Raw genomic sequence first — 244,665 nt, forward strand, 5'->3', positions numbered from 1 at the left:
AATATTCCTTAACAATAAACCATAGGCAATCTGTTCAACATGCAAACATTTAACTCAGGGCTGAGGTATTTACTCTGAGGGCTGGAGAATACATGTTTTAGTGACTAATCTGAATCTTTGTCTTATTATTTGATCATCATCATAGCATCACCATTGTCACCATCACCACAATCATCATCACTACTATCATCATCACCATCATCACTTCTACCATCATTATCAACATCACCACCATCATAACTACTATCATAACCACCAGCATCATCATTACCACCAGCACCACCATCATCGTCATCATCACCATGACTACCATCATTATCATTATCACATCATCATCATCACTACCATCATTATCATCACAACCACTATCAGCATCACCATCGTCATAACCATTATCATCATCGCTACTATCATTATTACCATCATCATCATCACCACTATCATCATCACTACTATCAAAATCACCATCATAACTACCAACATTATTAACATCAACACTATAACCATAATCATTATTCTCACAACCACTATCATCACTACCACCATCATTAATATCACCACCATCATAACTACTATCATCACCACCACCACCATTACCACCACCACCACCATCATCACTACCATCATCATCAGAACCATCATTACAACCACTATCAGCATCACAATCATCATAACCAGTATCATCATCTCTACCATAATTATTACCATCTCCACCACCACTAACATAATCATCATCATCACCACTATCGTCATCACTACTATCAAAACTAGTGATTGACCGATATGGGTTTTTTAACGGCTGATGCCGATGCCAATTTCCAGAGAGCAGGGTGGCCGATAGGCCGATACAATGCCGATATATCACACAATTTAATATAGTAAATAACATAAACATAAAATTGCTAAATAATGAATAAACTCTTATTTAGCACTATATTTACTCAATTTCACACTAAACTTTAACTTATAATAATAATATAAAATATAAAATACAATTTTATTTTTAATGGTAGAAAGCAGTTTCTTCTAATTTCTGTTTAGTCATCAAATTTTTGTAATGTATTTGCACATTAAGAAATTGTTAATATATTAAGAAGAAGGAAATAACAGCACACACAGTTGTCCAGCACCCATGGATGGCATGTGCGCATTAATGATCGCATTTTCTAAAAAAATACAGAATCAAACCAATTGCACATACAGTGCACAGTGAATAAGACATTTACTCATAACTCATGTGAAGTGCTTTTACTTTGAAGTTGCTCTCACGCGCTCGTGCGGATCCAGCACGAGCAGCAATCTCCTGAAAGTTTAAATGGCCTGGATCACCTGTTTGGATTGTCATGGAGTGACCATCATGATTTGTGAATCAGAGGAACTTTTGATATTGATCCTGAAGTTTTTGATTCTGGCTGATGGAATACACGCTTCAGAGGAAGATATTAGATGAGCGCTCGATGGGAAGAAAACATTGTTTTTTCGTGACGTTTGTGAATTACATCAGTTTTCGAGATATCTTTCTATTTTCAAAAGGTATATAATAGAAGTTTTATTTATATTTGCCTTTTATCATTAGAAAAGCATGTTAAAGGTGACAAGGAACTGAGGAGAGACTGTTAGATTACGTGCTTCAGAGGAAGATATATGAGTGCTCCACAGGATGCTGGATCTGCTCAAGTTATATGATGCTGGTTTATTACATCTGTTTAAATGAGATATGCACATATTTGCAGATGGTATATGATATTAGTTTTACTGATATTTGCCTTTTTATCATTAGACAAGACAGTTAAAAGTTACAGGGAACTGTTGAGGAGAGAAAGGGAGAATGAAACCGGCGAGCACTTTAACATTATGAGCTCAAACGCATCTGCCGTGGCTCTGTTATGCAGACCGTTTAAATGACACTGTGTTGCACACCGGTCTATTATTGTAGTAACACGATGGCATGTAACAACAAAACAAACTGATTGGTCGTTTACATGTCTCAGTTGCTTCACGTGCAAGCAGGCGATTCTCAGCGCACTCAAGAAACAAATCAGCCAAAGGGGAAGATGTATCGGCCGATGCCTATTATTAAAAAAATCTAAATATCGTCTGATTTATCGGCCTCTGCGATATTTCGGTCGACCACTAATCAAAACCACCATCATAACTACCATCATCTTTACCGTCATCATCATCATTATCATCACAACCACTTTCAACATCGCCTTTATCATAACCATTTTCATCATTGCTTCCATCATTATTATCATCATCACCACCACCATTACCAACGCTACAGCTCCTACCATCATCGTCACCACCATCATTATCACTTCCATCATTATCATCACAACCACTGTCAGCATCACCTTCATCATAAATCATAATGAACACCATCATTATCATCATCATCACTAATTATTATTATCTCCACAACCATTACCATCATTGCAACCCCTACCATCATCATCACCTTTACCAATATCATCATCATAATCATCATCACCACCATAATCATCATCACCATGATAACCTTCATCATCATCATAACTGCTATTATCTTCACCACCTTCATCATCACTATCATCATTATCATCAAAACCACTATCAGCATCACCATTATCATCATCGCTAACATCGTCATCATCATTATCACCACCAACACTACAATCAGCATCACCATTATCATCATTACTATCAAAACCACCATCATAACTACCAGCATCTTCACCACCACAATAATCAACACAACCACTACCATCATCATCAACTTCATTATAACCATTTTCATCATTGCTACCATCATCATGAATTTACCATCACCATCACTACCACTATCATCACTACTATTATCATGATGACTACCATCATTATTACCATCATCATAACCACCTTCACCAATATCATCATCATCACCACTTGAATCATTGTCATCATCAAAATCATCTGCTGTGCTGAATGATTAAAGACAAATTAGTTACACCTCTGCTACCATGCGTATATTTAGAATGTCAGTAAACATTCTGAATGCCCATTGCCTCCTGCTCAGTGTGTGAATGCGGTTTCTGGATGTAACTTAAAACAGTTATGTTGCAGTATGTGAGTCACAGCATGCTTTAGTAACGAGCGCAGGAGTCTTTGGATCTATTCGGAATTTAAAGCCAGATTTGTGTCCTCAGGATCAAAGCTTACACTGAGCCTGCGGTCTCAGACAGAGAGAAAGAGCGGGAGACAGCTAATAATATTTTTGCTCTAGGAGCTTCTTGTCCTCCAAACAGAGCTCTTGTAGTGTGGCGTTATAAGGAGCTAAATACTGGAAATTATGTATTGCTTTTTTATGAATTAAAATTGAAATAAACAATGTTTGTTGTTTGTTTGAGTTGATGAAAAAAAAAACATGCCATTTTACAAAACATGCTCTCGCTGCAGTCAGAATAATCTCCAAACTTTTAGTGATGCTCGATATATACATTATGAACAAAACCATACAGTAAAATAATCGTGGTACTAATGTGATGCACTTCAGTCATGCGCCGCATGGGGGCGACCTCCCGCAGTGAAGAGTTCAGCTTCAGTCCTGAGTTTTCAGCCACTCGTACATTGTTGCTCGCAGTATTGAAAGGACACGGAAACTGCATTTTGGGGGCAATGCTCAAACCACACTGAAGCGGAATATGACCTCATCGAGTCTTTCCTACTTTAAATCTTACTTTTCTCCAGCAGTGGCATTATAGTGCTTCTTTCAGAGCACGGCAGCACCGGAGCGCGTACACTTTGAGAGATGCTTTATCACGCGCTTTTCCTCCTTTGAACGCTAATGACTGCATCATCAGAGCTCGAGTTTTGCTTCATTAAGGATTCTGAGATTAAAAATTCTCTATTCTGCTTCGTAACATATTAACTTTAGTTTAGGTTTAACCCACAACCCTTAATTAATTAACTGAATTAACAGAAAGTGATTAGCATGTGAAGTCGCGTGCTGTTTGCCAGTTCTTAAACTTTGCGTCATTGTTCTTTGGAGCGATATTTCGTTCCTGACGCATACAGACTCTTTTATAGACTCCTCCTCGTTGGGTTTAGACCTGTCAGCGCTCAGTGTCTCGCATTGCTCTGGGTAAACCGGGACTACGGCGCAACATGTATCCAGCGCAGCGCGGGCGAACGCCTGCTGTGGGCGCAGAGACGCGTCGGAGCATCATGTCTAGGCGTGCGTTGTCTCTGAAGTGGGGTGCCGTTTGGATTCTGCTGTTTTCTTTCATCAATAACACTTGGGCGCAAGGTAAGCGTCTCGCATCTTATACTGGCTCCATAGAGAGACCAGGCATTAATGTGTGGGATTTATGAAGTGCCTTGTCAATAAGGAATGCCAATGGAATTTCAGTCATGATTTGGAACCAGTCTTAACGTGATGAACCCCCAAGAATCTTATTAGAATCAAATAGGAATTTAATATTTTCAGTCTGCAATTTATTCAGTAGGATCTTATTTGATTCTTCTTTGAGCCCTTTAGGACTGTTTACAAAGTATGACAAAAATTCCATTTGCAAATGCAATAGCATCCATTCAGGAGTTTTTTTTATTTGTATTTTTTTAACTGAAGTTTGGAGTATATCATATTTGCTTCTGTGATATATGAATCTGTAGGTGACAACCCGACAGATGTGGTTGAAGTAATACCCTGTGGTCAACATGCCCCATCACTTGTAGACCAATCCCATGGGATGTAAATATCACAGGAGCACAACATCAATGCACTCTGTGTTCATTTCTAGTACTTACAACAGCACACCTACACAGTGGGTAATGTTTGAAAAGAGGGGTCTGTTCGGATTTTTATTGCAAAATTTATTGCAACTAATTTGTAATATAATTGTGTAATATCCGGTCACAAAGAAAAGCATCAATGCCATAATCCCTTAGCTATGCCATGTGTCTAGCTGCTGTGGTATACATTATAATATCAGAACATATCAGAAATGAGTGGTCTCGTTTAAATTTCATCATGCCATGTTTGGGTATTTGGTGTATTGAAGACATGGTAAAGAACAGTTATATTAACGTTCAATATTGTGTTAATGAATGCTGCTCTGTGGTCAGGTTTGAAATGATGAAGCAATGTAGACTTGAGCTTCATTTAATGATAACAGATGTCATTCAAAATCAAAGCTGTAACTAGATAATCAGTAGTGAAAATGCAAAAGTTTAAACACTGTGATTGAAAAACCCATATTGATCGTCCACTCTTTTGAATATTTAAGGGGGATGTGGGTGTGTGTGTGGGTCTGCTGTCCCCTGTCCCCTTAAGTGTCTATGCTGGCTACAGTTATTTCTGCCTGATCTCACAGTGAAATGGGAAACACTAGGTTGACTTTTCATTAGCTAAAATCGGTCTGTGCTTACTGAAATCCGAAACACTGCCCTCAGTGGCCAAAGCGGTAAGTATTATTGGGCGCATTGGCACCAGGGTTTCCGTTAGCCGGTAAATAACGGTTTTTGACCATTCAAACGTCCCATAATGTCTGGTGAAAATATTAACACAAAGCATACATATGTTAGATAGAGTACGTTCAAATGATGCAAATGCACTCTGGCTGCACAAATTCCAGCACCAAAGAATAACAGCAGAATGCTTCTGGGCCATGAAAAATCTGAGAAAATAGTAGCTAATTCAAAGACTGCTGTTTTTTTTTATTTTGAATAGTGTGGAAAAGCAACTAGGCATATAATAAATAAATGTTTATCTTTCATTTGACTTAGTTGTGTTGTTATTATTATGCATAGTCCATCACATTACAACAAAAAATTAACACCGAAATGAGATGACCGGATTTGTTCCAATATGTCCAGCAAACACATTGACTGATGATACATTTTCTTAGCAAAAAATTTGATGGGCATGTGTTAGCTCCATTTTCTGGCTAAAATGTCCACTGAGGGGTGTCAAAAGTGAGTTATGAAGCTAGTTGTTTTCAGCTGTACAGGATGTAATAGAGTGAAGAGGAATGCATATTTTATAAACTCTAACCCCCAACTCAAACCCCAAACCTAAACCTAACCATCAGTGGAGTAAAAATGTAATGTTAGAGGGGAAAATGGAACCTCCGAATGATGCTTGTCACTGATTATGTGAATGTTATTACTTCCTGGTTTCAATGCGGGATCCAGATCCAGGGCTACCAGGCTGGTGATGCAGTGCACGTCTGGTTGTGCCACAATGGAACATGAACATACCGGAGCCGATGCAAAAAGGTCTGATGGGAGATGGCGATTGTCAGTGAGTCAGCATAACGTGGCCGATCTTAGGGTACCTTTTAGCAAGGTGTTCTGCTCTGTCCACAGGTCACATTTCTCATCTATTAGCTGCTGTAAAAATGGCCTCGCCATCCGCAGGCAGATGGCTGATATACAGCCCAGCGATCCATCCTGTTTGACAGATCTTAAAGTACTGGCACTGGTGATTCATTCACTGTGAAGAGGCTTGGATAGGCTGAGGTTCATCTGATAATTACAATGCCCTAAGCATTGGTGTGCTAAAAGCAGTACAATCCTTGAGCATGTCTTCATTTGAACATGCCACATAGGGATATAAAGGGCCCCCTGTCTTATGTTAGATGTATTCAAGCATCCCCTATTATGCATGGCACAGTGTCACTGACACTTATTAGTATCCTGCCATGGAGTGTATGCTTACACTAGCACGCTATAGACCTCATCTGTCAGGTGTTTGCTCTGAGCTGCTCAAGGCTTTATTGATCCGATCCTTGTTTTCATCCTTAAGTGTACTTTCAATGCCCTTGGATAGCTTTAAGGGAGCTTAGTGGTGACTGAAAGGAAACCCAGCACTTTGGTCAATGGGTAGAAAATGCTTGCTGAACATTTCTCAACTCCAGTATTTCTCTGGTGATCAATTGCTTGGCTCCACTTGAGACTGCCAGACTTTGTAGTCTTGAACGCCAAATGGGAACCTGTCACAAAAGGTGGCATGAAGAAGAGGCAGGATCCAAGAGCTTTCCTTCACGGAGGGTGGCATTAAACGCCACAGGGGAGCAGCAAGCCTCTGAAGCCCAACGTTCCCCCACGGGGCAGCTGTATTTGTTCTGAAGCTGCCTACTAATGAGTGTCAGTGCGACTGGTGCACAATGCGTGGCAGAATGGTTCAGTCATCCTCACGGAGCTTGGGGAACACAGAGTATTCCATAAATTAGGAGAGCGCAGAAGCCGAAAAGGTCCCTGGTGATGCACAGGTGTCATGTGCTTGTTTTTTTCCCACATCAAAAGGCTGAATATGTTTCTCGTGCTGTGCTTAATAGCGAACCGGGCTCTAATTCCACAGGGATACTTGATGGAGTCCGCACAAGAGACAACTCCAACAGTGTGACACTGAGACAGCTCATTGAAAATCAGGGACCCCCTACCCAAGGTTGGTCCCCTTTAGAGAGTGCTACAAATAACACACTGCATGAATGTTTCTCACACTCTCGGAAAAATTTGGATCCTCCAACGATGATATGCCTAAGGTACCTGTGAACATTGGTGTGTTTGTTTCTGTGGATTTTGACCTAATCCTGCTTGCTATATTGAAATTTCGCCTGCTCTAGGCCTGTCTCGGTGGCACTTGGTTGCATCATTTGACAGCTGTCAGCCATCTTTAAATCTTCTGATTATATTTGATAATCCTCCATGCTTACAAAAATGAATTTTGTTGAAATCCACATATTTATGTGATTAAAACGGCCTGCTCGGTTGTTTAAGCAGGATATTATGTGTAGACACAAACACACATATGCACATACTCACATGCTTATGTCAAGACATCACCATATATTCATTCATACACATGTGGGCGCAGTACTATCATGCAACTGTATAAGGAGGGTCTGACCCATTTGCCTTTAAAGCTTTCGATAATCAAAGGCACAATCTCAGTTTAGATTTGTCACTGCACGAATGTTCGCCTCCTTTCAGAGCACCAATAAAAAGCATATGAACACATGGGAGTCAAGCTCTCTTTTTTTGATGTCCCAGATGGGCCATAAAAGCATGGAAGACCGCAGCTCTCTAGATGCCCCATAATTATGTGGCCGAACACCAGTTGCGGCATATTTATCTCTGTGCTGTGTAGTGGAAAGGTCTCGACATGAGAGCAGATGTCTCGTGAATTTTTGACAAAATGTTTGCCTTTTTTTTTGCGAGCCCTATCAAGACAGCCCCAGCACAGTGCCAAAGGTGAAACAGAGTGACAGCACAGTTCCTGTTATCCCATGCAGCACAGTTCCTTTCTGTGCTGTAGCTTGGGCACCTCGCTTTCTACTGCTGCAGTCTCCTGATGTTTATTCATACAGTTGGTAGACTGAGGAATGAATAAATCACACAAAATGAGGCTTGGCTAGATTATTGGATGTCAAACTTTTCCTCTTATCAGAGTAGTGGCTTACAATAATCGCCCTGAAAAGGACATATGATTGTAGTGGAAGTTGCGCTACAAATAATCATTATCAGTCACTTTTGGTCCTTTGATGGACTGGGTTGTAATTTCCATATTACTCTATTTTAATCCGTTGTTGTCTTTATTTATTTATTTTTGACTGACAAGTGTGAGTTGGCGAAACTGATAAGTTCTGTTTATTAAAGTGCAAGCAAGTAATATTTAAATGTTTCACTGGCTGATATGACAGTCGTCTTGGACTTACACTGACACCTACATTAGTAGCTTGGATGCAGCATTGTGCAAAAGCAATAGCATTCAGTTAATTAATTATCACACATTTGCACGTATACATTGAAATTATTTTTTCCCACATATCCCAGCTAAGCTGGGGTCAGAGCACAGGGTCAGCCATGATACGGTGCCCCTGGAGCAGAGAGGGTCAAGGGCATTGCTCAAGGGCCCAACAGTGGCATCTTGGCAGTGCTGGGGCTTGAACCCCCAACCTTCTGATTAGTAACCCAGAGCCTTAACCGCTGAGCTGATTGTTTTTTATAGGGTTCATTTTATTACCACAAAAATAAATTTCGACTTGTCCTTCCTTTTCTTTAAAAAAGCAAAAATCTGGGTTAAAGGAATATTTCGGGTTCAATACAAGTTAAGCTCAGTCTACAGGATTTGTGGCATAATGTTGATTATCACAAAAAATAATTTTGAGTCCCTCCTTTTCTTTAAAAAAGTGAAAATGGAGGTTACATTGAGGCACTTACAATGGAAGTGAATGGGGCCAATTCTTGGAGGGATTAAAGGCAGAAATGTGAAGCTTATAATTTTATAAAGCACTTACATTAATTATTCTGTTAAAACTCTGTATTATTTTAGCTGTAAAGTTGTTTAAATCGTGATTTTTGTAATTTATTATCCCCTTTTCTCCCCAATTTGGAATGCCCAATTCCCACTACTTAGTAGGTCCTCATGGTGGTGCGGTTACTCACCTCAATCCGGGTGGCGGAGGACAAGTCCCAGTTGCCTTCGCTTCTGAGAGAGTAAATCCGTGCATCTTATCACGTTGCTTGTTGTGCATGACACCGCGGAGTCTCCAAGGATGTGGAGGCTCATGCTACTCTCCGTGATCCACGCACAACTTACCAAGCGCCCCATTGAGAGCAAGAACCACTAATTGCGACCACGAGGAGGTTACCCCTATGTGACTCTACCCTTCCTAGCAACCGGGCCAATTTGGTTGCTTAGGAGACAAGGCTGGAGTCACTCAGACCATTTGAACTCGCGATTCCAGGGGTGATAGTCAGTGTCAATACTCGCTGAGCTACCCAGGTCCCCCTAAATCGTAATTTTTAAAGTCATTTTAGGGTTTTAGAGTTTGTTGACATTACATTGTCGTGGCAACAAAGTTGTAAAATTGGCTATAACTTTACACAGAAAAGGTTAGTAAGTGATTTTATCACACTAAAATCATGTTAACATGCATATTGTTTATGTCTTGTTGCTATACTTAAAAACAGTGAGTATTTTAATGTTTATGGATTGGCCTCTTTCACTTCCATTGTAAGTGCCTCACTGGAACCCAGATTTTTTAAAGAAAAGGAGGGGCAAGTGAAAATAATTTTTGTGGTAGTCAACATTTTACCATAAAGTCTATCGATTGAGCTTAACTTGTATTGAACCTGGAATATTCCTTTAAAAAATATTATACCGGTTGTTATTTTTTTATGTGACGTGTTTATCAGAATGTCTGTGGAAGGTCGTTTAGTCTTGCTGTGTTGTGGGTTCTGGGCTTTTTCTTTTGATTCTACTCTTGCAAATGGTTTCCTCTGGTTTGAAGCCTAATATTAGAGAACCTGTAGACAGACTGTATGCTAAGTCTGTTTCTCACTTCCGTAGGCTTTTAAACGGATTCATTCAAGCGGCAAAACTGTTTGGATTGTGCAGAATGGAAATATAATCAGATAAGTTTAGACTTAGGGCCCCTGCCTTGTAATTGCCGAGAGCCTGAGGGGGTATGACTGTCTGTGTTTGTGTGTGGGCAAAGTGAGTCAGATCTAACATTGCATCCATGTATCGCTACCTTCTAATGCAGTCCCTTAAGACATCTGACAGTTTGCCAGAATTGTAGTCGAGACCAGCTCATCCGAGTCCAAGTCCAGTCCAAGACCAGAGTAGGTCGAGTTCGAGTCAAGACTGAGACCGGTGAGGGCAAAGTCCTAGTCGAGACTGAGACCAGTAAAGTCTAAATCTAAGACAAGAGTTTTTTTTAATCAATTTATTAAATTAATCACTTAAAGGACTATTGACTCTAGGTGCATATCTCAAATAAACCTCATTTTTTATTTTCTTAAGCTTATGTCGGTTAAACTATATTACCAGTTGAGAATAAAAATTAAATAAATGACACAAATTGGTATTACAATTACGACATGTCATTGTTAACAAAATCTCAGTGAAAAACTCAAATTAAAGGTTCAAAGTGCCTGTGTGACTTAGCATGGCACTACATAACTACCAGCTTCTGTATACTATTATATTCCATTCAAGTCAAGTAAACATTAGCTGTACAATAAATAAAATGGGTCTAAAAACCAAACAATAATGTTTTAAATATGACAATGTATATGCAGAAAGTGAATATAAACATATACATTCAATTGGTTAACAATTTCCTCATTTGCACTGCTATATTTCATTCATTGAAAGTCAAGTAAGCATTTCTGCTTACTTTTCCCTTCAAGATTTCATCTCGGGGTACGCACAGAAAGGTATTTGTTTTTTTTTTTTTTTTTTTTTTTTAGAAAACATTCGGTTCTGATGAGATTGAGAAAAGTATTTTTACATTTTCTTCAGTATGTGTAGCATTCATGTAACTAATGGCTAAAGCATTTCTAAAAGACTAGAGGCTGTTCAGACCAACGCAGTGCAAATGAGTATAACATAGGTATCTCCAGACATGTTTTTAACAGCTGATGTTCTTTTTAACTTGACAAAAGAACTGTAAAACAAATTGTGGCACTCCTGCACAAGACGCTAAAAACACAGCAATACTTAATGCAACGGTCAAAGACATCCATTTAGCATGTTTACATAGACAAATCAACTGAAAAACAGCATGGATGGATGCAACAACATTATAAACAAGACATATCACCAATGGAAGTGTAGAGCCGAGGAGGGCGGGGCCGGGCTGGAATGAGACACACCCGGTCCCCAATCAGCCTGTTGGGGCGCCGAGGGATGAAGGCGGCCGGGGACGACAGTTCGAGAGAGAGAGAATTGCAGGCAGCTGTACTGTGTTTTTGGTTGTGTGTTTTGTTTAAATTGTTTATTAAATTATTATTTATATTATTAAGCCGGTTCTCGCCTCCTCCTTTCCACTGAACCCCCTTACACTGGTGCCGAAACCCGGGAAGGAGGAGGGATTCCCGTCGCAGGGTCCTCGACACTGCCGTCCACCCAGGGGAGCGCCGCTGCCGTCCGACGGGGGACGGAGTAGCCCGACCACCCGGATGCAGGGAACGGCCGCCGTCCGCGAGGCGAGTGGGGATGGGACTCCCCGACCGCCTGGAGCGAGGGAGCCGCTGCCGGGGGTGGAGGAGTGCCCTGCCGTCCCCCGGGAACGCGGAGGGGTCGAGAGAAGACCGCCGTCCGCGGGGGGAGGAGGGAAGCGACTCCCCGACCGCCTGGAGTGGTAGGGCTGCTGCCAGGGGCGGAGGAAAGTCCCCACGGGACGCCGGGAACGTGGAGGGGTGTTCTGTCCGCTGGGGGTCGGAGGTCTGACTCTGGTCCGCCCGGGGAGGAGCGGCTACAGTCCGCCTGAGAGGGTGGAGTAGTGATCGGGGACCATGCAACGGCGCATCAGAGAACCGGTGAGTTTCTTTTTTTTCTCTCTCTCCTCTCTCTCTCTCTGTCGCTCCATGTTGGCCTTTCCCTTGCCATTTTGTGTTGTTTTGCCCTCCTGTCTCCTCCCAGGTCGAGGCAGGCGGGGAGGACCCGCCGGCAGTCGGGGCATAAGGCATGCCCCGGAGAGGAAGGGTGGGGGGGGGGATGTACGTCATGCCGGGGGCTCCCCGGCCTGAGGCAACGCCGGGAGGCGTGTAGAGCCGAGGAGGGCGGGGCCGGGCTGGAATGAGACACACCCGGTCCCCAATCAGCCTGTTGGGGCGCCGAGGTATAAAGGCGGCCGGGGACGACAGTTCGAGAGAGAGAGAATTGCAGGCAGCTGTACTGTGTTTTTGGTTGTGTGTTTTGTTTAAGTTGTTTATTAAATTATTATTTATATTATTAAGCCGGTTCTCGCCTCCTCCTTTCCACTTACTTTCCCTTACAGGAAGTTTCTCCAAGTTACCTCTCAAAATCTCTCAGTCTTTTGTTGACTGTAGGTAAATATCCACTTTATCCAATGATTGATTTGTTTTCCATTTTCTAATATATCCCAATACTGTTTTAATGAGTGAAGCTGCTGCAAATTATTGAGTGCAGTGCTTCCTTTGAATATTTTTCAGCAGCGGTGCTGTTGTGCACACATCCGAGAGCCTGCAACACCGGACCCGTATTTATGTACGTCGGTGAAGGAATGGTTTAAAACGACCTTAGAATTGTTTAGATGGGTTATTCATGTTCGTCTTGTCATGTGTGTGTTTATTTACTGGGAGCTTTTGACACTTGAAGGTCTCTGGTAGCTCAGACAGCTGTAGTAATTATGAGATGCCTCAATGCAGAAAAATACTATTTTTATTAAACATAGTGTAAATACAAATAGATAATATAAACCTATTTAACAGAACATACACATATAACAACGATCAACACTACTGAATCACTACACTGTATGACTGACTCCCATCTCATACAGTAACTGCCAAGCATTTATACATTAACACCCAAAAGACACATCCCCTCATTAACTTAAAAGGTGACTAGTTTGCATCCCTAAAGTACTTTGCTTTATTGACCTCAGCTCCTCCATGGTCACTATAATTCTTTTTTTACTGAGCTAAAATTTATAATATTATTTGACTAACAACAAGAAAAAAGTGCACTGGACACAATTGCACCATTTTAGTCTGTGTTTGTTCCACAGTGAGTTTGGCACCCCATGTCACACACACACACACACACACACACACACACACACAAAACATGTTAACTGAAATTAAACATTGAGCAAGCATGCAAAACGATGTTGAAACTGATCAAATCAATTGCACCCCTACAAACATGTACCATGGCAACCGTAGTTCTGCAAAAAATACCACATTGACTACAATTATTGTTAATAAAGTGAAAATACAGTATGTGTAAACCAATAAAATAATTAAAATGGGTGGCAACTTATTAGTCAGGAAAAGATCGAAAGATTCTGAAATGTTTTCACACAGGTGATATCATTTCAAGTTTTATAATAGGCCTAGTAACAATAATCGCAGTAACTATGATATTCTGGCAGAAACTATGGTTTCCATGGTAAAAGTACATTAGTGAGTAATAGTTTTAACAGAACAGATACAATCAAGCTGTGTCAAGCTGACCATTTTTTCATGCTGATGTCTTTCTATTTGTTTAGGATTGAACTATGAAAAATTAACTTAATGACACACAACAATACAAAGTGTTTGTTTGTAAGCAACTTGTTATCCCACTTTGATAGTCAGTATACTAGTGTATTTTTGCTTATCTTTACCATTTCATAAATTCCTAACTATTTTCCTGGCTTACTTGATGAACTGCTTTTCGACTTGTTCTGAATTTTTGCTGCTTTTTCGCGAGCTGCGTGTGCTGCTGCGTGAGGAGACATTGTCTTATATGTTTGTTATTAAAAGAGAATTACTTTGAACTTGCCCACATAAAACATTGTGGGCACTCCTCACTCTTTCTGATACATACGAAAATGGTCTATACAAAACCGACACAAAAATTATTTCTGATTGGAGAGACACGGCAACCGTGGTATCGTGAGGTTGAGTGACAGCCCTTCTGTCTTGCTTGATCTCACGGAGAGAGCGCGTGCTTAACATGGCTTGGCGGCCATGACGTGGGATTCTGGCTCGGCGGCCATGTCGTGGAATTCTGGCTCGGGCGGCCATGTCGTGGAACTCTGGCTCGGCATCCGCCTCCCCCACAGTGAACGTAGAACCAATAATCTGTAGGGCAAGGTCAATATACTGAGCCAGGCTGTGGGTACTCTGACCGCCTGGCAGCAGTAAAAAGATAGACTCAGTTAATCCAAAATGGTAAATGTCTTTGAGGGCAACCTCATTAAAGTCCACCTGGCATGCCAGAGTGCAAAAGTCCTCCATGTAATCCTCCAGGGGACGATTCCCCTGACGTAGGCATAGGAGTTGGATTGCTGGGTTCATATTTGTCGGTCAGGTATTCTGTAACGTTCTGTAACGTCTGTAACGATGTTGTTGGTACTGGCAATGACAAAGACGATGACGATGGAGTGAAGAACCCAAGTGCAAATTTATTCCAACGTGTAATCCAAAAACCCTAACTACAAACATGAATGACACATTAACATGAACTTGACTTGACATAAACTAGACTTGACATGAACTTGAACTCACAACCAAAGTTACATCAACAAACAATACCTGACCATGGTCCATGGAAAACATGAGGGTTTAATACATGACATGGGAGAACACATGACAAGGATAACCAATAAACACTAAGAACTCTAAACAAGATAACAAGACAATAAACCAATGAAAACAAGACACATGAACATGGAGGGAAACATGAAATCACATGACAAGGGAACCACACGACATGAAACAGGAACTAGATTTTCAAAATAAAAGACATGAAAAACATGAACCAACAAAATACACATGACAATGTCTTTTAGTATTACAGCACTGGAATAACATTGTTATAAAGCTTTGATTCTTTTTTTAATGATGGTCAGCCTGGGGGACCAGCTAGACTGGCTGAAGACCAGCTTGGTTAATGTAGGAGACCAGTTTAACCTCGTACAACCCTGCATACACATGCGTGGACGTTGTATTTTGGCTTCGCTATACGTGACGCATAATTTTATTTTATTTAAACCATCTGATCTCAGTTCAGGAGACTCTTTGCTGTCAGTAAAGGGTTAAACTTTCAAAATATGGAGTCATGTGCCAATCTCATCAGAGTTCATCTTTGGGAGAAACGCCAACAAAACTACATCTTGTGAGAAACCCAATTAAGTTTTTACATTGAAACCTGTTTGAGTTAAAAGATTAAGTCTCTAGTTTCATTCACTATTCCATTTTTTAAATTTGAGCAATTTATCACCAAACGCCACGCTGCTAAACACTATGTACATTAATGTGAACAAAAGCACAAGGTTTTCATTAGAAATCCTATATTTACTGTGAATTTTCACATTGAGAATTTCTTTTCTTTTTTTGCATTCAGAGGCTTTATATGGAGTTAGGATGAAAATATGGTGCTTTTCGAACTGTTCTGAGACCAGTGCAGATAGACAGCACACTGGAGGTGAAGTCATTCACTAAATAGGGAGCAAGGGAGCATACTATAGCTTTCCTATAAAGGTAGCCATGTGCACTCAAATGAAAATTCCTATCAAATGTTCAGTTTCAGGCTGAAGAGGATGGCAGACAAGGGACAATGGTAAGCAGCACATAGATTCAGAATTTATAATGTATAATTTTATTTTAACATGGTGGGCAGTGATTTGATGACGCTGGTCATCACTTTGAATCAGAAAAATTGTGCTAATTTCTGATTGGTAAAATGCTTCAGCACTGGGTGTCACTTATATGTTTGACAGTGCAAAGACAGAACATTGAGATTTTGTTGCCAAAGTAGAAAAAACTTTGTAACATACAGTAAAAGTCAAATAATTTCTACTGTATTTGTATAGTTTTTTATTTGTGCTTTTCCCAATTCACATTGTTCAAAATCAGCTTTACAGAAAATCAGCTGTAATGCCTGTAACATGAATAATCAACGCTCCTAGAAACATATACAATTTGATAAAAAAAAATAAAAAAAATCTGACTTTCTATAGCTTGGTATTATTTAAAATTTCACAACTTAGTCCTGCTGTCAATTTTTAGGAAAACTATTTGCTTTTTGCATGTTTATTAGGTGCTGCTAGTTACAAATCAAAAAGGGAAATGGAAAATGCACACAGCATTCACATGCAGGTCTCAGGAGGTTAAACCAGCTAAAACCAGCAAAGCTTCTTAGACCAGTTTACTCTCTAAAATTAAGAAAGCACCATAAAGTATTGTCAAAGTAGACAAATGCATCTCTCTGCAACACTTCCCTACATTAATTTATAGTCTTTGAAGTCCAAACAGATGCAGGCGTGAAGCGTTCCTCACTGTTTGGCTTGGTATAGGTTGTCTTTGGCAGCAACACAGATGAATTATTTGTAAAATCCTTATCAGCACCAAATTGAATCCTGTGTATTTCCACTAGCACCATTTGGCTCAGGAATCTCAGGCTGGCTCCAATCAGTAAGCAAGCAGTTGCTGTCAAAGACCAGCTGCTGGAGGCTGATCACTTGATGACAATAATGAGAATCCTTCAGTTTTATAATCTGCTACTCTCTTAATATTGCAACAACTTTCAGTTGAGAAGAAACATCAACACGGCAGCCACAATCTTATTAATTTCTATTTATTATTTAAGCAGAGGACGTATTAATGTTCATTCACAAACATTACAACACAGTACTTCAGTATGTATTGCATTCAATCAGTTCATCCAAACCGAAAACCCAAAACTATGTCTCACATATGGCTTTCTTTCTTCCATGGAACACAAATGGAATGAATCTCACGAACTGACCCAACTGGTCTCAGTCACCATTCACTTTCATTGTATGGAAAAAGGCACAATGGAAGTGAATGGTGTGGCTGGCAGTCCCTAAAATTCTGTCTAACATACATTTGTGTTCCATGGAAGAAAGAAAGTAATTGAATGATGACAGAATTGTCATTTCTGGGTGAACTAATGGCACTTGAAGGTTTATGTTAATCTGTTTATTTTTGTGCAGTCTCTATAAAATACTACAATAAATGAGAACTGATCTTAAGGTTGCTCTAGGAAATGACATTTTGTTTTGTTCTGTTTTTCTTGGGATGTCTCTGTAATTGTGAGTGTCTTGCAAATGACCAATTTAATGTGTTAATAGATTAGTGACATTTAATTTGGACTGTTGTTATTGCAACGAGGTAGAAGGCACAAGAACAGTCAATTCCGGCACAGCCTGCACTTCATATTGGTACAACTTATAGATGCTATAGAACAAACACCAACATGTTAGCCACAATCTCATTAATTTCTATGTATTATTTAAAGACTCTGGTTCCTTGCTTAATAAATGTCCCTGTTCTTATCGTGCATTCATCAGTGCATATTATTCTAAAGAAAAAGAACGTTTGTTTGCATAATCTTTCATCAAAATGTAATAACTTTTTTCACCTCTGAAATTACTGTTCTTTCCTGCTGATGTAACCAAAGCCGCTTGAGTTGGGGGGGGGGGAATTTAACCAGTAATCCAATCAGCTTCTGATGGATAAGGCTTCACACAATACCTGAGCTCAAAACAATTCAACTAACCAATGTAATTCTGTAATAGAATCTTTTAAACTTGATTTTGTGGGTAGATAATTTAATATTTAAGGTGTGTGGAAAGACTGCAGTGTTATAGAGGGAATATGCTATAAGACTGAATGCTCGATGAGGGGATTGTCAATAATGAAATTCTTGCCTTTGGAGAAAATTCATTATTTCAGGGCTTGTTTAAATAAAAGAGCATCAGCTTGAGTGAATTTTGTTTTCATTTTCTGGTTGTTTACTGTGACGTAGAGGGTAAAATGCCTGTGGTATTATAGGCTTAATAAATGTTCTACATGTGCACTTGCTTTCAGGAAATTTGCTAATAATCTCAAGGCAATTGTTGTATTTTTAAGATAAAATGGATATGGCTGGCTGGTGTGTGTGTGGGCGGGTTTGGGTGGTTTATGAGGAAATTATTTTAGGTTACAAACTGGTAATTAAAAGGGTTTGACGCTATAAATGTGGTTTATGAGGACATTTCTAGTGTCCCCATAACTCAAATCGCTTAAAAAAACATACTAAACTATGTTTTTTGAAAATGTAAAAATGCAGAAAGTTTTTTGTGAGGGTTAGGTTTAGGGGTAGGGTTAGGGGATAGAATATATAGTTTGTACAGTATAAAAATCATTATGTCTATAGAGAGTCCTCATAATGATAGCTGCACCAATGTGTGTGTGTGTGTGTGTGTGTGTGTGTGCTCTTATGAAGTGTTTCTACAGTGAAGGTTCTTTCTGTTGAAAAACATCAAGTGTCTTTTGAAGAGACCTTGGCCACTGACTTTCTTTGCATCGAAAATGAAATTAGCAAATCTTTCAAAGCAATCTTGTCATGACAGAATGACTCTGGAAGTGGGACCAATCTGATGAAATTCTGACAGAACGTCACTTTCCTGCTGCATACAAGCTTGTTTTAAGCCCCTGGACTGTTCTGTGTAAACATTTACACAATGGAAAGCTTGACTGAAGGGAAACAGCAGCAAGAAACAAAGCCCTCAACAGCTCTTCTCCTATTCAGCGTCATCCTCCTGGGAAACTGAGAGTGCATTCTTGTGTTGTGAATAAAATAAAGTGAATAAAGTGGCAACACAACCGAATGATAGAGACATTGATAGAAAGATTGAAATGGGAAGGGGGGAGAGAAACAGAAAAAGAGACGGAAGCCTTGTTTTTCTTTCTTTTTTTGTAAAAAGCTCTAGCGCTACCCATTTATGTGTAAAACGATTGCGCTTGGTTGTTCTGGCCCTACATGCTCAACAAACAAAAAAAAAGGTGCTCATTCCAAACTCGGCCAATCAGAATGTATATAATTTTACCCACAGAACCTTTTAAAAGATCTTCTCCTCTTTGTTTATCAGACCATTTTTCTCCCAGGAATAAATATACCTCTCTACATCTACACAGAGCAGTGCTGCAAACCATTTTGAGCAAGTTTTTTTTCTTCAAGATTTCAGGTTTTCCCTTTAAAGGTCCAGTGAAAAAAATTGGGGTTTTGATGATTTTAGTCCATGTCTGTCAGTTTTGAAGCCATCTATATGCTAGTGTACTCCTAAAAGTTGACAAAATTAACATTTAGCAGATATAAATGGAGTAGTGGTGACGTAGTGGGCTAAAGCACAGGACTGGTAAGCAGAAGGTTGCCAGTTCGAGCCCAACAGCCACCACCATTGTGTCCTTGAGCAAAGCACTTAACTCCAGGTTGCTCCGGGGGGACTGTCCCTGGATTGTGCACTGTTATTCGCTTTGGATAAAAGCTTCTCATAAATGTAAATGTACAGTTTTTATCTGACGGAAAAATGCACCAAAAATATGATGACTCATCTCACACTTAGGGGCATATCCAAATTATTGCCCAATCAAATGCTCTTTAAAATGAAAATGGCTCCTCCCCCTAATACCGCATGCCTCTGACTAGCTAATAGCAAATAATGGGTAACACCTGTGACAGCTAATGGCTTTTTCAAAGAAAAGGACAAGCCTATCGATGTGCCCTACCACAAATTACTGTTTCAAAAGGAAATACGTCAAACCAGCAGGGGCGGTACTACTATGCAATCTTTATGGTGGGGTCTCTTTATCGAGGGTGGGGGGATGTCCCCCTCGATCATTTCGCCATTGGTCCAGGATGGTTGTTATATTTCATGTTTCAAAATTGTTTTTCGGCATTGTTCCAGGGGTGATCAGAAGCACTAGAAGGGAAATATAGTGCGTCAGGATCCACATCTCCTTATTTCCTCCCTTGAACTTCTAATGAGTGCTTAGCAGAAGTTACTGTTGAAGATTGAGTCTGTAAGAGACAGGAAGGCATTTCAGAAACCGCAGAATGGCCATTGTGTCAGTGGATGGAAATGTCTTAGATTGTGAAGTTGTCTCCTGTCTCGTCAACCCCCTCCTCCCTATCAACACTCCCCTCCATCCTTTGGCAGTGAGCCTGGACATTTGGCTGGCTGGGTGCCCCTGGCTGCATCTGAGTGCCTTGTGCTGGGTATTGATTAGGACAAACGTTGAGCTCTCGCTACCATCCCTGGCTCAGCTCGTGCGAAATGTGTGCCTGTTTGATGTCACTTGTGTTCTTCTTTTCCTGTCTTGCATCTCATCTGCGTTTCTTCAAATGCTAGGAACGTAGGATGCCTCCTGCAACCTTGCTTGATGTTTCTTTACATCACACCTCCCTTGGAAAACCAATTGACTGGTGCTTTGAGGTGGAAACTCATGGCCCCCTGTGTGTTTCTGAAACTTGTACATGTGTGTTTACACATATATGTGTATACAAGACATGCACAGAATATATAAATATTGATTCACTGTCACTACAACACAGTCCTTCCACTTAGAGCTTCAGTATTTTTCATATATAGTCAGTTGTAGCTTTAAAGAAAATTCCGTCATTATTTACTTTATTCCAAACCTGTATAATGTTAGTTTTTTTTACATTGGAACACAAAAGGAGAAGTTTTGTAGAATTTTAATGCAGCTCATTTTCATACAACATCAGTTTGTAGTGACCATACCTGTGAAGATCCAATAAGGACAAAAAACACATAAAATCTTCCACTCTGTCCATGTTCTGAAATCTCTTTTGTGAGGTGCCTTTATCTCACCAAAGAAACAAAGGTAATTCTGCTAGGTATTTCCACAATTCTGATTTTATTTCTTATAATTGCACGTATATGTTTCGCAATTGCAATTTAATATCTTGCGGTTTCCAGTTTATATCGCGCAATTCTTTTTTATATAAATTGTGAGTTTATATCTCACAATTTCAAGTTTAAATCTTACAATTAATATTTTATTTCTATATACTCTACTTTTTTTATACTCCTAATCCCTGGCGGGATCTGTCTACCAAACTTCTGTGATTGTGTCCAGATTAAAAAATGGCTTGATGCATCTGTATTGACGACAGAATATCATTGGTTCTTACACGTGTTGTAACCAAATGCAATGCGCAAGTTTGATAATGTGGGATGGAGAATGAGGTTTGAAAGCTGAAGCGTAGGGGAATATTTTTCCTGAATAGTTACTTACAGTTCAGTCTATTATGTGGACTACCTTTATGCTTCTTTTATGATGTTTTTTGGTACTTTTTGGAGCTTGACAGCCATGGTCACTATGAACTGTTGTATGGAAAAGAGCTGTGAGAGGATTCTTCATAAAACTTTGAAAAAAATAACTTAATGCACATTTTTTTGTGCCAATTTTATGAAATAGTCCATTTATTTGTTATAAACGCTGGCTGATCTTCTCAAGCTAACGAGTTGCTCTGGGAAATGGCATTTTGTTTTGTTCTGCTTTTCTCTGTAAGGCTCATTAATTGTGAATGTCTTTCAAACTGACCAATTTAATGTGTTAATAGATAAGCAACATTTAATTTGGACTGCTGTTATTACAATGAGGACAAGGCCCAAGAAAAGTTAGTTCCACCACAGCATCTGCCCTGACTGATTTAGCGAGGGTTAGCGGAGCTAGTGAGGTTAAATGGGAAAACTGTGGTGCATTGCTATTTGCTCCTCTCAGAGTAATGATTACTGACAGGGATAAAAGAGATCCAGCGCATATATATATTTCGCTGTTCATTTTCATTTTCAAAGGGGGCATGGAAGCAGACCAATTAAAGTCTTTATTGGTGTGATACATATACAGCAATGCAAAAACATGTGTGCCAAATTCTTGACTGACACAAATAATCTTGTGTGGCCACACACCGATGCTAAATTACCCCCTAGATTTCAGAATAAAAGCATTGCATTTGAGTTCGGATTTGAAATGCATCCAGAAGCATCAGTGTTTCCTGTATTGAGCGGACCAAATTCACCATGTCTGCCATTATAATTAATTATGGTCAATGCAGAAACATGTTTGAAAGAGGGAGATGCTCTTTGTAAAATAAACCCCTGTCATGTCTGTTTCTGTTTATTAGTGAGACCATACAAAGGAAAAGAGAGCAAGAGATGAAAAAGGGGAATGAAAGAGAGTGCACTGGAGAACAGATATTGAGTATTGATACAGTATAGAGTAGTGCACATCCCAAATAGCTAAGAAAGCTACAAGTAACATGTATATTTGTGTCTGTATACGTTTTGCTCTGGTAGAATATACTTTCTGAAGACTTTTGAGACCCCAGTTTTGCTTGAGTGTGATCCCATAGAACATTGGTTCTAGTTTTTTGGTTCTAGTGGTAGTGTTTCTCTATCTGTGTGAAGGCAATACTTGTATGACCTAGGGGTGGGGGAAAAAATCATTTCCGCAATGCATCGCAATTCATACTCAAACGATTCTGAATCGATTCTCAAAAGAATCAGAATCGATTCTGAGTTCAGTTTAAATCACGGCAGAGCAGTGGCGCACGCCAAAGACAGATGTAGAGACAAATATGCGATTTAAGTGCATACACTGAAGTCAAGTGCACAGACACGACTGTTTGCAGACCAGCTTTATCAAACACATGACCATTTGTGCCCGAATAAAGCTACAATCCCGAAATTCTTTCGCAAACCCACGTACATAGCATTCGTGATAACAAGCCAATAAACAACATGAAAGACGAGCTCGCACCCATTATTGTACTGATTTGCACACAACGGGGGAAAACATAGAAGAAAATATTGACGAGGTAGTGGTTCAGGAGATGTTGGTGATGTTTTTATTTAATTCTTTTTTATTTTTTTCGATGCCTTTCTCTACTCTTGCGTGCTCTCCATTTAATTGGCTTTTGCTTTATTGCCGGTCACTCGCTTGTCAGGACGGTGCGCACACCTGATGATAAAGGTTTGAAATCCATCGTAGCTTTTGCGACAGGGTCGTGCGATCTTCTACTCGCAGAGCAAACAGATGGAACAGTGCATACGAGATGCTTGATAAACTTCTGAAGCAACAACTATGCTATTTAAACCGCTTTACTATCACCTGTGTAGGTGAGGAGAGGAGAAGCTAACAGCTGCACTCTCATAGAAGCAGATATATCTCTCATCCTGGACCAGCAACTTCCAGTTGTGGTTAAAAATTAAAATGAATAGCATGGCATAGATTAATTTTAAATAATAGTTAAATACTATTAAATGATTTACGATGCTTAAAAAAAAAAAATATATATATATATATATATATATATATATATATATATATATATATATATATATATATATATATATATATATATATATATATATATATATATATATATATATATATAATCAGTTTAAGTAATAGTATTCAGTGTGTTTTGATGGAGAACCAATATTTTTTTTTTCTTGTGCTTTTAAGAGATTTTTTTATAAGGTTCTAAAGAAAGAAACTGAAAAACTGAGATACTCTTTTAAACTATAGAACCATTTATTTAATCTTTTGGATATTCCATGTTTTGTTCACAGCTCATACTGAATGTAAAAGGCCAATTTATGTAATGTGACTCATTCTGATTTTTTAAAACACCTGTTAAATAAAAAGCTGAAAGGGAAAAAATAGAGTAAAAAATAAATTTTGAAGAAACTGAAAAAAGAAAGAAATTGAAGGGCAAGATGCATCGTGATGCTTCGAGAATCGTTTTATAGTCGAATTGTTACCCTTTGAATCGTAATCTAATCGAATCACGAGGCCAGTGAAGATTCACACCTCTAGTATGACCCCAGTTTTTTGTTTATGGGCGATACAGTAGAACAGTGTTTCTCAAACTTTATGTTCAGCGTGAGCAACTCGAGTTCAAATTCACAGTTTTTGAAGGCACATGGGGTGACGGCTTTCTTGAGGGGCTCAGCACCTCAGAAGTCAGCAGAGAGCGAAGGTCATGGCGTCCCTGCATCATGTAATTAATTCCACTGAAAATTTTTAATAATGTGTATGTTTGGAAACAGTCATCATTTTTGCAATTCGGTTTGGTGCCATTATGAGCTTGAAATCTCTTGTTTTGTTCTTGGATTATTAATAAGTTTTGCAAATATCCATGCAAGATTTCTCACAGCTTCATTTCCATATACTGAAAATGAATGTGGATGTACTTTTGTTGAAATGCTGCTTATTCATTTAGCTCTGATTCAAGAAATATCTAGCTTTTTTCCTATACATTTAGACCCCATCGTCTGCACAAATGTTTTGATCTGCGCATAAGTGTGCAGACATTGCTCTCGACTATCTGTGGCGTTGTCCTTACCCTGTGCTTAGGTAAGGTCTATTCTTTATAGTTTGGTTGTTTTTTGTGAATGATCCTGTAGGACTATCCCTTGCTCTGATGCGCTTTGACAAAGACAGCGGGGGCACATGAAAGGTCAGTGATATGGAGCAAGGGAAGAAACCAAAGCATGTTCTCTAGACATAACAAAGACTTTCTAGCTGAGGGGAGAGGCTCCTCGCGTCACCCTGAATCAGTGCAGGACCAGTGATCTGGGTGAAAGTCTCTGTCATCAGGTCTCAGTGCTGGTCTATGGGGGCTCCGGAAACAACCACACCAGAAGGAGTCATGTCTAAGGACCGTCCTCTTGTCTCTTCGGGCACTTAGGAACAGGCTTGGTGAAGACCTATGGTATACACACAGAATCACTTTCACATTTTACAAAGGCTGCATCCTGCTTTGCCTTTGTTGACAAGATGGGCTGCTCAAACAAACAGGGCAATTTTTGAATGCGCTACAGTGTTTACACTCTTCGAGAAGTCAACATAAAAATGGCTTCCTTATAGAAGTCGACAAATATTAGATTTGGACGATATTGATAACTAAGGTCTTGAAAGAAAGCAGATAACCAATTAATAAGCTGGTAGTTAAAAAAAAATCTATATATTGAATATCTTACAATTTTTTGTTGGTCTATACAATGGCCTACATCAGGGGTGCTTATTACGTCAATCGCAAGACAGGTCAAAAGGGAAAGGGAGTAGAAAGAGAAACTACACAAGTAACGAAAATCTTAAAGATTACTTTTTATTTCCTTATTTTGGCTCCCCTGCACACGGATGTCCGAAACGTAGGATGGCATTAATGGCACTACCTGATTGGTTAGCATTAGGTTTATGGATGGGGTCAGGGTTGGGTTATAGTTTCTCCAACCAATCAGGCATCGCTTTATTTGATTGCAGAAGCTGCGGTTGTACTCTGGAACCCTCCAGTGCTGTGATAAACTATCATTGTTGATTTCCAAAAGCAACTATCGGCACCAGTTACTTAATTGGCAAAAACAATAAATTGGTCAAGCTCTACTTAGGCTACTTATGGTTGTCTCTGCGGAAGTTCCTAAATCAATATTAGTTTGGAAGAATTTGTGGTTAAGTACTGTTTTATGCCATCAAACTTCAGTTTCTGTTTATGGTGCAGCTGTCCTCCAGAAAACCCCAAAACAGAAGCCCACCATGCATGTGACCAAGATCATTCGTAAAAACATGAAAGCTATGAATTAATACTCCACCTAATGAACACTGTTTTTAATGTTTGCATGTCATTAGCCAAAGAGGGGCTATCAGCATCCAGCCAGACAAGACGGTGATCTGACAGTTCCCTCTAACGTGTCTATTGATCCTACAGCCTCATTAAACCTCTTATCCAGTGGCTTTTACACACCCGAGCCTGTCATCGCTTTCAAAGCTGTCAGAGCCCGAGCAACAGTCAGAACACACGCACACACACGCGTGCTGCCAGTCTCTGCAAGGAAACATTCAAGGCGGTGATTTTTCTAAAAGCTTTAATCATGGCGGTACAACGAGCGAAGCATGTCAGCGTGCCCTCCCTCCTTGGAAAGCGTGTTTTATTAAAGAAGTCCTAAGCGGGCAGCCCGTGGAGAATGGCATGTAGGGCTTGAACAATAGACAGGAATAAAGTCTGGAGAGTGCATCGTAAAACACTTCATTAAAACTGTTCTCTGTTAATGGAGGAGATGGGACCTAGTTTAACTCACGGCTGGAGCTTTTTATTCGTGGCTCATGCAACATATTTAATTGTATATGAGAATTATACATTTAGAAGGTGACCTGAGGCATTTGCCATGCAATAATTGTTAACGCTGATGAATCAAAGCAATTGTGATTACAGTGGTCCGTTTCAGTTTGAGGAGTAACTTTGTGAATAGCCTGAATTGCCTTCTTTTGATGAATGGTGGGATGCAATGATCAAAAAGCCTTTGGCTGACTTTGTATAATGAAAACATCATGAGATGAAATCTGAGGATAAATTCCAATTAACATACTATCCATACCAAATACAGAGCTGGATAATTGTCCCACAAGGCACCTGGGTGTAAGTCTTTGGAGAAGCAATTCTATAATGTGGTTGTATGGTTTCAATTTTCATTTTAGAGGTGGTAGAATACTAAGATCTAGTGGTATTATTCACTGTTAATTGTAAGGGAAAGTTGTATGGACTACAGAAATGTTGCATTAATGTCACTTAATTTACATATACACCCATAAGGTGATTACTATGAAAATCAGCTTATTAAAAAAAAAAACCGAACAAATAAACATCGGCTTTATCTGCATTCTTACTGGTTTATCCAATGTGCACATGCCTGTTGACGTTACGTTTTTTACGCTGTGATTTTCCAGCCCAATTTGATCCCGTTTTGATCCCGTACTTGTGTATTGGCTCATCAAATACTTGAAAGTACCTATTTTACCACTGCCAAATACTGATGGGTGCTTTCGAAACACTGCTTCATGAAGCTACTAAACCTTTACAAACCATTTGTTTAGAACCAGTACTACAGAGCGCATATCAAACTGGCCAAGTTACGTGATTTCAGCAAATGGGCTTCGCTACATCATACTGTTTCAAAACGTTTCGAAATGCTTCACAATTGAATGCTGGGGGTTTTGATCCCACAGTGAAAACCTGAATCAGTGTTGAATGTTGGCCGTAACTGATCTCGAGTCAGTTTAGCCATAACTTTAGTCTATTAAATCAGACTGATTCAAACAAAAAGTATTCTTAAAGAGTGAATCTGAAATTTGAACTATCGTACATGCTAATGACTACACACTCTTTATTCTAGATGTAAACCCAATTTCGTGCTGTTTAATATGCTGCATAGTCTAGTGAAAACAGTAATCATAAAAAGGTCAAGTTAAATATGAAGTTCTGCCTACCATTTACATGCCTATGACCTGCAGATGACCTCATAAAGTGTTTCGAGCACTTCGATTTTGTGAAGCAATTGATTCAATTGATTTGAAGTTTCGGAAAGCTTCGTTTCTCCCATCACTACCACCCGCACAATACATATTTTTCATGCTCAGCAGAATTATGGGCATTGGGATGTAGCCTACTCACAATTGGTTGCAATTGTTTTCTTCTACCCATGTGATACACCATCACCAATCATTGTTTGTCACCGGCTTTCTCACAATGCTAATTGCTGTCAAAAGCAGCTTAACACTCTCACCCTGTGCCATTTCCTGCAATTAAGACTTTGCTGTAGAGATGTTATGAGGTAGAATAATGTGGTGGGTCGAGGAGATAAAGGGGCAGCTAATTAATTCTTACTTAAATTTACGATATCTCATTTCAAAGGCTGTAAAATGGCTTTTGCACTGTAGATTTACACTTGGTGTGTTTTTGACCTCATTTGAGAAGTCAAAACATGTGACAGGACTGGAAATTAAAGGCTTTTTTAATGATTTCGTGAGTTATGCATTTGTGAGATGAACTCTGCATTGTCTACTATCTGACGGTGAGGATGCATTAAAGATTTGCAGTTATGAAGTGACACTCAAGTCTAATGAATATGAAAACATTTATAAAAATAGACGTTGAGCTCCTTGGAGCAAGAGATTTGAAGTGATGGCCACAATGGCTGAGCTTAACTGACGAGAGCTTCAGGGATCACACAGGCACACGTACAGCCGCACACACACACACACACACATACACACACACACACACAAACACAATACACATTATCACAAAGAGAGAGAGATTGAAGATTGAAGGTAGCACAAAGTATGAAAAAGTATGTGTATGTTATAAACCGTGTACACTTATCTTTCTTTAACAGTGAAGGACAGAGAGTTTTGTGTATTTTTTTTCCCCAGTAGCCAATCAGTTGTCATTAAACTTCTAATCTCACAATAATCTGAGTCAAAATCAGGTGGGATATATAAACAGATAAAGAGTGGCAGCGGTGTTACACTGTATTCTGCTATACAAGTTCAGGGGAAACTTTCATTGGTGGAAAACCAGACTTCTAAATATTACATTTTATAAATGCAACGACTGGAATTGTTCGGTTGAAGGGGGTACCAAACTGTGAATCCTGAATAAAACAGTTTGGGGAATACACGTTTACTCATTAGCTTCCATTCATCTGACAACAATGAAAGTAGCTATGTGATTAGCTAGTTAGCTATAAGCTCGTTGTCACGGAGATTAAAAGACAGACGTTGTATATTTTACTTTCCAGCATTGTGTCTCACCAAATAGGTAACAACATCGCATGAAATCAACACTCATCAGACACAATCCACCACCGCACCGTTGTCTGCTGAGCTGCAAAAAGATGCTCTGATGTTTACCTTTCAATCTGCTACATTACTGACTGCACTGGCAAACTATAGCTGGCTAACAGCAAACATACATGAGTGACATGGTTGTGAGGGACAGGGTTAACATTATATTAGTAATATTGAAAAGGGAAAATGATGGGGTCATTTTTAATTAACTTTCCAGTATGTAATTCACAAACTAGTTAACTTACCGAGAAGAGACCGCTTAACTCCGCTCTGTCTGCAGAACCACCGTCAGCACAGAGTCAGCTCTGTAAACAATGGAGTCACAGCGTGCTCAGCTGGACAAACTACGCTATGACACCAATTCTAAAGCATTGTTTTCTGCATTATATGTTCTGAAAAAAAGTTTTCATATCGGTGCATATCAGTAAAATATACGCCAATACCGATATATCAGTCGGGTACTAGTCTGTTTCTTGTCTTGCACGTCTAATAAAGTAAATATTGATATTGTCTTTAGACATTAATTTACAAGTAATGAGCTATGTTATTACTGTTCATACAAAGCAATTAGTAGAGTAATCCCATGACAATCTAGAAAAAATAATTAGTTATCAGTAGTCATTAAAGGAAGGTTCCAGGTTCAATACAAGTTAAGCTCATTTGAAAGCATTTGTGGCATAATGTTGAAATAATTTAGACTAATTTCTTATAAAAAAAAGCAAAAATCACGGTAAGTGAGGCACTTACAATGGAAGTGAATGGGGTTTCAAAAGTATAGCCACAAAATGTTAACATTATACCATATGTTAGGGCTGGGCGATAAAACGATCTCGATATTTATCGCAATAAAAAATCCACAAATTTCGATGATAAGCTTTTGAGTAATTTTCAGTATTTAGTCTGTTTAACATTTAGACGATCAGGTGCGTGTCGCTAAAAATGCAAGCAGTTTGGCTTTCTCAGACTGTATGATGTTGCTAACGTTAGCTGCCTTGCTAACGATTAGGCTACGTGACTGCCGCAAGACATCATGACGACGGTTGCGCCCTCTCATCATCTCTAGTGAATAGCACGACAAAACAACAGTTCTGTGTACACCGGATGTGATCTTTCTGCACTATATTCTTGAATATTTTTCTTTAGCACCGAACACAGTTCATTTATGCCCTGTCCCGCTCTGAACGCGATGCCTCTTTTCCCCCCGCATGTGAGTAGACATGAGGTGCCGCTTAAGTTAATGTGGTTCCAGAGCTAAGACCATAACGCTTTTTCCTTCTAAATTTAGCTTTATAAATCAGCATGTTATGAGCCTTTAATAATAAACAAATAGATTTCTGTTCTAATTTTGTGAAATTAATCAGATGTCATCATCTCTGACATGGACGACAAGGAAAGACATTCAAATTACTAGTTTGTAGCCTAGTCTTTCTCACTTTAATGAAAATATAAAAATGGTCCATTTAGACTTTTACATTTTCTAAATTTTACCTCAGGGGATACCTCTGAACCCCCATACAGTATCATTCCTCAGTCTTAAGGGCTTCTATACCCCCATACTTCATATGTAACAAAATATAAAAATAATTTGAATGTAAAAGTTAAATGCTTCAAAATGAACAGATGATCTTTTAGCATTCATATCCAACTGCAATCGATTGATGAGCATATAAAATATTTTAATCTTTTGGTAGAAGATCCCTCAGACACCACTGCTTTGGCTGTCTCTGGGCCCCTAATGCAGCTTTGTATAGACAATTATGACTGTTTAGGATTTTTTTTTTTTTTTTTTTCTGCCAACTTGGAAATAAAAATTTTTGTTTGCAAATATGAATGTATATCGTGATAAACATCGTTATTGAATGATATGAAAAAGAACATTGTGATAATATTTGTCATGTGTATTTTGTTGGTTCATGTTTTTCATGTGTTTTATTTTGAAATTCTAGTTCCTGTTTCATGTCATGTGGTTCCCTTGTCACATTTCATGTTTCCCTCCATGTTCACATGTCTTGTTTTCATTGGTTGATTGTCTTGTTATCTTGTTTAGAGTTCTTAGTGTTTATTGGTTATCCTTGTCATGTGTTCTCCAATGTCATGTATTTAACCCTCATGTTGTCCATGGTACATTGTGAGGTATTTATTGTTTGTATGTAACTTTGTTGGAGAGCCAAGTCTATGCCAAGCCAAGGCTATGCCAAGCCAAGGCTATGCCAAGCCAAGTCTATGCCAAGCCAAGTCTATGCCATGCCAGTCTATGCCAAGCCAAGTTATGCCAAGCCAGTCTATGCCAAGCCAAGTCTATGCCAAGCCAGTCTATGCAAAGCCAAGTTTATGTTATGTCAAGTTCATGTTTATGTTTCATTCATGTTTGTAGTTAGGGTTTATGGAATACACGTTGGAATAAATTTGCACTTGGGTTCTTCATCGTCTTTGTCATTGCCAGCACCAGCAACATCGTTACAGACGTTACAGTATTTTTGGTCATATCATGTTAACATGATTTTAGTGTGATAAAAATGGTTTACCGGCATTACAACGTCATGACAACAAAGTTGTAAAATTGGATACAATTAAATTAACACAGATGAGGTTAGTAAGCGATTTGATCACTCTAAAATCCTGTTAACATGTATAATGCTTATGTCTTGTGGCTATACTTTGAAAAAGTGTGTATTTTCATGTTTATGGACTGGCTACATTCACACTTCCATTGTAAAATGCTTTTAAGTAACCCCTATTTTTTTATTTATTTATTTATTTTTTTTGTTACTTTATTTGCCACGAATGCTGTCGATTGAGCTTCATTTATATTACCCTGGAATGTTCCTTTAACTTTTGAGTAACTTCTCCAAAACTGGTAAAATGAAACTGCAGGAGATGACTTGTGCCTCCCTGAAGCACATGTGTATCAGTTAGCCCACTTCAAATATTTGTAGCATCTTTTTGCTGCATGCTAAGAAATGCAATACATCATCTGTTTTCCATGGAGTGTGACATTTATGCTCATAACCATTATCTCATACAGAATAGCTCTCCGTATGACAGTTTATTCATTCATATGCTTTTGAGATGACAGGGCATTCATTGATATATTTAGCAAAGGAGAGCGAGTGGCTGTAGCTCCGAGACAGAAGCCATAACATGGCTCTAATGAATCAAATCAAATTTTTTTTCTCCCGGCATCCTCGCTCTTCCTTTAAGAAGACTTGTCATAAATGTTATCCTGCAAGTCGCAGTTAGTCCAAGTCTGGTTTTGTAACTATATTGCAAGCATTATTAAAACAAAAGGCATAGTTCATTCAAAATGGAAAATTCTGTCATCTTTTACTCACCCTCATGTCATTCCAAACCTGTATGACTTTCTCTCTTAAGCACAGGAGATTTTAGGCAGAATGTAAGCGTCAGTCATCTTTTACTCTCATTGCATCTTTTTTCCGTTCAGTGAAAGTGAATGGTGCCTACCATCTCCTTTTGTCATCCACAGAAGAAAGAAGATCAGGTTTGGAACAACATAAGGGTGACTAAATGATGACTGAATTTTCATTTTAAATGAATTACTTCAACTTTTAAGGGTTAATTTACTCTCCCTTAAATGTAATGCATAGAACCATTGTTTGCTTGTTGACACGTACATTTACTCAGGCACACATAGTTAGTCCTCACCTATAGCAATTTTAAAGGCCCCTGGTGATCAACATTGTGATTGTTTTTAAGGAAGATTAAGTAGGACTGTACGACATTGTTGGAACAGAAAAGAGAGATCACAATATATGAAAATGCAAAAGAGCTCATCTGGCAGTCTCAGTAGGCAGCAGTTTTAACTGATTAATTGTAGATGTTTATTCGATCGGCTACAGCTTAGTAAACCATGATGTTATTTGTCAAGCTATTCCGCATGGGAGCTCGCTTCTTTTTTGTGTCAGAAATATTTTTTTTCCCTTCTGCTTTGCTAGCTTATTTAAATTTTCAATACAACATCAGCTCTCCATAACCTTATCAAACCTGATTGTAAATATTAAAGCGAACATATCCTGGAAAACATGATTTTCCTTGCTCGATTGAAATAAACTTGTTTGATGTACTATGCAGACGTACTCTATGAATGCAAAGCTCCTTTCCCAGGCTACCCTGTTTCCATTTATGGAAACTAAACAGCAAAAACTGGTTATTCCAAAAATCATCACGGTATTGACGTCACAAACATGAGCTTATTAATAAATGACTGCCTACATGTACTGTACATATCAACACCAATATTCAGTAAGGTTGTCAAATAATTCGAATATTCATTGAATTTAAAATAAAATGCATATTCGAATGTAAAAACTGTGTATTCTTATTTTAGATTTACATTTAGTTAGCAGGCGCTTTTATCCAAAGCAATTTACAAAATGAGAAACATAAGCAATTTGTCATACAAAAGCCAACACTATCCGCAGTATTGCACTGCCAAGTTCTAATTGTAGCTGGAGTAGTACAGAAGATAGAGCAGAAAAAAAGACAGAAGAAAGAAATTGATTTTGTTTTTTTTTAATAAGATGTGTGCCAAGCACTGATAATGATTTTGGTGAAGTTAAATTTCGAAAAGTGCTTCTCGAGATTCACGCCTTCTGTTCCATTTTGTTGCGCTCTGTCTAGCATCCTGTTTTGAACAGTTTGAATTTTTTTTGGGATGTCCCGATACCGATACTGCTGTCGGAATCGTGTCCAATACTGCGCTCGTGTTTATGTATAGTGCTTTTAAAAATGCTTCAATATCAAAAACCAATACATTTAGCACACAAATTACAATCACATTATGTCCTAGGGTGATTGTTAAACCGCAAAGGCTGCGATTTAATGAGATAAATATATATGTAGTTTGCGTGCTGCACGCTTCAAATGTAAACGCTTTTGAATGTGTGGAGCCAGTGTTGTGTCAACGCCAGCTGCTCATACCTTTTAGAGCTCCTTGTCTTCTACATTAAAATGTAACTAATTTTATATAATATATATATATATATATATATATATATATATATATATATATATATATATATATATATATATATATATATATAAATCTTGTCTGTCTCTTTCTTCTGTGCTAGCTTATATACTACTCTAGCCACTCTGAGAACCTGGCAGTGCAATTCTGTTGATATTGTTGACTCTTGTATGACAAATAGCTTGCTATGTTCCTCATTTGGAAGTCGCTTTGGATAAAAGTAATACACGGAAAACACCATGATGAGCATTGCTGGCCGTTTGTTGCAGATGACAGCGAGTGTGCAGAGCATGTTTTCACTTTGTAGTGCAAGGTACATACAGACTACATATTTATTTAATTAAATAGCAGCCTTTTGCGGTTTAATAATCACATTGGGTCACGTAGTGACCTACTTCTCCCAGAGGTGAGAAGCTACTGTCAAAAACACACAGAAACGGAAAGGGCTTCACTCCAGAAAAAATGCTTCCACCAAAATAAAAGCTCAGTTTAAATGGAAAAAGCATGACAGAAATGTATCCCTACTGTTTAGTTATGTAATATTAACTGTAATGATACTACTAATACTCATCATTGTATTATATTCAAGCAGTGTCTCACATCTGTCATGCTCTTATGCAGCACTTTATTTGACAAACATAACTCCAGTGTTGTATTTCGGATTGTGCTGGTGTAAAAGCTTCTGTTTATAAGTTCTGTATAAAAAGCATTTTCATTGGATAAAAATAATACAATATTATGGTGAAAATTAATTGTTCTATTTTCATTTGATTAAAGCTTTATCAAAATGATTTATTTAGACACCATTTTAATGATAAAATTGAAATAAACTGTAATTCTGAGTAAACTTCCCATCGCCTTTGAAGGAATGCAATGTGAAAGTTGTATAAAGCAAAATTTATCTTTAACAACACTATCAAAGTGGATAGACAGCACAACAACGGCACTACAACATGAACTGCCATCTTGACTATTTTGGGTTACATGGGTCACATTACTGCATCACATGACAACCAATACATCATCATTTTTTGAATATCTCCATTTTCCCTGTCCACACTACAACACAAAGATGGCTTTTACAAATGTATTCACTTGGGAGAGCGTTTTCGAAAAGCTCCCTTTTTCACTGGACAAAAATGCCATCTCAGTGTGGACGGAAGGCCGAACTGTAGCGAAGTTAAAAATAATTTTATGCTCTTTAGTTTAAATGGAATGTACTTTTGTTAACAGCCAGAAATGTTTTTTTAAATACACAATATAACACTGCAGTGTTTGGTTTATATTTATTCGTTGCGCCCTCTTGTCGACTTAAAAATCTGTGTCAGAGGGTGAGGGGAGACAAAGGGTCCCAGACGCAGAGGGAAACAGTTCAATGAGTTTATTAACAACAATCTTGTAAATGAGGACAGGCGCACCCGGCACTGGACGCAGTGAGTAGAGTCAAAAGCAATAGCCGCTCAGCGGGCTAAGGAATGAGTGTGTTAGTATGATGAGTGTGTGCGGTGTGGAAGTCAGGAGCAATCCAAAGAGAGTCCGTTGAAGCTGGTGTGGTGCGAAGCAAAGCCCAGGCGAGATTCTACCCCGACACACGGGCAGAGACCGAGGAATTCTCCTCCAAGGGAACTGGGCAACTATACAGGCGAAAGTGAAGGCGACGGTGAACAGTAAGGTAACCACACCTCTAGAGACAGGCAACTAACAGACACACGAGCAATCTCCAACTAGACAAGAGAGCGCGATTAACACTTGACAGCAAACAATAAACTGGCAAAGAAAGATGGAAAACACAAGGAATAAGTAGGGAGTGTAATCAGTGAGAAGCAGGTGGAACGTGTGAGTAAATCATTGCCATGATCAGCGCCTCCCTGGGAACGCATGCCGGCTCCACCTATGAGACACGAGGGAGAGAGAAAAACAAACAACAGTATGAGCCGGCACAAATGCCAGAAACGAGACAATCTGTTGAACCCTAATGCCATGTCGCTTTTTCCCCCTAACTGAAATTCTGTTTTTAAAATAATAATAATAAAATAATTAAAAGAATTACATTTGAATGTTGGTCATATTTGACTGAGAAATTCAAATTTAGTTTTTCTTTCAGCCCTAGTATTTAATGTCTCAACATTTATGATGGCTTCCCTTTCAAAAATCGAGTTTTCATGGCAAATTTGCTTCAAACATGCGGCAAATTCACCACAAATAATTTTTACATGTAAATGAGCTTTGCTGTAAACTTGTCCATTGTTGCCAAAGGTTTGCTACAGGTTCACCACTGAAGAACTGCAAACTTCTGGCAAACATTTGCTGTGAAAAATGAGCTCATTGGTATGTGAAAATAATGATTGGCAAGTTTGCGGCTAGTTTGCAAGAACTCTAGATATTTTGTAAGGGTTATTTTTCTAACCATATAGAACACAGCATTTTATTTAATGTACATACATTATGTCAGGGACTTTAGTTAAATCAAATAGTTGAAAGAAATTCTCAGTCTGAACAATTACATTATTTCTGTGACCTTTATATACAAAAGTAGCTGTAAAAAATGAACAAAACCACAACACAATATATGCCCCACTAGAATCTTAATAATTGTCAATTTGTAAGATTACACAGCTCTCTACTGTCTACCATTCACACTAGAGTTGCTGTTTTGGAGTTGTTGTGAGTGTCCTTCACATTCAGTGTTTTCAATGCTGACCTTAGTTGTTTTTAATTTGCCACACATTCAGCAAAACTTGCCTCTGAGACAGCAGAACTAATCCAATAGCTACAGGTTACTACAGTGTCTGCAGACAGAGGTATGACAACAAGATTGGTCTAGAATATTATATTAAGAAACCACTGGCATAGCCACAGGTGGGCCGGGGCCACCCATTTAGAATTCAGGCCCACCCAATCATTGTCTTATGCCCCTGTTCCACCAACAGCCAAAAACGTACTGGCCTCGAACCACGAACCACTAATGTCAGAGAATGTCAGGTGGGATAATGTCAGCAACAAATCTTTCAAAACAACAGCAGCTAAAGGAGGAAAGAAAGTCGTATAGACAACATGTGAGGAAATTATGACAGAATTTTCCTTTTTAGGTGAACTATCCCTTTAATTCTAAGGATCAGAGAGAAGGTGTTAAATAGTCATGTAAAACTAGATTACGATTGTTTTTGGTGCAAGAACCCATTATAAGCAGACCTCAGGAATGAAATGCAACAAAAGTACGATATATGTACAATATAGCCCCTTTAAAGCTCAAGTAAAGCATTAGCATTGAGAACTGAAAACCGCTAATCATGATCTGCTTTAACACTAGATTGTTGTGTGGAATCACAGTTTACTGTGGGAGGAAGAATAAGAGAACTGCAGTGTGAACTGCCGTCAACGGACACATCTGTCAATAGCCACAGCTTCTATGTTTAAGTCACTCTGGGTGTTTTCTTCCCCCTGTACCCGACTACAATTTAATGAGGCAGTATTTCAATGCTTTTAATACATCCAGTGTGGAAATAACAGGCTCAGAGCAACACACTGCATATAAAACTGTAATACAGTGCACTGTAAGATTTAAAAGCTTTTGAATGAAACTGCTGTAAAAGTTCCTGCAACCTAAGAGACGAAAGCGGCCGGAATTTTCACTGCAGAGATGTTTTGTTCTCTGGGTCTGGTGTTAACACATCTTACCAGGACTGATCCAAAAATGTGTATGTTAGTAATATTATTTAGACAACAATAACAAGAAAATGAGAAATGCCCTCGCTGCTATTGGCTGGATAACTTTAGAAGCTTTAAAAAGTATTGTTGTAAGTAAAGTATCATTGAATGTGCATATGTAAGCAAAATGGACATTATAACTGAAATATAATGGAATCGAAATCGAAATAGAATCGTGAGCTTGTGAATCTGAATCGGGAAATCCAACCTTGTCCATAGAATGAATGTTACTATAACAAACTTTTGCAAATGGACTTTTACTTGCAGAATTCTACTTTTTGCTGCCGTTTCCTGGTGAAATTAACACTAGCGGCTCTACAACAACTGTGTGTTTTATGTACTTTCACTCAAATCACGACTACAACTGCTGATTATGACTTTATAAACTCTTATTTCACACATTGCTATGTTATGAAATCAAAACACTTTAACTATAACATATTATTTGAAAAACGACACATTTTAACACTTGTATAACAGACACACCTACATTTAGACAGTTATTCCAATTTGATTAGCAACTGCGATAGCTCACCTGATAGAGCTTTGGACTTGGAACACCGCGGAGGTTTGTGAGACGAAAGTATCATAGAAGCGACACAAGATAACGTGGTTGCTTCAGAAATGTGCTTTTCATGTTGTGTTTAATTTTTCCAGCACTATTGGTTAGGTTTTGGTTCAAGCTTTAGGTTAGGGAGGTACTTTTTACTCATTAAAACCACCGACTAATATCAACCTGAATAACCTCATCTGATTACAACACCATTTCACTCACTTTTGGTGCCCCCTGCTGGACATTTCACTAGGAAACTGCAGCTAAACGTGTATTGAAGCACGTAATTTCGTTTGCAAAAATGTTGTCACAGTCCAGTAATGTTAATGAGACCAGGCTGGGGAAAACAGTATCGATACCCAGCCCTAGTGGTCAATACTTAATTTATACAAAATACTGATTTACAAAAAAAAAAAAAATGATTTAAAACAAAACAGATGCATGCTTGGAGGGACAGTTCACTCTCTTTCAAACATTGCACTCTCCTAATCTATGCCTATGAAGAAAACAATGACTTAAAAAAAAAAAAAAAAAGAAAAATCCTGCTCATTACTTCCGTCTATTTTTTTATGTGCGAGTGTATGCATAATATATTCCTTTTTGAAGTGCTTGAGTATGCGCGCAATGGCGCAAACATGAACAACTGCAGTATGTGATTGAACAAGTCCACCGAAATGTCAAGAGTCATCAAGCTCCCTTCAATCACAATCAAGCCTAATTCTGCCTGTAGTGTATTCTATAAAGCTATGTGACATACTCTCTGCATTTCTGAATTTAGCCCTCCTTGACTTTGCCACAAGGATTCAGGAAACGGGACGGTGCCCTGGAGATGGGCCGATTCATGCTCCTGTTCAGTGTCAAGGGTCAATTAAAGCTTATTGAATAATAAATGGAAAGAAATAACAAGCAGCTGGGAGTGAGCAATGTCTTGGCCTCTATCTTTTCCCTCTCTCTCCCTCTTTCTCTCATTGGTGGTCAGCCCTGTATGAGCCTGTAATGTCCTGTATATATGCAGGGATTCATATTGCTGTCAAAGCCACGCTGGCTGAAATTGGTGGTTGAAGATGAAGTTGAAATTGGAAAGTGGTTATCATGTCTGCATGAGGAAACACATTTGAGTCAGTGGCAGAGAGGTGGGGGAGGAGAAATCAGGCCTGGCTGTATTATTGTGGAGACTGGTTTTAGTGTGATTGTAGCCCAAGGTGAAACCAGACCAATCTGAAGTCAGGCGCTCGAAGCAGCCACAGGTGACGACCTGCCTAATGATGCATACCTAATGCGCCTTAACTTTATGACATTGTACAATCACCGCCACCTCGCTGAATATCATTGTATCTGCTGAAATTTTATTTAACACCTCCGTTATTAACATAAAGTCAACATGAGTGGCTGTACACATCCCATTTTACTTCTGTAGTGCATTTGCAAGTGAAACAGGATATACAACAGAAACAAAAAGAAAAAGAATTTAGTACAAAAAAATCTAATATGAGTCAAGAAAGAGGGGAACCAGGTTTTGTACTTGCCAAAATTCCAACTACTGCCCCCGGTGGCTGAGTTTGAATGTAGACGCACGCATGAGCTCCAGTTTCCCAAGTAGGTATAGCTGCAAACCGGAGATCTACAAATGAGGGCGGACCCTCCAAAAGAGGGTGGGGTTAATCCAAAAGAGGGTTGCGGCAACTCCAAAAGGGGGCGTCACTTCCATTCATGGTTAGGGAAAGGTTAAGGGGCTCTTTATATCTTTAATTGCGGTTTGGAGCTCCCACTCCTTTTTGGAGCACTGCCTGCAGCTATTTCCTTCTCAATTTCTGGGTGAAATGTCCACAGAGTGGCACCAAAAGCAAGCTGTATTTTTAGTTGTAAATTATGTAATGCAGTCAACCTGAATGCATATGTTATTAACCCTACTCTCTAACCCTAAACCTAACCATCAGTGGAGTAAAGATGTATTTTTTGAGGGAAATTGCAACCTCTGAGTCGTGCACATCATTGATTACATGAACATGATTACCCCTTGTTTACAGAACCTGGCTCTGAGACTGCTAATGCAAGATGCTATCAGTAGCACCACAGGAAAAGGTAAAAACATTTGGATTGATGTGAAGATGTGTAATGCGAGATGGCGCTTGTCAGTAACTCGGCAGAATGGCGTTGATGGCAGTACACTTGAGCATTTGGTAGCAACATGTCGAATTCCCATGTGTTTACTGATCACTGTTGCTTTACTTTCTTTTTAAAAAATGCAAAAAGGCCAATTATAAAATTAAAAACAGTCAATGGAGTCAGTTTTAATTTCAAGGTGTCTTTAAACACATTTTTAAAGTAATATGCCATTTGAGAACTCTAGATAGAACTCAGTAAATCTACTGTAACAACTGAATAGGCACACAAAAGAAATTTAAAATGCATCATGGCATTTAGGCATTTTATTCATCCTCTTTACTCACAAGTATTGGCCCACAGAGTTTCTTTTCCACAGCATATATTGGAAATTGGAAAGTTAAAATCTCCTGCAGTTCGATCTTGTCTTTTGAAAAGAGGGAGAGCTGCAGTTCTGTGATCACAAGAATCTCACTTTGGGCATGGTTGCTTGAGTCATCTCTTTAAGTATAACACTGTGACACACTTGAATTTTACTCTCTTAACCAGTATGTTTATGAATATTTGAAATTTCACTTAAAAACCTTCTTTGAAAACTGTCAAACTCAAACAGGAAATCAGTAATTCCTCTTACATCTAAACTTAATATACGTGGCTTCGTTTTATATTTGTTTTGCATGTTATTATTTTAATGCATGCTGCAGTATCAACAGAGATCTGCTAATGCTGAATTACATTCAACTCAAAAAGTCAGAATATCATACTTTAGTACAATAGACTGTGAGGAGGATGAGGGCGGGGCCGGGTCGTGACTATGCACGCCCGGCCCCCAATTGGGCTAATCATCAGAGGAGAGGGATATGTGCAGCAGAACATGGCAGTTCGGGAGAGAGAGAGCCACATGCAGCTGCCATGTGTGTTTGTGTGTCTATTTGTTTAAATTAAATATTATTTTGACAGTTCAGCCAGTTCCCGCCTCCTCCTTTCCCATCCTTAACCTTGTTACATTGGTGCCGAAGCCCGGGAGGGAGGAGGGATGCGCTGTCATGTCCTTGCCACTGCCATCCACCCAAAGGAGCAGCTACGGCCATCTGCCGGTGGACAGAGGAGTTGCTGCCGGCCGCCTGCATGCGGAAGAACTGCCGCCATCCGCGAGGGGTGGAGAGGCTCGCTGCCGGCCGCCTGGAGCGGTGGAGCCACTGCCAGGGGCGGAGGAGTTCCCTACCAGCCGCCAAAACGTGGAGGGGCGTTCCATTCACCAAGGGTCGGAGGACTGGCTCCGGTCCGCCCGGGGAGGAGCGGCTGTCGTCCGCCAGAGGGTGGAGTGATCTAGGACCGGGTGACGGCGTGTCTGGGAAACCAGCGAGCAAGTTTTTTCTTTCTCCCTCTCTCTCTCTCTCTTTCTCTCTCTCTCACTGTCGCTCCACCTTGCCCTTTCCCTCTCCTCTTTTTTGTTTACCTCCCCTCATCCCCCTCCCCAGCCCTAGAGAGGCGGGGAAAAGCCTGCCGGCAGGCGGGGCCAGACAGTTCCCCGGCCTGAGGCAAAGGAGGGAGGAGTGTGACGAGGAGGAGGGCGGGGCCAACCGTGACTACGCACGCCCGGCCCCCAATTGGGCTAATCAGCCGAGGAGAGGGATAAGTGCAGCGGAACGCAGCAGTTCGGGAGAGAGAGAGCCACATGCAGCTGCCATGTGTGTGTTTGTGCTGTGTGTCTTTTTGTTTAAATTAAATATTTTGACTGTTCAGCCGGTTCCCGCCTCCTCCTTTCCCATCCTTAACCTTGTTACATAGACCTTGAAGTTGGATTTCTAATTTGGAAAGACTTTGCCGATGTGGGCGTGTGACATCATGCAAACATGGCAGGACTGACAGTTATTGCGAAAACATTCACTTGTAAGCAAATAAAATGCATCAATAAGTCAAAGTTCCTACATTAAACCTGTTTAGCAAATGTTTGCAGAGCGACAGGTGTGTAAAACATCTCAGTTGATAATTGTACACCTGCAGAATTAATGCTAGCATTGCATAGCATTTTTAACCTCAACAATTAGGTTGCTAGGAGACCACTTCGCTGACAGCAACTGCAAAGCTAACAATAACATGCCATTTTGTTTCTTTATATGTCACCTTTATACATATTTGTTTCTTTATTGTACGAGTATAAGGCAATGTAACATTGGAATACCCTTCATTTGAGTTGCGGTGGAACACAGCGGAATACCAACCCTTATGAAAGAAAAAAACAGCGTAGACCAGCCTAAGATGGTTTGCTGGTCTGTTTGCTGGTTTTGATGAGTTTCTGGCACTTGTCAGCTGATCAGGCTGGGTGAGCAGCTGGCTGACCATCTAGCTTGGAGCTTCATCTAGATGAGCTTAAACTAGTTAAAATGGGGTCATTTTCAGCAAGGAATTCCTGCTTGTTTTAAGGAGCAAGATGGGGAGGTGATACATTTATTTTTTTTTAATTTTCTAAATTTTCACAGAGAGATAGAAGATATGATGCCTGCCAGTCCTGCTTTAATTAGGTAGATCTTAAAGAAAAAGCCTGACATGATAGTATACCCATGTAGAAGAAGTGCTATCTCACGGCTGTTGGTTTTTGGCATTTCACTAACTTTGGGAGAGCGTGTGAAGTTGAAATCAGCTTGAGCTTATGCTGCCGTAGACCCTTCTTTCCATAAACACCTCATTATAGCCTCAGCCTAGAAAATGGCTGTTGTAACAAAAAGGAACTCACCCACTGTTACTATAGTCTACATCTCATTCATCTGCCCTCATTTGAACCTTTTATTGAGGCCTGTTCAAAAGGTGAGAAGAATAGGTATGAATCAGTAAGTAATTTTTCTCTGCTGAAAAGCCAGCTTAAACCAAGGCTGATTAGGCTGGTCTGTTTTAATGGTTTCAGAGAAGTTTTGGGTTGTTACTGGGAGACCAGGAAAAACATCCTTAAAACAAGATACATTTTATTGAGAAGCAAAGTTGTGTAAGATGAGACTTGTTTTCAGAGAATATATCTTGAATGAAGTTTATTTTCCTTACCCCCATTGGCTGTTTTAAGTGAAAAGTTCACTAGATTTAGTTATTTTTATGCATTAAAAAAAAAAAAAAAGACAATGCGGTAAGAACCCCCCCACCCAAAAAAAACAGAATTAAAGATATATTCTCTGAAAACAAGTCTTAAAAGGATAGTTCACTCAAAATGAAAATTCTCTAATCATTTACGCACCCTCATGCCACCCCAGATGTGTATGACAAAAAGATGTTTCGAAAAATATCTCAACTCTGTAGGTCCATTCAATGCAAGTGAAGCACCAAAAATCACATTAAGGCAGCATAAAAGTAATCCATGTGACTCTAGTGGTTTAATATACTGAATGTCTTCAGAAGCGATATGATAGCTGTGGGTGAGAAAACAATATATGTAATTTTTTACTATAAAATCTCCACTTTAACATACTGAAAGTGAAAGTGGAGATTTATTGTAAAAAAGGATTGAAATTTTGATGTTTCTCTCCCAAAGGGATTGCATCACATCAGAAGACATACAGTATATTAAACCACTGGAGTCACATGGATTACTTTTATGCTGCCTTAATGTGATTTTTGGTGCTTGAAAGGTCTGGTCACCATTCACTTCCATTGTATGGACCTACAGAGTTGAGATATTCTTCTAAAAATCTTTGTGTTCTGCAGAATAAAGAAAGTCATACACATCTGGGAAGGCATGAGCGTGAGTAAATGATGAGTGAATTTTTGTTTTTGGGTGAACTATCTCTTTAATATCCTAAGCATTTTGCTTTCCATGTACTTTTTTATAGGATATTTAGATATTTTTATTTGAAAATAAGGCAAAAATTATAACAAAAATAATACTTTGCAGTCTAAACAAGTTAAATACCAGCTTAGCCAGGCTGAGTGACCAGCTAGACCATATTAAACCAGCAAACCACATCAGACTGGTTTAAGACAGGGTCAACAGCTTCTTCCAGTAAGACATGCCTGAAGCTTTGTCCGGCTCAACGTTCAGCACAGTAAGGGATGAAGTTAGATTTGCTTTTGTGGGTTAGGATTTTTATATTTTCTCTTTATGTGCTGACATGACGGCACCCGGGCTTGGTGTGCAACCTCTCGCTGTAGGCGGGTGTGGCGTCCTCCCCACCGTCAGTGCTGGCTCACTGAGTCTATTCAGGCCCATGGGCACTGGGAGCAGCCCGCAGATCCATGTTTTTGTGTGGCCTGAAAGGAACGGCTGCAGCCTTTTAGGCCTTAATGACAGGGTTTTTCATGGGGGTTTTAGAATATGCCAGGTCAGGAGAAACATAGCCATTGTGGTTTGTTTAAGATGGCATCTTGCCAGCCACCTAATGGCACATGTATTGAGTGGACTCCACTGTCTGCAGATTTCTCTTGAACATTTATTGCAAGGTATATAAGGGTGTTTAAGCTATTGGCACTTTTACGTTCAGGGGTTGATTTTTGTTAAAGAAATAACAGGTTTCAGTGACTTTGAAACATTTTACTAGGCCTTCATCATAAATATTTCCTACATTTTAAGTACCATGTATAGATTTTTTTGTGTTACTTTTGTCTAATACCCTGTTTTCAGTCTTAAAATATGAAAATGCATCATAAAATATTAATTATTACATTTTTAAAATGATGAAAATCAAAAAGAGTGAAATAAATATTTCTGCTTGAAAATGATTTCTACCAATTTTTAAAAAATTACAACTGTCCCACAATTGAGTCGTGACATAATTTTCACCATACCAAACAATTTTGGACCTAATACTTTTTCTTTCTTTCAGAAGTTAGTGTATGGGTGCAGAGCCAACAAAAGTGCCTCTGGTAAGAAACCTCTTTAAGTTTTTTCATTGAACCCTGTTTGGGTGTAAAGAGTAGCGTCTCTAGTTTCGTTAGATATGCCGCTTTAAAAAATCATTCATGTTTTATGCGTCAACGCGCTGATTAAAGTAATGTCCACATACGTGGACATTGGGACAGTATTCCCTCAAAAGTTGAAAAAACATGTTAGTACATCTGTGGATTATTTCGCTTCATTTTAATATCAATTTTGTAATACTTTGTTTTGTTATCACTGTACAATATGTTTCTATTTATTAACATTATTAAATGCAATCCAATATATTTACTGTGCATTTTCACAATGAGAATCAATGGGTTCATCCAAAAGCTGAAACATGTTGCTTTCAGAGGCTTTATATTGAGTTAGAATGAAAATAAGGTGCATTTCGAACTGCTCTGAGACCAGTGCAGTCAGACAGCACACTGGAGGTTAAGTCATGCACTAAATAGGGAGCAAGGGAGCATTTAATCCAAACGTCCTATCAAAAGTTCAGTTTCACGCTGCAGATGATGTTTGGACCACTCAAAATTTTTGGCAGACATGGGACAATGGTAATCCATATATAGATTCAGAATATATAATGTATCATTTTATTTTAATATGGTTGGCAGTGATTGGATGATACTGGCAATTACTTTTAATCAGAATTAATTATGCTAATTTCTGATGTAATATCTGTAACATCTCAAAAACAAGAATAACCAACAATTCTGGAAACATAATAAACAATTTGATGAAAAAAATATCTGACTTTCTATAGCTTGGTATTATTTAAAATTTCACAACTTAGTCCCGCTGTTCACATATGTGGACATCACTTTTTAGGAAAACTATATGCACTAGAAAAAAAAGAAAAAAAGAAAAAAAATTATATATATGGTTTTTTTTTTGGGCTTGTTTATTAGGTGCTACTAGTTACAAATCAGAAAGGGACGTGGAAAATGCACACAGCAGTCATGCTCGGGTCTCAGGAGGTTAAACACAAAATTTGGGATGTGATGGAAATGACATTTGTGGGTTCAGAAAATCGGAAATACCAAAGAAATTACAATGACAGAATTCTCCTGTGATGCATGTGCATACATTGTTGGACATTGTTAGTAGACAAATTACTGTAAATAATCTAGTGAGAATGTGAAAGTGTGTTCTTAGAGAGTTGTTTTCTTGAAGTCCACAGGGCTAAAAGCGTCCATATTTGAAGAAGCATCTGTGCGTGGATGAGTGCATGCCACAAGAAGTGAAAAATACGTAATAAGTTCTTACTGTAAAAAGAGGCTCTTTTGGTTCTTGGTCATGGTGACTGAATACACAGAAGTTGTCAAATGAGAACGTTGCCATGGTTTCCAGGGGACATGCAGCACCTCTGCCTTGTGTGCTGTTACCCTCCTGTGATAATAACAAGGACTGTGACATTTCTGATTTTGATTTGGTCAATTTTGGGGTTAGTTTGTCCCACCAGGAGGCTCCTGTAGGCCTTTACATATGTCCTCTGCCATTAAGGGTTACGGCAGAGCATTGCCAGGTGGTCCTTCGGACGGGCTGTCACATTCTGATGGGTGGGCATGGTGCCAGAGTAAGGCCAGAAACATGTAAATATGCAAATGCAGATGCAAATGCAAATGCTTGGCCAACTTGCATTGCATTATGAATTGCACTCTGACATGTGTCAGAACACAACAGCTAGCTAGAAGTAGAGTGTGTTTCAAGCCTAACTCCAGTCCACATGAAACATGAGCAAATATTTCTGTTGCAGCTGTAAATCTGTGTCACTCAATCATCTGGTACACATTTAAGACAACCATTTCCGCCACATGTTGCAGTTCCACTGAGTCTCATGTGATCAGTGTTAAGGGCAAAATGGGCAAATAGATAGACCTTTTTTCCAGGCTTCAGACTTCCAGACCAGAAGACAAAAGATTGCGCAGCAGTCACCTCTGTCAGTCATAGGTATATTGGAGTTCACTCAGAGTCTATAACATCTCGATTTAATGACAGGTTGCAGGGCAACTATGGAGGCACAAATCCAAACTCTAAACTGCACTGAGTTTCCAAACACAACGTTTTATTTGGTGTGGTCTCATTAGACCCTCCATCACATCTTTTAGCAATGTGTGCAAGAGTTTGCCGTTTTTAATTGGGTTATCATTTCCTGTAATTTCGCTAAATAAAGTTTGATGGCGAACATTAACCTTAGCAACTAATGCTCTCATTACCCTTCAGATTTACTCATACACACACACAGTCGTTCTCATGCTGTTACAGCCACTGACTTTACTTTTTTACGATTTTGTTCTTGTATGGCTGAAACACATTGTACAAATATGGCTTGGTGGAGCTGTGAGTGTGTGTGTGTGTGTGTGTGTCAGGTTTTACTGTCCCCACAAGGAAAACAGCTTGATTAAATGCACTAAATGTCTTATTACGCATGTAAAATTATATAGTCTACATAGCAATTATAATTCGATTAATTTAAGACCAATAGTTTTGGAAGTCTTCACCATGATTAAAAACAAAAACTTGTGGGTGGGTGGGTCAGGTTTTGCTATCTTTGCTATATTTGGTCCCCTTTGATGTCTATTAGATTAAAGGGATACTTCACCCAAAAATGAAAATTCTCTCATCATTTACTCACCCTCATACCATCACAGATGTGTATGACATTCTTTCTTCTGCAGAACAAGAATATCTCAACTCTGTAGGTCCATATGAATGGCAAGTGAATGGTGACCAGAACTTTGAAGGTCCAAAGATCACATAAAGGCAGCATAAAATTAATCCATAAAATGTCTTCAGAAGCGATATGATAGGTGTGGGTGTCCATTTAAGTCGATTTTTAACTGTAAATCTCCGCTTTTACTTTCAAATTCTTACACATTTTGAAGTGAAGTGAAAGTGGATATTTATGGTAAAAAATATTGATATGTTTCTCACCCACACCTATCACATCACTTCTGAAGACATGGATTAAACCACTGGAGTCTCATGGGTTACTTTTATGTGGCCTTTATGTGTTTTTTGGAGCTTCAAAGTTCTATTCATCATTCACTTGCATTGTATGGACCTACAGAGTTGAGATATTCTTCTAAAAATCTTAATTTGTGTTCAGCAGAAGAAAGATGGTCATAAATATCTGATTTCATGAGAGTGAGTAAATGATGAGAGAATTAAAATTTTTGTGTGAACTATCCCTTTAAATTATGCCTTTTAATTGAAATCTAAAAATACCAAGAAAAATAAATTCTTAAAAGAATGTTCCCAGTTTAATACAAATTAAGCTCTATCAACAGCATTTATAGCATAATGTTGATTATCACAAAAAATATTTTTGACTCGTCCGTCTTTTATATATATATATAAAAAAAGAAGTCTACAGTGGGCACTTACAATAGAAGTAAATGGGGCCAGTCCATAAACATTAAAATACACACTTTCAAAAGTATAGCTGCATGTAGACATAAACATTATACATGATTTTATCATGAGAAAACTGCTTACTAATTATATCTGTGTAAAGTTATATCCAATATTACAATTTTGTTGTTATGACAGCGTAATGCCGGCCAACCCTGTAATCTGGCAAATGCTGTAGTGCCAGTAAATCCCTGATTTTATCATACCAAAATCATGTTAACAAATATAATGTTTACATCTTGCAGCAATACTCTTGAAACAGTGTGTATTTTAATGTTTAAGGACTGGTCCCATTCACTTCCATTGTAAGCGCACTAATGTAACCGCAATGTTTGCTTTTTTTAAATAAATGAGGGATGAGTCAAAATAATTTTTTGCCAATGAACCTTGTGCTACAAATGCTGTCGACTGAGCTTAATTTGAATTTAATCTGGGACATTCCTTTAATCATTATTTTTTTCTTATTTTCAGTACAAATCTAAACAAGAGACATTTACTTGATAAGCAATACGGTGTATATACTGTAAGTCTTGTTTACAAAGAACATTTAATTAAGTTAATTTGTCTTACCTCATTGGTAATTGTTTTTTCTTGTTTTAAGCATAAGACTGACAGTAAGACTCTTAAACAAGAAAACCTAAACAATATGCAATTGAGTAAGAAACAAACTTTATTCAAGACATATTCTCTGAAAACAAGACTTAATTTCTTATTATTGCTTTAAGTAAATTTATCTTGTAAGGATGTTTATATATTTTTTTACCCTTGAAAACAAGACAATACTGATTAAGAATTGTTTATTTAATTATTAATTTTTGTAGTATAGTTTATAGAATTACCTAAATATAAAAACAACACAAGCCAATGTTAAGTCAACTCAAGTATGTGTTTACAGTATGTACTGGCACAGAGACCAGTGCTTGTATCCTTTCAGCATACAGTAGAAGCCAAAGTCCAGAGGTGGGTATAGTAGCCAAAAACTGTACTCAAGTAAAAGTACAATTAGTTTAAAAAAAAATAAGAGTAGTAAGAGTAAGAAAGTATCCAAATAAAAGAGTACTCAAGTAGTGAGTAACTCATTACTTTCACAAATTACATAATGGATGTTAAATCCCCTATATTCCATTACATAATACACATTTAAAATGTATTACAGAATTATTATTATTATTAATGGAAATTCTGTCATTATTCGCCATCATGTTGTTCCAAACCCGTATGACTTTCTTTCTTCCATGCAACACAATAAGGAAATATTAGACAGAATGTTTGCCTGAGTCACTATTTACTTTCAGTGAATGTGTTGTTTTTTTTTCTTTATATTTTGAAAGTGAATGGTGACTAAGACTGTCTCTAACATTCTGTCTAACATCTTTTGTGTTCCACAGAATACAGAAGGTTACATGGGTTTGGAACAACATGAGGGTTGTGAAATGAGTCAGAATATTAAATTATGGCTGAGCTATCACTTTAAAGGGATAGTTCACCCAAAAATAAAAATTCTATCATCATTTACTCACCCTCATGCCATCCCGGATGTGTATGACTTCCTTTCTTCTGCAGAACACAAATTAAGATTTTTAGAAGAATATTTAAGCTCTGTAGGTCAGTACAATGCAAGTGAATGGGTGCCAAAATTTTGATGCTCTAAAAAGCACAAAGGCAGCATAAAAGTAATCCATAAGACTCCAGTAGTTAAATCCATAACTTCAGAAGTGATATGATAGCTGTGGGCGAGAAACAAATCAATATTTGTCATTTTTTGCTAGACATTCTTCCTGCCAAGCAGGGGGCGATATGCAGAGAAGAATGTAAATCACGAATCTAAAAATCAGATTTTAATCTTGAAATACCAGCTTGTCTTGGTGTTAAATGAAGGCATTGTATGACGAAACTATTATTTTTTCATTGTGCGGTGTGAAGAACGTGTTTCACTTTGAAGAGCTTGATGCTGCAGCAGTGATGGACTCGGCTTGAGTGACAGTCTGTGACACCGCGTGCAGCTGTGTGAACTTCCGCTGTCGTAAAAGTCCCATTCAATAATCTCTCGATAAATTACTCATTAATTAAAATTAAGCCCAGTAATGTAACGACAGGAATGCCGCCCATTGTAAAGAAGTAAAAGTAAATTTTTTTCATTAGAAATTTACTTGAGTAAGAGTAAAAAGTACCCACTTTTAAACCTACTCTAAAAGTAATTTTTCCTCCCAAAAGTTACTCAAGTAAATGTAACGGAGTAAATCTCAATGCCAAAGTCCCTGGGGAAGTGTCACTATGAGAGATTGTCTGAGGAAATGTCACTATGAGAGATAATAACAAGAGTGCCACAGACTGCTAGGCAGTCTATTCACTCTCAGCCCTACAGGAGGAGAAAAGCTTTGACATACTGTTTCTTTATTAGTATGACACATAGCCAACACTGAATTCCTCATCCCGGCTGCTGATAAAGCGAAACGCGGCAGGCTCACCATGCATGAAACGCACCTGCTAACTATGGCAGTGAATTGTTATAGGGCCACAATGAGTTTATTGGGGCTTAGCAGATGTGCCCATATCCAATTCAACTTACCATTCAGCCACAAGTAGAGCACAGCTACATCATATCGGCCATCAATACAATGCTACTGTCTGGTCTAATCGTAGGAGCACTTCTTGGAAACTATTTAGGTTAAGTGACTTGCTTTGGGCATTATATATATATATATAACATAGCTCCTTATGTTCACTCATGCTCTGTAAGTTTTCCAAACAGGCCGGGGAAACATAAAAACAGTGTAGGGAACATGTTTGCATGAGTAGTAAACATGTAAGCCATCTGGGCATGTTGTTTTTTGTGCCAGTTTGGAATAAGATAATACAAACAATAGTATTAATGGTAGGTGAGAGGATAATACCATGGTGCTGTCACTGATACCCGGAGGAGTAAACAGAGGTGAGAAGCAATCAGATAAATTAGAATGCCGTCCAGATGTGGTAAAAGGTGGCGTGACGTTGTGATGGATCTATGCCATGGATCTCTGGTCATCTGTTCATCGCCTTACGCCACATTAATGTTATCCACTGAGATAATCCTAATCCCTCGGTTTTAGCCACCTAACGCATATGACAACAACAGTAAGGGGAGCACTGTCAGTTAGATTGTGGCCAATGTTTGGCTAGACGGTCCAGTTAGCCCATGCTGGTAGATGCCGTAGCTACATAATTATGGGCAAAAAGCATCTTTCTCTGTTGATCAATTTGATATCATATGTATCGTACGATACATAAATAAATACACAAGTGTGAAAAAAAAACAAACAGGCAATGCAACATTGAAAGCTGTGAAACAGATCCTTCCCAGAGAGGCGGCGCTGAGCGCTCATTGGAAATCAGTGCAGCTAGTCTACATAGGCGAGTTGAACTTGAAGACCTGTGGCAAACGGCAAGTGGATTGTAGAGTTACAGCTTGTCGAATTTGCCAAACACCGGTGTCATGTCCTGGTGCTACAGTACATCAACATGTTGTTTTATTTACACCGACATCACCATGCAGATCTGTGGATTTGCGAGGCAGAAACAGAAACAGCAATTTGCAATTAGCAGCCAGCCTCTCCCAGCCGACATTGAGCATGAATACAAACACAGCAAGATGCTCATAACTATCAAAAACCAGCTTATATATATATATATATATATATATATATATATATAAAACATGAATTTAAGAAACCCACAATTAAATGAGACTTAATATTCTCTGCTTTTGACGTTGAAATGTAAACGGCAATGTGCACAACACTTGCGTGCACTGGATAAGCCAGTAAGTCTGTTAAAGTTTACATGCAAAGTAAAACCGGGGAAAGAGAGCAAAAAAAATGACATGTGCCAATCGTTTTTTTGCTCAAACCTCTAAATAATATTGTATTATGTACATATAACTTAAAGCCAGAGGTCAGGTTCCTCTCAAGGTTTTTTTTTTTTCTCCACTAACTATTGAAAGGAGTTTTTTTTTTCTTTGCCACAGTCACCTTTAGCTTGCTCACTGGGGGCTTTAATACTTTAAGGCATGATTTTCTACAAAGCTGCTTTGAAACGAGGTGTGTTGTGAAAAGTGCTATTGAAGTTAAAGTGACACGAATGTAGACAAACTATTTTTTCTCAAGAAAAAAAGGAAAATTGTGAGATTTTCTCATAATAATCTGCTGATAAATGCAGTGCTTTTATTTAAGTTGCTTTATTATAGAGCTTTATGTTACCAATGTCAGTTGTGTCACTTAAGATCTAAAATGCATTAATAGTGGAAAACACATTAAAGTGGAAAAATTTTGTTTCATATCGTATTGTTAGGCTACTGCATCGTGTCGTATCGTGAAATTGGTGTATTGTTACATGCCTAATTGACAGCCATTCAAAAGTAGCCAGAAGCAGGATATAAATCATCATATTTCATTTTTATACTAGTTTTTTTTTAATTTTTTTTATCTTATTTGTGCTTCCTTTGCTGGCAATATGATATTAAAGGGTAGTTCACCAAAAAATTAAAATTCTCTCATCATTTACTCACCCTCATGCCATCCCAGATGTGTATGACTTTCTTTCTTCTGCAGAAAACAGGTCCATACAATGCAAGTGAATGGTGACCAGACCTTTCAAGTTCCAATAATCAAATTAAGGCAACATTAAAAGTAATCTATAAGACTCCATTGGTTAAATCCATACATTCAGAATATGAGACGTGTGGGTGAGAGACAGATCTTTATTTAAGTCCTTTTTTACCATAAATCTCCACTTTAACTTTCACAATCTGAAAGTGAAAGTAGAGATTTACAGTAAAAAAAGGATTGAAAATATTGATCTGTTTCTCATATGTTGCTTCAGAAGATACGGATTTAACCACTGGAGTCACATGGATTACTTTTATGCTGCCTTTATTTGCTTTTTGGACCTTCAAAGTTCTGGCCACCATTCACTTGCATTTTATTGACCTTCAAAGCTGAAATATTCTTCTAAAAATCTAATAAAGAAAGTTATACACATCTGGGATGGCATGAAAGTGAGTAAATATTTTTACATTTTTGTGTGAACTATCCCTTTAAGCAACATTGAATATTGTGATGATTTTAATGCAGGTTTTATTTGGCCGTTCATTTTCCTGAAGAGCATTGAGAGAAAAGTGTTTTAATAGTATCTTTGCTTGAAACTTAAGCAGCTAAAACAATGTTGGAATTGGTAAGTTCAATATATTTTCATGAATCAGGACAATTCAACCTTCATGTTTTGCATTCCACACAGTCAGCAGGGGGCAGTTACAGCAACTCTAGCTTTCCAGGCAATGGGCAGCTCTACAGGCAACAAACCATCATTTAAATTCCCACCCCTCTCCTTTCCCAGCTCACTGTTTCCCTGTCATGCAGTTTTCACCAGTTCCCCACATCACTAAACCGCCAGAGGTGATCCTCCAAGCTCCCTCCTTTTTGTATTCAAAACTCTCAGCACTCCTGTACCTTTCCCCATCACTCCATTCTTAGTGTTTTATTTTTACCATCCTGTCACTGTGAATCCAACTGCAGGGCTGCGGAAAGAAGCCAGATCATCTAGTCCAGCAGCTAAATATCATCAAAATGATTTGCACAGTGCTCTCAAACATGCAGCTGAAAACCATTTAAAAGGCATTCCTCCTTCCAGACTCCAGAAGTGTTTTTAAATCAAAGTAATTTGTAATATTTTTCAAACAGGAGATGAGGTCTCCCCACCCGGAACCAAGCGCACACAGGCAGGGGATAGAGAGGAGCAAATAAGTCCCTCATGTGGAAAGGCTGCAATTAACTGGGGATGTCTGCCTTTGTAAAATGTAATTGAGTTCAGGGAAAAATGAATGTCTCTAATCCCAACGACAGAGCACTGTCAGTCAGAGTTCTCGGATTCCCAAACCCCAAACGTCATGCTTGTTTATGCATTTCTGTCTGATATCAGGACCATATTTCATTCGTGACAGACTCATTCTGCCATATGGATGCAGCTTTGTGTGCGATCGGGGTCTATTTGCACTAATAGCACACTCTCAAACTGTAATTTGTACCCTCTTTACAATAGTAGCAGAGTTTACATTACTTGAATTAAAAGCTACTTACAGTAATCACATAAAACGTCCCGCCTTCATGGATAATTAGCTCAACCACATTTTAATATGCACATTTTAATATACAGCGAAGATGCTCTTATAGCCTTGCACCTCACCTCAATTCCAAGGGTCAGCTGCAATCATACTTTTCCCCTGACCATCCAATCGATCGCCTCCTATTCTTATGTAAGAGGGGTGAATGATTCTTTAAGCATCGGGCTTTTCACTGTAGCATCTCAAAAGACTCTCCTTTGGAAATGTCAGCAGCTAAAGGCACTCAAATATCATCTGTCAACAGATCGAGAAAGAGTGGTCTACTTAAACGAGTCCACTTGGACACAACTGTTTTTGTCCTCTAATTTCTCTCCACCTCTTCTCTGTGGGTGCTTGATTGTAACCCTCTTACTGGAAGGTGAGGGGCAAGCAATCGGGTTAGCGGGCCTTTGCCCCGAGTGTTCAGACAGCTAGTCTTGAGCTCTCTCCAGGGGTCTTCACTGACCTTAAAGGACACAAGACCTGACATATAGCGACACAGAGGACTCACTTCACAACAGATTAAAGTCCTGCTGCCTAGTTGCCTTTGTTGTTTTATTCTCAATACTTAGTGTTAATCAGGCAATGTGATCATGATGTGGACAGTATGGTGGAGCAGGTTGGTACGTTAGCCGGAGATTAATTGCACTGGTGTGAGCCCATTATTGACTCCTGTGTGACAAAGTCATTGCCACGGCAACCCTCACCGATGTATGCGCTTGCCTATAGTGTCCATGGTAATGGATTGAACGGTCTGTCTTTGCTGAAATTCGTCATTGGGTCAATAGAGAGGCTTGCGGTAATTATGTTTATGTGCACAATGGTTGGCATTCTGCAGATGTCACATTGATTTTATGGGTCGACTCTTGCATTGCCAGACAACATCAATGTGTTTCAACACGTATGGCTGAGTAGATACCCAGTGACAAGTTAGCTTTTGTCTACCATCCTTTCTTACCTGTTGAAAAGACCATGCCGTTGAAATGTAATCGAAGCACGAACGCAACATGTCAGATAGAATTATCAGTTATTTTAGTGGATTATCTGTATTAAAGGAGCTTCAGGTGTTCGTGCTTGTCATCTGTGTTGAAATCAGACACACCCAAGAAGATCCGTGAAGCTCTCATGACTGTGTATGTATCCACTTTTTTTAATTTTCCAATCGTACAGTTATTTTCTTTTAAAGCCGCTCGCACCGGCAAAGTTTAAACTCTTGTTTTAGCGCAGCGGTTGATTGACAGGTGAGGGGTGGCGCTTCACTGCTGCCGGGACGCATACAGGATGGACTATCATTTACACCTCAAATGTGATCTGGTCACATGCGTTTTTGACTACATTCATATATGGTTTTTGTGATCAGATCACAAAACGGTTTAGACCCTATTTAGACCTGTATTTCGGGCTGACCACATGTGATCGTTGAATGTAATATTTGTTTTCCTGTCAAAATGCATTTATTCCCTTCTTAGCAAAGAAAACGAAACAATATGTAACAATAATGTTTTATTAACATTTTTCAAACAAAGCCTTATACAATATAAAGATTCAAGTAACATTATACTTCACTAAGTATAAGTGGGAGATTGACTAATTAAAAGAACTAGTCCCCAATTTGGTTGCATATCCATTGCAGTGGGCATTAAATCTTCTGAACTCTCATCCTACACAATGTTAATCATCCAGCACTGTAGCTGTCTGTGTCTATCTGCTTTGCTGCAGCAAATGTGAGCCACGTTCATGATTCACATCAGGGTGTCAATGGCAGCATCGAGCGCCGCTTTGAACTCCACATGAAAAGCGCTTGCAGACAGAAACGTCTCGTTCTGCATTTCCGTGATAGTTAAGACTTGACATGCTTCTGTGGTAATTCAGTTGTGCCTTACAGAGGCTGCAAAGTACTTGATTTATCCCATTGGGCTTGTTTTGTACAAATAGTGTTAATCCCTTCCCCATACAGCGATTTTTGATCACTGACACGGCTGTTGTGTGTTTATGGTGTGTACTTCAGTGTAATGACTCCGGGCGGACACATTGCAAGGGTTGCGCCCTGCTCTGACCAGTGTTTACACTAGTTTATGCTTTATTAATGGTAAATGTGTTAATCGCGATTAAGAAAAATGTACGCGTTAAACTTTTCAAATTAATCACGAGTTAACGCGTTTAATTTGACGGGTTTTTTTTTTTTTTTTACGTATTGCATTTTAGCTTGTTGCTTTGTGAAACATAAACAGAATATGGAAAATGGGGTATAATTTCTTACAGCAGATGATACAGATTAAAATGAGCCCCAAAACAACATATAGCTTCAGAAGACTTGGAATAAAGATCACAAGTTGGTTTGACTACTTTTACTATGGGGTTATGGTGTTTTTTTATTTATTATTTTGGTCTTTTTTGGGTCTTTGGCAGCCTGGAGTCACTATTCACTTTCATTATAAGGCAAAAAGCTGTGTGAAGAAAATTCTCCTTTTGCCTTTCACGGAAGAAAGTCATACGAGTCATACAACATCAGGCTAAGTGATAAGCTAGATAAGAAGCCTGGTAGGAACAGTATCCAAAAACACAATATGCACAAAGTTGGTGACCAGCTAAGTTGGTTTTTCAGCAAGGTCTTTTCATAAAGATGGTGAGAAATGCTAATTGTCCCTTCACATTTCTTGGGATCATTCATGCTCTCCATATACCACACATTTATAGCCAGGTGGAACAGTGTGTGCTTTTTAGCCTTTCGTAAAAATGTAAAAGGTTCGGTATGGAGGTCCATGATCAGACAACAATTCTGAAATGCTCTGTGTGGGGTGCAGATCGGTCAGGTTGAGGTCATCAGACATACCAGGTGCTTGGTGCAACAACCAAGAGATTTGCAGAAAGATTAAAACAATTCATGGGTTAGCTTTCCTACCTCCACATTCATCTGTTTGCTTCCTGTTTGTTTTAGTTCCCCAGAAACGTATACTTGTGGTTTTTTCACACAATTTACGAGGTCAATGTTATTATTGACCTCAGAGCCTGCCTCAGCTGCAATAAAATCATGACCCACATGACCTGAAAATTGACTCCCAGCTGCCACCGCCATGGCCAGGCACTACCTTATCTTAATGAAAACAGTGGTCTGATGCAGTCAAGCATGTAAGCAATTTCTGCAAACCACAAAAACGCTTGTTGTGCCATGTCAAAGAACTATTAGCCATTGTTTCTTGTGGTTTTGGAATTACTTTCACCCACTAAGTTTAGAGGTGGGCTAGTGGCTATAAGGAGACTTATGTACCTCCATGGGAGAGCAAGAACCAGTAAAACAGTGTGATTCATAAACTGCTGAGGCTCTGTCACTTAAAGCTTGCCCACTGGTCTCTAATTGTTTCTTAAGAGTCTTGGTGAGTCATGGACCCAGCATCTTGTCTTCTCCTATTGTCTTGGTGGCCTTGCACTTGCTGTCCTTTGTGTCTGCAGGCATCGCTGCAGCAATTATGGATGTGTGCCATACTCTCCTTATGACTTGATCCATCAGGATGTGCTATTTAAGATGCTAATAATATTTCAAGGCTACCAGTTGTGTGTTTATGCACACACACCCATGCAAATGTTGTGTGTGCATTTGAGAATTTCGTCTTGTGAGTGTTTGCATGTGATGGAGCTCTCCTGCAAGGAGTTGAGAGCAACCTTCCAAGATCAAAAGAGAAATGATACACGACAGCAATCACTTTATATTCGCCCAGCAGGCCAGCTGGAGCGTGCTGTGCTGGTGATGGAGAACTACAGAAAGCGATCTAAATCCGACTAACTGCACAGATGAGTTGCTAGGCCATGCATTATCAGTGCTGTAAGCGATTTCACAGTTTTGCTAACATCCGCCAGACTCATCCCACATCCGAAAACGCATACTTCTCTACTAGATAGTATGCCAAAAGCAGTATGTAAATAGGGTAGAATGTCCGAATCCTCAGTAATCATGAAAAAGTAGGTTAAAAAATACCCAGATGACCTACTACTCCTGGCGAGATTCTAAAGTGCGCATCCACTGGACACTTTGCTATCCAATAATGCCGTGGGAATTGAGAAGACATCATATTCAAAATGTTGGTCCCTCTTTTCAACTGTATCAGTATCACAACAATAACAGTTTAAAATTTGTATACTCAGTGAAAACATGCTGATCGAGCGTGATTATCCGATGCATACAGCCAAGTCTGTTTACATTAGCGCTTGTCACACACACACATTGGTGTGGCTATCCTTATGAGGACTCTCCATAGACATAATGATTTTTATATTGTACGAACTATAGATTCTGTCCCCTAACCCTAAACCTAACCTTCACAAAAAAACGTTCTGCATTTTCAAAAAAACAATGTTTAGTATGTTTAAGCGATTTGAATTATGAACATAATTATGAAAATATGATTATTATAAACCACATTTATAGCATAATACCCTTGTAATTACCAGTTTGTAACCTAAAAAAAAAGTCCTCGTAAACCACCCAAACTCGCCCACACACACACACACACACACACACACACACACACACACAATGTCTGAGATGTCAAAGTGCATAGGCAAACCGGACTGCTGATATTATTTGTTATTTTTTTTCTTTTTTTTCTTTTTTTTTTTACAGCTATAAAAACAAAAATAAAACAAAAACAGTACAGCAGACATAACCCATTTTTTCATGCTTACTATATTATATACAGTATTTTTTTATGACAAGAAATCAAAAATTTTAATAATATATATATATACAGGTGCTGGTCATATAATTAGAATATCATCAACAAGTTGATTTATTTCACTAATTCCATTCAAAAAATGAAACTTGTATATTATATTCATTCATTACACATAGACTGATATATTTCAAATGTTTATTTCTTTTAATTTTGATGATTATAACTGACAACTAAGGAAAATCCCAAATTCAGTATCTCAGAAAATTAGAATATTACTTAAGACCAATACAAAGAAAGGATTTTTAGAAATCTTGGCCAACTGAAAAGTATGAACATGAAAAGTATGAGCATGTACAGCACTCAATACTTAGTTGGGGCTCCTTTTGCCTGAATTACTGCAGCAATGCGGCGTGGCATGGAGTCGATCAGTCTGTGGCACTGCTCAGGTGTTATGAGAGCCCAGGTTGCTCTGATAGTGGCCTTCAGCTCTTCTGCATTGTTGGGTCTGGCATATCGCATCTTCCTCTTCACAATACCCCATAGATTTTCTATGGGGTGAAGGTCAGGCGAGTTTGCTGGCCAATTAAGAACAGGGATACCATGGTCCTTAAACCAGATACTGGTTGCTTTGGCACTGTGTGCAGGTGACAAGTCCTGTTGGAAAATGAAATCTGCATCTCCATAAAGTTGGTCAGCAGCAGGAAGCATGAAGTGCTCTAAAACTTCCTGGTATATGACTGCGTTGACCTTGGACCTCAGAAAACACAGTGGACCAACACCAGCAGATGACATGGCACCCCAAACCATCACTGACTGTGGAAACTTTACACTGGACCTCAAGCAACGTGGATTGTGTGCCTCTCCTCTCTTCCTCCAGACTCTGGGACCCTGATTTCCAAAGGAAATGCAAAATTTACTTTCATCAGAGAACATAACTTTGGACCACTCAGCAGCAGTCCAGTCCTTTTTGTCTTTAGCCCAGGCGAGACGCTTCAGACGCTGTCTGTTGTTCAAGAGTGGCTTGACACAAGGAATGCGACAGCTGAAACCCGTGTCTTGCATACGTCTGTGCGTAGTGGTTCTCCCCCACATTTTTGAATGGGTTTTGTTTCACAATCCCCTCCAGGGTGCGGTTATCCCTATTGCTTGTACACTTTTTTCTACCACATCTTTTCCTTCCCTTCGCCTCTCTATTAATGTGCTTGGACACAGAGCTCTGTGAACAGCCAGCCTCTTTTGCAATGACCTTTTGTGTCTTGCCCTCCTTGTGCAACGTGTCAATGGTCGTCTTTTGGACAACTGTCAAGTCAGCAGTCTTCCCCATGATTGTGTAACGTACAGAACTAGACTGAGAGACCATTTAAAGGCCTTTGCAGGTGTTTTGAGTTAATTAGCTGATTAGAGTGTGGCACCAGGTGTCTTCAATATTGAAACTTTTCACAATATTCTAATTTTCTGAGATACTGAATTTGGGATTTTCCTTAGTTGTCAGTTATAATCATCAAAATAAACATTTGAAATATATCAGTCTGTGTGTAATGAATGAATATAATATACAAGTTTCACTTTTTGAATGGAATTAGTGAAATAAATCAACTTTTTGATGATATTCTAATTATATGACCAGCACCTGTATATATATAAAAAAAAAAAAAGAACATCGTCTAAACTCTGGCCCCCTCTACCGGCTGTGCAGTGTCATGTGCAAAAATAACTCACTCCAGGGGGCACTGCAGAGGAATTTAGACCCTACTCATGAAAAGTTTAACTATTCAAGTTTAGGTAACTAGATGCAAGTAGACTTAACTCAGATTTGCTATTTAAATATTGTTGTTTCTACTGTTGTTCATAATTTTAATTGAATTGATTCAATTTTAGATCAAACAATAGCACAGTTCAAATAAATATAATAACTGATTCTAAGTCAATCATTAAATAAACTAAATTTTCCAAAGAAATGCATATACACCTGCACTTTAACTGCACATGCACAAAGGGAATTAAGCCACTTTTCCACCATTGGGCTGAACAGTTCTGAGCACGGTACGGAACAGTTACAGTAGCATTTTCACTTGAGCATTGTTCGGCAGGGCACAATTATAAACTGTTCTCAGCCTGGAATTCACGGCACAGTTAGCTAACCGTACTCAACCATTCTCAACTGTGCTAGTGGAATGGCTTTAGTACATGGTAACTCACAACTGTCAATTTGCCTACACCAAGGTAACTTATTAGTGCTTATAGTTGTTTCTAGCTTGCCAAGTTGGCTAATATTTGGCTGACGTTAATAAAAGTTAATAAAAATTGTGTATTTTTTAGATTTTATGATGATGGTTTAACTATTGTAGCACATCTTTTTTATCAGGGAAACAGATTACAAGCTCATTAAAACTCAAAATATATACTCTCATATACTATTTTCATATACTGTAATACTTATAAAATATTTTGTCAATAAATATCCTTTTTAGCTAGTCAGGGAACTTTTACTTTCTGCATGCTTGTGTCCGGTGGCATACATGAGCCCTCATGATGATAAACTTCTAACCTTTTTCTCTTTGCTTTCCTTTTTGCGACATGGTCCGTGTGTTTTTTTTGTGTATTAAAACTAAAGGAAAAATGCAGTCCTAAAAGCTGGAACATGCGATCATCCTCTATAGCGCACTAGCTCCAATGATTATTGTTACTGTTACAGTTCAAGGTCGGGCAAGGAGGCAGGAACCGGCTGAACAGTAAACAAAATTTTAATGTCAAACTTAACCCACTGGTGTCCGAGGGTGTTTTGGGCCCTGGAGAAGTTTTGACATGCCTTGACATTTGTGCTTTTTTCAGTTGCTTAAAAACATATTAATGGCTAAAGTCTGATAACACTGTATTCAGCACAAACTGGGCTAAAATAATATGTGAACAACATGTATGTACGTTTGTATTTTTGAGAAAATAACGTTTATGCATGGTTTTTGAAAAAAAAAAATAATAATTGAAATAAGGCTATATAACACATACTAAACATTTGTTCACAAGACTTTTGAGAACTGGATCTTGCAGCTTAGAGTTTTTGCTACAAAAATGATGTGAAAACCATCCTGATCACTCATTCATAAAAAACAATATAGTCATTTAACTTTTGTAAGACACTTTTAGTGTTAGAAAGGCCATATGCGAGGAGGCGTGGATGATCATGAATATTGGTGTGATTCACACCTGAGGAGACAAAGACCCCTCCCCTGAGAGAGAATGAATGTGAGGAGACTTAATGATTGTATGTATTGTTTGTAGCTTATTCACAAAATCAAGTTTAAGTTTAAAGACTTAACTTAAAAACTTTAGACCTACACTTCCATTTAAAAGTTTTAGATTTGTAAGATTTTTTTAATGTTTTTAATATTAATATTTTTACAATTTAAAATAACTTTTGCAAACATTCATTGGAGTCCCGCTCTTCTTCTGAGGAAAATGTGAACTCTTCCTCACTATCCAGGACCATCTGTAGAGCTTCCTCACCTGTGTAACGTGCCGTCTTTCAAACATGCAGGAAAGTGAATGAATCGGATGATGAACTTGATGTTTTTTAAGGCATTGTCGGGGCCGTTTACCATTTGCATTGATCGCCTCAGCACATTACCGTATGAATAGCGCGCTCTGCTGGTGGGTGGGATCACATTAGCGATAATTAGCTGAGCCAGGAGAAACTGTACATCGCTTAGTTTAAAAAAGATTACATTGCAGGAGAATATTTGTTTTAAATTTGAATTGTTTTATTTAAAAGTAGACATTTTAAGCTTTCTTTAGACATATGTTTCATGTTTATGTGATAAGAATTTGCAGAGTTTCAGTTCATTTTTGTGACGTGTTTTAGAAAGATGCTCGCAGAGACAGCTGAAAGCGCACCCTGTTTATTTTCTTTATTTTACAAAAACACAATGTTTTGTTGTTATTGTGAATGTACACAAATAAAACTAGACCCTTTATAGTCTCTAATGATGTCTTACACTTACCATATCTGTGTGTTTCCGCTGTTATGAGGAAAAAATCCAGCAGGACACACCGGCGCGTCCGTCAACCCCAGAGGGTTCAAACAAAAACAGACACACATGCAATGCGGCAGCGTGCGTCTCTCGCTCTCTCTCTCTCTCTCTCTCTCTCTCTCTGTAACTGCCATCTCCGGCTCCCCTTTTTCTCGCTCTCCCACTGATCAGCTGATACAGTGCCTGTCGTGCACCATCACGGCCCGGCCACGCCTTCCTCCTCGTCACACTTACCTTTCACACCATCACCACAGACGGATCTGTTACGTACATTCTTCTGATTTTACCGCACCACAGTGGGAACAGAAGCTGTAACTGCACCAACTTTGCAATGAGAACTGTTCGGCCCGATGGTGGAAAAGTGGTTTTAGAGTCAACAGGGTCAAACTTGCGGGTCTTTCTTTGTAGTTTTTATCATCCTGCCATGATTTCTCTTACAAGTTATTCATTGGGATTCACCAATCTTTTCGTACAGAATTCTTAATGAGGATCAAAGGAAAGACTAAGTATTATAAAAATCTGTATTCCAAGAGGCTTAAATGGGAAGTGGCACCATAACAATGTGGGAATTACAACCAGGATTTGTGTGAGAGACTCTAGATATGAAGGGGACAAAACCTAGAGAAAAATTTAAGCAACGGCTTGTTTTTGAAAGGTTAGATCTGGATATCACTTCAAAGGAAGAGTGAGAAAGAAAATTACCCCCAATTACCATTGTTTTAAGTCAAAATGGATTTAAGAAATATTCTGTTAGAAGAAAGCCAAACGCGGCGAGAATTTTAAGCAGTGTTACTTAAATTTTATGCGGCTAACAAATTATCAGCCAGTTGCCTTCAAATGAAGCCAAAAAATTGAGAGTCATAAGAAAATGGTGTTCTCTGTCCTTGTCAGAGCCGAGAGTCCTCAGGGAGAGCCCACTCGATGTGGTTTTGGTCTCTTCGGTCTCTTTTGTGAGTCAGTATGTTCTTGAAGCTGGAGGATATAAAAGACTATTAAGTAAGTCTGACTTAGGTCAAAGACAAAAGGCTCTTTCCTCCATAACATTGGAGAAAAATCTCTTCGGTGAAAAGATGGGAAAAAAAAATGCAAACTTGATTGTTACCTTTGGAAGGATTTTCGATAGCGAGGGTGTGAGAGAAAGCAAAAGAAACACTGTCCAGTGAAATTAGGTTTGGAAACTGAGCCCTCCCTCTACTTGGCCACCTCCTTCACCCTCCACAACGATGACAGTAAACACCCATTCTGTGCGAGGAGACTTTATCCTGACCAGAGATAGCACAATTGAGACCCTGATGAGGAGCACATGCAATTACTCTCTCTTAATAAAATCTCATAGTTCCAATTATACCCCTGCACAATGGCCACCACGCTTGGCTGCTAATTGAGTTCAGACCGCGTGGGACTCAGAATAGTGCACATCCCGCTCCCTCCCTTGCTGCAAAACCACCACTGCTGGCTCCATTCACGGCATGAGTCTCTTTACCTTCCACTCTGTCCTGGCTTCATTAGCTCTTCACAAATCCCAGGCAGTCCATCCAATTGATTCAGACCAATTTAAGCATGCTGCTCTAGCACTTTGATTAAGTATCTCCACCACTAGTCTATCCATTGACCACCCACAATCTGTTAACTGACTGTCTGATACATATTGTACACAAAACTGGCAAGCAATCTGAGTGGCTGTTCAGTTTCTGGCAGGCAGGATGCACTTGGATAAATGGAAATGAAGTTGTGTTTCAAGGTTGATACAGTGAGCACATTTGAGGAGGAACAAATCACTGGATTTGCCAAAGTTTGTCAGATTAGTGGCATCAAATCTTTGAAAGGTATTGCAAGTTTTGTTTGAAGCACTTCACAAGTGCAAGTAAACATGAAAAGTATTTATATATTTTAGAACTATGCATTTCAAAATGTGGCAAGTTGTCAAACAAAAACGCTGCCTCAAATTTGATATCTGGCTATGATCATCATAGTAGAAAATGTAAAATAAAATGCCTGAATATTTATATGTTCTAAGTCACACATATATTTGTAAGGATTTACCTTTGTATATTCAGAATTTATATATATATATATATATTCAGGATTTATAACTATATATTTACATTTAAAACTATATAATCAGATTTAAAATTATATATTTGGATTTACAACTAAATATTTAGATTTTTTGATAGATATCTGTATATTTGGCTTTTCAATTATATATTAAATGTATAATATATATATATATATATATATATATATATATATTGCAGCACCTGTTTGTATTAACAGCTATACATTCAGATTTACAATGATACATTGAGAATTTACAATTATATATTCAGATTTATAAATGTTCTGTATATTCAGAATTTATATAATTATAGAATTATTTCTTGTTTGGCTCTCCATAATAGGATATATATATATATATATATATCTCTCTCTTCTACCAAAATATTTTAATATTTTGGTAGAAGATCCCTCAGACCACCACTGCTTTGGCTGTCTCTGAGCCCCCAGTGCAGTTTTATATAGACTATTTTAACCGTTTTTGATTTTTTTTCCTCTTTTATTCTACCAATTTGGAAATTAAAAAAAAACGTGCAATGTGCAAATGTGAATGTATATCGTGATAAAAATCGATATCAAACGATATGAAAAAGAATATCGTGATAATATTTTTGACCATATCGCCCAGTCCTAACTGAGACCAACATGTTTATATTGGTTTATGCTAGTTTGGTGCTAGGCTAGGTTTTCAGCAGCAAAACCTAGTCAACCAGCACATACAGGTGCATCTCAATAAATTAGAATGTCGTGGAAAAGTTCATTTATTTCAGTAATTCAACTCAAATTGTGAAACTCGTATATTAAATAAATTCAATGCACACAGACTGAAGTAGTTTAAGTCTTTGGTTCTTTTAATTGTGATGATTTTGGATCACATTTAACAAAAACCCACCAATTCACTATCTCAAAAAATTAGAATATGATGACATGCCAATCAGCTAATCAACTCAAAACAACTGCAAAGGTTTCCTGAGCCTTCAAAATGGTCTCTCAGTTTGGTTCACTAGGCTACACAATCATGGGGAAGACTGCTGATCTGACAGTTGTCCAGAAGACAATCATTGACACCCTTCACAAGGAGGGTAAGCCACAAACATTCATTGCCAAAGAAGCTGGCTGTTCACAGAGTGCTGTATCCAAGCATGTCAACAGAAAGTTGAGTGGAAGGAAAAAGTGTGGAAGAAAAAGATGCACAACCAACCGAGAGAACCGCAGCCTTATGATTGTCAAGCAAAATCGATTCAAGAATTTGGGTGAACTTCACAAGGAATGGACTGAGGCTGGGGTCAAGGCATCAAGACACAGACATGTCAAGGAATTTGGCTACAGTTGTCGTATTCCTCTTGTTAAACCACTCCTGAACCACAGACAACGTCAGAGGCGTCTTACCTGGGCTAAGGAGAAGAAGAACTGGACTGTTGCCCAGTGGTCCAAAGTCCTCTTTTCAGATGAGAGCAAGTTTTGTATTTCATTTGGAAACCAAGGTCCTAGAGTCTGGAGGAAGGGTGGAGAAGCTCATAGCCCAAGTTGCTTGAAGTCCAGTGTTAAGTTTCCACAGTCTGTGATGATTTGGGGTGCAATGTCATCTGCTGGTGTTGGTTTTTTTGAAAACCAAAGTCACTGCACCCGTTTACCAAGAAATTTTGGAGCACTTCATGCTTCCTTCTGCTGACCAGCTTTTTAAAGATGCTGATTTCATTTTCCAGCAGGATTTGGCACCTGCCCACACTGCCAAAAGCACCAAAAGTTGGTTAAATGACCATGGTGTTGGTGTGCTTGACTGGCCAGTAAACTCACCAGACCTGAACCCCATAGAGAATCTATGGGGTATTGTCAAGAGGAAAATGAGAAACAAGAGACCAAAAAATGCAGATGAGCTGAAGGCCACTGTCAAAGAAACCTGGGCTTCCATACCACCTCAGCAGTGCCACAAACTGATCACCTCCATGACACGCCGAATTGAGGCAATAATTAAAGCAAAAGGAGCCCCTACCAAGTATTGAGTACATATACAGTAAATGAACATACTTTCCAGAAGGCTAACAATTCACTAAAAATGTTTTTTTTTATTGGTCTTATGATGTATTCTAATTTTTTGAGATAGTGAATTGGTGGGTTTTTGTTAAATGTGAGCCATAATCATCACAATTAAAAGAACCAGAGACTTAAACTACTTCAGTCTGTGTGCACTGAATTTATTTAATACACGAGTTTCACAATTTGAGTTGAATTACTGAAATAAATGAACTTTTCCACGACATTCTAATTTATTGAGATGCACCTGTACTTTTTGGTAAAGCTGGTAAAGTAAGGATGCCTTGCTAGTTAAGATGGTGTAATTCCTGTACTCGTGTCACCACACAGAATCGCAAAAATAATGACTGTATTCTGCCAGTGTTCAACCAAACAAATAATCCCGCCCCAAACTCATGCCAGTGGTTGAACCAATGTTACTGTGTTGGACTGGTTGGGATGCTTGAAACCACAGAATAATCTTTTTATAGAACCATAGAGGAACAGGCTACTGTCCAAAACCAAAAAAAAAAAAAAAAAAGTACTACTAAGATGTCCTCTGATGGAGTGCTTGAAAGGAGTAAATTAATTAATAAATGTTCTTTTTTTAAACTAAGAAAAAAGTCATAGTCATTGAATATTCATTTGGTTATCTCCAAAGCTCATTTGAATTTGTTTTTGATCATGTTTGGAGAACAGTTAACTTAAAATGGGCCTTCATACAAAATGCCGCCAGTTGAAAGTATAGTTGACCCAAAAACAAAAATTCTGTCATTGTTTACTAACCCTCATGTCGTTTCAAGCCCATATCACTTTCTTCCTTCCACTGAATACAAAAGGAGATGTTAGGCAGTGTGTAAGTCTCAGTCACTGTTCAATTTCAATGAATTTTTTTCCTCCATACAATGAAACTAAATGGTGACTGAGCCTATCACTGAACACTTGATGTTCCCTCTAAGATGCACGAGTGTGGTGGCCACGCTCTTCTCATGTTGAGAGATAGGAGAAAAACCCACACAGGCAGAATCAGTGTGTCGGGTGTGAGTTAGGGATGTGCACGGTTACTGTTTTTAACATTCCGTTAACCGCGAGGTTTCACTAAAGGTTCATCGGTTTTTCAACGAGAGTTGGGGCTCGGGAATAAAGAATGTTTTTTTGTAATGGAATTTCCTTGGAACAATACTCAAAATAGCAGCAAATAAAGTGCACAGTAAGCTATGAGCCTCAATACATAGATCTTCAAATGATAAAATCTCACATTAAATTAAAACAAAAACAATCAAACTGTCATATATGTGCTTGGCCCAGGCAGGTTCACATTTCAGTGAACTGTTTGTTCTTGTTGACTTTATCATTGGCCCTCCGATATAGGTCAGAGGCACTATGCTCAGGCACTTACTCCCCGAGCGTGCTGTCATTTGATTATGTCAGATTAATTTCATATGGACTTTTGAATGGGCTATCCTTTGATGTGCTTTGATTTACTGCGATTTATTTATTTGACTCAGTGCGCTCGTCTCGCATGGACTGCGATAGCATGATGATAAAGGCCAAGAATTAGATCTGTCGGGTGCCACACTGTATTTCCCCTTGACAAATCTGCTGAAGTTTGTGCCACTCAGTCCTCGGCTTGGCTGACAGCCTGAGCTCTTAGACGTAAGGAATGGTAAGAAAGAAGGACAGGGAGAGAGACAGAGGGTCTGTTCCAAAATCTAGTGAGCTAACTCGTCACCTACTGCTGTCATTTCCTGCTGAAAAGACCAGCTAAGACTACCATGAATTTCCATGCTGGTCCAAGCTGATTTATGTGGGTTTGGTGCTTGTCTGGTAGACTAGCATTGTCATATTGTTTACCAGCTTTTCAAATGTGAAAGTGAAACTAAACAGGCACCACATGTGGCTTTCAGATGTAAAAGTGAAAGTGGAGATTTAGAGTAAAAAAAGGACTTAAATATTGATCTGTTTCTCACCCACACCTATCATATTGCTTCTGAAGAAATGGATTTAATCACTGGAGACACATAGATTACTTTTATGTTTCCTTTATGTGATTTTTGTGGAGCTACAAAAGGTCTGATCACCATTCACTTGCATTGTAAGGACCTACATAGCAGAGATATTCTTCTAAAAATCTACATTTGTGTTCTGCTGAAGACAAAGTCATACACATCTTGGATGGCATGAGGGTGAGTAAATGATGAGCTTATCCCTTTAAGCTACTGTAGTTAAAAAGACTGATAGGGACATCAGCATCCAAAACACAACATATGCTGGTCTTTTCAGTAGGGTAGTTGCCTCCTAATGGATTGAAATCTCATAAGTGACCAATTTGAAATGCTCTGTACTCCCTTATGAAAATCAAGAGTTCATGGCAAATTTGCCGCAAACTCGCCACTGGTAATTTTCACATGCAAATGAGCTTTGTGGCAAACTTGCAGCAAATTGTCCATTGTTGGTTCACCACTACCAGCGAAGAGCTGCACACTTCTGGCAAACATTTGCGGTGAATCAAAAGTTAATTTGCATGTGAAAATAACATGCGGCAAATTTGCTGCAAGTTTGCGGCTAGTTTAGATTTTTTGTAAGGGCAGGTAGTACCTTCTTGTGCCACAAAAACAGCACTCTGCATAGAAGAATTGACTCACAGTTGATTCCAAAAGAGTTTGATGTTAGCATGTTGCTAAGCTAACAATTAGCATGTCAGGCACAAAAGCTTGATACTCTCATAAGCATAAAACACAAAGCACTCACAAATATTATGTAAAATATAAAAATCGTATTAGACTGAACTTTTTTAATTAATAGTTTTTAGTCTGGAATGAGTTTTATTTATAAACAATATTTATCTCTCTTTGTCCGCCTTCTTTGATTTATTATTTTACAGACCTTTGTCACAGTGCAATGCTGCCTTAGAATTTGGCCAAAACGAGGTATTTTAGGAGGCAGCATAATTAAGTTGCCTACTTTTTGTTGGAAGCACACTTATGATGCCTTAAAAGGGACAGTTCACACCAAAATGAAAATTTCGTTCTCATTTCACACTCATCTCAAAAAGTATGAGTGAATGGTCAAGCATCTCCTTTTGAGTTCCATGGAAGCAAGAATGACTTACAGGTTTGGATCAACATGAGGGTGAGTAAAGGATGACACAATTTTCATTTTGGGTGAACTATCCCTTTAAAATGCTGCCACTGTAGGCAGCTCAGTAGGTTTTGGAAGAGAAATGGAAAGAGAGAGGGAAAAATAGACTGTAGGTACTATGAGAGTAAAGGGCAGAAGAAGATACAGACAGTGAGAGAATGAAATAAGGGATAGGGACAGACAGAGAGAGAGAGAGATTGATTACTTTTGGGCTTGACACAAGCTGGCATCCATCAGTAATCCTTCAGTGACACCCTTCCACTACCATGAGCTCAAAGCCTGGTGCACCCTTTAAATCCTACACATACACTTTAACACTCTTAGGAATGGCTGTCTTTATGTGTTCTCTTGGGCTTCCCGTGACTGACAAGTGGAAGAGAAGTGACTTTGAGGAGTTTAAGCTAAATATGATGAGCTTTTCAGCAGGATGCTCAGACGCTGTCACAGATGAGCAAATTAGTAAATTTCCATGCATCTGTTGCTGTGTCGGGAGAAACTCTAGCTCTTAGCGGTTATCAGCTCTTGGAGGTATTCTGTCTGTCTGATCCTCTCAACCCCTATCCCAAAGTCCCCGTGTCCTTCTGTGTTGGGGAAGCAACTTTGAAACTGTAGTTTGCCAAGCTACAAGCTGCTCATAATTAAAAGTATTTCAACTATACAGTCAAGCTACTCATGTTAAAAAGTCAACCTGAATGGTCTCGTAAAAAGTTACTATACCTAAATTTTTGCAAAATAATTTTTGCGTGGGTCGTTGTACGTGTCGCAGCATTTTCATGCTGAAATGAACAACAATGCGAAACAACAAGCAGTGATTGAATGACTCGGTACTAAATGTCTTCTTAACTACTACACAACTCAACTGGTGAGTGAAATCTGAACATTTGCTAGCCTATGGCTAATAATAATCATAGAGGGCTGCTTTTAGCACCACACAGTGGACATTTACTTCAGACCTGTTGTGATACGTGTAACGAACTATGTAATATAGTTTTGTGAAAATGTTGCCACTGTCACATAATTTTTATAAGATCAGACTGGATAAAGTAATTGGTTACACTACGAGCTACTTACAAAAAGTTACTGCCCAGAGGAATATTTTATTCCTCAGAGTTCACTCTTTCATAGCTCTGGAGACTTAATGGAATTCTCAAGTATGTTTCTTTTGTGTAACATCTTTGTCTCAGATGTTTCTCCTAAAATTGCTAAGGAGAAATAAATCTCATTCAGCATGACAGCATTTAAATATTTTGTAGTTGGGGGACTTTATTAATTCCAGTCATTTGAATCTTTTGATTTAGTCCACCTAAAAAAATTTTTTTGCTTAGCAATTTACACTAAATACAACTAACTTTTTGAAGCTGCAGACACCAATCTGGATGAGCTCGATACTGTAACACCACATATCAGTTTCTGTGAGGATGTGCATTCCTACTAGGACATATTTAACATTCAACAATGACAAACCATGGTTTACAGCAAAACTCAGGCAGCTTCCTCAGGCCAAAGAGGATGCTTACAGAAGTGGGGATAAAATCTTGTACTATGAGGCCAAAAACACACTGACAAAAGTGATTAGAGTGGCTAAGAGAAGCTACTCTGAGAAGCTGAAAAACAAGTTTTCAGCTAACGACCCTGCATCAGTGTGGAGAGGACTGGAAGTCATTACGAACTACAAGACACCACCCCCAAACTCTGTAGGGAATTAACAACTGGCTGATGACCTGAATTTTTTTACTTTAGATTTGAAAAGCCCAGTCTCACACCCACACCCAATCTGACCTTCTCTTCACACAAACACCAACACCTCCTGCAACCCCACCCCCCCCCCAACTCAACCTGCACTTAGGATCTGTGAAGAGGATGTGTGCCGGGTCTTCCGGAAAAAGAATACAAAGAATGCATCAGGCCCCGGCTGCATTTCACCCATCTGTTTAAAAGTCTTTGCTGACCAGCTGGCCCCCTGCTGATTCAAATGCTTCACCATCATCCCCATCCCAAAGAAACCCAAGATCAAAAGACTTAATGACTACAGATCCGTCGCTCTGACGTCTGTGGTCATGAAGTCATTTGAGAGACTGGTGTTGGCCCACCTGAAGGACATCAGTAGCCACTTTTTCACTATTGGGCCAGTGTGAGCCAGGGCTATCAACTGGCCACCCGGGACCAATAGTCTTGGACCTGGATCCACAAGACCAAAATCGATCTGTGTTCCCACCATCGGGCCAATAACTCCGCAGTGTTGCCCAAAAACCTGGCCTTAATACGCCACTGCGGTGCCAACGTCCCACACCCCGCACATTTCACAAGCAAGCGGGAAGCTCAAGCTGAGGTATCATGTTATCTAGCTATCTAGAATATCGAGTTTAAATCGAATGTAAACAGCAAGATAAGTTAGCGTTGACAACTCACCGACTGTAACTGCCATGTTGTCCCGAGTGGTCTCTCCATGCGGGACGATGTCTCACCACACCATCTATTAAAGTTCACAGAACCATGGATAGTAATTTCTTTGAGGGCCACTTTGTCCATTGGGCAATTTAACGGATTTGTACTGTCCTTTGCCTTTGGCATTTAACCCGCCTCAATGCCTGGTTGGCCTTGTTTGGCCCAAGGGTAATCGGTGGGGCAGAGGCCATTGGCCGCTAGCCCAGAGAAAGCCCCGAGGAGGCACGACGATGCCCCGAAGTGACAGTGGGAACGTAACTGGTCCTGGCATGCACTAGCATGCCCTCATTTGGCCCAATAGTGGAAACACGGCTACTGGACCCTTTCTGGATCCCCTTCAATTTGCTTATCGAGAAAACAGGTCTGTGGATGATGCAGTCAACATGGGATTGCATCATAACCTGCAACATCTGGACAGACCAGGGACATTGTTGTGGACTTCAGTTCAGCTTTCAACACCATTATCCCAGCTATTCTCAGGACTAAATTAAACCAACTCTTTGTTCTCAGCTCTACCTGCCAGTGGATCACCAGCTTTCTGATGTACAGGCAGCAGCTAGTCACTTCCAGCACCTGTACAATCAGCACCGGTTCCCCCCAGGGATGTGTACTCTCCCCACTACTCTTCTCCCTACACACAAATGACTGCACCACCAAGGACCCCTCTGTTAATCTCCTGAAGTTTGCAGATGATACTACAGTCATCGGCCTCATCCAAGATGCGGTGAGTCTGCATACCGAAGGGAGGTTGAACAGCTGGCTGTCTGGTGCAGCCAAAACAACCTGGAGCTGAACATTCTCAAGACAGTGGAGATGCATTAACCCCCCCACCACCATTCTGAACAGCACTGTTTCAGAAGTGGAGTCATTCAGGTTCCTGGGCACTACCATCTCACAGGACCTGAAGGAAGAGACCCACATTAGCCTAGTTTCCATCCACTTTTTGCGCTATTTTGTTATCGAACAAATTTCATCAAAGTGAAAATGCGTAAAAGAAATTTTGCGAAATTTGCCGTCTTCTGCCTGTTTCCATTCAAATGACCTTTTATCGATAAAAATGGTGTGCGATGACGACGTCATGCTTAAAAAAAACACTGTCATCGTATACATTTTGGTTTATCGCAAAAGAAATCTGCCATTAAGCCATTTCCATACAGAAATTTTTGTATATTCGCCTCCCAGATGTCCCTAATTTTTGAAAATGGGGGGAGTATTGAGACAATTCATTGAAATTAGCCAGCTTACTGTCATTTTAATTTCACAAATAAATGCAATCAGAAGACTAGGAACTGCAATAAAAAGGGAACAGTTGCCCTTCTGATAGGACCGTAAAATTGGTCCTGATGTTGCGCCCATCGCAGATTGCCACTGATTCCAACCCAAAAGCGAATCGTCATGGCCCACTTCAAGCTGGAAACCTAGTAGTGGGGAAAACTTTCAGTCTTAGTATAAGGACCATCCATCGATGTGTATGTGCTGTGTGCACAGCTATTAAAGAAAAATGTATCAGGGTTTACATATGATACATTCCTGATTCCTGAAGAAGCTCAGCAAATGCGATCCGAGATAAAGTTAGATTAGGTTCATTTAAAATATTTAAAAGTTTTAAAATGTTCAAAAGCTAGTTTTCTGAAATTGAACTCAGCATTGGACAAATACTTCTGATAGTTAATAGTCTTGAAAAAAGTGTAGATCATTCTGAGAATGTCATTCAGCCGACTTTTTTAATCTACAGAACAGGGTAAGGCTAATTTAAGTTTGTGTAAAGAAAAGGCATATATAGGTCTAAAAATATAATTTTTTTCATTTGGTAATTATTTTATTAAATGCTTTATTCATTTGGTAATTTATATAGCATAATTTAATACAGGGAATTTTGCTTGCATTTTTTCAAAAGTATAAACAATAATTTTATAGAATTGGGCTATATGTTAGTGTTCCAAAAAAGCGCACTAATGCCTTTCTCATTGTATTGTGTATTTATTTTTAATTTAAAACATCTTTGTGCATAGAAATTATATGTTTTTTTGTGTTATGGGCTAATTCCATGACTGTCGTCTATTATTTTAAATGATGTGGAAAAACAGCTTTAATAAATAAACGGTTGGATTAAATTAATCACAAACAGTGGCCATTCATCTGTTCTCCGTGCACTTGTCGATGTGCATGATATGAGATATTTGTGTTGGCACTCCTGGAAGTGTCATGTTTGCAGCATCGGATCTATATGCCATTAAGATCAATCCATAATCACGTACAATAAATTGGCTTTCAGTTATGTATTTCTTGTCTTCATGATTAACACAGGCTAACGATTGGGGTAAATTCTGTCATGTAAATGGTCTGCACTTATATAGCACCTTTTTTAACCTTAGCAGTTCCAAAGCGCTTTACACTGTGACTCATTCACATGTGACACTATTTTTGCATTAATGGCAATTTTCTCGACAAACATTTTTTCCAAACCAGTTTTTCACGACATTTGAAGTATTGACATAGAGTTTATGCGCTAGAGTTAAACGGAAAAATATAATGTTGACACTTGTGAAATTTTAGCATATAATTTGCGTTTCCATCAGTTTTATTTTGATGTGCTAAAACTTTTTCCGCCAAAAATCCTTGGATGGAAACGTAGTTAATGACTCCATTGTGAGAAAGGCCCAGCAGAGGTTGCACTTCCTTCACCAGTTGAGGAAGTTCAACCTGCCACAGGCGCTGCTGATACATTATTGGTTCTCCCCTTCCCACCCTCCAAGAACTGCACACATCAAGAGTGAGGAAAAGGGCTGGAAAAATCACTCTGGACCCCACTCACCCAGTCCATTACCTCTTTGAACATTTGCCTTCTGGCCGGCTCTACAGAGCACTGAGCACCAGAACAGCCAGGCACAGGAACAGCTTTTTCCCTCAGGCCATCTATCTCATGAACAGTTAAAACTGCCCTACTGAGCAATAATTATGTGCAATTACAAGCTTAGTCAGTTATATTTATTTAACATATCCTTCTGCACATTACATTCCCTTGCACTATCTGTATATAACAGATTATATTTGTATATATGTATATTTTTGTGTCTTATTCTGTATTTTTATATCAACTTTATATTCTATTCACATATTCTTATTCTTTATTCTATTTTTAATTATTTCTGTCTTGTTGTTGTATTGTTTGTGCACTGGAAGCGTCTGTCACCAAGTCAAATTCCTTGTATGTGCAAGCATAATTGACAATAAAGGTCATTCTGTTTCTGATTCTAATAACACTAGAAACACCCTCATTTCTAGTCAAAAACAAGGAAAAGCTAAATATTTCTCTACAAAATGCTGCACAGGCACTTCTGAACAAGGACTAAGGTCACATCCAGACTATTAAGTTTTCGTTTGAAAACAATTTTCTGTACATTTTGCCCTTCCATCTACACTGAGATGCCGTTTTTGACAGGGAAAACAGATTTTTTCGAAAAAGCTCTCTCAAGTGTATACATTTGAAAACATCATATTTGCATTGTGGTGTGGACAGGGAAAATGGAAACGATGACGTATGTGTTGTCATATGACGCAGTCATGTGATCCATTCAACCCAAAACAATCAAGATGACGGCCCATGTTGTAGCGGGGTTGTTGTGCCCGCTATCCACTTGATAGCCCCTTACAAAAAATCGAGAGATTTTCTGCAAACTTGCCGTAAATTGTCCATTGTTGCCAAAGGTTTGCCAGAGGTTCACCACTACTGGGTAGGGTTGCACCAGCTGTGCGCAAGTTTTCACGTAAGTTAGGACGTATAGTTCACACTAAGGGCTTAGTAACTACTAGTTAGTTTGTAACTAAGTCAGTGCTTAATTTGGTTGCACCACCTGTTCTTAAGGCAAGACTTAACTAGTAGGTTGTAAGCTCTCCGTAAAGTAATGCGTAGTCACATAATATGACGTTTACCTTAATTGATCCAATAAGCAGCCTTCAAATTTGACCAGAAGTGTTAAAAAGCTGTGCATTTCAGTTTTATCTGGTTACGGATGACGTTCAAACCTTGTTTGCTCATGTAACTGTCAGATGTAATAAATTATATCCCCATTAAAATATGAGACGTAATAAAAGTAGCTACATTTGATAAATAGTATATTTGCCCTATGTAAATAACAATAAATAGGAACTGTATCTAAAATAAATAAGGGGTGATAAATAAATACTAATACAACAGGCTGGAAAAATAGATATTTATTAATTTTAATATCTTATATATTTCGTATATGTTGAAACTTGACACCGAGCGACGCACCCTGAAAACTGCACCATTTGAACGGTTTCATGCTGAAGAGACACTTAAAAGTTTTATTCTCTCTCGTAAATGTAAACGAGTGTAAATGCCAACATCATCATGTATGATGTATGTCGAAAGGACTGAAGCCTATCACGCAAAACATGAGCTCGTTGATGTCTTTAAATGAGTCTGCTTTTTTATTCCATCAGTTACTCCTGGTCGGAGGCTTCCATAAAATATTTAGTTTATGCGTAGGGTTACATCCTACCTAAGTTTAATGGTGCAACGCTCAAATATTTAGTAGTGCTTAAATTGTGACTTAGTGCCCATTTACGCCACAACTAGGCTAAGTTGTAATGTACATATAGCTGGTGCAACCGGCCCCAGGTGAATAGCTGCAAACTTCTGGCAAACATTTGCAGCAAATCACAAGCTCTTTTGCATGTGAAAATAACGAGCAGCAAATCTGCGGCAAGTTTGCGGCTTGTTTAGATTTTTTTTTGTAAGGGGGGGGGGGGTGTTGTTAAAGATAAATGTTACTTTGTACAACCTTGACATTGCATTCCTTCAAAGGTGATGGGAAGTTTACTCTTGAGCTGTCCAGCAATGGAACACGGGAACATTTGCATACCGTACATGGAACGGCGATTTTTTTTGCATGTGCCGTAAAGGGATTTAAGAGTTTTCATACATTTCAGTGTGGACAAGCAAATTTTGGAAAACATTTGAAAACGCCAGTGTGGACAGAGAGCATTTCGAAAATGGCGTTTTCAACTGTATCTGTATTAATGTGGATGTAGCCGGTGAATAGTTTATTTGAACTTAAACACTGAACGGAACTTCCCAATGCTAGGCCTAATTGAGAGAAAAGACCGTTTAGGAAAACGTGTTTGATAATATCCTCAGTTTGTTTACGTACACAATATAATGTCATAAAAAACAGTGATGTAGCATTTTGTCATGCTACATCGCTACTTATTGGAAAAAGTAGCTTGTTAACCCTTACAAAAAAACTAAACTAGCCGCAAACTTGCCGCAAATTTGCAGCAGATTTGCTGCTCGTTATTTTCACATGCAAATGAGCTTTTGATTCACCGCAAATGTTTGCCAGAAGTTTGCATCTCTTTGCCAGTAGTGGTGAACCTCTGGCAAACCTTTGGCATTAATGGGCAATTTGCTGCAAGATTGCAGCAAAGCTCATTTGCATGTGAAATTGATCAGTGGCAAATATGCAGCAAGTTGGCAGAAAATTTGCCCTGAACTCTCGATTTTCGTAAGGGAAAAGCTACATTATTTTGACTAACTGTTAGTTAGCTACTCCCCAACACTGCAGTCCTCACACATCAACAGACTCTGAAACTTTTGTGTTTGGTGCAGTGTGTCTAGATGCAGTATTTCCTGTTAGCATCCCAACTTAGCATCTACATTCAATAACCCATATGACAACACATACCCACTAGGCCTAGAAGAATTGGAGAGCCATTTCTGCACTGTCCTCTCCTCCTGGGCAGGTCCGGACGGAGGATTAGTTCAGATTGATTAGGTGGGTATTGATCACAACATGTGCTGGGGCTTAGAGCTCGAGGGATACTTCTGTGCACCCCTCAGCTTAATGGAGAGGAGCCCAGTCTAGCCTAGCTCTTTTGATCCACAGAGGATTAGAGGAGATTGCTGTGTACGAGGGGAAGGAGATCCTGGACCATCAGACGGCTTGTCCAGCAGACGTGAGCAGAATGCTAGAGTCAGGGTGTGCCCATCACTGCCTCAATACAGTCAGTGCTTCTTTTATGTGTTTGTAAATGTGTATGAAGTAGGGATGGGTCATGATGGTTGACTAGTCGACTAGTCCTCCAACAACCAATGAGTTTAGTGAGTTTTATCTTCTAGTTTATTTTTTTGACTAGTGTATGCATTTTCTTATATTTTGTTTTGATATTTTAGCCGCATTGCTTTAATTAGCATGCTAACAGCATGCTTTAGTTGCTAGACAGTTCTTGGAGAAGTTACGTCTTTAAATTCATCCCTTTTAAAGCACAGCAGCTACAGCCATACACATTCAGACAGATGTTTTTTGGCTGCTGCACCATGTCTCGCACTGTTTTTTTGAGTGTTTCGCCACAAGTGTTGTGCTTTCAAAATGGTGTGTCAAGTAAAAAATAGTCCAACTTTTAAAATTGAGTCATAACACCCTGCATTGTTTAATTTTTATAAATTGTTTTCCAGTAAATATATTCTTAAAACAAGGTACATTTACTAAGCAACACTATATAAGATATTATATTGTAAATTTTTTTTTTTTTCTCCCCATTTTCTCCCCAATTTGGAACGCCCAATTGCCAATGCGCTCTAAATCCTCGTGGTGGCGTAGTAACTCGCCTCAGTCTGGGTGGCAGAGGACGAATCTCTGTTGCCTCTGCATCTGAGACGTCAATCCGCACATTTTATCACATGGCTTGTTGAGCGCGTTACTGCGGAGACACGGCACGTGTGGAGGCTTCACGCTATTCTCCGCGGCATCCACGCACAACTCACCCACGCGCCCCACCGAGAGCGAGAACCACATTATAGCGACCATGAGGAGGTTACCCCATTTGACTCTACCCTCCCTAGCAACCAGGCCAATTTGGTTGCTTAGAAGACCACTCAGGAGTCACTCAGCATGCCCTGGATTCGAACTTGCGACTCCAGGGGTGGTAAAAATTACTTAATGATTATTTTTGTCGTGTTTCCCAGTAAAAATCTCTAATATTCTTAATACAAGATAATTTTACTTGAAGTACAATTATATTTTGTCTTAATTTCAGAGTAATTTAAAAACAATTAGTAACATTTATGATTATGGAAATACATTTAACTATTTGCCAGTGGGTTTGTTTTCAAAGGGAAAACAAGTTTATTTTTCTTACCCCATTGGCAAATAGTTTGTTTTAAACATAAACAGCACTACATTTTGTAAGATTTCTCTGAAAACAAGACTTAATAGCTTCTAATATCCTTCAAGTAAATGTTTCTTAAAGCTGCTTTTTATCAGAAAATAAGACACAAATACTCAATACTAGAATATCATTTTCTGCAGTTTAATTATATGATAAAGTAATTCAGGCACTCAAGCGACTAGTCGATTTAGAAAAATTGTTTGCACATCTGTAGTATGAAGAGGCTTCAGTCCATCATACAGATGCAGATAAGAGGCTTTTCATGTGGTAGGAACAGGCAGCTGTGTAACTTCCTCTACCTCATTTCAGGATTAATTACCCATCTGAGCAGACAGCCAGTGGATCTGACCCATGTGCTATGTAAACACTTCTAGATTGTTCGGTATTCCGAGCATGGACATCCACTGAAGAGCATCAGCAACACTGATGAGAGCTCGCTCCTCCGCTCGCTGGTGGAATCAGTCTGTTTCAACATGACTGATTAGTATCCTGCTGCAGTGTGCAGGACAATATCTTGTCTTCACATATTTGTTTGTGATCCACTGATGGAGACTCTCAAACAGTACTGTTATTGCCAGATCGATGTTACACAAAGTAGTCATATCAAGGCCCAGACGGAATCTGCAGACCTTTTTTGTATTTGTTGCGCAAATCTGCGGAATAGAATTAAATATGGTCAATTGTGTTAAACGGAACTGAGAGCACTATACAATTATGAAAAAATCATAATTATTGATTATTTGATTTGATATTGTGATCAGAATTATTAAATGACTAGAATTTGCATAAAAAATACTTTTGTGCATGGCAACTGCATGCCATAGGATTATTCCATGACAAATCAAGAAAATATCAAACTTCCCCAGTTAATAGAATTTTCTGAAGATAGATAATCATAAATGACGATGAAAGCCAAAATATTAAATCCCTTGGATCAATATTTAAGAGTTATCCATTATTGTGTAGACGGGGTCAAAAATTACAATTTTGCCTATGATTTTGTTGTAAAAAAATGTTTTATTATTTTATTTTTACACAGAGATAGGTGGGTCTATTTCTAAAATCAATTGACTATTGGGGATTTCTATACTGGGGCTATAAATCCAGAAGTATTAAAGATACTTTAATATCCATTTAGATTCTTGTTCAGAACAAACGTTTCCTTTATCTTAATTTTTAAGGCCCCATATGGTTAAATCCCAGAGATATGACTTTCAATGGGGCTCTATCTGAAAATTTTTAAATGTTATACATTTCCAATGGTTGAAAACCAAATGTGGGTCACATGGTATGAAGCTAGTTTTTCTTGTTAAACAAAACAAAGGTCTTAAGTACAAATAATTTTGAAACTAGAAATGTACCTTTGATTTTTGAAAGAATAAAAATACACTCTTGCAAAGAAAACGTGACATGTGGCTCTTCAATTAGTGCGAAAAACTTTTACATTTATGCATTTGGCAGATGCTTTTATCCAAAGCGACTTACAGTCTACTTATTACAGGGACAGTACCCCCAGAGCAACCTAGAGTTAAGTGCCTTGCTCAAGGACTTAACTCCAGGTGGTTGCTGTGGGGATTGAACCAGCAACCTTCTGATTACCATTTGTGTGCTTTAGCCCACTACGTCACCACCACTAACAATAAGCATTTAAATTCTGTGATCACTGATTTCTTGTGGGCTCACAGAATATGAGTTGTGTAATTTTTGCGCCACTAGTGGCACCAAACGGAATTGTGTTTGACAGACCTTAGAACATTGGCTCAACCTTGTCTGAAAGTCATTCATTTTGCAATTAGGTTTGGTGCCACTAGTGCCGCAGAAATTTCACCCTGCACATGTAAATATGTGCATCATGTTTATGACAGCTATCTCTCTTATTTCAAGAAGGCAAGAGGGTCATTCCATGTCAACCCAACCAGAAGTCCCCAGCTAAAGATTTAGTTCCCTATCTGTCACTCACTCGACGTTGTGTCGATGTAGTGACACTAGGGGTCATTCTTGGGAGCCCGAGACACCTCTGGTCTTTGATAAAAGGCCAATGAAAATTGGCGAGTGGTATTTGCATGCCACTCCCCCGGACATATGGGTATAAAATGAGCTGGTATGCAACCACTCATTCAGATTTTCTCTTCGGAGCCGAACGGTCACGCTCACCGAGCTGAATTCCCACGACTGTTCATTCACCTCTGCTGGATCTGACGGCGCACTTCAGCGGCTTCTCCCCCCTCTGCACTGGTGCACTGCAGAGAATGCCCCTGGGCGCTTCGGCAGAAATAAGAGTATATTTCTCTAAAAGAGCGGCACACACGGAACGTCTTTTTAAAGACGCGTCTTTCTAAAGATGCTTTTCCGATTGTGTGTTATTGCTGGTTGCGCTCATTATCTCTTGCCTTCTGACGGTCACGATCACTGTCTTTTGTGTCTGGGCACTGCTTATGTGGAGACAGCGTTCGTGGATGGTCATGTTCTCATTGCGAGGATATGTCCATAGCAACGTTGCGGTCGCGGCTCGCCTTCATAAGAAAGCAAGCCACCCCAGAGGGTCCCCGCCTCGGTCCTTTTACACACGGGTATGAGGCCAGCACTGGGGGTGATTTGGGGACCCCAATGGGGCCGCCTCCACCAGGTATCCCCCCACGGACCTCCCATTCCCCAGCATGCTCGTCTGCCCCGATCGGGCTTCCGGATGAGTCCACCGGCTCGTCTCACGGAGAGTTCGACCTCTTATTCAGAGCCCGCGAAAGTGATGAGCTCTCGAGCGCAGCATTGGAGAGTGGGCTCGTCCAGTCGGAAGCCTCAGCTGGGCTCCTCCCTTCAGGGATGATTGCCCAGTCACAGGCTGACGCGGAGATGACGACATGCTTTCCCGGGCAGCCGCGAGCGTCGGCTAGAGTGGAACCCTCTGCTCTCCCTGAACCCTCGCTGCTCGGTGATTGGTTCCTGGGTTCGCGGCGCCGCTCAAAGCCACGCCCCACCCCCGTTCCTTTCTTCCCGGAAGTGCATGAAGAGCTGACAAGGTCGCGGGAGGCACTTTTTACTGCCCGGTCCCGATCTTTTCAGCTTCCCCGCCCTCACTACCCTCGATGGTGGGGCGGCCAAGGGCTATTCGGCAATCCCCCGGTGGATAAAGGTGCTCACGGTGCACCTATGCCTGCAGAGCACTGCCACCTGGTGCGGGTGCCCAAAGCCCCCGTCCAAGGCCTGTAGGTTTACGTCGTGTCTGACGGCCAAGGCCTACGGTGCCACTGGACAAGCCGCCTCCGCCCTGCACGCCATGGCTCTCCTGCAAGTCCGCCAAGGCGCTAAAGGAACTGCACGAGGGTAGATCCGCCCTGGGATTGATGCAGGAACTGCGCTCGGTGACCGACCTCGCTCTGAGCGACGGAGGTCACGGCGTGGTCTCTCGGGCAGACGATGGCACACTAGTGGTCCAGGAGCACCACCTTTGTCTCAACCTGGTCGAGATGGGCAAGGCCGACAAGACATGGTTCCTTGCTGCCCCCATTTCCCAGGCGGGCCTATTCGGCGACACCGTCGAGGACTTTGCCCAGCAGTTCTCGATGGTGGAGCAGTAGACAGATGCTAGCTGGCATATCCTGCCCTGGCGCGGCTCAAGATCCTGCACCCCGTCTACTCATCGCCAAGGGCGTCCCCCTGTGGTGACTGCACCGGCTTCACCACAGCCCGCCCCTTTGGCCTGGCCCCGGCGTGGAGCCCACCTCAGGAAGCAGACGCCACCCGTCTCGCGGCCGCCCAGAACCCGTGAAAGGCTTCAAAGCACCCTTGAGACAGGCGATCCAGGGACAACGAAACCCGCTGCTCTGGAGCTGGTAAGCAGATCTCTCCATCTTTTTGTTACCTTTTGCATTTAATTGCGCTGCATGCCCAAGTGGCTGCAGTACTCAAGAGTTCAGCAAGAGCGGTTTCCTTGTCCCTGGGTCACGTATTCCGGTGTGCATGGCCGTCATCACGACCACCGTCCACCACTCTATTTAGCAGGTTTGGCACTCCAGCGGTGGTCTCCCACCCCTGAGCACCCAGCTGTGGCACAAATCCTCCACCGATGTGACAGTCTCCACGGGTCACGAGGACAGGCCTCTTCCTCCCCCGTCCCAGGCTGTTCCGGGGTGATCACAAGGAGCCAGGTAAGTGCTTCGATGTCCTTAGACTCAGCACGGCCACGACATGGTGTGGTACCTTGAGCTCCGCCCCGCCGCGAGGCCCCACCTGCCGGTACGTCCGATGATGTTGTCCCTTTGGTCCCCCTTGCGCGGAACTTGGACGCATGGCTTGCGCTTTCCAATCCATCGCGAGGGCTGGTCCGGACCGTCCGACTCGGCTACGTGATTCACTTCGCCGGGTGTCCGCCCAGGTGCAGCGGTGTCCACTTCACCTTGGTGAAGGCGAAAATGCTGCTACCTTGTGTGGAGATCGCTACCCTCCTACAGAAGGGCGCAATAGAACCTGTTCCTCCAGCCGAGATGAAGGGGTTTTTCTCATCGTACCGAAAAAAGGTGGTGGGTTGTGGCCAATCTTGGACCTGTGAGTACTGAACTAGGCTTTACACAGACTCCCGTTCAAGATGCTCATGCAAAAACGCATTCTGGCGAGCGTCCGGCATCAAGATTGGTTCGCTGCTGTAGACCCAAAGGATGCGTACTTCCACGTCTCGATCCTTCCTCGACATAGACCCTTCCTGCGGTTCGCGTTCAAGTGTCAGGCGTATCAGTACAAAGTCCTCCCTTTCGGCCTGTCCCTGTCTCCTCGTGTCTTTACGAAGATCGCAGGTGTTCAAACAGAGAACAGCGGTTCCACTGAAACTTTTTCAGAGGTTCCTGGGGCATATGGCATCCTCGGCGGTGGCCACCCCGCTCGGGTTGATGCATATAGGCCACTCAGCACTGGCTCCACACTCGAGTCCTGAGATGGGCATGTCGCCACGGGACACATCGCGTGGCCATCACGCCGGTCTGTCACAGTCTTTTCAGCCCTTGGACCAACCTCTCGTTTCTACGAGCAGGTGTTCCTTTAGAACTTGTCTCCAGGCACGTCATGGTCACGAGAGACGCCTCCAAAACGGGCTGGGGCACTGTTTGCAATGGGCACGCAGCCGCCGGCCTCTGGACGGGTCCGCGACTGCATTGGCACAGCAACTGCCTCGGCACAGCAACTGCCTCGAGTTATTGGCAATTCTGCTCGCCCTGCAGAGGTTTCGGCCTGGTTGACTTCCTACGAGCCCTGTGGCAGTCGAGTTTTCGGAGAGACTCGCTGCCGGCCCAGTACACGTACAAACTAAGAGTCAATAAACGGAGTGACTATATAGAAACAAACTGAAGACAAACTGTGTCCCCAAGTGTCGCTGCAGTGGCGTGGGGTGTAAAAATGGTGTAGATGTGCTTTTTTTCCATGCGGATGATCCAGGTTCAAATCCCCCTTTTGTCCCACTTTTTCCCATCCTGTTTCGTGTCTCCACTATTAATATTTCCTTTAATCCTACTTATTACAATAATTTAAAAATAAAAACCTTTATATAAAGGTTGATTGCCTCGCATTGATTTGGTCATGGTGATGGTCGGGGAGCTGATAGAAAAGGTTTGATCGGAGTAAAATTTGTTTTACTATAGTAATATTGTAGTAAACATGTTTTTTGGCAGAAGACAGTTTTGTTGCAATTATCCATGGTGTTCCCACTATAATATGGTGTTAATATAGTAACCAGGTTTGATTTTAGTCATAATAAATTTACTACAAAATACCATCGTGATACTATGGTTACTATAATTATAATTTCATTATAAGTTACTACAGTAAAAACATGGTTAATTTTTGTAAGGTAAGGTTAGGGTTAGGTTTAGAGGTAGGGATTGGTGTAGGGTGTCTCTGGGACTCTAAATAAACAAACATATTGCAGTGATACTGTATGTTAGTATTTAATTAGGACTGCAAATAGTATCAGCCACTATTTGCACCAGGTTATGAATAGCATCTGTAGCATCTGCTATTTGCATTATTTGCAGTGCAAATAGCCTCTGCCATAAAGAAACTCAATCAATAAGCTCAGCTTGATATTCACACTAGTGTCTGAGTCAGAAAGAAGTTGGTGCAAAACAGTGTAAAGAAAAAAAATGTGAGGTTAGCTTTAAATAATTAAGACAGATTTGGGGAAGAAAACATCTTGGAAAGAATGTGTAAGAGCGAGGCCTTTGATAATATCCTGCTGATTCATAAAACATTCATACACTGTTCATTCTCAAACTTGTCAGTCAGATCTCAGCAAGTCTGTGCTCTTCTTTTGATATGCAGGTCTGAGTCTGTGTGGGCCCCTACAAGATCTATCACCACAGCTCTAAACCCTTTTATAACTCTTTTGATGAAAAAACAAACAAAATCAATTTAGAAAATAAGGGATCAAACGTTCATTATTCAGAATAATGTGGTCACGTTTAAAGCATCTGCAAAAGGTTATCCCTGCCCTCTGACTGAGAATATCCCATGGCATATTATTTTATGAAGTGCACAGATCCCTGGGCAGATAAGCTGGCTTTGTCGGGGTATATAGGGAGAGAAAGCGCGGATTTAGACGCAATCTGATTTACTTTCAGCTTGACACACACTGTGAGATAGGCACTTAAAGTGATGAAGCAGAGCGTCAGGTTTATGTTCCTCACGGCGCTCGCACAAATGACTCGTGGCGTGTGATGTACGCCGCAACAGCCTTTAAGGGGGTATAGGAGCGTCCGATATTCTCTCAGGCCTGATTAAGCAGCCATACGACACATTTGAACATTGTATTGAAGAAATACAAACACCTTTTGTGGAGTTGTAGTGTAAAATAGGAACCATGAGAGATGGGTGGGAGGGGTTGCTAAAGGCAGATCTGTTCACAAAGCTTCTTGAGCTTCAGGCTAAAACAACTTCTTAACAGAAGTGCCAAACATACAATACACAAAGTCTCTAAAGTCTGTTAGCTTTGCAAAATCAGACTTCTCTATTGGCTCCGTAAGATAAAGCTTAGTGTTGGCACTCTTTTCTCTCCTTTAGTATTATCTAGGTTTCATCAACTCTTTCATTCAGTGAGAGGTCCCAAAGAAGAGCTGTCACCTTTCAGTTGACAAGTCATACTCTAATGAGCCCACTCTGTCTCAGTGAAGAGGATTCTTCCTGTTCTGTGTCCTCTTCCTTTGCCTTGTCAAAGTGTGAATGAAAAAGTGGTGGGGAAAGGGCAAGAATCTCTCCTACGTGGATACAATAGAAACCAGTGTTGTAGTCAAGACCACCTAAACAGAGACCAAGTCAAGACCAAGACCAGACCAGTGCGAGTTCCACACTGCATGACACACTTACGATAAAATGTGGAACATGCAAACCATAGGCACTCCTCAAGTTGATCTGAAAGATCCACATTCCCATAAAAACACCCACAGAAAACAAATGAAGATTCCTCTTCATTCACCTCTTTTGTTGCTATATATATATGTGTGTGTGTGTGTGGGTGTGTGTGTGTGTGTCAGTGTACCATGAGAAATGTCTTGATAAAATAATCAAAAGGCATTGCAGAGGTGAATTAAATGTGTGTGAATTTTCCTTTGTTTTCTATGAGGAAACAAATACAAACACTAAAGAGGAGCAATCAACTTAACCATCTTTATTCAACACTCCTTTTCCAAGTTTTACCATGCACCTAAAACAAAAATTGTGCAAGTATGACATCTGGTTTTCTAGATGACTCTTCCCCTAGAAACCATCATTAAGTACAGAATATATCAAACAATTATTCAATACTTAATTCTTCACTTTTCTCTGTTTTTCTTAAACAATATAGTAAGTTTTTTGTTGTTTTTGAACCAATAACAAGCCTTGTATAAATGTGTGCAATTTGCTAACCACATAGCTAAATCTAGAAAACAGAACAAAGATTGCCGAACATAAGCAATGCAGCCTATTTAAAATGTAAATTGTTCATATAAGTGGAGGCGCATTACTCGGTCTCTACTCTCTGCGGTCACATCTCTAGCTCTCTCACCCAAGTGAGGGAGCATTACCGCGGCGTGTAGCGTTTATGTCAGAGCTGATATTAGCTAACATTGATGTGACGTAACTTTATATACATTAGCTACATAGCTTTGTGGCCTTTGTGGTTTCGTCATTGTTTATCACAAGCAAAAATGTAACTTGGGAGCAACAATGTCACTACGTGCCCCGTCCTTTCAATCTCTCACAAAGTTAACACTGCAGCTACATCCCTGAATATATGTTAACTAAAATAGGTAGCCTGCACACCTAGCTAGGTGGCAAATAGCTGGCAAACAACTGAAACTAGCGCCCTAAAAACAGTAAATACATAGGTAGCTAATATGTATAGCTAATACTTGCTAAATCTCTTTGGGTGAGGGGTGAACATGAGTTTAGGTACAGATGCTATGTTCCATTCAAATCGGATGTGGGATATTCCACTTGATATCTCCGATCTCCAACTAAAGGCATTCCATTGCCAGATGCTCGGAAGATGACGTTAAAAGAAATAAAACTGCAACGCTCCCGTTAGCTTAGCAGGAGTTTGACTGACCAGAGATGTCTCCTAGCAACCCAATTCATAAACAATGCTGCAGTACTAGCATTTGTGCTACAGGTGTACGATTATCAAAAGAGAGTGCAATTTGCTATGTTTTGAACACCTGCTACTCTGCTAATGTTTGTTAAACAAGCTTTAATATCATGTAATGTAGGAACTTTGACTAATTTATTGATATTATTTAATAAAAGTGAATGTTTATCACTTATTTTGTACATCTTCCTGGGTGTCGACATGAATCGGTGCCGGCGTTTAATTTCCGCACGACTTTCCAAGTTGTAATTATGACTTCAAGTGGCGATCTATTGCACTTTTCCCAGTAGGAAGTTGGAAAATTCAACTTTGAGTTGAATGGAATGCAGCAAGAGGCAGATTGCTAACATTAGCTAGCAAACTTTGCTAGCATCACATACATTTAGCTTACCTTTCTTTATGCTTCCTTTCTAATTGCCGATAAAAGTTTGACGTGGTCCCAGCCATCTCGGTAACATTGCATTGCAGAATTTACATACTGCTGTGTGTTTTCTTTTGGACGCTTTTTTGCAGATGAACTCTTTGTGGTTTTGGTCAGTGTTTCCCAACCTTTTTCCTGCCAAGGCACACTTTTTATGATTAAAAAATCCCATGGCACACCACTATCCCACATAATAACCATCATCGATATATTTCCTTGTCTGTCTTAGTAGCATGAACTCGTAATGTTTGAAATCTGGCTATGCAAAAAACGCAAGTAACATAGGTATGCTGTATAATGAGGTCACAGATGCCAAGAACACTAATTGGATAATGAAAAAACAGTTTTGCAGTTGTTTCCTTTAACGTAAAATTTGTGTCTTTTCTAATTTGTAGATTTGTTCTTACAAATTAATTCTTGCAATGGCACAGCAAATATATTTTTTATTTTTTATTTATTTACTGTATTTTCCAGAAATAAAGTGCACCTGACTATAAGTCGCACTGGGTCGCGTTGTTGATAGAGAACAAAAACGCACTGTTACTATAAGTCACACTGATAGAGGTTTGATCCGGCAGGCACTAGGACCCGAGAGCAGCCGCCCGGCCTCCATTAACTGGTTCAGATGTCAAACGTGCTTCGTGAAGATTACAGAGAATCTACACATCGCATCATGGTGTTTATTGACTTGTTTAAAACAGGAGAATTTGCTTTTAGTAAATGATGTAACAGTTTCTCATATTCTTTTTATGTTTCATGAGAGAAATGCGACAAGTAAGCCACATCTGTTTATAACATCTGTAAATCTATGCTGTGCACAAATAAACAGTTTTTAGTCTTTGAGTAAAACAATACACCTGTTGTATTCTATTCATTCATTCGGTTCACTGACTGAATGTTTTTACTACAAGTGTGATGAAGCATCATTTTGTGGGCATGTGAGGAGTTGCGTTTGACAGCAGACTAGAATTTGTTAGAACAATAATGTTATGATGGACAATATTTAAACTGGTTGCATAAATAATGGAAAATATACTGAACTGGCAACTTTAAAACTCTTCTACCATCTCCATCCCTTCATTAAAATACTAGGGGGAAAACGGTATTTGAGGAATTTGATCATTTTCTATGGCACACCTGACAATCTTTCCCGGCACACTAGTGGGCACAGTGGTTGGGAAACACTGGTTTAGGTAGCCAAATTGTATTACAGAAGATTTGTCTGACAACTCTCAGACAGCCACAGTTTCTTCTCCTGTCTCCCGCATTCACTTTCTTGGAGTGCGTGTGAAGGGGGATGGGGAGGGGTGGCAGCCATTAACAGTAACAAAAATTTGAAATTAGAAATGGGTCAAGTTATTGCTTGTATTTGAAGCAGGAAGTTTTACATCCAATCACAGTCATGATATTAACAAATAAATTAGACAATGAACAGGCAATTTAGTGATATCCCCGCAGTTGTGGTCTTGACCGGTCTTGAAATAAAATCCAGAGTCCTCTTTGTCTGAGACAGAGACAAGTCCCAGTAAAAATGTGGTCTATTCCGAGACCTTCAGAAAGACCGATCTCGAGTACTACAACGCTGGTAGAAACATTTTCTTTTTGTTTATGGTATGAGGAACATTACAGTGGTCAGCTTTCCCTGCTGGAGAGGCCAGCATAGTTGGTCACCAGCTCCAATAGTTCACTAAAAAATGAAAATTGTGTAATTTACTCATTACTAATTTACCTTGTGTCATTCCAAACTGTATGTGAAGCACAAAAGATTTCTTCATGAAAATTGCAGTCCATCTTTTTAATATAGCCAACATATTGAGCGTTGTGATTTCTCACACTTAATTTTCTATGAGTGGCCCTTCTCCACCTCCCTATACTGTCTTGGGTTTTTTGCAACATAAGTACAGTGGCTCATGGTATATCTCTATGCTCAACACATGGATTTTGAGTGCCCAAAAATATGATAACTTAAGAACCCTCTGTTTATATAGATCAGAATTGACTTGACTAATCAGTTTTAAGGAAACCTTAATAATAACAACAACAACAACAACAGGCTTGTTTCAGGATAACCTAACTCCAGTCGGATGTTTTTTTTCTTTTCGGGAGGTGCTAATACAAGACAAGTTATTGTGGTCAGCTAGACAGAGCGCAATGGATTGAAATAGGGGTTGCGCGACAACTGATTTTAATAGTCGACTAGTCGAACACTTCAGTTGAGTCAAATTCGACTGGTTGCGGCTTGAGGTAGACGATATATTGGTTTTACCGATTTAATCGGTGCCGATAGTTGGTTTTTTTAAACTATCAGCAAAAAAAAAATCGATGCAGAGTGTTTTTATTTTTTATTCTTCTGTGTTCCTTTGTAGTCGAAGCTGGAGTATTTTGCAACTGGAATATTTTGGTAGAATGGATTATAAATCCGATGTTATAATCTTCATGTTTTCTGGTTATTATTGGGATTTTGGTTGAAAACGTACTAATTTTGAATTCTTGTAGCCTCTATGTCTTTACCCGTCATAGTAAGAAAAGACAAAAAAAAAAAAACATTTAACTATCAGCCGAATAATCTGTTTATTGGCCTTTTCCACCACCTTGGTTATCGGTATCTGCAAAATCCACAACCGGTCAACCTCTAGTTGTGACATCATTCCACCCACCTTTTTAAATGATTTTCCATAGCACTAGTATTTCTGTAGTATTTGAAGGCCAATTTGCATATATTGTAGTTTACTGTCCCATTTGTGTCATCTTTATTAAATGTACATTTCAGCCACTTCCCTTTTTGAGTGCAGAGCTATTGGGCTCCATACCCACTGTATTTTCTACAGACGCCATTTTCTAAATCACGTGGTATGCAACTAGTATAACGACTTCACGCTGACAGTGACGACAACATTAGTTGTAGACGACCAGTCAACTAGTCTGTGCAACCCCTAGATTGAAACAATGCAAGGGTCTCAAGACGTGTTTTCAAAAGTTAAATGTTTTTAAAAGTAAAAATACAATGCTTGGCACAAGAAAAAAAAAAAAAAATGAAGTGTGATGCAATGAGCCAAAGACATCTGTCTGGATGTTTTGTGACCTTAGCATGGGATGAATTTAAATACACAACTTACAGACACAACCATGCAAACTGTCAACAGCAATCTGTCAAACTGTCACAGTAAACAGCTAAAGTGCAGCATGATAAGTATAGCACTGTTTATATCAACCTGGTCTCATAGAATCACGTTTGGATACCTACTTTTTACCTAAATGTTTTGATGTCGTAATACAATGATATCTTATGACATCAAGACAATTTTACTATAGTGCATGACTTGTAAGGTGATACATTTTAACTACAACTACATTTACAAACTTGTTCGTTCACAATGAAATTGTGCGTTAGTTGACTTGAGTGTTGGACTCCAAAACGAAGCACGCGAGTTGACACGTGCTCAGAGTGTAGAAGCAACACAAAATGACGTAGTTACTTTAGCAATTGCATTTTTTTTTATCCCATATTTGATTTTTCTGAGACTATCGGCAAGGGATGCATTAATGCACGGGCTGAAGCCCAGAGGCCCCCCAACTTCCAGAAGGCCCCTTTCGCAGCGTCCGCCACCCTATTTTCCACGTTCGTGGGAGGAGCGCATATAAACGCATTCAGCGGAAACACTGATAATCACATGGAGATGGTGCACAACAGTGAAAGCCATTTATGTAGCTCATGTTAGTAGAATGACAACATGCTACATGACTATCAGTTTGGTTTAGGTTTAAGGTTGCGAGGTAGGTTTTGTTCATATAAAACTCAACTGAGCATTAACCATAAAAACCTCATCTGTTTGGTAGAGCATTTAACTTGCTAACATTTTACCTCTGCCTCAGTCATGTAATTTTTATGAGATCTGGCTGGTATATACATAAAATCCAAATAAATCAACTAGTTTTCGGATGACTAGTTGACCATCATGACCCATCCCTATTGCATTCATGACCTGTTTCCCTTGTAATTACAATGTGCCATGCATGCAACAGTGTTTCCACACTAATTAGCCTCAGGTGCATGGACTCCTGGTCTATTCACATTCATATCTTGTAGCACTCACGTGGAGAGAAGTTTCTGGATCACCCCAGAGTTGTCTAATTGCGAGGAGGGTTGGGTTCACGTCTGGCGCCCTGGTGGCGTCAATGTGTCAGGGTCGGGACCTCACCAACTCAGTGGGCAACTGGTGTGTGGGCGTGCGTAGGAGAAGAGTGGTGCTGAATCATTAAAGAGCGCGGCGCCAGCCTCTCGTGTTCAGCACATTGCTCATGAGCCATTCAGTAATGGTGGATATTTCAATTAAAAGCCGAGCTGAGAACTGTGGTTAAAAGCTGGAAGGGAATCTATGCACCACTGCACAGCCCGTTCCCTCCTCCTTTCTCCGACTCTTGTCGCAGAAACACAAAGGCTATTTTCGGACAGCCAATCCACAGTGGGGCAAGCAGGCAGGCCGAGCAGCTTGCCTAAAAGCACTCATGACTTTTTAATCTGTGGCTAAGGGGCTGTCGTCCGGCAGTCATGGAGTGGACCCAAGCATTGTGCAAAATAGAGGGATCCAATCCTCACCTGTTTTGTCGGTCTGTCAGGGTACAGAGAGAGAGAGAGGGTTTGGATAGGTGAGGAAAAGAGAAGACAGGGAGACAGGGAAATTAGTGGAAGTGTCATGCCTATTCTGAGCCAAGTGGATTTTAAATGTGTATATTTTAAAATTAAAAAGGATAGTTCAACCAAAAATAGAATTGAACTAATTCTCATGGTTTTCCAAAGCTGTTTGACTTTATTTCTCTGTGAAACACAAAAGGAGATGTAAGGCAGATTGACAGCCGCAGTCACCATTCATTTGATTGGAAAACATTTAATCAATGTGCTTTGTGACTGAGGCCAACAGTATTCTTCCTAGCATCTCTTTTTGTGTCCTTTAGAAGTCATACGAGTTTGAAACAAAATGAGGGAAAGTAAATGGCAGAATTTCCATTTTTGGGTCCAACTATAAGTTGCACAATCATTTTTATTTTTATTTTGATTTTATTTTTTTTTCTAAACGCCTTGGCAGAATTTATCCATTAACATATCTAAATCATTTACTTTAATCTACCTACCTTCATGTTGCTCCAACTTTGTACGGCTTTTTTTTTTTTTTTTTATCCATGGAACAAAATGTCAAAGCTGCTCTTTTTTCCATACGACAAAAATACATGATCACTGGGTCTCAAGTCTAGTTTAAGTTTTTCTTGGTTTATTTAAAAAAAGAAAACATCTTGGTTACTGTTGTAACCTCTGTTCCCTGATGGAGGGAACGAGACGTTGTGTCGATGTAGTGACACTAGGGGTCGCACTTGGGAGCCCCAAACACCTCTGATAATTGAGAAAAGGCCAGTGAAGATTGGCAAGTGAAATTTGCATGCCACTCCCCGGACATACGGGTATAAAAGGAGCCGGCATGCAACCACTCATTCAGGTTTGTGCTGAGGAGCCGAGAGAGAGTCTTGGCCATTTCAGCGGGTAGTTCAGTGTTGTGGCAGGAGGGACAAAACGTCTCGTTCCCTCCATCAGGGAACAGAGGTTACAACAGTAAACAAGACGTTCCCTATCTGTCACTCACTTGGCGTTGTGTCGATGTAGTGACACTGGGGTCCCTATACAAAATGCCACAACCAGCTGAACTGTGTTATGTGGACTGGCGGTGCAGGTGCAGGCAGGCCACTGCGTGCCTAGTAACAAGTGTACTCAGCCCCCACATAACATTCCCAATGCCCACGAACGTCGCAAGGTTCCTCGTACCCAGAAAAGGGAGGGGACAGGACATACTTACAGTGGGAACAGGCCACACCAGTAGCTTTGGCCTTTTCTATTTCTCCCACTTTTTTTTTTTTTTTTTCAAATGAAAAATCATTCAGCTGGGGCCAGATGTATTCGTGTCAGGGAAGGTGTTCTTTTTTTCCCCTAAGAGGGGAAGACACCGGAGACCACATCCTGCCCGAAGGGGAGGTTAACATGTGGAGAATGTGTCACATGGACTTACCAACTGTTAGTACACATGTGGAAAGAATCCCCCACGGTAGGTCCTACCCGGAGGTGAGGAGCTATACAAACAAGGCGGCTGTGGGCAGAGGAGGCTCTGCCTGAGGGAAGACATGGGTTTGCCATCAGGGAAACCGTACCATGGAAAATACATCACATGGGGTTACGACATGTGGAGCACCTACCGCAGTACAGGGCATACCAGCGCAAGTATTGGGCCCAGCATAGAATTTCTCCACCGAACTCGCCTGCCGCAGGGCTGAGGAGGAAAGAGATCCAAGGTTCACCGATCTTGGGAACTCACATGGGGGAAAAGCACATGGCTTCCCCTTGGGGAGGGGAAAGACTGTGTGCAAGCGATACACCCGGCCAGCTGCCCGCCACTTACCTGTTCATACCTGCCAACACACGGGACAAAACTGGCTCAACCCGGAGATAAAACCTCGCAAAGGTATTGGGTGTCACCCAGCCTGCTGCTCTACAGATGTCTGCTAGGGGTGCCGTTCGCCAAGGCCCAGGAGGATGCTACACTCCTAGTGGAGTGTGCTTGTACTCCCAGGGGGGACGGCACACCCTGGGCCTGATATGCCAAGGCGATGGCATCCACAATCCAGTGGGCCATCCTCTGTTTGGAGACAGCCTTTCCCTTCTGCTGACCCCCAAAACAGACAAAGAGCTGCTCGGAGCATCTAAAGCTCTCCGTGTGGTCCAAGTAGATACGCAAAATGCGTACTGGACACAGCAACGACAAGGCTGGGTCTGCCTCCTCCCGGGGCAGTGCTTGCAGGCTCACCACCTGGTCCCTAAAGGGAGTAGTGGGAACCTTGGGCAGATAGCCTGGTTGGGGTCTCAAGACCACGTGAGAGTATACCGGACCGATCTCCAGGCACGTATCACCGACAGAGAACACCTGCAGGTCCCCAACCCTCTTGACGGAAGTGAGCGCAGTCAGGAAGGCTGTCTTTAGGGAGAGGGCCTTTAGTTCAGCTGACTTCAAGGGCTCAAACGGGGCTCTCCGTAGGCCCAGCAGGACTACGGAGAGATCCCACGAGGCGCGGTCTAGGAGGATTCAACCTTCTAGCACCTCTAAGGAACCTGATGATCAGGTCGTGTTTCCCTAAGGACTTACTGTACACCGCGTCGTGGTGTGCCGCTATAGCGGCCATGTACACCTTCAAGGTGAAGGGGGGCAGCTGCCCCTCCAACCTCTCCTGCAGGAAGGAAAGCACCGACCTGACTGCGCATCTCTGGGGGTTTTCACCTCGGGAAGAACACCAATTGGTGAACAGACGCCACTTCAAGGCATAAAGCTTCCTCGTAGAGGGAGCCCTAGCCTGAGTGACGGTGTCTACCACCACCGGTGTTAGTCCACTTAAGTCTTCTGCATCCTGTCCAGGGGCCAGACATGGAGATTCCAGAGGTCTGGGCGCGGATGCCAGATGGTGCCCCGTCCCTGAGAAAGGAGGTCCTTCCTCAGAGGAACTCTCTCCCAGGCTGGCCTGTTTGGTTGGGGACATCAAGGAAATGAACCTTGTCGGTGTCCTTCATCTCGACCAGGTTAAGCCACAGATGGCGCTCCTGGACCACCATGGTGGACATCGCCTACCCGAGAGCTTGCGCCGTGACCTTCGCTGCCCGAGGGTAGCTAGACGACTACCCTCGTCTAGCTCTCTCAATGCCTTGACCTGGTGGACTTGCAGAGGGCCATGGCATGCAGGGCGGAGGCGGCCTGTCCAGCAACACTGTAAGCCTTAGCCCCCCAGCACTAACCGACTGCAACATTGCCATGGTCATGTTCTCGCAGTGAGAACATGAACCATCCACGAACGCTGTCTCCGCGTGGCTACAGCCCATACACGAGGCAGCGAGCGTGGCCATCAGAAGCGGAGAGATATCGACTGCATCCAGGAACAACGCCCAGATTTACATTTACATTTTTGCATTTGGCAGACGCTTTTATCCAAAGCGACTTACTGTGTACTTATTACAGGGACAATACCCCCGGAGCAACCTGGAGTTAAGTGCCTTGCTCAAGGACACAATGGTGGTGGCTGTGGGGATCAAACCAGCAACCTTCCGATTACCAGTTATGTACTTTAGCCCACTATGCCACCACCACTCACAGATGGAAAGGCATCTTTAAAAAGACGCTTTCCATCAGTGCTCACTCTTTTAGAGGAATATTTCTCTTTTAGATGTACTGTCGTGGCTGTCAAAATGCCCAGGGATGTTCTCTGCACTTATCCGTGCGAGACGGGGAGAACCTGCTACAATGTGCCATAACCAACAGCTTAAAATGCTCATTTGAGATGAATGGAAACGCAGTGGAGTACATAGACATCGCTCACCCAAGCACCCCCCTAGATCCAGCCCTGATGTGATGTTTAGCATATTAAATTAGTAAAAATTGGTAAAAAAACAAACGAGTCTCCATAGTGCCGATACTTTACAATGTTGCGATGACCGTCTTTTGACAGTGCTTCAAAGTTTAAAGAGTGGGTGGATTACATGATGCGATGGCCTTAGGTTAGTTACGTTGATATAATGAACTACTTTGTGTTGTAATGACAGCCAACAACTGCACAAGTTGAGCCTGAACTCAATTTACTCCCACTAACACTTAAAATGGTTGTTGTTCTCCTCCTAGATCGCTCTTTTTACATTGCTTTTTATGGAGACTGGAACTAGTAAACAGTCCAGCGTCAGTTAGAATCATCATGGCGGCACCCTGTGGTTGTTCAGGAACACTGTGTAAAGGCATTTTATGACTTTGATCACAACTCATCCAATCTGAATTTAGTTTTTGTGTCTTGTGTCTTATCTCGCCTAAGGCACCAAGTGACCCAGGACTACAACTAGTGTCCCCTTAAAAAAATAAAAAATTAGGTAGATGATGACTCTGGTGGTTAGAGTTGCGAGAATAAGAGTAAAAGCGTTAGATTAGTACAATTCAGGAGTGAAGTAACCTGAAATGTTGGCTGAAGAGAACAAGGCTGTTCTGAGAAACAGCACAAAAAGAACAAGGACAGGAAACTGACCGACAGAGAGATGTTTTACATTGTCTGAGTGGTGAAAATAGCAAGAGAGAGAGAGACAGAGGACAAGATGATGAGGAGGTCTCCTGAGAAAATGAAATAATATCTCCCCCCCAAAAAGGAGCGAGGATGATGACAGTCTCATGGGCGTCATTCAGTATTAACCCATCTCTGTCCGATTCATCTCTTGCACCTGTTCCTAAATTACTATCCGCAGCAATAATACAAAACAAATATGTTCATGATGTTTTCGGCCCTGTCTGCCTCATTTATTGCATTTCAATTCCAAAAAGATTTATTGAGTTGGAAAACCTGCATTCAAAAGTGGTAGTCTGGAGGGGACCTAATGAATTATGGATGGCGAACGTTGAACTCGACCTATGAAAAGTGCAAAATGGTGTTAGTATTCAAAGTACTGTGCATACAATGGCAGGGGTGAAGATGTAAAAGGCCATTGATTTTCAGAGCTTATGTACAGCAATTTGAAAAATTTATTTCTATGGGCTCCGTTTTATAGAATTGCTTACAAAATGGTGCTGGTTTTCTTGAGTCATTTACAGTGGAGTCCAAAAGTTTGAGATCTTATTGAAAAACTGGGATTCAGAATTGAATATAAACCTGGAATATTGTAGGATTTTGAAAAATTTCAAAAAAGGAATGTTACAATGTGAACTATTTATGACTCTGCACTATTTCTAGGTCACTTGTTAAATAAGCAAATTTGTGACATTGAGCATGTTAACTCCTTTGTATAGAAGGTCAGGTTTCCTTGCATTCATTTAAGCACACAAAAAACATTCTCCAAATCATACTATAACATGCAGAGTAAAAAGTGGTAACCTACAATTGTTACCTTAAGGATCTATTTCAACCTGATCTAACACCTGATTGTTGGTGTTACCTATTGTACTGAGATTGATTCAGTGCTAAATAATATTTCTGAGTTGAACAAAACCAGTTTTAGATGTTAACCACTGAATTATTATTTGTATTTTTTTACTTAATTCAATTGTGGACATCGTTTCCACACAATGAAAATGACTTTCTTTGATATTAAGTTAAAATGTAGGCTCCACTAAATACTTTGTGTAACAAAAACCTAATTGAATTGAGTAAACATTGAATACAAAGTAAAATTTTATCTGTTCGAATAACTCTTGAATCTTTCAGTAGCTAGCAACAGACACATTAGCATATTATATATACACCATCTATATCTATCTATCTATATATATGCACACACACACACACACACACAATATATAATTTTGTACTTTGTAACAAGTATGGTGCTGCTGAGTGTTTGCAGATCCCCAATCAGTCATTATACAGATGATTCCTCAAGTATTTGCTTCATGTGAAAAGCAATACTCACTGATTTTTCAGTACACTGAAAAAACAAAACAAGCTATAGAATTTCAGAAATGCGCTTTTCTACTAACCTGCTACAGTAAGAAGCATCTCGTCTGTCAATATTTCTGACCTTGCTCGATTGGAATTCCAAAAAGGCAGCAAAACCTATAGTGTCAGAAATACTCTGATTCAAAATGTGCACCGCAAGATAACGTAAAGCTTGGACACACTTGAATTACAAAACAACAAATTGAATGTTACTTTATCACATTATCTTAACCCATGATAAAGGATTTCATTCAATCCTTCGTAAAATGTTCCTGAGCTGGCAGCTGGATCTTATACACACATGTAAAGCCTTGCCACTCGGATAAAACTGATATAAAACTTGCATAAAATGCCAATTTTCTTTCAATTTGCTGAGTATAATATCAAAAACACAAACAACAAAAAACCCAAATATATCTTACCTTAAATTCTTTGCCCGAATAACAATTCTGTCGATCCTGCTGGATGTCTGTTATATCTGTCACCGTGTCTCTCATCGTGGATAGCACATGTGTGCATGATGGTTGATGCATTAAACTTATTTTAATGGAATATATAAGGTTTTTCGACGTGGTAGTTTTTAATTTAATTGTAAGAGGACATGTTCTGTGTAACGTTCTCTAATTGTGGTGGAAAGGAGGAAGCGGGAGTCGGCGTCACAGTCCACTCAAGCGTTCTCTTTATTCTCAAGATTTCACTCACGCTATGTCTTTTCAGTAGGAACTTTAGATCACACACATCAGCTTCAGGGGTAAGAGTCAACATAAACCCATCAGAAACAATGAAATAAACTAAATTTCAGCATTCAGCACCAGACAAGTTGTGGGTGTGTGACCCAGACACTCTCTCTCGGTCTGGCATTCCGCTGACCTTTTAAAGTCTGTCTCCGCCATCACTGAAATGAGACACAGGTGTTTAGAGTTAGTAATCACCAGGTGATGGCCCTTACCGCTTCCTGTCTCCCCACTGACAGACACACGACCACGATCCCATCTCCACATTCTGTAATTATATCAAAGGAAATTTACTGCTTCTAATTAAATAAATATTTAACTGTTAATTATTTAGTAAATCTACCTAAAATTACTAGGTAAACTGAAGATCTTATTTCCTTGGGTATATTTTAACCAATGTGTATGAATAGTAAATAACACTCCCCAAAATAATTTTTTCAGTGTAATAATTTTCTCAACCTCGACTTAACCATTAGCTAAATCCCAACATAACAGTACATAAAACACTAACAAGTCTGATTGTTTCATTTGGTGTAGAAATACATTAAAACAACACTTAATTATCAAAACGTACACTCCCAATCCTGTACCATGCAAAGCATGCTGGGAACTGGAAATCCCCTGCCTGTTTTCAGCAATACATTGATGCAACAGATATATTCATATAGTCCCAACACAATTGGATCAAGTGAACATACACTCACTGAGCACTTTATTAGACTACACTACGGTTCTATTAAAGTGCCCGACGTGGTCTTCTGCTGTTGTAGCCCATCCGCCTCAAGGTTCGACATGTTGTGCATTCTGAGATGCTATTCTGCTCACTACAATTGTACAGAGTGTTTATCCGAGTTACCGTAGACTTTCTGTCAGCTCCAACCAGTCTGGCCATTCTCTGTTGACCTCTCTCATCAACAAGACATTTCTGTCCACAGATCTGATGCTCACTGGATTTTTTGTTTTTGTTTTTGGCACCATTCTGAGTAAATTCTAGAGACTGTTGTGCGTGAAAATCGCATGAGATCAGCAGTTACAGACATACTCAAACCAGCCAGTCTGGCACTGACAATTATGCCATGGTCGAAATCACTGAGATCACATTTTTTTTCCCCATTCTGATGGTTGATGTGAACATTAACTGAAACTCCTGACTCGTATCTGCTTGATTTTATGCATTGCACTGCTGCCACACGATTGGCTGATTAGATAATCGTATGAATAAGTATTGTACAGGTGTTCCTAATAAAGTGCTCAGTGAGTGTAAATTCACTTATAAACAATGAAATTGAGTTGCGACCAAGCGCTAAAGATTTGTGTTGCATTAGCTAATTTTAAATAAGTAAACTGAGCAAAGAGTAAAAATCATGTTGAGTGAATACCATCCGTTGGAAGTCTGATCCCATTTAAACATTTCTTAGTGATCAAATCACATTTTAATGACTGTGTTGAAAATCACTTTGACTTTACACAATATTATTATGTTCTCATCTCAAACATAAATGTATTAAGTTGATTTTAAGTGTACTGGTTTAGTATTTTCAATACAGCTGCATTCCATTTTTTCAGTGCACATAAAGCACATTTTTAGGTAAACATTTTTTCAATGTGGATCACTTTTGCATAAACTTTTGTTCTTGCCAGCTCAATTGCGTGCTTTCATTAAAGCAAAAGGGGGACATCCATACTATAAAATTCTGAAATTCATGTTTCAATTTACTCAAATTGTTATGCTGATAATAAAATTTGCAATGGATATATACACATATATATATATATATATATAATTAGAAAAAAGGCAAAATAGGAGTACTTGTGGACACCACTGTATTTCTATGGGCTCTGTTTAACAGGTTTGCACACAAAATGGTAGCGGGTTTTGAGCCCTATATGCATAGACTGCCTTAGTGATAATCATTTTAATTTTGATTGAGCTGTGATGAAAGTAAAGCTTTAGATTTGGACTCAATAAAGCATGCTTGCTCTGATAGAGGCAGCTCTTATCTAAAATCAAAATGTAATTTACTCTCTCTGAGCAAATGCGCATAAATAAATCTAAATGTATTAATATAATCCAGTGCATCATCAGTGCATAAAGTATGCATGACTGTGTTTAAGTGATTCTAATAAAATTCTCAAGCGCTTAACGCCAGTTTAAAATACCAATGCGCTGCTCACCACTGTGACGCCTATGTTCCCTAATGGGGTTTCATTTAAATATGTTCATTTGCGATTTTCCCCACCGATTCATCTCTATCTCTGATATTGTAGACTGAGATTATCCCTGGGATTACAATGTGGGGGGGGGGGGGGGGTGTTATAAAAAAAACATTGATGTTTATTTACACACAGCTTAGTGATGTGCATGTTTTAAAAAAATGGGTCTCGTATATGCAAAATAAAACCATAACAATATCAACCCAGCATCCCTCATCTGGCTTCCTGTCAGTTTATCCTTTGCTGAAATTCATTTACAAAAGTGGAGAGCTAACAGACATTTACGATGCAAATCGCAGGCCATAACTCTTGTCAGTGTGGCAAGCAGCATTAATCCGCCAAATCACTAGCCTGGTTGGTGCCAAGAGCATTAGAGCCATCAGCTACTCTGATGGTGAGACTCCATGGCATTGTGTGATTATAGCCCGTGTCACTGCATTACATGGCATTACACCATTATAACAAAAATCATAACACTGTGTAAAAAAATTTTCCTGGGTAGTAAGTGTTATTTCCTAATTGCTTATGCCTCAGAAGTATAGAAAATGGCTATTATTCCCCACAAACTTTGCTTTTGTGACCAGGACAGTGATATTTTGAAATGTTTCTATTTCCAATGAGAAAACGGGTGGATTTGCGTCTTTTCGTTCACATAAAGTCAGAAAAAACAACATATGAATCCAAATTAACATGTATTTATACTAAAGTAATATTCAAAGCCGTGCTACTCCATAATGGTAACAAGTACCCGTCTCTTCCCCTGGCTCACTCGGTGCACCTCAAAGAGGATTACAACAGCATCAAGACCACGCTGGATGCCTTGAAGTATGATGAGTATGGCTGGAAAGTCATAGGAGACTTCAAAATGGTGGCATTCCTGATGGGTCTGCAAGGCGGTTTTACCAAGTTTCCCTGCTATCTTTGCCTTTGGGACAACAGGGACACAAAGGCACACTACCACAGGCGGGACTGGCCACAGTTCTCTGTGGGGAGGTACAACGTCAAGTGGGAGCCACTGGTGGACCCCCGGAAGGTGCTGATGCCACCACTGCACATCAAATTGGGCCTTATGAAACAATTTGTCAGAGCTCTAGATAAGAAGTTGTCAGCCTTCAAGTACCTTCAAGACTTCTTCCCTAAGATGTCTGAGGTCAAAGCCAGTGTCTTCGTCGGACCACAGATAAAGAAGGATTGTGGATTCATATGTTGTTTTTTTCTGACTTTATGTGAACGAAAAGACACAAATTCGCCCGTTTTCTCAATGGAAATAGGTAAATTTCAAAATATCACTGTCCTTGTCACAAAAGCAAAGTTTGTGGGGAATAATAGCCATTTTCTATACTTTTGAGGCATAAGCAATTAGGAAATAACACTTGCTACCCAGGAACAAAAATTGTGTTACATAGTTGATATTGTTATCATGATTATTTATTTCGGTTAATATAATTTACATTAAAGGAATAGTTCACCCAAAAAATTAAATACTGGTATTATTTACTCACCTTTATGTTATTCCAAACCCATACGCTGTTATTTTATCTGTAAAAAAGCATATCTTCACATATAGCTCTTTCCATACAATGACAGTTCATAGTGATCACGACTGTCAAGCTCCATACAGGTCAAATCAATTTAAATAGACAGTCTTCTCCTCTGCTGAAGCATTTGTGTTTAGATTTATAAATTGTTCTCACGTAATGGTTTTCACGAATCACTTAATGTGATTCACCATTTTGATTATCAATAAATAACGATAATTTAGATATACACTCACAGAGCACTTTATTAGGAACACCTGTACAACTACTTATTCATGCGATTATCTAATCAGCCAATCGTGTGGCAGCAGTGCAGTGCATAAAATCATGCAGATACGGGTCAGGAGCTTCAGTTAATCTTCACATCAACCATCAAAATGGGGGGAAAAAATCTCAGTGATTTCGACTGTGGCATGATTGTTGGTGGCAGACAGGCTGGTTTGAGTATTTCTGTAACTGCTGAACTCCTGGGATTTTCACACACAACAGTTGCTTGAGTTTACTCAGAATGGTGCCAACAACAAAACAAAAAAAAACATCCAGTGAGCAGCAGTTCTGCAGACAGAAATGCCTTGTTGATGAAAGAGGTCAATGGATAATGGCCAGACTGGTTCGAGCTGATAGAAAGGCTACAGTATCTCAGAAAACCACTCTGTACAACTGTAGTGAGCAGAATAGCATCTGAAAATGCACAACACGTCGAACCTTGAAGCGGATGGGCTAAACAGCAGAAGACCACATCGGGCACTTTATTAGGACCATAGTGTTCCTAATAAAGTGGCTCATAACAAGGAAAGGGAATGGATGGGAATAGACCTCATCGTAATATTGTAATCGACACTTTTCACAAGAAGTTAGTGACTCCAGCCTTAAATCGTAATTTTGTTTATTTATTTGATTAATTGTGAGATTACTGTTGCTTTGTAAAAGCTAACAGGTGAGAGGTTTTGAAAATAGATATTTTTTTAACACAACCTTTAAGTATCCCCACAAGAGTGTTTAACTCATGCAGTGAATGGTGGAAAAGAAAGAATGAAACAGTTGTATTTTTACTCCTATTTTATTATTTCCGTCCCTGAGGGATAAACCTGATATTATGTGAAAACTAAAATTGCTGTTTCTATCATTCTTCTCTCTCACTCACTATTAATCTCTCTTATGCTCCCTCACTCTCTCTTTCTCTTTCTTTTTCTACCTTTCTCTCTGTATTTTAAGAGCTCCTGAATATTAATAAGTGCATGTCAAAAATAGAGCTAACCTTGATTTTACTTTCAGATCTCCAAACCTGCACTGAACCTCTCACGCTGCAGTTTCCAATACTCTTGAATATAAATTGGATTTGTTAGTAGGAGGTTGCCGGTGTGACATCTGGGTGGGGTGGAAAGTTATTTACCCCACTACAGCAAGGTTTTTGATTCTCACCTTTGCTGCAGGAAGAAAGAGAGTCGTTTCACCAAAGCGGTGTTTAAACATCAATACCAGTGTTTTAGAGTTTAGTCTGACAGAAAGTCAGACAGATATTTCAACTGTTGCCCATCAGAACAGTTGTGTGCTTTTCACCTCAAGCAGAGGTTTTGTGATGGGCATCTGCAAAACTCTGCAGAAAGCTCTGCGGATTTTATGCAGAAATAGAGTGGCCCGTAATTCCCTAAGCTCTTCATATTTTCCGTCCCTTGTATGTTTGTTTATTTATTTTAGCTAATTTAATTATGCTTTAAAGGATGTCAGATGCCGCATAATGATCCTTTTGTGTTCCACGGAAAAAATAGCAGCATACAGGTTTAGAACGACATTAGGGTGAGTAAATAACGACCTGTATTACTTTCTTCTTCAACAGAAAAGGTGCATTTTTAAAATGTCTTCACAGAGTTTTTGCTTTAATAACAGTGAATCGGTCAAGCTCGGAAAATGACAAAAATACATAAATAAATAACACCATATGTCCAGAGTTGAAGTAGAAGTGTCTGCTAAGTGACTAAATTAAAATGAATCGATATGACTCATGCACTTTATTCCAAATGATCTGTTGCCATACGATCACTTTGTGCAATGAGCAGAAGTCCTTATTCACTCTCAAATCACATAAAATCAAATTATTTCAGTAATAAAGTGCTAAAATCAAATATGATGGCAATGAGGTTCTCATTGTGTCTTGTGAATAAACTTTCAATATGATGACATGATGTGTTTCGTCACAAGTTATGATGAAATCCAATAAGGATTGAGGTTAGTAACATAACTGCCATATTTGATTTTAGCCTTTTATTACATATGACACACTTCATCAAAATGAGATGTAAGTCATCATGGGTTATTTTTGGAAAAACTTGAAATTTGGGTTTTAAATTGTTTTCTGATAAACCAAAGTTTCAGCTTTCAAATTATGTCAATACTATCATAAAATTCAAACTTTTTTTGTTTTTAAATGCGGTGTGTCGAATTGCTTCACCTGCTGTCAATTTGAATGGAGTGCTCTATGTAGCTTCTCTCCTCCGATCAGCCCTCCTCCCTTACCTCAGGAAAGTTATCCAATGTTATCCATAGTTAGTTTTGTTGTTGTACTTGTTGTTGTCCTTTTTAAGCTTGGCAGACTAGAGTTACTAATCACTGTCATTATGGCAAATAAACGCTGTGAAGACTTCAGAATTTCCCTTTTTTTCACAGAAGAAGGGCTACCATTGTGAGTGTAGCACTTTAATTTCCATTTAATACACACCTTGGAGTATTTCAGTCCATTTCAAAGAATTCCACAGATTTTGCCACAGTATCATTCAGCATATCAATGTGCAGAAAAAGCCAACAGACTCCATCTGGCCCTGGTGATGGGGCTATTGACTTGCAGGAATTAATTTGCCAGTAGGTTGCTGGTTGATTAGAAAAACTTTGTGGGTATTTTTGTTCTTTGTTAACTTCTATGGCATGGATGTGGCATACATTAGTTTTTGATATCTGAAACTCATGAAGTGCAGCATCTGTAAACAAATGATTCGGCCTTAGGCATGCAGACATCAAAAATACTAACTCATTCATATAAATCTATTATTATCCAGTAGAATATTTTATTGCTTGGATGTTGCTCTTTCTAAACTCTGGAGACTTAACAAGTTCTATGTTTTATTTTAACCCTTATATTGTGTTCTGGTCAAAACTGACCTATTATTTTTTATTTTATTTTTTCTAAAAAAATTTGTACTATTTCTGTCATGGCTCCGGCGTTTGCTATTTCATTCTGTTGTTTGTTTTTCTCTCTCCTCGTGTGCCACAGGTGGAGTCGGTGAGCATACTCTGCGTTTCCATGGGAACGCTGATCGCTCCCGGGGAGAATCTGATTACGGTAATGGTTTTCTCACATGCTCCACCTGTCGTCCTCTTCTTGCTCTCCCTATTTTATCCCTTGTGTTTTCCTGGTACGTTTGGTGGTTTGTTGTTTGCTGTACCACTCACGTTTGTCTCTTGTCTAGTGTGGAGTTGGTTACGCAGTTCTCGAGGTGGTGTTTATCCCACAGATCGCCATTGCCCTGTTGGTTGCTCTCGAGGAGGATTCCTCGAATGATCTGCCCGCGTGTCGGGGAACTTGTGTGCCTGGGCGTTGCTTCGCATCACACCAACCTGCTGCGGATCTATCTAGAATTCCACAACACAACACGAACTGACGAACACACTTTCCTCGCCCTCTCTGGCTTCATTATTTGAGCTTGACCGAGCTGGTGCTGGAGCACTTTTTCTGTTCGATTAATAAAGGACTTTAACATTTATTTACTCTGCTCTTGGGTCTTTTGTCCCCGTGCACCTGACAATTTCATCCAGTTGGAATCAAATTCCATGACTTGTTCACACAGGGCATCTATTTTGTGTGTGTTGAGCACCTTTTTGTGCATCGTCTTTCCATGTACAGTATTTGAGGAATATTTTGAGATCTACTTATCATATACTTATTCAGTTTGGGCTCGTTTGAATCAGGATCGTCTGCTGTATGTTACGTTATGTCATTGTCTATGTATGTTTCAGGAAGTAATAAGGAAAAATGTGACTGAAAAACACTGTAAGACTGAAAAAAATTTTAAGTGTCCCCACTAGCCTAAGCTCAGTTCAATGAATCCTTTTATCAATATATATTTTCTTAAATATGTAAAAAAAAAAAAAGAAGTATAAAAACCTGTCATAGTTACTAAAAAGAATGTATTCACAAGTCATTTTCATTGAGCCAACATAATTTTATTGAATTAGGTCAAATTAATGTACTATAGAAATTTTAACTCCACTTTATTAGGTTTGTCAAACTAATTAATTTTCTTATTTTGAAAATTCCCAATCCCAATCGTGCCCATCCTCAGTGACCACCCATCACAGCATCCTCTTCAACATCTGGTTGAATCGCTCTACCAGGCTATCCATCTGAGGACGGTAGACTGAGGTGCGTAGGTGGATGACGCAGCAGCTTACAGAGATCCGCCATTAACTGGGAAACAAAGGGGGTGCCTTGGTCAGTCAAGATCTCCTTCGTGATTCCTACACAGCAAAAGGAACAGCTCCTTCGCGATGTTCTTGGACGTGGCTTTTCTCAAAGGGATGGCTTCAGGACCTGGTGGCATAGTCCAGTATGACTAGAATGTATTCATGACCCCGGGCGGACTTAGGGAGCGGTCCCACTAGGTCCATGCTCAAAGGGCACATCAATTATTGGCAACGGAATGAGTGGGCTAGGTGGCAGTCACTGAGGGGCAACCCTCTGACAGACTTCACACCATTGACAGAACCACTTCACCTCGCTTTTTAGCCCCGGCCAGTGGAACCTGTCACGGATTTGTTGGGCGGTATTTTGGGGTCCCAGGTGTCCGGCCATAGGATGTGAGTGTGCCAGGATCAAGATGGTTTCTGTTTTGTTCCGGGGCACCACCAGCAGTCGCTTTTGTTCTCCACGCCTTTCCGCCACACAATATAGAAGCCCATTCTCAATAATGAAGTGAGGAGAAGGGTGAGGAGCAGGTTGCCGGGGGACTCCTTCAATCACTCGGACTTGGTTCCTGCAATGCTTTAGCCTTTCATCCTCTCTTTGTTCCCGACCAAAGGAACCTCCTGCCAAAACCTGTTGGAACAGGTCAAAGATGTTAGTGGAATTTTCCAATTCATCTTCTCTCTCAGATTTCATATCCAGCAATGCAGGTAGGGGGTTAGGCTGGGGTCTCAACCATCCGATCCTGCACTTGGTTATGGGGGCAGAACCAAGTAGATGCTCTAAGCCCGGCCCATCTCGTCCCAGGAGCAGTGGTATGGGTAACTCTTTCAGTACACCCATGTCGAGATGCCAGCTGCTGGGTTTGGCGGCTACCATAACGGAGGCTGAGGGGACATACTGGGTATCCCCGTGGACACACGTCACTGGGATGAGAGCCTTATCAGAGGTTTTTGCCCAGAGGACTCCAGGCTGGGCCAAAGTGACAGCACTGCCAATGTCCAGGAGGGCTTGAACACGCCTGCTGTCGATTCATACCTCCCGGTATGTTCCTTGGGGTTCCACGGAGCGGTGGAGGATGCAGCCCACAAACCAAGCACAGTCTTCCAGGGGGTTTGGGTCCGTCGGGATCGGTCCATCCTTCAAACCCCCTCCCGCAACTGGTGTCTCCTTTCGTAGGGTGCCCTCTGGCGCTCGCCTCTCTGGCCAACCCCTCTGGGGAAACTCTGCCGCTCTCTCTCCACCGTCCCAGGTGATCGCTGCCTCCGCCAGCTGTACTGCCTCGACCAACTCAGCCATCATGACGGGGCTTTCATTCCCACTTTTATCCACAGTGACTCATTCAGCCAATTTCTCTGCACTGGGTTTCTTACTGAGCAGCCACAGGTGAACCAGGCAGGTGAGTTGGGAGGCCTGACCGGAAGTTGGGGATCATACATCCACTCGAAAATATTTGTGTGGCACATACCGGAGACAAACCAACTGTAATCGCTGGCAGTTTCAGCCGGAAGGGAGTAGTACATCTGCTGCGCCTCCCCCGTAAGGAAGTGTGTGAGCACGGTAGACCACCCCCTCCTCGGCCAGCCCTCCCTGGTGGCCATGACTTCAAAGGTGTGGAGATATGCCTCAACATCATCCCGCTCAGAGTGCTTAGTCAGTACCTGGTGGGCTGTATGTCTTACTTCTGTTATTTGCATGTGCCCCTCTGCCTCCACCCGCAGACGCACAATCTCCTGTTCTGTCCAGGCCAGCCCCGTAGCCAGTTGTTCTGAGATCTGTTGCTGGCGGAGTGAAACTTCAGCGAGACGGTGTATAAGATCTTCCATGCTTCCATGTTGCTGAGAGAGAGAGAGCGTATTCTGTGGATACACAAAGTGACAGAGGGTAAGGTTTTTTGTTTTTGTTTTTTGCCTGTCCTCTGTAACTCAAGCCAGCATTCTCCACCACTGTGGCGGGTTGTGAATGAGGCACAGACAAGCAGGGGTATTTATTACACACAGAGGGGTATTTATTACACACAGTGATAGTGGTTTAGAGTTTTGGTGCAGGGTGAATAGTGAGGCGAAGGCAACACACAGTGTTCTTCGGGCTTCCCATGCTCCAAGTGCCTGTGTTTCTGAAGTGGTCCTTGTGGGTGAAGGTACGTGCGATGCGGGGCTCAAGCAGTGCGGCTTCCCTCGTAAGGTTTAGTCCATTTCCGAAAGATGTAGACAGAGAGAGAGACATTAGCATGTGGCTTCTCATTGTGACTACCCGGGTGTGTGTTTGGTGTTGGCTTATGTAGTGCTTCCTTGATTGGAGTCAGCTGGTTCCAATCGGTACAGGTGAAGCGCTTCCAGGTGCGTGTCATTATCGTTGCCATGGGACACTGTTCTGGCATGGACAGCTCTCCACAATTACTAAATTGTGAAAAATCTTACAAGCAGAAGATTTGAGCAAAAGCCTCTACTTGTTCTCAATTTAATCCCATTGCTGTATAGGAGAAACAGGTTGATATTAAAGAGTTCATCACCCCATATTCCCCTTGGCCGAACCCTAAACTTTGTTGTTGAAATCCACCCCTGTGACCAGAGTGCATGAATTAAAACAGCATTAGTCTGCAGTTCTTACAGCAAAGTGCTGATCCAAAGTGGCCTTCTCTGTGGTTCTTGCCCTCTCCCATGTTTGTAAAACCAGATGCTTATTTAGTCTATTTTTAAAGGTGTGGTCAGTCTTGCTCAAACTTTAGAATTCCAGGAAGTTTATCTGTACGGGTGCCATGTTAACCACACTGCACATTGTAGATTCCAGCTGCGGCTGCTTTTGCTGACTACAGAGGTTAATTGCACCCGCCCTCACATGGCAAGACCATCACCAGCCACTATTGTGTCCTGGCAAACACAATAATTAGTGTTTTGAAAAGAACTCCTCTCTCCTTTTGTTTCCGAGCAGTGGCTCTCAGCTACTGACACACAGTATCAGGGTAATTGAGAAAAGATATGAGATTCAGCGAGGAGACATGTAAGACGTGTGAGAACAATGTCATTAGCATAATATCTGAGCATTCGAATCAGTATCTGTAGTTGGCTCAAGCGTTCTGCGTGTTCTGCATGCGCATCTGCTGAAATAGAGTTCCCATGGTCTTGGAAAACCTGGAAATGCCAGGTAATTTAAATTTTTATTTTCCAGGCCTGGAAAAGTAATCGAAATGAATAAAATCGTAAAAAGTCATGATTTGTTTTATAAAGAATATATACTATTCTAGTCAAGCTCTGCTCTAATTCATCAGAAGGATATAGAGTAAGCCATATCCATAGAGAAGAAAAATAACATATGAGGTCTCATTATAATTTCATTTGTTTCTTCTACACTGTTAAAAGTGGTAACTTGGAATTGTAACCTTAAGGATATATTTCTGCTTGATATAACATTAAAACAATTAGTTTTGTTGGTGTAACCTAATGTATTCAAATTGATTCAGACATGTCAAATAATATTTTTGATAATAAAATCAAACCAGTTCATTTAGATGTTACCACATTTTTTAGGTTGACAGTTTTTTATTGTATGTGATCAAACTGAGAGCGGGTCCAAGGTTAAGTTTACACTTAAAACATTAAAGTCTCCATATACATAAATCAGGCATATGAGGTATCATTTGCAAGCTTAGAATCTAAACTTTTCAGAGGTAACTTTTGCATTTATGTTACTTAAAATAATAAAATAAGGCCTCTAAACATTCTTGTTGAAAATTAGTGCCCCCCAGAGATAATGGGGTAGAAATATTTATATAAAAATAAAAGTCCTTCACATAGCATATAAATGGACAAGTATATCAAATGAAAGCTCAGGAATATATATCAGGAATTTGAATGTAGACTTAAATACAATGTTGTTGCCCTAATACCACAGTTTGAAAGATTTTCAAAAGAATCACAAACCGATTTCAAATATGATTTCTGTCATCAAAGACAAATGTCTCTTTTATGCTCAATAACTGCTGTTGTAATCCCTAACTAGCTAAATACTTTATATCTGCTTTTACCTTAGGGAGATTTAAAAAAATTACCCATTGTTTACTTGTCTGTGAGCTTGCTTGGCTGAATAATCCAATATCTTAGAAGTCCAGAAAAAATATGCCTTCCAGAAGAAAAAGCATGCAAAACAAATCATCAAATCAACTGTTTTATATTATCGCAAAGGGGAGGATCTTAGCTTTCTAATGACAGCTTGATTGAGCTTCTAGTCCACTCAGAGGCTGAGATATTTGATGAAACAACAAGGGTGGTGCTTGAACTGAAAATTAGACTGAATGTCTATGGACGAGCACATCTGTGAGGGCTAAAATGTGTTAGAGAGCCACCTACCTTTCAAACCTGCATATTGTGATAGAATGTGATAGAGAAAAAAATATTTTTTCTAGTGCTTTCTGCCACCTTGTGGAATAAAATGAGACTCTTCAAAGTGAGGTTGAGAGAACAGAACCAGAATTACATTTTTACAAAAGTTAGAAAAAAATTTTTTTTAAAACAAAATAATGTATGTTTATCAAGATTATAAACTTATTATTTATGAATAATTGGATTTTGTTTTTATTTTATTTTTATTTGGGCGGTTCTCTGAAACATTTGACACATTTTTTGTAATTTGTCCAAAGTATGTGTGAATGGTGAGCTTTTAAATTTGAGTTTTAAAAATTGCGGGCAGCTGCCCAAAAATACACCAGTGTTTAAGGAGCTAAGTCGCTTTGTTGCCAGATCTTTCTCTTGAGAAAAAGCCATATGTAAAATCGGTCTGAATTTAAATTATTTTTAAAAATCCTTATCCAGTAATCACAAACGACTGGAAAGGTCATGGAAATTCATTGTGCAAAAAGTGTGGGAACTCTGTGAATGCTTCTAATGGAGCCAGTCACTGCAGTCTAAACACTGTTTCAGGGTTCCGGCTGGAACACAAACTCTCCAAATGACACATTGCTCTGGGGGTCATGGGTCAGTGATGAGGTGTTTAGGGACGTGGAGTGGTTACTCTCAGTGGATGGGGACTGCAGTTATGGAAGTGGGGTTATGGAAGTCACAGTGGAGGTGTAATTACACCATCTCTGTGAACACCAACAGCCCTATTAAGAAGAATGATAGGGGAAAATGGTGGCCAAAAGGTCTGTAGAAAGAGTGTGTGTGTGTGTACCGTTACACATTGTAGTGCCATTACACACTGTAAGACCACAGAAATATATATATATATATATATATATATATATATATATATATATATATATATATATATATATATATATAGACCAGAAGTATACCTTGTATTTACCTGGAATTTTGCGTAAATTGATCATAAAATTTGATCAGATCTTCAACTAAGTTACAAAAATCAACAAACACAGTCTGTTAAAACAAATAAAACATATATCTCCATGTCTTTATTGAACGTACATTTTCAGTGTGGGCATGTTGCAGGCCACAAAATAAAGGCTGATGGGCCGGATGTGGCCTTTGGTGGCACCTGTTGTGTACCTTGACTGCACACTGTCAGCTGTCACAAAAACAACATGCGATGGGAAAATGGTATTTACTTCTCTGTTTTGTAACTGTTCTTAGACATAAAAGCAATATTTTGGTCATCCAGTTTCACTTTTGTATGTTTTTATACTTCTGTTGCTACTGTAGCTTCAAGTCTCAACATTTCCTTATTTTGTCTGCAAGGAAATGTCACTTTCATTCTTTCTTTGCAAAACTCCAGTGGAAAAACCTGTTGACAACTCCAGCATTGCTAGTCAGCAGTATATGTTGTGTATTGGATGCTGGTCTCTAGTATGGGAAGCTGGTGTTCCGGTGTCCTCACCAGACTTCTTAACTAGCTTGACCAGCTGGCTGACTTCCTTGGTCAACCAGCCTTACCAAATAGCCCATGCTGGTTGACCTGTATCTTTGCTGATGAACAGCATGCACTGCAAAGTTTTAATCAAAAAGTTTTTTTAAACAAATTTTTCAGTAAAAATATCTTAGAATCCTTAAACAAGATATATTTACTTGAATACTAAGATACTCAGACTTGCTTTCAGAGAATGTATCTTGAATATAAGTGTATTTTGTACTGTGGGACTGGCAGATTTGTTTTACTTGTTTTAAGTACAAACAAGTCAAAAACAAGTGAAAAAAATCTGATGTATATTCTCGGAAAATAAGTCTAAATATCTCATGCATTTTAAAATATATTGTCTAAAGGATGTTTAAGTATTTTTACTGAAAAACAAGACAAAATAAGAATATGATGTTTTGCTGTGTGGCTAAGCTGGTCCACCATCTAGCTCAGCACGAACCAACATAAACCAGCTTGGACCAACATGCAACTTCAGCAATGCTTATCTTAGTTGTTCTTTTCTGCAGGGAAGTACCACCTTTGTATGGATTCCAACCTCAACATTTTCTTCTTCCATCATCTGATAGGATGCATTCTTTCTTTGATGGAAAACCAATAATTCAGGTGCATCTCAAAATGGTCGTTCCTCAGTTTCAAGTCAGTTTGACATAAAATATGGCTGATGTACCCTTGACAGAGCAGAGCTACATCCTTTGCTGTCCCCCCACCCATCTGAAAAGCATGTGACTGATGTGCCTAATGCGAGCCGTGTTTTTGACCCTCATAACAGATAAATAAACCAGTGTCCAAGCCGAGCCCTCTCTGCTTTGGCACGCGGGCTGCTCTAAATGTAATGAAGGTGGATGGTAATTCTTCTCTCTGTCAAAGCCATGCAGACATTAGCATTTACATCCAGCCCTGCCAGTCACTCACTCACCTCACGGCGCTCTCGCCAGTACACGCACTGCAATAAGAATCACAATCAGCGGCCTTTCCATACACATATATTACAATGCCAGCCTCCAGAAACAATGCAGAGCTCCTGACTATTAACAAGTGCTCTATCTCGCCAATACAGGGGTTTCAGGTGTAAGGGAGGGGTTGGAATAAAGCGTGAGGAATCCGATAGCTTATTCTGTGCTGTTGGAGTGTCAGTATCTCTAAGGCCCAGGGAAATGACTGCTCGAACAGATGGGGTCCACACTGTCCTTTCCATTTGAAATTACTACCTTGGATGCCATTTAGTCGTGAGAAATGCTATATGTAATATCCTGTAGGCGAGCCTAAAAGGGCATATCTGGCCATAATTAAACTGCATATTTGTCATTTCTGCATTTGTTTGTTTATTGACTCATTCTTTTGCAAGCCTGGCATTAAGAGAGTGGGGTTGGACAGTACCATGTCACCCGTCCAGGTGCTCGAACATAATGGAGCCAGTGAAATAATAATGTGTGGATGGAATGCTTTCCCACCACCCCATCAACTAATTAGGATATAATTATCTAGGCAAGTGTAAACAATCACAGCAGATGGCAGAATGTGCAGAATTAACTCCAATGACCCGGGGCTCAGTGGAATTCTCATTTCGATGCCTTTATTTGTTATTTTCCTCCATTCTTTTTGCCCTACTTTCTAAATACAGTTCATAGCTGCCCCGCTAGAGTGTTTTACTCCCTCGAATCCTTGGCTCTTTCTTCTTCCCACTATGTTGCAGGGAATGTATGCACATTTGGAATTTCTTTAGCTCACCTGATGCCATTTATCTTTTCGCTAAGATCAAGTGAATTCGAAGCCCTCGCTCTTGTTTTCTGGTTTTGTTTTCCACCGACTTACATTAAATTAGACTGGAAGACGAGTTCTAAGATGCACTTTTGTGAGGAGCGGCACATAATTACAGCACACAACCCATTAAAACTCTCTCTCTTTGACTTCAAAACTCTACCCGTCTCACAAGTTGGGTCCATCAAAAGTAACTTACTTCACAGGAGTCCACTGGATGGAGAGAGTAACGTGGAGTCGGGGCATCTGATTGCGATTCTCAGAGGCACTGGGAGAAGGGTGAATAATAGATGTGGATGAAGTATGAGGGCACACGGCATCTCGTTAATTGATGCTTGGCATGCACTGTTGCTTTCCCGTGTTTTGCCAAGCATTCTGGTGCCTAATTAATCTCCAGGACATCAGAAACATGTCCCAGGGCACATGCATCCCCTGGTGTTGAGTTAGAAAGATACTGAAAACCAGAGAAGAAAGTGAGATGAAACAGGGGGAGGGAGAGTGGTGGGAGCCAAGCAGAGGTAAGTAGAGAAAGAAAGAAAGAAAGAAAGAAAGAAAGAAAGAAAGAGAAGTCCGAGAGGAAGATGCGTGAAGACAGCGAGAGACAATATGCACAAAGCCAGAGACTGTGACAAAGTGAAGGAGAAAGATGATGTGACAAAAGATAAGAAAATAGATAGGTGTTGAAAGAAAGAGGGGGAGGGAGAAAGCAACGCGAGTGCCGGCATTGTGTCGATGCCATCTTCAGGAGGCTGTGTTTGGGTAATTCTATCTGCCGACCACTGACTGCCCCCCATTCTGTCTTCACTCCTAATTAAATCTCTATTTGATAGCTCAATGCCACCTCTAATTGTGTTCGAGTTACGTCACTGGCTGCCCGCAGCCTCTTGGATCAAAATCGCAATGCTGTGCTACATTACACCTCAATTAATCGCATCAATTACACATCCATTAACCTGCGGCAACCTACTCATACTGCAGTCATAGACAGATGTGCCGAGAAAACCTGAGGAGCTAATGTAATTCAGAGCTATGAGTGACTGCAAATTACCCCACCGACTGAATTGCAACACAATTCAAACAAAGTAATTCTGAGTTTCTTTATTATTCTATGCCTCATTCAACAGACCTGTGGTGCTGTAGAAAGAAAAACAAAAACAACAATAAAATAAAAGCTTTTTGTGTCCTTTTTGGCGCTAGCACAATCTGGCTAGCATTACCTAAACAAAAGAACCACTGAAGCTTCTGATGAGCCCATCCTCACAAATGTGATTTGCCATAAATACATTTTGAAAGAACAGCATCCATTTCCCCAGCACATTAAGTGCATATACGCAGTAACATGTTGACTGGAACACTGAATACAATGGCTCAAGATAGCATTGCGGCCACACTGCTGTTGCATCTGTGTTTGTCTTAATGCGGTGGCGTGCTTGTTTGGCCTGGAGGGTAATGGGGCTCTTCACCTTGCTGCCGGGGTGGAGGGCACTTTGCACGCTTTGAGAGTTGAAGTGTAAATCGGCAGGGTGCCGGTTGTCACAGTGACAGAGTGACAGATCAGGCTGACCTTCAGCATGGACCAGGAGTGCAAGCGGGATTGTTCCTGTGCCAGCCTTGTGCACTCTCCTGGAAAAGTAGACAGGCAGAAACACTTACACACATGCATGGGCTTGTCCAAACTTGCTCGAGGGCTAGCAGCACTGCCACCACTCCACCTCAGGGCAGTATTGCAAGTGCAACAATAGCTTCTCTCTTTTTGGCTGGAAAAAACAGAAGTAACCATTGCCCCAATGTTCTGTACTGATATGAGAAAGGGTATCTTTTAAAAACACACTTTCATTGTTGGAGCCGTAGCCTTGTGGCGACCCGACTTTGAGTCTCGGTGTCATGAAGAGTTGAGTCCCCCTCTGAAATCCTGACCACCTTGGGAAGTCGTTTGTAATGTCTGAGCAGAAATTTCTGTTACTAATTCATGTTGCAGCTGATCACGTAAATAGACCCTTAAAAACATAGAGAGTTCATTGCAAACTTGCCGCAAACTCACCACTGATCATATTCACATGCAAATGTGCTTTGTGGCAAACTTGCGGCAAATTGTCCATTGTTGCCAAAGGTTTGCTTCAGGTTTACCACTTCCAGTGAAGAGCTGAAACTTCTGGCAAACATTTGCAACGAATCACAAGCTCATTTGCATGTGAAAATAGTGAGTAGCAAATCTGCTGCAAATTGTGTAAAGTTTGCAGCTAGTTTGCGAGAACTCAATTTTTTGTAAGGGGAGTATTACCATAATCATTTACTATATACTGTAGCATTAAATGCATGTTTTGATATAATTTTGTGAAGTACTTGTGCTAAATATGTTAGCTTAGTAGGATACTTGAACCGTAGTGAACGAATTACAGGATATTAGCATAGCAGGCTAATCGGTTAGCATGCTAACTGGATACACAAAAGCTGCATTCCAAATTGCATACTTCTGCGTTATTCTACACAATTTTGCAATGTAATTAATGTGTTCACACTGTTTTGCAATGAAAAATACTACAAGTAACTGGATGATGTACTTCAACTGAAAAGTGGAGTGTGGAATGTGAACACTTCATGCACTGAATGGTTGCGACTTGCCTGATGTAGTGGAAGAGGCAGGTTTAACTGGCTGCGATGCTGGCCTGACAAAACAATAGAAATTAAAGGTGAATGTGGCAACTAGAGAAAATTCTGTGAAGAGAGCACCTTGCAAATGTGAGCTGAAAGCGTGTGAGTATGTATGTTATTTGAGATACAAGTGTTGAAATGAGGTTGGCTGACTCACAAAAGCTAGCAGCAGCACATCACATACGTTTGAAACATCAAATGTATAGCTTCTGTGTAGTAGACATTATGTTCTATTCAAGCCGATACTACACTTTGAAAATTCATACACTAGTGCAAAGTGTATAGTGCGTCATTTGAGACACAGCTAAAGAGAATAGTATATTTTGGGTTCAAGGTCCTTTGCCGATCCTGTTCCCCTTCTTCCAACCTGTCGTTTCCTGACTCCCTTTACATTTTCATATAGAAAAAAGAAATGTCATATATATAACTTAAATGCACACACCTTTAGGAGCCAGAGGTTGCCTAGGCCTTGTGTCCACTTGTCTAAGCCTCTGTGATGAGAGTAGAAGGACTGGCTAGCTTGCTCATTCACAGGTGCCAGAGGATTAAGGGTTAGGGGACATGTCCTAACTGTGTTGGAATAAGGGGAGGAAAGGCAGAACAAGTGTTCAGTCCGCGCCCCAAGAGTATGACTGTATGCAGTGAAAGCTCAGATGGGCTTGCTTTACGGATCCTGTCTGGTGCCTGTGGCCTTTGTCTCAAAGCTATTGAAATTCTGTGTGTGCTGCAGTAGCAGCAGCCTGAGTGGAAGGTTGCCACGCGAGGTTGGCTGTCAGGTTCAAGAAAGTGCTTCTTTTTGTTTTTAAAACAGCCAGTGGTGGCAAGAAAGATGAGGGAATTGTGAAGAGATAGTCCCAGCCAAACCAAGCATAAAGTGAAAACTAAATGCCCCCTGACTCCAGCCAGCTCAGCTTGTCTGCTGCAGGGCTCCTCCACTGCAGAGGAACCTCCCCTAGGTTCTCCATCTGGACAAGCATTCAGTGCCACCCAACACCCACACACACCAACAATATGTAGAAAGAACCTCAACACAGCACACTTCACTCCAGTGTTGTGCACCATTCAGAATTGAATTGAGAATACCAATTCGATTTTAGTTCAGTTTCTGAATTTGAAGTCAGGTAGCAAACCGGAGGTAGAATTGTAATTCGAATTTGAATTTAAGGAAATAGAGTTAAAATTAGTGTTGTCAAACGATACATTTTTTTTATCATGCCGATTAATAGAATTACACATCAATTAATCGCATACATCATTATTTGTTGAGAAAGGCCCCCAAATAAAGATAATACATATAAATAATGCATATTTCATAATAATTCAAATATTTATAAATATAATATATAGGGCCTATAATAAATATATATTACGGATTGAAATTCCGTTTAAAATAAATTGCATTATTTTGGCAGATGAATAAAGCATTGATTAGACAATACAAAAAGTGGCTTAAGAACTCAATATAGTGTTTGTTTTAGTCTCATATCATTGAACAAGCCTACTGTTGACAGCAATCTGTTTGTCAGTGTGTCCAGTTCTCACAGTACGCGTTCCCTCTGCGCTAATTTTAATTGTCGCCCTATGTACATGCGCATGCCTCAGACAGACGTGTTTGGAGCATCTCACTGGTTTTCAGCATCATAAACGTGGCATTTTTAGGATGCTTTGTCAAGTTAAAAGTAGTGTAAACTTTGAAAATCACATCTCAAGATTCCTGTATTCTGTTGTGTTATGCCCACTGGTTGTGCTTCCTCAGTGAGCTTCTCATTCTGTGGCTGCGCTGTGTGTGAGATTTGTTGAGGTGCGCTGCCACCTATTGACGCGGCTCATAAAAACAGATGTACTTCAAGCTTGAAAAAGTCTGTGATTTTGCTCGCCTATACAACCATCTCATGTACGAAATGAACATTGGGAGATCTCTCCACCCACTTGTGGCTCGTATGGTAGGAAAATCCTTAATTTTATTACGGAATTTACATATGCGTCAGGGGGCTTGATTAATTGTGTTCATTTTTTTTTTTACGTATTATTTTTTTATATAATTAATCAGACTAAATCAGAATAAGATTATACATCATGATGGCGCCGCGGATGGCCGCCTCGGTGTGGAGCGCTCCTATTGTTTTGTTGTTTTTGTTTGTTTGTCCTGTGTTTAGTAATCTTTTTCCAGTCAGTTTTACCAGAGACGAACTGCTTAATATTCGACAGCTTATACCAGACAGTCTTTTCCCGGTTTTTGAATATTGAGACATTTTGCTAGACATTTAATGTTGGAGGCATGGCTTTGTTGTTCAGGAGACGCAGGTGAGGAAGACGAGCCAGTGCTCTGGTCAAACCATGTCGGCGGGGCTTTCGAACAACGCTGCCGAGTATTCATCTTGCGAATCTCCGCTCTCTTCCTAACAAAACGGACGAACTACATCTCCTCACCCGCACAAACAAGGACTTTTCAACCTCTGCTGCCTTGTGCTTCACAGAAACCTGGCTGAGAGAAGCCATTCCAGACAGCGCATTACATCTGCCGGGCTTCCAGCTGTTCAGAGCGGATCGCATCGTGGAGCTAACGGGGGAAACGAGAGGCGGTGGAACATGCTTTTACATCAATGAAAGTTGGTGTACAGATGTAACAACATTAAAGAGGATGTGCTGTCCTAATTTGGAAGCGCTCTTTATTAACTGTAAGCCTTTCTACTCGCTGCGGTATTTTCCTCGTTTATTCTGGTGAGTGTGTATATCGCGCCAAACGTGTGTTTGAATGCGGCACTGCAACAGTTGGCTGATCAAATCACAGACACGGAACAACAATACCCAGACTCAGTTATTATTATTCTTGGGGATTTTAACAAAGCAAATCTCACATGTGAACTGCCCAAATACAAACAGCACATTACATGCCCCACCAGAGACAGGAACATACTGGATCATTGCTACAAAACAATAAAGGATGCATATCACTCTGTCCCTAGAGCAGCTTTCGGACTCTCCGATCACTGTCTGTTTCATCTTCTTCCAACCTACAGGCAGAAATTAAAATCAACCAAGCCAGTAGTAAGGACTGTAAAGAGATGGACCAATGAAGCAGAGCAGGAACTACAAGCCTGCTTCGATTGCATGGATTGGAGTGTTTTTGAGGCTGCAGCCACAGACCTGGACGGACTCACAGATACTGTTACATCATATATCAGTTTCTGTGAGGATATGTGCATTCCTACTAGGACTTATTTAAAGTTCAACAACAACAAACCGTGGTTTACAGCAGAGCTTAGGCAGCTTCGTCAGGCCAAAGAGGATGCTTACAGAGGTGGGGATAAAGTCTTGTACAATCAGGCCAGGAACACACTGAACAAGGAAATCAGAGTGGCTAAAAGAAGATACTCTGAGAAGCAAGTTTTCAGCTAACGACCCTGCATCAGTGTGGAGTGGCATGAAACAACTCACAAATTACAGGACTCCTACCCCCAACCCTGTGGTGGACCAACAACTGGCTGACGACCTGAATGTGTTCTACTGCAGATTTGAAAGGCCCAATCTCACACCCCACACCCACTCTGACCTTCACTTCACACAAACACCAACACCTCCTGCAACCCCCCTCCTCCCCCCTCCTGCTACTCAACCTGCACTTAAGATCTGTGAAGATGATGTGAGCCGCGTCTTTCGGAAACAAAAGACGAGGAAAGCTTCAGGCCCAGATGGCATCTCACCAGCGTGTCTTTGATCCTGTGCTAACCAGCTGGCCCCCATCTTCACACAGATCTTCAATAGATCACTGGAGCAATGTGAAGTCCAATGCTGCTTCAAACGCTCAATCATTATTCCTGTCCCAAAGAAACCAAAATTCACAGGACTTAATGACTACAGACCTGTCGCCCTGACATCTGTGGTCATGAAATCATTTGAGAGACTGGTGTTGGCCCACCTGAAGAACATCACTGGACCCTTTCTAGATCCCCTTCAATTTGCTTATCGAGCAAACAGGTCTGTGGATGATGCAGTCAACATGGGATTGCATCATATCCTGCAACATCTGGACAGACCAGGAACAAATGCAAGGATCCTTTTTGTGGACTTCAGTTCAGCTTTCAACACCATCATCCCAGCTATACTCCAGAATAAATTACACCAACTCTCTGTTCCCATGTCTATCTGTCAGTGGATTACCAGCTTTCTGACGGACAGGCAGCAGCTTGTGAGACAGGGGAAACTCACTTCCAGCACCTGTACAATCAGCACTGGTGCCCCCCCCAGGGATGTGTGCTCTCCCCACTACTCTTCTCCCTCTACACCAATGACTGCATTGCCAAGGACCCCTCTGTCAAGCTCCTGAAGTTTGCAGATGACACCACTGTCATCAGCCTCATCCAAGATGACGATGAGTCTGCATACAGAAGGGAGGTTGAACAGCTGGCTATCTGGTGCAGTCAAAACAACCTTGAGCTGAACACGCTCAAAACGGTGGAGATGATTGTGGACTTTAGGAGGAACACCCCAACACTGACCCCCCTCACCATTCTAAACAGCACTGTGGCAGCAGTGGAGTCATTCGGGTTCCTGGGCACTACCATCTCACAGGACCTGAAGTGGGAGACCCACATTGATTGTGAAAAAGGCCCAGCAGAGATTGTTGAGGAAGTTCAACCTGCCACAGGTGCTGCTGATACAGTTCAACTCAGTGGTCATTGAGTTTGTCCTCTGCACTTCAATAACTGTTTGGTTTGGTTCAGCTACGAAATCAGACATCAGAAGACTACAAAGGACAATTCGGACTGCTGAGAGTATTATTGGTTGCCCCCTGCCCCCCTTCAAGAACTATACACTTCCAGAGTGAGGAAAAAGGCTGGAAAAAACACTCTGGACCCCACTCACCCTGCCCACTACCTTTTTGAACTGTTGCCTTCTGGCCGACGATTCAGAGGTCTGAGCACCAGAACCGTCAGGCACAGGAACAGTTTTTTCCCTCAGGCTATCCATCTCATGAACATTTAAATTGCCCCATTGAGCAATAACTATGTGCAATACACAGTTTAGTCTTTTTTTATATTTATCCAACACATCCAACCTCTTCTGCCATTTCATTCCTCTGGAAAAAAAACAAAAAACAAAAAAAAACATTTGCACTGTACATAACATATTTGTATTTGCACTGTACATAACAGATTTGTATTAGATTGCACTACATATGTGTATGTGTGTATGTATGTATGTATGTATGTATGTATGTGTGTGTCTGTGTGTGTATGTATGTATGTGTATAACTATTTTTTTATTATTATCTATGTCTTGCTGCTGTTTTTGTATTGTTTTTGTATTGCTGTACACTGGAAGCTCCTGTCACCAAGTCAAATTCCTCGTATGTGTAAGCATACTTGGCAATAAAGCTGATTCTGATTCTAAATAAACACGTTGATTCGACAGCCCCAAAACTGAATGAAATTCAGAGTAACTCACATACCTTTGCAATTCTGCCTTCACTTGCTACAAGTTTCCAATTTGGAAGTTGCACATGAACACCCTCTTCACCTTAATTAAAATTGGGAGACTCAGAGATAATTTCCATGTTTTTGAGGAGACGTAATCTTTCGACATGTCGGAGGAGAGTACGGTTTCTGTAGTGAATGAAAGGTTTTATTCATTTTTCCAAATGTAGCTACCTTGTTATCACTTGCCGTTTCGGTCATATACTGCACATTTACGTATATCATGTACATTTTTACACAAATAAAATGGCATGTACTGGACCAAATTTCCATTATTGTCAGCAAGCTTACATTATGTTGTCAAAATAAGAGTTCCCCAAGAAATATGCAAGAATAAATGTGGCATCCTCCATGTTTCCTATTTTTCTGGCACTTGAATGTGACATACTCGTAATTACGACTAAGAAGTGGGATGTAGGATAATTCCGATAGCATGTGAAGGCAGCATAAGTTTATTTTAGTTTAAAATACATTTCATTTTCAATATAACATGTAACATTTCATCATACATAACATATGGGTTTTTTCTATAAACATTAGTTGATATTTATAACATGTGAGAAATAACAAATGTTTGCAATGCCAAAAACGTTTTATTTATTTATCTTATTTTTTATTTTTTATTTTTTTTTTCACATTTCTTTTGATTTTATAGAAAAAAAAATTCTACCTATAATTGAATAAACAGACATAATTTGTGAAAATGTATTATGTAATTATAATTTTTGGTCAAAACACTTGTGATCAAACATTATTTAATTTGTCATTGAAATTCCACTTGTGTGACAGTGTTACATTTTTAAAAATTGCAATTCAGTTAATTCAGCTTCTTATCATTCCGATTAAAATTCCAATTTAATTTCCTACATGGCATGGTACATTTAATTCAAACTCATGAATTAAAAGGGGGACAGTTGTGAAATTCTGAATTTTGCCGAACCTTGCCTGACTCACCAGGTGTAGGCTGCCATGCCTCATGTCTCCTGACGTCCCCCATGAAGATCAACACAAAAAGCCCTTTTCCTTTGGGTTGATATTTTTCTCTCTCTTACACTTCCAAACCACGGGGATTCTGATGAGATATGGCACCTGCGCTATGGCTCATTAAGGCTGAGTTTAGCATCATCTTAACCTGAGGTTTCTTGCACTCTGTGGGTATGCTCTCCTGCGCACCTTGCCCGCCCACTCAAAGCGGGAGTTTAGCGAGTAAGAAACAGATCTGCTTAACCCTGCTTGAGCCCCAGCAGATCAAAGCCTGGCACTCAGACACTGAAGGGGCCACAGACACCGACTGACAATCTCATTACAATGTGGAGATCGCTCTCAGCACCAAGAAGCTTCCTGTGCGAGGACAATGTAAGACCTCCGCAAACTAGTCCCTGCTCTGCCTCCATTTCATGCTAACATAACCTTTCGTCTGACATAATAGAAACCCATTAGTGAGATTTCCACAAAGTCAGCCAGAAAGCCCCATTCATTGTTTTGTAAATAAAGCAATACAGCTGATTCTACCATGTAGAGGTCTCTCAGAGCACAGAAGTTAAAGGTTTAGATAAGCAACATAACTTTCAAAGGGAGTTTAAGATCTGACTTAAGAGCAGTTCTGCCTCAACCAGAGCAAAAAAACATTGCTCAGAGGTTTCACCTTCAGAGCTCAGGACACATAATGAAGTTCAAGTATCAACTTGATAATTGATGAGAAATGTTTAGGTTTATATTGAAATCTCTGACTTTTGCAGACTTTGGTTATCTTGACTAATCTGAGCACAGTTTTTACTGAGATCTCTTCTGAAACTCTAGAGAAGATACATGTGAGAAGATCTCAGAAGCAGACTTATGAACACTGAAGCCAAAGTCTCCATTTGCTATCCATTTAAAGGAAATTTCAGGGTTCAATACAAGTTAAGCTCAAAATCGACAGCATTTGTGTCAAAATGTTGATTACAACAAAAACTAATTTTGACTTGATCCTCCTTTTCATCAAAATAGAAGAAGCAAATATCGAGTTTAAAGGCAGAAATGTGAAACATATAATTTTATAAAAGCACTTACATTAATTCTTCTGTTAAAACTTGTGTATTATTTGAGCTGTAAAGTTGTTTAAATTGTCATTTTTACGGTCATTTAAATGTTTTAGGGTTTATGGCATTACATCGTCATGGCAATTAAGTTTAAAATTGGAATATAACTTTACACAGAAAAGGTTAGTAAGTGATTTTATCACACTAAAATCATGTTTATACACATATTGTTTACATCTTGTGGCTATACTTTTAAAACTGAGTATTTTAATGTATATGGATTCACTTCCATTGTAAGTACCTCACTGTAACTGTATTTTTTTTTAAAGAAAAGGAGGGATGAGTCTAAAAATGTTTTTGTGGTAATCAACATTATGCCACAAATGCTGTCGACTGAGCTCAACTTGTATTGAACCTGGAATATTCCTTTAATCTCATTGCTGTATAGGAGAAAGAACTGAGAGCTCAAAGAGAGATTTTTCTTTTTAATCAAGACGAGACATTATAAGATGGAGCAAACAATCGTAAAGCCAAGCCACACACACACTTTAGCACAGATATGCACAACCTTCCATCATGTCGTCGTGGGGGGGAATGTTGCTTTCAACCAATCGATGTGGAGCCTGATTTGGCACCTGAGGTCTCTAATGGTTGTATGTTTATTATGTGGCATTGCTAAGTGGATGTGCCCCTCCGCTGGCTGTGCTGAATGGCAGTGCATTTACTGCAGGATAAAATGACTGCTGTGATACTGCTGGTGAGCGTGCTGCACTCAGTGTTTGGGGGGTGGCGAGGAGTGGGGGGTTAGGAAGACTGGCTCACATGGGGATTGCTTTCAAGAGCCTGTGTTATTCAGTGGCAGTGATTTGGAGGGTTGTACCAGGCTTGATTAGTCTAATAATAATAGTCCAACTCCAGTAGATGACTACAATTACCCATTCTTGATGCATAAGTTTGTGCGGGAGTGTGAATGATCGTTTTAATGTGTACTTGTTTGTATGTTATGCATGAGAGGATAAGTTTATGTGTCCCTTGTATTTGTGTATATTTTTTGCTTGTGTCGAACTGCAATGTCAACTTTTAATAGCCTTCTTCAGTGGTTCTCAACTGTTTTGTCCTCTAGACCCAGATTGGACCTAGATTTAAGAGGCGACCCAAAACAGTATTAAAAATGGTTTATCATAAAAAATTAAACAATGAAATGCAGTAATGTTACCATGAACTGCATAGGCCAAAAAACATGCACATTTTCATTGCAGTTAGGGCTGTCACGATTATGAAATTTGGCTGACAATTAATTATCAAACAAATAATTGCGATTATGATGATCAATTGTCTGTTTTAGGGCTTTCACGATTAATTTCTTAAGGTGCATGTGTGCTTTGTATACCTTAAGATGTCATTTTTACATATTTAACTTCAAATATATAAATCAAATAATAAAATAGGGATACTGTATATGATTTCATTTTAAGGCCTTAAAAACTTGAAAGACATGCAAAATAATATTTTAAATATCAAAATATTACTAAATACTAAAATATGTCATAATATATATATATATATATATATATATATATATATATATATATATATATATATACACTGGCAGCCAAAAGTTGTACAGATTTTGCTGTTTCGGAAGGAAGTTGGTACTTTTATTTACCAAAGTGGCATTCAGCTGATCACAAAGTATAGTCAGGACATTACTGATGTAAAAAACAGCACCATCACTATTTGAAAAAGTCATTTTTGATCAAATCTAGACAGGCCCCATTTCCAGCAGCCATCACTCCAACACCTTATCCTTGAGTAATCATTCTAAACTGCTAATTTGGTACTAGAAAATCACTTGCCATTACATCAAACACAGCTGAAAGCTATCTGGTTCATTAAATGAAGCTTAACATTGTCTTTGTGTTTGTTTTTGAGTTGCCACAGTATGCAATAGACAGGGTTGGGGAGTAATGAAATACATGTAACGGGATTACGTATTTAAAATACAAAATATTAGTAACTGTATTCCACTACAGTTTCAATTTAAATCATTGGTATTTAGAATACAGTTACATTCAAAAAGTATTTTGATTACTGAAGAGATTACTTTGCATTTTATTGTCATTTGTTTCATTTAATATTTAGTCCTTTCAGATGGAAAACATTTATACATATAAATGATGTGATCCAAAGTGCATTTGAACAGCGGTGAAACACTTTCTTATGATGTTACATTCATACGAGCAGAAAGAGAAGTAAGTTTGAAGTAAGTTTGGAGCAGAAGAAATAGAAATAAACCTTGTGTAAATTGTCAGCTTTACGCTAAGCTAAAATGCTATTTCTAGCCATTTTACATGCACATGTTATCAGGCACGATCAGATTTTTTTTATCAAGAAAATTCACTTAGATCATAATTTCTTTTTTCTAGTAAGACCTTTGATATTAGTGTGAAAATCTTATTCTTGATGATAATTTTTGTATTGTTTTCCTGTAAAAATATCAATAAATCCTTAAAACAAGATCAATTTGTTTTAGAAACAACACTGCATAAGATATTTAGGTTTTTCAGAGAATGTATTTTTAACATGTGTATTTTGTCTTACTGCACTGGCAGAGTTTTTATAGTCAAAACAAGTGAAAAAAATCTACCAGTGCTGAAGAAGTAATCCAAAGTATTTAGAATACGTTACTGATCTTGATGCTCAACTCTTTGAAGTAGTTTAAGAAGTTGTGAAAATTTGTAATAGTATACATTGTGAATGCCACTTTGGTGAATAAAAGTACCAATTTCTTTCCATAAGAGCAAAATCTGTACATTATTCCAAACATTTGGCCACCAGTGTATGTACTGTATATATATATATATATATATATATATATATATATATATATATATATATATTATTGTTATTAAAAAATAATATACTTTTTTATTATTATATTGTATTCATATTATAATATATAATATTATATTAAGCAATGGTCAAATATTTCTGTCCTAATTTCTTCACTTTCACACATCATTTTAATGCTCTTTGATTAAACCCACGAGCCCTTATTTCTCTTGAAGCAAAACCTTTGATGTTTCATTTCATCATTTTATCACAGAAATAGAGTAAGCATTCGTTTCCTCCTCTGTGTCATTAACACTGTGTATGAACCCGCTTTGACCAGGAACATTTGCCATTACACAATCGTTAAATTATAGTGAAACCGGAGCGCTTTGCGTTCACTATTAAAGTTTATCTTTGTTCATTTATATTTTCGCTTGAGTTTGGCACGAACCTCAGCTGATGATGCACGCATCAGAGGGCTTGAGAAGCGCTTCACGAGCTCTTCCAGACAGGACCTGCTCTATTTGACATCCGCGGTCCGGCTCAGTGATGCTTGGAGTTTAACTGAATGATACACAAACGTGCCGTTCATGGAATTAATATATTTGCTTAAAATTTCCTTGATTGTGCGATTAAAATGTGATTGGAATTTAAAGTGCACAATAATCGTGGTTATCTGAAATAACCACGGTTAGATCAAATAACCACAGTCAGATGATTATTAATAATCGCGACAGGCCTAATTGCAATGTACAAAAAATAAAAAATAAATAGTTGATTGTTGAATGTTTGAACATTGTTAATGTTTCTGAAATAAATGCATTGTTTTCATTTGAGTTTCATTTTAATTTTGTTCAAAATTGGTGAATAGAACTGAATCATGAGCTGAGTGAATCATTGCACCCCTAACAATTATTAACATGACACTGGTGGAATAGAACAATTGACAATTTTAGGTTTCTAAAAGTCTCTTGAATTTCAATGGTATCATCACTCAGAGAGCAATATTTCCTGGCGCAAAACATTTATCCTTGTTGCGGGTGAACCCATATGAAATGTCCAGACTGGTTTCATTATGTGATTGTGGCAACATTTTTGCAAAACTAAATTACGTGCCTTATTACAGGTTTGGCTGCAGATTCCCAGTGAAATGCCCAGCGGGGGCGCCAAAAGCAAGTGAAATTGTATTGTAATCAGACGAGGTTTTTAAGGTGAATATTAGATATAGGTTTTAATGAGTAAAACGTACCTCCCTTACCTAAAACTTTAACATTAACCCAACCATTAGTGATCTAAAATAAAATGAGAGGTAGACAAAAACAGACATCCTTACACTAAACCAACACCTAAACCTAACCGATAGTGTCCAAAAACAAAATGAGAAATGAAAAGCACGTTTTCTGAAGCAACTATGTCATATTTTGTCACTTCTATGACACTGACGCTCTCACCTCACGTCAGTTTGCATGTTTGACTTGTCTCAAACCATGGTTTTCCGGGTCCAAAGTCCAATGCTTTATCAGGTGAGCTACAGCGGAAGCAAATCACATTGGATTAAGTGTGAAAATGTAATAAAATCTTTCAAATGTATCGTTTTTTTTAAATGATGCAAGTAAAACTTCGATATCAGACAGTGAGTAATAGTGCTAAAAATAAGTGTTTATTAAGTCATAAACAGCCATGAAAGTCCTGCCTTACAGTCAAAAGAGCCAATCATCTTTTTGATAGAGACATCACCTGTCAGTTTACATCAAGAAGGTGCATGTGTATTAGCTAAACCAGCCTGAAAAAAAAATTTGTTTTAGAGTTATCTGAGCTGAAGAAGCACAATTTTGGTACGGTTCCTGTCAGCTTTTTATTTCTGATTTAAATATGTTATTTTATCATAATCTTGACCAGCTGTCCAAGTTGACAGGAGCTATAATCCCGAAGGTGTTGCAAACATGGCTGCCAAGTGACCTGACTTGCCTTAAAGGCACTTTGCTTCTACCAAGTGACAGAGGAATTTGCGCTAACAATATCGCAGAGTTTGACTGGACTCACAGCCTTTGACATCAACAACAAAAGACATGGGAAGCCTTTTCTCTTCCCTTTATAAGTCGGGGAGTCTATTTAAAAGTCGATTTATATAGCTATCCCAACTATGCTTGGTTATATTGTTAGTTGCATGTCATTATTTGCATTTAGCACTGTTTTTGCCTGTCCGTGGCCCTATTAGAACAGACCAACTTGTTGAAAGCCACTGGTTTATGTCACTCAATATGGGTTCAGTGGCACCCCCTAGTGGAGAGACCCCATTATATGCCTCACAGTGCACCTCCTAGGCCAGAAAAATCAGTGCAATATTTAACTCAAGGGGCAACATCTACCAACAACCCTGCAACAGGGCTCCAGGGCTCACTGCCTTATTGCCTCAGTTAATACAAACTTTAATTAGTCTTTCACAAACACAGTGACAATTGTCTATGTCACCTACAGAGAATCAGTAAGCATGATCGATATACATCACATCATCTTCTCCTTGTGAGGAAAATGAAAGCACTTTGTCTGCTGGCTGAAGGCACCCACATGCAGGGCTTTGTGTTTGTCTGAGAGTCTGTATAATCTAGCTGTTTTAGAAAGAACTGAGGATGAATGGATTCCTCAGCACACTATGGCTCATTCTGTCAGGTTTGCTGAGGAATCGTCTGCATCTTCAAAACCTTCCCTCACTCACCCCGTCAGACACTTGAACGTCTATCATAACTTCAGACGCTTCCTGTTTCAACTCCATACCTTCTCAAGATCACAACAGAGAACAACAACAAAGAAACAAAATCGTTTCTCAGATTTTATGTTATATTTTAAGAGGCCAAATTCGATTTGTCACATTGTGTTCAGCTCTTCTGCCTTATTGACTCCTTCTTTGTCTCTGTCTCGCTCAATCTCTCAGTACGATTTATAAAATAAGACATGATTTTGGATAAAAGTCCTTTGTAGTGAAAGAACATTCCAATGAAGCAATCAAAGCTGGACTGAGACATGGCTTGGCAAGTAGTGCGTGTGTTCTGACACATTGTGTGGTGGCACTTTTTTGTTGTTTCCTGTTGTCCTCCTTACCGTACGTTTCCACTGGCGCGTTGTGAGCAAAAGTGAGCAAGCGTTTTCAGTGCATTCCTATGGAGGCCAAGCGCCACGCTTGCGAGGTGGATTGTGGGATTAGCAGCAGCGCAGAGCAAGCTGTTCCCTAGTGTTGTGAGCGGCAATAAGCGGATTTCTACACAATCAACCTAAATGGGTCCAAAGTAAACAAGTCAGCCACTCGGACATCACCACTTATAGCCATGTCCGAATCTAAATGAGCTTGCAATAAACTTAAAAGACAAAATTATATGTGAGTGAGTCATTTAAGTGAACACTTAGTGAGGTTGATTAAATTAAAAGTTCATCTCTGTGCTGCAACCTTCATTAAACTTGTTGTGTTTTTCAAGGGTTTGATGACTGATTGTCTGAAAAGAATCTCATTGTTATTAATAATAATAGCTCAGCAACAGCATGTATAAACACAAACGATACATGACATTTGCTGTTATTGTATTTTTATTGTTGTTATTTCAAATGCAAGAGGGTCAGTGATGTGATGCTCATTTTTGAAGTGATTCATAAACATATTAAAAAGGCAATTCACACAAAACAATTAATTGAATACATGTCTACTGTGATGAACATGTTTTCAATTCAAAGTCATTTTGATATTTTTTATGTGACAAAGTCAAAAGTGGATTAAGCCTTTAGGCTCTGAAAGTGTTTTAAATATTTCCTGTTTCAGTGGCAAACCCAAATTTAAAGGCTTATAACAAAAAACAAGGAGGGTCAAGTGTTTGGTATCATTGTAAAGAAAACTTTTCAAACTTTTGAATGATTTAGTTTATGATAAATTTTGTGACTCTTAGCCTATGAAACTGCTGAAAAAATCACAACAAAAGTGAGCCAAAAATGTACTTTTTATCTTATTTTTCTGATATCACATTATATATCACTTTGTATAAATACGGTGACTCCGAAAACTGCTTTTGTTTTGTTCCCAATCATGTCAACTGTAACTGTAAACTTATAATTGTACATAAGAACTAATTACACATGCAAACACAACACTGACTAAATGTATGCACAGCATGCAGACATGATTTTAGAAATTAGATTTCACAGAATGTGTTTCATTCTGTGCCATTTGAGTCATCATTGAGTCTGTGTCATGTTCTTGGTGCCATCTCTTGTTGGCCATAGTAACAGTCACTAATCACATGTCTTTCTGCCCAAATATGGATGATTTTTGCACTGATCTGAACTCAATTAAACATCCAACTGGTTTAGCATTCCATGAGGCTACATAATTGCCAATGACGGCATCTGATCCAGGAAAGCTAACATGTTTTTGGCCAGATTGCGAGATGCCATATTGTGCACATTGTGCTTCGTGTCAATTATCAAATGACTTATGATCTGATTACCTTGTGTGTGGGCTCATTAGAAAGATAATTGCCTCCTCTAATTAATGGTATGTGATATTTATGTTCTGTTTATTTTTCGTGAAGTTATAAGCAATTAAGCAACACCTGTTCACATGAAACATGGATGTCAAAGACATATAATTACAGTAGCTATTATTCACTATATTTTTTTAAAACAATAAAACAAATCTGCTAGTTGTATTCCACTCTTTGAGGGCTTTCCAACAACATATGACACATGGCTATTTAATGAGATTGATGTTTTTACCGATTACATTAATATGTACAGTGCAAAATTATTCATAAATGATCAAAATGGAACACTTCTGATTTGTCTGCAAATTTCAAAGCACTTGTTCAGTTTTTATCATAATTTGGCCTGCATTCATTGTAAAGTACAGCTTTTGAGCTTTAAAACGATATCTATTTTATGTTGGTCAAGACTGTAGTTACTAATATTTTGTACGATTTTTTCCCCCCCATGGGTCCATGTGAGCTTAAAGGGTCTGGAGAAAAAAAAAAAAAAACAGTCTCTTTTAAAGCTGATGGCATAAGTATTAGTTTGGAATAATCTTTTTTTATTATTTTTTTATTTATGTATTTTTTAATAAGCAGTTAGTTTTTTTTATTTTTATTATATATTTTAAAATTATTAAAAGGCACATTTTGTTCAGGAAATCATCAGATCATCAGATCAGTCATCAAGAATCTTGATATTTGTTACTTAAAATTTCATGATATTTGTAAAAGATTTCTCATTTATACCAGAAAATGTTTTTGATAATTTCTCATTTTATAGTCCCAGTTGTATGGTAAATGATGTTCCATACTGTATGTTTCTAACCTAGATACTGTTTAAACATCAAATGGATTTTGAATGTTCATTTACATTTTTGAAAAAATATAAAACAAATTCTAAATCTAACCCTTAATCTGACTGGTTGACAATGATGTTGTTCCAGGACTAACAAGGATGTTGGTCAAGGAACATGTCCTACTTGGGTGAACCACACTGAGCCTCTTTCTTTTTCTCTCTCTCCACCCCTTTTCCAGATGACGTTCCACCTTACTTCAAGATGGAGCCGGTGGCAACCCAAGTCCACCTGGAAGGGAATCGGTTGGTTCTCACCTGTATGGCTGAGGGCAGTTGGCCCCTGGAGTTCAAATGGCTTTACAATGGTACCGAGCTGACGCGTTTCTCCCTGGAGTACAGGTGGGAGCAGGGTTATTATTATAGTTATGTATTTTTAACTCTTAATTTAGTATAGCTGTCATTAGTTTTCACTGTTAGTTTTACTTTTTTACTTTTAGTTTTAGAAGTTAATGCGTTTCGTAACTGATATAATTTTAATATGTTAACAGCGTTATATTTCTCATTGCTACCTAGTGTTATTGCTATCTAGCGGCATTTTCATGTAAAATGAATGTGATTTTTTAAAGGTTTCAAATTTGAGAACATACTGGATATGAAAAACTACATTTTTATGAATTATTGCTAAATGTTTATTTTTATTAGTTGTGGAGTCATAAAAATTTATGTTATTTTAGTTTCAGTTTTTACGTTAATTGTTTTATTTTTCTCAGTTCGTGAAAATCCAGTTTTTTTTAACAACAGTAACACTTGTTCGGAGTTCCCATTTTCTCATTAGACAGCTTAATCACCATCACAAATACAACTTTAACCACAATTTTTTAACAAATGTATCATTTTCTGGTATTTATTTAAGTGATGTCTCATTTCTTTTTAGTGAGTCAGGGGTATTAGAGGACTGTTATCCTCTTGAGATGTGTCACATCATTCCCTGTGCAGCCATGAAATCACACTCATTGCCTCTCAGCTCACATTAAATGAGCATGAGATGTATTTTATGAACAATCGCCTTCCATCCATGTTTTGTATTCTACATAAATGTTGTATCCCTAGTGAGGCGAGTGCAGAATTATCCATCAAGAAAGAGCAGGTAGCTTGTGAATTATTTCCAATAGCTGCAAGAGCTATGTAATATTTATATTTGAAAAGGCAAAGTGATTTTTTTTCTCTTAGCTCATGGTGAGGTGGGTGGGCTGTACTTTTTGCCTTCACTCTGTGTAGCTGCTGACCACAGGACTGCAGATGGAGTCTTTCATAACTGCATTTGCATTTAAAGGCATTCTAATAGCTTTAAAAACCTGAAAAAGACTAACCTACCCGCAGTGCTCACCACAGTTGTGCACCATTCAAAACTGGATTTAGATTGCTTTTAAAATTGCCTTATTTTTAAAAATAAATTTATTTTTCAGTATTAATTACCTATAAACATGTTTTCATATTCACAAAATGTGAGATATATTTATTTAATTATATTTAATAAATAAACATTAATTTTATGGACCACTATGAAAGAATATAAAATTTTAATGTCAATATGTATTTTTAAAGTTATCCGAAAACAACGTGATGGATATGGCAACGCGCAGTGTACAGAGAACAAACCACACTTACCGACAGCAGACAACACAAGATGAGAACACATTCTTGCATTCAAACACAGCTTGATGGAGTGCAAATCCGAACACAGGGATCTCAAGACGTGTTTTTCTAAGTTTCAAACTTCGTTTAACTTGACACAGCGAACTAAAAATGGTACGTCTATGATGCAACGCAACCGAGATGCTCCAAAAGTGTCCATCTGATGCAGGTGTACATTGACGTGTCCTTAAACAAGCCCTTATAATAAATCTCTTATAATAAAACTGTTGACAAATTCAATTGCAAAATGGATTGCTGTGAACTGTAGGCCAATAATTGGCTTATGTTCAATAATATGAAAATAAACAGTATATTGCATTCTAAATCCACTTTTTGGATGTCTTTTTAATGCTTTACTTCTGTGACAAAATAATGTAATGCATTTTAATTATCTGTATTATTATTTTTTATAATATACAGTATATATTTTATTTATATATTTTTTATATAACTATTAATAATTATTTAATTATTATATATTAAATTATTGTTATTTTAGGGGCTTTCTCAGCAAATATTAATGGTATGTATGCGATAATTGCGATTAATTAGATTAATTAATCGACATACCATGCAATTAATTTGATTAAAATATATTTTATTAAATATATTAAATATATTAAAGTATATTCTACATATCAGGAAATAATTAGTCAAATTTGTTGAAATAATTCTGTTTTGTTGCATAACTTTTGTGTTCATTGAGTCAGTAAATTTCTCTTCCTGTCATTTCAGTTCAAATTCCAGTAGAGCACAACAGTGCCCACTAATTTTTAAGCCGCCTTGGTTCCGGAAGTATTTTTTCTATTATTTGTTTTCTATAGGGATTTCCTAAAATTCTTTGTAAAGAGTTTTAAGCCATTAACCAAACCAGCCGAGATATATCCAGCTGTAGCCTTTCAGCACCAGCAGTTTCAGGGCAGAAGCTCCAGGGCAGCAGTCTGTAGCTATGACATGCTATTTTCATGTTAGAATGTTATTCACTTGCAATATAAAACATATTTTACTAAGATAGTGTGTGCTTTGTTTATCATCAGCCCTTTTTTTATATCTAGCAACTTGATTATTATTTAAGTGCTTTATCCACCTCATTTTAATCTTGAAGCAGTCTCTGGGCAGGTTGAAGTTGAACCCAGGTCGAACCCAGGTTGAACCCAGCAAAGCCAAAACGTAATGTCCACACATGTGGACGTGGGTCTCAGGAGGTTAAATAGCAGGCTAAACGAGTAAATCTGTGTATTAGTGAAACACTGTGGTATGAAAACAGATTGGTACTTACAAACAGCTTGAAATTAGCATAAATTCATGGAGAACTATTTTAATATGTACAGTATCCTTGATCTGAGCAAAATCGTGTGCATTGCTGTGACTTGGGTAATTAATTGTTGTTCTGAATCATTATTTCTAGGAAATTTTAAAAGGAAGAAATACACAGAATTTAATTTGTAAACTTGTTACAGATTTACTGGCAAACATCTGTACTAAAACCTTCAACAATCCGAACGGTAAACACGATTTCCCTGGGGAATGTTCGACTCATTAAAGCATGACAACAAACATAAGCATACACAACATTAATAGAAAACATATCCAAGCAGTTAGCTAGTAAACAACTTCACCAAAGAAACAGATAACTTCTGCCACAAAAACATCCATCCTTAAATGCTCTTGGTCGGAAACTTACTCCAGTGATGTAATATTTCAGCTCCGCCTGTAACGAACAATAGTGAGACAAACAGACCCAAGAGCAGAGGAACAGTTCAAATGATTTATTAACAATAATAATGAGCAGTCACTGGGTTGAGGAATGTAGAAAATCCCGACACCGGTTGCAGCAGCAGGAAGCGATCTCCAATGTTGTGCACGTCGTAGTTGCGCAAGGGGCAATCCATGAAAAGTGTGTTCATAGGATGAGTGTATGCATTGTGGAAGTCAGGAACAGATACATAGAATCTTACGTTGAAGCTAGTGAGGTGCAGAACAACGTCCAGCAGAGATGAGTGAACTTAACTCCCGACACACGGGCAGAGACGAGGTATCCTCCGTGAAAGACCAACTAACACACAGCAATACTGGAAGGCAACCACACACCCGACACGCGGGCAACCAACAGATACACGAGACTAGGCAGAGAAAGTGAAGTTAGTTCTCAACATCAAACAACAATCTAGCAAAACACTGAGAACACAACGGGCTAAAGAATGGAGTGAATTAGGGGAGAACAGGTGTTGCTAAGTAACGGATTCTACAGTGTGAAACATACTGCATGAGCAGTGTAGCCTGATTCCCAAACAAATGACTCTTGTGAGTCATTTTTTTTTTTAATCTACAGCATGAAACATACTGCGCGAGCAGTGTAGACTGATTTCCAAAGAATGGAGTGAATTAGGGGAGAACAGGTGTTGCTCGGCATACTAATCAATGGTATGAGCAGCATTCCCTCGGGAACAATCAGTGTTCCCATGGATACATGCCGGCCGTGCCTGCGAGACATGAGGGAGAGAAAATGACAAAATATACAAAACAAACCGACAAACTCAGCGGAGCCGTGACACTGCATTGACTTCTGCCCAGAGGCTACCAGTGCTGGGAAGTAACGGATTACATGTAATCTGGATTATGTAGTAAAATTACAAAAATCAAGTACTTGTAATTGGATTAAATTAAATGTTAAAATACTAATAATCAGACTACAGTTACTTTTTATAGATTACATGATTACATATTGTGGTGATGTGGGCATGGCTGAGCAACATCTGTGGAGAGCGAGGCTGGGAGAGGAAGAGTGGTAAGGATTGACACCTGTGGGAAATCACCTGTAACAGCTGTTTTGTGTTGCAGTGATAGCTGGAGGGGTTTAAAAGGGCAGTCCAAACCGCCGGAGTGGGGAGAGAGATGCATGCAGCTGAGTTCTTGTGTGTGCATGCATTTATTAAGCTGAAAAGCAAACTTGTTTATGTTACACTGAAAAGTGTGTGAAAACAAAGACTTGTGTTGAATATTTACCTGGCCCTCACTTCCTCCTTGAAAAGAAAGTCAGAGACCTTGTCACACATATAAACAAGGCAACGGTAGTAAATTGTTAATAATTTGTAGATAATTTTCATATCAATATCATCATATTCATACCAGGAAGCACAATATTCTCACATTCTCTCACATGTGCTCCTTTTAGGTTTCAGCATTAAGATATGCACCTCAGCTTTGGAATAGTTGATGGACTATCAGTAAGCAGTAAGGGTTTTTAGATGAAAGCTTTGACCTAGGCAATGTTGTTGCTGTTGATTTTATGGTCATTCATTTTTGTTAATTTTATGATTGTTTTATGTTGATTTTATGGTCATTAATGTTCGTAATGCTGCTATTGTTTTATGCACTTAAAATGAACTTGATGTCTCAGTGTTCCCCATCTGTCACTCACTCGACGTTGTGTCGATGTAGTGACGCTATGGGTCACTCTTGGGAGCCCGAGACACCTCTGGTCTTTGATAAAAGGCCAATGAAAATTGATGAGTGGTATTTGCATGCCACTCCCCTGGACATACGGGTATAAAAGGAGCTGGTATGCAACCACTCATTCAGATTTTCTCTTCGGAGCCGAACGGTTATGCTCACTGAGCTGAATACTACTGTTCATTCACCTCTGCTGGATCTGACGGCGCATTTCAGTGGCTTCTCCCCCCTCTGCACTGGTGCACTGCAGAGAATGCTCCTGGGTGCTTCGGCAGAAATATAAGAGTATATTTCTCTAAAAGAGCGGCACACACGGAACGTCTTTTTAAAGACGCTTCTTTCTAAAGATGCTTTTCCAATTGTGTGTTATTCCTTGTTGCGCTCGTTATCTCTCGCCTTCTGACGGTCACGATCACTGTCTTTCGTGTCTGGGTACTGCTCACGCGGAGACAGCGTTCGTGGATGGTCATGTTCTCATTGCGGGGATATGTCCATGGCAACGTTGCGGTCGCGGCTCGCCTTCATAATAAAGCAAGCCACCCCAGAGGCTCCCCGCCTCGGTCCTTTTACCCACGGGTATGAGGCCAGCGTGGCTAGCACTGGGGCTGATTTGGGGATCCCAATGGGACCGCCTCCGTCGGGTATCCCCCCGCGGACCTCCCATTCCCCAACATGCTCGTCTGCCCCGATCGGGCTTCTGGATGAGTCCGCCGGCTCGTCCTCTTATTCGGAGCCCGCGAAAGTGATGAGCTCTCGAGCGCAGCATCGGAGAGCGGGCTCGTCCAGTCAGAAGCCTTGCCCAGTCACAGGCTGACGTGGAGATGACGACATGCTTTCCCGGGCAGCCGTGAGCGTCGGCTAGAGGGGAACCCTCTGCTCTTCCCTGAACCCTCGCGGCTCGGTGATTGGTTCCTGGGCTCGCGGCGCCGCTCAAAGCCACGCCCCGCCCCCATTCCTTTCTTCCCGTAAGTGCATGAATAGCTGACAAGGTCGCGGGAGGCACTTTTTACTGCCCGGTCCCGATCTTTTCAGCTTCCCCGCCCTCACTACCCTCAATGGTGGGGCGGCCAAGGGCTATTCGGCAATCCCCCAGTGGATAAAGGTGCTCGCGGTGCACCTATGCCCGCAGAGCGCCGCCACCTGGTGTGGGTGCCCAAAGCCCCCGTCCAAGACCTGTAGGTTTACGTCGTCTCTGACGGCCAAGGCCTACGGTGCCGCTGGACAAGCCACCTCCGCCCTGCACGCCATGGCTCTCCTACAAGTTCGCCAAGGCGCTAAAGGAACTGCACGAGGGTAGTTCTGCCCCTGGATTGATGCAGGAACTGCGCTCGGTGACCGACCTCGCTCTCTGAGCGACGGAGGTCACGGCGCGGTCTCTCGGGTGGACGATGGCCACACTAGTGTTCCAGGAGCGCCACCTTTGGCTCAACCTGATCGAGATGGGCGAGGCCGACAAGACACGATTCTTTGCTGACCCCATTTCCCAGGCGGGCCTGTTCGGCGACACCGTCGAGGACTTTGCCCAGCAGTTTTCGGTGGTGGAGCAGTAGACGGATGCTAGCCGGCATATCCTGCCCCGGCACGGCTCAAGATCCCGCACCCCGTCTACTCATCGCCAAGGGCGTCCCCCTGCGGTGACTGCACCGGCTCCTCCACAGCCCAACTCTTTGGCCCAGCCCCGGCGTGGAGCCCACCGCAGGAAGCAGATGCCACCTGTCTCGCGGCCGCCCAGAACCCATGAAAGGCTTCAAAGCGCCCTTGAGACGGGCGACCCAGGGACAACGAAACCCGCTGCTCTGGAGCTGGTAAGCAGATCTCTCCATCTTTTTGTTACCTTTTGCATTTAATTGCGCTGCATGCCCAAGTGGCTGCAGTACTCAAGAGCTCAGCAAGAGCGGTTTCCTTGTTCCCTGGTCACGTATCCGGTGTGCACGGCTGTCATCACGACCACCGTCCACCACTCTATTTAGCAGGTTTGGCGCTCCAGCGGTGGTCTCCCACCCCTGAGCACCCAGCTGTGGCACAAATCCTCCACCGATGTGACAGTCTCCACGGGTCATGAGGACAGGCCTCTTCCTCCCCCGTCCCAGGCTGTTCTGGGGGTGGTCACAAGGAGCCAGGTAAATGCTTCGATGTCCTTAGACTCAGCACGGCCACGACGTGGTGTGGCACCTCGAGCTCCGCCCCGCCGTGAGGCCCCACCTGCCGGTATGTCCGATGACGTTGTCCCTTTGGTCCCCCTTGCGTGGAACTTGGACACATGGCTTGAGCTTTCCAATCCGTCACGAGGGCTGGTCCGGACCGTCTGACTCGACTACGCGATTCACTTCGCCGGGCGTCCGCCCAGGTTCAGCGGTGTCCACTTCAACTTGGTGAAGGACGAAAACGCTGCTACCTTGCGCGGAGATCGCTACCCTCCTACGGAAGGACGCGATAGAACCTGTCCCTCCAGTCGAGATGAAGAAGGGGTTTTTCAGCCCCTCTTTAAAGTGATTGTATCGCTTCACAAAGTTTGAAAAGTGTGTGTATTTCTGCGTGTGTTTGTTTTTTTCTTTTTTGGTTTTCATTTTTTTTTTATCTAGATCTTGTTGTTAATGCAAGTGCTAATTTCTTCATAAGAAAAAAATATTAAAAAGTTGAAGGTTAAACTTAAATTTTCAATTTCAAGTAATCGATTACTCATTTTTGTATGTGTAAGAGTACTCGACTACAAAATTACCCTAAATGCCCATTACTTATCAAAACGTTAAAAACTTTGATTTTAAGCAAAAATGTATTTGGATATTGGACAAAGGTACAAGTACTTAACATCTTTAATGAGGAAATGAACTACAATCCCATGAAGCAGAGCGGATGATCATGAAGCAGTGCAGATGAAAAATATAAAACTAATGATTTAAGTAGAGAGTGTAAGGAGACTGACCTGACTGCGTCATTTGAAGTTTGTCGTGAGACTAGGTGGTCGTTGAAGAGCTACTTTGGTGTGGTTTCTTGGCAGCCAATCTCTGATTGGTGGATCATTTCTCTTTTGGATCATGGGTAGTGTAGATCTTCACCAGAAACTGCATTATTAAACACAGTTTTTAAAAAATGAAGTTGAAATAATTTAGACTGATAGCTTTAACAGAAGTATATACCGTCGATTAACAACCTCAGAGCTTGTGGTAGGTCTGTCTTTAAATGTTTAGAAGTCATTGTTAAAAATCAATTCACCAGTGGACAAAATAAATGGGATTTTTGACTACCAGAACCAGACTGTTGCATATTCAGCATATGCAGCTGTGGGGTGTGGCCAATTCAATTTAAATTTCAACTCATAAATTGAAAGGGAGCCAGTTCTTCAAACAGAATGTTGCTTAACCCTGCAAGAAACCTCTTAAGAAAACCCTTATAACCGTACACTTACCATTTTTAAAAAGGGTCTTCTTAACTTAGGGGGTTTCTTGCAACTGGGCCCTGGTGCTTACTCAATGTAAGGGTCAAGTTAGACATATTCTGGTCTCTTGTTCACTATGGCTTTTTTGCCTGTCACTCAAGAGAACAACAACAGTCCACAGAGCATTTCCAAAAGATCCCTAGTGACTAAAACTTCCCAGCAGTCTCCTGCCTCTCAGACACTGAATTGTGTAGCTGTGTGTGTGTCTATGTGTTTTCTTTTGCTTGTGAGTGGGGACCAGCACACTTCTTTGTTTCATCACATCCTCTTATCAAAGAAAAAGCCTGAATCCACTTCAGCAGGTCATACAAACCTGTAACTGGTAATGTATGCAACGAAGGAGCCGGCAGTGTAAATATGAGGCATTTTTGACTAGTTGAGTTAAAAGCGCCACTGCCTACATGCTCTGCTCTTTATTTATCACTCCATTTAACTAATAGGTCTTGCCACTGGGCTCGCGACTGAAGCAGTGTGCGTAGGCGTATGAAAACACGCTTGCATACCTTTTATGATGGCCAGTCCCGGTTGATATGTTTTATTTCAAAATAATACGTCGCCACGATCACAGGCTTTCACAGAGACCTTCACATGCACATACACAATGCATATCCAGGGGCCAGATCATGCCCCCGTGAGGCCACTGGGCAGGGTCATCATCAGTGGGGTACAACTGGGAACATTGTCACAGGCCCGGTGGCGAGGGGTGTCCACTAAGGTCTTCTTGGGTCAGGGGTATAGGGGACCTGTGAATTTTAGCGTCCATCCTTCCCCTTGGAACACATATTTGGAGTACCCCTAACACTGCCACGACTCCAACTGGCAGACCACTTATCCTACTTTCAGCGAAAAGAGCGATCTGGCAAAAAAACATACGTTATGATACGCATTATGTAATGACGTTAGACGACTAAAAATAATACCTTAAGCATTCAGATGTAAGGATTTTTGGTTATATTTAGAAAATTCAAGTAGTATTTGAATAATAACAGTTTGACCTCCCAGCCTTACTTGGGTTGAGGAACCAAGAACTGCTTCTTATTCAGAACATATTCCATTTAAAAAAAATACTGGAACCAAAGTATTTTTATAACTTTCAGTTCTGTCAACGGTTCTCAAAGGTGCATTCTTCTGCCAATGACTCAAAATAAGATTTTTGCTGCTTGTTCAATTTACTTAATTAAAATGAACTAATGCAACATGATTCTAGATCATTTAGTCACAACTTGATTTCACTGCGTTCTATCTATTTAAATTTGTCAAATGAAACTTTACTTAATTTATTTGAGTTGGTACTACATGAATTCTTTTTGTGGTGTTAATGTAGCATTGATGAAACTTGGCAGGGGATTTCCATTTCCCTGCAAAACATACAGCATGAGAAGTGTAGCCTGATTCCCAAACAAATGACTCTTATGCATCGTTTTTTTAGCTACAGCATGAAACATACTGCGTGAGCAGTGTAGCCTGATTCCCAAACAAATGACTCTTGTGAGTCGTTTTTTTTTTTTAATCTACAGCATGAAACATACTGCGCGAGCAGTGTAGACTGATTCCCAAACGAATGACTCTTATGAGTAGCTTTTTTAATCTACAGCATGAAACATACTGCGCAAGCAGTGCAGCTTGATTCCCAAACAAATGACTCTTGTGAGTCTTTTTTTATCTACAGCATGAAACGTACTGCACGAGCCGTGTAATCTGATTCCCAAACAAATGACTCTTATGAGTCTTTTTTTTTATCTACAGCGTGAAACATACTGCGCGAGCAGTGTAGCCTGATTCCGCAATATATGACTCTTGTGAGTAGGTTCTTTTGAACCTACAGTGCAAAACATACACTGCTTCCTCCCGAACAAATGACTCTCATCAGCCGATTCTCTTTAGTAATAAAACAATTACTGAACCGCAAGTCATTCATTTTGTCATGTCCGTCTCAAAATGATCCAAGAATTGTTACTGTGTTATGTATTCTTAAAGCTCGTGAAAATTAAATCAGAGTAATTACTGGATGATTGTTGAAATGAAAATGTGTAGTCAAAGATACACATTATGAGTTCTGTTGTAAGTAGAGTTATTTTATAAAAATCAATGAATGAATAAAATATCTTAATTAAAAATAATTTGCAAGAATCTAGTCTGTTAAAATATAGGTAGGGTAATAACAATAAGAATGTGCACTTCTAAAATACTAAAAGTATCATTTATGGAACTGTAAAGGAACTGGTATCGTTAAATTCCTTATGAATCCCAGTCCTACTTTGCCACGTGGGGGTCTAGTGGTCTGCACTCTATGTGCTGTGCACCCCTGGTGTTTAAGCTTCCTCAGGCAGTCTCTGGCCTGAGGCTTTGGAGGGCCCTGGTAACCAATCTGAGGCCCTGGAGCACCATCCCTATCAATATCCCCATACATACTGTAGGTATGTGTTCTCTCTCTCCATACATATTTTGTGTTCTCTCTCTTTCACTATTATTACTGTCATCTACCTTGTTTTGTTGACATCACAAGATCACGTCTGCCTGAGGAACCCTATATATTGTTGATGAATGTTCGTACCTCAACAGGTTAGCCATGGACTCTGAGCTGGCTGAGTGTTGTGGCCCGATCTGCACTCAAGCAGAAGCTAGCACTGTATGATTAATTATAGACCAGTGATAAATAGCTTTTTGGAATGAAAAGCCATTTGTTTTAATCTGTGCTATGGGCTACAGTCGCTGTAAGCTCTTGCACTGTGAAAACGACAAGTAGGAAAAATGGGGGATGTTTGATGGCACTACGATTTTCTTTCACCAGGTACGTAATTCCATCGCTGGACCGGTCCCACGCGGGCTTCTACAGATGCATCGTCAGGAACCGGGTTGGAGCTCTTATGCAGAGGAGTACACAAGTCCAGGTTGCCTGTAAGTGTCATACCGCATCCAGCATCATTTTGGTTTATTTAGTACAGACAAATTAACATACAGAAAAATGTATGCTGGAAACATAACATAGCATTGCACCTAGTTAGGACACCGTGTTAGTTAAAAAGCTACCAAGAAAGTAATGAGTATGGAGCATTGTGCTTTCTGCCAGATGAGTCACACTGTCCGTGCTCTTGTTTTGTCTTCTCACTTTCTTTCTCTTATGTTTTGGCCTCTCATTCTCAGACATGGAAGGCTTTGTGGAGGCTGAACGGTCTCAGGTGGTGTCCCAAGGGGAGGCGGCGTTAATCTTCCCCCCACAAATCCACAGCTTCCCCCGGCCCGGTATCACATGGTTCAGAGACGGACGCAAGATTCCCCCCAGCAGCCGCATGTAATCTTTGCTTCATGTGTGGAGAAATAATTCACTCAAAAAATTAAAATAATGTATTATTTACTCAACCTCATGTCATTCTAAATCTGTACAATGTTATTTTTCAATGTTAAAGAAAGAAAGCTCCCCAAAACACCATAAAAGTAGCCCATATGACTCATGCACTATATTCCAAGTCTCCTCAAGCCATACGATAAATTTGAGTGAGGAACAGAACAAAATGTAAGTCTTTATTCACTGGTTATCTTCCCCTCTGCAAAAGTTCAGAAATTTTGTTCCTCACATAAAGCTATCATTTGCATTCAGAAGACTTGAAATACAGTGCAGAAGTCATATGGACACTTTTTTATTGATTATATTCGGTCACTATGAACTGTCATTGTATGGAAAATAGCTGCGAGAAGAATCTTCAAATTTTTTATAAAAAAAAAAAAAAAAAAAAAAACTGCTTACAGTTGGAACGACCCGTATTTTTAGGTGAACTATTCCTTTAATGACTCCCCTTTTAACAGTAGGGCCATTATACCTTGCAGAAAGAGTCTACAGTGATGTTGTATTATTACTCTAGAAGTTCCTGCCAGACCTGAGTGAATGTAGGCTCTCGGAAGCACTCCAGGAGAATGGAAAACAGTGACTCTCATTGATAAAGTCAGTTACAATAAGAACCCCTGTTGACTTTAGACTAAATGTTATTGGAAGCCAGAGAGGAAGCCGGCAACATGGGAGCCAATTAGACAAAGTGGAAAAAAGGCCTGTATTGATGACCTTGGATGATTGGCAGACTTTACGCCTGAGTGCACACTACATTGGTGCGTGTAGGTTTTGGTAATCACCTGAGATCAATTTACCTCTTCCACCAGCAGGAGGGTTCACAAAAACAGCCAGCGTGTGTGATGATCTATAATTCATGCTGATCGTCCGGCATGTGACAGCTGATTTGTTTTGGGGGGGGGGGGGTGTAGTATAAGAACGGTGCAGAGAGAAAACGGAGCGGGAACGAAGTTGCATGATTTTTCCTTTGCTTGTAATGTCTGTGTTCTGTCTCTCTCCAAGATTGCTCACAATTCATAGAATTCACAATGTGTTATACTAGGTTCAAGTCTACTTTTCTGGCAGGCTTTATTGTTATTCTTAATAAACAGTACAAAAATGGAAACAAAATATATAATACAGTCAAAATCCACAAGTAAAACTAAATTATGACCAATGCCAGTTTGCTTCCGCCATGATTCTTTAACTCTTCTACCGTCTTCGTTAAAGGCCGACACTCTTAGCATTCCCGGTCAAATTTGACCGGATACAGTAATACATTTTATTTTTTATTTTTTATTTTTTTAATGAAATGTACAACCCCAATTCCGAAAAAGTTTGGACAGTATGAAAAATGCTAATAAAAACAAAAGGTAGTGATTTGTAAATTATGTGCACCCTTTGCTATATTGAAAGCACTACAACTACACATTATATGATGTTTTACCTTGTGAATTTCATTTAATTTAAAAAACAAATTTTTTTTTTTTTTGAAAATGTACAGTAATTTCAAATCAGATGATTGCAACACACTCCAAAAAAGTTGGGACAGTCGAGTGTTTACCACTGTGAAACATCACCATTTCTTCTAATAACACTTATTAAGTATTTAGGCACTGAAGACACAAGTTTGTTAAGTTTAGAAAGTGGAATTTTCCCCCATTCATCCATTATGCAGGTCTTCAGCTGTACAATTGTACGGGGTCTTCGTTGCCGTATTGTGAGTTTCATAATCCACCACACATTCTCAATTGGAGGTGGTCAGGACTGCAGGCAGGCCAATCTAGCACCTGCACTCTCTGCTTATTCGGCCAGTATGTTGTTTGAAGTTGTCCTGCTGAAAATGCCAGGACATACCTGGAAAAGACGGTGCTGGATGGCAGTATATGCTGCTCCAAAATTTTTACATATCTGTCTGCATTAATGATGCCCTCACACATGTGCGAGTTACCCATGCCATGGGCACTGACACACCCCTGGCCCATACAGACACTGGTTTGTGGACCTGACACTAATAACAGCTTGGATGGTCCTTTTCCTCTTTGGCCCAGATAACACGACGGCTGTGTTTTTCAAAAACTATTTGAAATGTGGACTCATCGGACCAAAAAACACGGTTCCACTGTTCTACTTTCCATCTAAGATGAGACCGAGCCGAGATAAGTCAGCAGAGCTTCTGGACAGTGTTGATGTATGGCTTCTGCTTTGCATAGTAAAGTCTTTACTTGCATCTGTGTATGCAGCGGCGAATGGTGTTGACTAACAAAGGTTTATTAAAGTTATCCCAAGCCCATGTTCATTATAACCATTACAGATGAATGACTTTTTTTAAGACAGTGATGTCTGAGGGATCAGAGATCACGCGCATTTAGAAGTGGTTTTCGTCTTGCCCTTTACGCACCGAAATTTGACCAGATTCCTTGAATCTTTTAACTAAATTGTGCACTGCAGAGGGTGAAATGCCCAAAATCCTTCCCATTTGTCTTTGGGGAACATTGTTCTCAAAATGCTGGATTATCTGCTGAAGCATCTGTTGGCAAATTATCAAGTCTCGAATGACCCTTGCTCTTGAAGGATTAGGCTGTTTGTATACTTTGACACGATTGCCTCACCTGTTTAACATCTGTTTCACATCGCCTTGTTATTTCAACTCGTCAAATTGTTATTAGTCTTAAATTGCCCCTGTCTCAACTTTTTTGGAGTGTGTTGCAATCATCTGATTTGAAATTACTGTACATTTTCAAACAACAATGAAATTCACAAGGAAAAACGTCATATAATGTGTAGTTGTAGTGTAGCATTTTTCATACTGTCCCAACTTTTTGAGAACTGGGGTTGTAATAAAACTAATTTCACTAAAATAATGACACTAAACTTATGTATTAATTTTGGAATTGTATGGTATTTAGTCCTAATTTAACTCTAATGACTAAATTACACCATTTATTTTCATATAAAATAAACAACATTTTTATTACTTTCATTTAATTAAACACATACACTTCATTTAACTGAAGAAAAAAAAAAAATTTCAAAATGTGTCATCTACTGGAAAAAAAAACACTTACATGAAATGACAATTATAACCAGTAGAAGGCTGCAGCGATCCACACATGCTGCCTGGTCACAGTAGACCAATGTTGTAACAAAGTTAATTTCTAGGTATTAAGTTCTAGATATCACAGACTATTATTTGTTCAAGTTTAGCATTTTTGTATGTTTGCAGTCAAACTTGACCATGGTGTTACAAATAGAAAACATGCCTAGTGTAGAAAAAGTAATCAATCCTTATACCATTTAGATGAAGGAAACCATTTGTATTACAAAAGCAAAAGTCAAATTGGTAAAAAAAAATGACCAAACACTAATGTAAGGAACACTATTTCATCATTGTGCACCTGTAATAATGTTAACATGTATTACTTTACATTACATTTTGTTTTCATAATAGATTACAGTTTTTCTGGATTGCTAAAACACTAAACCCTATTCTCTGAACCAAATGCTCAGTGGCCTAAACCCATTTGTCGAATCAGTCACTCTTTTTATCAAAACTCTAAACACATTCTCACTCACTAAAACACATTTCGCATTATGATGCACTTGTGTTGCAAAACGGTAAACATGGGCAGCAAAACACAACTACAACACAGTTGTCATTGTTTACACACAGCAACTCAAAATTGTTCACACTTGTTTCTAATGATGTGAAAATGTGACGCCAATGCAGAATGAATCTCTCATTGACTTTGATTTTGTGGTTGCACAACATTTTTGTGTGAGTATACTGTAATGTGTTTTGCATTTAGAGTTTTCTTTATTCTTTGGGCTTTTGCAGTTGGACTACTTTATTTTTACAGTCTGCAAGTGCTGAATATACAGATATTTAATACTGTCTTACTTGCAGTAATTACAGTTAACAATATATTCACTGTACTAGTATAAGTTGTGATTACTATACTTTTTTTGACAGTAATTTCAAAATGTGCTTACTATTTACAATAAATATTTTTATTGTCAAGAATCAGGGGTTTTGTGAATGTAGTTTGAAGATTTGGTTTTGTGTTTAAAGTTGTGAGAAAATGGGTGACGTTTTCAAGAAATGTGTTTTAGTAATTTAGAAAAACTGTACATGTTTTGTCTGGATGGTGTGGCTTCCGCACCTAAGTTCTGTATGTATGTGTGTGTTAGTATTATACTTAAGTATAATTTTTTGGGATTTGTACTTTGCTCAAGTGCAATTTAAATGGAATACTTGTACTTTAATTACATTTCTCAAAAAAATAAAAATAAAAAAATTAATAAATAGTACTTATTACTCCTTACAATTTTAATTAATCTTAAAAAGATAATTTTCTTTCGTCTTACTGGACTTAAGCCGTCTTTTCACTGCTTCCAAAAACGACAGATGACAGACCAGAGGTCAGTCATTTCAAATGAAGTGTCGCACGGCGGCTCTCCAGAGGCGGAATTTTGGATCTGATTTGAGCTTCGGATACGTTGAAAATTTTCTGCGACTAGACCGTATGTGACCACCCGAATGAATGTGACGTATTCATTCAAAACTCTTGAGCACGAAGTGAGAAATACCTAAACTTTATTCTATGCCTGCTACTTCTACAGATTGGACAGTTCTGAAGTCAAAAATGATCATTCACGTTGCAAATATATATATATATATATAATATATATATATGTATATATATATATAAACAAAAGGCTTTTGTAATTAAATGTATGTCATTTACTTCTACACTTGCCTTCACATTTAAATCATATCTATGAATTTTCTTCTCCCTATATGCTGATTGTTATTATTGTTGTTGTTTGGCAACTATTAATTATAATAATGTCTATAAAACCAGCAATGATAATGACAATAATGAATAAAATAATAAATAATGGAATCTGAGTAAATATTAATTTTATCTGCTAAACAGCAAAGTTTGGTAGCAAACCTCAGAAAACAATTCACAAAATCGAAAACATTACTAACTTTCTTCAAAGCTTATTTTGATTTTTTTTTTTTATCTTTCTCTATGTTTCAAGGGGTTGGGTGCTCTGACATAGCAATTTGTGCGTGCCTTCTTCAATGCAATGAATATTGTGTGGCATTGTGTTTTCGCAAAAAATAAAATTATGTGGTTCACTACACATCTCAGGGCAGTTCCGAAGGGAAATGTCCACAATGTGCCGCTAAAAGCAAGTGAAATGTTCTCCCGAAGAGATGAGGTTTTTAAGATTAATGTTCTATCGAGATTTAAATCAACAAAACCTACCTCCCTTCCCTAAACCTTAAACCTAAACTAAACCTGTAGTGTCATAAAAAGCAAATGTGACATGAAAAAACACAACGTCTGAAGCAACCACATCATTTTGTGGGGCTTCTATTTCACTTTCGGCTCACGTGTCAACTCGTGTGTAAACAAGCTTGTAAATGTAGTTGCTTATGTAATGCAAACGTTAAAATGAGTCATGCGCTATAGTAAAAGCGTTTATATGTCATAAGAGATTATATTATTTTTTTAGCGTCTCTAGTGTCCATTCTACAAGGTAATTTCCATGTTACAGTTGAAGTCAGAAGTTTACATACACCTTAGCCAAATACATTTAAAGTTTTTCACAATTCCTGACATTTAATCGTAGAAAGCATTCCCTGTCTTCGATCAGTTAGGATCACTATATTATTTTAAGAATGTGAAATGTCAGAATAATAGTAGAGAGAATTATTTATTTCAACTTTTATTTCTTTCATCACATTCCCAGTGGGTCAGAAGTTTACATACACTTTGTTAGTATTTAGTAGCATTGCCTTTAAATTGTTTAACTTGTGTCAAATGTTTGGGTTGCCTTCAACAAGCTTCTCACAATAAGTTGCTGGAATTTTGGCCCATTCCTCCAAACAGAACTGGTGTAACTGAGTCAGGTTTGTAGGCCTCCTTGCTCGCACACACTTTTTCAGTTCTGCCCACAAATTTTCGGCTTTGTGATGGTCACTCCAATACCTTGACTTTTGTTGTCCTTAAGCCATTTTGGAGGTATGCTTGGGGTCATTGTCCATTTGGAAGACCCATTTGTGACCGAGCTTTAACTTCCTGGCTAATGTCTTGAGATGTTGCGTCAATATATCCACATTATTTTCCTTCCTCATGATGCCATCTATTTTGTGAAGTGCACCAGTCCCTCCTGAAGCAAAGCACCCCCACAACATGATGCTGGCACCCCCATGCTTCACGGATGGGATGGTGTTCTTCAGCTTGCAAGCCTCACCCTTTTTCCTCCAAACATAATGATGGTCATTATGGCCAAACAGTTCAATTTTTGTTTCATCAGACCAGAGGACATTTCTCCAAAAAGTAAGATCTTTGTCCCCATGTGCACTTGCAAACTGTAGTCTGGCTTTTTTATGGAGATTTTGGAGCAGTGGCTTTTTCCTTGCTGTGCAGCCTTTCAGGTAATATTGATATAGGACTCGTTTTACTGTGGATATAGATACTTGTCTACCTGTTTCCTCCAGCATCTTCACAAGGTCCATTGCTGTTGTTCTGGGATTGATTTGCACTTTTCGCACCAAAATATGTTAATCTCTAGGAGACAGAATGCGTGTCCTTCCTGAGTGGTATGATGGCTGCGTGGTCCCATGGTGTATATACTTGCGCACTATTGTTTGTACAGATGAACATGGTACCTTCAGGCATTTGGAAATTGCTCCCAAGGATGAACCAGACTTGTGGAGGTCCATTTTCTTTTTTTTTTTTTTTCTGAGGTCTTGGCTGATTTCTTTTGATTTTCCCATGATGTCAAGCAAAGATGCACTGAGTTTGAAGGTAGGCCTTAAAATACATCCACAGGTACACCTCCTATCAGAAGCTAATTGGCTTATTGTCTAAAGGCTTGACATAATTTTATGGAATTTTTCAAGCTGCTTAACGGCACAGTTAACTTAGTGTATGTAAACTTCTGACCCACTGGAATTGTGATATAGTCAATTAAAAGTGAAACAATCTGTCTGTAAACTATTGTTGGAAAAATTACTTGTGTCATGCACAAAGTCCTAAACGACTTGCCAAAACTATAGTTTGCTAATATGAAATCTGTGGCATGGTTAAAAAATGAGTTTTAATGACTTCAACCTAAGTGTATGTAAACATCTGACTTAAACTGTATGTACAACAGGCCACATAAAATCATTTTGCAAAAATGTAGTTATTGTAACATGATTCTTTGACTGGGTTGCAAATGCCACTGGGGGAGAAATATGATAGTCGTCAGAGACAGTAAAAAGGTGACTTAACAAACCAATCGAATTTAGCAACATCCTCACTCACACAGTCTCCTCTCTTGATTTCATTCTAGCTAGGAAAATAGTTACTTTTTTAATACTTAAGTACATTTTAATGTGAATGCTTTTTTGCTTTCACTCAAGTATGTTTTTGGCTAGAAACTTGGACTTTTAATTGAGTAAAATTCTCAGTATCTTGTGCCAAAACATTAAAAAAACTATCAAAAAAGAACTTTAGAGTGGAGCGGTAATACGCAAATTTATGGAGCAGAACCCAGAGCGGGGTTTTTCACACCTGTAAGCAGAAAGCGATGCGAGGAATGAGAAATGGAAAACCTGAAATGGACTTTGAGCGGAGTGCTTACAAAAGGCTTTGAGCAGGGAGGGGAAACTGCTGTCGCACCACTCCACTTACATACTCTGAAACTGACTGGAGAACATTCAGACATTGTTTTTCAGTTAAAGTAAGGCAGGGGTTATATAAACATCTGAGATTCCAGCGGTGCTTCTCAGTCCTCAATTCTCTCTCTCTCTCTCTCTCTCTCTCTCTCTCTCTCTCTCTCTCTGTCTTTCTCTTACTCTCTGTGTCTCTTGGGCTGCAGTAATGGTCATGTATGACATTGAGAGGGCCTGACAGCATATGATTTGTTTGCCGCTTGTTTGTTGCTCCTTTACTGCATTGATATTCCGCGGCGCGTTTGGTTTGGACTTGGTGAGAGCCTTAACTCTAATTGTGCTGGAGTCGGTTTAATCTGGGCTGATCAGGCCTGTGCTGACAGATACACAGGCTGTAATCTCGCTGCACTCCAAGTGTCAACTCTCATTTAACCACACACTCACACATGGCTTGCATTTCAGCACCAGCAATCTTAAATCACTTATCCTCTCGAGCCCTCAATGCAAATAACATTACCATCCCAGACTATTGGATGTGCAGTTTTCCTCGGTGCTTTGGTGTGTTTGAGTTCTTTGCTGACATGTTTACCAGTCGCTTTTTTTTTTTTTCCCTAGTTGTTTAAATTGTGTTCTCTCTCTAATTTCTCAGAGCCCTCACTCTGGACAACACTCTGGTTATTCTCTCCGCCGTGGCCCCCGATGCGGGCCGTTACTATGCCCAGGCCGTCAATGACAAGAACGGAGAGAACAAGACCAGCCAGCCTGTCATCCTCAATGTAGAAAGTGAGTTCTGAATAAAACATTTTAACTACTGTTTACTGTGGTCTTTAGACATTATTGGACATTTTTTGCCACTTTTATTAATATGAATGGTGGAGAAACGACAGAAAACAATGGGTAGAAGAGGCGGGAACAGGACTCTATTCTGCATCACCCAGATAAGCACCACTGCTCAATGTATCTGAGCATTTGCATTAACTGCTAGGCCGTGGCTCCTAGAGGTTATAATTTTGTGCCCGTATAAGACTGTGTATTTTTCATCTTTCATGAGGAAATGAACTACAATCCCATTGTGAAGCATTACGAATGACATAATTGATTTTAAAACAATGGAGGAATATAGGATCCTTTCCCTTCAAAATCAGGGGTGGTGTAGTTCTTCACCAGGAATTCCACTTTTAAATGCAATTATTATTTTTTTAATTAAGTTGAAATAAATTCATGAAATGACTGATGGCTTCAACAGGAGCATATACCATCAATTAACAACCTTGGAGCTCATGGTGTGTCTGTCTTTAAAGGTTTATAAGTTCAATTCCCCTATGGCCACCCTGCCATATCGATTGGCCACTAATCTGTAGCCACACTGTCCAACAGATAAAATGACCTCTACTAAAATAAACATCTCCATCACCCCCTAGTGGTTGTCCATGTTACTTATTATACTGCACAGACTGGGGCAGACCTAAGTTTTTCAAGAATCAATCAATATTCAACTCACTGTGCAGTGGACTGTGAGTATGTGGCGAGGCTTTGAGGAGCTTTGTATGATAGTGCTGGTCCTACAGTGCCACAATGACAGGGTGAATAATTACCCTCAAAAAAACAGCCCCTGACTTTAATAGACCCCACAAAAACAGATATATGAAAAAGAGAGAGAACATAAAGACCCCACTGTAACTCTTATCCAGGGGTCCATGTAGAGAAAGAGAAGCAAATAAAGGTGGAATCAGATCAGGATGGAGGGAAAGAGAGATCACTGATTGAGGGTAGAGAATTAATGGGCAGCAAAAGGTTTCCAGGAGCCAGCAAATGATTGTTTGGCATTTAATCATGTCGGTGGTGTCTCTCAGTCAGGCCTTATTCTGCAGCGCAGCACATTAGTGGAGGTATTACAGTGCACTTACAGCAGAAGAGGCTGCAGACAATTACATATATAATACAAAGCACGTAATGGTGAGGGCTGTCTGAAGGAGTAGAACAAGTGTGCTAGACATACAGTAAAGAATAGTTCTATGTCTGCTTTCTTTCTTTCTTTTTGTTCTTTCTTACTTTCTTTTTGGTCTTTCTTTCTCCTTTCTTCCAGCCCTTCTTCCAGCCCTTCCTTCCTTCCTTCCGACCTTCCTTCCTTTTTCCTTTCCTGTCTTCCTTCTTTCTTTTTTCTTTCTTGCCTTCCTTCCTTTTCTCTTTCATTCCTTCCTTCCTTCCATTTCTGTCTTCCTTACTTCATTCCGTTCCTGTCTTCCTTTCTTCTTTCTTTGCTGTTTTTCAGGCTTCCTTCCATTCCTGTTTCCTACCTTCCTTCTTTCCTGTCTTCCAGCCTTCTTTTCATCCTTCCTTCATTCCTTCCTTTCTTCCTTTCTTCTTTCCTTCCATGTCTTCCTTCCCTGTCTTCCTACCTTCCTTCCTTTTGTCTATTCTGTCTAACAGCCTTCCTTCCTCCTTCCTTTTCTTCCTTTTTTCTTTCTTCCTTCCTTCCTTTTTCACTTTTTTCTTACCTGCCTTCCTTCCTTTACTGTCTTTCTACCTTCCTAACTTTCTCCCTTCTTTATTTTCTTCCTTACTTTCCTGTCTTCCAGCCTTCCTTCCTTCCTTCATTCCCTCTTTCTTTCCTGACTTCCAGTCTTGCTTCTTTTTTCTTCCCTTCCTCCCTTCTCTCTTTTCCACTTTCTTTCCTTCCTTCCCTTCCTTCCCTCATCCTTCCTTTCTTCCTTTTCTTCCTTCTTTTTTCTTTCTTTCTTCCTTCCTGTATTCTTTCTTTCTTTTCTTCTTCCTTCCTTTTTCCTTCCTTACTTTCCTGTCTTCCAGCCTTCCTTCCTTCATTCTTTCTTTCCTGTCTTCCAGTCTTTCTTCTTTTTTCATCCCTTCCTCCCTTCTATCTTTTTTCCTTCTTTCTTTTCCTGTCTTCCTACCTTCCTTCTTTTTTCCTGTCTTTCAGCCTTCCTTACTTTCCAGTTTTCCTTCCTTACTTCCTGTTTTCCAGCCTTCCATACTTTCTGTTTTCCAGCCTTCCATACTTTCTGTTTTCCTTCCTTGAGGAAAAAATACAGGCCCACTGATAGCACCTTTAGTGTTGTATATGTGCCTACACAGAAAGTATTCACCAGCTTGCATAATGTTCTAATTTTTTCTTTCTTTCTTTCTTTCTTTCTTTCTTTCTTTCTCCTTCCTTCTTTTCAACTTTTCCTTTTTTTTCTTTACTTTTTCTTCTTCTCAGTGGAAAATTGTATTGCTCAATTGATTAATGGAGTCCTCACTTATTGTTCATTGGAGTATACATTTTGCCTCAGATGTTTCTCTTTAGCAGAAATAAAATAGACATAAATGAGACAATAGTTGATTTACAGTAAGAGTATAGAGCTAAAAAATGAATACAGATTTCCTAGCTCACAAAATACAGCTGTTTATCCATGATGTTAATTTGTAGACAAACTTGTAAAGCTAATTCACCATGAGATTCCTTGAGAATTTCCTATAAGTTTTTTCAGTTTATTAGTTAAATAAAGCCTGTGGTAAACGTTACATGAAGATACATGGATGTTTTGTTTTACAACATAAGTTATACACAGTTATACCTCAAACGGAATTTTAAAGCCAGCATTGAAAAATGTATGTTACTATTAAGGTGCTAAATATAAGCATTTCAGTGTACGTCCCTGACAAAACAGAAAACCATTGTAGTCCTTATGTAGCAACATGTTAGCAACATACTTAAAATAAAAATTAAAAAACAGCAGCTTCAAAATTAATGTTTGGAGTATTACTGTGTATAATTTAATGTATCTTTAAGTAGTGTTTACTACAGCCTTTATTTTACTCACCAATTCAAAACTGCCATTAAAAAAACCTATAGGAAAATATATTTTTCTTTGCCCGTTGGCAAATAGTTTTTTCTTGTTTTAAGTTTTCTTGTTTTGCTTCTCAAGTAAATATATCTTCTTCTTTTTTTGCAGTTGTTTTAAGGATGTTTAGATATTTTTACTTTTATCTCTAATGAAACTCTAGTAGAGTGAGATTACTGTGAGATTACTGGGATCTTTTTATCTGGAGAAAAATCTGAGAAGTAGGAGACTAGAGCAAAAGTCTCCATTTGCTCTCCATTAATCTCATTGCTGTCTATGAAAGGTATTGGGATATTAAATATATCTAATTTGTGATTTGTCTTTCCTATGGGTGTCTGTTTCTCTTTAGATGTTGGTGGTCCAGCAGACCCCATTGCTCCCGCTATTATTATCCCACCGAGGAATACCAGTGTGATGGTGGGCACGTTTGAGGTCACACTGGAGTGTGTGGCCAATGCAAGGTGTGTGTTTGTCTGTGTGTATGTAAGCACTCAAAATTACCTCTATCAAACTATTAAAACTCAATTCTGTTTATTTGTTTCCTTCAGGACACTGCTATCTCTCATTCCCTGCATGTGTTTATCTGCATTTATCTCCCTCTTCCTCCAGGCCTCTCATTAAACTCAGCATTACATGGTGGAAAAATGGAGCGCCCGTTAACCGAGGCCTCAGGGACTTCGGCCGCCGTCTGACTATCAGTGGTCCATTGGTCAGTGATAGCGGTTACTATGAATGTGAAGCCTCCCTCCGGAGCAGCAGTGCCCCCTCTGTCAGAGCTGGAGCATATCTGCACGTGCTGGGTAATCTTATATTCCTGCAAAATAAAGAATATGCTCTACTGCGCCAAGCATGCCTCTTTTCAAATCCAGAAACAAAAACATATTCCTAATAGTATCTTTGTCTTGTTTTCCAGTAAAAATATAATATTTAGAACTGTCCCAGACAGCCATGATTAATTTATTCTGTGATTAAAAGTGTCTGATAATAGGGGTGTTACCAAGTTAACACCAGTAGTAATTTGAATGGTCATGTGATCTTAACATGGCTGCCCCTTTGAGACAGCCAAGATCCATGTAAAATACAACCACTTTGACTGGAGTGATTTAAAAATATATGATGTTTAAGATATTTTTAAAAGTACTATATTTCTGTAGAGGTAAACGTTTTTTTACGAAGAATAAATACAGGCCTACTAATAGCCCACTGATTTTTTTTCTTTCATTTATGAACCTTCATTTCACCAGAACGAAGGTGTCCTTATAAAATATTCACTTCAGAGAGTCAATACTCTGTACATAATTGTTTTGCAGCAATTGCAGACTTGACAATTTGCAAATTCAAATTATGGCATTTTTGCCCATTTTTCAATGCAAATATGCTTCAACTTTACTAAATTAGAATGCAATTTTCAGGGCGTAAGAAGATTTTCAATTGGATTTACAGGAAGCCTGGGCTCTGACTGGGCCATTCTGGAATATTAATCTTCTTTCTACAAGACAGTCGTTCGTTGCTGCTATATTGGGTCATTGTTGTCCTGCTAGAAAATGAGTCTTTGAACTAAATCTACAGTAGATATCTGGCTGTCTAAAACAGGCTATGTTTAGGATTTGCCCTGTATTTGGGTAGATCCATGTTGCCCATGATGCCAACAGTCTTTCCAGCTTCTCCTACTGAAAAGAAACTCAAGAATATAATGATTATTATGTGTGATGGTAGGGATGGTATTACCTGGGTGTTGAGCTCTATTTGGTTTGCGCCAAACTCAGTGATTTGCCTTCAGGCCTCAAAGAGCTCAGGTTTAGACTCATCAGACCACAAGATGTTCCTCAGAATTGTTTCAGGTTTTATCACATGGCTTTTAGCAAACTCTGGGTGTATCTTAACATTGGCTTTCCTCAGAAATGGTTTCCTTCCAGCCATTCTTCCAGAGGCGAGTCTGTGAAACGCAGAAGAGCTTGTTGATGTCTGAACAGCTCTGCAGCACAGTAATGCAGCTGGACTTTTTTGATTACTTCTCTGACAGTTACTCCGTTTGTTAGGACAGCTTGATCTTAGTACTGTCTGGATTGTTCCATGCTTATTCCATTTTTTTTATATATGATAGATGGCACAGTGTTCCAAGGAAGATTCTAATTTAACCAGTCTTTTTATAAACTCGTCCAGGTGCTTTCCACCTAATAACTTGCTCCTTGGTCTTCATGACAGCAGGATTGATCTGATCTAATATTTTATTTGTGGGAGACTTCAGAAAGTCAGTGCTATTTATTATACAGTCAAACAACCAGAGACCATTTAGCAGAGACGGGCCTCTTCTATTAAAATGAACGGGAGAAATTGGAATGGCCAATGGTCAGTGGATGTAGAAAGGAAGTCCCTCCGTACAGGTAAAAGAGCCAATCACCTTTTAGATACAGACATCACCTGTCAATCAGCTTGAGAACGTGCATGCGCATTAGCTATACAAGCCAGGAAATTACGTTTTTTAGCATAATCTGAGGTAAAGAAGCACAATTTATGATACCAGTGTTGTCAGATTTTATTGCTGATTTGAAATATGTTCTTTGATTGCAATCATGATCAACCATTTTTGTGATTTCAGTCTTTCCCCATTCAAGTAGACAGGAGCTGCACTGATAAGCAACCACCTAGAAACCAGCCAGAACACCCTAGAAACCATCTAGCAATTAAAATAAGTTTTCAAACTTAAACAGATTAGTGTGGATGTGGCCCAAGTTACAGTATCTTAGCAATTCTGTTTGGTCCTGCTAGTGGTGTACAAATTACACACCGCATCTTAAATATTCTATTCACATTTCATTTCATTTTAGTGTTTTAGAGAATTATTCAATAGCCTTGTTAAAAAAATTACATGCTTTAATGACTTTGCACCAGTAAGTAATAATTGATGAAGCAGATAAATGCTTTCTGGAGGACCTGTATTGTACATTTCACACACATAACTGTTCTGGGTTTAGAAGTACTCTCATGACTGACTCCACTGAACTCCACTCTGTGCAGAACATCCACAGTTTGTGAAGGAGCCCGACAGACACATTACTGCTGAGATGGAGAAGGTGGTAGACATCCCATGCCAAGCACGTGGTGAGTTTGTGTGACCACACAGTGTGTGTGTGTGTGTGTGTGTGTGTGTGAGAGAGTGTGTGTTAGATAACACTCCTCCTCCTCCTGTCCCCCTGCAGGTGTTCCTCAGCCTGATATAGTGTGGTATAAGGATGCAGTTCACATAAGCCCTGTGAAGACACCTCGTTACCGAGTCCTAGTGGGCGGCAGCCTGCAGATAAATGGACTTCTCCCGGACGACACCGGAATGTTCCAATGTTTCGCTCGCAACTTAGCGGGAGAGATCCAGACAAACACGTACCTTGCTGTGACCAGTACGTCAAGCCACCATCTGGGCCTGTCAATAACTCTGTCTTTATTTATTCCCATGCTACCCTCTATTCATCTCCCTTTTATCTCCTGTCAGATAATAATTTTATAAACGTGTGACATATCAGCAGCTTTCTTTAAGAGAGACAGAGCGAAAGATTAAAAAGAGAGATTATTAAAAGTTTAAGAGTGAGTGATTGAAAGAATAATACAATTTTTTCAGCATTGAACAGGTCTTTTAACTGTCCACCATTTATATAATCTATTTTTTTTAGTAGCCATAACAGACATCTTAACAAAAGACATCTTTGATGATTTGGTTGAGTTAAGGTGAAATGGTTCTTCTGTGCTGTTTCTGATTGCGCATGTGTGTGTGTGTGTGTGTGTGTATGTGTGCGCACACACATGTACTTAGCTACAGCTATAGGACAATATGATCTATGGTTAAGGTTCAGTCACAATAGACACAACTGAACATGGTAAATTACGTTTGCAGAACTCTGACCTGCAAATACAAAGACTACATTTTTTAAAGCTGCATGTTTTATTGGTGCAGGAAAGTGGAGTAGATGGAATATTTTAAGATTTTGAATATAATATTAATTGTTATTTATGATGCATTATTTGTTTAAAAAGGAAGCCACACTTAAAGTGTGACATCATTTTCTTCATTTCAGGGTCCAAAGTAATTTTGCAAGCTTAAAGTCTAGTGTGATGATTGCGACTTCTATAGTCTGTAGAAGGGGTACTGAGTTACAGTACACTTTACAGTAAACTTTACAGGACATTTGGGAATGCCTTAAAATGGATAAAACAATTATATATATATATATATATATATATATATATATATATATATATATATATATATATATATATATATAATTTTGAATATATTTAAAAAATATATATATTCAGATAATTCAAATACATTACATTTATTGTGGCAGACGAGCAAAGCATTGATTAAACAATACAAAGAGTAAATATATATATATATATATATATATATATATATATATCAACTAATATGCATATTTTTTTGCGAGTCACAGTCAGCAGGGTGCAGTCTGCCCATCTCCAGCCGAATAGGCAAAAAACACACTTACAGAGAGTAGTGGTGCCAATTTTGATTTATCCCAGTGACTCTTTTTGAATCCATTCACCAAAAACATTTGCTCAGATTTGTTCATTGCTTTGTTCATTGACTATTTCTGCAAATTACACTATTGCGCCAGTAGATGCCGACAAATAATCGTCTTTTCCGTTTTGAACGAGTCATTGCATTGAACCAAATCATCGAACGATACAAATGTAATTATCCTTTACTGAAATATACGTGTCTACAATTCTACTAAGAAACTTTAGCAGATTGTTTAAGCATTTCTCCACAAATGACAACAAAGCATATCTATTATATTGTGAAATGCTGAGCATGACTTTTATCAAGCTATACAAAAAATACAACAATGCTAGCCTAAAAATAATTATCATTGTAATGTGTCATTGTAATGTGTGGTCATCAGTCACTTTTATTCATAATTAATCCGGACCCTTTTCTTGTTTAATGAGATTGCCAAACTGAACGAACGACTTGCCTCCTCCTCTCGTTCAGCCAGTCAGCAGATGATCCTCGCTCACGAATGAGATGATTCATTCATTCATTTTGTCCACAAACTAGTGTATTAGTACATTTAGTTTGTTCACAATCGAGATGTCTTGTTTCATTCAGACTCAAATGACCAAATGATTCAATGAAGGGGTGTATCCGTTCAGTTGGTCAAACCAATGATATGCTCCTTTGCAGCCAGTCAAATAATCAGTCTTTTGAGGCTGGAAAAAGCAACGTAATATGGAATTTGCACATCTACAAATGTACAAAGACACTTAATAATAGTTTAACCTCCATATCCATTTTTGCCACAAATTACAAGAAAACAGGTTTTGGGGCCTGGGTAGCTCAGCGAGTAAAGACGCTGACTACCACCCCTAGGGTCGTGAGTTTGAATCCAGGGTGTGCTGAGTGACTCTAGCCAGGTCTCCTAAGCAACCAAATTGGCCCAGTTGCTAGGGAGGGTAGAGTTACATAGGGTAACATCCTCATGGTTGCTATAATGTGGTTCTCACTCTCGGTGGGGTGCGTGGTGAGTTGTGCGTGGATGCCGCGGAGAATAGCATGAAGCCTCCACACACGCAATGTCTCCGTCGTAATGCGCTCAACAAGCCACGTGATTAGATGTGTGGACTGACAGTCTCAGATGCGGAGGCAACTGAGGTTCGTCCTCCGCCACCCGGATTGAGGTGAGTCACTACGCCACCACGAGGACTTAGAGCGCATTGTGAATTGGGTGTTCCAAATTGGGGAGAAAAAATAAAAAATAAATAAAAAGCAGATCTTATTTTTTAAATATTTTATCAAATGCTAGGCTTGACTTTTACCAAGACGTAGAAGAAGTTTGAGAAAAGCCTGAATATCTTACACTGTGCACCAAACAACACATTTCCATTTGTAATTCATGTAATTTTAACTGAATGGACTTCAGTCATTTTTACATATTCATCGCATGCTGAACTGAGCAAATGACTTGCTTCCTCTTGTTCAGTCAGTCAGCAGATCCTCGTTTATTAATGAGATGACTGATTCATTCATTTTGTTCGTGAACGAGTTTACCAGTAGATTCAGTTCTTTCAGTCTCAAATGGCTGACTGGTTCAGTGAAGGGCACGTCCATTCAGTGTGTCAAACCAATGATATGCTCTTTCACATCCTGCACTGGAATGCTATTGGCTTACACTATAGTCAGTCTTTACAGGCAAGAAAAGCCACCAAAGGCTTCAAATTAGAGCTCATTGGCTTCGAAAGGGAGATACTTTAGTGAACGAGCAATATGAGTCAGTGTATGGAAGTGAACAAGAATGATTCATTCACTTAACTGATTCCTTCATGAACAAAACATCACTAACAGAGAGCAGGAGCACAAAATGAGCCATTGTACAGCAGGAGGTGTTCTTTCATTCAAACACAGCTGGATGGAACAGCTGGATGGATTGAGACACATTTTTTCAAAGTTTCAAACTGTTTAACTTGACACAACGTCTTAAAAATGTAGCGTTTATGGTGCGAGACACTGAAAATCTTGTCCATATGTGCATAGGCCTGTCTGACCACCCTCCCTCTCTTCCGCAGGTATCGCCCCAAACATCACAGCCGGCCCATCTGACAGCGCTGTGATTGATGGCATGTCCATCCTTTTACATTGTGAGACCTCCGGGGCCCCGCGCCCTGCAATCACATGGCAGAAAGGTCAGTCTAAAATCAGTCATCTCTGAAGCGAAAGATATTTATCAAAGTGTCTCATGGACTTACAAACATTAAAGTAACTATGGAAGCTTAGGGATGCTGGGAAAATCACCAGTCTTCTGATGAGCAGGGGGGTCATCGTGTCTATTTGATCTTCATTTTCATTTTTCTCTCCCTCCCTTGTGTTTTGTCTCTTGCCATCTCTCCATCTTTCTCCAGCTGAGCGGGTTCTGGCCAGCGGCTCTGTGCAGTTGCCGCGTTTCACATTGCTGGAGTCGGGTAGTCTTCTGATCAGCCCTTCTCACCTGTCTGACGCTGGATCATACACCTGCATGGCAAGCAACTCCCGTGGGATCGACGAGGCGTCGGCTGATCTGGTGGTGTGGGGTAAGTGCATGGCTAGTCTTGTGTAACTAGACTTTTTGGCCACCCGCTTAGACAGGAAGAGGCCATCTGATCGACATTTAAAGTGACCGACCACAGTTTGATTTCTGTGTGACATTTACACCATGTCCTAACTAGTGGCAGTGTGACACGTTTTAAGGCACAGCCACAATTTTCCAGGCACAAACAAGCAATTTGTTTGTTCAAACTGAACGCAAAATTGCCTTATGATGAGAAACAATCACCGCCAATCAGGAGCAGAGTTGGGTGTAATCTTATTATAAAGTACTTAGTTACTGTAATCAAATTACTTTTTTAGTGCAAAAAGTAGTGTAATGCAATACATTTGAAATTATTGTAATCAGATTACAGTTAATGACTTTAAAGTACATTACTTGGGTTACACATATTTCTATAATAATATTATGTAGAATTTATGTTTGCATTTAAAACTATGTTCTGTGGTTCTTTGTTCTATTAAATGGGTCATAAAATGCTATTTTTTTATAGTTTTATTATCTTCCCTGATGTCCACTGATAATGTTAGTAATATATGATCATTTTCCACCCTGTTTTTGGCCCTCTATCTGAAAGGCTCGGTTTTGGCCTATATAAATGCCCTATGTAAACGGCCACTGTTTTGATTGGCTAAGATCATACAGCCCCTCGAACACAGCCATTTTTGAAACTCAGTCGGAAGAGAATGAACCAGCTCAACAACATTATAGAAATGAATGTCAGGGCTTACACATAACAACATATTGCATCTGAATGTATTAAACTGTTTATCTCAAGCACAACTGTTTTTTTTCTCCCCTTTTCTCCCCAATTTGGAATGCCCAATTCCCAATATGCTCTAAGTCCTCGTGGTAGCGTAGTGTCTCGCCTCAATCCGGGTGGCGGAGGACGAATTAGTTGCCTCCGCGTCTGAGACCGTCAATCCGCGCATCTTATCATGTGGCTTGTTGAGCACGTTATCGTGGAGACGTAGCGCGTGTGGAGGCCCACGCTATTCTCCGCGGCATCCATGCACAACTCACGACACACCCCACCGAGAGTGAGAACCACACATTATAGCGACCACGAGGAGGTTACTCCATGTGACTCTATGCCCTGGATTCGAACTCACGACTCCAGTCATGACATATGAAATATTCATGAATTAAACTGTTTAAACTGTTTTTACAATCACGTCCAAGTGTTACAAGTGTAACTGCCCCATCCTTCAATAAAAGTTCCTTGGCAAAGTTTGAATCATATTGGTATGAGCTGAACATACAATACTCTGAAGACACTTCCACATCCAGTTTCCAGTATCATTCCATCATGTATTCATACACCAACAACTAAAAATAGTGCAGGTGGGCGAAAGAATTCGTCCATGACGCATTTTTGCTCAGCTGAATGACAGAGAGCTTCTCCTCTTCAGAGATGTAACTTGACACTGCATCTTTTAAAAGTGGCCCGAGATATATATATCAAGCAGTCAAAGACATCTGTCTGTGTATATTTAAGTAGAAAAACATTTTAATCCAGACAGGCACATTAAGGTGTCCTGTGTAAGTCCATTTAGGATGAATCTCCCATTACAGGCCCCATCTCTCTCCTCTTCAACTGTGTGACTGACTGAGAACCAGTGGACGGGGCCAAGGGTGCAATGACGGAAAAATAGGCGTTGCATATGCAGATGTATTTAGTCCTTGTGACATCACAAGTTCCATGAATTCCAAACTAGCCGTTTTTGCTGCTTGGTTTAAATAAATGCCCTTTTTCTATTAAAGAGGAAGTTTTCAGTTCTGAAACTTACAGTATTTTTTTTATAGTACAATGATCTCTTATCTTGGGCAGTGGTAGCTCAGCAGTTAAGGCTCTGGGTTACTGATCAGAAGGTCAGGGGTTCAAGCCCCAGCACTGCCAAGATGCCACTGTTGGGCCCTTGAGCAAGGCCCTTGACCCTATCTGCTCCAGGGGTGCTGTATCATGGCTGACCCTGCACTCTGACACCAGCTTAGCTGGGATATGTGAAAAAAAAAAAGAATTTCACTGTATATGTGCAAATGCATAATGTGTGATAAATAAAGAAAATTATAATTATATATGTTAAAAGATCAAGGAAAATTTGATTCCTCATATCATGACCCTTTTAAAGCTATGTATGTCTGTTTGTAAAGTAATTAGTAATGTGATTACTTTTTTCAATTATGTAATCAGTAAAGCCAGTAACTGGATTACAATTTTAGAGACGTAAGTTGTAATTTGTAGTGTATTACATTTTTGAGTAGGGTTGCAGAAAATGGAGGAAAAATGCGATATGCAATACGATATTCCTATGATGTCATCGGAGTGTGCGGAACATCAGAACCCTGACCGTCTAAACATACTGAAGTTTATTGAAATAAAAAGGACCATGATTCCCAGATATTACAAACATAGTTGTCTTTTGTTCCAAATTGAATATACACTGCGTACAAAATGTAGAGTTTTTAACATTAGCTATGTAGCAGATATTAAAATTCAACTTCAATTATTATTATTAAGGGCCAAGCACCGAAGGTGCTATGGCACATATTGTATCCGTTAGTATTATTATTATTATTATTCTGGCTGGGAGTCAATGGCAGCCCTATGAAGCACCACCACCATGTCAAAAATGCACTTTTCTTTAGTGCATATCTTGTGAACCATTTGTCCTAGAAATACAATTATTTTTGCATCTGATTACACTCCTCCTCAATTCCAGTGAACCCATTTCAGCCACCATTTTGAATTCTGTTGTTTATAATTTTTTTGCTACTCTTCCTTGACATTTCGTCTGATTTGCCCAAACAATGGCTCAAAATAATCTCCAGACCACACCACACAGATTGAATAATACAGAATTTTGATTTTCAGATGATTCCAAAGGACCCCTTAAATTAAATCTTCGCCTATTACAGTGGCCGCCATCTTGGATTATGTCATTTGTTGTTTTTTCACTTCTGCTCCTTCTAACTTTTCCTGATTTGCACACAAAATGGCTCAAAATAATTTTCAGACCGAGTCGCACAGAATGAATAATACAGAATTTTTATATTTGACTTTGTTGAAAAGTTATGCAAACACAGTTATTGAGGTGGCTGTGAAAAAGGATTTGAGGCTGTATCTCAGCAACGCTGTGTCCTATCGAAACGAAACTTGAGGACTTGAGGTATGAGGACCATGGTCTGAGGGCACATGCAGAGTTTCGCAACAGCACTACCTATGAGTCTAGAATTGTGAAAAATAGCTTTTTTTGCCCGTAATTTTTAACCGCATGTCCTAAAATAGGGTTGGTGTCTATGGATTCCTTAGGTCATGCAGATTTCAACGATACCAGTTTTTCCCATATCGGCCATACTGCCTCTCAACCATGTTGACTTTTATTAAAAAATTATATATCTTTTAAATACATTGTCAGATTTCAAATAAAATTGGTATGCATCATGGACGTCATGTCCTGATGATACTTGAACAGTTTGGAGACTGCGCCACCTATAGCTCAAAAGATAACCCACACTGACTCTAACCTCATGAAGTCTCTTTGCCAATTAATGGGCATGTCAACTGAATGGCTCAGTGTGTTAAAGCGCTGATTTATAGTTCAAAAAGTCATGGGTTTAATCCCCAGGATTTTATGAGTTAGAGTTTATGTTATATTGTACTGGATTTTAGCAAAAAATGCCAAATCAAATCAATTGTACATACAGTGCATAGTGAATAAGACATTTACTTATTGCACATGCGAAACGCTTTTACTTTGGGCTGCATTCGAAAACGTAAGCAGCTGACTTGCTACCTTGCTGCCTAATCAGTTAATGGCTTAACTGACAGCTGTTTTGAATGAATGGAACTCTTAAGGAAACTGGTCTCCGAACAGTTTGAAAAGCAACTTATTTTCATCCTACATCCGTATACAGCCTCCGAAGGCAGCATTTACCTGGATTCGGATGCAGCCTTGAAGTTGCACTCATATGCTCGTGTGGATCCAGCATGAGCCTAAATCTCTTGACAGTTTAAATGGCCTGGATTGCCTGCTTGGAGTAACATGGAGTGACCGTCATGATTTGTGAATCAGAGGAACTTTTGATCCTGATCCTGAAGTTTTGATTCTGGCTGATAGATTATGCACTTCAGAGGAAGATATTAGATGAGAGCTCGACAGGAAGAAAATGCTGGTTTTTTGTGAGGTTTGTGAATTATATCTGTTAAAATGAGATATCTACATATTTGCAAATGGTAAATAACAGAAGTTTTATTGATATTTGCCTGTTATCATTAGAAAAGAAAGTTAAAGGTGACAGGGAACTGTTCTGAGTTAGAATACCTGCTTTAGGGGTAAATAAATGAGTGCTCCACAGGATGCTGGATCTGCTGAAGTTGTGCAAGTTTGGGTTATTACATCTATTTAAACGAGATATGCACATATTTGCAGAGGGTATATGATATTAGTTTATTGATATTTGCCTTTTTATCATTAGACAAGACAGATAAAAGTTACAGGGAACTGTTGAGGATAGAGAGGGATAATGAAACAGGCGAGCACTTTAACATTATGAGCTCAATCGCGTCTGCCATGGCTCTGATATGATATGCTGTGTTGCACACAGTCTATTATTGTAGTAACATGATGGCACGTAACAAGAAAATGAACCATGTCTCAGTCCCTTCACATGCAAGCAGGTGATTCTCGGTGCCCTCAAGAAACAAATCGGCCAAACGGGAAGATTTATTGGCCTCTGCGATATATCGGTCGACCACTTGTCCTATCTAAACAAAACTTGGTATGCTTCATCCGCACCATTATCTGAGGGCACAAAAGATGTGTGAAAAAAATTATTTTTGTCTGTAACTTTTGAACCGTATGTCCTAAAATCTTGGGGTTTATGTCTGTGGATTCTGTGGATCATGATGATTTCAACAATACCAACTTTCACCATGTTAACTATATAGTCTCTCCGCCATATTGAATTTTATAAAATAGTGATATATCTTTTAAATAGATTGTCGGATTTCAAAAAAATTGGTATGCATCATCGACATCATGCCCTGATGATACTTAAGCAGTTTCGAGACAGCGCCACCTATAGTTCAAAAGATAACCCACACTTATGTGCAGACTCTAACCTCAGGAAGTCTCTTTGCCACCCAGTGGCATGACAGCTGAGCACACTGAGTGGCTCAGTGCATTATAGCACTGGTTTATAGTTTTAAGGGTCCTGTGTTTGAATCCCACTTAGACCTGTGTTAGAGTCAATGTTATATTGGAGGTCTTTGTATTTGTTTACTCAATAGTTGCAGGCCTTATCACAGATCGTCTTCTTGTTCTTCTTTGTCTTAGTGTTGTTCTTCTAATATATAAGGGAGTGATATCTTTTGAAAGTATTGAGAAGTTTGGAGACAGCATCAGATGTAGTTCAAAAGAACATAGTCTGTTTAACATGGTTATCATGCTACATGCTATGATAGCTTAGCATGATAATCTGTTAGCATGCTAACTGTTGGGTTTTCTGTCTTATCTATTTGATCACAATGCTATCTGTAGGGCAACATTAGCTTAGCATGCTAATCGGTAGGGTTGGGAACCGTATTTTAAAATAACGGAATCGTATGATCTTTGTGACTTTCGGTTCCGTTAACGGTTCTCCAGTGTGCAATTTTCTACCGATGTGGCTGGAACACCGTCCACAAATACTCTGACAGTGCTTCCAGCAGCGCATCTCTGCAGCAGCGCTGCCCTCTACTGACTCTACTACAGCGTAAAAACACACAGTTCTATCAGTGTATTTAATTCCCAATTGAACAAGTCTCGAGCAAGCTCTTTTTACAGCGCGAAACATATGTGCTTCCGGTACAGTTTGATTCCTGAGGTAATTATTCAAAGGAGCCGGTTCTTTTGAATCAACAACGCAAAACATATGGAACTTCCGGTATAGTCCGATTCCAAAAGAACCATTCTAATGAGCCTTTTTTTTTATTCTACAGTGCGAAACATACAGCGCTTCCAGTATACAAATAATCTCATACTGATGAGCAAGTTATGAATGTCCAACTCGAAACTAAATAAGAACTGTTGAAGTCTCACAAGCCTGAAGTACAACATTAGGCTATAAAACATAGTCTAAACTGTCTCTGGAACTGTTACTGTTTACTTAATGATGACCTATATCTCTGTTAAATCAAGCAGTGCAGTTACTGACTGGTTGTTCATATGACAATGTATAATTAAAGATACACAAGTTTTGTTGTAATAAATGGAATTTTATAAAATAATAAATTAATTAATGAAATATGCCATCACATTTCGTGTTGGTTTAGATTTCTTTATTTAAAATAGAGTAAGGATCTATTATTGGATTGTATTTATGTCTCAAAAAGTCTGCAAACACACCTTTTACAAGAACTGTATTAAATTTATTTCTGATTTGTTATATCTGCTCTGTACTAATCTCAAATGACCTCATTATTTGGGAACAGACATCAGAGGGTAGTAAATGCAATAAGAATTCTTTCTAAATAATTCTTTTAAAAAAAGTACTAAAATAATTACTGGAATTGTTATTGGAACTGATAAGGAACAGGAATCATTAAGAGGAATTGGAACCGGAATCATAAAATTCCTTGTGGTTTCCAACCCTACTAATCAGTTAGCATGCTAATCAGTTATCATGCTAATCAGTTAGCATGTTAGCCAATGCATTTGTAAGGCTATTTGATTACAATGCTATCTGTAGACAACATCAGCTTTGCATGCTAATCAGCTTGCATGCTAATCAGTTAGCATTCTATCCAGTGCATTTGTTAGGCTATTTAATCACAATGCTATCTATAGGCAACATTAGCTTAGCATGCTAATCAGCTAGCATGCTAATCAGTTAACATTTTCCATATCAGCCATATAGTCTCTCTGCAATATTGAAATTTATTAAAAAAAAAAAAAAAGTGATAAATCTTTAAAAAAATTGGTATGCATCATTGACATCATGTCCTGTGGATAACTGAGAAGTTTGGAGACAGTGTCACCAATAGTTCAAAAGATAACCTAAACTTGTGTGACTCTAACCTCAGGAAGTCTCTTTGTTAACTGAGTGGTTCAGTGTGTTAAAGTGTTGGTTTATAGTTCCAAGGGTCCTGGGTTCAAATCCCACTTGGACCAGTGTTAGAGTTGATGTTCTTGTGGTCTTTGTATTGTGCTTATTGAATAGTTGCAGAGCTTATCACAGATCATTTCTTCTTGCAGGCGTACTTTTTGTTCTTCATCGTCTTATCATTGTTCTTCCGATATATATATTGAAGTGATATGTCTTTTGAAAAGATTGTTGGATTTCAAAGAAAATTGGTATGCATCATCGAAATCATGTCCTGATGATACCTGAACAGTTTGGAGACAGCGCCAGCTATAGTTCAAAAGATAACCTACACTTGTGTGCTGACTCTAACCTCAGGAAGTCTCTTTGCCACTCAGTGGGCTTGTCAACTGAGTGGCTCAGATTGGTAACATATTAGTTAATAGTTTTAAGGGTTGTGGGTTTGATTCCCACTTGGACCAGTGGTAGAGTTGGTATTATATTGTACTGGAGGTCTTTGTGTTGTGCTTACTGAACAGTTGCTGGGCTTTTCACCAATACAATTTTTATTTTGATCTTTGATGAAAAGTCACATGAGCATGACATATATAATGGTGAATACTGTACTTGTCTGTAAAAAAACGTATTTGCTTAGTTTGTTCCTTTTGGTGGCTGTTAGCTCAAAAGCTGAGTGGAGCAGTGGTTAGAGCCATTAAATGTAAAACAGGAAGAGCTTGGTTTGATCCTGTCCTGAGGCAAGATGGTGTGTGTGCATTGTATGTATTCAGGGTGTTCTTTGTGTTGTGCAGTGATTTCCATATTTGTGCTTTGCCCTTTAGTTGCTGCTTGCAGTATTTTATTTTTTATTTTTGTAAAAAGCATAAAATAAAAAGTTAATTTCACCATATAGGGGATATACTAAAATAATCTGTGTTGTAAAATATTAAATTGTATTTTTACACTGTAATTCATGTTCGTATTAATTTAAAAATAGGTTAATTTAATTTGGGACTTTTATTTAGAAAAATTTTGTCCTGAAGCACTTGCCGTTGTCTCATCTCATTATTATCTACACACACTGCAGAGTGAAAGCACAGGACAGTGCTCTAGGTTACAGCTATATATGCACAAATTGTAACACTCCATCATTTGAGTCAGTGTTTTTTTTGGAGAAACACAATTTTAGTCTCAGCTTTCAAATGATGTCAGTTTATCTCGAAATTCAAATAATAAATGTTGTAGTCATGCTCTTTTATGGTGCACGTGACGGTAGTTGGCCATTCAAACAGCGCAGACCTCTGACATGAATTGACATCTGAGGTTATGTTGAAAGAGTACAGGACAACTTACTGAAATGTGTCTCCTCTCATGATATCGCCCAGTCTGTTAATGCTGAAATGACAATGGAGAAAATGAATAGGGAATATCTAGATCCCCGGAGCAGCACTCACGGCATCAGCGTCTATGTACACTGAATGTACATGCACCAAGTGACAATCGAGCACCCACTCTATTCTCTGCTATCTGCGTCGCCTTGAACGTTATTGTATTAATTGCATTTCATGATATGTACATTTGCGATATTTTGATACATTAGATATATTGCGCAGCCCTATTTTTGAGTAACTTACCCAACACTGATCACAAGATATTTGATGTTTAATGTACAGGTATGTATAGAGGGATTTTGGACCCATGAGATTTCAGAGTGGGTGGGGCTACTCAGTACAGATGCCCTAACCCTGCCCTGACCCTTATCCTGTCAGGAACAACCTAATGCACCTGTCTCCCATCACAACATTTTTCCTGATCGTGTTGCACGATTCATAATGAAAGCCTGTTTTCATTTACCCGTCTCTAGATTGTTCACTCACATCTGCCTGTTTTGAGCGGATAATATGATGTTAAGCATATTAAATTGCCAAAAAAACAAACAAACATTTGGCTCCATAGTGCCAATACTTTGCGGAGTTGCGTTGACCGCCTGTTGACAGTGCCTCACCCAAATGGGTCGATGACATGAAGCTTGATATCATTAACTCCTTTAAGTTGTTATGACAGGCAACAACTGCACAAGCTGAGCCTGAACTCATTTTTACCCAATTACACTTAAAATTGTTGTTGTTCCCCATCTGGATCACTAGTTTAGTGAAGTAGAAAACAGTCCAGTGGCAATCACAATCATCATGGCAGCACACATTGGTTTTCTCTGAGAAACCAAGCAATCCAGCTGGTTCGGACAAAAACTCAGATTTACATGGAAGAGATGGCTTTTTTTAAATTGCGGCTTTTATCAAATATACAGTTCGAGGATATCCTGCTTACTTGCTACAAACAAAACTCTGAATATCTTTCAGAGGTTTAATGCTGCAAACGTTGGCAACTTTTTCTCAGAAGCTTCCTCCCTGGAAGCTTTATCAGTCCCAACAGACTGATAAAACCTGTGCACATTGACTGCCAGAAAATGCATAAAGCCAGCCAATCGGATTAGAGCTTGCGATTTGGGAAAAGCTCTGTAATGTTTGTTTGCATTATGCATGGGACAGACTGTGAACAGTCTGTGTACTTGTTGTCTGAGGCTAAAATTGTCTGAAAGCAACTTTTGTGGAGAAAAAATCAATAACAATCGATTACAGTACTATACTGATTTGTCTGTGTCCAGCTCGAACTCGAATCACTAATCCACCTCATGACCAGAGTGTGATCAAAGGCACCAAAGCAGCCATGACCTGTGGTGTGACCCATGACCCTAGTGTTACAGTCAGGTAAGACTTCTGCCCTCCTCTCCATGTCTACATGTCTACTGTTTTTCCGGACCCCTTTTTTGTTATCATGAACGCCTGGGCACGAGATATGTTAAATGAAATCATGTAGTGAGAAAAAACACTGTCGCTCCGACTTTAAAAAACTGTCTCCACCACTTTTTAAAACAAAGTGACGTCCATGTCTCCGTCTTTTTATTTTCCTATCGCTCCCTGCCTGGTCTCACTCTCTTTCTTTGATCAACACTAGCTCATTTCCTCACTTCCTGCCCTGTGTGTTTATTACATTTAGTCTCATAAGACTTGATTTAACTGTCACCTGCAGTGTTGCTGTTATTCATTTGTTCAGGGAAAACAGATGAATATGTAAACAGAGCAATAACTTAGATGGAGACTTTAATTAAACACAAGACAGACAAGATTAAATAGGGAAACGATGTTGCTGCAATTAAGAAGTGTGGGTATGTATGTGAATGTGCATACGTGTTTATTGGCCAACTGCTATTGTGTATCCGTGTGTGTGTCTATTAATTAAGTAAATAGCTTTACCATGTATTGTTGCTATTAACCCTTCGTGAGCAAGAATAAGTAAATAGACCTTTGTTGTTTGCAGGCACGTCTGGGACAAAGGAGGATCGGTTATTGACGTAAAGTCAAGTCCCCGTTTGCGTCTAGACTCCAACGGTACACTGCATATCTCCCAGACCTGGTCGGGTGACATAGGGACCTACACCTGTAAGGTCACATCTGTGGGGGGCAATGATTCACGCAGTGCTCATCTGAGAGTCAGGTATGTGACAAACATACTGTTTTCCAAGCCAATTAGCCTCTCTCTGTGTCCATGGCCTAATATATTTACATTCTCTACTCACTGACCACTGCCTGCATAATCTTGGTGTTAGGATGGACTCCGCAGAGAATAAATTGCTATGAACAGCAATCTAATCGAACAGAGAGTAACACATCATTGATCACTGCTAGCATCACTTCACTCTCAAAACGGAGTACATAGACAAAAATTACTGCCAACTTAAGTCATTGCCAGCCTAACAGCGGTGCTTCTGCACGTACTTGCACCCCCGCAGTCGATTCGGGATGGACTTCAAATACACTCAATCGTTAATCTTAAAGTTCAGTTAATATCCTTTTGTTTTAAACATTGCATACCAAAAAACCGACTCAGTTTACTCAATATATACTTGTATTACAACATGATTTTCCGTAAAGCTGTTCTGAAACTATGTGTATTGTGAAAAGTGCTATACTTGACATTCTGTGTTGTTTTTCACTGGACATCATTTTGGATTATTTGAATAATAAACACAAACATTGACTTCCCTTCCTTTCTCTCTTTTTATCAATGTTTCATTCTTTCAAGTACATCAGTTTGGTTTGCTTTATCACCTGGCAAACAACTGTACAAATTGTTTGCAACTTGGCTGCATACAAAATAGCACAAAAATAACCAATATACTGTAAAGTACAATAACAAGAAATTTGAACAAATATACAGTTTTAAAATATAAACATTGTAAGCAATATTGTTATAAATAAATTTAATTAAAAAGTGTAAATTACAGTTTTTGCAAGGCAGCACTGTATTGTTATTCCTATTGATATTCCTTTGATCTAAATCCCTAATCCTAAATATTAAACCACCCAATCTGCTTGTGTTTCCATCTGGAAATGCAAATCTAATTGTTATTTTATCTGTTTAATCTCTCTCTTTCTCTTTCTGTAGGCAGTTGCCTCATGCTCCAGAGAACCTCATTGCCACCCTCAGCAGCTCTGAGAGAAGAACTATCAACCTGACCTGGGCTCAGGCCTTCGACGGGAACAGCCCACTCATACGTTATATCCTGGAGGTGTCCGAGAACAGTGAGTATGCTGACCTGTTGTAGTTTATGTCATTTATTGTATTTGACATTAGTTGTTGTATTTTACATCAAGCATTACAACACTGGTTGTATTTTATTTCACTCTTTGTAATTTATGTCCTTGTATTTTACGTCAATTATTATATTACATAAGTTGTTGTATTTTACATCACTACTTCTATTTTACATCACTTATTTGTATTTTGCGTCACTCGTGTTTTACTTGACTCGTATTTTACGTTATTTGTTGTATTTTACGTCATTTGTTGTATTTTACTTCTATCATTTCATTTGACATCACTTGAGTTTTACATCACTCCTTGTATTTTACATCACTCCTTGTATTTTACTTCATTTGTTGTATTTTACGTCACTCCTTGTATTTTACATCACTCATTGTATTTTACTTTATTTGTTGTATTTTACTTTATTTGTTGTATTTTACGTCACTTCTTGTATTTTACGTCACTCCTTGTATTTTACTTTATTTGTTGTATTTTACTTCATTTGTTGTATTTTACATCACTTCTTGTATTTTACTTCATTTGTTGTATTTTACGTCACTCCTTGTATTTTACTTTATTTGTTGTATTTTACTTTATTTGTTGTATTTTACGTCACTTCTTGTATTTTATGTCACTCCTTGTATTTTACTTCATTTGTTGTATTTTACATCACTTCTTGTATTTTACATCACTCCTTGTATTTTACTTCATTTGTTGTATTTTACGTCACTCCTTGTATTTTACTTTATTTGTTGTATTTTACATCACTCCTTGTAAAAAATTTACTTTATTTGTTGTATTGTTGTATTTTACTTTATTTGTTGTATTTTACTTTATTTGTTGTATTTTACGTCACTCCTTGTATTTTACTTTATTTGTTGTATTTTACATCATTCCTTGTATTTTACTTTATTTGTTGTATTTTACATCACTTCTTGTATTTTACATCACTCCTTGTATTTTACTTCATTTGTTGTATTTTACGTCACTCCTTGTATTTTACTTCATTTGTTGTATTTTACGTCACTCCTTGTATTTTACATCACTCATTGTATTTTACTTTATTTGTTGTATTTTACTTTATTTGTTGTATTTTACGTCACTTCTTGTATTTTACGTCACTCCTTGTATTTTACTTTATTTGTTGTATTTTACTTCATTTGTTGTATTTTACATCACTTCTTGTATTTTACTTCATTTGTTGTATTTTACGTCACTCCTTGTATTTTACTTTATTTGTTGTATTTTACTTTATTTGTTGTATTTTACGTCACTTCTTGTATTTTATGTCACTCCTTGTATTTTACTTCATTTGTTGTATTTTACATCACTTCTTGTATTTTACATCACTCCTTGTATTTTACTTCATTTGTTGTATTTTACGTCACTCCTTGTATTTTACTTTATTTGTTGTATTTTACATCACTCCTTGTAAAAAATTTACTTTATTTGTTGTATTGTTGTATTTTACTTTATTTGTTGTATTTTACTTTATTTGTTGTATTTTACGTCACTCCTTGTATTTTACTTTATTTGTTGTATTTTACATCATTCCTTGTATTTTACTTTATTTGTTGTATTTTACATCACTTCTTGTATTTTACATCACTCCTTGTATTTTACTTCATTTGTTGTATTTTACGTCACTCCTTGTATTTTACTTCATTTGTTGTATTTTACGTCACTCCTTGTATTTTACATCACTCATTGTATTTTACTTTATTTGTTGTATTTTACTTTATTTGTTGTATTTTACGTCACTTCTTGTATTTTACGTCACTCCTTGTATTTTACTTTATTTGTTGTATTTTACTTCATTTGTTGTATTTTACATCACTTCTTGTATTTTACTTCATTTGTTGTATTTTACGTCACTCCTTGTATTTTACTTTATTTGTTGTATTTTACTTTATTTGTTGTATTTTACGTCACTTCTTGTATTTTATGTCACTCCTTGTATTTTACTTCATTTGTTGTATTTTACATCACTTCTTGTATTTTACTTCATTTGTTGTATTTTACGTCACTCCTTGTATTTTACTTTATTTGTTGTATTTTACGTCACTTCTTGTATTTTATGTCACTCCTTGTATTTTACTTCATTTGTTGTATTTTACATAATTCCTTGTATTTTGCTTTATTTGTTGTATTTTACGTCACTCCTTGTATTTTACTTTACTTGTTGTATTTTACGTCACTTCTTGTATTTTACGTCACTCCTTGTATTTTACTTTACTTGTTGTATTTTACGTCACTTCTTGTATTTTACGTCACTTCTTGTATTTTACGTCACTCCTTGTATTTTACTTTATTTGTTGTATTTTACGTCACTTCTTGTATTTTACGTCACTCCTTGTATTTTACTTTATTTGTTGTATTTTACGTCACTTCTTGTATTTTACGTCACTCCTTGTATTTTACTTTATTTGTTGTATTTTACGTCACTTCTTGTTTTTTACGTCACTCCTTGTATTTTACTTTATTTGTTGTATTTTACGTCACTCCTTGTATTTTACTTCATTTGTTGTATTTTACATCACTTCTTGTATTTTACATCACTCCTTGTATTTTACTTCATTTGTTGTATTTTACGTCACTCCTTGTATTTTACTTCATTTGTTGTATTTTACATCACTTCTTGTATTTACATCACTCCTTGTATTTTACTTCATTTGTTGTATTTTACGTCACTCCTTGTATTTTACTTCATTTGTTGTATTTTACATCACTCCTTGTAAAAAATTTACTTTATTTGTTGTATTGTTGTATTTTACTTTATTTGTTGTATTTTACGTCACTTCTTGTATTTTACGTCACTCCTTGTATTTTACTTTATTTGTTGTATTTTACATCATTCCTTGTATTTTACTTTATTTGTTGTATTTTACATCACTTCTTGTATTTTACATCACTCCTTGTATTTTACTTCATTTGTTGTATTTTACGTCACTCCTTGTATTTTACTTCATTTGTTGTATTTTACATCACTCCTTGTAAAAAATTTATTTGTTGTATTGTTGTATTTTACTTTATTTGTTGTATTTTACGTCACTTCTTGTATTTTACGTCACTCCTTGTATTTTACTTTATTTGTTGTATTTTACATCATTCCTTGTATTTTACTTTATTTGTTGTATTTTACATCACTTCTTGTATTTTACGTCACTCCTTGTATTTTACGTCACTCCTTGTATTTTACTTCATTTGTTGTATTTTACATCACTCCTTGTATTTTACTTTATTTGTTGTATTTTATGTCACTTCTTGTATTTTATGTCACTTCTTGTATTTTACATCACTCCTTGTATTTTACTTTATTTGTTGTGTATTTTACCGCACTCGTATTTTACAACATTTGTTGTATTTTACATCACTCATTTTTCATCAGTCCTCGTATTTTACTTCACTCATATTTTACGTCATTACTTGTATTTTACTTAATTTGTTATGTATTTATGTCTCTCGTATTTTACGTCACTCCTTGTATTTTACAACATTTGTTGTAATTTACATCACTCATATTTTCATCAGTCCTTGTATTTTGCTTCACTCATATTTTACGTCACTCCTTTATTTAACGTCTTTGTTGTATTTTACTTCACTCCTTGTATTTTATGTCATTTGTCATATTTTACGTCACTACTTGTATTTTACTTTATTTGTTGTGTATTTTACAGCACTCGTATTACGTCAATATGTCAATCGCATTTTACAACATTTGTTGTATTTTACATTACTCGTTTTTCATCAGTCCTTGTATTTTATGTCATTTGTCCTATTTTACATCACTCATATTTTATGGCACTCGTATTTTACTTAATTTGTTGTGTATTTTATGGCACTCATATTTTACGGCACTACTTGTATTTTACTTAATTTGTTGTATTTCACGTCTTTGTTGTATTTTGCATCACTCCTTGTATTTTACATAATTTGTCCTATTTTACATCACTCATATTTTACATGACTCCATGTATTTTACTTTACTCATATTTTACATCATTACTTGTATTTTACTTTATTTGTTGTGTATTTTACGGCACTTGTATTTTATGTCAATCGTATTTTACAACATTTGTTGTATTTTACATCACTCGTTTTTCATCAGTTCTTGTATTTTACATCACTTGTATTTTACGGCACTCGTATTTTACAGCACTACTTGTATTTTACATCACTCCTTTTAGTTTATGTCACTGGTATTTTACATCACTCCTTGTATTTTACGTAATTTGTCGTATTTTACATCACTCATATTTTACGGCACTCGTGTTTTACTTAATTTGTTGTGTATTTTATGGCACTCATATTTTACGTCACTCCTTGTATTTTACACCATTTGTTGAATTTTACATCACTCATATTTTGTCACTCCTTGTATTTTACTTCACTCGTATTTTACGTCACTACTTGTATTTTACTTAATTTGTTGTATTTTACATCATTCCTTGTATTTTATGTCTTTGTTGTATTTTACGTCACTCGTATTTTACTTCATTACTTGTCTTGTACTTAATTTGTTGTATTTTACGTCATTCCTTGTATTTTACATCTATGTTGTATTTTACATCACTCCTTGTATTTTACTTCACTCGTATTTTACTTAGCTACTTATATTTTACTTAATTTGTTGTATTTTACGTCACTCCTTGTATTTCACTTCTTTGTTGTATTTTACGTCAGTCATATTAGACGTCACCCCTTGTATTTTACTTCATTTGTCGTATTTTACATTACTCGTATTTAACATGACTCCTTGTATTTTACTTTACTCATATTTTACGTCACTACTTGTATTTTACTTAATTTGTTGTATTTCACGTCTTTGTTGTATTTTACATAATTTGTCCTATTTTACATCACTCGTATTTTACGTGACTCGTATTTTACTTTACTCATATTTTACATCACTACTTGTATTTTACTTAATTTGTTGTATTTCACGTCTTTGTTGTATTTTACATCACTCCTTGTATTTTACATAATTTGTCCTATTTTACATCACTCGTATTTTACTTCACTTGTATATTACTTGTATTTTACAGCACTACTTGTATTTTACGTCATTCGTATTTTACATCACTACTTGCATTTTACTTAATTTGTTGTATTTTATGTCACTCCTTGTATTTCACATCTTTGTTGTATTTTATGTCACTCGTATCTTACGTCACTCCTTGAATTTTGTCATTTTTTGTATATAACATCACTCATATTTTACGTGGCTCCTTGTATTTTATGTAATTTGTCCTATTTTCATCATTCGTGTTTTATGTCACTACTTATATTTGACATTTTTGTTATATTTTACATCACTAATGTTTTGTAACTTCTTGCATTTTACATCATTTGTTATATTTTACATCACTTGTATTTACGTCACTCGTATTTTATGTCACTACTTGTATTTTATGTCATTTGTTGTATCTTATGTCACTTGTGTTTTACATCATTTGCTGTATTTTACGTTACTTGTGTTTCAATTCACTCATTGTATATTTTGTCCCCTCGTTGTATTTCATGTCACTCTTTGTATTTTTTGTATTTTGTATTTCTTGTCATATGTTTTCTGTTGTGGAACCCCCCTCACTGTCTCTATGTGTGACAGACGCCCCATGGATTGTGCTCCTGGCCAACATCGATCCAGAAGCCGCCAGCGTGATCGTTGGGGGTCTGATCCCAGCACGCTCTTACCAGTTCCGTCTATGTGCCGTCAATGACGTGGGGAAGGGCCAGTTTAGCAGGGAGACCACACGGTGAGTGAGTGAGTCAGAAAGTGAGAAACCTTGTGTCACATTTTCTATTATCACAGTCTGGTTCTCTTTAAGCCTGAAGCTGTTTTCAAAACGCTCTGTTGCTCAAGGGCCTGAACACATTCCTGGAAGAAGTTCAGAATGAAATACCGGCTTACTACTTACTGAATACTGTACTGTACTGTATACTGCCTACTATTTTTTTTAATTAGTAAGTGAAACAGGCATTATTCCACGAAAAAGAGTATTATGCTAGATTTTGGTCGCTTGACTTCACTGTTTGTCACTTGCATGATTAATTTAGTGAGTGGCTTCCAGTTATCATCAGAGATATAGTATACTGTATAAAAATGGATATAAAGTCAACAGTGAAGGCCTAGGGACTATGTGCGTACTTGTGGTGTCATAAGCCAATCAGCATTGTCTTGACATCCATTTCCTGCGGCTCCAGAGTGATTAGTCACATGGCATTTACTGCTCAGGTGATTGGCTCAAAAACTTCTGTGGTTCCTATGGCAGATTCCAAATCGCATACTTCGGATGGGTTTTGTGCCAGCCGAGCAACTGCCAATGAGATTAATGGGAATGCTAACGATAGTTTTTTCCAGGTCTTATAGACCTTTTTGGTGCAGACATGTTTGTGAGAATCGCACTTAAGCACAGAAGATTGCCCACAAAGGCCCAGCAAAAGTGTGAAGACTTTCGTATTGCGAACCCGCAGTCCTCATGAGGAGTGAGCCAGTGCATTATTCGGCTGATTCTCTGCTTGCAGCCTGCAGTGCTGTAGAGAAATGGAACAGAGGTTTTAGCAGCTTTTGTAAGACTGCTCCCCACTCTGTCTACTACAGCATTACAAAGAGCGGCAAGTGACTTATGTCTTCAAACGTGCTCTGATCCCATGGGAACGCCTCTGTCGTCTGAGACACAAGCACACATGAAAGATACTGTCTCAAAGATTTCCCAAAAACTGAGAAAATGCCAAACAACATTTCTGCATGAATATGATGTATTTGCGCATTCATTTTCATAATCTCCTTGTGTCTAAGGGATCCCGCGATAAGGAAAGCAGCCGTTCACAGATATTTGATCCTCATAATCTGATTGAACAGTTAGATTTATGCTAGAGTTTCTTCGGATCAGCCGGAGAGTGTAGTAAGTATGCAGCGATACAGCGGGAGGGAAACTGATTGAAAATGGAAAAGTCAAGCTCAAATCAATGTTTGAGGATGAGATCTGAAAGCGTGAGGGAAGTAAACATTCTCTGCCAGCCTGCAACATCCCGCATATGCACAGCTGTGGCAAATCAATAATCAGCCACCCAGGATACCAAAGTCCTATTTAGACTTAAAAGAAACAGACTGAGGAAATATAAAAATATATATAATTTTTTTTTAAATTGTGCTGCTGATGCAATGCCCCGTCTAAAGCTAAAATACCTGAGGGCAAAAATGTCAAATTTTAAGGAAAATCAACTTAATTTAAGATTAATTTCTTATGCAAAGTAAATGTACCTGTTTTAAGAATATTGTTTCTGGAACACAAGACGGACTCCTAATTTAGCATGTCCATTAGCTCATATGAAAATCCCAATCCGTCCATTCCCACAGTCTCTGAGCACAAGCTAATACCAAATATTGTCTCTCAACTAACAACTTCCACTTAGTTTTGCAACTTAAATACGCACAGATCAGAAGACATTCTCTCTTAGTTCTTTCAGACAGGGGGACCTGGAGAGGGGGGTAGTGGGGGTTGACGATCCACGGCTCTTTATTTGATCCTAAAACACTGCGCTTTATCTCAGCCACAGAACTGCAGTTCTCACACAGGAGATATCAAGATGTGAACTCAAATAGATTAAGGATTCTGGATCTTTTTTTACTCTGTGGCATTAGCCAATTTTTGCCGTGGCGTCTTTGATCATCTCCACGCTGAGACAGAGCACGTATCTCGAGGGCCAGTGTTCAGCTTCCGAATAAGACTGAGAATCAGGGTTGTAATCGTTATTCACTTCCAACTCATGCATTACAACGACACGTATGCATACAGACGTCCGTAATATTAATCTTCCAGTTATTAGGGCATTCAATATTTACAGTTAAAGAGAAATGTGATTTTTGCCTTTTTATGCCACACATACTCTCACTGAGCACATTATTAGGAACACTACAGTTCTATTAAAGTGCCTGACATGGTCTTGACAGGGCTGCTGTTGTAGCCCATCCGCCTCAAGGTTCGACGTGCATTCTGAGATGCTATTCCGCTCAATACAATTGCACAGAGTGGTTATCTGAGTTACCATAGACTTTCTGTCAGCTTGAACCAGTCTGGCCATTCTCCTATGACCTCTCTCATCAACAAGGCATTTCCGTCCGCAGAACTGCCGCTCACTGGATGTTTTTTGTTTTTGGCACCATTCTAGGAAAATTACAAGAGATCAGCAGTTACAGAAATACTCAAACCAACAATTATGCCATGGTCGAAATCACTGAGATCACATTTTTTTCTCCATTCTGATGATTGATGTGAACATTAACTGAAGCTCCTGACCCATATCTGAATGATTTTATGCACTGCACTGCTGCCACACGATTGGCTGATTAGATAATCGCATTAATAAGTAGGTGTACAGGTGTTCCTAATAAAGTGCTCAGTGAGTGTATTATTGCCTAATCAAATGCTCTCTAGAATGAGAATGTTCCTTTCCAAATTTCAGCGGTGACTGACTAGCAAATAGCAAATCATGATTCATAACTGTAATGTAACTAATGCTTATTGGCTATTTATTTCTTTTTTTAAAAGGGGCCAGCCCTTCAGTATGTCCCAAAAAAATTTTACTTTCCAAACAGTTTCATTGGGTCTTCAATCTCATTTACTCTCTCTCCCCATTCTCCCTTTTTTAGAGTATCATTACCCGAAGAGCCTCCCAGCGCCCCTCCTCAGACAGTAATAGCCAGTGGACGAACCAACCAGTCCATCATGATCCAATGGCAGCCGCCCCCCGAGAGCCACCAAAATGGGCCCCTTCAAGGCTACATCATCAGGTGAGAGAACCCTGGGACTCTTTAGTCTACACAATCCAACTGCTCTCAGCAGAAATTAATGTTCTAGAGAAGACCCTTATGTCCCACTGGAACCCATAGTGTTCTCTCAGCAAGCATTTGGACTTAATTCCTCTCAAAAGTTATGCTGCACATGCTTTTAACCATCTCTCATATTTTTCACCTACAATGCTGCCCAGGTATTGTCTGTCTGGATTACCGGTGGACTGTCAGATAAAGAATATCACCAATCCGGACCAAACAAATCTTCTGCTGGAGGACCTCATCATTTGGACCAACTACGAGATCGAGGTGGCCGCTTACAATGGAGCAGGCCAGGGCGTCTTTAGCCCAAAAGTCACAGAATGGACCCTGCAGGGTGGTAAGGACCATGAGAGTATTTAAAATCAATACAGTTGTGTGACTGTACCAAGTTGTATTGCATTATTGTTTCTCCTACAGATACGATATTAAGTCTTGTTTTCAGAAAAATGTAACAGAATTTTGTGAGGTTTATGCTTAAAAAAAAATAAAAAATGAAATAAATAAATAAATTATATAATATATAAATTTTTTTTTTTTTTTTTTTTTTTTTATTGTTTTTTTTTTTTTTTTGGCCAAAAGTTTTTACACACTGTTGGCATACAAGTTTTTCTTGTTTTAAAGCATGAATACCACTAAACATTTATTATACTTCTTTGAAAAAAAATCTTAATATCTTCTATCATTTTGCTTCTCATGTAAATTTATCTTGTTTTAGGGATGCTTAGAAATGAAAATTATTTTTGCTGTATATTCACACTATTTTATGATTTCCATGTTGGAAAGACCAGCACACTTCATCAAATCCTATTCTTTTAAGAGGTCATGTCATGAGGAATAAAATTTTCCTTGATATTTTGACAGAAGACCTTGTTTTACTATAAAAACATACTCAAAACTTCCTCTCCTGGCTGAAAAGAGTATTTATTGTTTCCAAACTGCAAAAACGACTCGTTTTGAAATTGACCCCATAGTGACGTAGGAAAGGGGTGTTCATTTGAATAACCCCGCCTCCACAACATGCATGATCGTTGCGGTGAACTGATAGACAGGGCGACTGAGGTACTCAAACACTGAAAGCAGTACTATTGTTACTGTAGTTTGCTTTTAACCTACGAAAAGTTGAAGATGTCGAGTAAGGTCACCAGATGTTGTTGTGTTATTGAAAAACTGCATAGCCTTCTGAAGGATCCGAACATTAGGAAAGAGTGGCTTAAATTTATTTAAACAAAATTCTTATATTTAAACAAATTTAATACTACTTTTTAATCTGTCTGTGTTTGTTTGATATGTAAGAAATTGTATAGTCAGCCATTTTTGTCGCAAAATAAACCATGGTCAGGACTCCAACGCAGAGTGGATTGTGCTTATTACACGGCTACTTACCAAAGAAAAACATGATTGCTCACAAAATGTGAGATTAAATTATTTTATTATGTACGAAGAATGCGCTGCACTGATTGCAACGAAAGACAATTGTGCAGTGTACCCTAGTAAGGTTGCTATCTGTCTCAACTGTCTCGTATAAGCCAGGACGTCCTGTATTTTGGCCAAAATGAATGCACTGGGATTTGGGACGCCATTGTCAGGTATATAAGCTGCGAAACAGATCCCTTCCCCTGGTCGATCGGCGAAATGATTGAGGGGTTGGGGGTGGGGGGAGGCTGCAACTCCCCACTCTGCAAATGTCCCATAATTATCTTTACACTGGATGCATATTGAAGCGGCCACCCAACCAAGGCGAACACCTTGGCCAACAGTCCCTTATAAAGCCCAAAGTATACTTTTTGTCATAAACGCTTAGCGTCTGCTTACAGTCAAATGCTCATCGTTTCAAAGTATACTTCATTTGACTGTGCACGCATTCACAGGCTGTTGGCGTATGCGCACTACGACTGCTATAAGATACTGGACTATTTCACCATATCTTGTATGCCTTATAATATAAGTATTTGGGAGCAACATTGTGACTACTTTGTTCACTTTTCGATTGTTATTTCAGTTGAACAACTGTAGTAGTTTGATTGTGTGCTTCATATAAAATGGGACATTAAGCTGTTATTGATTTCCTGGACTGAGTGCTTTCAGGGGATTTTGTAAATTAATTGCACATTTTCATTCTTTCATTCTTGGAAAAAACAGTTCCACAAGTGTTGGCAGGGGGTGTTTGGTCTGCAAAGACATTAGTCGATTATAACACAGTGGGCGTGTATCAGTGTTGCAGATTTTCATGGTCTTGGTCTTGTCATGGACTCTTGAGCAATTTGACTCGGTCTTGACTCATACTCGAGCAAGTGTGGACTCGGACTTAACCCTGAGTCCAGTCGAGTTTCTTTTAAAAAAAATTATACAGTGAAAAGCTTCGAAAATTTGACAAACATTTTTGACTGACAGTATCAGAGATCTTGATGTTTGTCCTGCATTTCAGGCTGCAGCGTTGAATCGGAACTAGTGATGCCCGATTCACCAATAAATCATTCTGTTGAGTCGGTTCTTTTCAGCAAATTGGCCAAACAGGTTAGCAAAAAGGTCTAAATCGATTGGTTATTCAGTCCGATTAGTTCGGACTGCTATCTCACTCAATAATTTGAAGCAGCTTCACTCATTAAAATAGCATCGGGATATTTTAGAAAACGGAAAATAAACTAATCATTGGATAAAGTGGATATTTACCTACAGTCAACAAAAGACAGAGATTTTGAGAGGTAACTTTGAGAAACTTCCATTGGTGCTGTGTCTTGTTAATAAGGGGCTGTTCACACCAAATGCGTTATTGCGTCCACCCATGCTGTTTTTCTATGTCTTTGACCGTTGCATTACGTATTGCTGTGTTTTTGGCATCTCGAGCACCCCAAAGTTCTTTTTGTCAAGTTAAAAAGAACATTAACTGTTAAAAACGTGTCTCGAGACACCTGTGTTATACTCCTTTCCCTGATAGCACACGTACAACACTCAGATGCCTATTTGATGTGTGCGTTTACAGCTGGAAGATGTCTATTTTATGTTATTTGCTCTTCTGCAATACGTCTGTAAGACGCATGTCAGTAAGTATGTCTCGGATGTCAATAAGACATTTCACAAATGTCATTGAAATGTTTATGATTTAGAATGATTGGAAATCTGATCTTTTTAAGATGTTTAGTAGATGTTTGGTGCTTTCCAGATAAAAAGATCTAAAACAGACATCTCGAAGACATATGTGTGCTATCTGGGTCCGTTGCACTGCGTTGGTCTGAACGGTCTTTTAGAAATGCTTTAGCCATTAGTTACATGAATGCTACACATACTGAAGAAAATGTAAAAATACTTTTCTCAATCTCATCAGAACCGAATGGTTTCTGAAAAAAAAAAAAAAAACCTTTCTGTGCGTACCCCGAGATGAAATCTTGAAGGGAAAAGTAAGCAGAAATGCTTACTTGACTTTCAATGAATGAAATATAGCAGTGCAAATGAGGAAATTGTTAACAAATTGAATGTATATGTTTATATTCACTTTCTGCATATACATTGTCATATTTAAAACATTATTGTTTGGTTTTTAGGCCCATTTTATTTATTGTACAGTTAATGTTTACTTGACTTGAATGGAATATAATAGTATACAGAAGCTGGTAGTTATGTAGTGCCATGCTAAGTCACACAGGCAATTTGAACCTTTAATTTGAGTTTTTCACTGAGATTTTGTTAACACTGACATGTCGTAATTGTAATACCAATTTGTGTCATTTGTTAAATTTGTATTCTCAACTGGTAATATTGTTTAACCAATATAAGCTTAAGAAAATAATAAATGAGGTTTATTTGAGATATGCACCTAGAGTCAATAGTCCTTTAAGTGATTAATTTAATAAATTGATAAAAAAAAACATTTGTCTTAGATTTAGTCTTTACTGGTCTTGGTCTTGACTCGGACTCGTCCCTCTTCTGGTCTCGGACTGTACTTGGACTCGGATGAGCTGGTCTCGACTACAACTATGGCGTGTATGTTGAAGTCTTAAAGGGGTAGTACACAGAAAGCGAGCATTTCAGTCAGAGAGCCAGAGCGGGATGGAAAAGGGTCAAAAACATTGTACAATAACCTTTACTAACATTATAAGTGAATCTCAAGGAAAATAATAAAGTAAAAAATCAGAATGCATGACATGACCCTTTAAAGAGTATTTTTGTCTGGTTTTCCTGTAAAAGTATGTAAAAATCAGAATGATTTTCAAAAATCAAAATGTTAAGTAACACTCCACTGTGTAAGATATTAAGTCTTATTTTCAATATTAGTATATAAAACAAGTGGGAAAACTCTGCCAGTGCATTAAGATAAAATGTGCTTATTTTAAAGATAGATTCACTGAAGTCTAAATGTCTTATGCAGTGTCGCTTCTGATCTTGATCTTAGGATTTTTAGATATTTGTACTCAAAAACACGTTAAAAAAAAACTCATTTTTGCAGTCCATTCATTGCTGGTCACCAGCATGTGTTGTGTTGTGTTGGTAACATAAGGTTATTTACATGTTTACATTAGTTAATGCATTAGGTACCATGAACTAACAATGAACTATATATTCTTACTGCATTTATTCATCTTGGTTAATGTTAATTTGTTAAAATATGCAACTTTTAATTTAAAAATGTATTAGCATATGTTAAAATTAACATTAACCAAGATTAATAAGGGCTGAAAATTATTGTTCATTATTCATTTATGTTAAAGTACTTAACTAATGTTAACAATTTACAACCTTGTGTTTTGGATGCTGGTTCCCATTATAAGCTCCTGGTGTGCTGGTGTCCCCAACAGGCTTCTTAATTAGCTAAACCAGCAACCAGAATCGAGCTGGTGGAACAGATAATCTACAATCTAGCACCAACCAGCCTTGACTAGCATGAAAATAAATGCTAGTCTGAACTGGTCTTTCTACTAGTGTCTTCAATGTTTTCTTTTTCAATCTCTCTATCTGCTTTTTGATTTCCCTCGCCATCTCACTCTCTGTTCAAATCTCCTTTTCAAGTGCCCACAGTCCCACCAGGGAACGTTCAAGCAGAGGCTGTCAACTCCACCACAGTCCGTTTTACATGGAGTGCCCCAAGTCCTCAATTCATCAATGGCATCAACCAGGGATACAAGGTGAATGTCCATCCACTGCCCTCTAGTGGTTAAGCACAGGACTGCAATGCTACTTGTGTAGAAACTGTTTCATTACTTACAATATATGTCACGCTGAGACAGCAGCAGGTCTTACATTGGCTTGTGCTAAGCGGTATTGGTCATACCTGTCCAATTTTTTACTCTATTTTCTAACTCATCTACTTTTTCTAGCTGTTGGCATGGGAACCAGGCCACGAGGAAGATGTTACCTTGGTTACGGTGAGACCCAATTTTCAAGACAGCGTTCATGTAGGTTACATCAGCGGACTGAAGAAGTTCACAGTGTACTTCACCTGCGTGCTGTGCTTCACCACGCCGGGAGATGGCCCTCGCAGTGCTCCACAGCGCATACGCACACATGAAGACAGTGAGTGTCCTTTTTTTTATGAACTATGTGCATCTTTACCCATGATTTGTTCTGTTCAGGCCTGCAGGTTTCTTTTTTAAAGACCCAGTGAAATCAGTATGGTAGTTTTGTGGCTTTTCAGCCATGTCTGTTAGATTTAACTAGTAGCAAATTGTGGTTCATGGCTGTGGCATTAGCCTACTATTAAAAAAGGGATGGGCCCTTTGAAATGTCTCATTTAAACTCTCTGTTTCAATAGGAAATACATCAACACAGGAATGCATTTTATGGGTCAAAGACTCTGGTTTGATGTGAATGTGAGTGTCTTGTGTTCTCAGCCCCAGGACCTGTCGGCCATCTGAGCTTCACAGAAATTCTGGATACATCTCTCAAAGTTAGCTGGAAAGACCCACCTGAAAAGAATGGCATACTTACAGGTATCTGTTCTCCCCCCGTCGCAATCCTGTCTGATCTTCTGAAGTGACTTTATGCTCAACCACCTCCTGTCTTGTGCCTGCAGGGTATCGCATTTCCTGGGAGGAATTCAACAGAACGAACACGCGGGTCACACACTACCTGCCAAACATGACGCAGGAATACCGTGTCACGGGTCTGACCGCCCTTACCACATACACCATTCAGGTGGCCGGTATGACCTCTAAAGGTCAAGGGCAGCTGTCGTCCTCCACAATTTCCTCCGGTGTGCCACCAGGTTAGTTTAGTTTGTCAGTTTCTACTGCTTTGTGATTAAGTACCCGGGGGGAGGGGGGTACTTATAGGGATAGTTCACCCAAAAATGTCATCATTCACCCACAACATTTTTTAAACCCACATGACTGAAATTACTTTCTTTCTTTGATGGTAAGCAAAAGGAGATGTTAGGCAGTATGTTCTTCTCAGTCACCATTCACTTTTTATTCTGTCTTTTTTTCCATACAATGAAAGTGAATGGTGTCTGGGGCAACATATTCTTTTGTGTTCCACGGAGCAAAGAAAGTCATATGAGTTTAGGAAAAACATTAAAGTGATTAAATTATTTTTATTTATTTATTTAGTGAACTCTGAAAATCTCTTTAGGTAGGTTCCAGCAGGTACTTAGAATTATTTAAGTTTTGCTTTGTTAAATCTTTAGCCTCATGATTTTTTTAATTCCTTTAAAAAAAAAAAATCTCATAACAGAATATATGGTGACTTGGTGAGTCTTTTTTTCCACATTATTATTTTTTTATGTGTAAAAGTGACTTTAAATATATTTCAGTCATGTAAACTCTCGAAAGATTTAGTATGTTAATGTGGGTATGACATTTTGATAGGATATTGGACTTGGCATACTAGATCTGCTATGCTGCTGCTGCAGAACAAGTACGGAGACTTGCTACTGCTAGAACATACACAGACCTACTGAGTTAGCATTTGGACATCCTGCTGCTGCTGCACAATTAGCACTCTGCTGCACAAATAGACATACATACAGTCCTCCAACAAATTAAGGAAGCTGCACAAATGTATAACACAAAAACGGGAAACACAGCCCCCCAACCAAGCAGATCTATCGCCAAGACTTGTGTACTGTTGCTGCTCTGAAGAGCTATGTGCACCAATTGTGTGCTAGCTTGGTGCGCCTTGGCCACTGGCCGAATGGCGTAACACTAATGAACTAAATTTATATGTTTGGCTAGGCCTGCTTTACCGAAAGTCTTAAATGCCTAGTGACCTGAGTCATAATGTGTACCTGAACCTGGAAAGCCCAGAGCTTATATAACAAGTGACTTAGTATTGCTATGTGTGGATTTATTTAAACTAATGACCTAAGAGAGCCATGTGTGCCAGGCCAGATTTGGCTAAGGCTAACCTTGTTTAAGATGCGCTTCTATGTGTCATGGCCAAAAGCAGACCTTACCACGCAAGCTGATAGAAGAAAAAGCCCCAACAACCACCTGAGAATTTTAGAGAAAAACTCTCACAGGATGCTGCAGTGAAACCGGCTTATCTGCAAAACTGAGCTTTCTATCGTAAATATATATTTTCTCTAGTTGTGCTCAGCTCTAATATATTTTATCATTAATCATTAAATTTGTTATTTTTATGAGTGCAGTCTCTATAAAATTATTATTAATAATCCTTATCCAGTAATCACAAACGAAATTCATTGGTCAAAAAGAAATGATATCCAGTACAATATGAGTCAGAAGAAACATATTTTTTATTAAGTGTCATACATAAGGCAAAAAAACTTGGGAAGTACTGTAGCTCACCTGGTAGAGAATGTTGCTTACCTCGCAATGCCATGGGTTTTATTCTCAGAGATCACACATACTGATAAAATGCACTCATTGAATGGATTGTAAATTGCTTTGGATAAACGTGTCTGTCGAATAAATACATGTACTGTAAATGTAAGATGATCTGAAGAGACTACTGTGCTGTATGTACCTCTGAATGTTAACTTTCTACAGTGTGGCCTTATTAACCTTGCTCTTGATATCACAGCTAATGAAGGCACACTCAATACGGTGTGTTTGTGCATTAAAATTCATAATCTCCAGCCATCCCTTATACACAAGCAGAGACTAAACGCTCTGAAAAGATACTTTGATGTTGTCCTCTGTAGGTGCTGATAATGAAGGATCCATATGCTGGATGTATCGCACGGTTTTTTTTTTGTTCCCCATGATGCTAATTTGCGGGTTTCTGCTTGTGCATGCAAAAACTGATGGCAGACAGGAATGTGTCTCATGCAAAAAAGGACAATATGCGCCTCCCTTTGATTCTGAAAAAAATAAAAATAATAATAATAATCTTAAAGAATTTCCCTTAATCTGTATTTTTGTCTTGTTTTCCAGTAAAATTTCGAAACATCCTTAAAACAAGATTTATTTAAGAAGCTAAATTTTATAAGATTAAGATTTGTTTTTAGAGAGTATATCTTGAATTAAGTATATTTTTCTTACCCCATTAGCAAAGTGTTTTGTCTTAAGTATAAATCTAACTAGGGAGTTTAAAAGTTTAGTGAGGGTTTAAAGGGTATGCGTAAAAAAAAACAATTTGCCAATAGTAAATCTTTTTTTAAAGGAATGTTCCCGGTACAAAGCTCAATCGACAGCATTTGTGACATGATGTTGATCACCACAAAAAATATTTCAATTTGTCTAAGAGCAAAAGAAAAAGAGCAAAAATCACGGTAAGGTGCTTACAAAAGAAGTGAATGGAGCCAGTTGATTAACACTTTTTCAAAAGTATAGCCACAAGACATTAACATTATACATGTTAACATGATTTTAGTGTGATAAAATCAGAGATTTACCGGCGTGTAGCAGATTACAGGGTTTTACCGGCATTGTAAAATTAGATATAACTTTACACAAAAATGATTAGTAAGCAATTTTATAACACTAAAATAATGTTAACATTTATAATGTTGACATCTTGTGGCCATACTCATGAAACAGTGTGTATTTTAATGTATTCTGTATATGGATTGGCCCCATTCACTTCAATTGTAAGTACCTTCAGGATAAGTAAAAGATGTTTATATATTTTTACTGGAAAACAAGGCAAAAATATTGATTAAAAACCATTTTCTACAGCAGGAAATCAATTCAGTGGGTTATATTGTTAGTTAATGTGATTAATATTGTTCCAATACCTTTACTTTCCTGCTGGACCATTTCTACAATTCATTCTTGCACTTTGTCATCTCTCCCATTCCCACAGAGATGCCTGGACCTCCCACCAACATCGCCATCTCCAACATCAGCCCACGCTCTGTCACCCTGCAGTTCAAACCGGGCTATGATGGCAAAACATCCATCTCACGCTGGCTGGTAGAGGCTCAGGTAGTGCAGAAATGATATGCTGAGTATTTGGCTCAAGGAATGACCTCAAGTGTCTGTTTTTATTATGCATCATTGATCTATCATCTTTCTCGCTCATTCAGATCGGTGTTATTGGAGAAAATGAGGAGTGGGTCATGGTCCATCAGTTGGCCAATGAGCCTGATGCACGATCCCTTGAAGTCCAGGGCCTGAACCCCTACACATATTACAGGTCTTTACGCTGAGCATGTTCATTTCTCAGATTGTGTGATAGACAGTCTTTTTAGGCTGTGTCATAACATTGCATTTGATTTCAGGTTCCGAATGAGGCAGTTGAATATAGTGGGCACAAGCCCACCCAGCCAGCCATCCAGGAAGATCCAGACCCTACAGGCCCCTCCTGATATCGCTCCAGCAAACATCACTCTCCGCACAGCCAGTGAGACCAGCCTGTGGCTCCGATGGGTGGTAAGTACCATATGTGTCATTGAATTTGGTTGAGAGACTCAAGAGACTGAAAAAAAATATTTTAATATTTTAATAAGTAAATATAGCAGAAAAGATTAAGTACTTTTTACATTGAATAAGTTAAAGCGTAAACTTTAAAATATTTAGTAATTTCTACATTTGTACTCAATTTAAACGTGTGCAAAATTAATGCTCTAGCTTATAAGTATATATTATTTAGGATTGTTTATTTTTACAATGGGTCACTTGCAGCAATTCTAAAGCAGAAAACCTTGTCATATTTATTCACTAATTTGAGTAAATTTCACAGGTGAAATTTGTACAAGTACATTTTACTTTTCAAAGCTAGTGTTCCCAGCCTGCAAACAGGTTTGAATAATTAATGAGCTTGCATGGTTTCACTGTTTTCCAGTTTATTGATACAGTTTATTTGGTTGATTTTGTTGTTAAGTTTGGTTTCTTCTTGTTTTGTGAAGTCTGAAGTCCAGTTTCTTTTCAAAATTGCCCATTCATGATACAAAAAAAATATCTGTTGATTGTTACCGTCATCATGTTTTGATCTGTAAGCGTATCCCTACATCGTATTTCTATTGCCAGTAATGCAAGTTAGACTACATAGCATGCATTAAACTTTCCTGTGGAAAGTGTTCGTATGTGATTTGGTACACGATTAAACGCGTTTATAAGGAAAGTTAAAAAATCTTAAATGTTCAAATAAAATATTAAATGAATTTTACTTTATGTTTACTTTAGTACCATGTACATAAAAGTTACTGTATTAACTGAAATGTACTCACTTTAATCAGAATGATGTCATGAAGTTAAGTCGATTTTACTTCATTTTAAAGCATTACGATTTACTTTGAGAAATACAAATGAAGGTTATCTTACTAGAATTGTTTTTTCTTTTTCTGTGCAGTACATTTACATGCTTATTATTGTTGGTGGAACTGATTGTGTAAGTCAAGAGGCATGGGACAAAAAAGACTACAAAATTGAAGAAATAAAAGTTTTTATATCAGGGAATCATTTTTGATTAATTTGTTAAACATGTCCAAAGCTATCTTTACTTTATGAAGCAACCGACTGCTTCTTTCATTTTCTCACAAAATGTGTGCTTCCTTGCTATCTTTCAATGTGTACATGAATGTGAACAGTAATGCCAAATATTTATTATTAATATTAACTGTAACACTTTTAAAAAGGTTCTGTTTGTTAACATGAGTTAATGCATTAGGTCTCATCAACTAACAATGAACAATATTTTTAAGTAAGGGGTAATGTACAGTCAACCGGTTGTTATCACATAATAAACCCCAACAGGGTGATCAGGGCTTGTATCACCCTGAAGGGGTTTATTTTGCAATGAAAACCAGCTGACGGTACATTATCCTGCTTATTACATGGCTACTAACCAAATAACTAAATACATGGACATAAAATATTGATTTACGTTGAAATTGTGTAATTATGTGAGAAGAAAAAAATCACTGAACAGCTGAAATCAAGCTCCAGTTTGCGTCTGAGTTTTCTTTTGGTATTTATTTTGCGAAAATGGCCATCTGACTCCTCATTATTCAGCCTATTACAAGACTACTTGCCAAATAAACAAATAAATGGACATGAAACATTGATTTGAGTTGAAAATATTTTATAAACCTTACTTGAAAGATTGCAAGGTGATCAAAGAAGCAGGAGAGATGGCTCGTAAGGACCCGGATATGCGGTCTGATACATGGAGCTGCGGTTGTTACTGAGCAATAACAGACTGCTAGATGGTGCCATTGACCAATCAGAATCAAGTATTCCAGGCTGCCGTGTAATAAGTAAGGGATAATGTACAGTCAGCCAGTTGTTATTGCACAATAAACTCTAACAGGGAGCCACCCGACGCATAGCGGATAACACCGTCTGACTGTACATCACAATTTTTACATGGCTACTAACCAAATCAATAAATACATGGACATAAAATATTTATTTGCATTGAAATTATGGAATTTGAGAAGAAAGAAATCGCTGAACAGCTGAAATCAAACTTCAGTGTGCGTTGGAGTTCTGTTGGTGGTTTCTTTTTGTGAAAATGACCATCTGGCTCCTCATTATTCAGCCTATTACAAGACTACTTTCCAAACAAAACTAAACAAAAAAAATGGGCATAAAACATTGTTTTGCATTGAAATTGTGTAATTATGTGAGAAGAAATAAATTGCTGAACAGCTGAAATCAATTTCCGGTTTGCGTTGGAGTTCAATTGGTGGTTATTTTGTTATTAATGAACATCTAACTGTCCACTGTGCATCTTATTACAAGACATCTTTGCCAAATAAATAAATAAATGCACATGAAACATTGATTTGAGTTGAAATTATTTTATTAGCTTACTTGTAGAGATCGTAGAGAACTACGCAAAGCAGGTGAGACAGCTCGCAGACCCCGAATGAGCGGTCTGATACGTGGAGCTGCGGTTGTTACAGAGCAATTACAGACTGCTAGATGGCGCCATTGACCAATCAGAATCGAGTATTCCAGGCCGCCGTGTAATAACTAATGTTAACAAATACAACCTTATTGTAAAGTGTTTCCAAATGAACAAATTTAGCATTCCCTTTCATGAATAAATGAATTGAGAATACAGGATGGTTTAAAAAATAAATTTTTTAAATACATCTATTGAATTGTAATATTTTGCATATTTCACATGTATTAAATGGAGTAGCCATTTAGTTTTTCTGGTGTTCCTAGCTATTAATAGGACCTATTTAAAATTATAGAAATTATCAAAAATATACAATTGCTTAAAATTATAAAAATAAATAAATAAATAATAAATAAATACAACTCTTTCAGAGTCTGTGTGACATTGTAAATATTCTTATACTGTAAGATTTAAAATCTAAGTGGAAATGTGTTTATGTTCTAGCCGCTACCAGAGTGGGAATACAATGGCAATCCAGAGCTGGTGGGCTACAGGGTGCAACACTCTCGACTGGGCTCAAAGAGTGGTGTACTGTCCCACATCATTCCTGATAGGCTGGAGAGAGAGTTCACCATTGAGGACCTGGAAGAATGGACGGAGTATGAGGTCAAAGTGCAGGCTTTCAATGGCATTGGACCCGGACCATGGAGCCAACCAGTTCATGGGAGAACCAGAGAGTCACGTGAGAAGCACTATAAAAATTAATATAATATTAATATTGATAAATAGAATAAAATAAAACAAATATAATTTATATAAATTAATACAATTAATAACTTCATATACACTGATGAGCCAAAACATTATGACCACTCACAGGTTAAGCGAATAACTTTGATCATCTCCTAACAAAGCCACATATAAAGGTCTGGGTAGATAAGATGGTAAGCAAACAGTCCGTTCTCTGAGTCAACGTGTTGAATGCAGGAGAAATGGGCAGGAGTAAAGACCTGAGTGACTTTGACAAGGGCCAAATTGTCATGGACCGACGACTGGGCCAGAGCATCTCTGAAACGGCAAGGCTTGTGGGGTGCTCCCGGTCAGCAGTGGTGAGTAACTACCGACAGTGGTCCGAGGAGGGACAAACCAGAAACCGGCGACAGGGTGTGGGGTGCCTAAGGCTCATCGATGCGTGAGGGCAATGAAGGCTATCTCATCTGGTCCGAACCGACAGAAGGTCTACTGTGGCACAAGTCACATAAAAATGTAATGATGGTTACAGGAGGAATGTGTCACAACACACAGTGCATTACACCCTGCTGCGTATGGGGCTGCGTAGCCGCAGACCTGTCAGAGTGCCTATGATGACCCCTGTCCACCTTCGAAAGCATCTACAATGGGCACGCGAGTGTAAGAAATGGACTTTGAAGCAGTGGAAGAAAGTCGCCTGGTCTAATGAGTCCCGTTTTCTTTTACATCACGTGGACGGCCGTGTACATGTGCGCCATTTACCTGGGGAAGTGATGGCACCAGGATACACTGTGGGAAGATGACAAGCCGGTGGAGGGAGTGTGATGCTCCGGGCAGTGTTCTTCTGGGCAACTCTAGGTCCGGCCATTCCTGTGGACGTCAATTTGATGTGTACCACCTACCTAAACATCGTTGCAGACCAGGTACACCCCTTCATGGCAATGATATTCCCTGATGGCAGTGGCCTCTTTCAGCAGGTTAATGCACCCTGCCACACTGCACACATTGTTTGGGAATGGTTTGAGGAACATGATGAAGAGTTCAAGGTGTTGCCCTGGCCTCCAAATTCCCCAGATCCCAGTCCGATTGAGCATCTGTGGGATGTGCTGGACCAACAAGTCCAAACAATGGTGGCTTCAACTCACAACTTACAGGACTTGAAGGATCTGCTGCTAATATTTTGGTGCCAGATACCACAGGACAGCTTCAGGGGTCTTGTAGAGTCCATGCCTCGGCGGGTCAGCACTGTTTTGGTGACACAAGGAGGATCAACTGCAAATTAGGCAGGTGGTCATAATGTTTTGGCTCATCTGTGTATTCTCTGACTTTAGATTGCAGACTTTGGTATATTGGCAAATCTGATCACAGTTTTAGACATTGTTGATATCTCCACAGAAACTCTAGAGGAGACATCTCCATTTAATCTAATTGATGTTTTGGAAAAGCAATTGATGCACTTTTGTGTTTTTTCTTTCCTATGGGTATTGCTTAGCCCATTAAAATTTCCTTTTGTTCACTTAATGATTAAAAAAAAATCTCATCTATCAAACCATCTGTCATGTGCTGTTTGATCAACAGCTGGCAGCAAAGCTGGCAACAGGTTTTTTACCGATTGGTACAGAATTTCAACAAGACTGCACTGTCATATGCATATGTTTCCACTGAAACTCATATCACAGTCATTAATGTTAATTTGGTTTTGGTAACACATTACAATCAGGTTATATTTGTTAGCGCACTATTATATCAGTTAGCGCAACATTTTACATAAACTAACGATGAAAAATACAGTACAGTTTTGTTTTGTTTTTTTTTATCTCAGTTAAGTTTTATATTTAAAGATTGTGTGGTAACATTATTTAATGCATTATAAACTAACATAAACAAACAAAAAGTTAATGAAACCTTATGCATTAACTGATGTGAACAAATAGAACCTTATTATAAAATGTTGCCCGTATTTTCTTGTTTCCTTCATTTGTTAGTCCCCTCCAGTGGCCCTGCAAATGTCTCCGCTTTTGCCACCACTTCCAGCAGTATACTGGTCCGTTGGGGCGATGTGCCAGAAACTGATCGCAATGGACTTATTCTGGGCTATAAGGTACCTTGAAAACCTGTTGTCCTCTAGATTTGTATGACCTTGATTAACCTTTTTATTAAAGGGGCAATATTTGCCCACTGGAATTGATTTCCAAGGGCATTTTTACCTTTATGAGGGCATATATTTTAGAACCATATAAAAGCACATGCCCATTTGTGTACTTTTAAGTTCTTTGATTGGATCAATTAATTTAAAGAAACCACTTCATGTTAGCTAAGCATTCATCAATACAAGCACATACTGTTGGCCAAATAAGTATACATCTATTTCTGCTCTCATAACTTTCAGGTGGTATACAAAGAGAAGGATGCAGATTCAGCCCTGCGATTCTGGACAGTAGAGGGCAACACCACTTACAGTGTACAGCTCACTGGCCTTGGGAAATATGTCCTTTATGAGATCCAGGTCCTGGCCTTCACCCGCATAGGAGATGGCATGCATAGCTCTCCGCCTATATTTGAGCGCACACTTGATGATGGTAAGAGTTTAAACCACAATTACCAGTCTCTAGTTAAAGGGCTAATTCACCTAAAAATGAAATTTCTTCCTTGATTAACTCACTATTGTGTTGTTTCAAGCCACTGACTTACTTTCATGGAACACAAAAGATAGTCTCAGTCATCAGTCACTTTCATTGTAAAACAATAAAGATGTAATGAAAGTGAATGGTGACTAAGGCTTAGATTCTGCATAACATCTCATGATGTGTTCCACGGGGGGAAAAAAGGTTTGAATGACATAAGGGTGATTAAATGACAACAGTATTTAGATTTTTGGGTGAACTATTCAAGTCTTGCTTCTGATGTATTGGTACATGCAGCATTGATTTTTTAATTTTTTTCTTAAAACAGTTCCTGGTCCACCAGTCAGCATCCTTTTTCCTGAAGTCAGGACGTCCTCTGTGAGACTGATCTGGCAGCCCCCTGCCCAGCCAAATGGCATCATCCTTGGTAAGTTTGTAAATCCAAACTAGATTTTTAAATTTTGTGGGGGGAAAAAAGTTCATCATGCGGTAAGTCTGGTTGCTTAGAAACGTATTAGCACACATTTTCTTAACAAGACATTTTGAAGTATCATTCATGTCCATAGAAAAATGATGTGGGACAAAGAAGAAGTTTTTGCAGAACCCCTAATCCTAACATACAGTATGTGTAAACGAAAAACACAGTAACCATCCTGTCAAAATTTTGTCACTTACAGTTCTGTTACAGATGGTTCGGCTCAACTTTGCTCAGATTCAGAGAAAATGAAGTGTGAGAATTGTAGTATCACACTTTTCACAGTTTCAGTGTCACCATAGTTACTGCAGTGTGTCTTTGTAGGGCTGCTAAGTATGGGCTTTAGAAATAGTGATGCTTGCCATAGCAAAGCTTAACAGTGACCATGTTGACATGCACTTATAAAAAAGGTTTATCTAGGGTGTTTGCAGAAAGCGGCATTCTGAAACATTATGTAAACAAAAATACCAATTCCCTTATGCTGCTTAAAGGATTAAGAGAAAACGGTTAAACGCACCTGGGTCTCTCCCAGAGAATATGGTTTAATGTGGTCTTGTAAACACATAAGGGGAATTCTGATGGGTGTTTGAAGAGTGCGCATGTGCGTGAACAGACCGGATAACAAACGTCATAGAATGGAGCCCAACAACAAGTAAACAAAGCGGAAAGAATTCAACATTTCTAGGAGTACAATGGGAAAAGCACATACACTATAAACTATACCCATTTGTACACACCCATGTAAAATATCGACGGTCCCTCACATTCGAGTATATGCGCTCATGCATTGGGGGAATCCCAGAGTTTTACATAAGAGGTAAACCCCACTATTGCAGTGCAATTCCGCTGCAGGTCGCGATTGAAAGTTAAGAAAACAAAAACAGCAACAACTCTTGAATATCTAGAAATAAAGTGAAGCAACAGAGAATAAAATAGTTAAGTCTTCCTCGGAGTCCATATTTGTTATTTACACAAGCATTGCGGGAAAATTACGTTGATGTGGCGCAAACTGCTTACTGACCAAGCTGCATGTATACGGGAGTAAAGAGTACACTGCTTATACAGTGCATATAAACCGGAATGCTGCTTTCTCCCTATAACCCATTTTCTCGCAATAATATGCTTTCTGTTGTCCATGTAAGTGTAGTCATCATATAGTATACATGGATAGACCACAAACAGCAACCTTAGGCTGAAGTGCATTACGAAATGACGATGGGCCATTTCAGTTATTTCAGTTGGTTCCAGGCTCACATTTTAGATTCTGACACCGCAGTATTTCTCTCGTAGCAATCTAGAGCATTAACCACTAGGATACATGCATTAAATGTATTGATTTTTAAAGCTTGTGTACTTTGTTGTTTAATATGATCAATTTCAGATTGTAATTGCAATCCACTGATTGTAATGTTTATGTATGTCTCTCTCATCTAGCATATCAGATTGCTCACCGGAGAAACTCCTCCAGTATTACCTCGGCCACTGTTGATGTGCTGAACCCCAGTGCGCGGCAGTACACAGCAACTGGACTCAAACCAGAGAGTGTGTATGTGTTCAGACTCACGGCACAGACTAGAAAGGGCTGGGGAGAGGCGGCCGAGGCATTGGTGGTCACTACGGAGAAGAGAGGTATAGCTTTACCAACAAACCTAGAAGAAAATAACATTGCTCAGAGGTTGCTTTTTCAATGATTACGAGACATAATTGAGTTAATTTAAAGGGATAGTTCACCCAAAAACTTAAATTATCTCATCATTTACTCACCCTCATGCCATCCCAGATGTGTATGACTTTCTTTATTCTGCTGAACACAAACGAAGATTTTTAAAATATATATCAGTTCTGTAGGCCCATACAATGCAAGTGAATGGTGGCAGGAACTTTGAAGGTCCAAAAAGCATATTAAGGCAATGCAAAAGTAATCCATATGACTCCAGTGGTTTAATCCATGTCTTCAGAAGCGATATAAGTGTAGGTGAGAAACAGATCAATATTTAAGTCGTTATTTACTATAAATTCAACTCCCTGCCCAGTAGGTACGAATTGCCAAAAACAAAAGCAGAATGTGAAAATGAAAGTGATTTATAGTAAAAAATTATGATAAGAGAATTTTCATTTTTGGGTGAACTATTCCTTTAAGTATCAACTTTGTTTCAGATGTTTTGTTAGAATAAATTAACATAGACACAAATGAGACAATTATTGTCATACAGTGAGTATAGTAATATGATATTAATGTGGACATCATGGCTCAGATAATTTGGTTTTGGAAGAATTTGATGATTTTAGTTCAAACTAATTTATTTAAATGTCTCAACTGTCCTCCCCTCAGCACGGCCGCAGCCCACAAGCCGTCCCATTGTGCCTCAGGAAGAGGTCCAGGCCCGCAGTGTGCTATTGTCATGGGAACCAGGCAGTGACGGTCTGTCACCAATCCGATACTACACCGTCCAGTACAGGGAGCTGCCTGACAGTAACTGGACCATCCACTCAGCGTCAGTGAGTCATGAGGTCACCACCTATGTCATAGACAAGTAAGTTCAACGTGAACTTGTGGCGAACTCTTTTAACTTTGAGGGTCTAACACCAGTAGCATCGTAATACTTTTATTGAGCTTCTCTCTTATTTACAGGCTCAAGCCATTCACATCCTACCAGTTTAGAGTGAAGGCCACTAATGATATTGGGGACAGCGAGTACAGTGAGGAGAGTGAAGCAATCACCACTCTACAGGACGGTAGGGGCAACTGTCAAACACTTTAAAGCTGTAGGGGAACAAGTTGCTAACGACAACCTGAGATGGATCATGATGTGACCAAAATAGGACACTGCTTGTGAAGGGTTAAACTGCAGAGTTGAACTCAGTTACCTCATTCCTTAACTTTTGGCTTGGAATCGGAACATTGCTAACAGTCACACCACTATTAAAGGAATAGTTCACCTAAAAATGAACATTTTGTTATCATTTAGTCACCTTCATGTTGTTCTAAATCCGTGCCTTTCTTTCAACAATGGAATACAAAACGAGATGTCTGGCACTTTCACTTTCATTGCATCTTACATTTAATTTTGTGTTCAACAAAAGTTAGTAAGCCAGGTGCAAATTGTATGATTTTTCCACGATTTTGCCATCAGCGTAAAATTTTGGGGATTGTACAAGATTTCTTTCCACGTAGGGAAAAATTGGTAGTCATGAATCACTTAGTGTGACATCAGTACAGGCCGATTAATTGCCTCATTGAGTTTTGAGAGTATCCGAAATTTGGGCTGCAGTCCTGGAGTATGACTGCTCTCACGATGGCCATCTGATGAAGAACCACTTGGAACACAGCAATTGAGAGAGAGACATTTAAATAAAAATGGTGATTCTAGTAACATAAATCTTGTTATTTAGTGCTTTCTTCACGAGGAACCCATATAAAGATCATTTAAATACACTGGCGGCCAGAAGTTTGGAATAATGTACAGATTTTGCTCTTATGGAAAGAAATTGGTACTTTTGTTCACCAAAGTGGCATTCAACCGATCACAATGTATAGTCATTAATAATGTGAAAAATTACTATTACAATTTGAAAAAAAAATTTCAGAACTTCTTAAAATACTTCAAAGAATTCTCATCAAAAAATCTCCACATGCAGCAATGACAGCTTTGCAGATCCTTGGCATTCTAGCTGTCAGTTTGTCCAGATACTCAGGTGACATTTCACCGCACACTTCCTGTAGCACTTGCCATAGATGTGGCTGCCTTGTCGGGCACTTCTCATGCACCTTACAGTCTAGCTGAATGAAAAGCTCAATGGGGTTAAGATCCAAAACACTCTTTTGCAATTATCTGTTGTCCAATGTCTGTGTTTCTTTGCCCACTCTAACCTTTTCTTTTTGTTTTTCTGTTTCAAAAGCGGCTATTTCTTTGCAATTCTTCCCATAAGGCCTGCACCCCTGAGTCTTCTCTTTACTGTTGTACATGAAATTGGTGTTGAGCAGGTAGAATTCAATGAAGCTGTCAGCTGAGGACATGTGAGGCGTCTACTTCTCAAACTTGAGACTCTGATGTACTTATCCTCTTGTTTATTTGTACATCTGGCTTTCCACATCTCTTTCTGTCCTTGTTAGAGACAGTTGTCTTTTGTCTTTGAAGACTGTAGTGTACACCTTTGTATGAAATCTTCAGTTTTTTGGCAATTTCAAGCATTGTATAGCCTTCATTCCTCAAAACAATGATTGACTGATGAGTTTCTAAAGAAAGCTGTTTCTTTTTTGCAATTTTTGACCTAATATTGACCTTAAGACATGCCAGTCTATTGCATACTGTGGCAACTCAAAAACAAACACAAAGACAATGTTAAGCTTCATTTAACGAACCAAATAGCTTTCAACTGTGTTTGATATAATGGCAAGTGATTTTCTAATACCAAATTAGCAATTTAGCATGATTACTCAAGGATAAGGTGTTGGAGTGATGGCTGCTGGAAATGGGGCCTGTCTAGATTTGATCAAAAATGACTTTTTCAAATAGTGATGGTGCTGTTTTTTACATCAGTAATGTCCTGACTATACTTTGTGATCGGTTGAATGCCACTTTGGTGAATTAAAGTACCAATTTCCTTCTAAAACAGCGAAATCTATACAACTTTTGGCCGCCAGTGTATATAATAATCAAAAGAATTATATAAATATATTATGACTAATCACAGGTGAAGCAAATAACGTTGATCATCTCCTGTCAAGGTCTGGGTAGATTATTTGGTAAGCGAACAAAATTTTAATGATGGATACGGGAGGATTGTTTCACAACACTGTGCATCGCACCCTGCTGCGTATGGGACTGCGTAGCCGCAGACCGGTCAGAGTGCCCATGATGACCCCTGTCCACCGTCAAAAGTGCCTACAATGGGCACGCAAGCCTCTGAACTGGACCTTGGAGCAGTGAAAGAAGGCCGCCTGGTCCAATGAGTCCTGTTTTCTTGAACATCACGTGGACAGCCGTGTACCTGGGAAAGTGATGGCACCAGGATGCACTGTGGGAAGACGACAAGCCGGTGGAAGGAGTGTGATGCTCTGGGCAGTTTTCTGCTGGGAAACCCTGGGTCCATTCATGTGGACGTCAATTTGACACGTACCACCTACCTAGACATCATTGCAGACCCCTTCATGGCAATGGTAATCCCTGATGGCAGTGGCCTCTTTCAGCAGGATAATGCACCCTGCCACACTGCACACATTGTTTGGGAATGGTTTGAGGAACATGATGAAGAGTTCAATGTGTTGCCCTAGACTCCAAATACCCCAGATCTCAATCCGATTGAGCATCTGTGGGATGTGCTGGACCAACAAGTCCGACCCACGGTGGCTCCACCTCGCAACTTACAGGACTTGAAGGATCTGCTGCTAATGTTTTGGTGCCAGATACCACAGGACACCTTCAGGGGTCTTGTAGAGTCCATGCCTTGGTGGGATGGTGCTGTTTTGGCAGCACGGGGAGGACCAACAGCATATAAGGCAGGTGGTCATGTTTTGGCTCATATGTGTATATATAGTACTGTGCAAAAGTCTTAGGCATATTAGATGTTTCACAAAAACATTTGTCTTAAGATGGTTATTTTATCTTCTACTTTAGTGTGTCAGTAGGAAATATTTATTTTGTTAATAGAATAAAATAGAAGTAGAACACGGGGTCCTGTAACAGATGGTATGGCCCCCACAGATCCCTGATATAAACATCATAGAGACAGTCTGGGATTACATGAAGAGACAGAAGCAATTGAGATACTATAAATATACAAAACTGTAGCAAGTGCACTTTCTATTAAGTTAATTGTTACACTCAATGAGCACTTTATTACTTTATTATTATGTACACCTTCTTATTCATGGGATTATCTAATCATCCAACAGTGTGGCAGCAGTGCAATGCATAAAATCATGCAGATACGGGTCAGGAGCCACAGTTAATGTTCACATCAACCATCAGAATGAGGACAAAATGTGATCTCAGTTATTTCGACCATAGCAAGATTGTTGGTGCCAGACAGGCTGGTTTACTGTAACTGCTGATCTCAAGGGATTTTCACACACAAGAGTCTCTAGAGTTTACTCAGGATGGTGCCAAAACCAAAAAAACATCCAGTGAGCGGCAGTTCTGTGGACGAAAATGCCTTGTTGATGAGAAAGGGTCAACAGAAAATTGCCAGACTGATTGGAGCTGACAGAAAGGCTACAGTAACTCAGATAACCACTCTGTACAACTGTAGTGAGCAGAACAGCATCTCAGAATGCACAACACATCGAACTTTGAGGCAGATGGGCTACAACAGCAGAAGACCACGCAGGTTCCATTTCTGTCAGCCAAGAACAGAAAGCTGAGGCAGCAGTGAGCACAGGCTCACAAAAACTGGACAGTTGAAGACTGGAAAAACTTAGTCTGGTCTGACAAATCTTGATTTCTACTGAGGCACACAGATGGTAGGGACAGAATTTGGTGCCAACAGCATGAATCCATGGACCCAACCTGCCTTGTGTTAACAGTCCAGGCTGGTGGCGGTGGTGTAATGGTGTGGGGAATGTTTTCTTGGCACACTTTGGGCCCATTAATACCAATAAATCATCTCTTTGCTCTGAGTAATCAGTCTACAAATTCCCAGTTTTGCCCAGCTACAACCTCCCTCACTGATTTAGTTTTTTTTTTCAGGCAAAAAGAATTGCCATCATTAGCACAAAGGCTTGCATGCTAGGGTTTGTGCAATACTATTTAAATTTTGTGTGTCAAATTGACACCAAAACACCAAAAAATATGTCATCATGACCAGAATCTTAGCTAAGATGTGTATCGCACAGTCTGACAGAAAAGTTGCCTTGACCCAAGGTCTCGCTGGTGTCATATTGTATAAATCTGAAAAGCAACATCGTAAAGGACAGAAAACATAGCACAGTGTACACTCGGCTTTAGTTGGTTTTGTGTAAGTGGTTGATTGTTTCTCAGTTTATTCAACTCTTATCAAGGTCTTTTCAGCTTTGCAATCATTAACTGAGCAAACTGTCTGTTTGTTTCATTTAGCGCCCGATAAAGCTCCCACAATACTGTCTGTGACACCACACACCACCACATCTGTGCTGGTCCGTTGGAAGGTGAGGTCAAATTCATTGTGCATTTCTGAGAGGAGACATAAGTGTTTAACTGTTGTTGAGTGTAGGAATGACATAATGTGTTTAAACCCATCCAGCCGCCCCCTGAGGAGGAGATCAATGGCATTTTGCTTGGTTTTCGAGTTCGCTACAGAGAACTGCATTACGACCGCCTGCGTAGTTTCACTGTGCGCACAGTCAACAGCCCCTCTACCAACTGGGCCGAGCTCACAGGTGAGTCTAAATTCAACTAATTAAAGAGCATTCCAATTAGTACGTACTCGTCTATCTTAACCCTTTTCTAATTTGCCATGGTATCCGTACCCTTGAGAAAAGTACTGTGGTTGTACCATGGTGTCATATGGTAATAACATGTTGCTTTGGTTCAACAACTACCACATACAGCATGATATTTACATGGTACTCCTAGGTATTGCTAAGAATACTATTGCACATACCATGGCCAACAAACACCATTGTCATTAAAGTACCATGTCCAAAAAACCATAGCACTACCATGGTACTTTTTGTAACTTTATTTTCTTAGTGTCTGCAAATTTATTATAGTAACTAAAGCTACTGTTAATTCTTGCTCATTTCATGTCAACTCAATCAGAGGTCCCCAGCTCAAAATTGTATTTATGATATTTTTTTTTTTTACTGGTGAAATAAATACTTAAATGATGATCAAAGCCAAAATATTAAATGAAAGGATAAATATTTATCGAATAAAGTATTATTTTGTAGAGGGGGGTCAAAATGACAATATTTAATTATGATTTTGAGCCAAAGTGCCACCTAGTGTCGGATGGATGTTTGTGTACACGCCTGAGTACAGGGGGGTATTTGGGACCATCCCACCGAGTTCAGGATCACTATAATTTGCGACATCAGACATACAGACACTTTTAAGGCAGAAAAGGAATAATTAGAAAATCAGTACAAACACAACAGGGCTTCAGCTCCTTTGGTGCTTGGACCACTATGAACATTTCTGAAATGCTCAAAAACTAGATACAGGTATTTCACTTACTGAAGAGCCACATGTGTCACTTATTCTTAAAAATAATGTACTTTTTATTTTTGGTATTTTTTTTTTTTTTACATTTTTGTTTTAATATGAATATATAAAGTAGTTTTGCTCCAAAATCATTGGAGGAAATTGGCACAAGTACTTATTTCACAGACATATGTATGAAAATATGGAGAGATAAGCTCTGTTACACAAATTAGCCTAATTTTACCAAAATGCTAACTCGGCTGTTTCATGTTTCTCTGTTTCTACAAATTCCAAAGTGGCTTCTCTCATTAACATGCATATATAGAAAGCTGCACAATGTTCGAGGGCTGTTAATTGTCTCCTCAGCAGCTAGTTTCTCCTCTCACAGTCTGGAGAGCTGCCAGTCCAGCCCGTCTTTCAGCTAGCATTGAACAAATGCGCTAATCCAGCTCTTCTTTCTCTCTCTTCCTGTCTCTTTTTCTCTCTCCCTATTTGCCTTTGGTTTTCCTCACACCTGTCCTCTTCCTCCTCTCCCCTCCACCCGTCCCTCCTCAGCCCCCTACAGTGTGAGGAACCTGACTGAATCTTCACTTACACAATACGAGCTGGATAGTAAGTCTTCACATTCACTCTTGCTCTTTCTTCTTGTGTTTCTGTCATCATCCTTTCCTCCAGTGTTGGGGAAGCTACTTTGAAAATGTAGCTTGTCAAACTGCTCATAATTTGTTGTACACCTACAGTCAAGCTACTCTGTTGAGAAAGTTGTTAGATACACTACTCTGCTCTACAATTGCAAAACGCAGTAATAATGGCAACACTGAAACTAAGAAAAAATGGCTTCAAAGTTGCTTTTTTGTTGTGTGGATTTTGTAGTTACTGCAATTTTCACACAAAATTTTCCCTGAATCTGAGCATCGTTGAGCAAAACAAGTCTGTTATAGGACAGACGTACTGAAAATGTATAATTATCTTTTAAATATACTGTATTACATTAATATAGCTACCAGATGCTGTCAGTAGGGTTGCCAACTTTCTACCAGCCAAATACGGGACTTTCCAGCTTTAAGTACAGAACACTTGTTTTTTCCAGCGGGGCTCCAGCATGAGATGCTGAGCAATGGTTAAAGAGGTCCACCCAAAGCTTGTTTACATAGAAAACAATTGAAAACAGTGCGGACAGACGCAAAAATGATTTAGGTTTGAACAGCCCCTAATACGCTTAAAATAAAAACCGCTTTAATACAACATCCGGGAAAACACTCATTTCTATCAATCTTCACTTTTAAGAAATACTAATTTCGTCAAAAGAATAAAGCTGCAGGGGGCCTGGATAGCTCAGCGAGTAAAGACGAAATTATTATCATGCACTCAAATGCTACATGTCTGACAGAAAACACGACAGAAGATGTGTGCAGATTTTCATTGATCTTTACCCCGGCTGCTTCTGTCAAGTGTAGCATCCGTGTAACGTTTAACAGCTGATATCTCACACAACTCACTTGAAAGGTGTGTGTTTCAGGTCCATTTTCCTGATTTGTGAAACATTCTCAGCAGTTTGGGTGTGAGACACTAAAATACGGGACAGATGGCATCCCATATGGATTTCATACGGAACGCACTTTGTTCCCTCAAATATGGGACGATTCCGTATTATATGGGACGGTTGACAACCCTAGCTATCAGATATATATTTATTAGTATATTAAATATATTGTATATAAATATATAATCTCACCAACCGCTTTATTAGGAACACCTGTACACCTACTAATTCATTCGATTATCTAATCAGCCAATAGTGTGGCAGTAGTGCAATGCTTAAAATCAAGCAGATACAGGTCAGGAGCTGAGGCTGCAGTGGGCCTACCATCTGTGTACGTCCACAGAAATTGAGTCAAATCAAATTGTACAGAGTGGTTATCTGAGTTACCGTAGCCTTTCTGTCAGCTCCAATCAGTCTGGCTATTCTCTGTTGACCTCTCTTATCGACAAGGCGTTTCTGTCTGCAGAACTGCCGTTCACCGGATGTTTTTTATGTATATATATATTTCAACCACAATAGTACTTATTTGCCACGAAAATAGTGAGGTGCCAGCATTTGAACTGCTCTATTTACACATAATATCACCAATACAACTAAACACCTTAATTTATTTAAAGTTGAAAGCATAGTGATGACAAGCAAATTAAAATCTTCTACAATTTTGTAAGATTTTTGGAATTAATATTACAGTATTATTATTATTTTTATTTTTATCATTATTATTATTTTTATTTATTTTAAAAAAGAAGATAATTTCTGTACAGGCATCTGGGGAATGTCCTGGGAATTAACAGGGAATTATTTAATTTTTTTCAGTTAAATGAACCATCCGAATGAACAAATTCACTAAAATGAATAAGACTTCCCAATGCTTAAAATGCTTAATTTGAAGTTTTAGGCGAGTGTTTTTGATTAGTACTTCAACTCGCTTGGATTACTGCAAAATACAATATTACAAAAGGCATGCATCTAGTAATCCAAAAATAATCAGATTAGATTACCTAAAAAGTTCAATCTATAAAATAACTGATTACAATTTTAGTTGTGTCATTTGAAATCAGTACCAGATAACATTTCAGAAGTAATACACCTACTGCTTGTTGCTAGAAAAGCTACTCTGTTTTGAAAATGGCTGAACTACTGTCACGCTACAGAAAAATGTAGTTACGTTGTTTGTAGGGTCACTACTTTTTGTTTAGTTTCTCCCCAACACTGCTTTTTATTCATCCATTCCCTCATCCTGCCAAAGTCAATCTCTGAACTCTAGTAACAACTCTTTCTCACACTTCGTTTACTCACCCACATGAGAGCCCAACTCATTTATCTCCCCTCGCACGTCGCTCTGTCTGCTTTCATTTCTCTCCAAACTGTCATTGACTTTTCCTTACTACATCTCACTTCATTGGGCTTGGATCATTATTTTTTTAGCACCACTTAAAGTTTTCTCATGTGATATTGAATAGCGTGTGTGTGCATATTTTCTCCATTGTTCAGATCTGAATAAACACAAACGTTACGAGATCAGACTGAGTGTGTATAATGCTGTTGGGGAGGGGCCCACCAGCTCACCCCAGGAAGTGTTTGTGGGAGAGGCGGGTAAGGATACAGAAGTTCCTTCTTGATGCTCCAACTCAGTATTTTTAATTTCACAGTCACTAATAAATGTTGGTGCAGCACTACTGTCGGTCAGTATTAGGTTGAATCTCATGAAAACATGTCCAGGTCAATAATAGTAGATTTCTCTTAATGGAAATGAAGTCTAATTTTAGGAACATTAAGAAGTTTTGCATTGTGGCATTATTATAATGACAATTAAGCACATTCCATGTGTTCTGAGAGTCCATTATGCCGGTTTCTTCGTGAGCGGGGCTTGAGCAGCGAAAAAATGTTTTTTTTTAGCATAATCTGAGGTAAAGCAGCACAGTTTATGATACTATTGTTGTCAGATTTTACTGCTGACTTTAAATATGTTCTTTGATCATAATCATGACCAACCATTTTGGAAATTTCAGTCTTTCCCCATTCAAGTAGATAGGAGTTGTACTTCTATGCCGATTGTTTACAAAGAAAAAGCTGCCCAGCCTGCCCGAGAGCTTTCCAAAGATGACCGCAGAGTGGACTGATTTGCCTTGAAAGGGACTTTGATATATTAACCAATCACAACCAAGCATGCTGATAAACAAGTGCAAGTGACTGCCCGCCATTGCCATAGGAACTTAGAAAAGAGACGCGGCCAATGTGAAAGCCCAAATGCCACGCATTGCTCACGCCCCGCTCAAGAGTATGTGTGAATCCGGAGTTATTCTCCATCGTTATTCTTATTAGATTCTCATTACTATTATACAGTCATGTTTTACTATATTAGTTTTTGTTTTATTTTAAAAAAATTTTTAAAGTACTATAATAGAATGATTTTTTTAATTAGCATCAATTAAAAGCAGTACAACAAATACTAGCATGTATTGATACTTTACAATTGTTTTAGTTTTTTTGCATTACGGTAATTCGAATTTGGAGTGGGGGCATGTTGCTAATTGTCATGAAAAAAAATCACAATGCAAAATATTTTAATGGTACTAAAAAGAGGCTTTGTATTCTTTAAGCAAAATGTAATATTGTATTTCTTTCTTTTGATTTTTGGGTGAAATATGACCCAAACTTGTTCTTGACAGGTTTCTTGATATTCACCAATAAAGTCTAAAAAAAGTAGCTCAGACTGTCTTGGTGTTTTGCTGTAGTTAAGGTGGAATTTAATAATTTGTCTGTGTTATCATCAGTGCCCACCGCCCCGCCTCAGAACGTCATTATCCAGTCCTCGACAGCCACTCAGCTTGATGTCACATGGGACCCTCCCCCAGTGGAGGCCCAGAATGGAGATATTCAAGGCTATAAGGTAAAAACATTTGGCGTGATCAAGAAATTAAAATACCTTACCTGTACTTTAAAACAGTGGCCCTCCAACTATGATACTTTGATCACCCTATGATGGTTCACCACACGATTCCAAGTACACCAAAAGGAATGCTCCAGGTTCAATACAAGTTCATTGTTAAGTGTGTATTTTTGCGCCAGCGTCACCAAACAGAATAGCACAAATAATGACTGTTAAAACACTTTGCCTGTCTTCCACTGGTCCAAACAGATAGTCCCACCCCAAACTCATGCCATTGGTTAAGCCAATGTTGCTATGTTGGGCCGCTCAAACAAACAAGAGCAATGTTTTGATAGCGCCACAGAATCACAGTCTTGGAAAATCAGCATACAAATGGCTTACTCTGTACGATAACACTACATTTATGTTCCCTTTTAATGTTAGTTTATAAATGAATAATAAGTCATTTATAAATGCATTATAAATCATTGATATGATACATTTTAACTTTTAACTTTAATGACCATACTGAACTTTATGTACATTGGTTTCTAATGTTGGGAACTCAATAAATGCTGAATATGTGTCCACTTTACATTAAGGTACATTTTTATAGGTAACTAATGTTGAAGAAGTTTTATATATATATATATATATATATTACAAATGTCTGATCTAGTTACATTTTTAATATAGCTTTGTTCATATAGTCATTTGACAAGAATGAAAGCCCACATTCTTACGTCAGCAGTGTGGGGAACAAACAGTTTACTATTCTATTCTGTTCGAATAATAACTAAGTGGTACTTTAATGATCTGATTTGACCAGACATAGTGTTTGGTCTGACAAGTTTAAGAACCATTGACCATTTATGCATTTGGCAGACGCTTTTATCCAAAGCAACTTACAGTGCCCTTATTACAGGGACAATCACCCTGGAGCAACCTGGAGTTAAGTGCCTTGCTCAAGGACACAATGGTGGTGGCTGTGGGGATTGAACCAACAACCTTTTGCTTACCAGTTCAGTGCTTTAGTCCACTACGCCACCATCACTCCGTTGACCTTAAATGGTATGTGATTTGTGACGTTTCTTTCTAGATTTATTATTGGGAGTTTCAGCTACAGAATGAGACTGAGAGACTCCGCACTCTGTTCCTGCCTGAGCTGAGCGTGAAGTTAAAGAACCTGACGGGCTATACCACTTACATGATCAACGTGGCTGCATTCAACGCTGCAGGCGACGGCCCGCGCTCTTTGCCCACCAGAGGGCGTACACAGCAAGCAGGTGATTCGTTATACAAAAGTCAATGCAAATTACATCAATCAACAACCAGTGAAGTGGTCTTCATTCATAAACTGTCCAATCTGTAACAGCTTGAATATTCTAGGGTTTTGAGCCCACTGTTTTCCCAAAGCTCCCTGCTGAGAAGGTTAGTAATTTTGAATTAGTGAGAGAGATCACATCATGCAGATTGCATGAAGGCTGTGGTATTATGTTATGAAGGAGATGTCTTTGAGTTTTCAGGCGTTGTCCATAGGAACGGAAGCCCATGACAGTTCGTTTAGGACTGGGAGCTGGGAACCGGATTTGATAAAATGGGCCACATGTAGCGGAAGTTTTTGGCCGGTCAGCATGAGGAGAGCTGCGTTCCAAGTGATTTAAAAAAGTTAATTCTGCCTTTTTCCGCTGTCTTGAAGAGAGTGACAGTATAGAGGGAATGTAACAATGAGAACAGTAAAGGCAAGAATCTTGACATAGCTTACACCAAGGCGCTGGGAGATGAGCCAACACAAGCCCCCGTGCCAAATTTCCGGAGGGCAAACATCTTATATTACTGCAAGATTAACCTACCCTCTCATAACACAAAAGTGTTTAAATATGAATGGACTGAAAAGTTGTTTTATCACACTCTGAATGTTGTATCGCAATGTGATTTTTTGCGTCTAGCAATATCCAGGGTCTTGAATTGTTCCCGGTTAAAAAACCTCAATCAACAGCATTTGTGTTATAATGTTGATTACCACAAAAAAAAAGTATTTTGAATCATCCCTCATTTATTTAAAAAAATAATAATAATTGCGGTCACAGTGAGGCACTTACGATGGAAGTAAATGGGGCCAGTCCATAAACATTAAAATACACACTGTTACAAAATATCGACACAAACCAGAAACATTCTTGTCGAGATTATTTCAGTGTGATAAATCCGCATTACAACTTCATTGCCATGAATGTTTTGAGCAAGGAACATTCCTTTAAAATACTAAAGATATTACAAAATCTCCTTTTTCTTTTTCTTTTTTTCAAATGTCTGATCTAGTTGCAATTTTAACATAGCTTTGTGCATATAGTCATTTAACAAGCATGAAAGCCCACATTCTAACGTCAACAGTGTGGGGAACAAATAGCCTACTATTGTATTCTGTTCGAGTAATGACTAGGTGACTAAGTGGTACTTTAATGGTCTATTTTCAATATTATAACTTCATTGCCATGAAGACACATCACCGGTAAAGCTGGTAATCATTTTATCACACTGAAAACAAGTAGAACATGTTAACATGTACAGGTATAATATTTACATCTTGTGGCTATACTTTTGAAACAGTAGGTATTTTAATGTTTAAAGACTGGCTCCATTCACTTTATAACTGAATAAAAGTTACATATTGTAAAACACTGAGAAAGAATAAAAAACAACAGTAAAAATGATACTCATAAAATACCTAATATATAAACCCTTCAACAAATTTCTCCCAAAATATATAATTAAAGTAGGTATAAAAGATGTCTTAAAACAATTATAGCCTACCTACACACTATATCATATATGTCATATCATTTAAGATAATAATATTTTTTATATATTTTAATAAATTCTTTATTAAATATAACCATATATCTTTAATATATTTTAATATTAATAATAATATATTTAATATCATCATATTTTAAAGTCACATATTTTTGCCACACCTACCAATGGCAGGTGAATTTAGATAATTTACTGGAATGAAATTATATTTTTTTCACTTTGACAGTAAAATCATATACTGTACATATACATATACGTCATATACAAGGCAGTTAGCTATTCTCTGCATGTCTGTGAAACTGCACCTTTCACAAAAATGTAAAGATGCGTCGTAATTTTGTTCCTCATATTTTCATTTTTTTTTAACTAAGGCGTAGATTATTCTTCATACAGTGGCAAGTAAAAGTATGTGAAACCTTTAGAATTAGCTGTTTTTCTGCATTAATTGCTCATAAAATGAGATCTCATCTTCATCAAAGTCACAAGTATAGACAAACACAATATGCTAAAGATAACAACACACAAACAGTTATAATCTTTCATGTCTTAATTGAACACATCCCATTGAGCATTTACAGTGCTGTAGATATATTTAGTGAACACTTGGATTTAATAACTGTCCGAACCTCCTTTGGCTGCAATAACTTAAACCAAGTGTTTCTGGTAGCTGCGGATTAGACCTGAACAACGTTCAGAAGGAATTTTGGACCATTCTTCCTTACCGAACTGCTTCAGTTCAACCATATTCTTAGGATGTCTGGTGTAAACGGCTCCCTTGAGGTCATTCCACAGCATCTATATTGGGTTAAGGTGTGGGCTCTGTCTGGGCCACTTCAAAAGGTGGATTTTCTTTTTTTGAAGCCATTCTGTAGTGGATTTACTTCGATGTTTAGGGTCATTTTCCTGCTGCATCACCCAACTTCTACTGACCTTCAACTGTGCACAGCCACCCTGACATTATTCTGTAGGATATCTTGATAAACTTGGGAATTTATTTTTCCCTCGATGATTGCAAGCAGTCCAGGTCCCGAAGCAACAAAGCTGCCCCAAACCATGATGCTCCCTCCACCTTACTTCACCGTTGGGATGATGTTTTCATGTTGGTATGCAGTGCCCTTTTTATGCCATACGTAGTACTGTGTGTTCTTCTCCGTGCTTCCTTCGTGGTGTCCTGCCATTGACACCATGACTGTTTAATGTTTTCCGTATAGTAGACTCATGAACAGAAATGTTAACCAGTTCCAATGATTCCTTCAAGTCTTTAGCTGTCACTGTAGGGTTCTTTTTTACCTCATTGCGCATTCTGTGGTGTGGCCTTTGAGACGTATTGGCTGTGCGGCCACTTCTAGAGGGAGTAGCCACAGTACTAAATCATCTCCATTTATAGACAGTTTGTCTAACTGTGGACAGATGAATATCTAAGCTCTTTGAGATAACTTTGTAAACCTTTCCAACTTTATGCAAAGCAACAATTAATGATTGTAGGTCTTTTGAGATCTCTTTTTCTGTGAGGCAAAATGTGAATTGCCTTCTCAAAATGTTTGAGTGCTTTTTATGAGTCAAAGTAGCTCTAAACCATACCTCCCATCTCATTACATTAATTGAATGCCAGGTTTGTTAACTCCTGTCTCTAATTAGCTTTTTTTGTCATCTTTAGCCTAGGGATTCACTTTTTTTTCCACGACTATAAATGTTTAATGGGATGTGTTCAATAAAAACATGAAAGATTATAATTGTTTGTGTGTTGTTAGCTTAAGCACATTGTGCTTTGTATATACTTGTGACTTTAATGAAGATGAGATTACATTTTATGAGCAATTAATAACTTTTTCTTGCCACTGTATGTGTTAAAATCTTGGAGTTTGTGTAGAAACAGAAACTTCCATTCCTCTAAATTTGTAACTGCATGTACTAAGTACATAATAAAGGTATTTATTCACCAAAGTCCATTTTTACTTGGATTCGGCCCTTATATTAATATTAATTTTAGACCTTGGCTGTATATATAGAAATCAGTCTATCATGATTCACGTTCATGTGCTAAATGTTTAATTAGAGTTTCTCATCCTCCACAGCTCCCAGTGCTCCCAGTTTCATCCACTTCAGTGAACTCACCACCACCTCAGTCAACATGTCCTGGGGTGAGCCCAAGCAGCCCAACGGCATCGTAGAGGGATACCGCGCGGTGTACGAGCCCTGCTCGCCTGTGGATGGTGAGAACCTACACCACACTAAAAGCTTTCCCAGAGCAAATTATTGAGATAACATTCAGTCAGCAGCTGATTTACACCCATTTAGGCCTCTCATGCTCTTTTTAACTTACAAATTTGCGTTGCAGATATGTTAAAGATGAGACTTCTTTTGGCATGTAATGAATGGCATCCCTCTATAGAGTTTCCCCACCTTTGCCCTGTCATTGAGCAATGCATGGTTAAAACATTTCAAAGTATGCTGCATTGGCCAAATTCCACCATAATTGGGATCAGAGAGGAAATGGAGTTTAAAGATTACTGTGGTCCCATGCTATCCTCATAATGACTCCAGAGTGGCCAGAACTGGGGGGAAACCAGATGTGTTGGGCTGCTGTTTACTGAGGGACCATTTCTCAAAATCTGGAGGAGACTCCTCAATGGCAAAGACCCAACTTTTCTATTAGTGTCATACATAGAGCATGACTTTGTGTAATGTTTACACATATATGAATATAAATGTAAAATAATATGTATTATGTATGTGTCATTGACCCTTTCTAGCCCTGCTTTATAAACATTACTGATCAGTCCTACCTTAATGGGATAGTTCACCCAAAAATGAAATTTTTGTCATTATTTACTCTCATGTCAATGTCACCCTCAAACCCGTATGACATTCTTTCTTCCATGGAACACAAAAGGAGATGTTAGGCAGAATACAAAGGACTGACAACTTCAGTCACCATTCACTTTCATTGTATCTCCTCATGTTTTCATTTTTGGGTTGAACGATTCCTTTAACAACTGTTGCTGTCCACCATATTACCAGATAAGCTTTTGCTCTTTTCTGATGTGAGTCTATGGAAGTCATGTGTGGATAGTTTTAATCACATTTCTGAATATTAATGGGACATTCTGAAAACAGTAACAGTAAACAAGAATAGCGGAGCTTAGCAAAGGTAATTTTTAGTGTTAGGGTAAATTATCTCACTGTAACATGGTATCTAGAGTTTGAGTGTTTCCTCTACAGACTCCTCTCCTCACACTTCAGGTGTCAGTAAGATTGTCACTGTGGATGTGAAAGGCAATGCCCCATTGTGGATGAAAATCAAGGATCTGGCAGACGGAGTTACCTACAACTTCCGCATTCGTGCCAAAACTCTTACCTACGGACCAGAGATTGAGGCCAACATCACCACTGGCCCTGGAGAAGGTCTCCTTGCCTGATTTTTGCTCATATTTAGCTACATATTTTAAAGTGCTGTAAGCTCACATAGAATTGCATCCTTGACAGATATCACTGACTACATACAATTATGAAAGCGTTTTTTTCCCAGGGTTTTTGCAGAAAGCGGCATTCTGCAATGTGATATAAACGTGAACGCCGTTTTCCTTACACCGTTTAAGGGATTAAGAGAAAGCTGTTTAACACACCTATGTTTCTGCCAGAGAACACAGTTTATGTGGTCATGTAAATGCATAATCGGCATTCTTAAAGGTTTTTGAAGAGTGCGCATGTGTGTGGAGACCAGATAACTAACATCATAAGATGTATCAACAAGTCAACACAGTGGAAAGAATTCAAAACTTCTGGGAGTACAATGGGAAAAGAGAAAATCACACACACACTATAAACTGTAAATTTTACACATCAGTTTAAAGTATCGAATACTGTCCCTCACATCCGTGTATATGCACTCAAGTACATAGGGGGAATCCCAGACTTTGACGTAAGAGGGAAACCCCATATTGCAGCACAACTCTGCTGCAGGTCGCGATGGAAAGTTAAGGAAACAAACACAGCAAGAACTCTGGAATATCTGGAAATAAAGCGAAGCAACAGAGAATAAACATAGCCATAAGACACCAAGTTTTTTATTTACTCCAGAAAGCTACTTATTGACCTAGCCGCATGTATACAGGATTAAAGAGAAAGCCAATAACACAGTGCATGTAAAGTCTTAAGCAGCTTTCTTGCAATAAACCGCTTTCTGGTGTCCATGTAAACAAGCTCACTGAAAAGGTGTCCTGAGAAATCACACCTGTTACTGTGACATCCCTAGGCTCTGTAAACAAACAAACAAACAAACAAACAAACATTCAGTGGGACAGTTTCATGAAGAATTAAGTCCCTCTAAGAAATCCTGACCCCCTTGGGTAGTTGTTTGTATTGCCTAAACAAAAATGTCTGTTACTAATTCCTGCTAAAGCTGATCATGTAAATACAGTCAGTACATACATTATTAACATATTCATTTACCACATTGCACTAAATTCAACATTATGATATAATTACTTGAATTACTTGAATATGTTAGCTTAGCAGGATAATTGAACCATAGGGAATGCAAGAAGGTATATTAGCATAGCATGCTAATCGGTTAGCATGCTGACTGGAAACATAATGAGAAAACTTTAATTTGAACATCTGTTGCTTTGGTTATATCATGGTATGTCATATATAGCTTGCATGATGTAAATTGAAGTATTTTCAAGACAACATAAATCTTCAAGTGATATTGTAGGATTTACTATCAGGATTTACTATTTTTTACAATAAAAAAACTTCTTTCAGACAATGAAATCGGTCAGGGTTCTAGGGGGGCAGGATTTCAAGATTTTCTAAATTCTTCATGACACCGGCCTATGCTTTTTTTAGCCAAACATTCTAAGATTTTTCCATTCCAGGTTTGCTGACATCCCTTACAAAAAATCTAAACTAGCCGCAAACTTGTCGCAAATTTGCCACTCGTTATTTTCACATGCAAATGAGCTTTTGATTCTCTGCAAATGTTTGGCAGAAGTTAGCAGCTCTTCGCCTGCAAACCTTTGGCAACAATGGGCAATTTGCCACAAGTTTGCCACAAAGCTCATTTGCATGTGAAAATTGTCAGAGGCGAATTAGCTGCAATTTTGCCATGAACTCTCAATTTTCGTAAGGGATTGGGTTTGCTAACATTTTTTTTTTTTTGGAGAAAGGGGTGTGGTGGAAGTTAGCATAATGGCTGAAATCGACTACAGCACTTTTAAATATATGTTTAATGCTTTTCAAAGGCAACAAATCTTTAATTCATTATGTCACTTTAAAAACTCTACTACTGAGTTTCTGTTTGCAGAATTTATTGCTGTGTTGTTAGTGTCATTTTGCAGACTGTTGTTTTATTGCTACATTTGTGATACAGGTGCTCCTGGGCCTCCAGGGGAGCCATTTATCTCCCGTTATGGCTCTGCCCTCACCCTCCACTGGTCCAGCGGTGACCCTGGCCGTGCCCCCATCACACGCTATGTCATAGAGGCCAGACCATCTGGTGAGTTAAAGAAAAACAACAAAAACTGTGCAATTTTGTTAAAGGTTTTTATAAAATTTTGAGGAATCAAGGTGTTTATTGCCAACAGATGAAGGACTGTGGGATATTCTCATCAAAGATATTCCTAAAGAGGTGACATCATACACTCTCAACCTGGATATGCTCAGAGAAGGGGTCACCTATGACTTTCGTGTTATTGCAGTGAATGATTATGGCTATGGGTCTCCAAGTGCTCCATCTCCTTCAATATCAGGTGAGTAAACTTGAAAAAGTTGAGGAAGTTTAAAGGAATAGTTCACACCCCAAAAATTATGACATTATTTACACTCATGTTTTCCAAACCTACAGTAAATAACTTAATTTATTTTAAAATATGAAAGTTTATTTTGTGAAATAATATCCTGTCTGCTCTGTTTTATATAATAAGTAAATGGGGACTAGGTCTGTTAAGCAGCAAAATTTGAAGAAAGCACCTTAAAAGTATCATAAATGTAGTCCATATGACTTGTATGCTGTATTTCAAGTCTTCTGAAGCCATGTGGTTTTGTGTGAGGACCAGTTCACGATTTAAGTCATTATTAACTGATAATCTTACCCTCCGGAAGCTCTGGAATTGAAAGTGAAAGTCTAATGGACTACAATAATGACACAGTGATACTATTTGATTCAAAAAGACATTGGTTCTCATGTGTTTCATTACCAAATATCATTAACGTCAATGGCGCTATACAGTTGAATTCAGAAGTTTACATACACTTAGGTTGAAGTCATTAAAACTCATTTTTTAACCACTCCACAGATTTAATATTAGCAAACTATAGTTTTGGCAAGTCATTTAGGACATCTACTTTGTGCATAACACAAGTAATTTTTCCAATAATTGTTTACAGACAGATTGTTTCACTTTCAATTGACTATATCACAGTTCCAGTGGGTCAGAAGTTTACATACACTAAGTTAACTGTGCCATTAAGCAGCTTGGAAAATTCCAGAAAATTATGTCAAGCCTTTAGACAATAAGCCAATTAGCTTCTGATAGGAAGTGTACTGAATTGGAGGTGTACCTGTGGATGTATTTTAAGGCCTACCTTCAATCTCAGTGCCTCTTTGCTTGACATCATGGGAAAATAAAAAGAAATCAGCCAAGACTTCAGAAAAAAAAATTGTGGATCTCCACAAGTCTGGTTCATGCTTGGGAGCAATTTCCAAATGCCTGAAGGTACCACGTTCATCTGTACAAACAATAGTACGCAAGTATATACACCATGGGACCACACAGCCATCATACTGCTCAGGAAGGAGACACATTCTGTCTCCTGGAGATGAACGTAGTTTGGTGCGAAAAGTGCAAATCAATCCCAGAACAACAGTAAAGGACCTTGTGAAGATTCTGGAGGAAACAGGTAGACAAGTATCTATATCCACAGTAAAATGAGTCCTATATCGACATAACCTGAAAGGCTACTCAGCAAGGAAGAAGCCACTGCTCCAAAACCGCCATAAAAAAGCCAGACTACAGTTTGCAAGTGCACATGGGGACAAAGATCTTACTTTTTGGAAAAATGTCCTCTGGTCTGATGAAACAAAAATTGAACTGTTTTACCATAATGACCATCATTATGTTTGGAGGAAAAAGGTGAAGCTTGCAAGCCAAAGAACACCATCCCAACCGTGAAGCATGGGGGTGGCAGCATCATGTTGTGGGGGTACTTTGCTGCAGGAAAGTTATGTGGATAATTATGTGGATATATTGAAGCAACATCTCAAGACATCAGCCAGGAAGTTAAGCATACCTCCAAAGTTGTGGCAAAATGGCTTAAGGACAACAAAGTCAAGATATTGGAGTGGCCATCACAAAGCCCTGACCTCAATCCGATAGAAAATTTGTGGGCAGGACTGAAAAAGTGTGTGCGAGCAAGGAGGCCTACTAACCTGACTCAGTTACACCAGTTCTGTTTGGAGGAATGGGCCAAAATTCCAGCAACTTATTGTGAGAAGCTTGTGGAAGGCTACCCAAAACGTTTGACACAAGTTAAACAATTTAAAGGCAATGCTACCAAATACTAACAAAGTGTATGTAAACTTCTTACCCACTGGGAATGTGATGAAGAAATAAAAGCTGAAATAAATAATTCTCTCTACTATTATTCTGACATTTCACATTCTTAAAGTAAAGTAGTGGTCCTAACTGACCTAAGAAAGGGAATGTTTTTTACAATTAAATATCAGGAATTGTGAAAAACTGAGTTTAAATGTATTTGGCTAAGGTGTATGTAAACTTCTGACTTAAGCTGTACTTTGATTTGAGAGCTACAGCGAAAGAGAAGATTTTCTGTGAATAACAACTTAAATTTGTGTCTGTTTGTCACACAAAGCTATCGTATGTCTTCAGAAGACTTGCAATAGTGCATGAGTTTATGGACTACTTTTATGGTGCTTTTTTTTTTGTCATTTTGGAGCTTAACAGAGCCAGTCCTCATTCACTTTTATTATATGGAAAAGAGTTGCCAAAAATTCCTTACTATTACATGCTGTGTAGAGTAAACAAATAATATGTAAATATGCATTAATATGTTAATAAAAGTAATTTACACAATCTTCCTTTCTCCATTACCAGCCCAAAAGGTCTCCCCCTTTTACGAGGAATGGTGGTTTCTGGTGGTGATCGCTCTCGTGGGCCTCATCTTCATCCTTCTGCTCATATTCATCCTTATCATACGTGGCCAGAGTAAAAAATACACCAAGAAAACCGACACAGGTGAGCCAATAAGCCAAAAACACAGAAAATACTGTAGATCCATAATGTCCGTCAGTTACCCTGATTGCCTGTCCTGCTCTGCTTACTAATGTGGCTAAAAAGAGATGGACTCAATTTCACCTCCAATTTTCTCTGCGGGTATTGTCATAGAGCTATGGGGAAGAAGTGATTTTCCACTTGCGAGAGGCTCAGGGAATCAATAGCAGCTTCTTTTTGCTTCAGTTGGTATTGGTCATTACTATTAGCTTGATTGCTGCCTCATTCTGCTGCCTCTGAGGGTGGCGGTCTGATACCTAACCAAAAATTACATCACTTATCATCTCAGGTCTTGTGTCAGCTTGGAAAGTAAGTAACCATCAAGACCTTTTTTTCTAATAGACTGCAATTTTTGAGTCTGATTTCTGAGTGTCACACAAAACTCAGTGGGTCTCATTCCCTAATTGTCCCCACAAGAATAGTAAAACATTAATAATTCACAGGTACATTGAACACTAAACAATGTCTGAATGAAAATGCAAAAATGCTTGTGTGAGGGTTAGTTTTACCTGTATAAAAACAATAGAATTGTCCACACTATGATATAAAAGCAAACGTGGGTGTGTGTGGGAGGGGTTCTCACATAGCTGCATGTGGGTTTGGTTTGGGAGAGTAAGTGCTCTGCCAGGGCCAGGGTCTGTGCACAGGGCTGTGGATGAGTGAGGCAGTACAAGGAAAGTGTTTGTATGGGACACAAAGGGCTTCTCTCAAGGTCGGCCCCACCCAGTTCTGTTCGGTCCTGATCTAACAGTGCCAGCTTGTTTTACTGAAGTCCAGAGAGGCCAAAAGTCCAGCAAGGTGATTGATAACACCATCCATCTAGGCTGAGAGGTCACTGCATTACTCACCTCTCTGAAATCACACTTCACTTTAACTCTGAGTTCAGTGTTTGTGAAAGTATCAATAAAACAAGAGGGTGGCAAATGGAGATCTTAGCTTTTGAGATCAGAGGTTTTCTGACTTTAAACGACGCATGCTGAATGACCTAGCAAAATCTTAAAGGCTTAGCTGCTGTGGTCACACACACACACACACACAAACAAACCACATGCCAAACCCTGAAATATACTAAGGGTTTAACTGGTTTTGCTTCATGATTTTACTTTGGACTTCAAGTGGCGACCCAGCACATCATAACATTGCTAAATTGATTTATCATACAAACGTAAACAAATTTATTCTTATCTCTGTTACCTATTTTGCTATCATATTTATGTGCAATTATATGGTTAGTTGCATTCTATTATTTGCATTCAGAATGGTTTTATTCCACGACGCTATCCCAATAAACATGCACTGCCATGAATAAACAGACAGACAGACATACCGATGGACAGACAGACAGATAGATAGACAGCCAGACAGCCAGACATATAAATACATAGGTAGATAGACAGACAGGCAGGCAGATTGACAGACCGTTTGACAGACCGATGGACAGACAGACAGACAGACAGACAGACCGATGGACCTAGATAGATAGATAGACAGACAGACAGATAGATAGATCAAATCAAATCCTCAGAGTACCTTCTTATCTCTCTATATAGAGTCCCACTCGAACTGTACATCACTGCCCCTCTCACATGGAGAGATGGTGCGGCTGGATGAAGGACGCTTCCCCGCTCTGGAACTCAACAACCGTCGACTTTCTGTCAAAAATTCCTTCTGCCGCAAGAACGGAATCTACACCAGGTCAGTATATATCTGCATGATTTCTGATTGAGATTTGTTATAAGCTTGTACAGTGATATAACTTTACACAGCTCAATATAAGCTAGACCATAAATATGTAGTAGAATAGTTTTTTTAAGCTAATATAATGTTTTTTTTTTCTGGGAGATTTTTTGTGTGGTAAATTACTGTGTGCTGATCAGGACATTATTTGCACAATGGATTTCATTCCCAAATGGCTGCAAACAAAAAGCCAGAGTGGAATGTATTCTCTCCACACACAGAGCTTTGGCCCGGCTGTTGATTTAAATTTTACTTCAGGCATCCTTTAAATGGATTGAGTTGGCATGGATTTTAATGACAGACGCTTCTTACAAATTTCCAACTGCAATCTGTCAACTGAAAAGAACACAGCAGACTGTGGAGGTTAGACCAATAAGAACCCCTTCCTTCATGTCTTATTTGCATTCAAATTGCATGCTGTTGAAAGTATCCTCTTATGTAAGCTCCTTCAACAAAACATCTTTCTCAACATGCATGAAGATACTCAGATAAGATAAGACCATATTGATGATGGACATACTGTGTCCCCTGTAGGATAAGGACTAAGAAAGAGTGTTCACCAGGACAGTGAGTGAACTGTACTATGATTTCAGGGGATTCAAATTTCTACAGGAAAGTTTTGGGCTGTAGTCATTTGAGGTTTGTCACGGACTTTAGAGTCTTTTGTCGGCCCTAGCACAGTTAGCCAAATGTCAGTTTTTAGACTTTTTTTAACAAATGAATAATGTTCTTCTTTTCTTGTGAAATACTTGAGATTTGTATATGTACATTAAAAGTGATAAAAAATAACAGTAATGACAGTTCAAAACTGATCTAATACTGTATCCTAACCATGCGTGACCCAACATGTTTTCAGCGATAAGTTATTTGACAGTCCACACTGAAAGCGAAAAAGCTTTGCGATGCGACACAATCACAGTCAGTGAGACCAACAAGATTTCACTGTGCACAATGGCTCAAAAATACAAACCGAAGCGACCGACAAAATGCCCTATCAATTTTCATGTTTCAGGCTGGTTAAGACACGGGGTACTGGAAAGTGCTTGAGCAGTCTATTGTTGCTATAGTTACCTTCTTAGGTAACAATATGTGACCTCTCTGACTAACTTGTAATCAAATATTTTTGTGACTAATGAAATGTTAGAAACCTCTACAATCGAAACCCCCCACAACCTTTTGTTTTTAAATTCCTTTGCAAAATCCTTATTTTCTTCGTTCAGACTCCAGGCTAGGGTATATTTTATTTTCGATGTGTGTACATTTAAAGGTGCACTCAGTCATTTTTTCCTCCTTAAAAATATGTACTCCTTAACAAATTAATTGTAATTTTGAAACATATGTATAAAATCATGACCACTCACATGAGATGAAGACTTGTCATATTAGTAACCTTATAAAAGTTGTTTAAAGTACCGTTCACACAGCCAGGAACATTCAGAAACAAAGGCTGCATCTGAAAATGTAGGCAGCTGACTTGCTGCCTTGGTGCCAAAAGAGCTTTGTACATCAAAGGTGATGTGAATATGAGAGACGAATTACCGACAAATGGCCCTTTCCCATTAAAATTATTAAGTGTCAGTTATCACTGAAATAAATGCCATACACTGAAAAAGTATTCTTTGGCCTTCAACCAAACCCCCCTATATTTGCACCTGCTTCAAGACTTCAACTGCAGAAGACATTGAATTTTGACATTTCTTGCATAAACATGAATAGTATACAAAATGGGTCTACGGCATTCTCATTATTCTAATTGCAGTGATCAGATGTTTCTTCTCAGATTTCTTCGTCAAGAAGTTTTTGGGCTACTTAGCTTGATTGAATGAAGGGATGGGTTGTTTTTCTGAGCTTCCTCTGGTGGTAATTGGAGAAGCTGCTCTGGGCCTATTATGGTGGAATGAGCTGGGGGGGGGGGGGGGGGTTGTGCTGGTTTTCTGCCCAGTTGCAGAGGCCTGGGATGTGGATCAAAGGGGACTGGGCAGTGGAGAACTTCCACTTGGATGCAGTCCTGCTAATAAGCTGAGGTCTAGATGGAGCCACAAGAGATATCTTTGATGAAGGTAGAAAAGGAAAGGGTTGGGTATGAGATGGAATAGATAGAGGGAAGAGATTAGGGTGGATAAGAAGGAGTAGAAGGATACAGTGCTCGTGAATAACTGAAAGCCCTCTCTGGCTGCTGTGGGGGTGTTGGTGGCTGTTTAACATTGCTCCACCCCTCTGTTTCAACCCTCCTCAAACCTCTGCCTCCTTTGAATTTTAAACAGATACAATGTCATAACCCTCCCCTCCCCCCAGTTCCTTGCTTTTATCTCAAGGGGCCTATTTTTGCTGGAACAACCCCTCCACCACCAGGGCTTTCCATAAGTACACAACTCATGCATGGTCCTCTTGTTCATTTTCAGTTTGAACAATGCATTGTGCGTTTCGCCATTGATGTACTTGGCTGGTGGTTGCCATGTTTTCCGAAACCCTCTTGCATCCTTATTAGGGCTTGGTGGCTCTCCATATATCAAACATTTATTAACTTATTAGCTCCCTGCATAACTCTTTAAAGTCTCTTTCCTATGTAAGCTATTTCAGCTTGTTTCATATTCTAAGCCAACTGAAGTAAAGTACTGAACCAGGGAAGCTTAGCAGCCTCAGTTCAAAAGCTAATGTCTCCAGTGACCTTGGCTTTGAGCTTAGCAGGCCTCATTATGGCAAATCAAGTAAACTCGTCTTGCCATGCGACAACCCCTTTGCCTTCATTTTTAATAAACAAGCGGACTGTTTCAAAGAATTACAGTGCAATGTCCTCATAGCCCCTGAATCTGTCTTTAAAGGACAAATTTGCTATCCCTTTCTCTTGAGAATGCTCAACATCCGTTGTTTTTCCTGGAGCATGCAGCCCTCGGTTTCTACAAATGTATTCATCCAATCAAAATCAGCTTTATGTGTTTCTCGTGATGACTTTAAAACCCCTGTGCTGTTCTTCAAATATGCCAAACAGATTCTTTTCTGTCTGTTTCAAAGGGATAATTCACCCCAAAATGAAGTGTTGTTCTGACCCCAAATTATTTTCTATGTTTCTCCCATGAAAACCAAAATTAGATGCATTGTGTCAGGTTTGACTTCATTGGTGTCAAACGCCATTGGTGATTGTTCACGACGAGGCAAATACAAACTGCAAATGAGATTTTAGGGCTACAGCATACAATAGGTGAAGATTATGAGTGATCATTCAATTAGTTTGTTTCTCAGTGAAAGTTATTGTATGGCTTCAGATGATTTGAAATATAGCATATATAGATCAGCATGAACACCTTTTGTAATACATTGGTGGTTATATGTCCTTTTTGGTGTTTGGCAATATAAGGGTGGGAACAAACTCTACGCAATTACGTGAATGCAGACACATCTTGCAATGCGAGTGTTGTTGCATTCAGAAATGTGTCAGATATTCATTACACAACGTAACTACGTGTTGCATTCTCAGTGTTGCCACAAGTGGTGCTATAACAGACAATAGTGTGACCTGTCCGCTTCTGCGGTGAGTTTTCTATTTCGAGTCCACTACTGTCATAGCGGAGCAACAATTTGAAGAGAATATTGCTGAGGAATAACACATCCAGTTTAATGGCACAAGCATTTTGAAGGTAACTCTATCACCCCCCTTGAGGACTGAGGTTTGTTACTGCCACGGTAACGCAAGAATGCACGTTAAAGGATTAGTTCACCCAAAAATGAAAATTCAGTAATTGTTTACTCACCCCTGTGTTGTTGTAACCGCATATGACTTTCTTTCTTAAAAAGAACACAAAGGGAGAAATTGTGAAAAAAAATTGTTCTCAGTGATGTCATATAATGGTAGTTTATGGTGACCACCACTTCAAGCTTCAAAAGGACACAAAAGCATCATTCAGAAGTCTAATAAATTATTCCATGAGACTCATGATTGGTGCGCTTACACCCCGCATCGCATTTTGAACCGGTACAAGTTCATAGTGGACGGGGTTACCGGATGCAATGGCAAATATAGAAACCTATCTAAGTGATAGACAGAATGTCCCTTTACTCGTCGCAGCTGCTTAGGACAAAAAACTCTGATTAACTTATAAATGATAACTTTTATTACATTTCATTTGGCATCTGAGTAGGACACGGTGTGACTGCAGCTACCTTCAGCCCCATATCTCTATTTGATGGAGGATTCCGTTTCAAACAAATAAGGCTGGACTTGGAAATGCATCTATTCTTCCACTACAAACTTTTAAGACATGTTTGTAAGTTCTGGTCTCTGGTTTGTGTGCAGCTATGTTGTGTTTTCTGTTGTTAATATTGCTCGTGGTCCTGTTGAAGCGAAACAAAATAAGTTTTCGCTTGAAAGCCCCATCTCGCACGTGCTGCCTTACTACTGTTGCTCTCGTGCAAAGAGCTCCAAAGCTTGTGTGCTGGCTCATGAACGTGCACAGAAGACCATCGGTTAGTGAACATTTTGACTAAATAATACATTAGATTTTGGTTTGTTTCGCACCAAACCTTATCATATGCTTTCATAACAATCATGAGTCTCATGGAATAATTTATTAGACTTCTGAATTATACTTTTGTGTCCTTTTAAAGCTTGAAGAGGTGGTCACCAGAAACTGCAATTGTGTGATATCACTGAGAACAAAATGTTTTCACAATTTCTCCCTTTGTGTTAAGAAAAAGAAAGAAAGTCAAATGGGGTTATAACAACACTGGGGTGAGTAAACAATTACTGAATTTTCATTTTTGGGTAAACTATCCCTTTAAGCATGTTCAAATGCATTATCAGCCGCTTTGGCATGTTCCAGCATTAAATCACCATCTACTCTCCTTAAATGGAAAACAGAAGCTCAGAAATTCTGCCTAAGATCTTCTTTTACTCTGTTTCAAAGAAGAAAAACAATAATACATATTTTGGTTAACTTCTCCTTTAAGATCACAAATTACACACCAGTTTCTGTTTCAACACTAAGGGTACAATACCTTAATTGTCAATTACACAAATTAAAAATTGACCATGAATGCTGATGAATGAATACTAGTTAGTTGTTCTCTATAGAGGAACCAACTTAAGGCTCTTTTATATTGACAACATACAGCACAGTAAAGCCTCTCTGTTTTTTTCCCACTTTCTCTTTCTTCTTCCACTAGATCTCCACCACGGCCCAGTCCCGGTAGTCTGCACTACTCTGATGAAGATGTCAGTATTAAGTACAATGACCTGGTCCCAGCTGAGAGCAGCAGCCTGAACGAGAAGCCCACAGAGGTGTCTGACTCTCAGGTGATTCACCCCTGACAGGACAAATTAATTTCTTAGAACAGTTCATGTTTCCTAATGTTATCTTGTGTAAAGTCAACATAAAAATTAAAATGGGCCACATTAATTTTCTTAATACACATTTATGTTCTTATTGTGCTCAGTGCATCGGTTCATGGTATTCCAAATTAAAATATGCTTGTCTATGTAATCTGTATTCAAAATGTAACAACTTGCTCCAACTGACGTCACAAATCGCTACTTTTTCTTCACCTCCCCTCCAACACCTGTCTCCATTCTGGAGTGAAACGGCCACTTTTCATGATCAAATCAATTTTGGAAGGATAGTATCAAGTCCTGCCCTACTTTATTTCTTGTTGAAAACCTTGTTATGCTTAGAAATACGTCAGATTAGGAAAGTAAAATGGAAACCTACATATTCATGCAATTATCTAATCAGCCAGTTGTATGGCAGCAGTGTAGTGCATAAAGTTATGCATATACGTGTCAGGAGCTTCAATAATGTTCACATCAACCATCAGAATGGGGAAAAATTTTTATCTCAGTGATTGTGACCGTGGCATGATTGTTAGTGGCAGACGGGCTAGTTTGAGTATTTCTGTAACTGCTGATCTCCTGGGATTTTCACGTACAACAGTCTCTAGAGTTCACTCAGAATGGTGCCAAAAAAAAAAAAAAAACATCCAGTGAGTGGCAGTTCTGCAGACAGAAAAGCCTTGTTGATGAGAGAAGTCAACAGAGAATGACCAGACTGATTGAAGCTGACAGAAAGGCTACTGTAACTGAGATAAGCACTCTGTACAAATGTAGTGAGCAGAATAGCATCTCAGAATGCACAACACATCGAACCTTGAGGCGGGTGGGCTACAAGAGCAGAAGACCACGTCGGGAACTTTATTAGGACCATAGTTTTCCTAATAAAGTGCTAAGTGAGCGTATATCATTCATGGTTTCTTTTGCCATTTGTAGATTTTATGGATGACATTTAACATTTAAATGAAGTGTTTTATCCATTAAACACACACAAAAACTAAAGGTCAATCCCCCACAGGAAAGACAAATCACAAATATGTCTCTTTAAAATCTCAGCTGTTTGTCCAAGGCATCAATGGAGAGCAAATGGAGATGTTTACCTAAATCTCCTGCCTCTCAGATTTTTCTCCTTTGAAAAAGTAATCTCCCCAGTAATCTCACAGTTGTCTCTTCTAGAGTTTCAGAAGAGATCTCTCTTCACTAATTGTGCTCAAAATTGCCATGATACCAAAGTCTGCAATCAAAAGTCAGAGATTTCAAATGTAACTTTTCTCAACACATTCTTCCAGTAACAGATTATCAAATCTATACTGTACTAGCCACATTGCTTTTATAGCTATATTCTTACTATATGTTAAAAATTGTCAAATTTGCAACCCGATCTCATGAGAAGTTGTATGAATTCGTATGAGTTGGCGAAATCATATGAAATCATACAAGTTTGTTCGAATGAATTTGTACGAATTCTAGATGTGCAAATACCCCAATGTGTAAAGCAGGAGTAAGTGAAAGTTCCACATGTCAGATGTTGTGTACATGCTTTATTCATTTTATGCCCTAACCTAAACCCCATATCTAAACATAGCCTTAGAGCCTGTAAGGATGATTTGAAACGTAAAGAGTGTGTTTTGTATGACTGAAGAAAGTTATTGACTAGTTTTAAAAGGAGACAAGCGAATCTGTATGATTTCTCTGTGAGAATGTGTTGCTAATTTGTCTATATTTTTGAAGGAATTTTAGAAGACACATTCGAGTCAAAGTTGATATAGTGTCTCTAGAGCTATGAAAAAGCAATCTCTGATCAACAAAATTTTCCTCTGGGCCTCCAATTCCCCCAGCCAAAAACATGCCATTCTCTTACGGTGAACCATTCTCTCTGCAAACACATTAAAACAGAAGATCATGATAAGGAAGCTTAACCTTTCTTTACAACTGATGTGGATCATCTCATCCCTGGAAATCCGATCTCATCCCTGTGCATCACACTGCACAGGAAACAGTTGGGAAGAATGGCATGAACACATTTTTTCCCCATTACAAGAGTATGTAACAGGAAGTGTAATATTAGGATACTAGGATCTCCTCTTCAATGCAGTATATGACTCAATAGCTATGTAACTAGCACTTAAAGTGTCTTAGAAATGTTTTTACAAATCGTTTAGACCCAGCTTTGAGACAGAGTAGGGGGGAACCCCCCTTGTTTGAGCATCTGTGCCTCCATTCACATTTGTCTTTTTTATTATTATTATTATTATACCACCCCCCCCCCCCCCAACACTTGTGTAAATAGATAGATCTGCTTCAGTTTTGCCTCTACATGCTCCTGAAGAATGGAGGATTTTTCACATTGTTGATTTTAGGCAAACACATGGCAAACACTTTGGCATAGTTTAACAAGCAGTAATACAAGGTCTTGATTCAGACCTTTTCTTACAGAGGACAGCTGGTAGACAAATCCAGTCAGTCTGTAGAGCTTTTGTCCAATATCAACCCTCATCATTAAACTTCCTGACCTTGTTTTGTCATCTATGTGGCTCTCTAAATAATGTTTTCCCCCTTTTTTAGGAGTTGATTATTTTTTCTTAAAAGATATCTACTCCTCAAAGTTTTGATCATTCAGATCATACTGATGAAAGAAACAGTTCACAGATAAATGTAAATTCTGTCATTATTTACTCTAAGGGCCCTATTTTAAGAGCGCTAAGTGCTATACCATAAGTCATACACGCAAAGTAATGGGAGGTTTTTATATTTTCGTGCAAGTATACGCTAAGTCTGGGCACAAGTGGGTTTGACAAAATTGCATGCGCAAAGCGTTAATGGGCTGGGTCAAGTGCAATTTAAATCTGAGGTTCTTCTCCGGCACTGTCTGCGTCCTGTTATGTAGTCAATTCTCTGTCACGCACCAGCAATATAAACAAAGACAGCACATTCATAGGAAGTTGGTAGTGTAAATGGATTGTATGCAATGAATTAGAAGAATAGAAATATGGACTTGCATTCTTTTGTGCATTAACAATTGAATTAATTACATTTGAAAAATAAACCTTGACTTATAGATATTTTAACACAAATCGAATACATTTTTGAATCATAAAACGGCTACAACAGTGATTGTCAGGGACATAGTTTAATGTTCCACTATATTTTCAGAGTTTGGACATACACTTTATTAACATCTGTTGGTGGAAATCTCCATACTGCAAATTCAGGAAGTGATTTTAGACTTTGCACTGAGATTAAACCTGCTTTTGAAACATCTTAGCACAGTGACCTATTTCTCAGGAAAATAGCAAATACAAAAAATAAAACACAAAATCCAACATAAAACTCCCACAAGGGGGAAAAACAAACACAAACTACCCTGTAGGGGAAAATGTAATACGGGCTGGGGCAGAAGGTAACGGGAAATCAGGACTGACCGGACTGAAGAGGGATGGGAGAATCAAAAACAGGACCAACACACAAGACTGACTGGAACAAACCAACAGAACGACTGAAAACACAAGCACACAAGATAAACTGGCATTGGATAGCACACACAAGGAGACTAAAATAGGGAAGGATATAAAAAATGTTAATGCAGGGCAGGTGTAACAAATGAACTAATAATGGGCAAACAAGGAGGCAGGGTATGACATAAGACAGAGAGGCACGCGGCGATACAGAAACAAAACAAAGCCACGTGCTCTCACAAGACAACAAAACACCCGAATTGCATGAGCCAAGACAATGAGGCAATATATGCCCATGCCAACCGACAAACAAGATGAGAGAATGCGTAGCAATGCCAAACAAAGCGATGCCACACATTCTCAGACTAAACAAAACCTGAGCTTACATCGCGAGGCAAACACCACACAATGCACGCAACAGGCGACAAAAACAAGACAGGGCACCTGTGCGAGAGTTCAGCCACACACACACACACCCGACACCTTAGACCGAAGTGAGCAAACCTCAGCACAACATGAAGACAGCTCACAACCTGGGTGCTCAACGCAACGCGAGCGTGATGTGAGGCGCATCCGTGTTCGCAAGAGCCAGATAAACTATTGATGCAAGTACATGCTGCCAAGATGACATAAGCACGATGCACCCACGTCAATAACAGACAGACATGGAGCACAAGTGTCTGGATCCCGACACTGACCTAAACCGAACCAGACAAGAATTCAGGATCTGGACACCGTGCTCCCGGCATCCCAAAATGGGAACATCAAAAAATACACATGACAGACAAAATGAGCACTAACATAAAACATAAAACACAACAGAAAAGGAGGGAAGGGAGGGAAACCAAAGAGGGAACTTAAGGAAAGGGGTGGGGTCCGATGGCCTGGGGGGAGGCCTCAGGGTGGAGGAAGGGTCTGGCGGCCTGGCAGGAGATCTCAGGGCAGTGGTGGGGTCTGGCGGCATGGGAGGAGGCCTCAGGGCAGAGGTGACAGAATACTGGGCAACGGCCACAGGACAGGGGTCAGAGTACTGGGCGGAGGCCGCTGGTCAGGGTTCAGGAGGGAGAGGCTCAGGGGGCGGAGCCATGGAAGGCTCGGGCACTGGCCGCGACTGAGGAATGGCCTCCGTGGCCGTGAACACCGGCAGAGACTGGGGAACTGTCTCCTTGGTTGTGGGCGCAGGCACAACTGGGGAACAGCCTCCATGGCCGGGAGTGCTGGCAGCACCTGGAGAATGGCCTCCATGGCCAGAAGCGCTGGCAGTGACTGGGGAAAGGCCTCCTTGGATGGGAGCACTGGCAGCAACTGGGGAATGGCCTCTGTGGCTGGGGGCGCTGGCAGCAACTGGGGAACAACCTCTGTGGCCATGAACATCGGCAGAGACTGGGGAACGGTCTCCTTGGTCATGAGCAATGGCAGTGACAGGGAACGACCTCCCTGGTTGTGAGCACTGGCAGGGACAGGGGAACAGTCTCAGTGGCTGTGAGCACAGGCAGTGGCAGGGGAACAGCCTTTGTAGCTGTGAGCACAGGCAGTGATAGGGAAATGACCTCCATGGTCGTGGGCAGTGGCAGTGACAGGGGAACAGCCTTCGTGGCTGTGAGCACAGGCAGTGACAGGAGAAAGGCCTCTGTGGCCGGGAGCGCTGGCAGCGACTGGGGAACGGCCTCCGTGGCCGGGAGCGCTGGCAGCGACTGGGGAATGGCCTCCGTGGCCGGGAGCGCTGGCAGCTACTGGGGAATGGCCTCCGTGGCTGGGAGCGTGGGCAGCGACTGGAGAACGGCCTCCGTGGCTGGGAGCACTGCCAGCGACTGGGAAGCAGGAGCCCTTCTCCTCCTCTGGTGTGGGAACGGCCTTCGTGACCGAGGACGCTGGACCTGGGACGGCCGAGGCTTCAGGCGCTGGTTCTGGGGCGGTCGAGGCTTCCGGCGCTGGCTCTGGGATGGATGAGGCTTCAGGAACTGGCTCGTTGACCGTGGAAGGCGTGGGTGCTGGCTCATTGACCATGGCAGCTGTGGGCACCGGCTTGTTGACCGTGGCAGCCGTGGGCACTGGCTCGTTGACCGTGGCAGGAGTGGGCACTGGCAGTGGCAGGGGAATAACCTCCGTGGCCGTGAGTGCTGACAGCGACAGGGGAATGGCCTCCATGGCCGTGGACGCTGGCAGCGGCAGGGAAACGGCCTCTGTGGCCATGGACGCTGTCAGTGACTGAGGAGTAGGTGCCCTCCTCCTCTGGGCAGAGGGAAGAACTGCTGCTGTGATAGCCTCCGCCTCCTGGCGGTCAGCAACAGGAACAACTGCCGCCTCCAGGTGGTCAGCAGCAGGAATGACCACCACCTCCAGGCAGTCAGCAGTGGTGGGCTCGGCTGATGGGCTGGGATTCCCTCTCCACTTCCTCCTTTGAGGTGCGGGGGCAATGGCCGATGCGTCCACCTCCGTGTGAGGTGTGCTCTCGTCCATGGGTTGGGATGAGGATGGGAAGACTCCTGAGGCACCGGCTGTGATAACTTCCTCCCATTTAAGGGCTTGCCTGACTGCCACGAGAAATTATTCATCCTCACCCTGTTCTGGAACACAAGATCTAATAGGGTCATTCAGACAGGTTAATGCAGGGCAGGTGTAACAAATGAACTAATAATGGGCAAACAAAGATGCGGGGTATGACGTAAAACAGAGAGGCAAGCGGCGATACAGAAACAAAACAAAAAAAGCCACATGTTCTCACAAGACAACAAAACACCTGAATGGCATGAGCGCACATCGCCAAGACAATGAGGCAATATACGCCCATGCCAACCGACAAACAAGATGAGAGAATGCATAGCAACGCCAAACAAAGTGATGCCACGCATTCTCAGACTAAACGTAACATGAGCGTACATCGTGAGGCAAATGCCACGCAATGCACACAACAGGTGACAAAAACAAGACAGGAAAGCTGTGCGAGAGTTCGGCCACACACACACCTGACATCTTAGACTGAAGTGACCGAACCTCAGCACAACATGAAGACAGCTCACGACCCGGGCATGCAACACAACGCGAGCATGACGCGAGGTGCACCCGCGTTCACAAGAGCAAGACAAACTATTGACACGAGTGCATGCTGCCAAGGTGACATACAACCTAAACCACATGCTCACACAAAGACAGACAATGAAACACAATACAGGCATAAGATGATGATGCCACAGTCCTGTCAGACCAAAACCCAGACTCACAGTGACAGGACCGTGACACAGATAGCACAAACAATCCTACCCACGCCCACTTGTTCTTTGCACTGGCACGAAAATTGCACTTAGAACTAGTGCTCTCACGAAAATTGGATAAGACATTGTGCACTGTCTTAGTGCATAACGCTAAGCTTTGCGCACTCATGAAAATAGAGCCCTATACGTTGTTATTGTTTTTGTGAAACATAAACCATTCTTTTCCATACAATGACACTTGGCTGTCAAAATCACAGGCTCTCAAAACTCAGCATAAAAGGTGATGAAGCTGTAACAGAACTTCTCATTCAATTACAGGGCAGTGACAGCGAATATGAGTTGGATCCAAACCGGCAGAAGACCCATTCCTTTGTCAACCACTACATCAGTGACCCCACCTACTATAATTCCTGGCGGCGGCAACAGAAGGGCGTCTCTCGCCCTCCAGCGTACGGCTACGCCCAGCCCGACACAGTGGCAGAACAGGAGTCCCGACCCCACCCTCCTCCGCTGCCACCGTTACCACCTCTGCAACCCCACAGCAATCCCTCCCCGCAGCCCCAGGGTCAGGCCACCTTGTTCAGGCCCAAAGGTAGCCGGACTCCCACCCCATCACTGCTGTCCTCTGTCAACCACAGCCAGCACACCCTGTACAGGCCCCCGAGCAGCCTGGGCGCCTCCACCCAGGTCCCAGCCACAGGATTCTCCTCATTCGTTTGATACGAGACTCCCATTCCACTGACAACACATTTGGGTGGGACTCCAGCATTGTTGTTGGTCTGATCTTTTATTTTTGACTGTATTTTCTTCTTTATTTAAAGAGGAATTGCACCTTGTTGGATATCCTGTGCTGTATTTGGATTTTATTTGGCCCCTTAAGTGGGTGTGCAGGTGTACTTTTGGTGTGTATATGTGTGCAAGAGCATTGAAACAGACAATCATACTGAGGGAATAATTTGTTGCTTGAAATGGTTCACTTATTCACTTTGCCGAGATTAGTGGATATACAGAAAATTTGTTGAAAAATATTTTTCAAAACTGAAAATGTGATTGCAATGTGACAAATACACTATATATAGTGGGGACCAAAAGTCTGAGACCTCACTGAAAATCTGGGAAAAAAGTTACAATGAATAAATTGAAGAAATATGAGATTCTGCACTATTTTAGGTCACTACGCAAATTTGTGACATTGACCATATTAACTTATTTGTACAAAAGGTCAGATTTCTACACAAGATGCTCTTTGGAACATTCTCTAATCATGCTGGATTAACACGAATCAACGGGTTTTGCACAAAGTTGAGTGCATGCTGTCATTAACGGTTGCCAAATACTTTGAAATTCTGAACTTCATGCACATTTTTCAATTCACCTTTTCACTCATTGTTATGATGATAATATTTTGTTATAAAAAATATGAACATTGAAAATATTAAAAGAATGCAAAATAGAAACATTTTCACTGTGACCTCAGACTTTGGACTGCACTGCTGATGTTTAAAATTGATGAAAGAGTAAGAACAAATTGCTTTTGACATTGCATTGAATGCTACAAATTTCCAAAGCTATCGTCATTTCTCAGAGGACTGTCAAACTCTATTTGTGTGAAATTGCTCTGATGTATTCTGACACTCAAATTAACATAATTGACAGATTATTTTCAAAATGTATAGCAATGGCAATCTCTTGAAACTGAGGGAAATATTTCTGATCCTTAGACAACAAAACTTTAACACTGAGGAGGAGGGAATATAGAAGAATTGAATTTCTCTCAGATTCAGTACATGGCCAGTTCCACGTTTATGTATTTTTTGCTTATTATTTGTGTCAAATCAACCATGTAAGCAAAAGAGACATTATAAAGAAAGAAGCTGCAGGCACTAATATTGTTTCTTGTCCCTTGTTTTTGTCATGTCATAATGGTAAGAGAACAAAGGGCATGTTTGTTTGCAGTTTTAGGAGCTAGCCTGTGCTATTCTGCCAGTGGGTTTTCTTGGAAAGATCTGGGTTATTGCCAAACACTGACATCATGTGAATTATCCCTGCATTCACATTCATCTCAATGGCAGTTGCTTGACTGGCGTATGCTGCCCTGGATGTACATTCTTATCAAATTTATAACCCAACAATTATAACATTATTACTCGAGCAGCCATTTCATGAGCTACCACTCAGAATGTTTGTGCACATATGAGAAAATGTATAAGGCTGAGTAAAAATGACTGTGTGGGTCAATATCTTCCAAAGCTACTGCACATTAGAAGGTCAACACATACAAAATGAGCTACATGGACTTGCAGTTCACACTAGGAGAGCAGGTGATATTACAATGTGTCCAATGATTTGTACAGACAAGTCACAAACGTCCCCGATTCTGTCATGTTTGGGGTTCCATTCATTTCCCAAAAAGATTGATAAAAAAGTCTACTATTTCAAAAGTCATTGTATGTATTTCTCTGAATATATAGTAGAATGTGTTTTTACAGTGTATACATCCAGTATGCTTATGTGTATGTCAGCAAATACGCTTAATTTATTTATAATCAATTGGTTTTATACTCTAACTTAAGAAGAGCAACAGCAGTCTTATGTGGAAACTATTTTAAAGGACTTTAAAGGACAGTATGATGAACATGATTTACAATATCTCTGTCTTGTTCTCTGTGAGGTGACTATCACTGTACAAAACTTGATGAATTATATTGGACCAAGGCATGGTTCATATCGAAAATAAATTACTCTATTTTTCAGTGTTTTTGTCGATCTCTCTTGCTTCGGCTTTTCAAGGGAAGGGCTTGCTGAACAAAAAGATCTCAGCTCTGTAGGTCCAAACAATGCAAGTGAATGGTTGCCAGAACTTTGAAGGAGCCAAAAAGCACATAAAGGCAGCATAAAAGTAATCCATAAGACTCCAGTGGTTAAATCCATATCTTAAGAAGCGATATGAGGGTTAGGTTAGAAACAGATCAACATTTAAGTCCTTTTTCACTATAAATCTCCACTTTTGTTTTTGGCGATTCACATTCTTTGTGCATATCACCATGTACTGGGCAGGGAGGAGAATTTATAGTTAAAAAGAACCTAAATATTTATATTTTTCTCACCCAAACTATTGTATCATTTCAAAAGATATGGATTTAACCACTGGAGTCATATGGATTACTTTTATGCTGCTTTTATGTGTTTTTGGAGCTGAGATTCTTCTAAAAATCTTTGTTTGTGTTCAGCAGAAGACAGAAAGTCATACACATCTGGGATGGCATGAGGGTGAGTAAATGATAAGAGAATTTTCATTTTTGAGTAAACTATCCCTTTAAAAAACATCAAACCTATATTGTTGACCTTGTTGACTGACATTGTTGAAATTGGCCATTATAGTGCCCACATTTTCAGCAATCTGGGTTATAAAAGAAATGTTCCTATTTATTTTCTCCATAGGGATTTCAAAAGCCAAGCCAACCAGCTCCAAGATAAATGACAACATTTTAACCTTTGATTCGATGCAAACAAATAAAAATAAATAAAAAAATAAATAAAAACACTGAGACAACATAATTCTACTGACTGTAAGTATAAAATAGGATATATTTTTAAAATGTTTAGCAAAATATTAAAATATATACAAATATAAAAGTAGTGTGAGAATGTATGGATAGTTAATTACATCATTTGCAATGCAATTTAACTTTAGTGACAGCAATTTCTCTGATTGGTGGCTCTCTCTTCAGGATTATGGGTAGTGTAGTTCTTCACTGGGAAGTTAGCAATTAAACAGTGTTTAAAGTTTGTTTTTAATTAAGTTGAAATTTGTATGGCTTCTACAGAAGCATTTATCATTGCGAAACAGTCTCGGATCTCATGGACATGTTGTGTCTGTCTTGAAAGGTTTATATGTTATGGTACATTTAGTTTCTCTATAAAGAATATGAATGAATTTTTACTTCAGAAACCAAACTGTTGTGCTCTATTCAGTTTGTGTATAAGTTTTATACCATCTCATCCTAAATAGCCTTATTAAATTAAATGTCTCTGCTTGTTTTGACCTTGCCATATAGAAGATAGATGTTTATGCAGCTCTTGCCTCATTTCCTTGCAACTACATTACAGCAGAGCTAGATTTGTGCCATGAGAATGGGTAAGTGACTGTTGAACCAAAGACACTAAAATCCAAAGAAACTGTGCTTAGACGTGGGAGAGTTCGCCTGGAGATAATCTCTTTATTCCGGGCCGGAAAGCATCGATCTTGACATCAGGGGATGTCACGAGAGAGATGAGAAATTATAACCAAGTGAGGAGAAGGGGTCATGCTTACAGTGTGTTCCTTAAAGGCAAAAACATCTATACACATACCTACAAACCAGATAGGACATAGTGTCATCTCTCTATACGAAAACAAATTATTCTGAGATAACATACATTAACACATTAAAGACAGCACTTGCATTACAGTTAATGAATCAATAAAAACCTGGGAATGGAGCCAAATGGGGGAAATTACTTTTAACTGTGACTTAAAGACTTCCTCAATGCACTGTCTGTCACACTAAATTAATCTAATTATGACCGTGAAAGATTGTAGGAAATAATGTGCTCCATTCTCATCCGTTTATCGTGGAGATGACTGCATCTTTTATAGCAGTGGTATAGCTGGTTTTGCTTCATGACCCTGATTTTACATTGGACAGTACCAAAACTGTTTATCATTCAAAAGTAAAAAAAAAAAAAAAACTTTTTAAATACACTTTTTCTCTCTCCCTCTTAATGTCTCTTGAATATGAATGGCTCTTGGGATGATCTGTAGCCTTTTTTGTGGCTCGACCCACTGTATAAACGTAACTCCAAGCCACTGACAGTTCTGGTTGTGGGGCTATCTTTAAAAAAAAAAGATGTGTAAAATGATAAATGACCTTACTGCTTGACTTTTAAGCACAGATAGTGATCTCACTGTTCAAACATGCCTTTCTTCTGAGCACACAGTGCCAAAGGCCTTGAATTGCAAAAGGATACTCCTCTTTAGGCTCATGTCAGAGGTGCAAATTACACATAATGGCCTTTTGCAAATTGATTTATGTGAATACACAAACAACAGTTTGTACCCTGTGGGTACTGACTAGACTTTCAATGGTGTGATGACTAACAATTGTTCACTGCATGATCCCTATCAAGTTAACTGCATTTCAAAGAAATGTACAAAGACAAGGAGAGGGCCACTGGGAGGGTCAGCACAGTAACACCCTAAACACCATAGAGTAGGGCACATGTTTTAGATTTAGAGTTACATTTTGGTCTGTTCTCACCCAGAATTGATTAGATCGATTAAGAAGACATGGATTAAACCACTGGAGTCTTAAGGATTACTTTTATGCTGCCTTTATGTGCTTTTTGTAACTTTAAAGTGTTGGTCACCATTCACTTTCAATGTACAGAGCTGAAATATTCTTCTAAAAAATCTTTGTTGAAGAAAGAAGGTCATACACATGGGATGGCATAAGTGTAAGTACATGATGAGAGAATTTTCATTTTGGGGTGCACTTCTCCTTTAAGTGGCAGATCTCCATGAGTGGGCGGTGTTACCCTTGGAGGG

The 244,665-nt window shown here is 39.2% G+C and overlaps 1 protein-coding gene across 1 annotated transcript; it reads left to right on the forward strand.

Moving 5' to 3' along the window:
- Positions 1 to 4,056: 4,056 nt before the first annotated feature.
- On the forward strand, positions 4,057 to 241,831 carry LOC127451667 (protein sidekick-2-like). The gene is made up of 45 exons (XM_051716518.1): positions 4,057 to 4,267; positions 134,848 to 135,007; positions 145,984 to 146,090; positions 146,337 to 146,484; positions 154,842 to 154,975; positions 158,384 to 158,495; positions 158,644 to 158,834; positions 161,053 to 161,136; positions 161,235 to 161,429; positions 164,611 to 164,727; positions 164,944 to 165,111; positions 174,853 to 174,955; positions 175,566 to 175,742; positions 176,694 to 176,830; positions 182,443 to 182,590; positions 185,488 to 185,628; positions 185,826 to 186,007; positions 190,672 to 190,787; positions 190,980 to 191,175; positions 191,493 to 191,591; positions 191,675 to 191,866; positions 194,869 to 194,990; positions 195,092 to 195,201; positions 195,287 to 195,437; positions 198,361 to 198,598; positions 200,592 to 200,707; positions 200,996 to 201,185; positions 201,559 to 201,657; positions 203,140 to 203,334; positions 204,038 to 204,239; positions 204,338 to 204,441; positions 208,761 to 208,831; positions 208,927 to 209,062; positions 210,384 to 210,440; positions 212,866 to 212,967; positions 214,149 to 214,264; positions 215,343 to 215,529; positions 219,136 to 219,273; positions 220,304 to 220,465; positions 222,435 to 222,560; positions 222,649 to 222,813; positions 225,178 to 225,318; positions 226,905 to 227,049; positions 232,252 to 232,381; positions 239,397 to 241,831. The coding sequence occupies exons 1-45, from the start codon at positions 4,126 to 4,128 to the stop codon at positions 239,796 to 239,798; spliced, it is 6,654 nt and encodes a 2,217-aa protein (XP_051572478.1). The 5' UTR covers positions 4,057 to 4,125; the 3' UTR covers positions 239,799 to 241,831.
- Positions 241,832 to 244,665: the final 2,834 nt, after the last annotated feature.

This window comes from Myxocyprinus asiaticus, chromosome 14 (genome assembly GCF_019703515.2).
Source record: "Myxocyprinus asiaticus isolate MX2 ecotype Aquarium Trade chromosome 14, UBuf_Myxa_2, whole genome shotgun sequence".
NCBI lineage: Eukaryota > Metazoa > Chordata > Actinopteri > Cypriniformes > Catostomidae > Myxocyprinus > Myxocyprinus asiaticus.

Excerpts from the sequence above, each read along its gene's own strand:
- LOC127451667 (XM_051716518.1), top strand. The coding sequence starts at position 4,126 with ATGTATCCAGCGCAGCGCGGGCGAACGCCTGCTGTGGGCGCAGAGACG. Across the intron at positions 135,008-145,983 it reads CGTTTCTCCCTGGAGTACAG|GTACGTAATTCCATCGCTGG; the intron begins GTGGGAGCAGGG and ends TTCTTTCACCAG. Across the intron at positions 164,728-164,943 it reads TGCAATCACATGGCAGAAAG|CTGAGCGGGTTCTGGCCAGC; the intron begins GTCAGTCTAAAA and ends ATCTTTCTCCAG.